This window comes from Lepus europaeus, chromosome 5, assembly GCF_033115175.1.
Source record: "Lepus europaeus isolate LE1 chromosome 5, mLepTim1.pri, whole genome shotgun sequence".
In the NCBI taxonomy this organism is placed as follows: Eukaryota; Metazoa; Chordata; class Mammalia; order Lagomorpha; family Leporidae; genus Lepus; species Lepus europaeus.
Window position 1 is genome coordinate 28,265,239 of NC_084831.1, and position 279,210 is coordinate 28,544,448.

General features: G+C 51.5%; 8 protein-coding genes and 1 pseudogene across 16 annotated transcripts; 2 read left to right on the plus strand and 7 right to left on the minus strand.

Moving 5' to 3' along the window:
* Nucleotides 1-5,516: 5,516 nt before the first annotated feature.
* Nucleotides 5,517-77,953, plus strand: THRAP3 (thyroid hormone receptor associated protein 3). 4 transcript variants are annotated; one of them, XM_062190981.1, is made up of 13 exons: nucleotides 5,517-5,616; nucleotides 31,315-31,418; nucleotides 52,218-52,256; nucleotides 54,263-54,430; nucleotides 59,632-60,537; nucleotides 62,085-62,798; nucleotides 63,660-63,832; nucleotides 64,548-64,659; nucleotides 68,422-68,506; nucleotides 70,265-70,452; nucleotides 74,986-75,184; nucleotides 75,611-75,754; nucleotides 77,618-77,953. In XM_062190981.1, exons 4-13 carry the CDS (start codon nucleotides 54,294-54,296, stop codon nucleotides 77,837-77,839), a joined length of 2,880 nt encoding a protein of 959 aa, XP_062046965.1. In that variant the 5' UTR covers nucleotides 5,517-5,616; nucleotides 31,315-31,418; nucleotides 52,218-52,256; nucleotides 54,263-54,293; the 3' UTR covers nucleotides 77,840-77,953. The 4 variants fall into 4 exon arrangements, with proteins under 4 accessions (XP_062046965.1, XP_062046963.1, XP_062046966.1 ...); XM_062190979.1 differs by having other exon boundaries at nucleotides 31,315-31,413; XM_062190982.1 differs by lacking the exon at nucleotides 52,218-52,256.
* Nucleotides 77,954-81,026: 3,073 nt separating this feature from the next.
* Nucleotides 81,027-95,037, plus strand: SH3D21 (SH3 domain containing 21). 2 transcript variants are annotated; one of them, XM_062193257.1, is made up of 13 exons: nucleotides 81,027-81,171; nucleotides 81,395-81,485; nucleotides 81,664-81,719; nucleotides 81,810-81,855; nucleotides 81,982-82,082; nucleotides 82,179-82,265; nucleotides 82,422-82,464; nucleotides 92,896-92,989; nucleotides 93,080-93,132; nucleotides 93,236-93,330; nucleotides 93,485-94,617; nucleotides 94,706-94,769; nucleotides 94,838-95,037. In XM_062193257.1, the coding sequence occupies exons 1-13, from the start codon at nucleotides 81,160-81,162 to the stop codon at nucleotides 94,919-94,921; spliced, it is 1,959 nt and encodes a 652-aa protein (XP_062049241.1). In that variant the 5' UTR covers nucleotides 81,027-81,159; the 3' UTR covers nucleotides 94,922-95,037. The 2 variants fall into 2 exon arrangements, with proteins under 2 accessions (XP_062049241.1, XP_062049240.1); XM_062193256.1 differs by lacking the exon at nucleotides 81,395-81,485.
* A 673-nt stretch (nucleotides 95,038-95,710) lies between these two features.
* EVA1B (eva-1 homolog B) lies at nucleotides 95,711-97,026 on the minus strand. The gene is made up of 3 exons (XM_062193258.1): nucleotides 96,955-97,026; nucleotides 96,533-96,629; nucleotides 95,711-96,393 (listed from the first exon to the last, which is right to left on the minus strand). The coding sequence occupies exons 2-3, from the start codon at nucleotides 96,597-96,599 to the stop codon at nucleotides 95,957-95,959; spliced, it is 504 nt and encodes a 167-aa protein (XP_062049242.1). The 5' UTR covers nucleotides 96,600-96,629; nucleotides 96,955-97,026; the 3' UTR covers nucleotides 95,711-95,956.
* A 4,535-nt stretch (nucleotides 97,027-101,561) lies between these two features.
* On the minus strand, nucleotides 101,562-140,790 carry STK40 (serine/threonine kinase 40). Of its 2 annotated transcripts, XM_062190984.1 has the most exons (12): nucleotides 140,634-140,790; nucleotides 139,645-139,670; nucleotides 123,340-123,459; nucleotides 121,707-121,792; nucleotides 121,239-121,382; nucleotides 118,302-118,529; nucleotides 117,703-117,755; nucleotides 109,553-109,668; nucleotides 106,159-106,303; nucleotides 105,921-106,040; nucleotides 105,521-105,605; nucleotides 101,562-103,599 (listed from the first exon to the last, which is right to left on the minus strand). In XM_062190984.1, exons 3-12 carry the CDS (start codon nucleotides 123,449-123,451, stop codon nucleotides 103,381-103,383), a joined length of 1,308 nt encoding a protein of 435 aa, XP_062046968.1. In that variant the 5' UTR covers nucleotides 123,452-123,459; nucleotides 139,645-139,670; nucleotides 140,634-140,790; the 3' UTR covers nucleotides 101,562-103,380. The 2 variants fall into 2 exon arrangements, with proteins under 2 accessions (XP_062046968.1, XP_062046967.1); XM_062190983.1 differs by lacking the exon at nucleotides 139,645-139,670 and having other exon boundaries at nucleotides 140,634-140,722.
* A 7,646-nt stretch (nucleotides 140,791-148,436) lies between these two features.
* LSM10 (LSM10, U7 small nuclear RNA associated) lies at nucleotides 148,437-151,524 on the minus strand. 3 transcript variants are annotated; one of them, XM_062193259.1, is made up of 2 exons: nucleotides 151,416-151,524; nucleotides 148,437-149,240 (listed from the first exon to the last, which is right to left on the minus strand). In XM_062193259.1, exon 2 carries the CDS (start codon nucleotides 149,211-149,213, stop codon nucleotides 148,842-148,844), a length of 372 nt encoding a protein of 123 aa, XP_062049243.1. In that variant the 5' UTR covers nucleotides 149,214-149,240; nucleotides 151,416-151,524; the 3' UTR covers nucleotides 148,437-148,841. The 3 variants fall into 3 exon arrangements, with proteins under 3 accessions (XP_062049243.1, XP_062049244.1, XP_062049245.1); XM_062193260.1 differs by having other exon boundaries at nucleotides 148,437-149,237; nucleotides 151,416-151,516; XM_062193261.1 differs by lacking the exon at nucleotides 151,416-151,524 and adding an exon at nucleotides 151,318-151,338.
* Nucleotides 151,525-157,410: 5,886 nt separating this feature from the next.
* Nucleotides 157,411-192,641, minus strand: OSCP1 (organic solute carrier partner 1). 2 transcript variants are annotated; one of them, XM_062193264.1, is made up of 10 exons: nucleotides 192,449-192,641; nucleotides 178,498-178,652; nucleotides 173,171-173,278; nucleotides 171,988-172,068; nucleotides 163,218-163,321; nucleotides 162,127-162,255; nucleotides 161,130-161,199; nucleotides 158,922-159,061; nucleotides 157,965-158,028; nucleotides 157,411-157,763 (listed from the first exon to the last, which is right to left on the minus strand). In XM_062193264.1, the coding sequence occupies exons 1-10, from the start codon at nucleotides 192,558-192,560 to the stop codon at nucleotides 157,647-157,649; spliced, it is 1,080 nt and encodes a 359-aa protein (XP_062049248.1). In that variant the 5' UTR covers nucleotides 192,561-192,641; the 3' UTR covers nucleotides 157,411-157,646. The 2 variants fall into 2 exon arrangements, with proteins under 2 accessions (XP_062049248.1, XP_062049247.1); XM_062193263.1 differs by having other exon boundaries at nucleotides 173,171-173,338.
* A 4,228-nt stretch (nucleotides 192,642-196,869) lies between these two features.
* On the minus strand, nucleotides 196,870-204,631 carry MRPS15 (mitochondrial ribosomal protein S15). Its single transcript, XM_062190985.1, has 8 exons — nucleotides 204,372-204,631; nucleotides 204,081-204,125; nucleotides 203,021-203,096; nucleotides 202,194-202,242; nucleotides 201,652-201,736; nucleotides 199,477-199,535; nucleotides 197,284-197,475; nucleotides 196,870-197,036 (listed from the first exon to the last, which is right to left on the minus strand). Exons 1-8 carry the CDS (start codon nucleotides 204,499-204,501, stop codon nucleotides 196,887-196,889), a joined length of 786 nt encoding a protein of 261 aa, XP_062046969.1. The 5' UTR covers nucleotides 204,502-204,631; the 3' UTR covers nucleotides 196,870-196,886.
* Nucleotides 204,632-210,634: 6,003 nt separating this feature from the next.
* Nucleotides 210,635-211,055, minus strand: LOC133760683 (small ribosomal subunit protein uS10-like; annotated as a pseudogene).
* A 3,206-nt stretch (nucleotides 211,056-214,261) lies between these two features.
* CSF3R (colony stimulating factor 3 receptor) lies at nucleotides 214,262-225,170 on the minus strand. The gene is given in 16 exon segments (XM_062193265.1): nucleotides 214,262-214,741; nucleotides 215,098-215,176; nucleotides 215,398-215,491; nucleotides 215,891-216,031; nucleotides 216,143-216,205; nucleotides 216,208-216,288; nucleotides 216,853-216,954; nucleotides 217,282-217,467; nucleotides 218,347-218,560; nucleotides 218,959-219,038; nucleotides 219,125-219,278; nucleotides 219,398-219,567; nucleotides 220,269-220,456; nucleotides 220,617-220,740; nucleotides 222,289-222,585; nucleotides 225,107-225,170. Coding segments are annotated over 16 exon segments (2,517 nt in total).
* Nucleotides 225,171-279,210: the final 54,040 nt, after the last annotated feature.

Below are 279,210 nucleotides of genomic sequence, written 5' to 3' on the forward strand. Positions count from 1 at the left end.
CATAACTCTTTCAAATAAGTAAAATAAATCTTTTTTTTTTTTTTAAAAAAGAGTGTATCAGTTATTTTAAATGAATTTTTCCCTTTCATTGAAGTTCAGTCTGTAAGTGCACCATAAGAGAAAATAATTGGGTCTGCATTACTTGAATACTTGAAAACTGAAATTGATAAGATACATTATGTAATAAATTAGATTTTCGCCAGCGCCGTGGCTCAATAGGCTAATCTTCCGCCTTGCGGCGCCGGCACACCGGGTTCTAGTCCCAGTCGGGGCACCAGATTCTGTCCCAGTTGCCCCTCTTCCAGGCCAGCTCTCTGCTGTGGCCCGGGAAGGCAGTGGAGGATGGCCCAATCCTTGGGCCCTGCACCCCGTGGGAGACCAGGAGAAGCACCTGGCTCCTGCCATCGGAACAGCGTGGTGCGCCAGCCACAGCGGCCATTGGAGGGTGAACCAATGGCAAAAGGAAGACCTTTCTCTCTGTCTCTCTCTCTGTCTCTCACTGTCCACTCTGCCTGTCAAAGATAAAAAAAAATAAAAACAAAAAAGATTTTTCTCCTAAACCTTGCTCTTATTTTCTGTGCTTCATGCATTTGTTCTTATTATTGTTGTAAAACAGCAGGGTGAAGTGTCATTATATCTGTGTTCATTACTAATTCCATCTTTTCTAGTTAGAAAAAAAGTCCCAAAAATACTCTTGTGTCATTTTTTGCTAATATTTTACCCACTAATGATATTTTAGATACTTTTAATCATTTTAATAAGGTGTCTATAAAAATTTAAAACATTACACATTGTATTTGAACTAGTTAGTGAAGAGTAAGCGAAAAAACTAGCTTATTGAGACTGTAGATATTTCATTAGTTAAATTTCAAAATTTTTAATAAAGAAACTTTCAGAGATAGGTTGAGACCCGACAGTATCCATTAAACTAGCTCCTGTGATGTGAAAAGGAACCCTGGAAGCAGTGGAGGACAAGTGAGGGCATTTACTTGCCATGGTTGTGGGTGTGGTCTGCTCATACTTAAATACAGGTAGCGACACACTGACATTTTTGTTGCCCAATAATCTAGAGTAGTGTCCTGCATTTATCTGTACTAAAATAACTACAAATTAATGGAATCTACAAAGAAGAAACTTTATGATTGTATTATATTTGGGAGCCTTTGTATAGCTAGGTAAAGTTTCCATGATACAAAGTATTTGGATTTTAAAATTTACTATTATAAAGGAGAAGACATGGCATTATTCCATGTGCTTAAATGATAGCTTGCTTATTGAGTTTCAGAAGAAAACAATATGAAATGATGAATTGTCTCTGCAATGGCTATAATGTTAAATCGGCAAGTTGTAGCATAAAGCTTAAACCTATTTCTCAAATGTGAACCATAGCAGTCTAATGCTGCTTTGCCTATACTGTAAGTGCTACAAATAGTCTCAGCACTGAGCACATATCGATACCTTTCAAATGAATGCAACCTTTGATGTAGGTGTTCTGCTAGGCCTCAGAAAGTATCTGTGCCTGCAAACTTGTTAATCTGTTTAGTAATGAAGATACTTCCTGTTCTTTTCTCGTTGTTTTATATTTTCATGTTTAAATTTGAATTTTCATATTTTTACTACTGTTAATTTAAGTACAATTTGTTCAATGGTTAAAATGCGGTTGTCAGTGAAGAAACATAAAAACAACCTAATTCATGTAACTGCTTAAGTAAAAACTACTTTTTGTTTTCTATGTTCATTTAGGTTTTTTTTTTTTTTTTTACGATTTATTTATTTATTTGAAAGGCAGAGTTACAGAGAGGCAGAGGCAGAGGCAGAGAGAGAGAGAGAGAGAGAGAGAGAGAGGTCTTCCATCGGCTGGTTCACTCCCCAAATTGCTGGAGCTGAGCTGATCCGAAGCCAGGGGCCAGGAGCTTCCTCTGGGTCTCCCACGTGGGTGCAGGAGCCCAAGTGTCTTCTGCTTTCCCAGGCCATAGTGGAGCGCTGGATTGGAAGTGGAGTAGCCGGGATTCGAACTGGGGCCATATGGGATGCCAGCACTGCAGGTGGTGGCCCCTCCATTCATATACTTCTAATGATCTGTATTTCTATTTAAATATAAGTGATGATGTTTAGGCTTTGTGTCTGTTTAATAAGACTCTCTACCATTGACTAAATGAAGGAATGTTGAAGAGATTTATATTCTGTAAATAAAAATTGGTTGATGGCTGGCGCAGCTCAATAGGCTAATCCTTCGCCTTGCGGCGCCGCCACACCGGGTTCTAGTCCCAGTTGAGGCGCCGGATTCTGTCCCCATTGCCCCTCTTCCAGTCCAGCTCTCTGCTGTGGCCTGGGAGTGCAGAGGAAGATGGCCCAAGTCCTTGGGCCCTGCACCCGCATGGGAGACCAGGAGAAACACCTGGCTCCTGGCTTCGGATCAGTGCGGTGCGCCGGCCACAGCGGCCATTGGAGGGTGAACCAACGGCAAAAAGGAAGACCTTTCTCTCTGTCTCTCTCTCTCACTATCCACTCTGCCTGTCAAAAAAGAAAAAATTGGTTGAAACAGTAAAAAAAAAATTTAGTTATTCCATTTTCCATAAACTTTATTTATTGTCAATTTAATTTACTTGAAAGGCAGACAGTTTTCTCTTCCACTGGTCTGTTCCCCAAATGCCTCCAATAACTGGGTCTGGACCAGGCTGAAGCAAAGACCATGAACCCAATCCCAAATTTCCTATATGGGTGGCAGGGACCCAAGTACTTGAGCTATTGTTGCTGCTACCCCAGGGTGTTAGAGCACAGTACTGCACCCAGCACTGTGATGTGGGACATGAGCAACTCAGCTGGCATCTTAATCACTAAGCTAGTTTTACTTTTTTCCTGAGTATCTAGCATAGAGACTGGCACCATAGTAAGTGTTTAAAAAATTCAGTGGAGTAATGAATTTTTTTTCCATGAGAGGATCTCAAAGCCCAGTGGAGAGGGGCCCATGTTGTCATGAGTATGTTAAGCCACCATTTGGCATAGTTCAAATGTGGGCTGCTCTGCTTCTGATTAGCTTCCTGCTGATGTGAATGGGAAAGCAGTGTAAGATGGCCCAAGTATTGGAAGGAAGGAGTTCCTGGCTCCTAGTTTGGGTCTGACCCGTACCTGGCTGCTGTGGCCATTTGAGAAGTGATGGAAGATCTGTCTCTGCTCTCTCTCTGAAGTAAATAAATAGCCTAATGGAGAATGCAGACATACAACAATTAAATATACAATTAACTAGATAATACCATATTGGAGGGAAGAAGTCAGTTTCTGGCAAGTTCAGTTTGTGATACTTGTGGGGAATCAGAGTATGATGGCTCCCAAACATCTGGAATTTCCTAAGTGAATTGAGTCTAAGATGTAGATGAGGGAGTAAAATTCCTGAAAGAGATGTAAAAGTTAACTGAGTGCCATATAACTCAAGGAGAGAGTTTACTCAGAGAATCTGAATGAGAAGGAAGGGTAGAGACTGGAACCCTGCAGGGAAATTTCTGGGCCAGGGAAGGGGCAGAGGCTGGTGGAGAGGTAAGAAGATCCAGAGTAGAGTACTGCAGAAATCAACAGGAATGACCAAGTAGGTTTCAAAAAAAAAAAAAAAAATTCTTAAAGATTTATTTATTTGAAGGGCAGAGTGAAAGAGGGTGAGATAGATCTTCTATTTCCTCCTTCATTCCCTAAATGGCTGCAATAGCTAGGGCTGGGCCAAGCTGAAGCCATGAGCCTTGAATCCATCCCAGTCTTCCTGGTGGGTAGCAGGGTTATTAGCAGGGAGCTGGATCAGAAGCTAAGTACCTGGGATTCTAACCACTGTTAGAGAATGTGGGTGTCCCACGCAATGGTTTAACTTGCTGTGCCACAAGGCCTGCCCCCACCATGTAGTTTGTGTATCTATCTGGTTTACCACTGTGTTCTCAGCGTTTTGCACCAGGCATGATATACATTACAGCCTCCGCCCCCTGCACAACCTATGAATTGAAAATTAAAAAGAGGCTGGTGTTGTGATGCAGTGGAAGCAATGCCTGTGATGCCAATATTCTGTATTCGAATGCAGATTTGAGTCCCAGCTGCTCTGCTTCAGATCCAGCTTCCTGTTAATGTGCTAGGAAGGTAGCAGAGGGTAACCCACGTGGGCGATCCGAATGGAGTTACTAGCTCCCGGCGTGGGCCTGGGGAGAGATCTTCCATCCTCTGGTTTGGGGAGAGAATCAGATGGCAGATCTCTCCCCCCATCACTTTACCTTTCAAATAAATAAATCACAAACAAACAAACAACCGAAACAAACAACTAAATAGAACCCAGACATTTCAAGCAGCATGCACAGTATGCTACCCACCGGAAGTGCTCCGAGGAGAGGGCGAGCAGCACGGAAGGTCTACTGCTGAGGGGACTTGGTTGAGCATGAGGAGCTAGCTCGGGAAGAAGAGTTAGAATTTTTAAAATATTTATTGATTTGCACTTTGTCTACTGTGTCCTGGGGGATACAGAGATCCATAAAAACTCATCTTGGCTCTCAAACTCACAGTCTGAGGGGGAAGACAAACATAGGCCCTGATATTCTAAGTGTCAGGTGCAAATGGCTATGGAAGCCCAGACTGGTGGGGGTGGGGTGGGGTGGCTCGCGGGCTCAGAAGGCAGCACAGCAGAGGGGCCTCTGAGCCCCTCTTGTGTGAGTTCACTAGGGCAGGAGCTGCAGAGCCAGTCAGCCTGTGCAGAACCTCCATGCGCGTAAACAGCAGCTCAGCGGTCTGCTCACAACGCGGAGCCCAAGGCTACAAACTTCCGGTTCAATAGGCAAGTGGCACCCATCTTAAACGACCCTGGGTCACACTCAGAAAACCTCTTTCTGCGCCCTCATTGTAAATTACGGAAGCGGGGGAAGGTGAGGCTGGCGCAGGGCGTCGCTGCCCATCCGGGCTCCTCCGAAGGAGGTCACTCATCAATAATTAAAAAAAAAAAAACTAAACCCTCCATTTTGCTGGGCGTTCTCAACGTATCAGATGCTTTCGTGTGCCTTACTCTCGTGGGAGCCTCGCAACAACGCTGTCGGGTGGAAATGCTCATTCTCATTTTCTAGGGGAGGAAACGACTTCAAAGATTTGCTCAAGGCCACAAAGCGGGAGGCGGTAAAGCAGAGACTCAAATGTAGGGAACCCGACTCCCAGCTCACAGACTTTTCCACGACGCAGGCAGGCCGGCGAGTGGGTGGGGCCCAGACCCTCCCTCGAGGCTGGTTACAAAATGGTGGGGGTAGTGGCGTCAGCAACGCCCCCGCCCCTTCCGTCCACCTTCTTCTCTCTTCCTCAGGCCACCCAGGCGCGGGGGAGGGGACGGGACGGAGCAGCCCACGTGACGGACGACAGCTCTGCGCGTGACGCAAAGCGGCGGGCTCAACGCTCGCTTTTTCTTGTGGGAAGCGTAGTTCACGAGACCGTAAGATCAGCAGGGAGAAGCGGGACGAGGACTACATTTCCCAGGAGGCTGCGGGGCGACGCCGCTGCCGCCGGAGTCGGAGAGCGGGGACGCGGGGCGCGCTGTCGGGCGGGGGCGAGGTTCGGGCCGGTTGTGCCGTTGCGAGGCTGCAGCTGCGGTCGCTGCGGTGGGCCCAGGTGAGTGAGCACCTCTGATGGGAGTTAGGACGGCTCAGCCGGCTCTAGTCGTTTCGTCTTTTATCTTTTCTTCGCGGTGGCTGAGTCGGGGTCGCGGGAAAGGCCTATCGCGGAGCCGTTCGCCGGCGCTTCCACCCTGGCCTCTTCTGAGCGGGCCCCGCTCCCTGGGGCTCCTCCCCCTCCCCGCCCTTCAGGGCTTCCCCCCGCTCCCGGCCTGGTTTCCGAGGCCTTGTCTCCCGAGCAGCCCTTAGGCTTCTTTCTTTTCTTTGGAGTCGCTGGGGGAGGCCTCCATTGCCGCGGCCTCTCCCTTTGGTCGCACAAACCCCATTATTTGGGTTTTCGTTTTCCCGGAACTCTGGAGTCCTCCCCCCCCCCCCCCCCCCAATCTCCCTTGGCCTGGTTCTGTCTTCTCCTGGAGCGCATGTGGCTGGCACTCAGTTACTGTTAATACTGCTTCCGTTCTCTTCTGCCTTGTGGCCAAAAGAAGCATAATCCAAATTTGTCTCCGACGGGAATAATCGTGTTCCTACCTTTTTTTTTTTTTTTTTTTTGGCTGGAGGTGAGGCCGATTTGCATTCCAGTGGTAATTGGCGTGTGTTGTGCTACTAACGGAAGCAATTTCCTTTGCTTCTCTTAGCACCTCAGCCACTTTTATCAGCTATTTCCATTGCCCTCCTGAATCTTAGGGGCGTTGCGCGGCAGCGGAGGCTGGTGAGCAATAACCCCGGTGCCCAGAAGTTGGAAGCCGTCCGCGAGAGTAGTGTTTACCGGGAGGTGGTTAATTGGATTGAAGGGAAAGCCTGAGATGGGAGGGCCTGGCAGGAGAGCGCCGCTGAAGCTTCCAGTGGTTGCACAGCGGAAAGGCCTCTGGAGCCCGTTTACCTGAGTTCGAATCTTGGCTCTGCCAGCTTTCGATTTTTAGGTCGAGAGTCCGTTTCTAGGAGCCTCCGCTTTCTTAGTAGCAGTGAGTAACATTGCCTACTTCTTACAGTTATTATGAGGATCGAATGAAATAATCTAAAGACGACTTAGCCACTGCTATTATCACCATTATTTTCGGGTTTCCAGATTGTGGGCCTGGAGTGGAAAGGCACTCCTTATACCGTCAATTTTTGTCCCTTTTGGATGGCCCTCCCCTTTTTTGTTTGTGGGAATACTGGGGGTTGTAGTCCCATCCTGTTTAGGCAGCCTAATGTGTGTTACTATGTAGAAGACTGTTAGCCAAAAAAATCAAGTAGCTGCTGTGAGCTACTTGGGGGAACAAATCGGGCTTAGTTTGTTCTTTTCTGGTACATGCAGATAACAAGTTTATCTTGCAACCTTTTCGGCCTGGTAACATCGCTTAAAAGAGCTGCAGTGTAGTTTCAACAAGAAACTCTTCAGTTAAAAACCTTTCTGTGTAATACATAATTCCATCTCCTTGTTTTTCAAACCTTTTAGCACCGGTGAAAGGTCTCCAGTTGTTGAGATAGATGTTTGTAGCTTGCAGACTTAAGTGTAGCCAGTTTTAGCAGTGGTGCTGGTACTAGCAGCAGCAGCAGTTGCCGGGTGTTAGTGTATCTCTTTGATGCCAAGTGTATGTGCTTTTCAGTTAGGGGTATCCAGTGAATTGTGGATTACTAAAAGGGTAAAGTGTTTTGCATTGAGCAATTGGAGGGTGGAAATTTGGATTATGTCCATGGTTAGCACAGAGATAGGATGAGATGAGGCTGGCTGGGAGAGTGCAGACATGATTTATGTGTTTGTTTTAAAATAAATAGTCCTAATCATTGAGAATCTTAGGGTGTTTCTTTTAGTTATAGTGATAATCTGAATTGAAGTGTGGTTAATGCTGTTCTCAGTTAATAGGTTTTAGTGGATTGCTTCTTGCACACTTTTTTTCCCCCCAAGTTCTCTTTTTTAGAAAAATTAATTATTTATTTAGAAGGCAGAGTTACAAAGAGGCAGAGGGAGAGATCATCTTCCATCTGCTGGTTCACTCCCCAGATAGCCGCAATGGCAGGAGTTGTGCTGGCTTCAGGCCAGGAGCTTGTTCTGGGTCTCCCATACCGGTGCAGGGGCCCAAGGATTTGGGCAGAGAGCTGGTTTTCGTATTGGATACCTGCTGTGCCACAACGCTAGCCTCCACCCGCTTTCATTCTGTAAACATTTGAGATCAATTCATTGTTTGATTCTGGTCCATTGGTTCAACAGACAGTGTATGAGAGTACCATTTACCAGCCTCTGAGAGTACAGTGAGGTGTGAGACAGATGGGATCCAGTCTTTTGGAAATTTTAAAAGATAGTTGGAGAAGACAGAAAAGATAAGCAGGTAAATCACAAACTGAGTGACGTGACTTGGGGTTTCAAGAGGGGACTCTAGAGGCTGGCCCTGTAATGTAGCAGGTTAAGCTCTGCCTGCAGTTTGGGAGCTCCACTTCTAATCCAGCTGCCTGCTGAAGTGCCTGGGCAAGCAGCAGAAGATGGCCCAAGTCCTTGGACCTTTGCACCTATGTGGGAGACTCCGATGGAGCTCCTGGCTCCTCGCTTTAGCCTGGCTCAGCCCAGGTCATTGCTGCTATTTGGGGAGTGAACCAGCGTCTCGAAGATATCTCTGTAACTCTGATTTTCAAATAAATAAATCTTTTTTCTTTTTTTAAAGAGGGGACTCTAATAGTCATTGTAAAGGGGGAGATCTAAGGGTGGTCAGAGAAGTTTTTCTGAGAGAGTAAGGAACCAATTTGGTAGGGCATCAAGGATAAAGCATCCAGGTGGAAGAAAGAGCAAGTGCTAGAACTGAAGAGGGGGAGGAGTAAGTGTGGGTTGGAACAGGAAGGATGCCTAGTACGGCCGTGAGGAGAGTGGTTGAAGAGTTGAGAGGCAAGGTAGAAGAGGAAATCCATTGACCCACCATGACGAGAGAGACACGTATTTACTACTGAGACGACTCAGTAGTACAGATAAGGGATGGGGAAGGAAGGGTTTTGTGACTTGTGTTGAGATAATTTATATTAAAATCAATCTTGCAGAGGTATGGAAAAATGAACCCTGGGGGATGACAGTTACAAGGCTATTGTTCTAGCCCAGGCTGGAGATGGTAGTTGCCTGGCATGTAGTGGTGGAATAGTGTTGCCGTGGAATGAGGCAGAGGATTTGAAGATTGAATAGACTTAATAGTCTGTAGCGCAAGATGTTCTTTTTCTGTGATTGCAGACCCCAGGGGGCCTGTGAACTATGTCAGATTTTTGCGAGAGTGTAGATTTAAAAAAAAAAATCTTTTCCTTCTACTGTATTCATGAATCTCAGTTTTAAAAACTGTTGCTTTGGGGGCCAGCACTCTGGTGCAGCGAGTTAAGCTGTCACCTGCAGTACTAGCATCTAATACAGGCACCCATTTAAGACCTGGCTGTTCACCGCACTCGAGTTAGTGAGTCTGGGGCTCACTGACTTTCAGCTTCCTGGTCCGGTGTTGTGGTGCAGTGGGTTGAGCTGTCACCTGCAAGTGCAGGCATCTTGTAGGTGCATGGTTTGAGTCCCTGCTACTCCACTTCTAATCCAGCTCCCTGATAATGCACCTGGGAAAGCAGCAGAGAATGTCCCAAGTACTAGGCCCCTGCCACTCACATGGGAGATCTGAACAAAACTTATGGCTCCTGGCTTTGGCCTGGCCTAGCCCTGGCCATTGTGGCCATTTGGAGAGTGAACTAGCAGATGGAAGTCTTCTCTCTCTCTTTCTTTGTAACTCTGTTTTTAGATAAAATAAAATCTTAAAGTTGCAACTTTATTTTAAAAAAATATTTATTTATTTGTTTCACTCCCCAAATGGCCACAATGGCTAGGTCTCGACCAGGCCAAAGTCAGGAGCTTCTTGCTGGTCTCCCATGTGGGTGCAGGGGCCCAAGTATGTGGGCCATCCTCTGCTGCTTTCCCAGATAAATTAGCAGATAGCTGGATTGGAAGTGGAGCAGCCAGGATTTGAGCTGGTACCCATATGGGATGTTGGCTTTGCTGGTGGCGACTTAACCCACTATACCACAATGCTGGTCTCCAAAAACAGCAACTTAAAAAAAAAAAAAAAAAGCCCCTCCTTTGGACTCCAAAATGTGTGTTCATAACCCATAAAAATGTAATTGTCTGAGGCTGACTAGCAAGCACAGTGAGAGAAACAGGTGCTTTTTCTTTCTCTCGCTCTCTCTCTTTTTTTTTTTTTTGGACAGGCAGAGTGGACAGTGAGAGAGAGACAGACAGAAAGGTCTTCCTTTGCCGTTGGTTCACCCTCCAATGGCCGCCGCGGTTGGTGCGCTGCGACCAGTGCACCGCGCTGATCCGATGGCAGGAGCCAGGTGCTTCTCCTGGTCTCCCATGGGGTGCAGGGCCCAAGAACTTGGGCCATCCTCCACTGCACTCCCTGGCCACAGCAGAGAGCTGGCCTGGAAGAGGGGCAACCGGGACAGAATCTGGTGCCCCGACTGGGACTAGAACCCGGTGTGCCAGTGCCTCAAGGCGGAGGATTAGCCTAGTGAGCCGCGGCGCCTGCCTCTTTTTTTTTTTTTTAAGATTATTTATTTATTTGAGAGGTAGAATTACAGAGGGAAAGACAGAGAAAGGTCTTCCATGTCTTTCATCTGCTAGTTCACTCCTCAAATGGCCGCAGTGACCGGAGCTGGGCTGATCCGAAGCCAGGAGCTTCTTCAGGTCTCCCACGTGGGTGCAGAAGCCCAAGCCCTTGGGCCGTCTTCTGCTACTTTCCCAGGCCATAGGCAGAAAGCTGGAGAGGAAGAGGAGCAGCTGGGACCTGAATGGGTGCCTGTATGGGATGCCAGCGCCACAGGTGGAGGCTTAACCTACTAAGCCATAGTGCCGGCCCCTGGTACTTTTTCTTAAAGATTGACTTTCTTGGTCTTCTTTCAAAAGAATTGTTTTTTTGGTATGGGGTAGGAGATACAACAAATTTAAATGCTGTGCTAGAGAGAAATTGTCTTTTAATTTTTGTTTAGAAGATAGGTACTGATGATGTTCATTATAAGGAAGTTGAAATTTATTTGAAAGATTTATTTATTTGAAAGCATTAAAGAGAGATCTTCCATCTATTGGTTCATTCCCCACATGACCGCAGGGCAAAGCTAGGAGTCTGGAAGTCTGTCCAGGTCTCCCACATCGGTGGCAGGATCCCAAGGATTTGGACCATCACCCATTGCTTGCTTTCTTTTTTCTTTTTTTTTGACAGGCAGAGTGGACAGTGAGAGAGAGACAGAGAAAGGTCTTCCTTTATCATTGGCCAGTGGCCGCTGCGGCTGGCGCACCGCGCTGATCGGAAGCCAGGAGCCAGATGCTTCTCCTGGTCTTCCCTTGCTGTTGCAGGGCCCAAGGACTTGGGCCATCCTCCACTGCACTCCCAGGCCACAGCAGAGAGCTGGCCTGGAAGAGGCGCAACCGGGACAGAATCCGGCGCCCTGACCGGGACTAGAACCTGGTGTGCTGGCGTCGCAAGGCAGAGGATTAGCCTGTTGAGCCATGGTGCTGGCCCCATTGCTTTCTTAAGTGCATTGAATGGGAGCTGGATTGGGAGAGGAGCAGCTGGGACTCAAACTGTGCTCCTATGGGATGTCTGCATTGTAGGTGACACTTAACTCACTGCACCACAACACCAGCCCAGGAAGCTGAAATCATTGAGCTCAGTTTCATAAAAATTTTTTTCCTAGTATTTTCTTCCATTAGATTTTATGTGCAGCTCTTATTTTATGTTTATTTTTGTTTAAAGATTTATTTATGTGAAAGGCAGATATACAGAAAGAGACAGACCTTCCATTCACTGGTTCACTCACTGCATGGCTATAATGGCTAGGGCTGGGCCAGGTGGCAGCCAAGAGCCAGGAACTGCATCTGGGTCTCCCATGTGGGTGCAGGGCCCCAAGCACTTGGGTCATCTTCTACTGCTTTCCCAGGCTTATAATCAAGAAGCTGGATTGGAAGTGGAGCAGCTGGGACTCGAATCCTTGCTCCCATGGGCTGGTGGTATTTTAGGCAGTAGCTTAACCTGTGCCACAATGCTGGCCCTGCAGTTCCTATTTTAATGGCAAAAAAGGAGCATGTTATGTTAAAAAAGCAAGGTGATGGGCCGGCGCCGTGGCTTAACAGGCTAATCCTCCGCCTTGCGGCGCCGGCACACCGGGTTCTAGTCCCGGTTGGGGCGCCGTATTCTGTCCCGGTTGCCCCTCTTCCAGGCCAGCTCTCTGCTATGGCCCGGGAAGGCAGTGGAGGATGGCCCAAGTGCTTGGGCCCTGCACCCACATGGGAGACCAGGAGAAGCACCTGGCTCCTGGCGATGCGCTGGCCGCAGCGGCCATTGGAGGGTGAACCAACGGCAAAAGGAAGACCTTTCTCTCTGTCTCTCTCACTATCCACTCTGCCTGTCAAAATAAATAAATAAATAAAAATTAAAAAAAAAAAAAGCAAGGTGATTTTCTTCTTGCTTTCTTTTAGCAATTAGAAGTTTCAGATGTTCAGTCATTTCTTTTTCAGTGTATTTTCAGAGGATAATGCTTGTGCTTTCTGTTGCAAATTTAGACTGGATACTTTAGATGTATTTGACAGAGTGATGGGGGTGGGGTGTGAGAGGAAAAGACATCTTCCATTCCCTGGTTCATGCCCCAAATGGCTGCAACAACCAGGATTAGTCCAGGCTGCAGCCTGGAGCCAGGAACTCCATTCCGGGTCTCCCGTGTGAGTGGCAGAGTGTCATCCTGTTGCCTTCCCAGGCACATTAGCAGGGATCTGGGCTAGAAGTGGAGTAGCCATACTTGAAACAGTGCTCTGATCTGGGATGCTGGTGTTACAAGTGGTGCCCCAGCTCACTGTGCCATAATGCTGGCCCCGAAGTTAAGAGTTCTACACTGAAAGATGCATATATTTTTCCTTTTTATGCAGAAGTTGAAAACTGAAGGCTCATGGGCTAGATCCAATTGCAGATATGTTTTATTTGGTGCATAGTGTTGTACATTTGAATTGGTTGTCGATATTTAAAATAGGGAGATTTCATATAAAAATTTGGACTTGGACTGCTCTTGAAAAATCCAGTTTGGCAGCTATCGATCTGTATTTCTGCTTTGCAGTGGCTGCCTGTTGTCATTGGGGCATATCCTTTCCAGTTTGTCACAGACTCCACCGCAGCTCCTTGTGTATCCCTGACAAGGAGCAGTGTCTGTTGGTGCTTATTATTTTATTTCTATGTTTTACTTGTTTGTAGGCATTTTAGTTTACTGTCCCTGTCTGGATATGTGATGCAGGTCTCTGATGCCCTTATTCAAAATCATTTTACTGTCTTAGCATTTTGTCACCTTATCTGAATCTCTTGTAATTTTCTTTTCCTTTGTTTCTTTAAAAAAGGCATTTAGGTAACTCTGGAAGAAGGAGGTGAAGCCAGGAGCCGGGGGGAAAGGGGGGAACATTGAATTGTTTCCAAGCTGGAGAAAATCAAGGATTTTTAGAAAGCCTGAAGGCATTGATCTGACCCCTGCCTGTGCCTTTTTTAGCTGGCCTGTGTGCAGTGTCCTCATTTTTGTTCTGCCTGGTTTGCTCTGTAGCATCTGGAATGCTGTAACTGCATAACTTGGCCTCTGACAGAAGGTAGAAGGCCAAGCAGAGAAGTTGCTGAATTTGTAATTAACAAGACTTTGGTTCTTGTCCTGAGATTTAAGAACCAGTTATCTTTAAAAATAATATACGTCTATGAGGTCCATAGCTTTGCTTTCAGAAATCCTGTGTGATGTTTGTGAGTGGTAAATAACTCAATCTTCTCTAAAAAGGGCAAGATAAATAAAAGATCGATAGAGAAATCTGTAGAGGTGAGACTGTTTAAAGTTACTCAGCAAGTTTCTTCTGTCCTTCCTTCCTTCCTTCCTTCCTTCCTTCCTTCCTTCCTTCCTTCCTTCTTTTCTTTCTTTCTCTCTCTCTCTCTCTTTTTTTTTTTAAGATTTGTTTATTTGGAAAACAAATACAGGAGGGGAGAGATTTTCCACCTGCTAGTTCACTCCCCAAATGCCTGCAACGGCTGAAGCCAGGAGCCTGGCACTCCATCTCAGTCTCCCACATGGGTAGCAGGGGCCTAAGCAATCGGGCCATTTTCTGCTCTTTTCTCAGGTACATTAGTAGGGAGCTGAATCAGAAATGGAGCAGCCAGGACAGAAACAGCTGGCTTATAGGGGATGCTGGCATTGCAGGCAGTGGGGCAGTGGCTTAACTCGGCCCCTATTCTTCACTTTAAAAACAACTGGGTAAGAACTAGAATTTGGATTCATGCGAGGACTAGTATTGATGTTACTTGATTTCTCTTTTTCTGGGAAATATGACATTAACAACTTAATAAATGCCAGTAAGTACCAGACATTTATTGGAATGAAAATGTGGGCAGGTGTTGTGGCTCAAGTGGGTTAAGCCTGGGACTCCTGAGGCCGATTCTAGTCCCAGCTGCATCACTTAAGGATCCAGCTTCTTCAGATGATGGCTCAAGTACTTGCTTTCCTGCCATCCATGGGAGAGACCTGGAGGGAGTTCTAGGCTTCTGGTTTCAGCCTGGCCCAGTTTTAGCTGTCGTGGGCATTTGGGGAGTGAACTGGCAGTTGGAAGCCTGATTGACCAATCCAACTCTCTCTCTGTTAGTTTGCCTTTCAAATTCAATTTATCTTAAAAATGTGATATACAGACTGTTGGTTGAGATACCTTTAGAATTTAATTTCTATTTAGATGAGTTATTTAAAAAAAATAATTCCATCAGGGCCAGTGCTGTAGCATAGTGGGTAAAGCTGCTGCCTAGTGCCGGCATCCATATAGGCTCCAGTTCGAGTCCAAACTGTTCCACTTCTGATCCAGCTCTTTGCAATGGCCTAGGAAAACAGTATAAGATGGCCCAAGTCCTTGGGCCCCTGAACCCATGTGGGAGATGTGGAAGAGCTCCTGACTCCTGGCTTAAGATCTGCACAGTTCTGGCCAGTGTGACCATCTGGGGAGTGAACCAGCCAATGGAAGACCTCTCTCTTTGTCTCTGCCTCTGCCTCTCTGTAATTCTGCCTTTCAAATAAATAAATTTTAAAAATCTGTAAAAAGATCTCAAATTTTTTCATCTATTTGAAGGGAAGAGAGATACTGAGATTGAGATTGAGAGATCCGATTTCTGGTCTCTGGTTTACTCCCCAAATGCCTGCAACAGCAAGGGCTGGGCCAATCTGGAACTCCATCTGGGTCTTCCACTGGGGTGGCAGGAGGCCCGAACACGAGCTGTCATCTTTCTATCTTCCAGGATGCGTTACCAGGGAGCTGGATGTTACCAGGGAGCTGGACGGGAAGCTGAATAGCCAGGTCTCTACCAGCGCTTCAGTGTAGGATGAGGATGTAAAGGCGATAGCCCTACCCACTGAGGGACAAAGCCTGCTGTGTCCCTCCCCCTCTGCCCTGCTCCCAATTGGTTATTTTTAAGAAGCAGACTAATATGTTGCTCAAATCCACTTGAAATGTTTCCGGGATACTGGATATTTATGGTGGGTGAGCTAAAGCTTAGTTGTTTAGTGTCTATTTTGAGGCTGTGGTAGGCAAATTTATTCCTCCCTGAGTTAGTATTATTACAGCTGTTATGATCTCACTGAATGTGGCTAGAAGGAACTTTTAGAAAATGTAGTCAGCAGCACTTTTAGAACATTTAGTTTAATAAGCTGGTCTTAAATTTCATCATTCTCTAAGGCCGGTATTTCCTTCATACTGGGTGGTTAATCACTCTGCATCGAGTGTATTCCAGCAGGGATGAACGGTTTTTGTTTTGTTTTTTTCCTCCAGCATTTTGTTAGGAAAGATTTGAAGCATAATGAAAAGGAGAAAGAATTGTATAGTGAGCATCCATATGCCTATCAGAGATTCTGCATTTGCTAACATTTGCTGTATTTATTTTATCATATCTTTCCATGTATCGCCTTTATTTTTAAAAGTTGTGGTAAAATACATGTAACAAAGTCTTAACATTTTAACAATTTAAAAATATATAGTTCAGTGATACTAAGAATTTTAGGGGTTAGTATTTAGCCTAGTGGTTAACATACCCATGTCCCATATTGGAGTCCCTGGGTTTGAGCCCCAGCCTTGTTCCTGGCTCCAGTTCTCTGCTAATGCAGACACTGGGAGGCAGTGGGTGGTGGCTTAAGTAACTGAGTTCTTGCCACCCTGTGGGAGACCTGGATTGTGGTCCCTGTTCTCTGTTCTTGGCTTTATATCCAGCTCAGCCCCTGCTGTTGGCGGGCATTTGGGGCCCAGCTCCCTGCTAATGTGCCTGAGAAGGCAAAAAGTGGCACTTTGACAACCATGCGGGAGATCAGATGGAGTTCCACTCTCCTGACTTTGACCTAGCTTAGTCTTAGCCATTGTGTTGAAATCTACATGTCCTGAGTATATTAGTTTGATGCTCTTCTTCTGTCCTAAAGCATTGTGCATGCAAAACCAGCTTTTGTTATAATAGCTTGAATAATCTAGTTTCCTGTTAAAAATATTCATTTATTTATTTTAAGAATTTATTATTTATTTGAAAGGCAGAGTTACAGAGAGGCAGGGGCGGGGTGTGTCTTCCATCCGTCGGTTCACCCTCTAAACGGCCGTAATGGCTGGAGCTGGGCAAATTTGGGCCAAGAACCTGGAGCTGCTTCTGGGTCTCTTACATACGTGCAGGGGTCCAAGGACTTGGGCCATCTTCTAATTTCCTGCTTTCGCAAGCCATAGTAGAGAGCTGGGTCAGAAGTGGAGCAGCATGGACCCAAATTGGCGCCCAGATGGGATGCCAGTACTATAGGCTGTGGCTTTACCTGCTACTGGTCCTCAGTTTATTTTTATTGGCCACATTTCTTGCTAAAACTTTGCAGAGTATCCTGTAAAATTTTTCTTACTGAAAAGTCAGCACCTGATTTGGACCTGGTAGGTATTTATCTCTTTCTGTTGTGCAGATAATATTTGTGTACAGTTTTTTTGAAGCTGATATTAGAAGCTGGAATGTCTTTTAAGAATTTGGTGATATCTAAGCATGTTGCTGGGGTGGGGAATCTTAATGAACTGTGAAATAAACCTTGATTGGAATAAACCTTCTGAAATAATGTAGGAAAATACTCATTGTTGAGTATTACTACCTTTTCTATTTCTTGTTTTTATCTTTTAAATTGCCTTTTTAGACTACAGTGTACTATGTGCTCTACATAGTGCTAATTCATTTAATTTTTATAATAAATTTGAGATAAGTGTGCTTTTGGGAGATGAGGACACTTGTTTATACGCTTTGCTCAAGCCTGCATAGTTGGGGAGTCAGGATTCTCATTAAGGTTTCTTCACGTGTTTTCAAAGCTCTTGCTCTTAACCATTCTGCCTGTATTTACTATAGCCATCTCTTCTTGTGCTTAGCCTTTAATGCATGTGAAGTTGTTTCATTTGACCCTGAAGACATTGCTTTATGAGCCTGTTTCAATTTTTAGAAGTTGTTTGCAGAGGTCTAAATGTGTGTGGCTGGGGCCAGTGTTGTGGCACAGCAGGTTAAGGTGCGACAGCCTGCTGCTTCCCTTCCTGTCCAGCTCCCTGTTAATGTGCCTAGGAAAGGGGAGCTACAGATGGGGCACACAGTTCAAGGGAGATATTTTTTTCCCCTCTGGATAGGAACTGGGAAAGGAAGTCTAAGGTAGCATAACTCCAATGTTGTCATTAAATAGACTTTATTTAATGCTTAGAAAAAGTGTGTGACATGGGGGCATGCTCAAGAAGTACAAAGGCCTGTGTATTTGAGATATCAATTTAATAAAACACTGATACCATGGTTCAGTCTTCTAGGATTTTTTCCTCATTCCCCCAACCACTCTTCTGATACTGGTGTTTATAAATTATATTTATTTTTGTAGACTTCTATTAAAAATCTGCTTTCTTTAACAAAATATTGGTAGGTGTTTTAAGGTTCATATAAGTTGTTTGATACTAGTATATTTTGTACCTTTTTTTTTTGCTCAGTTTTAGTTTTGGGATGTCATTCATGATATATGTTATACCTACTTCATTTTCATTTCTGTATAGTGTTCATTGTTGAATGTGCCACTTTTTATTTAGCTCATTTTCCTGTTTGCACAGAAGGCTCTCAAGAACATTGCTGTTGCTGCTGTGTGGTTTTTTGTTTTGGTTTTTTTTTTTTTTTTTAGATTTAATATTTGAAAGGTAATACAACAGAGATCTTTCATCCCTCGTTCATTCCCTAAATGGCTGAAATAGCCAGGTCTGGGACAGGCCCAAGCCGGGAGCTTTATCCAGGTATTCCATTCCACAAGGTTAACAGACGCCCAAGTACTTGGGCCACTTTCCACTGCCTTCCCAGGCACATTAACAGGAGACTGAATGGAAAGTGAAGTAGCTGGCATTACAAGCAGTAGCTTAATGCCCTGTGCTGCAGTGCTGACCTTCAAGAATGTTCATGTGTAGATTTTTCTACTGACTAGGGAGAGCTTCTAGGTTTGTATCTTAAAGTGGAATGCTGGGTTATGGGATGTGTACTTTTTGTTTTTTAAAAGGTTTGTTTATTGGGGCCGGCACTGTGACATAGAAGATAAGCCTCTACCTGCAGTACTGACATCCCATATGGGTGCCAGTTCGAGTCCTGGCTGTACCACTTCTGATCCGGTTCTCTGCTAATGAGTCTAGGAAAGCAGCGGAAGATGATCCAAGTGCTTGCCTACACCCATGTGGGAGACCTGGAAGAAGCTCCTGGTTCCTGGCTTTGGATCAGCCCAGCTTTGCCTGTCGTGGCCATTTGGAGAGTGAACCAGCCAATGGAAGATTTCTCTCTCTCTGCCCTTTTTTTTTTTTTTGACAGGCAGGGTGGACAGTGAGAGAGAGAGAGAAAGTTCTTCCTTTTGCCGTTGGTTCACCCTCCAATGGCCACCGCAGCCAGTGTGCTGCGGCCAGCGCATCGCGCTGATCTGAAGCCAGGAGCCAGGTGCTTCTCCTGGTCTCCCATGCGGGTGCAGAGCCCAAGGACTTGGGCCATCCTCCACTGCACTCCCGGGCCATAGCAGAGAGCTGGCCTGGAAGAGGGGCAGCCGGGACAGAACTGGCGCCCCGACTGGAACTAGAACCCGGTGTGCCAGCGCCACGGAGGATTAGCCTATTGAGCTGTGGCGCTGGCTGTCTCTCTGCCTTTTAAATAAATAAGTCTTAAAAAAAAAAAAGGTTTATTTATTTGAAAGGCAGAGTGACAGAGAAAGAGGTATCTTCTGTCTGCTGGTTTACTCCCCATATGGTGGTAACAGCTGGGGCTGAGCCAGGCTGAACCAGGCCCAAGGAACTCCCATCTGGGTCTCCCACATGGGTGGCAGCACCATCTTTTACTGTTTTCCCAAGGGCTGCAGTGTGGGATGCTGGTGTACAAGTGGCAGCTCACACCCCCTCCTGCCTCTGTGCTACCACGCTGGTCCTGGATGTACATTTCTATAAACATTACTGATGTCACATTGTTCTCCAGAGGTTAATCCACTTTATACTGCTGCCACTTTATACTGCTGCCACTTTATGGCAGCATTGAAGCATTTCTGTTGATACACGTTGTAATGATAATTTGCCATTCTGATGAGCATATAATATTTCGTTGTAAAGTTAAATTCTATTTATGTGATTATTAGTAAAGATTTTTTCTACTTTCTTAGCTATATAAATTTCCTTTTTTAAATTGCCTTTATGTTCTCTTATCCTTTATTAGTACTTATTATCATTTGACATAAAGTATATAGTGACTTGCTTGTATGTCTCACCTCACCTTAAGGTCAGTAACTTCTCTTTTTGTCAGTGTTGTATCTCTAGGGTCTAGCATAGTGCCTGGGGTGTGATAGACATTAGCTAAATGTTTAATAAATCTTACTTTTTTTTACCAGATAAAGTTTTTTCCACTTGTATTCCTTTGTATTCATTTTATTCACTTGTTATGCAATCTGGACCCTGAATTTTGATGTTTTGGTTATATGTATTGAACATATACTCTCCAGTATATGAGCTAGGAGTTGGTTTTGATTTTTCTGAAGCATACAGACAAGTTTATTAATTTTCTTTTTATGGTTTCTACTCAAAATATTTTGTTCGAAGTCTTTCTCTATCCTGAATTCATAGGTTCTCTCCTTTGTCACCTTCTGAAAGTTTTTTTTTTTTTAAGATTGATTTATTTATTTGAAAGTCAGAGTTACACAGAGAGATAAGGAGAGGAAGAGAGAGAGAGAGAGAGAGAGGTCTTCCATCCGCTGGTTCACTCTCCAATTGACCACAATGACTGGGGCTGCACCGATCCAAAGCCAGGAGCCAGGAGCTTCCTCCGGGTCTCCCATGTGGGTGCAGGGGCCCAAGAACTTGGACCATCCTCTGCTGCTTTCCCAGGCCATAGCAGAGAGCTGGATTGGAAGAGGAGCAGCCGGGTCTCGAACCAGTGCCCATATGGGATGCTGGTGTTTCAGGCCAGGGCTTTAGCCTGCTGCACCGCAGCGCCAGCCCCCTTCTGAAAGTTTTAAAGCTGTTCACATTTAGTATATTTAATTGCTTACTTTAAAAATCCACTTGGAGCTTATTTTTGGATGTGGTATGAGGATAAAGATGTGATTTTATTTTTTCTGTATCCTGGATTAGTAATTATTAATATTCTGAATCTATTTTTAAAGATTTATTTATTTATTTGCAAGTCAAAGTTACACAGAGAGGAGAGGCAGAGAGAGAGAGAGAGAGAGAGAGTGAGAGTGAGAGTCTTCCATCCAATGGCTTACTCCCTGGTTGGCTGCAAGGGCTGGAATTGCACCAACCCGAAGCCAGGAGCCAGGAGCTTCTTCTGGGTCTCCCACGCAGGTGCAGGGGCCCAAGGACTTGGCCATCTTCTACTGCTTTCCCAGGCCAAAGCAGAGAACTGAATTGGAAGTGGAGCAGCTGGGTCTCGAACTGGCACCCACATGGGATGCTGGTGCTTCAGGCCAGGGTGTTAACCCACTGTGCCAAAGCACTGGCCCCATTGAATCTTTTTTTTTTTTTTTTTTTTTTGGACAGGCAGAGTTAGACAAAGGTCTTCCTTTCTCCTTTCTGTTGATTCACCCCCCCAAATTGCCGCTACAGCTGGCGCACTGCGCCGATCCGAAGCCAGGAGCCAGGTGCTTCCTTCTGGTCTCCCATGCGGCTGCAGGGCCCAAGCACTTGGGACATCCTCCACTGCTTTCCCGGGCCACAGCAGAGAGCTGGACTGGAAGAGAAGCAACCAGGACAGAATCCAGCGCCCTGACTGGGACAGGGTGCCGGCGCTGCAGGCAGAGGATTAGCCTGCCTGAAGCTATTTTTTAAAAAAAGTTTTATTTTTTTGGAGGGAGAGACAGAGAGAGGTCTTTCATCTGTGAGTTCACTCCCCAGATGGTTGCAGTGGCCAGCATGGTGCTAGGCTAAAGCCAGGCACTTCATCTGGGTCTCACATGTGGGTGGCAGGGCCCCAAGCACTTGGGCCAACTTCCACTGCTTTTTCCCAGGCCATTAGCAGGGAGCTGGATCAGAACTGGTGCTCATATGGGATGCTAGGGTGGCAGGCGGCCAGTTTATCTGTGGTGCCTTAATCCTGGCCCCAGTGTTTTGGATCTTTACTTGTTTTGGGGCCTTTTGTATAAGTGACATTTATATCCTTTTGCTGCAGCTTAAATCTTTTGTAATTTTTTGCATGAAATGGAAAAATATTAATATAATCTAAATCTAATGTTCCAGGAAGTAGAAAGCAAAATTATGAAATCAAGGAATGAGTCGAGCTGAATTAAGTCTTTTAGAGGGAAGACTCCATTTATGAGAATAACTTTGAGGCTATATCAGTTTTTATGGCCGTTTCTTTTCCTGGTTAAACTTGGGAAGATAGGACTGATTCTTGAGCTGTTAATGTTGGCTGTAAGTGGTTTGCAAACAGGATCCTTTTTTTGAAGAGCCCTCTGGTCAGCAGTGGCTGGGTGGCCTGGGGATTTGGTATGTTGTGGGTGGAGGAGCTTGCTATTCCCTAATGTGTTTGTCATTTGCTGTTGGGTTAGCATCAATAACAACAACAAAATATATTTTCTAGAATTAGAAAAACCAGAGAATATGAACATTTTGGATAGATCTGTTTTTTAATTTTCCAAGGCTTTCTAAAATTGCTAAGATAATTTTTTTTCTTTCTTTCTTTTTTGACAGAGTTAGAGACAGAGAGAAAGGTCTTCCTTTTCTGTTGTTTCACCCCCCAAATGGCCACTACGGCCAGCGCTGCCTGATCCAAAACCAGGAGCCAGGTGCTTCCTCCTGGTCTCCTATGCGGCTCAGGGCCCAAGCACTTGGGCCATCCTCCACTGCCTTCCCGGGCCACAGCAGAGGAGGTGGACTGGAAGAGGAACGACCGGGACTAGAACCCAGGGCGCTGGCCGCCGCAGGCGGAGGATTAACCTAGTGAGCTGTGGCACTGGCCAAGATAATTTTTAATGACAAATTTGTTTGAAAATATTTCAGTTTGGCTGTACTGTTAGAAGCAGTTACTGAACTGTGTGTAGGATCTGTAGCTATTTATAATTTTTTTTTTTTTTTGACAGGCAGAGTGGATAGTGAGAGAGAGAGACAGAGAGGAAGGTCTTCCTTTTTGCCGTTGGTTCACCCTCCAATGGCCGCTGCGGCCAGCGCATCTCGCTGATCCGAAGCCAGGAGCCAGGTGCTTCTCCCGGTCTCCCATGCGGGTGCAGGGCCCAAGCACCCGGGCCATCCTCCACTGCCTTCCCGGGCCATAGCAGAGAGCTGGCCTGGAAGAGGGGCAACCGGGATAGAGTCTGGCGCCCCAACCGGGACTAGAACCCGGTGTGCCGGCGCCGCAAGGCGGAGGATTAGCCTGTTAAGCCACGGCGCCGGCCAGCTATTTATAATTTAAACAACAGAAACTTCAAAGGTGGATATGCTTTAATGAATTCTTCTGCAGGAGCAAACTAATGCATCCAAAACTAAATGAGAAATCTTCTCTAGATGACACCTTGCTCAGCTTTACTGATCTCAGTGGCATCCTGTTTTTCCTACTCAGTTTTGAAAGTTTGGTACTTTTTCTTTTTATAATTTCTAGCACCCATAATTTGTTGAATGTCATTTACAGTACGTATATGTAAGGCAGTTTCAGACTTTCAGCTGCTGTTGAGTGTCTAGTCAGCAGTGCTCCTTTTCTCTTTCTTTCTTTCTTTCTTTCTTTCTTTCTTTCTTTCTTTTTTTTAAAGATTTATTTATTTGAAAGAGTTACACAGAGAGAGAAGAAGCAGAGAGAGAGAGAGAGGTCTTCTATCCGATGGTTCACTCCCCAGTAGGCCGCAACGGGCAGGAGCTGCACAGATCTGAAGCCAGGAGCCAGGAGCTTCTTCCAGGTCTCCCACATGGGTGCAGGTGCCCAAGGACTTAGGCCATCTTCTTACTGCTTTCCCAGGCCATAGCAGAGAGCTGGATCGGAAGTGGAGCAGCCAGGACTTGAACCGGCGCCTGTATGGGTTGCCGGCGCTTTAGGCCAGGGTGTTAACCCGCTGTGCCACAACTCCGGCCCCAGCAGTGCTCCCTTAAACAAATTTTACTTGCTCTTTAGGAGCTTGGTCAAATAATTAGACTTCCTCCTGAAACCTACCTTTGTTCTTCTAGTTATATGTGACCTTTACCTCTGTACTTCCCTGGTGGCACTCAATTCTGACAGGTGTTATGTGGGTCTCTCTGTGTAACACTCCTCCTCCACCCTTACACATAAGCTCTTGAAAGGCCAGGATAATGTCTTAAATATAATAGGCACTTACCTTGTTAAGTGAACCTCAAACCTGATAGCTTCCTGGCTTATCTCTGTCTTCCATCCTGGCTCATCCTTTCAGCATCCTAACTTGCCTGCTTGGAGTAACTTCCCCATCTCAGAGTTGAAAGTTAACCTTTCTCCTTTCTTTTTTTTTTTTAAGACTTATTTATTAATTTGAAAGTAAGAGTTACACAGAGAGAGGAGAGGCAGAGAGAGAGAGAGGTCTTCCATCCAATGATTCACTCCTGGTCTCCCACGTGGGTGCAGGGTCCCAAGGACTTGGGCCATCTTCTACTGCTTTCCCAGGCCACAATACAGAGCTGGATCCGAAGAGGAGCAGCCGGGACTAGAACCGGCGCCCATATGGGATGCTGGCGCTTCAGGCCAGGGTGTTAACCCACTGTGCCGGCCCCTAACCTTTCTTTTTACTTGGCATTTCAGGCTAGTGACATTCTGGTTCTGTCCTTGGGTGAACGTTGCACATTTGTTCCAGTCTTTGGCTCTTGAGCATTACATGAACAGTTTGATTTGGTTTTCTAGTGAGGCTTTTTATATTTTACATACCTTCCCAAGACTCAAATCAAGTGTGTATCAGTAAGTTTTTTTTTTTTTTAAAGATTTACTTTATTTAAAGACAGAGTGATGGGGCAGGGAGTTGGGGTAGATCTTCCATCTGCTGGTTCACTCCCCAAATGGCTGCACTAGTTGGAGTTGGGCCAGGCTGAAGCTGGGAGCCAGGAACTTCATCCAGGTCTCCCATGTGAGTGGCAGAGGCCCCAGTACTTGGGCCATCTTCTGCTGCTTCCCCAGTTGTATTTAGCATGCAGCTGGATCAGAAATGGAGCTGCTGGGACTTGAACCTCTGCTGTGATACGGAATGTCAGCACTGCTGTAACCTGCTATGCCACAACTCCGGCTCCTTCGTGACAGTTTAGAATAAATTCAGGATTGCAGTGCATTTAATCATAGTAGGTATCATACAACTATTGTAAGTACTTCCTATGTATTATAAACCCATTTTATCATTCCTTACAGTCCTGACTCTGCCACTCATGTGGGAGACCTGGACATAGTTCTAGGCTCCTGGCTTCAGCCTGGACCAGTCCTGGCCATTGCGGTCATATGGGGAATGAACCAGAGGACAGAAGATCTCTGTCTCTACCTCTCTGTAACTCTGCCTTTCAAATAAAATAAAAAATTTGAGAAATTCATCATTGCTTTCCCAGGCCATTAGCAGAGTGCTGGATTGGAAGAGGAGCAGCTGAGACTTCAGCAGGCGTCCCTATGGGATGCCGGGGCTGCAGGCAGGCTTAACCTACTATGCCGCAGCACCGGCCCCAGCCTATAACTTTTTCTTATAGTTATGTCTACTGTTGTAATTTTTTGAAAAAATTGATATGACACATTATTTATTTCATACCTTTTGCATAAATAGTTGAGGTTTTTGCCTTTTTGAAAAAGATATAAAGATTTTGTTTATTTGAGAGGTAGAGTTACAGAGAGGGAGAGACAGAAAGGTCTTGGATTCGCTGGTTCACTCCGTAAATGGCTGCAGTGGCTGGAGCTGGGCCTGGGCCAATCCAAAGACAGGAGCCAGGAGCTTCTTCCAGGTCTCCCATGCTGGCTCAGGGGCCCAAGGACTTGGGCTGTCTTCCACTGCTTTCCCAGGCCATAGCAGAAAGCTGAATTGGAAGAGGAGCAGCCGGGACTTGAGATAGCGCCCATATGCTATGCCAGCGCTGCAGACAGAGACTTAGCCTATTATGCTGCAGCACTGGCTCAGGGGCCTTTCTTAATCTTTTGAGATTTCTGAAACATCTGAAAGTATTTAGTTTTCTTTTAAAAGACTTATTCATTTATTTGAAAGAGTTACATAGAGAGAGGGAGAGACAGAGACAGATCTTCCATCTGCTGGTTCACTCCCCATGTGGCGACAACAGGCAGAATTGGGCTAGGCCAAAGCCAGGAGCTTCCTCCAGGTCTCCTTGTAGGTGGCAGAGGCCCAAGAACTTAGGCTATATTCTCCTGCTTTTCCTAGGCCATTAGCAGGGAGCTGGATTGATTGAAAGTGGTGCAGCCAGTACAGGAACCATTGCCCATCTGAGACGATGGTGTCACGAGAGCAGCTTTACCCACTGTGCTACAATGCTGGCCCCTCAAGTATATTCTTAAGGATGTGAGATTGGGGGCCGGTGCTGTCGTGCAGCAGGTTAAAGCTGTCGTGCTTGCAGTGCCGGCATCCCATATGGGCGCTGGTTCTGGTCCCGGCTGCTCCTCTTCCAGTCCAGCTTTCTACTATGGCCTGGGAAAGCAGTAGAAGATGGCCCAAGTCCTTGGACCCCTGCACCCACGTGGGAAACCTGGAAGAAGCTCCTGGCTCCTGGCTTCGGATTCGCGCAGCTCCGGCTGTTGCAGCCATCTAGAGAGTGAACCAGCAGATGGAAGACCTCTGTCTGTCTGTCTCTACCTCTCTCTGTAACTCTGTCTCTCAAATAAATAAAAAAAAGGATGTGGGACATCACTGCATTCATACTTTTATCTTCCCTATTGCCATACTTGCTCAGATGTTACTATCTTGGGATTCAAACTTTATATATCCAAAAAACATGTTAAAATCTACCAAATACAAGGAAGTTTCCTCAGACCGCCCTGACCCTGCCATTGGGGCTATTTGGGGAGATACAACTTAGGTAGGACACAGTCTCTATCCTTATGGACATTCATGTTTAGTGGGGAGGCAGAAGCAGTTAAATACAGTGCAATGTGATAATGGCAGTAGTAAAAGGTGGAGTGATAGCTTACTAACTCCTGAGGAGTTGGGGAACAATAATACAGGAGTTAACTTTGTGCTGGTTCTGGAAGGATAGAAAGAGATTTAGAGATAAGTTAATGGGAAGGATCGTGGGTTTTATGTGTGGGTGGGAGGAAGATGGAACAGAAGTGATTGTTAGAGAGGAGGCTATTCAAAGCAGTGAAAGAATATGTCTGAAAGTATGGAAACAAAATTCATTCTAAAGAGGTAGTTAAAAATAAAGGTAGTTTCATTGTTTTGAAACATATGAGTGGCAGAAGATAGAACAGGATTGTGAAGTGCTGTATTGGGTTCTGTTTAGTGAGCAGGAAAAACACCATGATCATATTTGTGGCAAGTTATTTTACTTTTTTTTAAAAAGATTTATTTATTTATTTGAAGGTCAGAGTTAGAGATCTTCCATCTGCTGGTTCACTCCCCAGCTGGGTGCGGTGGCTGGGGCTGGACCAAGTCAAAGCAAGGAACCTGGAGATTCTTCTCAGTTTCATGTGGGTTATGGTAGGGCCTCAAGCACTTGGACCTTCTTCCGCTGCTTTCCTGGTGCGTTAACAGGGGGCTGGATTGGAAATGGAGCAGCTAGGTTTTGAACTGGTGCCCATATGGGATGTTGATGTTGCAGGCAGCAGCTTTATCCACTATGCCACATGAAAGGCTATTCTGGCATCAAATTTAGTCTTTATTATTTACAAATAAATGAAAGCAAATGTGACTTGTCTTGAAGTTGGTATCCTGATGTAAATGCCTTGGGGTAAATGGATTGTTATTAACTATTTTGGAGGAGAGTTTTCTAACAAAGGTAATTATGGAGGATAGCATCATCTGCTTTAAAAAAAAAAAAGATTTATTTGGGGCCGGCACTGTGGTGTATTTGGGCCACCTGCTTTTTCTAGGCACATTGCCTAGAAATTTTTTTTTTTTAATTTTAAATTTTAAATTAAAAAAAATGTATTTGAGAGTCAGAGTATTCAGGGTTGTGTGTTGTGGGGTGTGGGGAATCATCCATCCACTGGTTGACTCCTTAAATGACTGCAGCAGCCAAGGACTGGGCCAGTTTCAAGCCAGGGGCCTGAACCTCCATCCAGGTCTTCCCACATAGGTGGCAGGAACCCAAGGGCTTGGGCCATCATATGCTGCTTCCCTGGTATACTAGCAGGAAACTGAATTGAAAAGTGGAGTAGCTGGGGCTTGACCAGGCAGTCTGATAGGGGATGCTAGTATCCTAAGTGGTGGCTTAACTGGCTACACCACAACACCCACCCCATGTTTGTAATTTTAGGGGAGAGGAGCAAGGGACAGCCACTCCTAACAGGCCAACTGAATCATCATACTAACTAGACACTCTTAAGGCAAGCCAACATGTGATTGGCAGGTTTTTTTCTTTTTTAAAGATTTGTTTATTTATTTGAAAGGCAGCGATAGCAGAGGTCATACAGTGTATGGAACTTGGGAGTATTCTGAGCTACAATGTAGTCTAAGGAACTGCTGTCCTCTACTTGGGTTATTTTAGGCAACATTTTACTGATTTCTTCTGCCCTTGGCCTGTTGAAGTCTGTTCTCTCTACAATCAGAATGTGTTACTCCAGTTGGTAGTGTCCCCCCCCCCCCCTTTTTTAAGATTTATTTATTGGGGCGGGTGCTGTGGCATAGTAGGGTAAGCCTCCGCCTATGGCGCTGCATCCCATATGGGCACCAGTTCGAGTCCTGGCTGCTCCGCTTCAGATCCAGCTTACTGTTAATGGCCTGCTTCTTCCCATTCTCCCATGTGGGTGCAGGGCCCAAGCACTTGGGCCATCTTCTATTGCCTTCCCAGGCCACAGCAGAGAGATGGATTGGAAGAGGAGCAGCCGGGACTAGAACTGGCGCCCATATGGGATGCTGGCGCTGAAGGCGGAGGATTAACCTACTGCGCCACGGCGCCGGCCCTGGGATGTATTTTTAAATTGTTTGTTTATTTGAAAGGCAGAGAAGCAGAGAGTTTCTGTTTGCTGGTTCACTCCCTGAATGCTGACAGTGCCCAAGATTGGACCAGACTAAAGCTAGGAGTCAGAAACTCAACACAGTTCTCCCACAAGTGTAGCAGGGATCCAGCTGCTTGAGCCATCAGTTTCTGCCTTCCAGGGAGTGCATTAGCAGGCTGGTGGTGGAATCAGGAGCAGGGCCAGGCCTCAAACAGACATTTCAGTATGTAGATGTCCCAAGCCAGTGCCCATCCCAGAAGGGATTTTTTTTTAACTGTTACGTCCTCAGTGCTTACAATAGTACCTGGCAAGTAGTTGGTACTTAATACATGTTTGATGTTGTTCAACAAGTGGACAGTTAATGTGTAGAAGGGAAGAGGGTCAGTTATTGTCAGTGCAAAAATCTTGCTGATATATGGGTATCTGGCTGGGGGAGGCTCAGGAGATGGAGACTGGATAGTATGCCTATGGGTGACTAGACACACAGGCATGACAAGCTGGCAGGCAGAGATCATAAAAACTGATGGCAAGGATGAGGACACAGGGCTTCAGGTGTCTGCAGTCACAGAATAACTGAGGGCCAGAGTATCAGGTTTGTTTTACCATTCCTCATAATGGAAAATTTAACACTAGTTGGAGTGAGAAAAATTCTTGCCAGTATCTGAGAAAAGAGGTTAATAAATAGGAAGAAAATGGGATGGGGTAGTAAAATAGAAGGTTTTTGCACATGTGCTTTTGCCCTCTGATTAGAATTTGGAGAATGGATGTGTTGCAATAGTTCATTTCTTAAATTCAGTGTATTGTGGAGTAAGAGCAGTTTGAGTCCTGTAGCATTGATGGGGTTTCCCCTTCTAGGCAACGTGGCTGACATGAGCTTCTTTTGTGCCTCTGGAGTTAGGAAACAGGGAAATATGTTTTGGCTGATATAAGCCAAAATGAATTCTAAGCACAAACTATAAGAATACATGCAGAAGTATTTTGAAAGAATATTTGAAGGTGCTGTATTTTTTCTGTTTATCAGCTAAGTACATACATGACCATTGTCAATAATGGTAATAGGTCTGACTGAAAATGACTTCCATCTGGATGATAGTCGTAAAAGTAGCTTTTATTATTGCTTGTTTGTAATGGTAGTCTTCTGGTTACCTTTGGTATAGGTCAAGAACTATTGCTTGGATATTCAGTTTACTCAGCAAACACATATCAGTGTTAGGTATATAAAGAATTTATGGCCTGGTGAGGGAATTAACATATTAACAGATAAAATGAGATGGGTGTAGAGAGCCATATCCAGGATAACACAGAGGACAGTACCCAGCCTAGCCCAGGAGAGAGCAAACCATTTGGTGAGGTGGAAAGGAGGCCTTGTAGTCTGAAGATTCTGTAGGTACAAAGGATAAGGAAATACATTCCTTTCCTTCCTGGCTAAATAGGCAAGGGTTCAGCTGTATACAGACCACAGGGTTCAGAGAAAGTTAGATGGGTACCTGCACTACCTTATTGAGGAAATGCTGAATAATTGAAAAAGATTACTATTGAAACTGCATCATCAGATTATCTGGATCTTGTGTGCCTTTTTACTTTATAGTAGTGTGAGTGAATAATACTTTTTTTTTTTTTAAGTTTATTTTATTTATTTGAAAGAATTAGACAGAAATCTTCACAGCAGCTTGGGCTGTGTCAGGCTGAAGCCAGGAACCTCCAACTCCATCCAGGTCTCCCACATGGGTGTCAGGGACCCAGGTACTTGAGTTATCTTTTGCTGCTTTCCCAGGCACATTATTAGCAGGGAGTTGGATTGGACTTGAACTAGGGTTCAAACTGGTGCTCATGTGGGATGCTGTCACTGCAGGCAGCAGCTTAACCCACTGTGCCACAACACTGGCCCCACAATAATGCTTTAATAAACCAAGAATGAGAACATTGACAACTTAAATGAACCTTATGGTGTTTGAATTTAATTTTTTTAAAAAAAGATTTATTTATTTGAAAGATTTATAGAGAGGCAGAAAACAAGCAAGAGAGAGTGCGCAGGCGAATGAGCTCTTCCATCCACTGGTTCACTCCCCAAATGGCTGCTATGGCAGGAGCTGTGCTGATCTGAAGCCAGGAACCAGGAACTTCTGGGTGTCCTACGTGGATGCGAGGGCCCAAGGACTTCCGCCATCTTCCACTGCTTTCCTAGGCCATAGCAGAGAGCTGGATCGGAAGTGGGGCAGCTGGGACTTGATCCGGCGCTCATAGGAGACACTGGCACTGCAGGCAGTGGCTTTACCTGCTACGCCACAGTGCTGGTCCCGGAATTTGATTTTGCTATTTGTTTTAGGTAACTCTACATTGCGTTTAAGAAATCTGTATTCATGAGCAGGGTGGAGGAAAGAAAAGAGAGAGGGATGGATTGCGTCCCGTCTGCAATAACCATGGCTGGGCCAGGTGGAAGCTGGGAACCTGGAATTCAATGCAGATCCTCCCGAGTGGGTGACAGGGACTTAACTACTTGAACCCTCACGGAGCTGCTGCCTCTCAGGGTGTGTTATTAGCAGAAAGCTGGAATTGGAGTAGAACCTAGACCTTGAACCCAGGTACTCTGATAGGAGATGCAGGTATCCCAACTGTTAGATCAAATGCCCACCCCTCTACATAGCTTTGCTATATTACTGTACTTACCAATCTGGAATATTTAGACAACTAGAGCAGAAGGGTTTTTGGTGTTTGTAGGGGTTGAGATGGGTAGTTATTTTAACTTGATTTGTATTTGTAAAATTTAGTTGAGCACATCTCAGTTACATTTTTTCTTATTTAAAATATCTGATTTTTACCAAGTTTACCAGTTAGAATTAGAGATGTGCAAATTAGTCTTGCATGATGTAGCACCTGAAATTGTGCCAGTGAAATTTATCAAGTTACAAGAAGAAAAGTTTTAGCTTTCCATACTATAGGAGGTTGGATGGATGAAAATACATGTGAGAGAGATAGACTACCAGACTGGTACACTTTCAGAGACATGTCTGTGTCTATTTGGAATGAAGTTGAAAGAATTTTTGCTAATTGATTTCAAGAATCAATAATGGGGTCTACAAGGTGTAGGTAGTCATTTTATCATTGCTTATTTTATCTCATTTCAGAATTGTATCCTGAATTTGTAAATTGGAGACTCCAGTGACATTGCCACTCTTGTTTTGAGGTAGTGCCTTGGATCCAGTCCAAGTTGAATCGTTGTTCTGGTAAGGTAAATGCCTGGTTTTAAGAAGGACTGATAACTTCATTGATTTTATAAAATCAATCTTATGTTTGGAAATGATTATCCAGAGGCTTCTTTGAAATTTTGGGGTTGTTATGAAGTGTTTTTTAAAAATCTTTTTGAAAAAGATTTATTTATTTGAAAGAGTGAGCGAGCGAGAAAGAGAGGGAAGTTTTCTATCTGCTGGTTCACACCCCTGATGGCTGCAACGGTGAGTGCTGGGCCAGGCTGAAGCCAGGAGCTTCCTCTGGGTCTCCCATGTGGGTGGCAGGAGCCCAAACACTTAGGCCATCTTCTGCTCTTTTTCCAGGCCATTAGCATAGATCTGGATCAGAAATGGAGCAGCTAGGACAGGAATTAGCACCCATACCTGCTATATCCCCAATGCCAGCCCCCATGATTTCTTTTCTTTTCTTTTTTTTTTTTTTTAAAGATTTATTTATTTATTTGAAAGTCAGAGTTACACACAGAGAGAAGGAAAGGCAGAGAGAGAGATAAAAGAGAGGTCTTCCATTTGCTGGTTCGCTCCCCAGTTGGCTGCAATGGCCAATCTGAAGCCAGGAGCCAGGAACTTCCTCCAGGACTTGCCACGCGGGTGCAGGGACCCAAGAACTTGAGCCATTTTCTGCTGCTTTCCCAGGCCATAGTAGAGAGCTGGATGGGAAGTGGGGTAGCTGGGACTAGAACTGGCACCCATATGGGATGCTGGCACTGCAGGTGGTGGTTTTACCCACTATGCCACAGTGCCAGACCCAGTGATTTCTTAACTAGTCCCTTTTAGGTGGGCACGCAGGTTTTTCCCTTATTTTTCCCTGTGGTGAATAAATGGTAAGAATACATTCTTACATATATATGAATTCTTTTCAGAGTATATTTTCTTAAGCTTAAAAAGCATTTTGCATATTTATTTGTAGTGTCAGGAAACTTTATTCATATGTGGTTAAAAACTATTATCTAGGGCCGGCGCCGTGGCTTAACAGGCTAATCCTCCGCCTTGTGGCGCCGGCACACCGGGTTCTTGTCCTGGTTGGGGCGCTGGAGTCTATCCGGTTGCCCCTCTTCCAGGTCAGCTCTCTGCTATGGCCCGGGAAGGCAGTGGAGGATGGCCCAAGTCCTTGGGCCCTGCACCCGCATGGGAGACCGGGAGAAACGCCTGGCTCCTGGCTTCGGATCAGCGCGATGCGCCGGCTGCAGCGGCCATTGGAGGGTGAACCAATGGCAAAAAGGAAGACCTTTCTCTCTGTCTCTCTCACTATCCACTCTGCCTGTCAAAAAATAAAAATTAAAAAAAACAAAAAAACAAAACAAAAAAACAAAACTATTATCTAGACATCAGACTGAAAAAACAGTACTTCTTCCCTTCCTTGTGCCTGAAAGCAGCTATTCATTGTGTATTGCCCCTCTAAATAATAAACTTATTTTTCTTTCCAGTGTTTGGTGTTATCTGTTGACTTCCCACCTTAGATAGAGTTGTTTTTTTGTAGATTTCCCAAACATTTATATATAGAAAGTAATTTTGGTTAGAGTATTTCATGGCTGACAGTGTTGTTCACTGTCTAATTTTGTTGTATGCTATTGTGCTATGGATGCCTCTCTTTTTTTTTTTTAAGGTTTTTTTTTAACTTGAAAGGCGGTGAGACAGAGACAGGCAGGTAGATCTTCATTTGCTGGATCATTCCCCAGATGGTTTCAATGGCTGGGGCTGTGCTAGGCTGAAGACAGGACCCTTTAAGTCCATACAGATCTCCCTCGTGGATGGCAGCAGCTCACGCACTTGGGCCATCATCTGCTCCTTTCCTAGTTACACTAGCAGGGAGCTGAATTGGAAGCCGAGCAGCAGGTACTTAAACTGGCATTCTGTTTTGGGATGTAACTTAACCTGGGCCAATGCCGGCACTACTATGGTTACTTTTTCTTTTTTGCACAAGTGTGTGTTTTCTTTGGTGCTAATAATTAGTCTTTTTAAGAACCTGTTTTGCCTTGTTTCTGTGTTTCTTTTTAAGAGCTAGTTATTGATTTGAAAGGCAGAGCTGCAGGGAGGCAGAGTCAGAAAAAGAGAGAGAGGGGTCTTCCATCCACTGGTTCACTTCCCAAATGGCAGCAATGTCTGGAGCTGGGCAGATTCGAAGCCAGGAGCCAGGAGCCTCTTCTGGGTCTCCCACATGTGTGCAGAGGCACAAGGACTTGGGCCATCTTCTATTGCTTTTCCAGGCCATGGCAGAGAGCTGGATCAGAAGTGGAGCAGCTGGGATTCGAACTATCACCCACATGGGATGCCAGCACTGCAGGTGGCGGCTTTACCTGCTATGCCACAGCGTGGGCCCCTGGTTTCTGTGTTTTTATTGATAGTTCCTTTCTAAACTCCATGCATTAGTGTAAATTTTCCTCAGTACATTTAAGCATTTTGGCTATATGGAAAGTATTTTGGAGACACTTGCTCAGTTGCATCTGGATGTGCATGTCTAGGCAGCAGTACAGCTGTTGTGCTCGCATCATCATCCAGATGTTTTTCTTATTCCTGTTCTTGGGCTAGATCCCATGATCTTTTTGAATCAGCCTTTTGTTTTGGAGGAATACCTTTTTCCTTTAGCTGCTGAAGAAAAGAATAGAAAACAAAATTTTTAGACATTGTGTAAAAGTGCTTTTATTTCTGCCTTCGTATTGATCGTGAACTTGACTAGTTATAGAATTCTAGTGTAGAAATAATTTTCCAGGGCCGGTGCTGTGGCACAGCGGGTTAAAGCCCCAGCCTGTGGCGCTAGCAGTCATTTGGGGAGTGAACCAACAGAATGGAAGACCTCTCTCTGTAACTTTTTCAAATAAATACAATAAATTAAAAAAAATTTTTTTTCTGTCAAATTTATTTATTTGAAAGGCAGAGTTAGAGAATGAGAGAGCTTGCACTTCTGTCTGCTAAATGACTGCAGCAGCCCCTGCTGAAGCCAGGAGCCTGGAACTCCATCCGGGTCTCCCATGTGGGTGGCAAGCGCCCAAGTACTTGGGCCATCTTCTGCTGCCTTACATTATCAGCGATTTGTATTGGAATCAGATCAGCTGGGACTCAAACAGTTGGCCTTGATGTGGATGGAATGCCACCATCACAGATGGGTACTTAACCTGCTGTGTCACAGCATCAGCCCCATATCAATAATTTTTTTTTTTGACAGGCAGACTTAGAGATAGAGACAGAGACAAAGGTCTCCCTTCCGTTGGTTCACTCCCCAAATGGCCGCTACGGCCGGCGTGCTGCGCCGATCTGAAGCCAGAGCCAGGTGCTTCCTCCTGGCCTCCCATGCGGGTGCAGGGCCCAAGCACTTGGGCCATCCTCCACTGCCTTCCCGGGCCGCAGCAGAGAGCTGGACTGGAAGAGGAGCAACTGGGACAGAATCCGGCACCCCATCTGGGACTAGAGCCCAGGGTGCTGGTGCTGTAGGTGGAGGATTAGCCTAGTGAGCTGTGGCGCTGGACCATAAATAATTATATTTTTAAAAAGTGACTAGGCAGTGGCCCACACTGTGGTGTAGAGACTAAATTTAAAGTACCAGCATTACATGTGTGTGCCGTTTGAGTCCTGCTTGCTTCCACTTCTGATCCAGCTCTCTGCTATAGCCTGGGAAAGCAGTAGAAGATTGCCCAAGTCCTTGGCCCCTGCCCCTGTGTGGGAGAGCTGGAAGAAGCTCCTAGCACCTGGTTTTGGATGGGTCTAGCTCCTCCCACTGTGGCCATTTGAGGAATGAACCAGCGGATGGAAGACTCTGTCTCTCTCTCTCTCTCTCTGCCCCCTCTGCCTCTGCGACTCCATCTTTCAAATAAATAAATAAATAAATATATATATATTTTTAAAAAAGTAACTAGGCAAAATTGGATCATGTTCAAATCTTGAGCATTTGAAAAGGCATAATCACAGTTGTCTTGTAGGACAGTGCTACCCAATAGAAGTCTAACGGGAGTTGCATGTCATTGAAAATTTTCTAGTAGCCACATTAAAAAAAGAGATAAATTTAACTATAAAGATGTATTTAGTGCAGTTTAATGTTTCTTTTTTTTTAAACTTTTTTTTTTTTTTTTTTTTGACAGAGTGGATAGTGAGAGAGAGAGACAGAGAGGAAGGTCTTCCTTTTTGCCGTTGGTTCACCCTCCAATGGCCGCTGCGGCCAGCGCATTGTGCTGATCCGAAGCCAGGAGCCAAGTGCTTCTCCTGGTCTCCCATGCGGGTGCAGGGCCCAAGGACTTGGGCCATCCTCCACTGCCTTCCCGGGCCATAGCAGAGAGCTGGCCTGGAAGAGGGGCAACCGGGATAGAATCCAGCACCCCGACTGGGACTAGAACCCGGTGTGCCGGCGCTGCAAGGTGGAGGATTAGCCTGTTAAGCCACGGCGCCGGCCAGTTTAATGTTTCTAACACATTTTCATCTTAGCATGCAACTAACTTAAAAGTTAATGAGATACTCTACATTCTTTTTTTTTTTTTTTTAATTTAGTCTGGAATTCTGGGTTTATTTTATACCTAAAATTCACCTCAACTTAGAATGACCTCATTTCAGGTGCTCAGCAGCCACATGTGAATAGGATAGTGCAGCTAGAGTTGATAATTCTGAAGGGATAGCTTAACTAATAGTATTAAGTTGTTGAGCTATTCCCTGCCATATTCTAAATAAAATATAAGGTAGCAATATATTAACTTAACAGAATAAGCTTAACACATAAGCATTTCTTTTCCTCTAAACTTCTGTGTGATAGACTTGTTTGGGGAAGATTATTTGACCTTTATTTATTTATTTATTTATTTTTTAAAGATTTGTTTATTTGAAAGAGTTACGCAGATAGAAAAGAGTGGTCTTCCATTCACTGGTTCATTTCTCAGTTGGCCGCGACAGCCTGAGCTGCGCTTATCCAAAGCCAGGAGCTTCTTCCAGGTCTCCCACGTGGTTGTAGGGGCCCAAGGAGTTGGGCCATCTAATACTTTCCCAGGCCATAGCAGAGAGCAGGAGAGGAGCTGCTAGGACTCAAACCTGCGCCCATGTGGAATGCCAGCACTGCAGGAGGTGGCCTTACCTGCTATGCCTCAGGGCCGGCCCTGATTTGATCTTTTTTTTTTCCTTTCTTTCTTTCTTTTTTTTTTTTTTTTGACAGAGTGTATAGTGAGAGAGAGAGAGACAGAGAGAAAGGTCTTCCTTTTTGCCGTTGGTTCACCCTCCAATGGCCACTGCGGCCGGCGCACCGTGCTGAACCGAAGGCAGGAGCCAGGTGCTTATCCTGGTCTCCCATGTGGGTGCAGGGCCCAAGGACTTGAGCCATCCTCCACTGCACTCCTGGGCCATCGCAGAGAGCTGGCCTGGAAGAGGGGCAACCGGGACAGAATCCGGCGCCCCAACCGTGACTAAAACCCGGTGTGCTGGCGCCGCAAGGCGGAGGATTAGCCTATTGAGCTGCAGCGCCAGCCGTGATTTGATCTTTTTTTTTTTTTTTTTTTTTTTTGGACAGGCAGAGTGGACAGTGAGAGAGAGACAGAGAGAAAGGTCTTCCTTTTGCCGTTGGTTCACCCTCCAATGGCCGCCGCGGTAGCGCGCTGCGGCCAGCGCACCGCGCTGATCCGATGGCAGGAGCCAGGTGCTTCTCCTGGTCTCCCATGGGGTGCAGGGCCCAAGGACTTGGGCCATCCTCCACTGCACTCCCTGGCCACAGCAGAGAGCTGGCCTGGAAGAGGGGCAACCGGGACAGGATCGGTGCTCCGACCGGGACTAGAACCCGGTGTGCCGGCACCGCAAGGCGGAGGATTAGCCTAGCGTGATTTGATCTTTAAAAGGCTAGTATCATGGGGGTACCAGCGCTGTGGTGCAGCAGGTTAACACGCCCTGGCCTAAAGCGCCAGCATCCCCTAAGGGCACAGGTTCGGGTCCCAACTGTTCCACTTCCGATCCAGCTCTCTGTTATGGCCTGGGATAGTAGTAGAAGATGGCCCAAGTCCTTGGGCCCCTGCACCTGCGTGGGAGACCTGGAAGAAGCTCCTGGCCCCTGGCTTCGGGTCGGTGCAGTTCTGGCTGTTGCGGCCAATTGGGGAGTGAACCATTGGATGGATGATGTCTCTTTCTTTGCCTCTCCTTTTTCTGTGTAATTGACTTTTAAGTAAAATAATAAATCCTTTTTTTTAAAAAAAAAAAGGCTACTATCTGCAGAAGATGTCAGATAGCTTCTTTCTCCTGATATAGTTGTGAACAAGGTTTGTATAGAATTTTGTAAAATGGTGGGTATCTGCATCAGTGGTAGGGGGATTACTTGACAGAGAGAAACCACATCCTAGTTGTTGGAATCTGCAAAAAATGTCCATAGCCCACTGGTTCTGAATCTCTTTGTGGTTCCCTGAATTAGAATATTGATGGACAGACATTTTTAAGAAGTGTTATATTGTTGTATTATATCTGTGTATGTATTGCAATAGTAATAATGAAGTTTTCAGGTTTGCTTAATTTAGTTTAAAAGGTTTACCATAATGAGAGCTAGAAGGAAACTATAGGTTGTTAGTTAATATAGATTATAGTGCCTAAATTAAATATTTAAAGCCGAGGCCAGCATTGTGGCATAATGGGTAAAGCTGCTGCCTGCAACCCCAGTTTCCCATGTGGGTGCTGGTTTGCATCATGGCTTCTCTACTTCCAATCCAGCTCTGTTTTAATGGCCTGAAAAAAGCAGTTGAAGATGACCCAAGTGTATGGGCTCCTGTAGCCTACATGGGAAACCTGGAAGAAGCTCCTGGGTCCTGGCTTTGGTCAACTGGGAAGTGAACTGTAGTTGGAAGACCTCTCTCACTCTTTCCCTCTCTGTAACTCTGACTTTCAAATAAATAAATGCCTTTTAAAAATGAAAAGCCGGGATTTCTCTAAGAAGTAAGAAAATATTCCCCCATGGTAACATGAACTCATTTAAAATGGGAATAAAATTACTGTTACCATCCCCAAAGGAATATAGGAAAGGAGCCTCTGGAGTGAGACGATTCTTTAAACTGCCAGCTGTGCTGTTCATTGATTCCTGATGATGACACATTAATTGCATAGATGATCCTGAGCTTCAGATACCTGTTGAGTAAATTCTCAGGAGGAGGCATCAAAAAGTTGTTTCCCATTGGGGATATTGTGATAAAAAGTTCTAAGTTAATGACATCTCAGTTTGCTGTTGGTTTTGCCTGCTAACATCCTGCATCAAAGATATTTGTTTTCCAAAGGTAAATATAACCTTTTGACATGTGTCTTCCTTAATCGTAGGCCCTCCTCTTCTAGTGCCTTTCTTCAATGTGACATATGCCAATTTTGCCAGGAAAGGTATAAAATGCCTTATTTTCTGTATGCAGAGATGTCTGATCACTTGCTACTTACAGGCAGGTCAATAGTAAGAAAATACAAGAACTTAAGGTATGAACTCACCTCAAGTATGCCAGGCTCTTTGTGTATACTGCTTCATTTCTAATGCTAGTCCTGTGAGGTAAAGATCACTTTTGGAAGGCTGAGAGAGTATTTCGTCCAGCTAGTGGCTGGTAGAGCCAAGATTTTTTTTTTATTATAACTTTTTCTTAGATTTATTTTATTTATTTGAAAGACAGAATTACAGAGAGGTAGAGACAGAGAGAGAGGTCTTCCATCCGCTGGTTCACTCCCCAGATGGCCACAATGGCCAGAGCTGTGCTGATCCGAAGCCAGGAGCCAGGAGCTTCTTCCGGGTCTCCCACGCAGGTGCAGGGGCCCAAGCACTTGGACCATCTTCTATTGCTTTCCCAGGCCATAGCAGAGAGCTGGATTGGAAGAGGAGCAGCCGGGACTCGACCGGCTCCCATGTGGGATGCTGACGCTTTAGGCCAGGGCGTTAACCTGCTGCACCACAGCACTGGCCCCAGAGCCAAGATTTGATCCCAGTTCTTTTTTAGTTGTTTCGAGTTAATAATAATAATAATAATAAAAAATGTGTTTATTCCCTCTCATAATTGTCTTATTTGTTATGAGTTATTTATACTTCCAAAAAGAAATTTCTGCAAATACCACTGTAGAAATGGTTTTGAAATACCTGACTATTATAATTGGCATATAGTTTACATTTTCACTTAAATTTGTTTGAGTTTACATTAGTATTGTTTGCTCTAAATGATTGTATTTTAGAATTTCAGAGTGCTCACAGGGACAAACACATAAAGGCCAGGTACCCATCATTGTGTGTTGCTTCTTTATAATAAGGAATCTGATTTATTGAAAGGAGCTACAAGGGACTGGCTGTGTCCACTTATACTTGTTAGGATTTTTACCATGAATACATCCTGCCTTCAGGGTGTTGATAATTTTTGTGGCTAGATAAGGGTACACTTGGGTTTCTACTATCTTCTCTCCTTTTGTATTAGATTCAGTGCATCCATAATAAAAACTTTTTTTTTTTTTAAATTTTTGACAGAGTGGACAGTGAGAGAGAGTGAGAGAGAGAGAGAGAGAGAGAGAGAGAGAAAGGTCTTCCTTTGCCGTTGGTTCACCCTCCATTGGCTACCACGGCCAGTGCGCTGCGGCTGGCGCACTGCGCTGATCCGAAGGCAGGAGCCAGGTGCCTATCCTGGTCTCCCATGGGGTGCAGGGCCCAAGCACTTGGGCCATCCTCCACTGCCTTCCCGGGCCATAGCAGAGAGCTGGCCTGGAAGAGGGGCAACCAGGACAGGATCCGGCGCCCCGACCGGGACTAGAACCTGGTGTGCTGGCGCCGCAAGGCGGAGGATTAGCCTGTTGAGCCATGGCACCAGCCTAATAAAAACATTTTTAAAAATATATTACGGTTGGCTGTAAGGCAGGGCCTTCTTAACCTGTAAAGTCATAAGACATAAAAATGAAATAATCTGATTGTAATGTTTCCAAAGTGAACTTGGAGTAATGAAAAAAGTGATATTTGGGCTGGCGCTGTGGCATAGCAGGTCAAGCTGCTGCCTTCAGGTCCGGCACCCCATGTGGGTGCCATTTTGTGTCCCAGGCGCTCCACTTCCTATCCGGCTCTCTGCTATCACCTGGGAAAGCAGTAGAGGATGGCCCAAGGGCCCTTGAAACTGCGTGGGAGACCTGACTGAAGCTCTTGGCTCTGGATCAGCCCAGCTCTGGCTGTTGTGGCCGTTTGGGAAGTGAAGCAGTGCATGGAAGACTTCTCTGTGGCTCTGCCTTTCAAATAGACAAATCTTTAAAAAAAATAAAAATAGTTACATTTATTTAGGGTCATATAGGAATTGTTACTTAGTTGTTTTTGTTTGTTTGTTTATTTAGTATCAGCATAAGATATTTGACTTCACATTGAAAATAAAAGTACCAACACTGGTAGCTTGTGGAATGTCAGCAGTTTTAGAGTAGTGGAAGGGAGGGGTTGATATTTTGGCACAGCAGGTTAAACAACCACTTGGGATGCCAGCATTGCATATTGAAGTGAATATTGAAGTCTTGGGTGCTCTACTTTTTTTGAAGATTTATTTATTTATTTATTTATTTATTTATTTATTTATTTTTTTGACAGAGTGGGTAGTGAGAGAGAGAGACAGAGAGGAAGGTCTTCCTTTTTGCCGTTGGTTCACCCTCCAATGGCCGCTGCGGCCGGCTCATCGCGCTGATCCGAAGCCAGGAGCCAGGCGTTTCTCCCGGTCTCCCATGCGGGTACAGGGCCCAAGGACTTGGGCCATCCTCCACTGCCTTCCCGGGCCATAGCAGAGAGCTGGCCTGGAAGAGGGGCAATCGGGATAGAATCCGGCACCCCAACCGGGACTAGAACCCGATGTGCCGGCGCCACAAGGCGGAGGATTAGCCTGTTAAGCCACGGCACCGGTCAGAAGATTTATTTATTATTTATTTGAAAGGCAGAGTTACAGAGAGGCAGAGAGAGAGAGAGAGATCGATTGATCGATCTTCATCTGCTGGTTCACTCCCCAGATGGCCACAGTGGCCGGAGCTGCGCCGATCCGAAGCCAGGAGTTTTCTTCTGCGTCTCCCAAGTGGGTGCAGGGGTCCAAGGACTTGGGCCATCCTTCACTGCTTTTCCAGGCTGTAGTTGCTCTACTTCTTGTCCAGCTTCCTGATAATGGGCCTCAGAAGACAGAGAAGAAGGCCCAAGTACCTCTGCCACTCATGTTGGAGGAGTTGCTAGCTCCTGGCTTCAGCCTGGCCCAGACCTAGCTCTTGTAGGCATCTGTTAGTGAACCAACAGCTGGAAGGTCACTGTCTCTGTTTCTCCCTTTGTCTCTCTGCCTTTCAAATAAGTAAATCTTCAAAAAAGAGAATAGTGGAGGGAGATCACATGTAAACTCACTGACTTGTTTGAAAATTATATAAGAAATAAGTGATTCTATCCTGAAATAAGTGATTCTATCCTGTCTGCCCTATCTTGTGTCTGCCACTCCTGCTCCCCCTACCCCACCTCCCCTTTTTAAGGATTACTTTATTTGAAAGGCAGAATTACAGAGAGACAGAGGAAAAGACACACATACACACACACCCCTTCCATCTGCTAGTTCACTCCCCAGATGGCAGATGTTCTCAACTGTCAGAACTGGGCCTGGCTGGAGCCAGGAGCTCCCTCTGGGTCTCCCATGTGGGTAGCAGGGACCCAGCCTCTTGGGCCATCCTCTACTGCTTTTCCAAGGCCATTAGCAGGGAGCTGGGTCAGAAGAGTAGCATCTAAGACACGACCCAATGCCCATTTGAGATGCCAGTGTCACAGGCTGCAGATTAACCCTGTATGCCATAGTACCAGCCCAGAACTTAGTTTTTAAAGTTTAAGAATTTCAGAACTACCCAGATACTTTTTAAAGTGTTAAAAGGGGAAATTACCTTTTTCCTCAAAGGATTTTCTTCCCTTTTAAAAAGGAGGGTGTTTAATTAATGTATGAGTATTCTTTTCTATAAATTTTAAGACTTTAGAAATAAAATAATTGTTACTGATTTTACTTACTAAATGATTTACGAGCCATTCAACAGCAGTAATGTAAATGTCAGAAAGATTGCTCTAGTTTGATTTCTTCAGGGACTTTAGGTGGGGTGTGAATCCCTGGCAGACTGTTACCATAGGGATGCCACAGCTACTCTTGATTCCTTTCTTTCTTTCCATTTTTACTCAGGAGACAACAGTCTCCAGAGAAAAGCATAAAATAGTAAACATGTTTAATGTTTCACTTGAACTCTGCTTTCCTGCCCTAACTATTCAGAAGCATACAGAGCACAAATCAGGCGCATCTGCTTTCCCTAAAATCCTTTATGAGTTTTGAATTTCTTTCTTGGTAATTTTGGGTCTGTCTTTACCACAAACATTTTGTGGCTCATTCATCATTGATTTTGTACCTTTTTTTTTTTTTTTAAGATTTATTTATTTATTTGAAAGTCAGAGTTAAAGAGAGGCAGAGAGGGAGAGAGAGAGAGGTCTTCTGTCCACTGGCCCACTCCCTAGACGGCCACAACAGTTGGAGCTGCACCCATCTGAAGGCAGGAGCCTCTTCCGGGTCTCCCACATGGGTGCATGGGCCCAAGGACTTGGGCCATCTTCTACTGCTTTCCCAGGCCATAGAGAGCTGGATCAGAAGTGGAGCAGCTGGGACTTGAGCCAGTGTCCATATAGGATGTTGGCACTGCAGGCGGTGCCCTACCTGTTACGCCACAGTGCCGGCAACAGTTTGCACCCACACAGACACACAAAGTATAAAGTACTGTTTGAAGACAAGTTTTACAGTTAACTCTCATAGTATAGCTCATTAAGGATGGAGGGGCTGGCGCTGTGGCGTAGTGGGTAAAGTCACCACCTGCAGTGCCGGCATCTCATATGGATGCTGATTCGAATCCCAGCTGCTCCACTTCCGATCCAGCTCTCTGCTATGGCCTGGGAAAGCAGTAGGAAATGAACCAGCGGATGGAAGACTTCTCTCTCTCTGCCTCTCCTTCTCTCTTTCTGTAACTCTTTCAAGTAAATAAATAAATATTAAAAAAAAAAAAAATGAGGTCCTACATTGGGAGTAAGTCTACAGTGACTCTGTTGTTGAATTAACAATTGACACTCTTATTTATGATGTTAGTGATCACCCGAGGCTCTTGTCATGAGCTGCCAAAGCTATGGAAGCCTTTCTTTTTTTTTTTAAAGATTTATTTTTATTTTTTACTTGAGAGAGTTACACAGAGGAGAGGCAGAGAGAGAGGTCTTCCATCTGCTGGTTCACTCCCCATTTGGCCGCAACAGCTGGAACTGCACCAATTCGAAGCCAGGAGCTTCTTCTGGGTCTCCCACATGGGTACAGGGGCCCAAGGACTTCGGCCATCCTCTGCTGCTTTCCCAGGCCAAAGCAGAGAGCTGGATTGGAAGTGGAGCAGCCGGGACCAGAACCGGCCCCATATGTAACCACAATAACCAAAGCCAGGAGCCTAGAACTCCATTTGGGTTTCACACGGGTGGTAGGGACCCAAGTATTTGAATTGTCTGCCGCTGCTTTCCCAGCTGCTTTAGCAGGAAGCTGGACTGGGAAGCTGCGTGTGATACAGAATGCTGACATTGCAAGTGGTGGCTTAACCCACTGTGCCACAATGCTTGCCTTGTGCTATTTTTTGAATGATAAAAATGTTTTATAATTGTGATGGTTACAGAGCTCTGAACATTCTAGAAACCATTGAATTGTAAACTTTAGAGAGTGAAGTACAGTATGTGAACTATATTTCAGTAAAGCTTTTTTTGTTAAGAAAGTGGTTGATGGGAAGGTAATTGATTACTCACTTTTTTTTTTTTTTAAGATTTCTTTTTATTTATTTGAAAGGCAGAGTTATAGACAGAGGAAGAGAGACAGAGGGATCTGTCTGGTTCACTCCACAGGTGGTCACAACGTCCAGAGTTGAGCCAGGCTGATGCCAGGAACCGGGAGCTTCCAGATCTCCCACATGGATACTGGGGCCCAAGTACTTGGACCATCTTCCACTGCTCTCCCAGTTGCATTAGCAGAGAGCTGGATTGTAAGCGGAGCAGACCTGGTCTTAAACATGGCACCTTATAGGGTGTTGACATCACAAGCAGAGGCTTAACCTACTACATCACAATACTGGCCCTGATTACTCATTTTCTTAACAGTTATAACTTTATTTAGTATTTGTAGTACTATTACTTTTAGTTTTAAAGGTAAATAAACAAACCAGAATGCCACTTTTAACAAGATTTTTTTTTTTGTAACTAACATGGTTACAGCCCCCCCCCCCTTTTTTTTTTAAACTGAACAAATTTACAAGAGTACAGTGGTGGAGTGTAACATGGAGTAGCTTAACAATGATGATGAGACCCAGGAATGATGTCAGGAAGATCTGTGTTGAAATTCTGGGTTTATATAGCTGTGTATCTTCAGGAGCAGGTGCAAGTTCTGATTTCTCCTTCTGTATAATAGGTACAAGCCATAGTACCTCATGAGGGTTATGTATATACAGTGAGTTAATGCTAAAGGTCCATCGCCCCGTGTCTGACACCTTGTAAAAAATGTTAGCAGTTGATGTTGGTCAATCAAAATAACAGGGAATATACTTCAGTGAATCCTGCAGGAAAGCCAGGATTTGTCTAGGACCATCTTTACTGGTAGGCAGGTCTATTCAGAGACCAGATTAACAGAAGAGTATTTGCTGAACATAGTCTTTTTTTTTTTTTTTTTTAAGATTTATTTATTTTGTTTGAAAGGCAGAGTTACAGAGAGGCAGAGAGATTTTCCATCTACTGGTTCACTCCCCAAATAGCCACAACAGCTGGAGCTGAGCTGATCTAAAGACAGGAGCCAGGGTCCCACGTGGGCATAGGGGCCCAAGGATTTGGGCCATCTTCCACTGCTTTGCAAGGCCATAGGGGAGAGCTCGTTTGGAAGTGGAGCAGCCAGGACTTGAACTGGTGCTCATATGGGATGCTGGCACTGCAGGCGGTGTCTTTACTGGCTATGCCACAGTGCCGGCCCTCACCGAACATATTCTAGATGCGGAGCAAGAGGAGCTAAATGTTTTAAATATAATTCTGTCAAGCATGGGCTGCTGACTTGTCCCAACCTTAATTCCTTTATTTCATTGTCAAGATAGATATCCTGTAATTTTACATGCTGCATAAAAAATGCCACCCTTTACTGTCTACTCTCAGTTTGTCTCAATCAGAAATAGGGCAGAAAATCCATTGTTAAACCTTTTGTTGACTTTGATTTTTAACTATGATTTCTGTTTCTCAGTAGGTATTTTTCTTTTTTTTTTTTTTAAGATTTATTTATTTATTTGAAAGAATTAGGCAGAGAGAGAGGGAGGTCTTCCATCTGCTGGCGCTCTCCCCAATTGGCTACAACAACCGGAGCTGCACCGATCTGAAGCCAGGAGCCAGAGGCTTCCTCTGGGTTTTCCCACGTGGGTGCAGGGGCCCAAGGACTTGGGCCGTCTTCTACTGCTATCCCAGGCTATAATGGAGAGCTGGATCGGAAGTGGAGCAACTGGGACTTGAACTGGATTCCTAAATGGGATGCTGGCACTGCATGTGGCAGCTTTACCCACTATGCCACATTGCCGGCCCCAATAAATAAATCTTTGGAGCCAGGAGCCAGGAGCTTCTCTTTGGTACATTGGGTGCACCCATTCAGGTTCAGGGGTTCACGACTTGGGCCATCTTCCACTGCTTTCACAGTTGTATTAGCAGGATGCTGGATAGCAAATGGAGTGGCTGGGACTCACAGCTGGCATATGGGATGCCAACATTGCAGGCAACTCTTTAACCTGCCGCAACATGTTGCTGGCCCCTAAAATTTTAATTTTTAAAAAATGCTTATTATTTGAAAGGCAGAGGTACAGAGAAAGGGGGAGAGAGAGAGACAGATTCTTCCATCGCTGGTTCACTCCCAAAATAACTGCAATAGTCGGGTCTAGGCCAGGCCCCAACTAAGAGCCAGAAACTCCATTCTGATCTCCTACATAGGTGGCAGGGTGCCGGATCAAGTCCTGGCTGCTCCATTTCCAGTCCAGCTCTCTGCTATTGCCTGGAAAAGCAGAAGATGGCCCAACCCCTTGTACCCCTACACCTGCATGGGAGACCCGGAAGAAGCTCCTGGCTTTGGATCGGCGCAGCTCTGGCCGTTGTAGCCATCTGGGGAGTGAACCAGTGGATGGAAGACCTCTCTCTCTGCCTCTCTGCAACTCTGCCTTTCAAATAAAATAAATAAAGCTTTAAAAAGAAAAAAATATTTATTTATTTATTTGAAAACCAAGATTACACACAGAGATCTTCCATCTGTTGGTTCACTCCTCAGTTCCAGCAACGGCTGGGGTTGGGCCTGGCTGAAGCCAATAGCCATGTATGTGCCAGGGACCCAAGAACTTGAGCCATTTCCACTGCTTTTCCCAGTTCATTTAGTAGGGAGCTGGATCAGAAATAGAGCAGCTGGGACTCAAACCGGCGCCCAGATGGGATGCCAGTATCTCAAGTAGTGGCTTTACTTGCTACGCCACAATGCCAGCCCCCACTAGTTTCCTTTAGAGGATGATATTTGTTGATCCTGACTTGACATTCTATAGATCTAAATCCCATTTGGGTCCTGTAACCCAAATTAAGCATATGTAACTAAATACTTCTTTGTAGTAATTCTTCCTTTAGTTAACATTTGGTTTCTTTTTCTGTGAAACCTTGATGTAAGAAAATGAAAGCGAGGGCCGGTGCTGTGGCGCAGTAGTCGGTTAACACCCTGGCCTGGGCTGGCGCCGCGGCTCAATAGGCTAATCCTCCGCCTGTGGCGCCAGCACACCGGGTTCTAGTCCCAGTTGGGGCGCCGGATTCTGTCCTGGTTGCTCCTCTTCCATTCCAGCTCTCTGCTGTGGCCAGGGAGTGCAGTGGAGGGTGGCCCAAGTGCTTGGGCCCTGCACCCGCATGGGAGACCAGGAGAAGCACCTGGCTCCTGCCTTCGGATCAGCGCGGTGCGCCAGCCGCAGCGGCCATTGAGGGGTGAACCAAAGGAAAAAGAAAGACTTTTCTCTCTGTCTCTCTCTCTCTCTGTCTACTCTGCCTGTCAAAAAAGAAAGAAAGAAAAAAAAAACAAAACACCCTGGCCTGAAGCGCCGGCATTCTATATGGGTACCGGTGCAAAACCCAGCTATTCCACTTCCAATCCGGCTCTCTGCTATGGCCTGGGAAAGCAGTAGAAGATGGCCCAAGTCCTTGGGCCCCTGCACCTGCGTGGGAGACCCAGAAGAAGCTCCTGGCTCCTGGCTTTGGATTGGCTCAGCTCTGGCCATTGCAGCCATCTGGGGAGTGAACCAGCAGATAGAAGACTGCTCTTGCTCTCGCTCTCTCTGCCTTTCCTTTCTCTGTGTAACTCTGACTTTCAAATAAATAAATAAATCTTTAAAAAAAGAAAAAAATGAAAGCAGGGGCCAGCGCCGTGGCTCCCTTGGTTAATTCTCCACCTGTGGCACTGGCATCCCGGTTGCTCCTCTTCCAGTCCAGCTCTCTGCTGTGGCCCGGGAAGGCAGTGGAGGATGGCCCAGTGCTGGGCCCCTGTACCTGCAGGGGAGACCAGGAAGAAACACCTGGCTCCTGGCTTCAGATCAGCGCAGTGCCGGCTGGAGCGGCCAATTGGAGAGTGAACTAGTGGAAGGAAGACCTTTCTGTCTGTCTCACGGTCTATAATTCTACCTTTTAAAAAAAAAAAAAAATACACATTCAGAAAAAAAATGAAAGCTTTGGTGTTCGGACTTCCTAATAACTGGCTAGTAAGATGAAGACACCTGTATGTTTCATTACTACACCAGGGTGGCTGTTGCTTATTAGAATACGTTATGCTCTGTCTTATATTGTTCACGAAGTGGACAATGAAATTGGAGTTCACACTCTGAGAAGTGCTCTGAGAATGCTAGACCTCCTAAAGAAACTGAATATCCTGTCAGAGAGTAAGTTTAGAATTGATGGGTTATAGAAGCTGCCATACATTTTTATTTTCTCGTCCCATAAAAAATAATCAACTAAGACTTTTCTGAGAAGAGCTTTTTGAGTGTAAACCTGGTATGTGCAGACAGAAGGATAGTTTGTGTGTTAGCTATTTAGGACTGGCACAGTTGGAATTCCTAGGATGGCCTATTGATATTCTGTTTGATATGGCTTAGTTCTGGGAACCCAACCCTCTGCTAAATTTGGAGCTTGCCATTAGGCTACCTTCCGGTTCTAACATGGGGCAAACTAGTAAATATTCCCAAAGTGTTTGTTCTTTTGAATCCAGGAGACACCAAACTGTGTGCCGAACACAATGCTGGCATAGTCTCTGGAGACTCAAAAAAAGAGACTAATAGTCTGGAGTGAGACAGTGAAAGGAGTAGTTTAAGTCTTCCTTATCTTTGAAAGTTTTTGATTTGGAGAATTTTGCTTTGGCCTTTTTTGCCAATAGTAATTCTTTTTCTTGGATTTGAAAAATAGTATGTTTTTAATGGTATAAAAGCCTTGTAATTATGTATCTCACAACCACTGTTTTATTGTAAGTAAAATGCATATGTTCTTCCAAGGCCCATTGGTCTTTTTGGTATTGGCTGAGACGACTTGGGCCTTGGAAAGGGTGGTGGTTCTGGTCCACACTCTGATGTGGCTCTTTGTGGAGCAGTTTGAAGAAAAACCCTTTCTCCAAGTAGCAGAATTGTATTTGAAATGATTTCAAAAGGCTGTTTGAAATTTTACAGTTGGATATTAAATAAAAGGGAAAAAGAAATAGAGCAACAATTGTGTAAATACGAGATGGAGGGGCACATCTTGCAGAAGAGGAAGGGTTTCTGAGAAAGGACTTCAGGCTTTAGTGATTCTGAGCTCACCCTGAAGCACCTTGTGGTGTGGCTTGTAGAAAGAAGTCTTAGGATGCCTCAGTGGTTTCTAAATAGTTCTTTTCTAGTCAAACCACATTTGGAGAACTACCTTAAACCCTGAGTATCCCAATGAGGTGGGACAAACTGGCATTGATTCAAGAGCAAGCCAGGGTAATAAGTGCATATTCTAAAATCACATCATCTAAGGAATGTTGGAAAGCAAGGATAGGCACAGCAGTAAAATTACTGCTTTAGGTGCCTGCATCCCATATCAGAGGGCTTGATTGACTACTCCACTTCTGGTCCAGTTTGTTGCTGATGCTCACCCTTTGAGGCAGTAGGTTATGGCTCAAGTATTTGGGCCCCTCAGAGACCTGGATTGGATTCTAGACTTCTGGCATCCCTGACTGTTGGAGGCATTTGGTGAGTGAACCAACAGTTGGAAGATATCTCCCTGTCTTTGTCTTTCTGTCTTTCAAATAAAATGAAAATAAGTGAAAGTTAAAAAAGCTGAGAATATTTGGCTATTAAGTAGGAATTTCCAAAGTAGGTCTTATATTTTTGCATCCTTGACCTGCCAAGCTGAGATAGATTGGAAGTGTTGATTGGTCCTTGTTCCATCAGCCAGTTCTTCTGTACTGCTGGCATGGGAATGTGGCCACATTCTCCACCATTGATGGGGGAAGAGTGTTTGAGGGGACATGTTTTCATCTGAGGTATATTTTATGTTTGTGAACTGTCTTCATCTTTTGCCACAATTCTTCGGGATTAGACTTTCTCTTAATTTTTTTTCTCTTAATTTTTTTTCAAGAAAGATTTATTTATTTGAAAGAGTTACTGAGACGGAGGAAGGTAAGGATGGAGGAGAGAGGCAGAAAGAGAGAGAGATCTTCCATCTGCTGGCTCTTTCCTAATGGTTATAGTGGCTGGAACTGGACCAGTCCAAAGCCAGAAATTTCTTCTCAGTCTCCCACATGGGTGCAGGGCCCCAAGCATTTGGTCCATCTTCCGTTGCTTTCCCAGGCGCATAAGCAGGGAGCTTGATCAGAAGTGGAGCAGCCAAACTCGAACTGGCACCCATATAGGATGCTGGCGCTGCAGATGGTGGCTTTACCTGCTGTGCCACAGTGCCAGCCCCTATCAGTGTTTTAAGTGAAGCAGCATGTACAGGAAAGGCAGATGTTACTGAAGGAGCAGAACTTCCTTATGGGTAAATTTCAGTTTGAGCAGAAACCATGTCCCTGAGCACTTGTTACAGGGTATAAGTGCTGTATTAATTTCCAATGTGGCTGCCCCTCTTAGGACATGGACTTGGAAGAAGTACTAGAAATAAGAAAAAGTGCATGTATAGCAGTCTTAAGTGATTGCAATGAGGTTTAAAAGTCTCAGAAGAGAATTGAGCGATTTTTAATGAATTAGCAGCAAGGCTTGGAATGATTTTGGTTATTTAATTGGATGACTTTACCTTTTATTTCTCCCCACTTCACACGAAAATGTGTTTGTTTTTTTTTTTTTTCTATTTTTATTTTTTTGTTTTATTTTTTTGACAGAGTTAGAGACAGAGAGAGAGAGTTATAGACAGTGAGAGAGAGACAGAGAGAAAGATATTCCTTCTGTTGGTTCACTCCCCTAATGGCCGCTACGGCCGGTGCTGTGCCGATCCGAAGCCAGGAGCCGGGTACTTCCTCCCAGTCTCCCATGTGGGTGCAGGGACCCAAGCACTTGGGCCATCCTCCGCTGCCCTCCCGGGCCACAGCAGAGAGCTGGACTGGAAGACAAGCAACTGGGACTAGTACTCGGTGCCCCAACCGGTACTAGAACCCAGGGTGCCAGCGCCGCAGGTGGAGGATTAGCCAAGTGAGCTACGGCGCGGGCCGAAAATGTGGTTTTAAAAATACATTTAAGCCATGGCTCACTTGGCTAATCCTCTGCCTGCGGCGCTGGCATCTCATATGGGCGCCAGTTCTAGTTCTGGTTACTCCTCTTCCAGTCCAGCTCTCTGCTGTGGTTCGGGAGGGCGGTGGAGGATGGCCAAGTGCTTGGGCACCTGCACCCGCATGGGAGACCACAAAGAAGAACCTGACTCCTGGCTTCGGATCGGCACAGCACCGGCCATTAGGGGAGTGAACCAACAGAATGAAGACCCTTCTTTCTGTCTGTCTGTCTGTCTCTCTCACTGTCTATAACTCTGTCAAATTAAAAAAAAAAAAAAAAAAAAAAAAAAAAAAAAAAAAAAGGCCGGCGCCGCGGCTCACTAGGCTAATCCTCCGCCTTGCGGCGCCGCTGGCACACCGGGTTCTAGTCCCGGTTGGGGCACCGATCCTGTCCCGGTTGCCCCTCTTCCAAGCCAGCTCTCTGCTATGGCCCGGGAAGGCAGTGGAGGATGGCCCAAGTGCTTGGGCCCTGCACCCCATGGGAGACCAGGATAAGCACCTGGCTCCTGGTTTCGGATCAGTGCGGTGCGCCGGCCGCAGCGCGCTACCGCGGTGGCCATTGGAGGGTGAACCAACGGCAAAAGGAAGACCTTTCTCTCTGTCTCTCTCTCATTGTCCACTCTGCCTGTCAAAAATTTAAAAAATAATAATAATAATAATAATAATAATAAAAATTAAGGGGGCTGGTGCTGTGGTGCTACAGGTTAAAGCCCTGGCCTGAAGTGCTGGTATCCCCTATGGGTGCCGGTTCAGGACCTGGCTGCTCCACTTCTGATCCAGCTCTCTGCTGTTGCCTGGGAAAGCAGTGGAAGATGGTCCAAGTCCTTGGGCCCCGCACCTGCACGGGAGACCGGGAAGAAGCTCCTGGCTCCTGGCTCTGGATTGGCGCAGCTCCGGCCATTGCGGCCAATTGGAGAGTGAACCAGTGGATGGGAGACCTCTCTCTCTGTAACTTTCAAATAAATAAAATAAATCGTACTGAGAGAAGAAGCCTCATGTCTTTCTGGTATTTCCTTTGCTTTTCTCATGATATGCTCTTTTCTTTAGGTGACAGCTAAAATACTACCTCTTGACCATCTTCCCTAAGTAAGTCTCTGTATTTACCAGCATTACCTGCTCTTTGTCTTCTTCCTAGTATTTACCACTGTAGATAATTACTCTAGTTTGCTTGTCTGTTTTTATTTGTGGTCACACACTCTATAGGGTCTTCTGGAATGACAGGGGTTGTTTTCAGTTACAGTTTTGTACCATCCAGAATTACTGTACTTAATTCACAGGGTATAATGATGATTTAAAAATTGTTTTCAGTTTATACTAATAACAAAGCTCTAGGAGTAGCAGTGGAATTTAAGCCATCTTATTGTAGTTCTTAAGTATACCTGTCAGATCTAGTAGGTTTACTATTTGTAGAAGTGTTTAAGTTTGATTGTTTGTATTTAAATGACAACTTTTTCTTCATGTTAATGAAAATTAGCTTCTCAGCTTTCAGTTTGTAGGTTTTGAACTAAGTATTCATTTTCCACTAACTTGTACCACCTTTTTCTTCTCAAGTCAGATATTATCCACCTATTGTGTAGGTGATGTGGATGATTTTTTTTTCTGACCTAGCTAAAAGTAAAAATTAGAGCTGTCATTAGGCAGACAACCCTGGACCTGTGGCAAAAAAAGCAAGGATGAACCTAGAGAATCTCAAAATAACCTGAAGGCCAACCAGAAAAACAATGTATTTTCAGTATTCTCATTGTAAATTGTTTATTCCTCCTATCCCTGAATAACTTAACTTCTCTATCCTGATTTTGTGTAGCATTACTTGCCATAAGTTAACTTTTCATTGAAACATCTTTGGCCTTGCTAGAGCATAGAACATTTGATGCTGTGGGTCCTTGATGTTCTCATCTAGCAGTCTCTTCCTCAACACTCTGTCTCTGGCCTCCTATAGCCAGTCTTTGATAGACACATACATTAGCTTGAAAGTTTTTGCTGCTGCAGGGATGTCCAAGGGTATAAAGGGGAGGAGTCAGTACACCTTGCAGACTAGTCCCAGTGTTCACTTCTCAGGACAACCTTGAGGTGCTCTGTTCACTCTAGGAGTGGGAGAAAAGGAAAAGGATGTGTGTGTTTGTAGGAAAATGACCCTGGGGGAAAAGAAAGGCTAATTGTTGATGGTAATGAACAGCTAGATAAAAGTGACTCACTTTATAAAAGTTCTTCACTTTATGAATTACTTTAATCCTATATTTATAGATTAACATCTTATATTTACATCTGTTAGCTAACAATAAATTGTTTGAGAATACTCACTCTCTTTTTAACTTGTTCCTTAGAAGTAAAGATTAAGTATATGCCTCATGGTGTCGAGGGCCATTTGTAGTCTAGGGAGTAGAGAGATAGTCAGATGTGCCACTTACTCAATCACCAGGATATTGTTGGATAGGTTTTCTTCTTTTAGAATTGGGAAACCTGGCTCAGATCATATCAGTACGTTTAGTCTTAAAACTTGTGTTCTGGGGCTGCTGTGGTGGCATAGTGAGTTAAGCCGCTGCCTACAACGCCAGCATCCCTTATGGATGCTGGTTCAAGTCCCAGATGCTCTACTTCCAATCCAGCTCCCTGCTAATGTGCAGCAGAGGACAGCCCAAGTGCTTGGGCCCCTGCACCCATGTGGGAGACCTGGAAGAAGCCCCTGGCTTCAGGCTTTGACCTGGCCCAGATCTGGACAATGCAGCCATTTGATGAGTAGTGAACCAGTGAATGGAAGACCTCTCTCTCTCTCTCTCTCCCCCCCTCCAGTTCTGCTTTTCAAATAAATCTAAAAACAACAACAGCAAAAACTTGTGTGCTTGCGAAAAAGCTTATAGCTCTGTTCTTTCCTGTCCATCTTTTTGGGAGTTATCCAGTTAGGATTCAGTGTCAGCCAATTGCCACTATGGTTTAGTATGTTTGGAATTTGTACTTCGTAGAAGCTCCTTTTGGTGAAAAGCCAAAGAGCATTCTGTAAAATCAATCATTTCATCTGTTTTTAAAAAATGTTCTGATTGTCCAGAGAGGTTTGAATGTGTGATGGGACTCATGTTTGAATTGTATTTTCTTAGGTGAGGTGTAACTGAAAAGCGATCTTCAAAGATGTCAAAAACAAACAAATCCAAGTCTGGATCTCGCTCTTCTCGCTCAAGATCTGCATCGAGATCTCGTTCTCGTTCATTTTCAAAGTCTCGATCCCGAAGCCGATCTGTCTCTCGTTCAAGGAAGCGCAGGCTGAGGTAAGGGGGCATGGTTTGTATGCTGACACAATCATAACTTCAGTCAATATGGGTTTTGAAGGTCTTTGGTCAGGCTCTCTGAAGTGTCAGATGGAATCAGGGTTGGCCTGTGAGACATTCCAGGTCTCTTCAGACAGTCCAAGTCAGCTTTGATTGCCATGCTCTTTAGCTAATTCCTCTCCTATGCCAGCACATAATATTTCCCATCCACTTTGGAAGAAAGAGCATTTTCATTTTATTTGAGCTGTTTGGTTTAGTTCTCAACATCTGATTATTTTTTACTGAAGTATTTTTGAAGGCTTGAATAGTTTATTTGCCATATCAGCAAAAAAAAAAAAAAAAAGCTATAAGGGTGAATAATATGCACAGCATTGTAAGAAGAAAAATCTTACCCATTAAGTAATTATTGAAAAACTTACCATAAGTTATTTGTATGCACTTAGTGTGCCAGTTACTACCTGCTTCTGTTTGATAAAACATATCCTAAAGCTGTCTGAAATATCAGTGTTGAAAACATCATTTTGTCTTACTAATAAATTCTTGAATTTATTGTGAGGTCTTTTTTTTTTTTTTTTTAAGTATTTATTTATGTATTTAAAAGGTTGTTATTCTACCTTTTAAGTGAAAGGGGAGAGCGAGAGCAAGAGAACAGAAGCACGTGTGTGCGTTGTCTTCCATCTACTACTTCACTCCCCAGATGGCTCTACCAGGCAGGTCTGAGCCAGCCAGAAGCCAGGAATTCCATCGCAGTCTCCCACACAGGTGGCAGGGGCCCAAGCACTTCCATCTTCGGCTCCCTCCACTGGCGTATTAGCAGAAAGTGAATCAGAAGTAGAGCAGCTAGGACTGGAGCTGGCACTACAGTATGAAGTGCCAGTCTCACCAGTATTTTTTAATTCAGTTTTCATACCATCAGATGGATTTCTCTATTTCAATCATGTGTTGAAATGGGAAACTTCTTTTGATGTTGTGAATCAGGCTTTTTATCTTTAAGATCATTTTAGGTGTTTTTTCTGTTTGGTTCTTTTTGGGAGGTAGATAAGGACTTTTTAGTAGGTATAAGTTTCTAGATAAATATCGATGTCCCTTTGGGAATCTGCACAATTTCATTCTTTCTGTTAAAATTGCACTAGCAAAGGGATTGGTTTTGTCACTTGGAACCCCTGCTGTTTATTTGAGATAAGGATCTTGAATCCTTTTCTTAGCTGAATGGATTATGAAATGTGCAGTAAACCTCAAGAGAAGTCAGTTACGAAGTTCTACTCTTTTTCCATAGCTCAATAGTCCTTGTAAAGATTGTTAAATGGTTGTTGAGGGTGTTTTCCTCCCCAAAAATAACAGTTTCATTTTCAAATGGAATCCGTGAAAAGTCAACCTGAAAATTAATTTCAGACTAGAGGTTGAACAAAAAAAAAGGTATGCATAAACGCTGAAGGAGAAAAAAACCATTAAATACATTTTTAATCTACTTCAGGAAACAGCTGTCAAGACCATGGAACTGAGCAGGGACTTTATAACTCCTTCCTTTTACCCATAGTCGTCGTCTTTTTTTTTTTTTTTTTTTTTTTTGACAAGCAGAGTTAGAGAGAAAGGTCCTCCGTTTCCGTTGGTTTACCCCCTAAATGGCTGCCACGCTGCGGCCTGCGTGCTGCGCCGATCTGAAGCCAAGAGCCAGGCCCATCTCCCATGCGGGTGCAGGGCCGAAGCACCTGGGCCATCCTCCACTGCCTTCCCAGGCCACAACAGAGCTGGACTGGAAGAGGAGCAACTGGGACAGAATCCGGCGCCCCAACCAGAACTAGAACTCAGGGTGCCGGTGCCGCAGGTGGAGGATTAGCCAAGTGAGCCATGGCGCCGGCCTAAATCTTCTGATTTAAGCAGTTTAAGCCTCAGTTTTAGCTCATTTGATTCTGAAAAATTCCTTTTTAAAATTTAGTTCACTAAGTGGGAACTGACTGGTTCAAAAGCAAGAGGCAATACAACCAAAAACTGAGACAAAGTTACAGAGCTGGTGTGTGTGCTGCCTTCTCTCCAGCAGGTTGTTACTCGGGAGGAGTTTCTTCCCTAAAAAACAGGTTTCTGTATTGATTCTAATCTGAATTCCTTTTTTTTATTGGAAACAGATAAATTTGCCACTGAATGTTCACTTTTTCTTTCTGGGCTATCTGTTTCATGGCTTTTTCTTTTGTTTCCCCTCTCCTACAAGGAAATTATCTATCCAGAGATTTTGAGAAACCATGCCTTTAAATTAACTAACTGCTGAGTTCTACAGAATTGGAGAAAATTGATTATTTCCTTGTATTTCACAGACTGTATCCTTTTAAGTGACTTTTAAATAACTTCAAATGAAATCTGCAAAGACTCATGCTCCCGCATCTGTGCAGTGGCTGCGGGTTTTGGATGCAGTATGCCACAAGGCCCTCACTAGTAATGGATAACAAGCAGTAGTAGCCTCTGAGGATGGGAACATGAATTGAACCCTCCTTAGTGGATCACTTCCCTCAGGCATAGCCATTTAAGCAGGTTGTACTCGGTTTCATAGCCTGCTTCTGCCTATCTCTTCCTTTCTTGTGTTGTTAACTATTTTTGAATGGAAAGTGTGGAAGGTAAGTTTTTTTTGTTTGTATTAATTGTACTTAAACAGCAACCTTTAATATCATGTATTTCTGTCAGTTGCCTCAGTTCATAAAATAGTAAAAAAAAAAAAAAAGAGCATAGTGCTTTCCATTCAGTTGAATGTGTTTCTTCTTAAAAAATCTGCTTTGTTTAGTTGTTAAATCCTGAAAAAAAGTTGACACATTTGCTAAACAGTTGTAGTAGTGCCCCCCTTATCCATGGGAAATAGGACCTGAAACTGTGAATCATGCTGAATCCTATCATGTAGACTATGTTTTTCCTAAACATATGTACCTGTGATAGTTCTCTTAGGCATGGTAAGAGAATGTAACGATGAGAACAACATGCTGTAATAAAAGTTAATTAAAATTGAGGAGTCGGGGCTGCCGTTCTGGCATAGTGGGTAAAGCCATTGCCTACAACACCAGCATTCTGGGAATATGGGTGCCAGTTCATGTCCTGGCTACTCCACTTCTGATCTAGATCCCTACTAATGTGCTTGGAAAGCAGCAGAAGATGGCCCAGGTGTTTGGGCCCCTGCACCCATGTGGCAGATCTGGATGAAGCTCCTGGCTTTGACCTGTCTCTGATGTGGCTGTTTCAGCTGATTGCTGGTTGCACCAGTGTATGGAAGAACTTTCTGTCTTTCCCTGTCTCTCTAATTCTTTCAAATAAATTTTGAAAAAAAGTTTTCTATTTCAGAAATTTAATTTGCCGTTTAATAATTTTTAAATATCCCCCCCCTTTTTTGGGGGGTGGGGGAGAGAAAGAACATGTGCTTCCATCCTGGTTTGTTTGTTTGTTTGTTTCTTTTTCTTTTTTTTTTTTTTTTTTTGACAGGCAGAGTGGACAGTGAGAGAGAGAGAGACAGAGAGAAAGGTCTTCCTTTCCGTTGGTTCACCCTCCAATAGCCGCCGCGGTTGGCGCGCTGTGGCCGGCGCACCGCACTGATCCGATGGCAGGAGCCAGGTGCTTCTCCTGGTCTCCCATGGGGTGCAGGGCCCAAGCACTTGGGCCATCCTCCACTGTACTCCCTGGCCACAGCAGAGAGCTGGCCTGGAAGAGGGGCAACCGGGACAGAATCTGGCGCCCCGACCGGGACTAGAACTCGGTGTGCCGGCGCCGGCCCATCCTGGTTTATTTCGTAAATGCTCACAGTAACTGGAATATTTGAGACTGGGCTGGAAACTCAACCCAGATCTGCTACATGGGTGGCAGGAACCCATTCACTGGAGCTGTGACTGCTGCTTACTAGGGTCTGCATTAGTAGGAAGATGGTGTCAGGAGCACTGGCTGTCCAGTGTGGGATGCAGCTTTCTACTGGTGTCCATATGGGATGCCGGCACCGAGGCTGCCGTCTTACCCGCTATGCCACAGTGCCGGCCTCAACATGTAGTTTTTACAAAGTTAGGTTACTGTAGATTCCTGTTCTGGAAGTGTTGCTACATCAGTTGTTTGTAGTCTGTTAAATGAAGGAAAGTACACCACTATCCTTTAGACTAAGAAGCCTCTGACTTCGAAGATGTATAAACTGGAGGCTGCTTTCTCTTCGCTACCTCTTGTGTACTTAAGAGCCTTGTGGTCAGATAGTGCCCTCTTGTGGCACTTTGGTAAGGTTTGACCTTGGAAATAGACCATTTGCAGGTCCCTGATAAATAAACCAATACTTACATGGTTTGGTATTCCTATTTTAGTTCTTTGAAGCTTTGAACAGTGCATTCTCCAAGTGTTCCTTGGTGTAAACTTGTTGTAACTGTATGTTTACAATCTTACCTCTTAGTGGGATCTGTAAATTCAGCCTGCACAGAGAGGGGTGACTGGGATGGTGGATGGACTGTTTTAATAGTCTAAATGCCAGAGAACCTGAGTAGTTACCTGTTCAAGTACCACAGCTTGCATTTCTTCCCTACCTCCATTGACCTCAGAAGCTGTCTGCTTCCCTGGGCCTGTGAAATCTCAGCAGTTGTTAGGTCAGCATGATCTCTGTTTCATTCACTACACTAAGGATTTTTATATTCTTTAAGTCACTGGAATCTGTCTCCATTTAAAATGTGCTGCAATTTTAAGTGATCTGTGTCTCATCATTCATTAAAGTGATTCTTGTGTATGTGTTTGTACTTAACATGGGCACTATGTAGTGGGATTAAATATTTAAGCTTATATCCTTGCTTTGAAAACAAAACTGAAAATGAATGACGAGTGAGAGCAGGGAATTCAAAATGTAAAATAACAAAAACATGTTGGCAGTCTTTTTAAAAAAATGTCGGAAATTCAGGGGTGGATGTTTGGCCTAGTGGATAAGACACTGCTCGAGGTGCCTGCATCTCATATTGGAGTGCGTGGTTTTGTGTTCTGGCTCTTGCTTCCAGTTTCAGCTTCCTGCTAGTGCACACCCAGGGAGGCAGTAGATGGTGACTCAAGTAATTGGGTTCCTGGCTGTGTCCTCGCCTGGTCCCAACTGTTGTAGCCACTAGGGTAGTGAAGCAGAAGATAGATGGAAGAGCTCATTCTCTTTTGGGCTTTCAAATAAATAAATAAAACATTTTAAAAATTCAAATATTTTTTCCCTTCCCCTCCTTTTTCAGTTCTAGGTCTCGTTCCAGATCATATTCTCCAGCTCATAACAGAGAAAGAAATCATCCAAGAGTATATCAGAACCGGGATTTCCGAGGTCACAACAGAGGCTATAGAAGGCCCTATTATTTCCGTGGGCGCAATAGAGGCTTTTATCCATGGGGCCAATATAACAGAGGAGGCTATGGAAACTACCGCTCAAATTGGCAGAATTACCGGCAGGCATACAGTCCTCGTCGGGGCCGCTCCCGATCTCGGTCCCCAAAGAGAAGGTCCCCTTCACCAAGATCCAGGAGCCATTCTAGGAACTCCGATAAGTCGTCTTCTGACAGGTCAAGGCGCTCCTCATCTTCTCGTTCTTCCTCCAACCATAGTCGAGTTGAGTCTTCTAAGCGCAAGTCTACAAAGGAGAAAAAGTCTTCTTCCAAGGATAGCCGGCCTTCTCAGGCTGCCGGGGATAACCAGGGAGATGAGGCCAAGGAGCAAGCATTCTCTGGAAGCACCTCTCAAGATACTAAGGCATCTGAGAGCTCAAAGCCATGGCCAGATGCCACCACCTACAGCACTGGTTCTACATCACGTGCCTCTGCGGTTTCTGAGCTGAGTCCTCGGGAGCGAAGCCCAGCTCTCAAAAGTCCTCTCCAGTCTGTGGTGGTGAGGCGGCGATCACCCCGCCCCAGCCCTGTGCCAAAACCTAGTCCTCCACTTTCCAACACATCCCAGATGGGCTCAGCTCTGCCGAGTGGTGCTGGGTATCAGTCTGGGACACATCAAGGTCAGTTCGACCATGGCTCTGGATCTTTGAGTCCATCCAAAAAGAGCCCTGTGGGTAAGAGTCCACCGGCCACTGGCTCTACGTATGGCTCATCTCAGAAGGAGGAGAATACTGCTCAAGGAGGAGCAGCCTATACCAAGAGGCAAGTATCTTGTTTCCCCTGCCTCCTGTGATTTATCTCACCAGTTGATAGTGTAATTGTAATGTGATCTAAGTTAGAGCTCTGATTAATGGTAATAAGGTAATCTCCATTTCCTAAACTTTTCATTAGCAAACATTAAAAGCATCACCCAAGGAAACCTTTAGCTTAACTCTAGCTTTCCTACCTTCCTGAATTTGTATTGCAGCATAAAGTGTCTTTAGACTCCTCTGCAATGATGTTTTCACATTTAAAATTTGCCTTGGATTCTACCAATGTAAGCCAGAGAACAGTAGAGATTTGTGGGTCAGCTATCAAAAAAATATGATCTTTGCCAAAATGAATGGCCATTGGAGCTGTTAGACCCTCTAGGACCCACCATCTACTGTGTATGATCTGCATCCGCCCATCATGGTGAAGCGCTGCACCCTCACAACCTCCTGTTGAGACTGGGCAGAATGGGAAAGTCCAAGGCTTAGTCCAGGAAGGCCTTGTCTTAAAACCATAAGGTGGGTGTGTGTCCCAGTAGAAGCCAACCAGGCTCCGTGTTAGGAGAGGACATGACAGTGCTTCCATCCTTCTACCCTGGGGGACACGGTGAGTTGGAACGCAAATCTTCTGTTTGTGTGGTTGGTTGGATGGATTGGGATGGTGGAGAGGTTATAGGGAAGTTGCATTGGGGCCAGCTAGATGTCAGGTGATTCACCTAGTGAGTGGTTTCCCTTTTCCTTTGTTTTCTTTTATTACTGCATTCTTCGATGTCTTAATTTTTTGATTCTTCTCTGCCTTATTAATGCAACTCTAAGGTGGTAAAGCTTTCTCCATTAATGGTACAGATTACAGATGTTCAGAATCTGTGCATTCCTGCCTTTAGCAAGTCTGCTTTAAAGTGTAAATTTAGTTCCTTGGCAGGGATGAGAATCCCTTTTTAGAAGACTTGCGCATGAGCTCTAACTTTCCCTAAGAAGGAAGATAATGATTTTTTGCTGCCACCAGCCCTCTTCCCTGTTAACAAGTACTTTGTTTTTATTTGTGTTCACAGTCCATTTCATAATTAGATCTTCTAGGTGACCTGACGCAATTTTGAAGCCTTTTTTGAGGCTTGTATTTCCAAATGTGAGTTGTATAAAAGCAAAACAGTCCAAGGTTGAACATTCTGTGTTAACTTTGCTGAAAACAGATTGTAAGGGACTGAGTGAAGGTTGGTAAGACTCTTAATTTTTTTCCCTTAGACCACGTTACAGGTAAGTAGGTTTCTGTTTTGTTTTTTTGTACCCTAAAAATAACTTCTATTTTCTTTTTGGTTGTTTTCGTAAAGCATAACTGCATGGACCATATATTTTTCTCCAAAATGCCAAGTTCATAGATCTATGAAGGAATGATAATAATTGCAGAAATTACTAAAAAAGTAAACAAGTAGAAAGCATTTTGGCCATATTAGAGTCCACAAGACTTGTTTGTTCAGAGAATGAAAGCCGGTAGATGGGTGCTGTTTTAGAGCAGATGGCTGAAGAAGCCTCTTGTGTGTCTTCTTGTGTTTTTATAACCAGGTATCTAGAAGAGCAGAAGACAGAGAATGGAAAAGATAAGGAACAGAAACAAACAAATGCTGATAAAGAGAAAATGAAAGAGAAAGGGAGCTTCTCTGACACAGGCTTGGGTGATGGAAAAAGTAAATCTGAACCATTTGCTCCCAAAAGCGATACCGAGAAGTCTTTTCGGGGCAGCCAATCTCCCAAAAGATATAAGCTCCGAGATGACTTTGAGAAGAAGATGACTGACTTCCACAAGGAGGACTTGGATGAACAAGATAAGGACAAAGCTAAGGGGAGGAAGGAATCTGAGTTTGATGATGAACCCAAATTTATGTCTAAAGTCATAGCAGGTGCAAACAAAAGCCAGGAAGAGGAGAAGTCAGGCAAATGGGAGGGCCTGGTGTATGCCCCTCCAGGGAAGGAAAAGCAGAGGAAAACAGAGGAGCTGGAGGAGGAGTCTTTCTCAGAGAGATCCAAAAAGGAGGATCGGGGAGGGACCAAGAGAACCGAAAGTGGGCACAGGGGGTTTGTGCCTGAAAAGAATTTCCGAGTGACCGCTTACAAAGCAGTCCAGGAGAAAAGTTCATCGCCTCCCCCAAGAAAGACCTCTGAGAGCCGAGACAAGCTGGGAGCCAAAGGAGACTTTTCTTCTGGGAAGTCTTCCTTTTCCATTACTCGAGAAGCCCAGGTCAATGTCCGGATGGACTCTTTTGATGAGGACCTTGCACGGTGAGATATACTTCTTGATCCTCAAGGCTTTAGTGTTGTCTCCTAATCTCTATCCCTGAAGGTTATCTCCTTTATTTCCCCCTGCCCAAGTTTCTACCTCTCTCTGGAATAGTATGTATGTGGGTCCCTGTGTCCCTGAGCCAGGGTGTTTAGGGGGCAGGATCACTGGGGTGCCAAGTGGTGCTTTCAGCCTTTGGTGACTGACTTGGTTGGTTGCTGGTTCCCTGTGCTTCTCTCTTGCTCTGTTCATCTCTACCTGCCCCCACTCCTGTTTCTAACTGTATTCGAGTTGTCATTTGCCTGTACAGCCATCCAGGAGCCGTGTCTCCATTCCTAGCCAGATCACCAAAGTCTGTATCATTGGCCACCACTATTGAATAACATTGCAGTTTATTATAGAGTTGGGCAAAAGCAGATTCCTCTTTATCTAACATCCTTCGCCCCCATACTTTAGGAAAAAGTGGCAATGCCCAGGAGGCTGGCTGTCTTTACTGAGTATAAACATGCTAGCCCTGCTTCATTGCGTCGCCTACTGAATGGTCTTAGCTGGCCAGGCTCCTTGATCTTCTGACAGGGCTCCCTCTCATTTGCTATGTGTTGAAACCCCCGAAGCTGAATCACTTAGATTTAACACTTGATTCCACTTGAAGATTTCCAGCAAAGAAAGTGGGAACAGATTTTGACTGCTCTTTCCCATAGCTATGTTGTGTTGTGTTGAGGCTTCTGTGAACTTTGGAAAGGAGAAAAAGGAGTTTTGTGGATAGATTAAATATCTTTTTTTAAGGAAGTAAGATGTTTTTATGGTTTAAATGTTCTCTTTCTATATCTTGCTACATTGGCCTCCCTGTGTTTCTTTTTTAGACCCAGTGGGTTATTGGCTCAGGAACGCAAGCTTTGTCGGGATCTAGTCCATAGCAACAAAAAGGAACAGGAATTTCGTTCCATTTTCCAGCACATACAGTCAGCTCAATCTCAGCGCAGCCCCTCAGAATTGTTTGCCCAGCATATTGTGACCATTGTTCACCACGTGAAAGGTGAGACCAGACTCCATTTCTGTACTTGTAACTTCCACTGTCATAAGCAGGAAGAAGAGTGAGCTGGTGAGGGAGCCTTGGGGGGCGGTGTGTGTGTGTGTTGGGGGGCCTCCTTTGTCCCTTTTGAAGAACCTATGAAGCTAGGGGCTAGCTTGAAGGAAATTCCTTTTGGGAGAAATTTCTGTCTTCAGTTGCAGAAATAAAACATTTTGAAGTGCCGGTAACTTAGAATCATGACAGCAGGTGAAATCTTTAACATGAAGGTTTACAGTGTTTAAAAACTTAGGAGGTAGGAAGATGGCTCTTCTCCCTTCTAGCCATCTCTTCCAGACCTGTTGTGGATTTCTCACCAAATTACTCTACCATCCCTTGGACAAAAGGAAGTGGGCAAGTTGAGGAATGGCCAGTAGAAGTATGTGAGCTGGAGCAGTCACAGGTTCCCTCTGAAATTTAAATTGCATCAGAAGTTGGTGCCGTGCTTCCAAGGGAATTATGTGCCAGGTGTCTCTTCATGTCTCTGGCCTTAGGGAACTACACTGGAACTCTTTTTGCCCAACATTGGTCTGTGTCTGAACCAGATATTTTTGCTTCTTCTTTTCAGTGTGTTTGTTGTATGGATTTGACAACTTGGTCCTGTTTCCGTGGCTGTAGATTCGTGAAGCTGAGCATTGAATCTGCCCTTTATAGAGTAACCTGTGTCTTTGAATCCCAACAGAGCATCACTTTGGGTCCTCTGGAATGACATTGCATGAACGCTTTACTAAATACCTAAAGAGGGGAACTGAGCAGGAGGCCGCTAAAAACAAGAAAAGCCCAGAGATACACAGGTGAGGGCCTCAACTTTGTATTGGAGTTTGTAATTAAAGACATAGCAGCTGCTGAAGTCATCTTGTTAAATTCTGTGGCCAATGCATCTTGAATGTAAAATTTGGGATATCCTTCAGACTGGGAAGAGCTGTGCGCATTTGTGTTTGTGAATGGAAGGGACACGAGCTGTGGTCTCTCTGTGGGCCTGCAGTGGGCCTGAGGAAAACAGCTCTCTCCATACAGATGAACTCCTATGTTCTGAGAGATGGCTGATAGTAACCTGATCACTGTGGTCATCTGTAGGTAGAGTAAATGCTATTTCTTCTTTCTTTCTTTCTTTTTTTTTTTTGAAGTTTTATTTTTATTTGAGTGGGAGAGACAGAGATCTTCCATCCTCTGGTTCACTCCCCAAATGGCTGCAACAGCCAGGGCTGGACCAAGCTGAAGCCAGAAGTGTGTAATTCCATCTGGAGATCCTACGTTGGTGGCAGGGGTCCAAGCACTTGGGCCTTCTGCTGCTGCTGCTTTCCCAGGTGCATTAACAGGAAGCTGGATCAGAAGTGGAACAGGGGCTGGCACTGTGTTGTAGCGGATAAACCTGCCTCCTGCAGTGCCGGCATCCCATATGGGTTCTGGTTTGAGTCCTGGCTGTTCCACTTCTGATCCAGCTTTCTGTTAGGGCTGGGATCGCAGTAGATGATGTCCCAAGTCCTTGGGCCTCTGCACCCATGTCGAGACCCATCCAGAAGAAGCTGCAGGCTCCTGGCTTTAGACCCGCCCAGCTTCGACCATTGTGGCCATTTGGGGAGTGAACCAGCAGATGGAAGTTCTGTGCGTCTCTCTGTGTCTCTTTCTCCCTCTCTGCCTTTTAATCTCTATAAACCTGCTTTTCAAATACATAATTAAATCTTCAGGGAAAAATAAAAGTGGAGCAGTTGAGACTGGACCTTGTACCCAGGTGCGATGCCAGCATTGCAGACAGCAACTTAACCTGCTGTATCACAACACTGGCCCCTCTTTTTGAAAATTTTTGTTTTGTTTTTATTTAAAAGGTAAACAGATGAAATCTTCCATCCATTGGCTTTCCCTCCAAATGCTCAGAATAGCCATGGATGTCAGAGATTTGAGCCACTGTGTGCTACCTCCCAGGATATGCTTTAGCAAAAAGCGTGTAGTCGGGTCACAGACCAGACGCTGATATGGGATGTGGATATCCCAAGCAGCAGCTTTACTGCCACCACTACACCACATGCCCACCCCAGTTCTAGTTTCTTAAAGCAAACCTGTGTATAGGAAGTCAGTTTTGTAGAAGATTTTTTTTTTTTGGCCTGGGGAGAAGTAGAAGAGGAGTTTGTTAAGATTATCTTAAATGGTTTAAAAGCTCAGTAGACTTAAAGAATATCTCATTCAGTTGTGAGAATCTATTCAGGAAATAGGGACTTTTTCTGGAAACAAAGTTTGGCTTTATCTTTAATTCCTTAGTAGTCAGTCCTTGTCTACTAGTATCTCACTAGGTAGGAGGACCAAGTTTATACAGCAGCGTTGGATTTAGGATCTGTTGGAATGTGTGTCATTCCTGACAGTTGTTTCTCACCTAAACCTGATCTTTTTTTGTGTTTTTTCCAGTTTTTTTTTTTAAATGTGTATAAGGTGAACAAATTTCATTTATTTCATATATACAGATTTAGAAACATAAATTTTCTTTTTCTTTTTTTTTTTTTTTTTAATTTTTTTTTGACAGGCTGAGTGGATAGTGAGAGAGAGAGACAGAGAGGAAGGTCTTCCTTTTTGCCGTTGGTTCACCCTCCAATGGCCACTGCGGCCGGCACATCGCGCTGATCCGAAGCCAGGAGCCAGGTGCTTCTCCTGGTCTCCCATGCAGGTGCAGGGCCCAAAGACTTGGACCATCCTCCACTGCCTTCCCGGGCCATAGCAGAGAGCTGGCCTGGAAGAGGGGCAACCGGGATAGAATCCGGCGCCCCGACCGGGACTAGAACCTGGTGTGCCGGCGCCACAAGGCGGAGGATTAGCCTGTTAAGCCACGGCGCCGGCCAGAAACATAAATTTTCATCATAGGTTTAACCCTCCACTAAGTATTCAACAGATAGTTAGAAAAAAAAAAAAAAAAACAAAAAAACAAAACAAACAAAAAAAAAAAACCAGTATTCCTCAACAGCAGAGACAAGGGCTGTAAACAATATTCAGATCCCAGATTTGCTCATATACATTACTTTTTTGTACTCTGTTAGTTATACGGATTGGGAAGAACATGGTATTTGTCTTTTGGGGGCTGGCTTATTTCACAAAGTATAATGGTTTCCATTTTGTTATGAAGGACAGGATTTCTTTTTTTTATAGCTGAGTAGTATTTCTTTTTTTTGACAGGCAGAGTGGATAGTGAGAGAGAGAGACAGAGAGAAAGGTCTTCCTTTTTGCCGTTGGTTCACCCTCCAATGGCCACTGCGGCTGGCGCATCATGCTGATCTGAAGCCAGGAGCCAGGTGCTTTTCCTGGTCTCCCATGCAGGTGCAGGGCCCAAGGACTTGGGCCATCTTCCACTGCCTTCCTGGGCCATAGCAGAGAGCTGGCCTGGAAGAGGGGCAACCTGGATAGAATCCGGCGCCCCGACCGGGACTAGAAGCCGGTGTGCTGGTGCCGCAAGGCGGAGGATTAGCCTGTTAAGCCACGGCGCCGGCTAACTGAGTAGTATTTCAAAGTATATTTATACCACATTTTCTTTATCCAGTCATTGGTTGGCAGACACCTGGTTGATTCCATGTTTTAGATCCATGAATTGATCTGCAATAGACATTGGGGTACAGACAGCTTTCATATGCTGAATACATTTTGTTTGGATAAATACCCCTGAGTGAGATGGCCAGGTCATATGGTAGATCTATTTTCAGCTCTCTGAGGAATCTCCATACTATCTTCCACAATTGCTTTACTAGTTTACATTCCCACCAACAGTGTATTTTAGTGTACCCTTTTCCCCACATCCTCACCAACATTTATTGTTTTTTGATTTCTGTATGAGAGCCATTCTAGGGGCTGACACTGTGACGTAGCGAGTAAAGCGGCCACCTGCAGTGCTGGCATCACATTTGGGTGCTGGTTCGAGTCCTGGCTGCTCCACTTCCGATCCAGCTCTCCTCTGTGTCCTGGGGAAGCAGTAGAAGGTCTTGATTTGCATTTCCCTGATCCTAAACCGAATCTTAATAGGAGAGTGATACTCAGATTCTCAAAAAGGAAACTGCTCTTTGAGGTTAGCAAGGCCTGGGTAGGATGAAATAATAGGTATGGCTGTAGATGAGAGGACAAGAAAACTTCCTAGGAACATAGGATTTTTATGTATTTGTTTGTTTTTTGAGAGTGGGAGACAAGCATCTAGATGCCCTTGATGGCTGGGACTGGGCCAAGACTGAAGCTAGAAGCTGGAAACTCAGTCAATCTGTGTCTCCCACATGAGTGTCAGGAACCCAGTCATTTGAACCATCACTGATGCCTCCAGGATCTGCCTTAGCAGGAAACTGGAGTCTGGAGCTAAAGCTGACTGTTAGACCCACTCCAATACTGGATACAGGTGTCTCAATTGGTGACTGTTAGGCCAAACATCTGCCCTTGGAACTTGGGATTTTAAGTGTCTGTGTTTGCCTGCCTGTGGGACTACAAGAAATAATAAAAAGAAATGTTTGTGAATCTGTTACCTTGCTTTAGTAGTAGAATATTACCAGTAGTACATTCATATATAATTATGCATATTTTTGTGTTTTCAATTTTAGGAGGATAGACATTTCCCCCAGTACATTCAGAAAGCATGGTTTGGCTCATGACGAAATGAAAAGTCCTCGGGAACCAGGCTATAAGGTGAACTGTTGCTTTGATCAGTAATTCCAACAAACTGAGTGCGTTGGGCATGAACTTGACAGAAATGTGTTTGTTTAAATTACTCTCTACTTAAGTTTGTGTTTTTCTTTTAAGGATGGGCATAATTCTAAAAATGAACTACAAAGGGTTAATTTTTATTAAATGTATCAACAACCTTTGTGAAGTGGTTAGAATATGGTAAATGACCCCAAAGTCTATTGAGGTGAGCTTGAGAAAAAAAAGAGAGGAGTTTTGGAACAAGTGCCCATGATGAGAGAAGAAACTTTTTGTGATATTTTTCTGCTTGTAAGTATTATCAAATCAACTGTATACATGCACTATTTGCAACCATGATTTCAAAAAGACATGCATGTCAGAGGAGAGTGAAATATTCTTAGCTTAACTTAGTAGACTGTTTATAAACAGCTGGTCCAGGTTTTTTTCTAACTGTACCATATCTATCATCTGTTGGTTACTGCTACTTTAAAGCTGAACATGACCTTGGTAGCCCAGCTGCAGTTGCAATGATGCGCACATCAGCGCTGTTAGAGATTAAAGCTTGGATGCAGTCTTTTACTGTGAGGTAACTAGATTGGGTTTTTGAAAATCTTAGTATTTATTGACCTTCATTCACATAATACAGTTGAAATAAAAAATTAGTGATGGCTGTTTTATGCTGCTGAAGTCTTTTCTAAAAATATTGATTTTCAAGTTTTCCCAAATTTGTCTTGTTCATGAATGTAATGAGAGGCACTCTTGCATAGTCTCTCTTTTCTTCCACCCCTCTTCTCTCTCCAAATAGCAGTCAGGTTGGCACTAATAAGTGAAACATGGAAGTGATCTCACCCTTCCTGCCTTAGAGGGCCAGGTCCATTAGAGGTGTTGTCCAGCTGCCCGAGGGAGCAATGGCTGTCCTGACCTTGCCTTTTCGTTTTGGTCTTTAAGGGGTGCAGAGGATAAAATGATAAACCTTCCAATCACTCCTGCTTTAATTAAAATTAAGCTTTATTTCACAAAAAAGTATAGTGGTTCTTGTAAGGATGATGTGAGGACAGAGTGAACTGCTCATTCCTTTCTCTTCTGAGAGCGTTCACTTCAGTTGGACAGATTTGGTGTGTGATGGCCCTGAAATTTCCTTGCATCTTTTCCATCCTTGGGTTTCCTAAGAATCATTGAAAGCCACTCCTGGGATGGTCTGGGTTCTCAGGTGCTGGGTTCATACTGTCTCTGCAGCATATGAGCCCAGTAGTTTTTAAACTTTGACCTGGTATTGCCACATTATGAAGGCTGCTGACATTCCCCATTGTCTCTTTCTGGACACGAGTATGCAGACAGTTCCAAGTAGAGGCTAAGCAGGGTGGCCACTACAGTGTAGGTAGGGGAAAGTGGACATTTCCACTCTTGGTGGGGACCAAGCTCCAAGCCAGTGTAACCAGGCTCCCAGAGCGATACTGGCCTTCTCTGCCTGTAGATGAGCCAGTCATTACTAGACATTAGGAAATGAAGCAAACATATATAACAGTTTCAGAAAGATTCCAGCCTCATTGTTGTAGAGAACCAGACTTGAGCTCTGTGAGGGATCCTTATGAGGTGACTTCTGTGGGACATCCTGCATCCTTCCCAAACTTGGCTCATGTGCCTCACATTCCTGGTGCTTCCTCTGCACCCCTCCATTGGAGTAAACACCACAGTTTGTGGGGTGGTTGAGTTGGCAGCCCTAAATCCCCAAAACCTTAATTTTGACTTCTCTTTTGGCAGGCTGAGGGAAAATACAAGGATGATCCTGTGGATCTCCGCCTTGATATTGAACGCCGTAAAAAACATAAGGAGAGAGATCTTAAACGAGGTAAATCAAGAGAATCAGTGGATTCCCGAGACTCAAGCCATTCGAGGGAGAGGTCAACTGAGAAAACAGAGAAAACTCATAAAGGATCAAAGAAGCAGAAGTACGTGAAACCCTTGAGTAGTCTTTTTGCCTTTCCCTTTGAGTTTCCACTGGACCTTTCAAGTCAGAGGACTTTGGGGTTGGGAAGCGCAGCATCTCTTTTAGTTTCTTTATACCATATAACTCTCCAGAAGCGTTCCTAGTTTGAAACTATCAAAGTGTGTGACCCTTGTCCAAGGAAGGCTTTGTGGGAGAAGTTACTCTGTTAACCTGACTATAGGGATAGTACAGAGACTCACTGCTTTAGACGTGTTTGTTCTTACAGCAAATTTTCATGAAGAGGATTTTTAGAAATGGCTCAAAGTCATTGTCAAGTAATAACACTGGTCAAAGAAAAAGGGTAAATTAGATAGGACAAGATTGTTGATTTTAAAATGCCTCTTAAACTAGTTTCACAGACAGTGCCAAGAGAGGTGTTCCAAATACTCCTTAAACAGAGGTGGCATTGTTGAGTTTTGTAGGGTGACATTCATGCCAGGGACTTGAGATTTCTATTTACGTTTTTGGAAGTGCTATGACTTTTCAGTCATGTGTCCATCCTTAAAAGTAGCAGAGATAAAGCCCCATACCTTCCCATAATAAGCAGTGCTTCTGTGAGCTTCCAACTGGCAAGCATATTCTTACCCATTTTCTCGTGATGAGAAAATGAACAGTTGGTATGATACCCATTTTGACCATTTAGAAGGTAAAGAAGCCAAGCTCAGTTCTTTGTCTAAGATCACAGATATTAGCTGACACCTAAACTCACATCTTTTGTTCCTCTTGGTCTCACATTCCCCTGTTACTTATGCATTAGGAGTTCTAGCAGCTCCCAGGACTTCCTAGAGATAAAAGGCTAGGTAGTCCTCAGTAGGGAATGGAAGTGGTGGATAGCAGGCCCTGAAAGCTGGCACAGGGGAGAAGGCACAGATGCCCTCATGTATTTCATATTGAGTCTGGATAGCCAGTTCTGATTCCTTTCCTTGGTACACATGCAATTTTACCTCTGATTTCCTGTGTGTTTTGGACAACTAGTGATTTGGGCAAGGGAGAAGTCATATGCCATGGTTGCCATTAATATGTCACCCTGTGGTTTACAACTGAAGAATGACTTAACCAGGTTACACAGCTAATAAGATACAATGCCAGGATTCAACTTTGGGGCCTTTTGAGAGCCTTTGTTTTGAAAACCTGTGGAAATTGCACTCATTTTTAGTGGGATAGAGTTATACTTTAAAAAAAAATTATTTATTTATTTGAAAGGCAGAGTTATTCAGAGGCAGAGGGAGAGAGAGAAGTCTTTTGTCCGTTGGTTCTCTCCCCAGATGGCTGCAGTTGCTGGAGCTGTGCCGATCCAAAGCCAGGAGCCAGGAGCTTCTTCTGGGTCTCCCACCTGGGATGCTGGCACTGTGGTGGTGGCTTTACCCACTATGCCACAACACCAGCCCCAAGTTACACTTCTTTTAAAAAAGCTTATTTTTGTCTACTTGAAAGAGAGGGAGAGAGGAAGGGGGATTCTATCTGTTGGATCACTCCTCAAATGCCTGCAACAGCCAGTTACAGGCCAGACCTAAGCCAGGACCCCAGAACTCCATCTGGGTCTCACCTGGGTGGCAGGGGCCCAAGCACTTGAACCATCATCTTTTGTCTCTCAGGATATATTAACAGGAAAATGGATGAGAAGTGGAGTAGCCAGGACTCCCAATTGCACTCTGATACAGGATGTGGACATCCCAAGTGGCAGTTTAACCAGTTATGCCATAAAGCCCACCCAAGAGTTATACTTTTGGGGTCAGCATTGTGGCGTACCGCGTAGAGCTACCACCTGTGACACAGGCATCCCATATGGTGCCAGTTCATACTCCACTGCTCCACTTCTGTCCAGCTCCCTGCTAATGTGCCTGGGAAAGCAGTGGAAGATGGCCCAACTGCTTGGGCCCCTGAAGAAGCTCCTGGCTCAGGCCTGGCCTGGTCATTCTGGCCTTTGGGGAGTGAACCAGAGGATGGAAGGCGCCTCTCTCTCTCTCTCTCTCTCTGTCTCCCTCCCTCCCTCCCCCTGACTCCCTACCTTTCAAATAAATAATATCTTTTTAAAAAAATGTTACATGGGGCTGCCTCTGTGGCACCCTGTCGCTGGGCCAGAATTCCATATGAGTGCCGGTTTGAGACCTGGCTGCTCTGCTTCCTACCCAGCTCTCTGCTATGGCCTCGGAAATCAGAGAATGGCCCAAGTGCTTGGTCCTCTGCACTTGGAGACCCAGAAGAAGCTCCTGGCTCCTGGCTTTGGAGTGGCCCAGCCCCAGCTGTTGTGGCCTTTTGGGGAGTGAACCAGTGGATGGAAGATCTCTTTCTAACTCTGCCTTTCAAATAATTAAAAGTTATACATATGAATTCTATGACAGTAACTTTGGGGGGTTTTTGTGAGCAGGTGCTAGGAAGAACCAGTAGGGGAGACAGGCTGTTTTCCATACAGGATAACTGAGGGAAGGAAAGGGAGTCAATGATAGGTTACTGAGACGTGACTGGCTTCTCCCTAGAAGTTCCCCTATGCTCTTGGGAGCCTGGCTTTTCAACCTTTAGTATATAGACAGTGACTCATCATGCTAAGCTAATTTTCCCTAGTCTGTAATTTCCCCCAGATGAAGGTAAGGCAAGGCAAGTAACTCTGGGAAGAGTTTCACCAGATCCTAGGGTTAATAACACAATCTGTTTGAGCTCAGTGGGAGGTGAGGTGTGGAGTAGTGGTATAATTAGCCAGAGTTAGGTTTGAATCCAGGTTCTGCCCAGTTCACCTGAGTCTCCTCTGTCCATAAAATGAGAGGAATAGTCGTAAATAATTATAGTGCTATTTACTGTATGCCTGCTATGTCAGTGTAGAGTGTTTAAACTTATTATTTACATAATATTTAGAGCAACCCTGTAAGATGGGGTAGCATCCCTGTGAAAATTAGAAAATAGAGCCGGCACCGCGGCTCACTAGGCTAATCCACCGCCTTGCGGCGCCGGCACACCGGGTTCTAGACCCGGTCAGGGCACCAATCCTGTCCCGGTTGCCCCTCTTCCATGCCAGCTCTCTGCTGTGGCCAGGGAGTGCTGTGGAGGATGGCTCAAGTCCTTGGGCCCTGCACCCCATGGGAGACCAGGATAAGTACCTGGCTCCTGCCATCGGATCAGTGCGGTGCGCTGGCCGCAGCGCGCCAGCCGCGGCGGCCATTGGAGGGTGAACCAACGGCAAAAGGAAGACCTTTCTCTGTCTCTCTCTCTCACTGTCCACTCTGCCTGTCCAAAAAAATAAATAAATAAATAAATAAAGAAAGAAAGAAAGAAAATAGAGCCGGCACCGCGGCTCACTAGGCTAATCCTCCGCCTTGCGGCGCCGGCACACCGGGTTCTAGACCCGGTCAGGGCACCGATCCTGTCCCGGTTGCCCCTCTTCCAGGCCAGCTCTCTGCTGTGGCCCGGGAGTGCAGTGGAGGATGGCCCAAGTGCTTGGGCCCTGCACCCCATGGGAGACCAGGAGAAGCACCTGGCTCCTGCCATCGGAACAGCGCGGTGCGCCAGCTGCAGCACGCCTACCGTGGCGGCCATTGGAGGGTGAACCAACGGCAAAAAGGAAGACCTTTCTCTCTGTCTCCCTCAACTGTCCACTCTGCCTGTCAATAAATAAAAAAATTAAAAAAAAAAAAAAGAAAGAAAAAAGAAAATTAGAAAATATAAAGCACCGTCAGATGGTATGACATAAAACTTTGGCCCATCACAGATAAATTGCAGAGGTTTGTTTATTTGAGAGAGAGATGTCCTCTGTCCGTTGGCTCACTCCCCAAATGGGTACTATAGCCAGGTCTGGACTAGGCTGAAGTCAGGAGCCCAGAACTCCTTCTGTTTCTCCCACATGGGTGGCAGAGGAGCTCAAGTACTTGGGCCATCTTCCAGTGCTTTCCCAGACTCATTACTAGAGAGCTGGATTGGAAGTGGAGCAGTCAGGACTCAAACTGGCACTCTGACAATGGGATGCCTGCATTGCAGGTAGCAGTTTAACCCACTGTGCAACAATGCTGGCCCCAAACATGACTATTGGAATTAGGGGATGGGGCTGCTGCTGTGGCATAGCGGGTAAAGCAGTGCTAGCATCCCTAATGGGCGCTGATTCGAGTCCCAGATGTTCCACTTCTGATCCAGCTCTCTGCGATGGCCTGCAAAAGTGGTAGTAGATGGTTCAGGTGCTTGGATCCCTGCACCCGCATGGGAGACCTGAAGGAAGCTTCTGGTTCCTGGCTTCAGGTCAGCCCAGCTCTGGCCATTGTGGCCATTTGGGGAGTGAACAAGTGGATGGAAGACTTCTCTGTCTCTCTGCCTCTCTGCCTCTGCCTCTCTGCAACTCTGTATTTTTCAAATAAATAAGAAAAAAAGAATTGGGGGTGAGCTATTCTTAGGTTGTTACTCCATTTCTTCACAGGCACACTTCTGATTGCTCTGTGTTTCGTATTGGTGCTACTGCAGCAGAAGACTGTTTCCTAGAGGCTCACTGCATTCCCTGGTTCTTTTCTTTGCATAGGAAACACAGGAGAGCACGAGACCGGTCCAGATCCTCCTCCTCCTCCTCCCAGTCATCTCACTCCTACAAAGCAGAAGAGTACACCGAGGAGACAGAGGAGAGAGAGGAAAGCACCACAGGCTTTGACAAGTCCAGACTGGGGACCAAAGACTTTGTGGGTCCAAGTGAAAGAGGCGGCGGCAGAGCTCGAGGAGCCTTTGTAAGACCCTTCCCCTTTCTCTGTGCCCCTTGGTCCTGCCAGTTCTGATTGTTCCATCAGAATGCCAGTTTTGTTGCCTTTACTGTAAGTAATGTAGTTGATAGGCCCCTGCCTCATCCCTCAAGACTTTCCGTGTTCAGTTACTTTTTTGTTCATTATCACTTAGCCAGAAAGCTTCTAATGGCTTCTGGTTTCAGAAGTTCCCCATTTATCCTGAGTCCGTCAGTTCATAGGGAGATCCTGGGACCATATTTATTTTTGTCTAGGCTGTAGATTTGAGATGAACAGAAACAGGCTAGAAACCAACTGACAAGCTCATAACTGGAGAGCAGTTGTCCTGTGCCAGAAACATACTTGAACAGAATGCAGGGAGTTGTTTTGCCATTTCTGATGTCCTTTGTTGCTTTCCCCCATTTATTGCCACAGCCATTTCGAGCCAGAGGGAGAGGCTGGGGCAGAGGCAACTACTCTGGTAACAACAACAACAGCAGCAACAATGATTTCCAAAAGAGAAACCGGGAAGAGGAATGGGACCCAGAGTACACACCCAAAAGCAAGAAGTATTACTTGGTATGTATGTGACTGGGGATAACCAGGAAGGGCTAGAGAGCCTTGGGCACATACAGTAACTGATACCAAGGCCTTAGTTGGTCCAAAACTGTGATTACATTCTTAAAATTCATTTATTTGAAAGGCAGAGTTAGATCTTACATCCTCTGGTTCACTCCCCAAATGGCTACAGCAGGCAGGAGCCATGAGCTGCTTCTAGGTCTCTCATGAGTTTGCAGGACCCCAAATGCTTGGGCTGTCTTCCACTGCTTACCCAGGCATATTAGAAGGGAGCTGGATCAGGAGTGGAACAACTGGGACTTGAACCAGCACCCATATGGGACACAGATGCTACAGGCAGCCGCTTAACCCAGTGCATCACAGTGCCGGTCCCTGTGATTAAATGTGCAGACATACTGCACTGGGGTATGTGCACTTTTTGGACAGTAGTGTTTGCTACATGAGTATTCTCTAGAGACTGTGCTGTTCTCAAAAGAGTTTATCATCTAAGATGTTCTTTGGAGTCTAGAATAAGCAAGGAGTGTTGCTCTTGCCTTTTTAGTTTGTGAACTGATTTTACTGCTCACCTACCCCTATCTTCAGCCTCCCTGCTGTGATAGAGCCATCACACCCTCCCCTGATGCCAGAGTTCTACTTTGCTACTCCCCAGGGCAAGATTGACAGGAAAGACAACTCAGGATCTCCTTAAGAAAAGAGATCTGCCTCCAGCGTGAAATGCCACTGGAGCTTCTCTGATCTAAGCTGTTGATCTTTCCCATGAGCTTCTGGGCCTCTGTCTGGTTGGAGTTTTTTCTAGGCTGAATACCAAGCCAGTCAGTGAGCTTTTGGCTTTGCTCTGTCAATAGCAGGCTCAGACTCCAGCAGGTGTGTATCTGAGCGTTGCAGCCAAGGTCAACTTGCAGCTCAATCTTCATCCCCAGTAGAATGGTTGGCATGGGTCTGCAGTCATTGCACAGCTAGGAAACAGGTTTCTTATCACTGTGCAGAGTCACCCTCACTTCTCTAGGGCTACTGGGAACTGCTTTGAGGCTTTTAGAGGACCCTTGAGCCTGTCTCTAGGGAAATGTATATGGCAGGGCTGAGGGTAGTGCCCGAGTGGGAGCGATGTAAAGTCCTTCCCCTCTCCCCTGTCTGCCGCCTGAACAAGCCTTGCCAGCCTGGTTGCTGTGTGTGGTTAAGCTGAGCTCTGCGAGCCTGAGGCTCTAGCTTGTTGGGTGGGTGGTTTAAACTCTTTGAGGTAATGTATGATTTTCAGAATGCTGTCATTCTTTCATTGGATCCTTTGTTTCATGAAATCATCATAGGGATTTTTGAGATACATATAGTAAGTGTTTTCCCTTTGCCAACACACTCCTGGCATGAAAAACTAAAGAGGGGAGAGACAAGATGGGTGGAGGGTGGGTAGAGAGTGCTGGGAAGAGCTGGAATCCCTGCTGTGTTCTGAATGATGCTCTTCCAGCTGCCTAAGCACCACCCAGTTCACATAGTTCCACATTTTCATGTGATGGGCTTTCTCAGACCCCTCCTTTGAGAGGCCATGTACTAATTAATATGGGAAGTTCCTTACGGTACTTAACTGTGTTCCCTCATTTGCTTAGTGGGAGGTGATAGGTTGGGCAGAGGGGAGGATTCAGTGAGATACTGCTTTAGTGCTAGGTGAATGTTTTCTCATTATGCCCAAGCTACTCCCTTAGGAGAGAGTTCCTAGTGCACGCAGCTGGTACGCCCTTAGACCTGAACCAGTGGCACAACAGCAGTGAGGACAGAAAAAGAGGAAAAGGTTGGGTTTGGGCCCAGGTTATTCTGGGAAAGGTACATTTGGGTGGCTGCCCTGACACTGATGGCAATCTTCTTTCCTCTCAGCATGATGACCGGGAAGGCGAAGGCAGTGACAAATGGGTGAGCCGGGGCCGGGGCCGAGGAGCCTTTCCCCGGGGTCGGGGCCGGTTCATGTTCCGGAAATCGAGTACCAGCCCCAAATGGGCCCATGACAAGTTCAGTGGGGAGGAAGGGGAGATCGAAGACGACGAGAGTGGGACAGAGAACCGAGAAGAGAAGGACAATTTACAGCCTACAACTGAGTAGGGGCTGCTCTTGGAGAGAGAGCCCTTGTCCAGGGGAGAGCGGCACTGGGAAGATGGCTGGTGAGGAGTTAAAACAGGAGCCTCAAGAAGATTCTGAAAATCCCACCCCCACCCCTTAACCAGCCACGCAGAATCCTGCTGCAGTGGAAAGCATCCCTGACGCTGCGTCCCACTGGACAGAAGGGGCTGGCCACAGAGCCTGGGGTCAGGCCCTGCTCTCGAGAACACAACATACTGGGCTGCAGCTGTGTTTCTCATTTGTTGTGGGGGTGTGGGTGGGGGCTGGGGTAGGGAGGGAGAGCAATGCTTGGATTTTGGTTTGTTTCCTATTAGAAGCCAACAGTTTTGTTCTTCATTTCATTTCATTTGAGGCTAAGAGGACTAATTGATGATTCTCAGTCTCTTCTCCCCTGTCCTGATTTTAAAAGCCCTTTCTTTTCTTTTTAGGCATATGTAGTAATAGCAGAAAGATTTAATTTGGGCAACTTGGATTCTTAAAAAAACAAAGCATGTGAATAAATATTGAAGTGTTCACCTCAGTTTGGGACCAAACTGCTTGGATCTTTATAAAAACTGGTTTTGTATGTCAAGGAGGAGTTTAAGGCCTGTCTGACCACCTAGTGTTCCCCTTTTCTGCGCAGCCATGTTCGCATGGAGTTGCTCCTGGCCACACCCCCACACCCTGCTCCTGAACTTTCTGATTTCTTCCGGGCTGGGCTTCCCATTCTCCACCAGCAGCTCCAGTTCCTAAACTTTCTAGTCCTGCTGATCCTCTCAGCAACGGGTGGAAACTGGAGGGCAGTTTCTGGTCTGTTTTCTAAGAAACTTCTGAATTCTATTATCTTTACAAATATAAGATGAGAAAATAATTTTTTCAATATTTTTAGTAATCTTTTTATAAAATGAAAAGAAACTCCTATGATCGATTAAGGAAGGTGGTTATGGCTGGGTGGTTCGTGGGGTTTTTTTGGTGTGTGTTTTTGGTTAGTTTTTTTTTTTCCCCTTTCTCTTTTTAACCGTAAGCTTTAAGTTGAAACATTCTCAGATATTTGGGGGGAGAGCATCCTCTTAAAATGGGTCCTGTGCTTGCCTTCTGGGGAGGCGGTCCTGAGCAGGTGAGTCATATGGCATTTATGCATATGTTATATGCGGACTGCACCCACCTCTTCCCCTGCCTTTGCCTCTTGGGTTGTTGTGCTACTTTCCTCTTATTTGCTACATTTCTATAGTTAAGTTGGTTTTACTTGGATGATTCATGTTTAGGGGGGAAAAAATGAAAAACATCCTTAAAATTTGTTTCAACTCCTCCTGCAAATAAAAACAATAAATGAAGTGGCAGATGTAAATGGCTTGTGTTCATTGTTACCCTGGAGTGTGTGTGTGTGTGTGTGTGTGTGTGTGTGTGGGAGGGGGATGGTAGATGCCAACCACAGCAGTTTCAGGAAACCTGAAGAAGATAAGGCAGGTGTGGGGGCTGTGCCTAGACTTCTGCTTAGCCCTGTCCCCAGGAGCCACCGCCCCCCCCCAGCTGTCCCTAGCATGGAACTGCAGCATCTCCTCTGCCCAGCAGTAACTCCCCACTTGGACCCCCCTGATTTTCCTTCATCCTGCACCTTGGACACCCTAGGAGAACCAGGTTTTTGCACTGTGGTGTCATGGGCAGGGACTTTGGCTTGCTCTGTGTTGGGGCAGAGGTCAAGGGGTGTAGTTAACAGACTCAGCCTTTCGTGTTCACTGAGCAGGAAGACTACCTGCCCAGGCCGCGTGGGACTGGCTTTAAGTGGGCTCTAACCTTCAGACTCTGGCCGGCTCTGAGCTGACTGTAAGGCAGATAAAAGTGCAGTTCTTCCTGCCTTCCCCCCAAGGAGAAGCTGGAGGTGTTTTCTGAAACCAAACTAGGTCCTAGGGTCCCCCAAAGCAGGGGGTCTTGTCTTTGCCCTCCCCTTCCTCTGGGCGGTGGTTGGGGGAGGGTTTGGGATGGGGACCAGGCTGGGGAGAGTGGGGAGAGTTGAAGTACACGCACAATAGTTTTGTGTGAACCCAGAGTAGGCGCCACCTACACACAAGGCCTAGCTTAGAGCAGTCACTGCCTGCTGGGGGCCCCACCCAGGTATGTGCCTTTCCCCACCCCTTCCCCTGCAGCTAAAAACTTAACGAGCCAAGAGGATGGGCCTGGGATGGGCCCTGTCAGTGGTGGGTGGGAGCCTCAGGGCCAAGGCTAGGAGCAGAGGAAGCAGCTAGATTCGAATTTTGGTGGGTGAGAAAGAATCTGAGGATCTGTGACCCCAGCACGGGCCAGTGACCCTGGAGCTCTCACCCGTGGGTTGGGGGCTCAACTTGTTGATCAGGGCCGCCTCCTCACACCCACTCCCAACACCTGGAGCCCGACCTATCGGCTCGCTCTCCGCCTCCTCGGCCTCGGGCTCACAGCCCATCCCACCTTCTCTCCGGCCCAGTACTCGGCCGCCAGCAGTACCTGCCAGGCTCTGGAGGGCTCCCGGGAAGCCATGGGTATGTGCACCTGGACTGGGGGGCTATTCTCTGCAATCGTGTGGGAACAGCACAAGCCCGCGCCACCACCCAACTCCCTCGCTGTCTTCTCCGCGGAGCCTGGGACTCGCCTGGGGACGCGCCCGCCGTGGCCCTTCTGAGCCGCGCCCCGCCCGGTCATTCGCCACAGAGGTCCTGGTCCTGGCTGGATACCGCGCGCAGAAGGAGGACGAATTGAGTCTGGCACCTGGGGACGTGGTCCGGCAGGTGCGCGAGGGGCCCGCACCGGGCTGGCTTCAAGGAGAGCTGGATGGCCGTTTCGGCTTCTTCCCTAAGCGCCTGGTACAGGTGAGGCTGGGGCTGGAGAGAGCTGGGGGTCCCGGCGCGGACCGCCTGGGAGCTGAGCGCCCCCTTCCGGTGCTCTCAATCCCAGGAGATTCCAGAAACACTGAGGGCCACCGGCGAAGTGCCGAGACCGCGCTGTGCGCGCCGCCGAGGTAAGCGCCTAGGCCAGCGGACAGGTGGAGCCAGCGAGGCTCGGGGACCGGCCCGGCTGTGGGAGGGGCCGTGAGGCCATTTTGCGGTCTCTGATTGGCCCTGGAGTACAATGCACCGCCCTAGGGCGGGGCCCAGTGGCCCCCACGGTGACCGCTCGTGGCCAGCCCCTCCCCCAGCTTAGCGGACTGGGTCCCGTTCAAGCCGCTTCACTCCCCGTATGACCCAGATCACCCCGCCGCATCTCCGGGCCCCCAAAAATGGTGCAAAGTGAACTTCAGCTACAGCCCGGAGCAGGCGGACGAACTGACCCTGGAAACTGGGGAGATTGTGGAAATGATAAAGGAGGTGAGGTGTGAGGCGGTCAGAGGGTTCGGGAAGACGACGGGGCACCTCTCCCGAGGGCGGGCGGAGGGTGGAGTGGAGTGGGGGCCATGGCAATGGCGAGCCGCGCTGAGACGCAGAACCAGTGGGCAAGGGTGGAGGGGGTCCCCGGGGAGAGCCGAGGGTGGGAGAGTTCTGCAGACCCTTGGGGCCGAACTAGAAGCCCCTAAGTCCTCCTCCTTCCTAGATTGAGGACGGCTGGTGGCTGGGGAAGAAGAACGGGCAGCTGGGAGCCTTCCCATCCAACTTTGTGGAGTTGCTGGACAGTGGGCCCCCAAGTGAGACCTCGACCCTGTGACCCCGAGACCCCTGGGACCAGTCTCTGCGATCTCCAGTGACTCTCCCAGTGGCATGAGCCTGTGGTTCACACCTCCTGACACTGTGACCCCTTTGACCCTGTCCCACGACCTTGCCTGTGAATTGGCAACCCTCTAACCTCCCTGTTCCCCCCTCCAGGCCTTGGAAACTCAGACATGCCTTCCATCTGCCCTGGTGCCCAGCGGCCTCCCAAGGTAAAGTGGGTCAGAGCGGACACAGGGGCAGTGAGTCCCTCCTGGGGTAGGTGGGGGCTCATCTTTTTCCTCCCTGCCCATCCCCACTAGCTGAGCACCCTGGCCTATGACAGTCCTCCAGACTACCTGCGGACAGGTGAGCACCCTCCCCCGTTGTCAAGCCACTCTGACTTGGGGCTGGGGGAAGCAGCTACCCTGATGGAGGAGGGAGGGGCTGACTGATGGGGGAGCTCCGGGCGCCAAGAGACTGACCTGCCCGTAGTCTCCCACCCTGAGACCTACAGGGTCCTGTTTGACTACCAGCCCGAGGCGCCGGACGAGTTGGCGCTGCGCAGGGGGGACGAGGTGAAAGTACTGAGGAAGGTAGGGAGGGCTGGGGAAGGGTGTTGAGGAGGGCTGGGGCCCGGATGTGGGGCGTCTAGGGGACTCGATCACCTCCCCGCTCACCTCCCCTTTCAGACCACCGAGGATAAGGGGTGGTGGCTGGGAGAGTGCCAAGGCAGAAGAGGAGTTTTCCCAGACAACTTTGTGCTCCCACCGCCCCCCGTGAGTACCGAGCCGCACATGCCACAGTGGGCAGGCAGTTTTGGAAAGGTTTGGAGGTAGTGGAGCTCACGAGAGCCAGCTGGAGGGTCCCCCCAAGGGAGGGTGGTCCCAGATGCGAGGCGGCTCTTTGGGGTCTGATACTCCTTTTCTGCACAGGTCAAGAAGCTAGGCCCACGCAAAGTGGCATCTCGGGAATCAGGTGGGTGTCAGGGAGGTGGGTGCCTGGGATTTGGGGGTGCCTTCTGGGAGACCCACCGGTTCTGCTGCCCCTGCACACCCACAGCTCACCAGTGCTCCAGTAAACCCCCACAGGAGCTCCCAGGAATGTGTGGGAATCAACTGGTGGGTCTGTTTGGGTGTGTCTGTGTGTTCGTGTTTCTCGACGTACCTTGAGAATGTGGCTGTCGGTGAATGTAGATTTGTTTCACGTAGCAGGGAAATGTGCGGCTCAGTATCTGCGTGACTACACTTTCACACTCGGCCTTCAGTGGCTCAGAAAGGGATCCAGTTGAATTCTGTGCCCTGTATCGCCCTGTGGTAGCAGATGTCATTTTTTGTGAATCTGCAAAGGTATAAAGCAGCATTTCATTGTGAACTTAACTTGCATTTCTCTGGTTTCTAATACTTTGTAGGAGTTCTTTGAGAATGCAACGTGTGAAAAAACTATGAAAATGCATATTAGAAAGTCTCCTTGTTTTCTGAATGCCACTTCTTTTTTTTTTTTTTTAAGATTTATTCATTTATTTGAAAGAGTTACATGGAGAGAAGGAAAGGCAAAGAGAGAGAGAGAGAGAGAGATCTTCCATCCCCAATTGGCCACAATGGTTGGAGCTTCTTCTGGGTCTCCCATGCAGGTGCAGGGACCCAAGCACTTGGGCCATCTTCTATTGCTTTCCCAGGCCATAGCAGAGAGCTGGATCAGAAGTGGAGCAGCAGGGACTCAAACTGGTACCCACATAGGATGCCAGCACTGGCTTTACCTGCTACAGAACAGCGCCAGTCGCATGATACCACTTCCTTATGGGTATACATGTTGCCAATATTTTGTTTTGTTTTTGATTTTCTTTTTTTAAAAGATTTATTTTATTTGAAAGAGATACAGAGAGAGAGAGAGAGAGAGAGAGAGAGATATTTTCCATCTGCTGGTTCACTCTTCAAATGACTTCCTGCATTAGAAGGAAACTTAGGGGGCCGGCGCTGTGGTGCAGCAGGGTAATGCCCTGGCCTGAAGCGCCGGCATCCCATATGGGCACCGGTTCAAGATCCGGCTGCTCCACTTCCAATCCAGCTCTCTGCTATGGCCTGGGAGAGCAGCAGATGATGGCCCAAGTCCTTGGGACCCTGCACCCATGTGGGAGATCCGGAGGAAGCTCTTGGCTCCTGGCTTTGGATCGGCACAGCTCCAGCCATTGCAGCCAATTGGGGAGTGAACCACTGGATGGAAGACCTCTCTCTCTCTGTGTGTGTGTGTGCAACTTTGACTTTCAAATGACTAAATAAATAAATCTTTTAAAAAAAAAAAAGGAAGGAAACTTAGGCCAGGTGATATCTTTTTTTTTTTTTTCCTTCCAACTTTTTCTTGGAGGGCCAATGCAATGGCAAAGTAGGATAAGCCTCTACCTGCAGTGCCAGCATCCCACATGGTTGTCGGTTCAAGTCTTGGCTGCTCCACTTCTGATCCAGCTCCCTGCTGATGGCCTGTGAAAGCAGTGGAAGATGGCCCAAGTGCTTGGGCCCCTGCATCCACATGGGAGACCCAGATGAAGCCCTTGGCTCCTGGCTTCGGGTGGGCCCAGCTCCAGCTGTTGCAGCCATTTGGGGAGTGAGTCAGCAGATGGAAGGCCTCTCTCTCTGCCTCTCCCTCTCTGTCTGTAACTCTGCCTTTCAAATAAATAAATCAACCTAGAAAAGTTTTTAAGATTTATTTTTATTTACAGAGAAAGGGACAGACAGAAAGATAGAGATGTTACATCTACTGGTTCACTCTCCAAATGGCTACAGTGGCTGAAGCTGGGCCAGGCCGAAGCCAGGAGCTTCATCCGGGTCTCCTATATGGGTGCAGGGGCCCAAGCACTTGGGCCATCTTCTGCTGCTTTTCCAGGACCATTAGCAAGGTGCTGGGCCGTAAGCAGAGCAGCCAGAACTCGGGCTGGCATTCAGGTAGTGACTTAACCCACTTTGCCACAACACCTGCCCTGTATGTTGCCAATATTTGATTGAAGTTTGTGACCTTTTTTCTTCTATATGGACAGAAGTTCTTAAATTAAGTGCAGTCAATGGTTAGGATGTTTCTTGTTTAAAAAAATCCTTCTTGTCCCAAATTCAGACAGACAGTTGGCTATATTTTCTTTAGCACTTTTTTTTTTTTAAGGGAAAGGGTTTATTGGGAAATACCCTACAGACTGGAGTGAAGGGGCGGCAAAGGAAAAAGAGAGAGAAAGAGTATAAGAGAGACAGCCAGAGCAGGAGAGGAGCCAAGAGAGAGAGCCAAGAGAGAAGAACCAAGAGTCTTTAGCACTTTTGAAGTGTTGCATTTCATATGTAATTGCTTTCATCAAAGTAGCATTGATTTAAATGAGTGTTCCAATTACACCCTTTTCTATATGAACAATCAGTTCCAACATCATTTTATTTTCCACTTGTGAGTTTTACACAATTTTTATAAGGATTATTCCTAGGTAGTCCTGGATACCTCAGAGTTTTTGTTGTATCTTTTAAAAGATTACATATTCTTCTAATCATTGCAGGAATATAGAAATGCATTGATTTTCCTATATTGATTTCATAGCCAGCCATAAAAATTGTTATTTCAATAGTTTGTCTGTAGCTCCTGGTAAGTTTCCTGTGACAACAGTTGGGCCATCTCTAGATGACGACAGTTTCGCTGCATTCTTTCCATTCCTGCCGTTTTTCTTTTCTTTTTTAATATTTATTTATTTTTTTGAGAGGCAGAGTTACAGAGAGGGAGACAGAGAGAGAGGTCTTCCATCCGCTGGTTCACTCCCCAAATGGCCTCAATGTCCAGACGAAAGCCAGGAGCTTCCTCTTGGTCTCCCACATGGGCGCAGGGACCCAAGGACTTGGTCCATCTTCGACTATTTTCCCAGGCCATTTAGCAGGGAGCTGAATTGGAAGTGGAGCAGCTGGGACACGAACTGGCACCCGTATGGGATGCCTGTGCTGCAGACTGAGGCTTAGCCTCATGCAGCACAACGCCAGCCCCTCCTTGTTTATTTTCCTGTTTTATTATAGTAGGTGCCTCTTTTTTTTTTTTTTTTGACAGGCAGAGTGGATAATGAGAGAGAGACAGAGAGAAAGGTCTTCCTTTTTGCCGTTGGTTCACCCTCCAATGGCCGCTGTGGCCGGCGCACCACGCTGATCCGAAGCCAGGAGCCAGGTGCTTCTCCTGGTCTCCCATGGGGTGCAGGGCCCAAGCACTTGGGCCATCCTCCTCTGCACTCCCGGGCCATAGCAGAGAGCTGGCATGGAAGAGGGGCAACCGGGACAGAATCCGGCGCCCCAACCGGGACTAGAACCCGGTGTGCCGGCGCCGCAAGGCGGAGGATTAGCCTGTTAAGCCACGGCGCTGGCCAGCAGGTGCCTCTAATACAGTACTGAGTAGAAGTAGTAATACTGAATATCATCATCGAGTCCTGATTCTTAGTGAAATGCTTCTAGTGTTCTCAGTTAACGGTGATGCTTGCTCACGTCTTCTGTAGGTATCTTGTTGTCAAGGTCAGATCCCTTCTCTTTCCACCTAGAATTTCTATCAAGAATGAGGATTGAATTTTCTCTGTTTATGTGAATCTTGAAATGATGATGGGTTTTTTCCTTTGATCTGTCAACGTGGTGGGTAAAATTTGTAGAATTTTCTAATCTGCACTTGCACTCCTTGGATAAATCCAGCTTGGTTCTGTTTGTTATCAGTTCCTATGCTATCGGAATTCTTTCCCAATATTCTTTGCTTTCAATCTGCATGTATTTGTACCGTGCTTATCTGATTACCAATATCAACCTGGCCCCTCGGTTATTTTTAATGATCTGGTAGATCTTAGGTAAGATAGGACTCATCTTCCTTTGAAAGCCAATAACAGTTGTCTGTAAATTCATCTGGCCCTGTTTTTTTCATTATGGGAAGATATTAAGCTATGTTTTCAGTTTCTCTAAAAGTCATAGAAAAGTCAGGCCAGAATTCTTGAGTGTGGGTGAGGTATCTGTTTTCTGATTATTTCTGTTGTTGTTTATAGTGGTCTCTCTTAATCCTGTTACACGCAGTCATATTTGCAGGTGGTCCTTTTGTCATTTCCATTTTTTTTGCTTCCAGTCTCATCAGACAGTTAATACAATCAAATCCTTTAAAAAATGTTTTTCTACTGTATTTAAAATTGTAGGGGCCGGTATTGTGGTGTGCAGGATAAACTGTTGCTTGCAGCACCAGCAGCAGCCCACCCTAATCCGTCAGTGCTGGTTCGAGTCCCGGCTACACCACTTCCAATCCATTCACTCCCTGCTAATGCACCTAGAACGCAGTGGACAGAGGCCCAAGTGCTTGGTCCCCTGACACCCATGTGGGAGACCCAGACAGAGTTCCAGGCTGGCCTAGACCTGGCTGCTGTGGCCATTTGGGGAGTGAACCAGTGGATGGAAATCTCTGTTGCTCTGCCTTTCAGTTAAATAAATCAGTAAAAAGTTTAAAGGATTTTTTTATTTGAAAGTCAGAATTACAGAGAGACAGACAGATCTTCCATCCTCTGGTTCATTCCCCAGATGGCCACAACGGCTGGAGCTGGGCTAGGCTGAAGCCAGGAGCCAGAAGCTGCTTCCAGGCTTCCCATGTGGGAGGCGGGAGCCCAAACACTTGGCCCGTCCTCTGCTTCTTTTCCCAGGCCATTAGTAGGGAGCTGGATTGGAAGTGGAGCAGCCGGGACGTGAACCAGCGCCCATACAGGGTGCTGGTGCTGCAGGCGACAGCTTTACCCCCAGAATCTCCAGCTATTATTGAATCATTGGTTGCTCCTTTCAGGTTTCTCAGTGTTTGCTTCGTGGGTTTTGAGGCTTTGTTGCGGGCACATCCACATTTCTCACTGTGCTGCATTGTGTCTGTCAACAGGACCTGTCCTCCTTCCCCTCTAGCAACTTGTCTTAACGCTTGCTGTGTCTGGTATTAAAGCCACTGCATCTCTCTTTATGGTTACTGTTTTACAATATGTCTCTTTCTACCTTTTGACTCTCAACTTACAGCATATCGTTACATCTTGTCTTTTAAAATGTTTTCTGACAATCAGCCAGTTCTGGTCTGTGGATCAAGTCTGGCTTTTTGTGGAGAAACTGGAAGCTGCATTCACTGCTGGTGGAAACATAAAATGGTGGTGACTTTATTTAGATGTAATTTATGTAACATGCACCATACAACCCACTTAATGTACAGTGATGTTTGGTATATATTGAGTTGTGTAAAGTCAGTACAATCCATTTTTGAACATTTTCATCACCCCAAAAAGAAACTCCCTAGCCTTTAGCCATCTCCTACCTCCCTGTCTCCCCAGCAGCCCTGGGCAATCAGATCTACGAGGTCTTGACAGATTCACCTACATTTCATGTGAATGGAATCTTACAACACATGGACTTTCGTAATGGACTTCTTTCACTTCTTGTCTTCAAGGTTCATTCATTCTGTGCCGTGTATTTAGTTCATTTCTTTTTGGATGAATGCACCATGTTTTATTATCCATTCGTTCATTGTTGGACATTCGGTTGGTTTCCACTTTTTGGCTATTATGCATAATGTCACTGTGAACATTCAAATACACGATTCTGAATGGACATGCTTCTGTTTCTCTTGGAATTGCTAGGTTATATGCCACTGCTATGTTTAGCTTTGGGAGGAACAGTCGGGTTGTTTTCCGAAGTGGCTGTACCGTTTTGTTTCCACCAGCAGTGGATGAGGCTGACAGTTGCTCTACATTTGCACTGATATTTGCTTTTATCTGGTGGGCATAAGGTATCCGATTGTTGTTTTGATTTGCATTTCTCATGGTTAATGGTGTTGAACACCCTTTCATATGTTTGTTGGCTCTTTGTATATGTTCTTTTCAAAAAATATCTATTTGGGTTCTTTGCGCATTTTTTAAAAATTGGGTTGCCTTTTTACTATGGAGTTAAAGTTCTTTATATATTTCACATAATAAATCCCTAATCCAATACATGATTTGCAAATTTTTTTCTTCCAGCCCATGTTACTTTTTCAGTTTTTTTTTTTTTTTTTAAACATTTATTTATTGCCGGCGCCGCGGCTCACTAGGCTAATCCTCCGCCTTGCGGCGCCGGCACACCGGGTTCTAGTCCCGGTCGGGGCACCGGATTCTGTCCCGGTTGCCCCTCTTCCAGGCCAGCTCTCTGCTGTGGCCAGGGAGTGCAGTGGAGGATGGCCCAAGTGCTTGGGTCCTGCACCCCATGGGAGACCAGGATAAGCCCCTGGCTCCTGCCATCGGATCAGTGCGGTGCGCCAGCCGCAGCGCGCCAACTGCGGCGGCCATTGGAGGGTGAACCAATGGCAAAAGGAAGACCTTTCTCTCTGTCTCTCTCTCTCACTGTCCACTCTGCCTGTCAAAAAAAAATTTTAAAAATTTAAAAAATTAAAAAAATTAAAGATCTATTTATTTATTTGGAAGGCAGAGTTACAGAGAAGCAGAGACAGGGAAAGAGAGGAAGATCTTCCATCTGCTGGTTCGCTCCACAATGGCCACAATGGCCAGAGCTGCACCGATCTGGAGTCAGGAGCTGTTTCCACATTTCCCCATATGGGTGCAGGGGTCCAAGGACTTGGAGCATCCTCTACTGCTTTCCCAGGCCATAGCAGAGAGCTGGATCAGAAGTGGAGCAGCCAAGTCACCAACCAGTTCCCATATGGGATGCTGGCACTGCAGGCAGTGGCTTTACCTGCTATGCACAGCACTGGCTACTGTTTTTCCACTTTTCAAAAAAAAATGTTTTTAAATTTATTTTCATTTTATTTGAAAGGCAGAGAAAGAGAATGAGAGAATAAGAATAGAAATCTTCTATTTATTCACTTTTCAAATGCCTGCAATAGCCAAGGCTGGTGATGCCAAAGCCTGGAGCCTGGAACTCACTCTGGGACTCTCTCATAGTTGGCAGGGACCCTAGAACTTAAGCCATCACTACCACCTCCTAGTGCACACATTAAAAGGAAAGTGGAATTGGAGACAGAGCTGGGGCTCTGAACCCAGGCATTTTTTTTTTTTAAATTTTAAAGATTTATTTACTTGCTTGAAAGAGTTAGAGAGAGGGGGAGACAGACAGAGAGAGGTCTTCCATCTACTGGTTCACTTCCCAGATGGCTGCAATGGCCAGGACTGGTCCAGGCTGAAGCTAGGAGCCAGGAGCTTCATCCTGGTCTCCCACATGGGTGGTAAGGGCCCAAACACCTGGGCCATCTTCTGCTGCCTTCCCAGGCCATTAGCAGGGAGCTGGATTGGAAGTGGAGAAGCCTGGACAACTGGTACCCATATGGGTTGCTGGCACCATTGAACTGTCCCCATTGTGTTATTTTTAAATTAATTAGTTTATTTATTTTTTGACAGGCAGAGTGGATAGTGAGAGAGACAGAAAGAAAGGTCTTCCTTTTTGCCGTTGGTTCACCCTCCAATGGCCGCTGCGGCCGGCACATCATGCTGATCCGAAGCCAGGAGCCAGGTGCTTCTCCTGGTCTCCCATGTGGGTGCAGGGCCCAAGGACTTGGGCCATCCTCCATTGCCTTCCCGGGCCATAGCAGAGAGCTGGCCTGGAAGAGGGACAACCGGGATAGAATCCGGTGTCCCGACCGGGACTAGAACCCGGTGTGCTGGCGCCGCAAGGCGGAGGATTAGCCTGTTAAGCCACAGCGCCGGCCCCCATTGTGTTATTTTTTAAAAATGCCATTTTCAACTCTAGTAGTTTTCTTCTTCGACTGTTTTTCCAGATCTGCCTGTTGATTTTTTTTTTTACAAGATTTTTATTATTTATTTGAAAGAGTTACAGAGAGAGGTAAAGACAGAGAGAGAGAAGTCTTCCATTTGCTGGTTCATTCCTCATATGGCCACAATGGCTGGAGCTGAGCCGATCTGAAGCCAGGAGCCAGGAGCTTCTTCTGGGTCTCCCATAATGGGTGCAGGGGCCCAAGGACTTGGGCCATCCTCTACTGCTTTCCCAGACACAGTAGCAGGAAAGCTGAATCAGAAGAGGAGCAGCCGGGACTTGAACTGGCATATGGGATGCCGGCGCTGCAGGCTGGGGCTTTTTTTTTTTTTTACAGGCAGAATGGAGTGAGAGAGAGAGAGAGAGACAGAGAGAAAGGTCTTCCTTTTGCTGTTGGTTCACCCTCCAATGGCCGCTGTAGCCAGCGCGCTGCGGCCAGCGCACCGCGCTGATCCGAAGGCAGGAGCCAGGTGCTTCTCCTCGTCTCCCATGGGGTGCAGGGCCCAAGGACTTGGGCCATCCTCCACTGCACTCCAGGGCCATAGCAGAGAGCTGGCCTGGAAGAGGGGCAACCGGGACAGAATCTGGCACCCCGACCGTGACTAGAACCTGGTGTGCCGGCGCCGCTTGGCGGAGGATTAGCCTAGTGAGCCGCGGCGCCGGCCCAGGCTGGGGCTTTAAACCTTTATGCCACAGTGCCAGCCCCTGCCTGTCGATTTCTGGTGGTCCCTTAGTGGCGTGTGCATCCTTCAGATGTTTTGCACATAGCTGTTCTGCGTTCTCTGCCTGATAACCTCAGTGTCCGCGGGGTGCTGTGTGCCGACTTGCACTGTCCAGGACCCGCCTTCTCCGGTGTTTTATGATCCGTTTATGAGCTCACGTGTCGACCCTGGCCTGGGAGCGTCTTGGTGGCCTTCGTCGGGGAAGTCCTCCTCTGGAGAAGACACCAACTGCCAGACTGCTCAGCCCTCCCGAGGAAGCGCGTCCGTACAAGGGTGGCACCGCTGTGTGGTGACTGAGCTTTGGCTTGTAGCAGGCCAAGGGAGCAGATCCTGGCACCCCAGCTTTGTCACAGGTCCCAGGCTCGGCAGCCACAGTGTCTCTTGCCACCTTTCTGGCCTTCGTTTCCCTTTTTCTGAGATTGACCTCTTTTAAGGCCAAGAGTGGCCAGCAGCGTGTCCAAAGCAGGATACAATTGCACTGTGGCGCAGGAGTCTCGTTAACATTGATGGGGCTTTCGGTACTTGCCCAAGAGTCACCTTGCACAGGTTAAGTCCCGCAGACCTTACGGCAGCCCTCCCAGGTGTGTGTTGTTGTTTTCCCTGTGTGGTGGGTAAGGACACTGGGACACAGAGAGGTTACTTGTCCTACTTGTCACACAGCTAGCAAGGGGTGGAGCTGGGACTCCAAGCCCGGTGTCTGGCTGCAGAATGCATGCCCTTAGCCACTACGGTACAACACTGGCAACGGGTTTGGGCGTGAGCCTGTGCGGAATTGTGTGTGTGCCTAAGTGTCAGGCCATTTGCGAGCGGCTGCTTATGTGTCTGTGGATATGCGTGTCCCTGTGACGACCTGCAGGTGCTCACTCTGACGTCCCTTACGTGGGGCTTTCTCTGCTTGTTCCAAGTTGTCTGTTCCCCTGTTTATCCTTCATCGGAAACACGTCATAGCACTCACACACTATACCTTTTCCCAGTTTGGTTTATGTCTGCTCTCCCGACAGAATATGGGCTCACGGAGGCTGCTGTGGAAAGAGCATCCCATAGGCAGGGTGGGCGCAGCCGAAGCCAGGTTGGAGGGCTTCCCAGCCCCTGCACACACTAAGTCACTCAAACCTTAGAACTGGTGCAGGTGGCGGGGCTGGTGACGAGTCATTGGATTCGGGGTGCATTTTGATGCTAAGAGTGGGTGGGATCTGCCGAGGGTTTGGATGTGTGGCATAAGGAAAGGAAGTCAGGGACACCTCCTCACTTGGTTGTCTGAGCCAAGTGGGAACACTGGGAAAGGGGAAGATGGGGCTTGGGCCGCAAGGCACTGGTTTTGAATCTGTGACATGTGTAATGCCAGCTCTCTCTCCAAGTGAAAATATTGACAGGGCAATCAGATACGAGTCTGGGGTTCAGGAGAACAAAGGGCTGGAGTTGAAAATTTAGAAGCCATTGGTGATGCTTAAACTCCTAAGGTGGGGTGAGATCCCTTTGGGACACAGAGAAGATGAAGAAGTTTGAGGGGAGATTGGAAGGGGGAAGGCTGTCGTCATGGTCAGGGAAGAAATGAGGTCTCAACCAAGGAAGCAGCCATGGGTCCTGGCAGGGGACGGGGCTCAGCAAAGTGTGCATAAAAAATCCTGGCAGGGGACCAGCGTTTGGCCCAGCAGTTAAGATGCCTGCTTCCCATAGCAGAGTGCTCAGGTCCTGGCTCTGCTTCCGGTTCCGGCTTCCTGCTAATGTGCACCCCAGGAGGCAGCAGGTGGTGGCTGAACTAGGAGGGTCCCTGTCATCCATGTGGGAGAGCCAGATGGAGTTCCTGGCTTCTGACTTTGGCGGGGCCCAGCCCCGGCTGCTGCAGGCTTTGGGGGAGTTAAGCCAGCAAATGGGGGATCTCTGTGTCTGTGTCTTTCAAGTAAATACAAATTTTCACCTCTCTTTCCTCCCAGCTCCTGTTAAGGAACCGAAGAAGCTGGTGCCCAAGACATTCCTGCCTATGGTCAAGAAGCCAGTGACCAGCCCCCCTGGGCCCAGCAAAACCAAGTGAGGAGCAGGGTGGGTTGGGGAGGGGGGAGGGTACAGAGAAAGGCGCCCCCCGGCCCCCACCCCGGGCCTGATGAGGATGTGTTCCAGGCCCTTGTGGACCGCCAGCGGGGACAGTCAGAAGCGCCCTTCCCGAGCATCCGGTAAGGGCTGTCTTCCCGCCATGGGGTGGACCTGGAAGACGGGGGTAGGGGGTTGTGCTGAGGGTCAGTGTGGGCCTGGGTCCCTGCGGCTCTGCTCTCCTAGGCACCAACGGCAGCTTCCTCGGTGGCGGTCCCAGCTGCCCTGGCAGGAAGCGATCCAAGACCCAGCCTCCCCGGCAGCGCTCAGCATCCAGTCAGGTGAGGGGCCCGAGTGTAGGATCGTGGGGTTACTGGCCAGGGCTGGTCCCAGAGGTTTGGGGTGCAGAGGTGCAGGATCCCAGGCCAAGGGGACGCAGACTCAAACCTTCACGGTATCCAAGCCCCCAGCTAAAGTCTCACCTCTTCCCCACAGGGGGAGGAGCGGAGCAGTCTGGCAAAGGCCCCTGCGATGACTAGAACCCCCACACCGGACAAGACTGCCACCCCAGAGAAGACCCCAAGCCCAGAGAAGATGCCAGCTCCTGACCAAGTCCCTGAGCCAGACAAGACCCTGCCCCCGGAGGACCAGGCCCCTGCCCCAGACAACCCCAGCCCAGAGAGGATCCCGGTTGCTGACCGAGTCCCCAGTCCCCAGAAGACCCGGATGCAGGAGGACCAGGCCCCTGCCCCAGACAACCCCAGCCCAGAGAGGATCCCGGTTGCTGACCGAGTCCCCAGTCCCCAGAAGACCCGGATGCAGGAGGACCAGGCCCCTGCCCCAGACAACCCCAGCCCAGAGAGGATCCTGGCTGCTGACAAAGCCTCCAGCCCAGACAAGACCCTGCCTCAGGAAGATCAGACCCCCACCCCAGAGGAGACTGGGACTCTGGGGGACCCCACCCCAGAACAGACCCCAGCCCTGGACGAGGCCTCTTCTCCAGAGGTGGTCTTTCCTGCAGATGATGCCCCTGCTACAGGAGTCCCACTTGAGCAGGAAGCCCCTGACCCGGTGGCCGCTCGGGGGGATGAGGCCCCCACCCCGGAGCAGGTGCTTTCCGAGGTGGTCGTCTCGCCGGGAGCCCACCCTCAGATACACCACTTCTCTCCCGAGGAAGCCCTGGGGGTCAAGAGCCTTGTGGCCAAGGAGCCCGAATCCCAGGAGATGGCCCACATGCCAGACGAACCCTCACCCCCCGCCCAATGCTCAGAGAGACCCCTGGGTAAAAGGGACGGCGACTCCTCGCGGGGGTCCGAGCCCCAGCCCCAGCCCGGGCCCATGCCTGCCCCAGAGAAGGCCCGCCCCCCAGAAGAGGCCACAGCCTTGCTAGTGGAGACCACACTGGAGGAGGAGGTGCCCCCCAAAGAGCAGCTGGCTCCGCAGCGGCAGGAGGAAGAGGCAGCTCCTGCCCGCCAGCGCCCACATCCTAGCCAGCAGACTCCAGACCCCCAAGAGACTCCCACCGTCCACCCCCCGGAGGGCTGGCGTGACAGAGGCGACCTGGTGACGCTGAAGGACGAGGTGCAGTCGCTACGGACGGCGCTGCAGCAGATGGGGGCGCAGCTGGAGTAAGCGGGCAGGCCCACGGCGGGGGCGGGGATGTGGGGGGGGAAGGGGCCCGCCCCACGCCCTCACTTCGGCCTGTCGCGTCTGCAGGAGGAAAATGACCGACATCTGGGAGGAGCTCCAGAGCGAGAGGGAGAAGCGCCGCTGGCTGGAGGTGGGTGGGGCGTGGCTGCGGGGGAGGCGGTGGCTGCGGGCTCTCCCCTGACGCCCTCTCCCGACCAGGTTCAGATGCTGCGGAGGAGCCAGAAGTCCCCGGCCCAGGGCTCCAGACACGCGCAGACGCAGACGCAGCCGCAGCCGCACTGAGGGCGGGGCTGGCTGGGCGGGCGAGCGGGCCGACCTGAGCGAGGGCCGGCTCGGGCCACCCACGTCCTTGCACACAACTTGGGGAAACGCAAGAAAGTAAAGTGCCTCGTACGTGCGCCATGCCCTCCTGGTTCGTGCGGGGGCGGGGCGGGCGGCCCTGCGCATTCCTGGCGGCCTCTCGCGGGCACATCTGGCCAACATGTGGCTCCCATTACCGTTCCCAAGGCCTGCGCGCGGCTATTTTTATCCACCGGATGGTAGCGGGCGCGGGGGGGGGGGGGGGGTTGGTGTCTCCTTCGGACTCCATCCCTGCACTGGAGACTTGGAGGGCAGGAGGGGCCCAGGCGGGGTCGGCCTCTGCCCGCAGGCCCGGATTCCGGAATCCAGCTGCGAGCCAGGGGCGGGGCGGAGCGCAGGGCTCGGGAGCCGGGGCTCCTCCCAGGCGGCCCACGGGCACGCACACCCCGGCTCAGACGCAAGCTCCACCGTCCCGGTTCAGGCACGCATGGCTACCCGGGGGCTTGGCAGTACCTAGCGTCAGTGTCGGGCCGTGAAGCCAGGGCAGTGGGGGACACGGAGACGTGTGCCTGGCCGTCTGCGGGGAAAGAATGCATGTGTGAGGAATGGGTAGGGTGGCAGAGGAGCGCGCTCCTGTCCGTCCGTGAAGTGGACACAAACGCGTGCTGGGGGGAGCCGGGGTGGGAGTGGTGTCTCCACCGTGGGCTCCCAGCACGGCAGGAGCCTGGAGACCACCGGCAGCAGGGGTAACACAAGCAGACCCAGTCACTGAGAATGCAGCCTTCATTGGTCACTTCGCCTCTGCCTTTTCAGTTCCCTTGGAGGGGCTGGGGGCCCTGCCTCCTGACCCCCGCCCCCCCACCCCAGGGCCCTCGGGCAGAACCGGGGAAGGGCGCCCTCGGCGGTTGGCCGTCTACGCCCAGTAGCACCAGGGAAGCGTGGGAGCCAAGAGAGTCCCAAGGTCCTGGGGCAGCTGTGGGCTCCCTTGGCGTGTCCAACGCTCGGGGCTCCAGCCCATCAGTAATAGTGGACGCGGCCCAGCGTGCCCGTGCCCGACGAGCCGGGCCCCAGCGTGCCGCTGCCCAGCAGGTCCGGCTGCCCCGTGCGCCAGATCTCTCGCAGGATCCGCTCGCGCTCCTCCAGCCGCTGCGCGCGCTCCAGCTCCTCGGCCGACGTGAAGACATTGACGCTGAGGGGCCCATCGGGCTCCGGCGACAGCTCGGGGCCCTGCAGCTCGTCGTCGGTGCCCAGCCGTGTGACGGTGTCCTCTTCGTCCTCTTCCTCGTCGTCGTCCCCGGGCTCCAGGGTGCTGCTGCGGGGGTCGCGGCGCAGCGCGGGGCCCCGGGGGTGCGAACGGGGCGCGCAGGAGATGCTGATGACCAGGAGGCACAGGGTCAGCAGCAGGCCGAAGCACACGCCCAGCACGAAGTAGAGGCCGAAGCTCTCGGGGTTAGCTGGGGGCAGAGGGCAGAGGTCACGGAGGGCCAGGCCGGCACCCCGACGTGGAGCCGCTGTCGGGCAATGGGGCAGGGAGGCTGGGAGCAGGCCAGGGGCACCGGGGGGGGGGGGGGGGCGGAAGGGGCGCCGGCTCACCGCGGATGTGCGCGTAGGCCGCCAGGCTGTTGCTCAGCAGCTCCATGTCCCTTCGGGGCGCGTCCATGCTGCTCCGAGGGGCAGCTCCCTTGTCAGTCTGCGAGGTCGGCGGGTCAGCCACGGAGCTGGCCCGGGCCCGCGCCCGCCGCCCCCTCGGGCTGCCCCTATCCCCGGAGGAGCCGCCCCAAGTCCCACCCTGGAGAGCGCGGTTTCCCAACTTGGTCGCAGACCTGGGCCCTGTCCGGGGGATCCTTCCCCAGCCCGGGGAGCTGCGGAGCTGGCTGCAGGGACTCGGCGCTCGCGCGGATTCCCACCCTGAGCGCGACGACCTCCGTAACCCCCTCGGCGCGCTCCGGAGAGGGGAAGCCCCTTCCCTCGCCCGTCTCGCGGGGCCCGCGGGCCCACAGGCCCGGCTCACTCACCGTCAGCGCCCTGCCACCCGGGCTGCCCGGCCCGGCGCGTCCGGCGGCCGCATACACCCGGGGCCCGGCCGCGCCCGCCCCGTCCGGTCCCGGCCGCCCCGCCCGCCCGGCTCGCTCCCAGGCGGCGGCAGCGCGGGCCGGACTCGGGCCGAGGGACCAGCGGGCGGAAAGTTTCCTCCGAGGACTGAGGAGGGGCGGGGCGGGGAGGCGGAGGAAAGCGCTGCAGAGGAAGGGGAGCGGAGCGGCCACCGCGAGGGGAGCTGGCCGGCCGCTCCCCCAACAGGAAGCCGCGGGGGAGGCCCTGGCAGGGACCGCCCCCGGCTCCGAATGACAACAGCAGTAGTGATGGGGTCCCGTCCAGGTGCCAGGCCATGAGCTAACCTCCATCTGGTCCTAGGAGCCACCCTGTGGCTGCAGTACCATTAACCCCACTCTGCAGAGTCCTAGAGATTAACCCCACCAAAGGGTCAGGATCTGAGCCCAGCGCTCGCTGGCCCTGGATCTGGGGCTCTAGATCATTTGCCTGTACCCTGCCTCCCCTCCCGGGAGGCCCCCAGGGAGGGGGGTCCCAGAGCAGCCTCGGTCAGGGGCAGCTGGCCCTTCCTCCCCGGGTCTCCCAGAGGTTGTCAGCACCCCAAGACCCTCAGCCCCTCCTCCCAGGGCCCAGGCCTGAGTGTGGCCAGCTGGCGGAGCTCTGGTCTTGTCTCAGGGTTAATGATTGTTGAACTCGGTGTGGAGCCAGGCCCAGGCTAGTCTTGCAGACCCCAGCGGGGGGCCTCTCCGTGTGTGTGTGTGTGTGTGTGTGTGTGTGTGTGTGCGTGTGCGCTCCCGTGCGCATGTGCTGCTCTGCACGGAGCTGAAGCCGCTTGGAGCAGAATGCGAAGTTTCTCCCTGGCTGAGCCTGCCTGGGCACACGCGTACCTTTCTACCTGGGCTTGGGGCTGCTGCGTGCAATGTGTTATCCGGCTGGGGTCTCCTCCTGCCTGGTCTCCCAGCCCCCCTCTCTCTGCTGGAGCTGGGGCGAGGGGGAGGCCTTCTTGGCGGGAGCCTTAGAGGAGGAGGGGAGGAAGGGGGAGAGGAAATTGCAGACATAGCTGAAGGCGCTGCCTGAGGCCCGTGGGGCAGCGACCCCCTCCCTGTCCAGGCTGGAGACCCCCCACTCCCTCTGTCCTGACTGGGTTCAAGTAGGGGGCAGGTTTAGACAGGGAAAGAGCAGGAGCGACTGGAGAGGCGCGGGGTCCGTGGCTGCTGTGTGTGCTGTGAGCTAGCACGGAGGTGTCCTGCCATGTCCGCGTCTGTCTGCGTCTGTGGTCCGTCTGCCTGAGTACCCTCGTGGGGCTGGGCACGTGCTAGTATAAATCGTGCAGCCGCCCGCTCGCCATCACGTGCTGAGCGCAGGTCCCTTGCACTTCCTAGGAATGGGGATGTGACAGTGACCGGAGCAGACAAACCTCATCTCAGGGCAGGGGAGTGCTCCAAGGCTGAAAGGACAGGGGCTCCAAGGCCCTGGGCTGGGTGGGGGCAGGGAGCTGAGCAGGGGCCAGGCACCCAGGGTAGGAGGCTGCTGGGGCATGGGACTGGTGTGGCAGCAGGGGGGTGACAGGTGAGCCCTTGTGGGCCACGCCTAGGAGCAAGCACTTGGGGAAGATCTGGGTGGTGGCTCAGCCCGGGGCGGGGGGGGGGGGTGTCGCCGCAGGGGAGCAAGAGCAGAAGCAGGGTGTGCAGCGGGCAGGCGGCTCCTGTCCAGGCCTGGAGCGGCCGTGGAGGGGGTAGAAGGGGGCAGATTCAGGCTGTTTTCCTAAGGGAGTTCCTGCACGGGGCATGGACATGAGGGAGAAGGGAGTCAAGGGCTGGGCACCTGCGGGAAGCCCGCAGGAGGAAGTGGACTTTGCAGGAGTCAGAGGCGCTGGATTTGAGGTTTCCGTAGGTACCAAGTCGGTGGTGGCAGAGAGGCAGGTGGAGCCCCAAGTCCTATACCCATAGACAGGTTTACTAGGTGTGTCAGCTGGGCAAGGCAGCAGGGGGCAGAGAAGTCAGTATAAGGCCAGAGCCCTAGGCACCTGCACTGAGCGCAGGGGACGGGGTGTGACCAGCCGCTGTGTGACCTTGGGCTGGCAGGTGAAGATAAGGCCAGAACTGAGCCCCTGACTTGGGCGGTATTGCAGCACTGCTTGACTGGGGTGGGCTTCCGTGGGCAGTGTCCCTCTTTGTTCAGGGTGCGTGTGTGACTGGCTGTTTGTGAATTGGTGAGAGCATGTTGGCATGTCCACAGGAGCAGTGATGTGTGCTGTGGCTGGGCTGCAATGACAGTGTATTGAGGGGCATGTGCCCCAGTATGTGGGACACCCATATATATATATATGATTTATTTATTTATTTGAAAGGCACAGTAAAGAGTGGCAGAGAGATCTTCCATATGGCTGCGATGGCCAGAGCTGGGCTGATCCAAAGCCAGGAGCCAGGAGCTTCTTCCAGGTCTCCCACGTGGGTGCAGGGCCCAAGGACTTGGGGCATGTGTCACTGCTTTCCCAGGCCACAGCAGAGAGCTGGATCGGAGGAGGAGCAACCGAGGATTGCCAGCGCCTGAGGCAGAGGCTTAGCCTACTACGCCACAGCGCTGGCCTTGGGGTAGGTTCTTGACTGAGAGTTATAAATAAGTCTGTGTGTTGTGCAAGACAGAGGGTCTGCCTGCCTCACGGGGTTGCCCAGAGCCCTCAGCCCTCGCCTTCTACGTGCCGCCAGCCTCCCCAAGGCACCGTGTCCACATCCTGAACTTGCAGTGAGCACAAAGCAAGCACGCCCGCCTCATCCACGGATGTCAACATTTGAGTCAGGGGGATGGAGATGGCCTGGGCGTGTCTGCTTGTGATCAGCATGATGGAGGAAACTGGATGGAGAAAGGGATTCGAGAGGACCAGGTGGGCGTGGTGAGAGGAGGCCTCTGAGGTGACATGAGCAGATGGGCGGCAGGTGACGGGGGGGAGCATGCCAACATCTGGGAAGATCCTTCCCAGCAAGAAGGGGCAGTGCAAGGCCAGGGGGTGGAAGCATGCGTGGTTTGTTCAGGAGCAGAGTGTGAGGAGCAAGGGGCTGAGAGGCGTGGGAGGTAGCCAGGCGTGGAGCCTCATGGTGTAGAGCTTTTTAAAATTGTTATGAGAGGGAGAGAAAGATCTGTTTGCTGGTTCACTCCCCAAATACAACATCCAGGGCTAGGCCAGGCCAAAGTCACACTGGGAAGTCAGTCTCGGTCTCCCACATGGGTGGCAGGGACCCAAGACTTAGGACCATCAGCTGCTGCCTCTTAGGGTGCACACCAGGAAGCTGGCATCAGAAGCAGAGCTGGGACTTGAAGCCAGGCACTCTGATGAGGGCGGAGGGCGTCTCCACCTCCGTGCCGAGGGCCGGCCCCAGGACTCTGGACAGCTCCTGTATGGGATGGGTGCTGTCCAAGAGTGCTAAGGAGGGACACCATTTGAGGTTTGAAAAGCTCACTCTGGCTGCCGTGTGGCGCCTGGACTATGGCATGAGTGGAGGGGGGAGACCAGGAGGGGAGATGAGGGCCCGGGGTGGTCACAGTCTCCGTGTGCTCACACTGACTATACCCATCTTCCTGACATGTCCCTCCGCTTTGCTTCCTGGGCTCCCAGTGAAAACTCGGGGCAGCTGCCAGCTGTGTGCAAGGCCCTTCTGAGGACCATGTGTGAGCACCACGAATCCCTGCTGGTGTGGAACTTGCCACCTTGTGTGGCTGGACGGAAGCCTGATGGCGTGGCTGCCTGGGAGACGCCCATCCACAAGGCTGCAAACGGAGACGCTGCCCAGGGAAGCGGCAGGCAGAGCCTGAGGGCCAGGCTGGGAGCAGCCAGCACCTTCTGGCGTGCACTGGGACAGGTACTGAATGGGCAGGCTTCACGTGGAGGCTGGCCACCAGGGCAACGTGGATGGAGGGTGGGCTGAGGCCTGCTCTGGAGCACTGTTTAAGAAGCAGGCCTCTTTTGTCTTGGAGAGGAGCCACCCCTCTTGAGGTTGGATCCTTGCCTGGGAAGGGCTCTGCCCGCATGGATTTCTGCTCCTTTGGGACCTGGGCTTGGGCACTGGCTCATGAACTCTGTGGGCCTGCCGCGCTGGAGGAGGGGCTAGCCTGCTTCTGGCTTCGGTGCTCTGGATGTGCACTCGCAAAGTCTAAATTTAGGCAGAGGAAGGAAGGAAAGAAGAAAGGAAGGAAGACCCCGCTTGGCTTCCTATGGGGCAGGAGGGAAGGGGCGGGTGGTACAGGAAAAGGCCTGGCCTGGCCCTCTCCTGACCCCAGCTGCGCTGGCTGGGCAGGTGGGCAGTCTGGCTAGCTAGAGAGGGGATCCACATTCTTCCAGCCACAGTGGCCCTGGTTGCCACATGCAGCCAAGCAGGAGTCTTGCTTTGGGCACTTGGCGGGTGTTGGGCGCTTGCTGGAGAGTCCTGGCTTCCTCCCAAGGTCAAGACCAGGAGGCTGGTGCCACCTGCTGGCAGGGCTAGGAGCTATGGGAACCTGAGCTGGGGATTGTGCGCTGCCAGGCTGGGATGGGAGAGGCAGGGAGGGCAAGAATGCAGACGACACGGCCCGTGGCTCCAGATCAGGAAGTTTTATTGCTGACATGCAGGAAGAGTCCCCATGTAGTACAAAAATATGTCTTTATACAAACTTTTTTGTGACTTTTTCCATTTTGTTGTGTCTTTACAACAGGACTTCTCTCAGTGTGTGGCACCCAGCGAGGGCAGACCCAAGCTCTCCTTTGCTTCGCCAGGATCGTGTCAGGCCCCTGGGCTGACCGCAGGCGGGCCGGTCTGACGGGGCTACGCGGACCCGAGGATATTGCTTTGAAGAGGTCAGGAAAGACCACACGTGGGAAGCAGCCCAGGGTGCCTGGGTGGCCCTGGGCAGGGGCTCTGCCGGGACGACCCTGCCTCTGACCCACCCTGGGCCGACTGCGCCTGTGCTCCCTTGGGAGACTTTCATGAAATAAATATAGAAAAGGGGGCATCCCCACCCCACCGCACCACACCCTGGCTCTCAGCAGCTGACGCTGAGCCGGAGGCAGAGCCTGGCAGGCAGGGAAAGTGCTAGGCTCAGGTGGGCTCCCAAGGGCCCACTGAGGCAGAGGCACGAGGTGCCCAAGTGCTGGATGGGGGCACGGGGTGGGAGGGAGGGGCATGGGCGGCCCTGCTACTGCTGGCAAGAGGTGGCCCCATTTTTTCCAGATGGGGAAACTGAGGCACAAGGAGGTTTGGGAACTTGCCCAAGGTCACTCACAGTGAGTCAGCTTTTGGGGGGAGGGAGGGGAGCTCACAATCTGGGAAATTCGGTCACCTAGCCACTGGGGAGCAAGGAAAGGCCGGAGGGAACACTTGGGGGCCCAGGCCCCGTGCGCAGGGTGGGTATCCTGGTGAGAACAGCGTTTCTGGCAAGACGGGCATCACTTCAGTCTCGGCTCAAAAAGGGCAGCAGTGCTGTTCCCAGGCCAGGTGGGGCAGAGTCCCCCACCCACGGAGGCCAGGGCCAGAGGGGAGGGGCCTGGCCATTCTGTGACCGCAGGTGCGGTGGGGAATGAGAGAAACACAAGCAGGGCCACCCGGTCACGCCAGGCGCAGGGACGGCCCCCCCCGGCCACCAAGCAGCCCTCATGCGTGTGCCCACGTCAGCTCGGTACCACAGCGAAGGAGGGAGAAGGAAGCCAGGGCTAATGCGTGTGCCTGGCGCCTCAGTGACTCCCGAGGTGGGAGACAGAGCCGAGGCTGGGAAGGCCTCCCCATCGCCGCCAGCAGAGGGCTGACAGGCTGCAGGGGCACAGGGGCTGGCAAGAAGGGCTTCTCTGTGCCTGGGGCCGGCAGGGAGCCCTGGGCGGGCCGTGACCCCCTGATGTCCATGGGCCCAGCCACCTGGAGATGGGAGAGAAATTGGTTTCAGTAAAAAAATAAATATATTTGAATTCAGCTTAAGATGAGGTGAAGATTTTCCAAAGCCTGGACTGAGGGCCCTGGCGGGGGAAGGGGGGTGGCGACAGCTGGGGAGGGGCTGGGTGTGGGGAGCCAGCCGCGGGCTGCACGGTCCGCTGTCTGGACCGGGGCGGGTGGTATGCCCCTCCTCCTTGCTCTGACTCAGTCCAGAGACAGCATGGTTACAGAGACAGAGGTAGATTAAAACGTCATGATTAAAAGCAGATTAGTTATCTAGGCTTCTCAGATTAAAAAAACCAAACAATCAGGCAATCATTCCAAAAGGTAGCTTCGTGGTACCTCTGCTGACCACACGTGTGGCCTGGGCTGTCCCCGGCCTTGCCCCGTCCCCGCTGCAACCTGGGGCAGTCCAGCACGCTAGGATCCAGCCCGCCAGCCAGGCCTTCGGCTGGGGCACAAGAGGTGGTGTTGGTGCTGACGCCCCTGCTGAGGCTGCTACTTGCGCAGGTAGCGCTGTGCCAGGATGGCTGTGTCCAGGGAGCTCATGGGCTGCGCGTCGTGGCCCAGCCGCCGCACGGGGGGCACGCTGCCTAGCTGGCGCTTGGGCACCCAGCTCCGGGCCTCGTGGATGCAGCTCTTCTCCTCGGCCAGCAGCAGCTGCTGCCGCATGTAGTTCTCAAACTCGTACTGGGAGCACTCCTCCGTCACCTTCGCCTGCGGGGCCCAGATGTGGGGGCGAGAGACAGAAAGCAGTGGAGACGGCGCGGTGAGTGCTGAGCAGCCTGGCTCCTGTGGCTCCCCTCCCCTCCCCCAGCATCCACAACCTCAGTCAGTCTGGGAGGGGCTGAGTGTGGGTCCCTGGTGCTCTCCAGGTCTTGCTGGCCACCCTGGGTGTGGCTATAGCAGGTGGCAGCTATCGAACACACCTGGCCTGCCCCAGAGTCCTCCCTAACTCACTGACCTCGGGAAAGGTCACGCTTGCTTTCTCCCCAGAAGTAGGCAGGTGTCTTTTTCACAAAGGTCCCGTGAGCCTCAGAGACCAACACAGGCCAGGGAGTAAGAGCGTGTTGGGGGAGCCGGCACTGTGGCACAGTGGGTTAAGCCATGACCTGCAGCACCAGCATTCCTTGTGGGTGCCGGTTCAAGTCCTGGCTGCTCCACTTTGGATCTAGCTCCCTGCTAATGCACCTGGGAAAACAGCAGAAGATGGCCCAAGTGCGTGGGCTCTTGCCACCCATGTGGGAGACCCAGATGAAACTCCAGGCTCCATGGGGCCAGCACTGTGGCGCAGTGGGTTAATGCCCTGGCCTGAAGCGCTGGCATCCCATATGGGCGCCAGTTCAAGACTCAGCTGCTCGAGATGTGCCGGCTGCAGCGGCCATTGGAGGGTGAACCAACGGCAAAAAGGAAGACCTTTCTGTCTCTCTCACTATCCACTTTGCCTGTCAAAAAAAAAAAAAAAAAAAAAAAAAAAAGACTCAGCTGCTGTACTTCCAGTCCAGCTCTCTGCTGTGGCCTGGGAAAGCAGTAGAAGATGGCCCAAGTCCTTGGGACCCTGCACCCAAGTGGGAGACCTGGAGGAAGCTCCTGGCTCCTGGCTTTGGACTGGCACAACTCCGGCTGTTGTGGCCATTTGGGGAGTGAACCATCGGATACAAGACCTCTCTCTCTTTCTCTCTCTCTCTCTGCCTCTCCTCTCTCTGTGTGTAACTCTGACTTTCAAATAAATCTTAAAAAAAAAAAAAAAAAGAAGCTCCTGGCTTTGACATGGTCCAGCCCTGGCCATTGCAGCAATTTGGAGAGAGAACCAGCAGATGGAAGATCCTGCTCTGTTTCTACCTCCCTCCTTAACTCTGCCTTTCAAATAAACAAATCTTTAAAAGGAAAAAAGAAAAAAAGAAAAAAAAGTGGGCTAGGGCACTCTGGATGACGTTTATCTATCTCGGCCACACATGGGCCCCAGGCTGAGCACCCAGGGACAATGGTGGACAGGGAGAGACTGCAGGTCCCCGGTGCTAAGCATCCATCCTCAAGGGTTAGCTCCACTACCAAGCTGTGAGGCTTCAGGAGTCATCTCAGCTCCCTGAAATGGGGTTAAGAACAGAGCCACACAGGCCCCTGGTGTGATGCCAGGGCTGTCCTAGGGCAGCCACTGAACAGCCCGAGGAAAGAGGGAGCCCTCAGAGGCCAGGTGGCTCTGCCGGGCCCCAGGCACAGCCCTTCCCACTGCTGGTGGCAGAGGTCCAAGGTGGGCCAGAGAAGGCAGGTCCTGACACCACGCCAGGCCCAGCATCTCTCCTGGGGCTGGCCCTTGCCCTGCTCCCCCGGACACACCCTAGGGTCTCTGCCCCGTCCCAGGCTCAGCACTTGCACCAGTGCAGGGAACGGGGAAGGGAAAGCAGGAAGTCAGATGAATGAATCATCTGAAAAATGAAAGGCAGGAAGGAGTGAGAGCCCAGTGAGTCAGAGAGGCAGGGAAGGTGAGTACCCCACATGTCCACTGGGGGGCCTCCCAGGAGCTCGCTTCCACCCGGCAGCCGCTCAGCCCCCGCCGCACTGGGCAGGAGGGCGGAGGAGGCTGCACCCACAGGGAGCCACCTCCTCTGCCCCTGCCAGGCCTGCCCTCCCCACTCACCTCCTGGGAGCTGTCTGCGTTGCTCATTTGGTCGTCGATGTCAGGAACCACTTGCAAGGGCCCGCTCAGAGATGACAGGGACTGCCTGCGGGGCGGACACAAGCCAGGTGGCTCCAGGCAGCCCTGGACTCGGCTGCAGTCAGACTAACCTGCCTGACACGACCGCCTGCTTCTCTGGCCCTCAGTTTTCTCATCCAGTAAAGGGGAGTTTTTCCTTTGCAGGTTGCAGTGAGAACCCAGTGAGGCAATGCCCACCCTCTGATGGGCCTGGAGTGCAGCGAGTGCCCTGCTCTGCCTGCACCCTCCCCATCCTGCCCGCGGGGAGACTCTGGACGCCTGACTCTGCCTCATGGCAGGCTGCGTGTCTGCCCTGCGCCCAGCCCAGCTCCTGCCCACTTACCAGGACGCAATGATGGCGCTCAGGGCCTCCAGGACGTCAGCGGCAGCCAGGCGCTGCTGGGGGTCGAGGACCAGCAGTTTTCGGATGAGACACACGGTGTTCTCAGAGACCCTCCCATCCCTGACACGGAGAGGGAGGTGGAGAAGGAGAAGGCTCAGCGGGGTGGCCTGGGGCCAGACCTCACGCAAGACCCCAGCCCACGGGGCTGCTTCCCCACCCCCAGGGACGCAGGACTCACTCCGGGATGGTGTACTCGGCGGCCTTGATCTTGCGGAAGAGCTCCTGTGGGACGCTGTCGTAGAAGGGGAACTGGCCGTAGAGCATGGTGAACAGCACCACGCCCAGGGCCCACATGTCGCTGGGCTTGCCCCGGTAAGGCCGGCCTGGGGGAGGGGCGACACATACACACACACACATACTCAGCGTGGGAGACAGCGCCTCCCTTTGGATGTGCAGCTCTGTGCCTGAAATCCCACCACGGGGTCCTCCCACACAGCTGGTCCCTTGCAATCCCCTTTGGCACATGCTCACCGTGCATCACCTGGGATGCCTTTCCTGACTCCTCGGGGAGGGATCACATTGGCCACATGCAGCCCACGCACCTACCCAGCCCTACTGTACTGTCTGCTCCACCAGACTGTGAGCCCCCACCCCATCCCCAGAGCTGGGCACCCAGCAGCGGGGCACCCACAGCAAGTGGTCACTGGTGCCTGGAACAGATTCCTGGCTCTGGATGAGTCAGCCACCAGGGCCCGGCCACTGTCCCACAGCCCACCTGTCTCCTGCACAGCACGTTACTGCCATCTGCCAGGCGAGGCCGCAAGTGCAGATACCTTCTGGGCTTGGTGCTGAAACATTTGCTGCTTGGGGCTGGTGTTGTGGTGCAGCGGGTTAAGCTGCCACCTGTGCTGCTGGTGTCGTCGCTGATTGGGTCCCAGCTGCTCTGCTTCCTACGCAGCTTCCTTTTAATGTGCCTGGGAAGGCAGTGAAGAACGGCCCAGGTACTTGGGCCCCTGCACCAATGTGGGAGACCCAGATGGAGTTCCAGATCCCTGGCTTCAGCCTGGCCCAGTCCCAGCCATTGTAGCTATTTGGGGGGTAAACCAGCAGCAGATGGAATGTCTCTAAGATTTGTTTATTTGAAAGGCAGAGTTACAGAGAGAGGGGGAGAGACAGAGAGAGAGGTATTTCATCCTCTGTTTCGCTCCCCAAATGGCAGCAATGGGTAGAGCTGGGTGTTCGAAGCCAGGAGCTTCTTCCAGGTCTCCCAGATGGTGCAGGAGCCCATGTACCTGGGCCATCTTCTACTGCTTTCCCAGGCACATTAGCAGGGAACCAGATCAGAAGTGGAGCAGCCAAGACTTGAACCAGTGCCCATATGGGATGCCAGCATCATAGGAGGCTTTGCCCCACAGCATCAGCCCCAACAAATCAACCTAAAGCAACAAAACCCTGTTGCCTGAGTGCCTGCCTCCTGAGCAAACCTCTCTGGGCTAGCTTCCCTGTGTGTGCAACAGAGGGGAACACACACTTGGCTGAGCGCCGCCTGGTGACAGCACTGGCGTTTTGGTCTCACAGACTCTCCTCCACAACCAGATGTCAGGAACCACTTGGGGCTGCAGGAGAGATGGTGCTGAGCACCTGGGCCACCTCTCCATGCCCTGCAGTGGGCTCTCAGGCCCCAGTGCCTGCTGGGAGCTGAGGATGCCTGTGGGACCGAGGACATGGGTTCTCCCGGAGGCCAAATATTTAACAGGGTGTGTGTGTAGGGCAGGTGCCACCAAGGTGTGCGAGCCTGCAGAGTGGAGCCTGTCACTGCACCCAGGAAGTGGGCTGGTGCCACTGCATGCTCTGGGGGAAGCTTCTGCCTGGCTAGTAAGGTAGGTGTGGCAGAGGGGCTGTGGAGCCACACCTCCCCAAGCTCTCCACACCCTTGGCTTTTGCAGGCCCAGTGCTCCAGAACAGCTGGGGTGAGCTGTGCAGCCGAGCCTACGGTCTACTTGCAGACTCCCCAGAGCCCGTGCCACCACGTGGGGTCACTGCGACACAGTTCATTGTTTGTGCCACCGTTCTTGGCTCTGCATGGTTCCAAAAACATGCTGCTGTCCTTGCAGCACATAAGGTGGCTCCCGCTGAGGCTGTCTGCGGTGGTGCCTGGGGAGCTGGCATCTGGGTCTTTCCAGGAGAGGCTGCTCCAGTCAAAATGCTCAGGCCTGGGAGCGGCACCACTGCCCTCCGCACAGGCAGCCCTGGAGAAGGGCCAGATCTGCAGACTGTGGCTGGGGGAAATGCTCACAGCCGGGGACAGCAGCTGCTCCTGGGACCACGTGTGATGGCCCGGGAAGAGGCTGGTCTGCCACTGCAAGGAAAGGACACACACACATGTGGTAGGGGTGACAGGCCTTGGAGACAGCCTTGACTCTTCCAGGCTGGAGGCAGTAAGCCCTCAGCTCCTGAGGAGCAGAACCACAGCGGGAAAAGCATGGAGCCCACAGAGAGCGCTTCGAGCTGGGGCCTTTGTGGGAGGCAGCCTGGGGTTGAGCCTCTGGTTTTGGACAAGAGATGGCATCTTTCCAGGCCTCAGTCTCCTCATCTGTAAAAGGGGACTTAGGCTATTTACCTGGTGCAGCCTTTTTTTTAAGATTTATTATTATTATTTATTTGAAAGGCAGAGTTACAGAGAGAGAGATTTCTTCCATTTGCTGATTCACTCCTCAAATGGTCACAATGACCAGGGCTGGGTCAGGCTGGGCCAGGCAGAGCTTCTTCCAGGTCTCCCATGTGGGTGCAGGGATCCTAGGATTTGGGCCATCTTCTGCTGCTTTCCCAGGCCATTAGCAAGGGAAGTGGGACAGCTAGGACGTGAACTGGTACCCAGATTGGATGTGAGTGTTGCAGATGGCAACTTAACCAGCTGCATCCCAGCACCAGCCTCAGCTGTGTGGTTTTAAGTAGATGGTACACACTGTGTGCTCAGCATGATGTCTGCCGTGCCTACACAATTGGTAGGTACTAAGTGCCAGGCAACATTCGCATCTATCTTGTGTACTGTCTGTCTCGTTTCTACCAGTCAGCTCCCAGAGCGCAGCGGTGTTTGTCTGCCTTGTTCACTGCTGGATCCAATGTGTCTTGCCTGGCAGGCCCTCAGCAAATAACAGAGTGATGAACGAACGGATTGAGTGATGTCTTTGACATCACACACTCTGCAAAGACCTGGTCGCTGCTTCCTTTGGCACAGGAAAACTCTCTTGGTGGCTAGCAGGTACTAAGCCTCACCCGTTACACCCAGGGGATTTCTAGCTCTCAAGACCAGAGTTCATGTGTCACTTCCTCCGGAAAGTCCTCCAGGGGCCCCCGCGGCTCTGATAGGAATCCTGCTCCTTTCTTTGCTAGCACTGACCTCAGAGAGTCACTCAACAGGCCCAAGAGTGACCCCTGCGCTGTCCCCCCCCCCCCCCCACCGCCCAGAGCTTCTGCACCTACAGGAGGGTCAGTACTAGTCCAGGCCCCAGCCAAGCCCCAGCACCCAGCCAGTGCCTGCCCACAGAAGCAATCTATTTAAAGAATGAAATGCTGCAGGCCTGGCCATGTGAGGCCTGGAGACCCACTGTCCAACACATGCACGCACGTACCGCTGAGCACGTCGGGACTGATGTAGGCGGGGCTCCCCCTCTGGTCCTTCAGCAGGTCCCCCTCGCTCACCAGATGCTTGCCGAGGCAGAAGTTGGTGATGGTTATCCGATGCGTCCTGGGAGGAGGTGGCGAGAAAACAAGCTGTGGTGCCTCTGGCCATGGGCACCAGACACCAGCCCCAACCCTGAACCAAAGACGGTGAAGCAGCTGCCCTCACGTCCTCCTCCGGAGAGCAGAGGAATCACACCGAGGCCGTCTGGCCACTCCTGACCACCTGAGTGTTTCAGGGCTTCCCCTGAAACTGCCTCGCTCTGGCTTGGTCTCCAGAAGTGCAGCTTAGGGCTTAGAATAACTTGCGCAGACTTTCCCCCAAAACAGCCTCAGGGAACATTCTAGATTGGGAATGGCCTAGAAACAGTTTGATTCCCTCATTCGCACGTGAGAAAATCAAGTCCAGCAGGAGTGAGTGACTGAAATCCTGCCAGCCCCACCATGAATGTGCTTCACCTTGCTCTCTGTAGAGGAGGGAACCACAAGGGACTGAGTGCAACTCCCCAGGACCCCCCAGGGGCAGAGCTGGGCCTCCCCCAGGGGTCCTGGTTCTGAAGTGCAGTTGCCACAGTTAAGGCAGAGTGTGGGAGCTGGTCCCCCGCTGTGTTCTGGTGGAGACAGGCTCCTGCTGGCAGCACAGCCCATCTTTTCCTGAGTCCCTTGTCTCTCTGAGGAGCTCAGGGCTTCCCGGCATCGCCACCACCCCACTGACAGGGCGGGGGTAAGTGACGCTGAAACAGCAGCACACCCTGACTCTGCCACCCTCTGTCCTTGCAAACCCCGGCACAGCTGAAGGCCCGCTGGTGATCTTGCCACCAAAAGAAAATCCAGTGACCTTTCTGGGCAGTTCCAGGGTGGCAACCAGTGGTGGCACCTGCCCTTATGACAAGCGGGCTCTTGCCCACCTTCCCCTCTACAGTGGTTATACATGGGAGCACGCAGCTCCAGGGCTGGTGAGGGATCTGCGAAAGCGCAGGAGCACGGCCCCTGGGGAGAGAGAGGTCGTGTGCTGCCTACGTTCCCAACCTCTGGCCACCGTTCAGGAAACAGGAGGGGTTCCTTCTGTGAGGATGAAGTTGGAAGCGGGGTGATCCCATACCAGTGCACTGGCGCTTCCTGGAAACAGTGCTCCTTGCACGGCTGTCTACTTAGGACCAGGACGGTGAAGGGGCTGGGAGGAGCAGCAAGGCCACGCGGCAGGACAGCGTCACATACTTTGAGGGGCTCAGGGCAGGATGGTGAGACCAGAGTGAGAGTGAGGGTAGGGAAGGCGTTATGATGTGAAGACAAGTGCCAGGCTCCCCTGGGGGCCAGGCCAAGCACGTCACAAGCACCCTCAGAGGAAGGAGCCACTATCACCCTCTTTCTACAGAACAGGAAATGGAGGCACAGAAGGATCACTGAGCAGACTGGTCCCAGGCGGTACTCTTAACCTGCTCTCCTGCTGGGGCGGCGACTTCGGGAGCTCAGGCGCAAGGGAGAGGCCAGGTCTTACTGGGGGTGGACTGCTTACCCCTCAGCCCTGCCACCTCACCCCAGCAGTGAGTGTGGTGTGGTCAGCTCAGAGGATCCTGGGTATGGGCAGCGCTTGCCAGCAGGGCCTGGCTATGTTCTCATGGGATGATGAGAGCACCGGGGGCTTGGGGTGGGCACTGAAGGCCTGAGGGGGACTGACCACAGGGGCCCCAGGAGGCTGCAAAGGGAAACGGGAGCTGAGCTGCTAGATGGGGAGCCCCAGCCCCGGCAGCCAAGCCTGCCAGGGCATTCACGCAGCTCCTGGGCCGTGGCCCAGAGCGACCACGCCAGGAGTGCAGAGGCTTGGAGCCAGCTGCAGGCCTGAAGTGTGAGGCCCAGTGTGCCCAATGTAGTTTTTTCCATTCCCCAGGAAACAGCAGCAGGGGTGAGGTCCCTCCTTGCTCGCTCTGGTCTGAGGGCTACTGCCCCAAGGGCCCCAGGCTCCTCACCTACAATTCAGGCTGTGGGCTACAGGGAGGAGCAGCCCATTGCCAGGGCGGAGGGCAGCGGGGCAGCACTGCCACCTGGGTGTCTCCTGGCAAGCCGCGCAATCAGGGCTTTGAGCAGCCTCCTCTCGCGGGGCCCTGAGAAACTGCTCCAGAGGACACGGCTGTCACGGGGTGTGGCAGCCCCGTCTGTCAGGGCTGACGCAGGCCACGCTGCACCTTGCACACATATTGAAAGCGCACACTGCAGTTACAGGAACACAAGGCTGTGCCTCCTGCTGTCGTCCACCTGCAGTGGCAGGGCCCTGGGCGTAGGAGAGGACTGTGGTCCCAGGGGTGGGGTGGGCAGGCACAGAGGGTTCAAGCCAGGGCTGGACTCCCCAGGAGGGCACATAGCACAGCAGGGGTGCTCCTAAATGCCTGGGCAGGTGGCAGGCTGGCGACGGCGAGGCTGTTTGCTTTGGACGAAACCAACGACCTGGAGAGCTCAGCGACAGAGCTCTGGAGCCTACCCTTGGGTGCCACTTTGTCCCCTTCTGCTAATCCCCTCAGGGCACCTGCGGTCCTTGCTAGCTGCCGGTATGGGAAGCCAGGGATTATGGAGCTCTCAGCAGGCGCAGGCCTGAGAGGACCGCTTTTCCTGCTGGGATTTTCTCACTGCCCCACTTCAGACAGCGCCACTGTGGCGCTCTGCTCTGCAGGGGAGCCCTATCCTAGCTGACTTCTGCCAGGTCCCAGAGCCTGCACTCAGGACTGACAGCTGCTGGGACCCGGATGTGCCTCCGCAGTGTGCAGTGCCCCGGCCACTGATGGCGTTTCCTTTCGTTCCATCAAAGCAGACTTACCCTTGTTTTGTACTTCACACTGTACCCTGACCCAGAAAAGCAGAGATTTTCTTTGAGATGTGCGGCAGGGCAGCTGTGGGCGCCAGACCTTTTAGGAAGCTCATGATGTGGGCAGCAGGCAGTGCTCCTGCACCATGAACCGGGGCGGGCAGGCTGGTCAGGCCAGCCCCTCACGAGGGCCAATGAGGAAGGGTGGCCGGCAGAGACGCTGGGAGGACAGCAGCCAGGAAAGCTGCACGGGGCCTCGGCTGCCCCTCGTGGAACAGTCTTGGGGGGAGTGAGGCCGATTGTGGATTTCCCCAGGAGCCGTGTCCAAGAGGCTCTGGAGCCCTCCAGCTGTCTTGGGGAATTCTGCTGGCAAAGGCCTGAGTGCAAACAAAGGCCAGTCTGTCCTCTGCATCCCAAACGGAAATGCCGACTCGGCGCCCAGGCCCGCCTCATCAGATGTTCCAGAAACCTGACCCGTGGCCCACAGGGTGGCCGTGGCCGGAGTGCAGCCCGAGGGTGTCAGGCGAGGGTGACGTGCCCACGGGAAGTGGATGCTCGGCTCTGAACCTCTCATGTCACTGCCCTGAGTGTGGGACCCCCTCAGGCCTCTTTCTGGAAGGTTCTCAAGGAGCAGGAGCACATGTATTCCCTCCACCAGAGATGGCCAGTGGAGGTCTCTGGGGCTCGAGACACCAAGAGAACAGTTTGGAGAGAGGATAGTGGGCTTGGGAGTCAGATTCCTGGGTTCTAGTCCTGGTCCTGCCACTTCCTAGCTCAACCTCCACTTCCTCATCTGTAAAAGAGAGGCAACACTAGCACTGTACTCCCAGGGCTGCAGAAGGGAGAAGGAGCTAGAAGACAGCCCAGGAGGGAAGGGCAGGCATCGGCACTCATCCTCTGATGGCCCTTCCAGGAAAAACCCGCCTCTGAGCTGCTGGGTGAGCTGCTGGCTGAGAGGGGCCAGCACTGACACAGGCCCTGGAGGATATGCCAGTGTGGCTGAGCTCTCGGCCTGACCCTGCTGGCAGGACTGGCCAGGCCTGTGCCCGTGCTTAGGGAAGCGTGGCTGAGCCCCTAGAGCTGACGTGGGCTCTGCTGCACGGCGTCTGGAGTCTCTCCCACAGGAAACACCACGGGCAGCTCTGAGACCTCCTGAAGCTTGGCACTGCTCCCCTGCCCTGCCACTACCACCCAAGCTGGGCAACTGGTGCATGGCTCCCTGGGAGTCCCAGACCCCCCAGCTGGCTGTGAGAGGAGGGGTGAGGGCAGCGAGGGAGGGTGGTGGGAAGTGCGTCAGCAGGGTTTGCTCCCAGTGAGTCACGCTTCAGCTATGGCCCTTTGGGCTACCACAGTGTTTGTCTCCTTTTCTAGGAACTTGGTAGGCAGCTGGCCTACCCTTAAAGAAGGGAGGAGGGAGAAAACCCACGGCAAAACGCACATAAACCCTGAAGAGGATTTTGGGTTTCAACCCGTCCCTTTGCCTCTGCCCTGCAAACTCCTCACCCCGTTCCTTTCCCTGGGGGCTCTCAGTTCTGCACCCAAAAGCAGACGCAGCCTCTATGGAACCTCCTGGCTCCTCCAGCTATGTCCCCCAGGTCCATCCCTGACCTGGTCAGGGTCAAAGTGGGGCACAAGCAGTGGTGGTGGTGGGGTCTCTGCACTGTAGCCCTTCTGTACAGTAAAGGCAGCCAGAACCTCTGTCTGCTCCCAGCTGCGGAAAGAGGGATCATCAGACTCGAGGTGCAGCTGAGAGGTCGGGTCTGAGTGAGGCATGGGTGCTCTACAAGCTGGGGCACACACATACGCACGTGCACGTATGCACACACACATGCAGGAGCAGGGCAATCGCCCAGCTGCATGAGAACTGGAGGGCCTGCCGAAGAGTCAGAGGCCTGGGTGCTGGGGTGGTTAGCAGGCAAGAGCCCCAACTGTTGGTCACACAGAGTCAATGAACACAGCCACAAAAGGCCCCAGAGCTTCCTAGTCCAGCTGGACAAAGCATGGGTTCTACATCCAGATGGACTTAGGTGCTTAAATGCCCTCTCTGGGTCTGACATCGTGGGGCAGTGGGTTAAGTGACACTGGCATCCTATATTGGAGGGCAGGTCCGAGTCCCAGCTGCTCTGTTTTCAATCCAGCTTCCAGCTAATGTGCCTAGGAAAGCGGTGGAAAATGGCCCACGTACTTGGGCCCTTGCCACCCATGTGGGAGACTGGATCGAGTTCCAGGCTACTTGTCTCAGTCTGTCCCAGACCAGGCTGTTGCAGTCATTTGAGGAGTGAACCAAGGGACAGAAGAACTCTGTCTCTCCTTCTCTGTCACTCTGCCTTTCAAATAAATAAAATAAATCTTTAAAAATACATATGGTCTCTTTTTGTGCACAGTGAGCCTGACTGGTGATTGGCCCAAGGCTCAGTAGAAGGCCCAGTGCAGGGCAGGACTCCAGGACAAAATATCTGCTCCCTACAATTCTGGGTTAGAGTGGTCAGTGTTCTCCAGGACTGGCCCTCCTTTTTTTTTTTTTTTTAAAGATTGATTGAGGCAGAGTTATAGACAGAGAGAGGGAAAGACAGAGATCTTCCATCTGCTGGTTTGCTCTCCAAATGGCTGCAATGGCCACAGCTGGGCCGATCTGAAGCCAGGAGCCAGAAGCTTCTTCTGGGTCTCCCATATGGGTGCAGGGGCCCGAGCACTTGGGCCATCGTCCATTGCTTTCCCAGGCCATTAGCAGGGAGCTGGATCGAAGTGTAGCAGCTGGAGCTGGCACTGTGGTGTAGCGGGTAAAGCCGCAGCCTGCAGTGCTGGCATCCCATATGGGCGCTAGTTCCAGTCTTGGCTGCTCTACTTCTGATCCAGCTCTCTGCTGTGGCCTGGGAAAGCAGTGGAAGATGGCCCAAGTCCTTGGGCTCCGCAACCATGTGGGAGACCCAGAAGAAGATCCTGGCTCCTGGCTTCAGATGGGCGCGCTCCAGCCATTGCGGCCAACTGGGGAGCGAATCAGCAGATGGAAGACCTCTCTCTCTCTCCCTGGCTCTCCTTCTCGCTCTGTGTAACTCTTTCACATGAATAAATAAATCTTAAAAAAAAAAAAGAGGCCGGCGCCGTGGCTTAACAGGCTAATCCTCTGCCTTGCGGCGCCGGCACACCGGGTTCTAGTCCTGGTTGGGGTGCCGGATTCTATCCTGGTTGCCCCTCTTCCAGGCCAGCTCTCTGCTATGGCCCGGGAAGGCAGTGGAGGATGGCCCAAGTCCTTGGGCCCTGCACCCACATGGGAGACCAGGAGAAGCACCTGGCTCCTGGCTTCGGATCAGCAAGATGTGCCAGCCGCAGTGGCCATTGGAGGGTGAACCAACGGCAAAAAGGAAGACCTTTCTCTCTCTGTCTCTCTCACTATCCACTCTGCTTGTCAAAAATTAAAAAAAAAAAAAAAAAAAAAAAAAAGAAAAAAAAAGAAAAGTGTAGCAGCTGGGACTCAAATGGCACCCATGTGGGATGCCTGCGGCGCAAAAGGGGCCTCAACCTAGTACACCACAGCACCAGCCCCAGCCTCTTTAACTCAGAGCCCAGCTGGAGCAACCATGGGGCCCACACCACGGGCGTCCTGAGCCGCTCAGCGCAGCAGGCCTCTCTCCAGAGGGGGCCAGCACACAGGCTCCATTCTCCCGAGTTCCTGCGGGATTAGCACTGGGGGAGCGCTAACGCATGGCCCAAACCCCATGAGGCAGTTTCCTGTCACTGCATCTCAGTCCAGTCTTTCTTCCACGGTCACCCGAGAGGGATGCACGCTCAGCACATGAACGAACACAATCCATGAGTAAATAAGTAATCAAATGAACAAACTCGCACGGTCTCCTAGGCAACCAGACGACAGCACTGGGACACGAGGCAGCTCTGACCCCATGTCCACGTTCCTCCTGTCCTAACTCGCTCACGCAGCCAGTGTGGGGTTCAAGCAGCCCTGGAATTTCCTGTTTCCTCCCTTGCTCCTTGTGGAACGTGACAGGGTCAGGTTCCCACCACTGCACTCGCTCAGGCTGGCAGTTTCCCTTGCATCCTTCACAGATGGACTCGGCTGGCAGTCACTGCCCCTGCACGTGGCCCCAGCCCTCTGCACACTTGTCCTCATGCCTGTCGTCCATCTTCTGGTCATAACCCACCATAAGGAACTTCCCTGGAGGGTAGGGGCTGCGGCCCCCAGGACTGGGGTCAGCGTAGCTATCAGGGTGCACAGCACCTTGCTATGTGTCTCACGTGGGAGCTGCAGCATCAAGCACCCCGGCCCCTCCTAGAGGCCTACCTCCCTAGATCTTCTTTTCCTCTGACCACTGTAGCCTTGGCCATTTTATGGGGACAGCAAGCAGAGGGCTCTGGGTGGGTTTGGCTGACACCCCGGAACAAACCACCCACACAGCTTCCACTGGGAGATCTGTGCAGCAGACCCCTGTAAGCCCTCCGACCCCTGCTGTGGCACAGGTGAGGGAGGAGGGGCAGGCATGGCAGGGGAGGGGAGCTGGTCCCTCCCGATCAGTCCAAGACCCCTGCATGGTGGGTGCCTCTTTTCTGCCGGCCCACGTAACTCCAAAAGGGCCCAAGCCATCGGCTGGGAGGGGTGACAGCCTGAAGCAGGGGCCTCCAGTGACCTCTCCTTGCTGCTGGCTCACTGTGGATGCTGGGGGAGCTGCCCACAGCCCCTCCAAGATGAGGCTGGCAGTGTTGCCTTCCGACCATTCACGGCTGCTTCCCTCTCCAGGAATCCCCTTTATCCCAAAGAGCTGCCTTGCCTGAGGTTACCACTCTCCCCAGGGATAACACACTTAGAGTGGCAGGTCCCCATGGGCACAAAGGCCATGCCCCTGCCTTGATCCGGGACATCTCAAGGACCTTGTGACTGCCCAGTTCCACCTCTTCCTCCCTGAAGGCAGGCCCAAGTGATCCTCACAAGCAGGTCACAGTGTGCTTCTGGGGGTTCCGCCCCATGGCAAGGCTTCAGTTTACTTATCATTTCCCATCTGTCCATTTTCCTAGTTGAGAACTGAGCCTCCATGGGGATCCAGGTCTGGCAATGGAATGCATCTAGACCCTCCCCAGAGCACCCTTTCTGCAGCTCGGAAACTCCCACTCTCAGCAAGCACCATGTTCCCACGTAGCAGGAGACAGCAGCAGCCTTCCCATCCCCCGAGCCCTGGCATTCTCGGGAGAAGTGTACTGTTCTGAGTCAGGACTCCAAGGCGGGTTACTGGGCAGTCACAACATGGGGCCGATCCCAACTCTGAGGTTACAGCAGCAAAGAAGTGTGGATCTCACCTTTTATTGAGCACCATGTTCCCAAGTTTCAGGTCCCTGTGCACGATGTTTTTCTGGAAGACAAGGGGTGTGCAGTTTGCTTTGTGAAGGTGAGAGGCAGGGTGAGGGGCAGCCTGCAAGGTATGTGCTCCAGGTGTGTGGGAAGGTGGGAAACTGCAGTGTGTCACTTTAGGCCCCTCACTAACCACGTACCCAGCAGTCAGATGCATGCTCAGCTGGTGCCTGGCCAGCCTGGGGCGGTTTCCTCTGCTCTTCTCAGAGCAGTGGCTAGCAGGGAAAGCCTTCCTCTCCCCCTCACCAGCAAACATCCCATGGGAAAAACAAGTGGGGGCCTGGGTCTGGGGTTGACAGTAAACTGCTGGGATCCTGTAACTGAGAACTGGCAGGGTCAGACCCAGCAGCTGCATGCCTGAAAGAGGCTCAAGTGCTCCTGCCTCTTACCTTGGGGTACTGGACACCCCAACCCCCAGCAGCCTATGGCTCCCCAACTGGTTCCCTGAGCCTGAAGACTACAGTTCAGTGTCTCACTGAGGGGCTCTGCAGGACTGTCTGGGCCTCCCGGGACACATGTCACCTGGCCACTTCCAGGCAGGGCTTACCTGGTGCAGGGCCTCCACCACGCGCACCACGTCGTAGAAGATGACCACGGTCTCCCGCTCACTGAGCCTCTTCTCCTTGATGACGTAGTGCTGCAGGTTGATCAGGTCAGCAGTCTTGTCGCTGAAGTCGTGTGCACACAGGCAGTCCAGGACGAGACAGATCCGCTTCTTCATCTTCTTAACCATTCGGCTGGATTCTGTGTCCTCAACAATTTCACAGGTGCGGTCCTGAGAGGCAGGGGGCAGACCAGAGTTGGGCTGGGGAGCCTGCAAGGCCATGACCTGGGGTCTGGGACTCTCCTCTCAAACCAGTGAGAGCCTGGAGCAAAACTGAAGTGCGGCTGGACAAGGGCTGAGGCCTGGGCAGTGTGACCACAAGGGCGCTCAGTATTGCTCAGCTTCCCAGGTGCCAAGCGCCAGGCCCAAGGGGGTGAAGACACCTCAGATTAAGGCTGGATGTTTTGTTCATAACGTAAAGCTGAAGGGCCCTCTCAGCCTGGCGCGCAGGCGACAAACACAGGGCCTGGACATCCTCCCTTTGCGGCGCTCCCAGATTCCAGCAATCACCAACTTTAACTTCTTCCCTGTGTCTAAGGTGGAAGTTAAAGCCGTGAATCCTGGAGGGCTCCAACAGTCACAGTTTTCTGTGTGTCCAGGACGACCTTCCTCATGGATACAGCACACCCAGCAGCCACGTGACACTGATAAAGGAGAGGGTTCTGAGGGTGGCACTGTGGTGCAGTGAGTTAAGCCACGCTTGCAATGCCATATTCCACAGTGCTTGGGATTGAGTTCTGGCTGTTCCACTTCAGATCTAGTTCCCTGCTGATGCATCTTGGGAGGTAGAAAAAAAAGATGGTTCAAGTGCCTGGGCCCTTGCCACCTACATGGGAGACCTGGATAGAGTTCCAGGTTCTTGGCTTCAGCCTGGCCCAGCTCTGGTGTTGTGGGCATATGAGGAGTGAACCACTGGAAGAAAGGTGCCTCCCCCCACCCCCGTCACTCTGCCATTAAAATAAATCTTTAAAATGGGGAGGAGGGGGGCTCTAACCTCAGATGGCTGGCTGCAGGCATCATTTCTACCTTGTTTCATCTGTGGGATGCAGGGCAGGTTTAACTTCTTCAAGTGTCATTTGACACTTAGAGAGCAAGCCAGTGATTCCTCTCACCAGCAGGTGCAAGAATTCAATGAGACAGTGCACGTCCTATGCTTAGGTCTGCAGCAGCCAAGGCTTAGTGGGCACCGTTACCCACACTGCCTGCCAGCCTGAGGCTCATCTTCCTTAACTGGAAGGCATTTCAAGTGAGACAGAAAGCAGAGAAGACATGGGGAATTTTACCCTCCCAGCTAGAGGGCCCTGGCATAGCCATGTGTCTCTTCAGAGCAGAGGACCCCTGCGACTTGCTCATCCCCAAAGGCCCAGCATGGTGCTGCCACCCGGATGCCATGCTAGAGATAGGTTTTTTCATCTGAAATGATATCAGTCAAGTGAAAAAAAAAAAAAGGCACCAGGGGCCAAACCCCAAGACAATAACAATGCCCAGCCCCGATGTGACTTCAAGCTTAAGGGAAATGATCTCATTTTCCAAGCTGCCCAGTGATATTCTCAGTTGCCTCTACTGGCAAGTCTAAGGAGAAAGCCTTGGCAGGCTGTGGATGCGGGGTGGCATTTTCTGTGTCTTATTTCAGGAAATCAAGCTGACAAGGAGTTTCACTGCCTGGAGGAGAACGATGACGGCAGTGCCATGGCCGCTGGGTACATCACACATTCTCGTTCACCTTCCCAACCACCTGAGGGGAAGCACCACGATCCTCAGGAATCTGAGGCTTACAGACCCCAGATGACTGCCCCAGGTCATAAAATGTGGATCCAGGACCGTCAGCTTCAAGACCTGTGTGTCCTTCCTGGCACCACTGCCTCTCTCCTATCAGATATGTCTCAGTAAGAACTGGTCCTGGGGCTGGTGTTGTGACACAGCAGGTAAAGCCATTGGTCTGTGATGCCAGCACTCCATATGGGCACCGGGGTTCAAGTCCCGGCTGCTCCACTTCCAGTCTAGCTCCCTGCTAATGTGCCTGGGAAAGCAGCAGAAGATGGCCCAGGTGCTTGGACCCCTGCCACCCACGTGGGAGACCTGGATGAAGTTCCTGACTCCTGGCTTTGGGCCTTTGCGGTACTGGGCATCTGGGGAGTGAACCAGCAGATGGAAGATCTCTCTCTCTCTGTAACTCTTTCAAATAGCTAAATCTTAAAAAAAAAAAAAAAAAAAAAAAAAAAGGAACAGAACAGAAAAAGAAAAAAAGAGCTGATTCTGGCCAGCTTCTGTGAGGTTCTGTGCAGTCCTGCTCAGGAGTGAGGTGGCACTCAGGCCGGGGCAGTGGACTCCTGGTCACCTGACCCCGACTCTCCATCTGTAGAGATGCAGTTACAGCTGGACCCTTAGGATGGCATTTTCAGGGTGTGAGCTGCCAACTGGTACCTTTCCCAAGGAATCTGGGACATCTGAGTATGTGTGCTCAAGGATACTCTCTGAACACACAGACATGCGCAGCAGGGCGAAGGACTGGGGTGGGGGTGGGGGTCAGCAGGTGGCCCCCAGTGCCCTTCTTCTGCATCACTGACCTTCCTGCCTCAGCCTGGCTGAATCCTGACGACGAAGCTGGAAAGAGTGGCGTCTTAACGACTTCCTGCTACCCTCCTTCCTCAGAACAGCGGCTGGCTCTTCAAGGAAAGCTGGGCCCCTGTGCTCCTGTGAGGCTGGGATCACTGCTGCGGCCAGTGCAGCCCCTGCCTGACCTCCAGCCCGTGGTGCCCCGAAGTCCTCATGTACCTGGCACGATGGGGACACTAGAAGGTCGAACGCTGGGAACGGATGTGACGGAGCGAGCTCCTGCCACCCGGGGCCAGAGAGGGGGTGGAGGGCCAGGCCGCTCACCTGGAAGAGGCCGTGATGGTGCACCACGCCGTCCTGTGTGTGGAGCAGGGACAGCAGCGAGTACTCGGTGTGCAGCAGCATCTTGCCCTGCCTCTCCTCCTGGCTCTCTATTCCTTGGTCGCCCCGCTCCTCAAGGGTAAGGATCTTTAAGGAAGCACAAGATCAAAATGCCCTCCATCACGCTGCAGAAGCAGCTGCAGAAACAGGCAGTTTGCTTTCCACCACGCAACGTGCGCACACAAACACGCAGGGCGGACCGTTCTTCATAATGTGCCAGTTAGGAGGTCTACACACAGATAAAGCTCTCTAACCCGGGAGTCGTGCGGAGGGAGGCTGTGTGAGCTTGAGTGCTTCACAGAAGGAAACCGTGTTCTCTTGTTCACAGTGATGCGGGTGCACAGGCGGAGGGGAGGCAGGAGGGCTGGCCAGCAGGGCCTGGGTCCCGAGGTGGCCCCACGCCTCACTCACCTTCAGCTGGTAGAAGTCATCCGTGCCATCTTTCCTTGCCAAGCACTGCACGATGCTCGGTACCGGGGAGTTGCCCAGACGGGGACCTGCGCACAGAACAAGGCTGCTCTACTTTTCAGAAGCAGGCCTGGGCAGTCACCCGGTCCTCTGATCACACCTTCTCTCCAGGAGGGTCCCACAGCTCACATCCCCTACACCGACCCTCTGATCCCTGCTGCTGAGTTCTCACAGCCTCCCCTCCAAGAATGGAAGGGAGGTGTGCCAGTGTTGAGACACTCCTCGCTTTTGCAGGCAGATTTCCACAAAGGAGGAGCTTTCAACTCTGGGTGCAAGCTGGGATCTCTGGGGAGCATCAGTTAAAAAAGAGGATCCCAGGCTGCAAGCAGGACCCTCTGAGTCAGCAACTCCAGGCTGAGGGTCCAAGCAACTGCAGCTGCAGCAGGGCTTCCCGGAGACTGACACGGGCACTGGCTCCCTGTCCTAGCACTGACTTTGGGGACTTCTCGACTTGTGGAGACTCACAGCGTTCTTCATCCTGCGAAAGCACCTGCCTGAGCTCTCAGAGCAGAATCAGAGTACGTCACTGTCATCCTGCTCTGCAAAACACCCTTACCAGTGCTCCACTACCTTAACACGCATCCCAAACTCCTCTCTTTGGCCCCCTAGGCCTTGTAGGATTTGCTCCCTTCCCACTGCTCTAAGTACGAGGATGTTCAATCTCCCTTCCCCTGCCACACTCAGGCTACCGTGGGTGCTTCATTCCTAGCATGGTAAGCCCTCTCCTGCCTGAGCCTCTGCACCTGCTGTTCCTTCTATCTGGAATGCCTCTCCCCGCTTCTCACATGGGTGCTCCTTCCCACTCGCGGCTCAGCGAGGTCTTCCTTGTCCCTACCATCCATAGGCCCTTCTCACTCTCACATCACCTCGTTTACGCCTTCGAGGTTCATCACTTCTGGTGACCGCACTGCTTCTTTTTCTAACTAGAATGTCAAGCTCCACAAGGACATGGACTCGTCCACCTTATTCACTACTGCATCCCTGGCAAACAGCACAAGCCTAGTGGGTAGCAGGCCCCACTGATTCTGCTGAAGCTGGGACTAGCCTGTGCCCATCAGTCCAAAATGCTATTTCAAAGCAAAAGTCTTACGTGGTCCCTGGCCACCAGGAGGGTTGTAGTGCACAGCCTGAAGCCATGTACATGCGCCGGGCCACAGCTGCCCCAGAGAGCTCTGCTGCTCCCCAGCAGTTCCGTGCCGGCCGGCCCATGGGACTGAGAGTTGAAGCACAGCGCCTTGTGAAATGAATCAGGCCATCTGGGAACGCTGGATCTGGGCTCTGACATGGCCTATGAGCTTCCTGGGCACGGGGGTGTTCCAAGGGCACACAGGACTGTCTGGGACAGGACAGTCTAGCTCTCTGCTGAGACTGATCTAAAGCTGGTGCAGCTGCAACAAAAATGACAACCCCTGGCCCAGCAACCTGGGCTCAGCTCTTCCCGGACATAAATATACTCTGTTTACAGAGTGGTGAAGTGAGGGGCCGGCCCAAGGGCTGTCCAGGACTCCACATCGCTGTGGGCGGGCACCCCTCTCTGATGCCTGGGCCACGCGCAGCCAGACTCCCAGAGGCTTACCGAGGATAAACGGTCCAGCTCTCTTGGCATTATTTCCGGAAATCCCGCTTCCTAGAGCCTTTGCCCTGGCCGACGTTTCCCCAGCTCCTCTGTCGGATGCTCTCCGCTTCATTCTCAGCTCTGGACAAGACAGGAAAGACCCCTTCTTATTGAGTAAGTCAGCCAGTTCCACCAGCTAAGCCTGCGTGCCGCCACCTCTGCTCTGCCCACTAGAGGAGCACCTCAAGTTCCCAGTGATAAAGACCTGGGGCTCCCTTTCTCACGGCTAATTAGGCACTACAGGGGGGTGTTCCTTGATGGAGCACACACTGGCTTCCAGAGGTGGGGCGACAGCAAACCATGGAGCAGGAAACTGGGCTCTGTGCAGATGCCGAGACGCGGAAGGAGCCAGCCCCAGCCAATGGCTCCCGAATTGAGCCTGTCCCCCAAAAGGTCTACACCAAAATGACGTGCTGTGTTTGGAGGTGGCTCCAGGGGCACCTCACAGCCATGAGGCCAAATGCCCGGGACAGTGGCGTATAGGGCAGATGCGCACACAGGAAGGCGGAGGCTCCCAGGGATGTCCCTGAGGAGGTGACACGGCAGTGGGCCAGGCAAGAACATTCCAGGCAGAGGGCCCAGGTGAACAACTATACAGAGGTAAGCAGCAGCATGCGGCCACCAACACCAAGCAGTTCGTGTTGCTGGAGTCTAAGGAGAGTGTAGAGTGGCGAAAGGTGACCCTGAGAAAAAAGCCAGGGAGCTGTTAGGAGTGCAGCCTTCACTCCTCCCCAGAGGGCTCAGAAGCACAGAACCGCAAGTGTCTCCTGTATGTTTTTTCTTCATACAAAAGTAGTTGGAACTGGTGCTATGGCACAGTGGGTAAAGCTGCCACCTGCAGTGCCAGCATCTCATATGGTCGCCAGTTTGAGTCCCAGCTGCTCCACTTCCGATCTAGCTCCCTGCTAATGTGCCTGGGAAAGCAGCCGAAGATGGCCCAAGTCCAAGTCTCCATACTGAGTGGGATACCTGGAAAAAGCTCCAGGCTCCTGGCTTCAGATCAGCTCAGCTCCAGCTGTTGAGGCCATTTGGAAGACCTCTTTCTCTCTGCTTCTGCTTCTCTGTAACTCTTTCAAATAAATAAATAAATCTTAAAAAAAAAATTTCAAGCAGATTTGTTTTGTGTGGATGTTTACATGTGTGGTGCACATGGGTACATAAAGTTCTCTTTATTACAAAAACGTGGCCCACACTGGGATACTGTTTTGTAAGCTTCCCTTTTCTCCCACCTAAAATACATTACATGGGCAAATATTATGGTATATGAAATACACCCCAATAAAGATGTGAAAAGCAAAATAAAAGCCCATTGTTAACATGCCCACTTGACAAAACATGCTGAGCCACCTGGGTCTCCCACATGGGTGGCAAGCAGTACAACACTGGCCCTTGCACTTTCCATATTTTGTAATTATGTATTTACTGTGTGTTTACCATTAAAATTCCCATGAGGGGAAAATATATCTATTCCCATTACACCCAGTGCCTGCCCCAGTAGTTTCTCCACGAAGGAAGAGATGCTTTCCCTCTAACAGACGGCAGTTTTTACTACGTGTGTCCTGAGTTGCTTGCTGGCCCTGGCATTAATCAGTACTGCCACCATCACGAACCTGTTCTCCACCATCCCTGGGACACTAAGCCTCCTCTCCTTTTCGGTTCCCAGGAGACCAGCAGGGTGGCACGTCACATTTGTGTAGACGCCGCCCACACGCCTACACACAACTTGGTCTAGACAACAGCTTGCTGGGAGCAGCTGCAGCCCAGACAATGAGTGGGCTCCCCTGACCCCACCTACCCCACTCACGATTCAAGAGAACGAATGGGAACTACTCCAAGACACAGGCCGACAGAAGGATGGGAGCAGACCAGCAGGGAGAGGGAAAAGATGCTGCCTCCCTTCCTGAACATCTCTCTGTGCTAGCCACAGGTGCCTGAAGCAAAGGAAGCACGGAGCAGAGGTAGGCCTGGAGCATGGGACTGACGGGCTGAGCAGGACCTCCCTGACTCTGCCCTTGCCTCTGCTGTCCTGCAGCAGGGACCTGCTCCACCCTCCAACTGTGAGATGCACAACCCTCCAGGTAGCCCTAGTGCTCCCAGTGGTGGGGTTGCGGGGGAAGGCCTGCTCTGATGAAGCTCCAGAAACTCTGGTCTCATAAGCACCTGGGGCTGGCTCCTCCAGACACCTGCTCCTCTGGCCTGGCCAGCTATTTGCTTGGTGTTTTCTTGGCCACTGCTTCGTTCCCCAGAAACTCAACAGTCCTAGCTTAGAAGCCTCTAGAACGTTGAGTCTGTCAACCCTTCCATGTTCTAGCCGCACAAGCCAGCATCAGTGCTCTCAGAACCTGAACTCAAGAGGAAGCTCCATGAGGCGACAATAGGGGAAAGGGGCGGAGGCCAGGAGAGAGGCAGGCTGCAGTGTGTTCCTCGACTCTGAATGCAGGCTTCTGCTCGCTTTGCCAAGCCAGGGCCTCTTCAGCATGACAGGCCCTCAGTGCCGGGACAGCTACCAAGGTGTGCCCATAGCAGGGGCTGCGTGACTCCACCCTGTCAATTTGGGGCTGAGGGTACCTCACCCTAATGCTGCCACACAGTGGTAGCAAACTCTCCCAGGAGACCATGAAGGCTGGGCCAAGAGAGACACTAAGGCTTCTAAGGTTAAAATGCTAGAGTCCAGCAAAAACAGGTACAGAACACTTGTGTGTGTGGGTGTGGGTATGTGTGTGTGCAGGCACCTGTGGCAGAGCATGGCTCAACCTAGTAGACACACTATCCACCTCCCAAAGGAGGTGGGTTGCAGAGAAAGATGGCACTGAGCTAATGAAACACAGTGACTACGCTCCACAGCTGTCTGTCCTCAGCTCTACCCAACTGCAAAGCAGCAAAAGCCTGGTAAGGTACAGGGTGGGGTGGGGGAAAGTCCACTGAGAAAGATACATATATCCATCCCCCGCCATGGACCAGAGACATGGTCCCCACACACTGGCAAAGAAGAGTCCTTGTACCCCCCCAACAGACATGAGGGACAGCAGCAGGCTCTGCCCACATGCATTCAACCTCATCCTAGGCTTCTTGCAGCCACCTCTGGGTTTCAGCAGACGGGTGACCCTCAAAGCAAACCAGGACAAGTCCCTGCAGAGGAACAAACAGTGGATCCCAGCCCAGTGAGGAACTTGCTCTGTTGTGTGTGTACACAACAGCAGCTGGGGCCATAACCTGTCAGGAGCTGCTAGTGGCCACCAGGAGCCACTGACTGACTCTGTCCACTTCCAGGTTGGGCTGAGCTGGCAGCTTCAATATTCAAGCTGTCCCTGCTTGCAGCCCCTATTTCCTGTCTATCAAAAAAAGTGAATTAATTATTTAATTAAAAAAAGTGCTCCTGAGTTGTACAGGCCTTTTGGTTTTTACCTTTGGCAATGCCCATTTTAGAAGGCCGTACCATGCCTGGCCCAGTCACCCTGAGACTGAGGGCATCACCATCTTGGCTTACAAAACCCATACCAGTTGGCATCTCCGAAGTCAGAGCAAGGGTTCTGGAGTAAGTCAAACCTGAGTCCAAACCCCAGCACTATCACTTACTAGTGGTGAGCTCTTCAGCAAGTTACTTCCTCCTCACCTACAAACAATAGGGCACGGCATCCTCCTTACTTACAAGGCTGTCCTAAGGATTAGGAGAGATATCCCACACCAAGTACCTGCTGGCTACTGAAAGCCCTTGCCAAACTGTGCTGTCATTCGGAGAAACATAGGAGCTGTAGATTTCCCCCGCCTCAAGGGCTAGTTAGGCTCTGAACTGGGGGCTTGGGAGACCAGATGGAGGAAGGGAGCCAGACTGAAAGCTTCAGAGACCTTGAACCTGCTGGCTGGCTGCTGAGACTGCAGCCCTGTGGGGTCTGGTGGCCAGCCTCAGTGATATGCTCAACACAGCAGGGAGAAGAGGATGCCGGAGTGGGGGAGGGGAGCTGGGTGGTGCCGGGGCACCTCTGGCAGTGGAAAGCAGAGGACAGCTGGGCTGTGGGGCAGCAGGATGTCTACTCTGTTGGCTGGAGGCACAGAGCATCTTGTCTTCTTGTTTGCTGGCTGGTGGGGAGCTGAAGGCCTGTGCTTAGCAGGAGCATAGCTAGTGATTATCCACTTGGGGCACAGCAAGGGACTGTCCAGGATAATGAGGTCACCACGGATGAGTCTCCTGTCATGCTCCAGTTAGGGGTGAAGTGTGGGGTGGAGTAGGGAAGAGTCTAGAAGAACAGACTCAGTGCCTCTAGTCTAAGATCTCTCTCAGAGTAGGCCTGGGAGTGGAAGGAGGGCAGAGACAGAATCTGGGCTGTAATTACTATTGAAGGTCATGGCTTCTGGAGGTGTGCATTTGTCAGAACAATAAAACATACATATAAAAGATCTGTGAAATTCACTATGTGTAAATATACATCAATTTTTAAAAAAAGCAAGATGCAACCTTAACCCACGGTCAAAGTTAAAAGTTAATACCACCAATAACGGACCAAATGGATACCACGTGCCTCCTGATGTGATGCATTTAATTAACAGATGTTACTTATTCTTTTTTTTTTTTTGCCAAAAATATACAACCTAAACTTTATCATGAGCAAACCCACACTGAGAGACAGTCAACAAAATGGGCCTAAGTGCTTCAGATACATTGATGTCAAAAATCAAAGAACAGCTGAGTAGCTCCTCTAGCTGACAGGAGATTAAGGACAACAGGTGACCCTGGAGGAAAGGAAGTGCAGAGCACCGGTGGGCAACTGGCACAACCAGAATACAGAGTGTGTGTTGGACAATGGCACTGCATTGGTTACACTTCCTGAATCTGAGATGTGTGCTGTGGCTACACAGGAGTGGCCTGTGATATTTGCTCAAGTGTGTAGGGGTGAAGGGTCACAATCTCTGAAACTTACTTAGGTCCCTAGAGGCAGGCAAGTCCAACCTGTGGGAGCTGCTCCTAAGACTTGACTCACAGATCCTGGGTACACAGACTTGTAGGGCAGGGCCCAGCCTGGCACGAACAGCTGGTTCAGTCCTCTCTCCCAAGCACTTGCTAAAGGAATGGGAAGGGGAAAGGAAATGAGGCCTTGGTGCAATCTCTAGGTCTGCCACGTGGTGGTGTCTTTCTGTTGTGTAGCCTCAAACAGTTTCTCTGTACCAGGTGCAGGATGGTGGGGCACTGCTTTCTCTCAGGTGGAACAGGAACCAATCCACCCAAGACCCCAGCCAGCTACCCAGGTAAGGGGCTGGACAGACTCCAGCAGGCTGCAGGGTCTCTGGCTGCCTGCTGTGGTGGTCCTCTGAGGGCTGGCATGGTCTGCAGGTAGAAACCCAATCTCCTCTTGAGCCTGCCAGACCCAGCCTACCTCCTTGACCTCACTGTCCTTATCTGCACCCCAAACCCAGCCACAACGAATGACTCATGGTTGGTTCCCTAAATGTGCCCTGAACACCCTTGCCCTGCCCTTCTCCCCCGGCTGGCTCATCCTCCTCCTCCTTGGACCCCTGCTGAGGTGTCACCTCCTCCTGACTAGGGCCCCTGAGCACAGCTGTCCCCTCCACTGTGCAGTAGTCACTGGTTTATCTTCCAGGCTGTGGGCTCCCATGCGGGAGAAATCCCATTCATCTCTGACTTCCTGCACCAATCCAGCGCCTGACAAACTGCTCAAACGGGAGACAGAGAATGGGACCATCTGTTATGTATCTAGAAGGCATGAAAGCCACTTCTGGGGCAGGGGATAGAGACGACTGAATAAGGAGGTACGAGGTGTGGTTCACAGGAGGCCGGGTAACAATGGAGCCCAGAAGGCAGATGGATGGTCAGACCAGTGGGGTATGACAGCTGATGGCATAAGACAGGAGTTACCCCAGCTGGGGGTAACAGGGAAGGTATTAGTGTTGGGATAATTAGTCCAGGAAAAGACTCACGGGAGAAACACACCGGGCAGGACCGGGTCTGAGCTGGCAGTCAGCAAGGGCAGTACTGCTGGAGAGCAGCCCCCGAGGATCAAACTGTTCACCACACCTGCAGCCTGCGCAGAACCCTGCATCCACACCATGCAGGAAAATCTCTTCTAGACCCCTCAAAAAAAAAAAAAAAAAAAAAAAAAAAAAAAAAAGGTATTTTTCTACAGCCAAAATGGGAACAGGGAAACAGGGAGAGACTTGGCCTGCCCTCCCATGCAGGTGCCAAGTATTCCAGGCCACTCTGCCGATTCCCGCACACCTCTAATAGTGAACTTCACACTTAGAACTGGGGAGGGGGGGCACCTGACCTTAACTATCATCACTGATTTCTCCACCTGACTTTTTCCAGCTTACAAAGCACTAGCAGACACATAATTATAACTGATCATCCCCTCCCCCAACATATACACACAAAACAACACTTCCCAGAAAAAGAAAGTGAGAGTCAGAATGCTGAGGCCTGCCTAAGTCACCAGGCAAAGGCCTGGTGGATGAGCTGGGAATCGAACACAGGCTTTCCAAAGTTGAGTCCAGTCCTCTTTCTGTTGACCACACTGCTTCCTCAGTTGTGCTTTCTCCGCCCCAGTCCTGCCAGCCACAGACAGGATGGGACCCCGTGGACTTCCCTATAGTGGTCCTTCTGCTGGAACCCAGGGGCTGCATGCCAGAAAGCTGCAGTGAGCACGGTGGGAAAGGGGCCCTGCTTGGCCCTACAGGAGGTGTGGCAGGGCCCTCAGGAGAAAAGGGCTGGGTCCCTGGGACCTCTTCTAGCAGACAACAGCCAGCATCCCTCCAGTCCCTCACCCCGAGCACTCTGGGGGCAGCCCCTGGGGCACCTCAAAAGCACATGTGGGTGGTTTCTACCAGGGCCCCTGACTTCCTCCACATTTGGTCTCTATCCGCACAGTTCCTCAGGAAACCAGGGGGAATCTGGAGCAAACAAAACCGAGAGTTTCACACCATAGACCCAGCTGGGAGAACAGGATGTTTTGGGGGTTGTGAAGCCTGGGTTCAAGTGTCAGCTTGTGTCACTGGCTTGTTTTGTGGCCCTTCATGGCTTCGGTTTCAGTATCTGTAAAGCAAGGATGCTTACCATCCCCCTACCCCGCCTGGACCCCAATGTGATCTCTGGCTGGCAGTGTCGTGAAGCCTTTGCTGAGTGAAAGGCAACACGTGTTCCCTGCCCCACACAGGTGACCCGTCTGGTGACAAGTCTGTCCAAGCACATCTGTTTTTACTTGCTAGGAACTGTTCTCAGTGCTTCCCAGATTCTCTCTTTAATTCTTACAACTTTATGAAGATCCCCCTTTTTGTTACTGAGAAACCAAAGCCTTGAGACCCCGGCCCAGGAGGGGGCTCCCTGGGGCCTGCCCTCTCCTATTGCGCTAGCCTGGGTGCACTGCCGCTGAGTGTGAACAGCCATCCTCGAAGGAGGCCCCAAGGCTACAGTGGGGTCCTCGAGACCAGCACTGGCAGAAGCCATCTGCTTCGTGCTCAGGACGGCTGGGGGGTGGGAGGCCGGCAGAGGACTGGTAATCCCTGGACTTCAGCCAGGGCTCCGGATGACAGCAAGTCACACGTGTGCAGTCATCCTCTCTGTTCCAAGGCACAGAGACAGTTCTGTCTGCTTTTAAAATGTAGGACAAGCACGGCTCCAATTTGCCAAGAACACAAAACCTCACATCACTGTCTGAACAGCGCTCTGCTGCCTCAGGCTTCTGAGTGCAGTGGCTGCATCGGTGAGCCTCCCTGAGCGGCTCTGCTCCGGGCTGTGGGAGAGTACCTGCAGCAGCCAAAGGAAGTGACTCAACCCAGTGGGAAGTGGGAGGGTGCTCCCAAAGAGGGCCCCGCGCCCAGCCTGCTCCCCCAGCACATCCGCACCAGCCCTCTGCTCTGCCTCTCCTCACGGGGACTCCAGGGGCTGAATGCGGCAGGTCTGGGGGCCAGCAGGGGCCTGAGCACCCTGGGACTGCAGTCCAGGGACCCAGCTTTCACCTCCTCCAGGAGGCAAGAGTCCTGGACTAGCTGCACACAAGAGGAATGTGTAATCACTGACATTTCTCTCCACCCCACTGCCCTGAGGAGGTCCCAGTGGAAGGTTGCAAGGAGAGTCTGGAGGCTAACGGCCCCAGGCCAGGAAGACACGTCCCAGGTGATTCTGGAAGAAGAACCTGGGACTTTGCCCACCGAGGTAGATGGCGGCTCTCTCTGCAGGTTCCCCTAGGGAAAGATGAATGGAGCAAGACGTGCCATGGGCCCTAAAGCAGGCAGGCTGCTCCTGTGGGCAATGGGCCTCACCAGCAGTCACTCTGAAAGCCACCAGAGCAGATCCCAGGGCAGCACTACAGCCCAGCCACCAGCTTACCCCTCCCAAGGGCCTCTGGAAACAGCTGATGTGACAACAAATAATCCGTCACTGTGTGTGGGTGTCAGAGGGGGAAGGGACATTTAATAGCTCTTTCTCAGGCATGCTGGCCTGCTCTCCTCCATCCAAAGAAGTAGCACGGGGACATAGCCAAGCACACTGGCTGGGGAGACATTTGTGGTGGCCCCTTGGCTCTGCAGGGGGCCTTTTGCTGGGTACAGTGACAGCAGATATTCACTGACAGCTCTTCCCCATCAGGCTAACCTGCTCTGGCTCGCTCACTTGGGCTCCCCTGCAACATGGGAGATCCTGGTGTGAACACACGCCTGAGAGGTCCCTCCACTCAAACCATCAGTCACAGCTTTGTGCAGTGACTCAGTCCACACACAAGGCTTGCCGTGGAGACCCATATGGAATTCAAGTTCTTGTCACCCACAACAGGCCAAGGAGAAAGCAGCAAGTGACCGAAGGAGGACTGGCTGAGTCTGAGAGCCGCCCTCCGTTCACCGTGGGAGCCAGACTTGTGCCTCTCTGCTCTGCAGTCTCCTCGCCTAGAGGAGGGGCCTGTGCTGCCTGCACAGAGGGTCCCCAGGACTGCCGCAGCCAGCGTGGAGGAGGCACTAGGCAAAAGCTACGGTTCCCTCCTTCTACCCGAGTTCCAGAGCGACATACGGGAAAGCCCAGGCCAGACCCAGGTGCATGCAATTCTCTTTATATAGACTTTTCAACAGAAAAAAAAAAAAAAAAAAAAAAAAAAAACCAAAAAACCAACAACCCACAAATCATCCTGGGAGAAAGGGGAGAAAGGCAATTTGGATGGGTGCCAGTGAAACGCCTTTCCTTAACTGCCTCCATAAAATTAATTAAATCAAATTTCACAGCCTTGACAATGAACACAGCTCACTTTCTGAAGTTTTACCCAATGCTGCTGCCCCTGGCTGCTCAGAGGGGAAGAGGCTGCCTGGTGTGATTAGAGGGGGGCTGCAGGCTCTGTCAGCTGGAAGAGCCCTCATGAGGGCCTCACCTTCTCTGAGCTACTGAGAGGACAGACATAGCCAATCACAAGTGCCAGAGCCACCACCCAAGACTGTGTCATGTGCTGGTGGGACCACATTTGCCACGTGTCTGCTCCAGTGTATTCCTCCCTCCCTCTCTCCTTCCCTTCCTTCCTTCCTTTCATTTATTTGAAAGTCAAAGTTACAGAGAGAGAGGGAAAGACACAGAGAGACATCTTCCATCTGCTGGCTCACTCCCTAGATGGCTGTAATGGCTGGGACTGGGCCAGGCCAAAGCCAGGATCCAGGAACTAGGAGCTTCCACGTCTCCCACAAGGATAGCAGGGGCCCAAGCACTTGTACCATTCTCCGCTGCTTTTCCCAGGCCATTAACAGGAAGCTGGATCAGAAGTGGAGCAGCTGGGACACGAACCAGTGCTCACATGGGATGCCGGCATCACAAGTGGCATGACGTTTACCCACTACACCACAGCGCCGGCACCTCAAGGATATGTCTACTCCCCACCCCTGGCCCTGCACAGGCCCAGAAGGTGTGCAGAAAACATGTGTGAAACCAAAGCCAATAAAAAGAAAGAAAACACACAGGCTTTGGGCCCAGCAGCTCCAGTTCTGGGAGTCATCCTATGGACATACGCACACAAGCTCACAAAGGTAAGTGTGTTCAACAGGGGTCTTGCAGAACCATGCACAGCAGCAAAAGACAAAACCACACCAATCACACCCAGATCACACTAGATAGGAAACAGTCTAAATGTCCAGTGAGAGAGGACGGGCTATCTAGACAACCACAGTCTGAACGGCCTCCATGGTGAAGCCCACACCTGTTGACAAGGACGTCTACAGCAGCTCACCACAGGAAGCAAATGGCAGAGAATACATGTAGTATGATCCTATTCAGATTACAAAAAATTATACAAGGGGCCGACACCACAGCATAGTGGACTAAGCCTCCGTTTGAGGCGCCAGAACCCCATATGGGCGCCGGTTCTAGTCCTGGCTGCTCCTCTTCCAATTCAGCTCTCTGCTATGACCTGGGAAAGCGGTAGAAGATGGCCCAAGTGCTTGGGCCCCTGCACCCACGTGGAAGACCCAGAAGAGGCTCCTGGTACCTGGCTTCAGATCAGCTCAGTTCCAGCCATTGCAGCCATCTGGGGAGTGAACCAACAGATGGAAGACTTTTCTCTCTATCTCTCCCTCTCTGTCTGTCTGTAACTCTACCTCTCAAATAAATAAAGCTTTTTTAAAAAAATTATACCCTTATGCCCTTGAACATGTGTAGGAAATTTCTAGAAGAAATTTATTTATTTTTTTAATTTGAGAGAGAATCTTCTATCTGCTGGTTCAATCCCCAAAAGCCTGCAAAATCCAGGACTGGGCTGGGGCTGGAATTGGAACCCAATCCAGATCTTCCACATGGGTGGCAGGGACTCTTGCACCATCACCTGCTGTCTTCCAGCATCTGTACTGGTGGAAACCTAGACCAAGGAGCCAGAGATGGGAACCAAGCCCAGGCACTCTGGTGTGGGCATCTTAACCACTAGGCCAAAGGCCTCTTGGAAAAATTCAACAAGGGACACCTGCAGGCAACACAACTAGGGACCCACAGCAGGCAGGGAGCATTATTATATTCTTCTGCACTGATGATTTTATCATAGATTACTACAGCAAATCTTTTTTTAAAAAGATTTATTTATTTGAAAGTTAGAGTTATAGATGGAAAGGAAGAGAGACAGATTTTCCATTTGCGGGTTCACTGCCCAGATGGCCGCACGATCAGCACTGGGCCAGGCCAAAGCCAGGAAGTTCATCCGGGTCTCCCATATGGATGGGCAGGGAGCCAAAGACTTGGGCCATCTTCCACTGCTTTCCCAGGCCATAGCAAAGAGCTGGATTGGAAGTGGAGCAGCCAGGACTCGAACCAGTGCCCATATGGATTGCTGGCACTGCAGAAGGCAGCTTTACCTACAACACCACAAAGCCAACCTCAGCAGCAAAAGCTGTAAAAAAAATTCCAAAGATCTCCCTAAACTAATGATTAAGAGCGGTAACAGGGAGACTAGGCCTCAGAGAAAAGGCAGGTGGGAGAGCATGGAATAAGCATAAGTATCCTGGATGTGTGAGCCTGTGTGCCAATACAAGGGCGCATCAGGAAGGTAAGGGACAAGGCCAACACTCTTGGTAAGCTAAAGCTTTCCCAGGTAGCTTGCACACAAGCCAATAAGGAACTTCCTGTTTGCCACCTATCATCCATGTGGGCTGGCTCAGAATGCCTCTTCCAAGTCACTCACAGACCCACTAGCAAAGAGCTCACCTGAGCCTCATCAGGGCTGGCCCCTTGGGTCCTGACTGTATGCCAGACACTTGAACATGCTATTATACCTCTCATTACTATTCTAAATGTAGGGGTTGTTTTGCCCACTTTACAGACAGGAAACTGGGGTGAGAGATGAAAACAGGAAGTGAATTCTTCAAGGTCACTTAGCTAGCAGGTGGGAGAGCTGGGTTATGAAGCCAGGTCTGATCTGAGCCTAGCCCCTGAACTACTAGATAACATGGTTGAGAGTCTCCTTGCCCACAGAGTAAGAAAGGGAGGGACCTGTTCCTAGAAGTTTCATTCTTCTGGAAAAAAGGAACGGTTCTGATTTGTTAAGGTCCCTTCCAACTCTGTGGCACAATGAGTCCAAGATTCTACATGTGACCAGAGCCTGGCTAGGAGGAAGGAAGGGGGTAGCAAGGGCTCTAGGGCCACACAAGTGCAACTGGAAATCCCGGCTCTGCCCATCCCGGTTGTGAGCCAGGTGCGCCCCTCTGTAAAGCAGACAGCCTCCACTTCCTCAGACTCAATCAGGTACTGCAGAGTACTCAGCAAAGCGTCTGGAAGGTGGGGGAGAGCTTTTTTCTTTTTTCTTTTTTTTTTTTTCTGGTTTCCTTCCTTCCTTCCAAGGAGGGCTAGACCAGGGAAGAAGATGCACAGTAAGAGAACACACTCTATGACATCCACCCCAAACGTGGTAACATTGGGAGCTCCATATTGACTGGGAAAAGCAGCAGGACAGTCGCTCTCCAGAGCTGTGAGGTGCCAGGACAGGGTCCCAGAAGCCCCCTGGAATGTTGGCTCTGACAGTCCCGAGGGCTAAATTGAGCTTTCCCCCAGAAACATGGGTACCTTCTCAACAGATCTTACAGCAGCTCTGCCTCAAACGCCGAGACGAATGACGGAGCCGCCAGTCCTGCTCTTGCCAGTCGCCTCCACAGTGACCAGCCCACTCTCTTCCTTCTGGACCCCTGAGTCACTGAATAGAGTCCAAAGCTCCTGTCTTTCTCTCCTGCCAAGTAGGTGGCAGACTGCAAACACAGTTAGAGGCAACAGCTTCATTCTAAAGTACAAGAGCCCTTCTCAGTTTTGCCACCTCTGGTGCTTGCCAACCACTAAGGTTTCTTTGACATCATGAAGCCTGCGGACTGCTAAGCTCTGGGGAGCTGAGCTCACACTACTCAGACACTTGGCCTTGACCAGAGGAGAATAAATGCTACAGGATCTCAGCACCCCCTCAATTCAACCCAACCTACTCAAGGCAAGAGCAGATGTGCCTGCTGGAGGGGAGTAAAGCTGCTCCCATTTGTTAAAAGGGGGTCTGGGAATTCTTTTCTCTTTTTAATATTTAAAAAAATTCTTCTAAGAATTTATACTATAGACACTTAAAGTGGGCAAAATCACACATCCCAAGAAAAATCACTCAGTTGTGTCTGGAGAGCAAAATCCAGAAAACAACCTAAGCATACATCAGCTTGTTGAACAAACTGCACCCATGATGGGACACAATGTAGCCCCACATGACTCAGATGGAAGAGCTGGGCTGAGCCATCTCCAAGATGTAAGTAAATCACCACCAGCGATATCATCCCTTTCCCCTCTTGGACCCTAATTACAGAGCCTAGGAAGTTACAGAAGAGCTGCCGTGGGCCCCGAGCCACCTTCAAGGCTACTGTCTCATCCAAGCAGGTGGAGGAGGACAACATGAACTTGCTTCGGGTCACTTTCTCATCTACATCCTTTACAAACCCAAGGCCAAATGCTGCGAAAATCTCTCAAATTCCTTAGGGCCTGTTTAAATCCCCATTCACCAGCTCACCCCTCTCAATGTAGCTACCTGCTGCCTAGACTCTAGGGGCAGAGGCACTCGGGCAGCATCCTCTCACTTCCCCTATGGACCTCTGACAGACGCCTCTCCTCCCCGAGAACTGCGACTGAATCAGCTGAGCCAGCATCAGGAAGTTAGTCCAACCTCAAGGCCTCTTTCAGGAAAAACTCTGCAGGGGCCGCTAAGAAAGGCCCTCCCTTGCGGTCTGCTGCTGTTCAGGACCCTCCAACTGGCAACAGTTTGCTAAATAAGTGTGGACACTGCCAGTGGAAGGACCACTCATAGGGCCATCTGAATGCTAAACAAATTGAGGGAGTTTTGCAGCGTCACCAACTACAGGTTCTGAAACTTGAAACGGTTCACCTGCTTGTCAAATCTGGGCAGAGGAAAGTGAAGGAAGGGAAGTGGCCTTTCTCCCAGCAGCCAACTCGGGCATTAGCGCAGGAGGCCTGGCCCAAGGCTAGACAAGAGGCCGTGAGGTTTTGCAATTTCCCTTCTTTCCTGACTGAATGGAGCTGACAGGTTTCAAGGCCATCACCTTCTTGGTGACTTCAGGGTCACTTGCTACTGTTTCTCCTCCCTCAACATCACTTCCAAACACTCTAGAGTCCAGGTGATTCCCCTGCAAACAGCTCTGCCCTTTCCCTACCCCTGCTTCGACCCCAGCCCCATAAGTCCTTGCTGTGATTTCTGCAACAGATCCTTCTGGGGCCTCCAGACGCCAGACCCACTTACTCTGCAAGCCATCATCCCCCCGCAGCCACGGGACTTCTGGGCAAGCCTTTCCTCCGCTTTCAGCGAGGCGTCCGTCACCAACAGAACACCAAGTTCAAGCGTCTCAGCGCCGGTGCCTGCTTCCTCTCTGTTGTGTTCTACAGCCAGGCCGCTTCTAGAACCCTGGTGGCTCTCAAGCTCCCCACCCCCAGCATGTACCCCTCCCCACAGCCATGCTGCTCCTCCTGCCTGGAGCACTCCCTGGACCCCCAGAATACTCTCTACTCTCCAGTTCTGAGGGCTCCCCAAAGTCCTCCCCAAGCTCCTCCTCATCCCAAAGGTGAATCACTCCTTCCGCTCAGCTCCGCCACATGTGCACAGGCTGTGACACACTTGCCAAGCTCTGTGCAAGTGTCAAGTGTCACTGCTAGCCCACAGCCTCCCTCAGGGCAGAGCCTGCCTCTCCATCCTCCTTCTGGTCCCCACCCCCCGCCCAGCACACACGGGCTAACCCATCAGTATGTGCGATGCTTCCTAATGGTGCTAATTCAGAGACCAGACAGGTTGCTAAGAGGGGCACGCACAGAAGAGACTCTAAATACATTTTCTCTCATGTATACTTTAAAATACTATTCTTTTTTTTTCCTCAGCAGTCCTACTTCTATTTTTAAAAAAATGGTTCTTTCACAGAGCTGAGCTGAATCATCCACATGGCTCCCATACCGCCTGGGTGAACTCCCCACAGATTTCCTTTTCAGGAGGATGCAATAAAATTCTGTGATCTGTGATCCTCCAGGACACTTCTGACAGCTCACCAGGACAACTTCTGGCCCCTGCGAATCGCTTCACCGAATTCCTGGAAATTCTCCCCCACAGCTCTAACAGGAACAGCCAGCATGCACCAAGCACTGACGACTTGTATGTGCTCAGTACCACCTCACAACTGCCCTGCTGCGGAGGAGCAAGCTGGGCATGGAGAGAACAAGCAACCCCCAGGCACCAGCAGGGCTGAACTGGGACCCAGACCCATCTAATGGCAAAGCCAAAAACGCTCTTAGCTAGTACGAGGGACCCCGAGCGAGCAATGCAGCACCCCTTACCGTGGGCCTTCTGAGAGCAGCCTGGCCTCCCCCGGCGCTAAGTGACCTGCACTCTCAGGAGGAGAGGGGCACGTGTGCCAGGCCTGTGCAGGGAGCTTGCTGGCTGACACCGGTTGCACACAGCGCTTTCTCCGCTCTCCTCTCAGAAGCCTGCACTCTCAGGAGGAGAGGGGCACGTGTGCCAGGCCTGTGCAGGGAGCTTGCTGGCTGACACCGGTTGCACACAGCGCTTTCTCCGCTCTCCTCTCAGAAGCCTGCACTGGTCCCCGGGGAGGCTCCAGCCCTTTGGTCTCTCCTCTCCCCTTCCTTCCTTCCCCTACTGTCACCTCCAGGGAGAGCTTCCTAAAACACGGATCCAATCGTCACTCCTCCACATAAACCTTTTCACTAGGTCCCCACTGGCATCTAGTCCCGGGCTGTTAATATGGCATTCCCTTGTCAACCTGTACTACTTTACCTTGATCCATGCGAGCCTCCCTGCCACTCTACTGAGCCCCAACAAACCACCTTCGTCTCTAAGCAGAACACCTCACCCCTCATTCTCACCTGGCTAAGCCCCGCCCCACCCCATCAGCTCATCTCCAGCATTACTTCAGCCAAACCTTCCCAGGGCTCCCCTGAGCCCATCTCCAGGTCAGCTAGCAGCTTCCTTTGCTGGGTTCCCACAGTGCTCTGTGCCTGCTGCTAGGAGCCTTTTTAGATCACATTTCAACTATCTGCTTACAGCTCAGCCTCCCTTGGCCAGACTGCCAACTCCTTGAAAGAAGAGGTAACATTTATTTAATTCAATTGATTTTATACAGTGTTACCTTTTTAAATCTTCAGTGACAACTCTGGTACCACTCTGTTATAGAGGTGAGGCCAGGGAGGCACAGAGGGGTTAAGCAATGCACCCAAGGTCACACTGCCAGGATCTGAACTCAAGCAGCCTGGCTCCCAAGCCACTCTACAGCACTCACCTCTGCAGGGGAGGCCCCGATCAGTCCTGTGAGGAACAGAAGGATGGAGAAATGGATGAATGAATGGGGGCTGCCTAGATCCAACTCACACATGACACAGCTGGCCCGTTAAGGCAGGCTGGAGGCACGCAAGCCCACTCTCCACAGCCAAGTTTTCTTTCGGCCCTACAATTACATATTCTGCTCTGCCTTATCCTAAGCAAAAGGACCCAGCCAAGAAGGAAAGGTGCCCAGCCCCGCGGGGCTACCCTCTGGCTCTCAAAACCCAGCAAAGCCAACCGGTTTCCTCCAGTGACTTAAAACGGAGCAAAGTCTATCCCGCCGCAGAAGGCGGCTGTCATCTTTTCCTTCCGCCAACAAAAGGGCAGCAAACCTGGGGAGTGGGGGTGGGCAAGGGCGCGCGGCCTCGGGGACTCCGAACGTCCTTACCTCCTGGCCCGAAGGTGGGGCCAAGCGGCATGGGAGCGGGCGGCCTGACCGGCACGGCAGGTGGAACGCCGGTCATCATCGGCTCGCTCCCCGGAGACCGCCGGCCAAACGTGGCCCTGGCAGGCAGGGAGCTGTGACTCGCACCTGAACGCCGCCCAGGATGCGAAAATTCCCCGGCAGCGGCGGCACCCGTGCCAAGGGCTGAGGGCCCCGAGAGGAAGCCCTGGCCGGCCCTCCTCCGGGACGCGGTCTAACTTTGGAGTCACTCTCCGGATCCGTCGGAAGCACGGGGAGCCAGAGGTGTCTCTGGATAAACCTGGCTGAGTTCGAACGCCACCTGCCTCACTCACCGGCCCAGGGCTGCGGCGGGGACCGAGGCTCCCCGCGGCCGCCCCGAAGAGCAGCCCCCAGCAGGGCGCCGGGCATTCGCTGCTGTCAGTTCGGTCGTACTCGGAGAGCCTCCGGCTGTCACCCCGTCCCATCGCCTGGGCCGCTGAGGCCCGCCCCGCCAACCCGCAACCCCCCGCCCCGCTTCCCCGCTCCGGAACCCGCGCCCTCACCTTCCCCGGGTGGTCAGCGCTGCTCGCCCATAGTCCGTAGCCGGGAGCCGGGGCTGCTCGGCGCTCGGTCCCCGGGGACCGGGGCCGGGCCGGGGGCGTGAGAGCCGCTCACCGCCGCCTCCCAGCGCAGCCGCTCGAGCCGCCGCCACCGCCGCCGCCTCCCTCCATGGCTGCGGCGCCGCCACCTGACAACGGAAGTGACGCACCGCCCCCTCCTCCCCGGCCCGAGCCGCGGCCCCGCCCCTCGCCCCGCCCCTCGCCTGTGTCTGCGGCCCTGCTGCCGGCGGATAAGGGCGCCATCTTGACGTTGGGCGGAAGCCTTCGGGCAAGAGGCCAGAATCAGATTGAGGATTGGTTCAGGGTGGGGCCAGGGCCGAAATCTGGGAAGCGATTGGACAGTGAGGCCGAAGGGGTCGGGACTTACCTCTTATCTATGAGTGCCATGAGGCTGGGACGGAGGCCCCGCCCCGCCCTGACTGCACACACCCTGGCGCGCCCTACCCTCGCCCCTCCGGGTCGAAGAAGTCCCTCGCTCGGTCTGTGGTGGATTATTTATCAGAACAGTGACCCTTCCCAGACTCCCGTTTCCCAGCTTCTGGAATTCCGTGTGGAAAGCGCTACAGTTAGGCTTTATAAAAGAAATTCGTGTCGCGGCGCTCACAATTCATTTCCCGTTCGGCCCCTCGCCTTTGTATAAACCTCGAGAACTCCAGCTTCAACCTGGAGATCTCTGGAGTCTAGGCCAGGCAGGTTTACGGCGAAGAGTCTCTGTGAACGATTCCAGCCACCTAACCTCACCCTCCTGTTGCAGCTTCGGTCCCTTTCTCCTCCTCCAGCAACCACGCCCTCCATGAATCAGCTTCTAGCACCGGCAGATGAGCCCTTTAAAGGGATTGCATCAGGCTGGTGACTCACTGGGGCCCCCTGAGAGCCTGGCTTCCCTCCGCTGGCACGCAGAAGCGGCTAGAAAGGCTCAGTGGCAGCGGCACCAGCGGCCACAGCCCCACTCCTTTGTCTCAGAGGTGTGAGCCAGGGGCTCGCTCTGCGCTGCCGCGTGAACTCTCAGCTGTCTTTCCAGCTGTCGCCTGGGTCGCTCTGCATGCGTGTGTGGGCGCACATGTCCTGGGGCGCGTGTCCAAGGCTCTTATGTGTAGGCACGTTTGTCACTGCCACACAGGCAGTGCCAGGACATGAGAGCTGGGAGGAGTGTGGGCCGGCTGCCTCTTTGTGTTTCTGAATGCCTGGTGTCCACTGAGCTGCCGATGGGGCTGAACAACAGTAACAGTCAGAACAGCCGCCACACACAGTGGTTAGCACTGGGCAACTGCATACAGATGAGGAAGCCGAGAGGGGAAGTAACCTGTTCACAGACGCACACTAACACTTGGACCTACGACGGCAGGGCTGTGATTGCAACCAAGTCTGGCGGATTCCACAAAGCTTGGATGGGACTCCCTGCTGCCTGACTTCGGAGCTGTGTGACTAAGCGCCCCTCCGTAACCTCCCCCGCCTGTCCACACTTCATGGGATCACCGTGGGGGCTCAGTGAGTTATGGAAACAGCCTCTCACGGGGCCCAGCGCGTGCTCACACTCAGCTTTCATGAGCAAAACACAGGTCCACCAAAGCCGGTCCCGGACAAAAGGGAAAGCCTAGGGATGCTAGAAGCCGGTCTTGGACAAAGAGTTTTGGGTTTCTGACCACCCCACCCCCCCATCCTCACCCCCAGGGGACTCTCAGCTGATTCAAAGCATGGGATTTTTTTTTTTTTTTTTGACAGGCAGAGTGGACTGTGAGAGAGACAGAGAGAAAGGTCCTCCTTTTGTCGTTGGTGGTTCACCCTCCAATGCCAGCCGTGGCCGGCACGCTGCGGCCGGCGCACCACGCTGATCTGAAGGCAGGAGCCAGGTTCCTATCCTGGTCTCCCATGGGGTGCAGGGCCCAAGCACTTGGGCCATCCTCCACTGCACTCCGTGGCCAGGAGGAGAAAGAGAAAGAGGGGGAACGAAAAGGTGATGGATAGAAACTAAAGGTGCCAGCCAAAGGAAGTGGAAAATTGTCATCAAGACACCAGGACGAAACCGCTGGGATTCATCCTTGCACCACGCAGTGACCTAGTCTCTCCCCGGCTCTCTGCACTTACGGACAGGCAGTGCTGCCTGTCACAACAGCACCAGATGGTCGCTTAGCCGAGGTACTAGCGAATCTGCCTTTTTTTTTTTTTTTTAAGATTAATTTGTATTTATTTGAAAGACAGAGGTACAGAGAGAGAGAGGTCTTCCATCCACTGGTTCATTCCCCAAATGGCTGTAACGGCCAGAGCTGAGTTGATCCAAAGTCGGGAGCCAGGAGCTTATCCAAGTCTCCCATGTGGGTACAGGGGCTCAAGGACTTGGGCCATCTTCTACTGCTTTCCCGTGCCATTAGCAGGGAGCTGGATTGGAAGCGGAGCAGCCAGGACTTGAACCAGGGCTGATACGGGATGCCAGCATCACAGGTGGCAGCTTTACCTGCTAGGCTACAACGAATGCTAGCACTTCCCCACCCCATAGGGTTTTAATATATAGGACTGTTTCTCTGTCTCTGCCTTCCAAAGAAAAAAGTCTTTTTTATTTGTTTTTAAAGGAGGGGGCCAGGGTGGCAACACTGGTGAGTACCAGTTCTAATCCTGCCTGCTCTGTTTCCCATCCAGCTCCCTACTAATGCACCTGGGAAAGCAAATGATGGCTCAAGTGCTTGGACCTTTGCCACCCACGTGGGAGACCTAGATGGAGTTCTAGGCTCCTGGTTTTGGCCTGGCTCAGCCCTGGCCATTACAGTCATTTGGGGAATGAACCAGTAGATGGAAGATCTCTCTCTCTCCCTCCTTCTCTGTCACTTTTTTGAATAAATAAATCTTTAAAAATATATATGGGGGCCAGCGCTGTGGTGCAGCCGGTTAAAGCCCCAGCCTGAAGTGCCAGCATACTATATGGGCGCCAGTTCTAGTCCTGGCCGCTCCACTTCCGATCCAGCTCTCTGCTGTGGCCTGGGAAAGCAGAAGATGACCCAAGTCCTTGGGCCCCTGCACCCTCGAGGGAGATCCGGAAGAAGCCCCTGGCTCCTGACTTTGGATTGGCTCAGCTCCAGCCATTGCAGTCAGTTGGAGAATGAACCAGTGGATAGAAGACCTCTCTCTCTCTCTCTCTGTCTCTGTAACTCTTTCAAATAAATAAAAATAAATCTTTAATTATAGGTTGGTATAGCACTGCAATGTGGGCCTGCTGTGTGTAGATCATGGAGCTGGATGCTGGGGCTCCAGCGACCCCAGACAACAGCTCTGCCCCATCGAATACACAGAGCCCCTGTGTGGCATGGGATGAGAGGCACCAAGCCGTAGTTGTTTGTGATCACCATCATGGTGCCCATCTTGGTACGCTGCCTCTAACTTAACCACGGGGGCTGGAGAGAGCTCCTTCCCCTCGCTGGGCCTCCAAAGGACAGAGCTGGCCTGACATCGCGTCTCACTGCCATCAAGTGCGGCAGGCCAGTGTGATTGTCATGTTACCGACATAATTCCATGCCGAAGCAGAGACCAAGCGCACGTGGTTACCCTTCACATACGTTGTCCTGTTTCTCTGTGTCTTTCTGGAACACAGATGAGAACCCAAGGGACGCCTGCTGCTCTGTGGCCCTTCAGCCAGGGAGAGCAGACTAGAACACACATAGCCTGCTGAGTTCCATCCTGCTTGGCTGTGCTGAACTCTGGAGATGCTGTGTCAGTGGCACGCCCTGGGAAGACCTGAACTTCCAGCTCTATGCCCACCCAGCTCTCCCTTGTCCAGAAGTAGAGCAGCTGGGACTCGAACCGGTACCTGTATGGGATGTCAGCATTGCCGGCAGAGGCTTTACCCGCCTTGCCACAGCGCCGGCCCTAGGCCAGCAGCTTTTTGAAAACAGGTTCTTTATCTTCCCCTCGGCGCCCCTCGGCTCCTCTCTTACACAGACTGTCAGGAGATCCTGCATGCGTTTACTTCAGGAAATGAGCGGAGCCATACAGCAGAATGCACAGTCCATTTTTAGCTTCTGCGCTCCCAAAGCCTAGCCTTCGGGGAGGAATGGAAAGAATTTCTGTGCAGATACAAATTTAGAAAACGGTGCCAGGGGGATGTGGGAGGCCGGCTCTGGGGGCAGGGGTCTCCCAGGATACAGACGCTTCTCTTTAGCCCTGGAGAAGGGGCTGTCAGCCAGGTCTAGGAACTGAGACACAGGGAAGGGTCCTTTTTCTGGGTAGGGCATCAGGGAGCTAAGAAAACCCTCTGGAGAAGCCACTGTGTGCTACACTTGGCTGAACAGGGCCCAGCTAACTTAAGTTCCCAGGATTTCCCCAGGGCTTTTTTTTTTAAATTATTATTTTAATTTTATTTTATTTATTTATTTATTTATTTTTGACAGGCAGAGTGGACAGTGAGAGAGAGAGACAGAGAGAAAGGTCTTCCTTTTTGCCGTTGGTTCACCCTCCAATGGCCGCCGCAGTAGGCGCGCTGCGGCCAGCGCACCGCGCTGTTCCGATGGCAGGAGCCAGGTGCTTATCCTGGTCTCCCATGGGTTGCAGGGCCCAAGGACTTGGGCCATCCTCCACTGCCTTCCAGGGCCATAGCAGAGAGCTGGCCTGGAAGAGGGGCATCCGGGACAGGATCGGTGCCCCAACCGGGACTAGAACCCGGTGTGCTGGCGCCGCAAGGCGGAGGATTAGCCTACTGAGCTGCGGCGCCGGCCTAATTATTATTTTTGACAGGCAGAGTGGACAGTGAGAGAGAGAGAGAGAGACAGAGAGAAAGGTCTTCCTTTTGCCGTTGGTTCACCCTCCAATGGCCGCTGCGGCCACCGCGCTGATCCAAAGGCAGGAGCCAGGTGCTTCTCCTGGTCTCCCATGGGGTGCAGGGCCCAAGCACTTGGGCCATCCTCCACTGCACTCCCTGGCCACAGCAGAGAGCTGGCCTGGAAGAGGGGCAACCAGGACAGAATCCAGCACCCCGACCGGGACTAGAACCCGGTGTGCCGGCGCCGCTTGGCGGAGGAGTAGCCTGCTAAGCCGTGCCGCCGGTCATCCCCAGAGCTTTAAGTGGCCTGAGGGAAGCAGGAAAAACAGCACCTGGACACCTGAGGAGGGGCTGGGTGACAGCCGGGGGCATGACATGGCAGCAACCTCTGTGTGCTGATGGTGGCAGATCAGGGGATGCTGGTAATTGGAGGACCATCTCATCACCCACCCTTCCCACGCTTCGGCACCTTGGAAGGAAGTGCCATAGGACTCGATCCCAAGGAAAAGGGGCCACTCCCAGTGGACTTCAGGTAAGTTCCTGCCGCTCTGGCTGAATGGGGGTAAAACAGGAAGTCAGTCACGGGAATTTGAGGGGTGGACATTTGGCACAGCAGCTAAGGTTGATGCTTGGGATGGCTGCACTTTGTATCTGACTGCCTGGGTCAAGTCTTGCTAAAGCAGATCCTGGGGAGGCAGCAGGCGATGGCTCAAGTACTTGCGTCCCTGCCACCCACACGAAGCCCCAGAGGGGAGCGAGCCAGCTTGTCAAAGATCTGTCTCTTTGCCTTTCAAACAAAATGAAAATATTAAAAATGTAAAAAAAAAAAAAAAAAAAAAACAACCACCACACATTCAAGTTGTAGTTCCTACACACCACAAGTCAGCTACACTGCCTGCCCCCAGCCTTGTGTAAGTGGCACCAGCTCCTCTCCTTTCTGCACATCCACCTGCCTCCCTTGCCCCATCAGTAGGCTCCATGGTACTCTTACTGCCCAAGCCCCTGAGCTTTCCCACCTCAGGACCTTTGCACTGGCAGTTTCCCCCACTTTCCCTTGGTTCTTCAAATGGCAGATCCCTTCTCTGTTTAAATGTCACTCCTGCACACTTGCCAAAACAAGACCGCCTCTGTTTTCTCTCTCAAAATGCCGTTTATTTCCTTTACATCTGTAGGCATTTTTACATTTTTTGATTTATAATGTCTCCCTGCTAGAATGTCAGCTCCCTGATGGTGAGACCTTTGTCCATCCGGAGGTGCCTGCTACGCACCTGGTGCTCAACAAATACCCGTGCAGTGAGCTGTCTTGTGGCTTGGCCGGTTAAGCTGCCACCTGCAACGCTGGACCCTCTATAACACCAGTTTGAGTCCCAGCTGCTCTGCTTCCGACCCAGCTCCCTGCTAATGCACCTGGGAAGGCAGAGGAAGAGGGGCCCAAGTACCTGGACCCCTGCAACCATGTGGCAGACCCAGGTGAGTTCCTGGTTTGGCTTGGACCAGCCCTGACTCTTGTGGCTACTTGGGGAGTGAACCAAAATGAACAGATCTCTCTTTCTCTGTCACTCTTTCAAATAAATAAATTATTTTCTTTTTTTGAAATAATTACCTTTGGAATGGCTTATCAATGGCAGGCACAGTTCCTGGCTTCCCATGGGCTGGGGGGCACTGAGCTCCCTCAGCCCCCACTGGGTTCAGGACCAAATAACAAAAGACCCATGCATCCCCTTGGGGCTTCTAAGCCAGGCCTGCTTTCCCTCATCTCCATCGGTCTCTCCAGCACCTTGCCTAGGAACAACCCCGGGCACTCAGGGCCTCTCTGCTGTGCCCCTACCCCATCAGCCCCCGGCTCCCCTCCTGAGCCTGTACAAGGCCCCAGCATCCATCAGAGCCTCAGAGCTCCACTTTTCCTCCATCCCTAAGCCAAACCCCTAGCAGGAGCCCTGTTCAAGTCTGGCAGCACAGGCAGGCGGGGAAGCTGTGCCAGGGAGGCTGTGGCAGCCATCCCCATCACTTGCTGGCAGTGAGGACGGCTCCCAGCACTCGCCATGTGCTGTCCGTACCCTTTGCTCCAGCTGTCAGGGAAGGGAGCGAGGTGGCTTTCCCTCTGAAACCCTCTATTTCCTCTTAAGGACAAAAGGCAGAGTCTAAGGGGCTTCTAGTTCTAGGCAACAGAAGAAAGACATATAAATAAATACATTATGCAGCGGGATCTTGGCGGACAGATGGGTCCCCGCTTGTGGTTCAAGTCTGTGGCCACAGGGAGCCAGGAAGTAGCGGTCTACACACATCCCAGTGGTTCTGATGACACCAGGTCCCCGAACGTGAGTGCAGCGACCTTTGGCTGCCAGTGCCACTCCTCTCTCCAATCTCCCTTCTGAAACCAGTGTCTGAAGCTCAGGGGCCCCGAGCTCTGGCACAGCGGTTCTCAGGTTGGTCGTCATCTTGGTTTCCCCTGACCACCTCCTCTCCAGGAAGGTCCGAGTCTCACTCGACGCCACGTGCTCAGCAGAAGCCTTGCACACGGCAGCTTCCCCGTGACTGTCTGACCATCACTCTCTCCAGTCCCCCAGCACTGAGCTGCCTGCGCTGGCAAAGCTGTTTGCCTGCCGCAGGTTTGCGATAGCCCCAAGGCCAGTGCCACAGACATGTGGGCTCTTACCCTGGGACTCAACGACTCTCACAATCAGAGACTGACTTCTTGCCGTGGGCTGACCTCCCACCCTTGAGAGGAGGGCCCGGGCTCCTCCCACGGCTCTGCTCCCAGGAATAGCAATGAGATTAACAGCTGTTCCCACCAGACAGATGCAAGGACCCGCCTCCTTCAATTCTCAAACTTTGCTACATATCAGAATTACCTGGGAAAATTTAAAAACCCTAGTCCTTGATTCACCAATTAAATCTGAATCCGAAGGTGGGACAGGTGATTCCAAAGAGCAGCCAAGTTAGAGACCTGGCACCCGACTACAGCACGCGGCCGGGAAAGCATGAGGCATGGACTTGTGGGTATCCAAGTTTGATTTTATGAGAAAGTGACCATAACTGCAAGAGAAAAGGGGACACCGAGATGGGGCTCAGAATGAGCCCATTTCATAATCCTCACTGGGAGAGGGTTAAAAACTACTGCACAGATTCCATAACCCAGCAACCCAGAGAGGTTCAGGTGCAAAGGAGCAAAAAGGGGGACTGTCACCTGCCCCAAGGCCACAGAGAGACGGGATTCTGGGTTCCAGGGTGAGTCTGGGAGGCGGAACCCTGCAAAAGGCAGCTGTGTGTCAGGGGTGTCTGCTGGATGCCAGTTTCTGGGTTGGTTCTGCCCCCTTCCCTGGCTCTGGGCAGGGAGGGATGGCGGGAAGCCGGCTCAGAATGCGGAGGAGCCTGAGTTGGGGCTGGAGCTGGCCGAGGGCACAGCCTCACTTATGGCGTTTGGAGGGGAACTCCCGGCGGCCTTTGCCTGTGCTGCCGAAGTTGCGCACCCGATGGATGAGCTGCAGCTGCTGCTCGATGGTCGCGGTGATGTTCACGTCATCGGGGATATGCACATAGCGGACGTTACGGCCTGTCACAAACAGGTCATCCAGCTGGACCTGGTGACCCCAGCGGTCCGTGTAGGTGACCTTGGCCAGGCGGATGTTCATGAAGGCATCGACGTTGTCTATGCGTCCGTGGGCCACACTCTCGTCCCGCAGGTCCACCGTGGTCTCCCGGCCCTGGAGGCCTTGCAAGAGGATGATGAGGCTGTTCTCGGAGATGGTCCGCTCCTTCACGGAGTGGCTCACTGCCATCTCTCCACACCAGCGGCTGACGGCCTGCTGTGGGCAGAACACACAGGTGGTTGCTGAAGCAGGCCAGTTCACCTCCACCAGGTCCTCAACCCGAATTCTCAGCACTGACCTCCCCGATTTTCACGTCCGAAGACACAAGTGATTTGTGCATCATCTCACAGCCTCCTCACACCCCCTTGTAAGTCAGTTTACTTTTACCCACTTTATAAACGAGGAAAATATGAGCTAAGTAACTCGCCAAGGTCACAGCACTGAGAAGCAGAGGTACTGGGATTCCAACCATAGCTGCCTGACCCCAAATCCCACACCAGAGGTTCCTAACCTGCACTACGCAATCATAGGGAGAGTTGGCTTTTTTTTTTTTTTTTTAAAGATTTATTTTATTTATTTGAAAGGCCAAGTTAGAGACCATGAGAGGGAGAGATAGAGAGATCTTCCATCTGCTGGTTCACTCCCCAAATTGCCAGGACCGGGCCAGGCAGAAGCCAGGAGCCAAGAGTTTCTTCCAGATCTCCCACCTGGGTGCAGGGGCCCAAGGACTTGGACCATCCTCCACTGCTTTCCCAGGAGCATTAGCAGGAAGCTGGATTGGAAGCGGAGCAGCCCTTCCAGCAGCTTAACCTCTTAAGCCACAGCGCTGGCCCCACAGGGTGTTTTGATCTGGCTTCTGCATCCCAGACTGATTCATTTAGTCAGGGGGATGGGGCCCGTGTCTCCTATTTTCCCCAGGTAATTCTAATGTACTGACATGTTTGAGAACCACCACCCTCAAGTATAGTTTACACTCTCACTACTCAAACCATGAGGGAAGCTAATTAGAAATGCATCTATGGGGCCCTCATCGTGGCTTAGTGGACTAAGCCTCTGCCTGCAGTGCTGGCATCCCACATGGGCACTGGTTCGAGTCCCAGCTGCTCCATTTCTGATCCAGCTCCCTGCTTATGGCCTGGGAAAGCACTGGAAGTTGGCCCAAGTGCTTGGGTCCCTGCACCCACGGGGGAGACTTGGAAGAAGCTCCTGGCTCCTGGCTTTGAATGGGCCCAGCTCCAGTCATTGCTGCCATTTGGGGAGTGAACCAGCGGATGAAAGACCTCTCTCTCTCTCTCTCTCTCTCTCTCCCTCCCTCTAATAAATAAATAAATCTAAAAAAAAAAAAAAAAAAAAAGAAGAAGAAGAAGAAAGAAAAGAAAAGAAATGCATCCATCTCAGGTCTCTCCCAGACTTAGAGAAACAGATCCTGCATTTTAACAAGACCCCTCCCTCACCCCGACCCCGAATGAGACCCAGATTAAAGCTTGAGAAACACTGGTTGGCTTTAGCACTTCTCAAATGTTAGCGAGGGTCACCAGCAGCTCGAGGGCTTGTTACAACAGATCGTGGAGATCCACTCCCAAGTCCCCGAGCCAGCATTTCCAACCTGTGCCCAGGAGATGCCGGCTGTGGCCCACTCTGAGAAGTGTACTATGCAGTTGCCATTAAGCAGACATTTGAGTAACTGGGCAAAGAAAGGTGTTGGACAAAGCGCGGGGATTTTGAAGGTGGGGAACCTAGCTCGGAGGCCTCACTCCACCTGTCACTCCAAGTCTAGGACAGTTTTTTTTTAAAGCCTGCTTTCACATTTATTCAACTACAGAGGCTGGGCGAGTGCCAGCTGACGGTACGCTGCTCCCAGCAGGCCCTCGATCTCGTACTGATATAGCTATGTTTCATCTGAGCCTTACTTCCAGACCCTGGATGGAAGGTGGTGGAACTCCATCTCTTTAGGACCCCACTCAGAATTCCCGCCAGGGTTGTGCGCGGCGGCAGGAGGCCCAGGGGGCAAGGCCACGGCACTGAGGAAGGGGTTGGGAGCCGCTGGGTCCCAGGATTCGGCCTGCGGCCTGAGGATCTGCGATCCTGCACCCAAGGGGTCTGGGGTTGTCACAGTGCAGCCCTTGGCGCTACTGTCAGCCCCGGGTTCTGGGACAGGCTCCGCCACGTCCCGCGTGGGAGGCCCTGAGCCAGCCGCTGGGCCTCGTCAAGCTGGTCAGCCCGTCGGCAGAGCTGGGGTGGCGCGGACCCCTGACTCCCGGAGCAGTGGGCACAGCGACGCCATGCTCAGTACCTGCGCACATCGACTTGCGCCGGGCTCCCCCGCCGGCCCCCCGGGTCCTCCACGCTCCGCCCCCCGATGCTCCCAGAGCAAACCCGACCCGAACCCACCGCGCCGGGTTCCTTCCGCCTTCCCGGTCTCGGTCGCCGCCTGGGCTAGCGTGCGCCCCGCGGGCCTTGAGCAGCCATGGCAACCACGGCGCCGCGCCGCGTCCTGGGAGCAGAGCGCGTGCGTCCGTGCGCGAGGCCGTCGCCGCGGGGAGGGCGGGGACTACAGCCCCCAGCATGCAGCGCGGGCGCACGTCCCCGCCCACGCCGCGGGATTCCCCGCCTCGAACTCGGTCATTGATTCTCGATCCGTCCATCCAGGCGGTCATTCATGCAAGCGGTCACCCTGAGTCCCGCACCTTCCCGGGCTCTGGGCATAGGGGGCGGCCAAGATCTGAAGATGCTTCCTTGAACCGACGGCTCTGCAGGAGAGAATCTACGAGAAAACACAAACACATGTGGAATAAGCACTCTTGAGAGGGTTAAAATTGAGGTGAGGTGACTTGTGTAGGAGGATCGGGGATACCCTGAGCGGGTGACATCTGGGCTGAGTGACAGGAAGCCAATCTTGTGAAAACTAGGAGAGGAGCATTGCAATGAGAGGGAGTCGGTGTGCAAATGACCTGGGGGAAACGAGACTCAAGACTTGGGGAAAGTGGAAAGGCCATTGGCTGGGGAGAGTGGTGAGCAGAGGTCGGAGAGGCAGGCGGCCCCAGAGCATGAGGGTTTTGTTAGCCGAGGTAAGGAGACTGGATGTCTGGGCTAGGCATGCAGGGTCGAGAGACCATTGCTGTCGGTTCAGATCTGCTTCCTGGGACAGGCATTTGGTGCAGTAGGTGACATGTAGGCAGCAGGTGACATGGCCCGCATCCTTTTCGGAGTGCCTGGTTCAAGTCCCTGGCTCCACTCCCAATTTAGTTCCCCACTAATGCACATCCTGGAAGGCAGCAGGTGACAGTTCAAGCTGTTGGGTCTCTGCCACCCGCGTGGGAAACCCAGATGGTGTTCTGGGCTCTTGGTTTCAGCCTGGCCCAGATCTGGCTATTATGGGTATTTGAGAAGTGAACCAGCAGATGGAAGATCTCTGTCTCTCTGGCTTTTTTTTTTTTTTTTTCCCCAAATAATCTTTTTCTTTTCTGGCTTTTAAGTAAAAGGAAAATGAATAAATTAAAGAGGTCTCCTTGTTGACTGTGCAAGATAATTATGCTCTTTGTGTTTCCGTTTCTCCATCTAGTTCCAGAAATACAATGCTAGGCTATCAGAGGGGAGTGACATGATTTAATTTACACTTAAAAAAAAAAAATCTACTTGAGGGGCCGGCACTGTGGCATAGCAGGTAAAGTCGCTGCCTGCAGTGCTGGCATCCCATATGGGCGCCGGTTCGAGACATCCAGCTCTCTGCTATGGCCTGGGAAGGTAGTAGAAGATGGCTCAAGTGCTTGGACCCCTGCACCCATGTGGGAGACCTGGAAGAAGCTCCTGGCTCCTGGCTTCAGATTGGCTCAGCTCTAGCTACTGCAGCCATCTGGGGAGTGAACCAGCAGATGAAAGATCTCTCTCTCTTTCTCTCTGCCTCTCCTCTCTCTGTGTAACTGTGACTTTCAAGTAAAATAACTAAATCTTTAAAAAAAATCTACTTGAAAGAGTTACTAAGTGGGGCAGACACAGAGTTATCTTCCACCCACTGGTGCATTCCCCCAAATGGCTGCAATGGCCAGGCCTGGTCCAGGACAAAGGCAGGAACTAAGAGCTTCATCTGGGTCTCCCACGTGGGTGGCAAGGGCCCAAGGACTTGGGGCATCTGCTGCTTCCCCAGACCATAAGCAGGGAGCTGGAATGGGAGGAGAGCAGCCACGGCACAACTGGTGCTCGTATGGGATGTCGCGGGTGGCAGCTTTACACACTAGGCCACAATGCCGGCCTGTTGATTTGCAGTTTAAAAAGAGGTTTTATTTATTTGAAAAGCAGAGTGACAGAGACAGAGATTTTCCACCCACTGCTTCCCTTCCCAAATGCCTGCAACACCCAGGGCTGGCCCAGGCCAGAGCCAGGAGCCTGGAATTCAATCCATGTGTCCCATGTGGGTGGCAGGAACCCACGTACTTGAGCTACTACCTGCTACCTTCCAGGGTGTGCATTAGCAGGAAATTGGATGGAAATGAATCAAGGACTTGAACCCAGACACTCTGAAATGGGGTAAGAGCGCCCCACCTGGGGTCTAATAGCTGTACCAAACATAGGTCCCTGCTTCACACTTTTTAAAGATCACGGTGTAGGCTTGGGAAAGTGACTTATCTTCTCCCAGCCTCGGTGTCCTCATTAGGACAAGAAGGAAAGTCTATCTGAGAGTGCTGCTTAGAGATCTGAGCGACCTTCACTGAGTGTGCTCGCACCTGGCAACCCAAGTGCCTTTACTCATTCACTGACTTCCATCTCTCCCAGGAGTCAGCGGTTCTTCTTCATCTTTTTTTTTTTTTTTTTTTTTAAGATTTATTTGAAAGTTAGAGCTATGGCAGTGGGGTGGGTGGGGAGAGAAAGCTTCCATCTGCTGGTTCACTTTTTTTTTTTTATTAAGATTTATTTTTGCTGGCGCCATGGCTCAATAGGATAATCCTCCGCCTGTTGCGCCGGCACACTGGGTTCTAGTCCCAGTTGGGGCACTGGATTCTGTCCCGGTTGCTCATCTTCCAGCCCAGCTCTCTGCTGTGGCCCAGGAGTGCAGTGGAGGATGGCCCAGGTGCTTGGGCCCTGCACCCGCATGGGAGACCAGGAGGAAGCACCTGGCTCCTGGCTTTGGATCAGCGCGGTACGTCGGCTGCAGCAGCCATTGAGGGGTGAACCAACGGAAAAGGAAGACCTGTCTCTCTGTCTCTCTCACTGTCCACTCTGCCTGTCAAAAAAAAAAAAAAAGATTTATTTATTTATTTGAAAGTCAGAGTTACACAGAGAGAGGAGAGGCAGAGAAAGAGAGGTCTTCCATCTGATGCTCACTCTCCAGTTGGCTGCAATGGCTGGAGCTGTGCTGATCCGAAGCCAGGAGCCAGGAGCTTCTTCCGGGTCTCCCACATGGGTGCAGGGGCCCAAGGACTTGGGCCATCTTCTACTGCTTTCCCAGGCCATAGCAGAGAGCTGGATTGGAAGAGGGGCAGCTGAGTCTCGAATCGGCGCCCATATGGGATGCCAGTGCTTCAGGCCAGGGCGTTAATCCACTGTGACACAGCGCCAGCCCCCCCCCCCCCCCGCCCCGAGTACCAGCATTGGTGAGGAGGTGATAGGGATTGAAATGAAGATGGTGACAGTGGGAATGGGAAGGAGAGCTGAATGCTCAAGACTGTGAAAAGAACCAATCAAAATCCTTGCAGGTTGTAGACTGTGAAAAGAACCAATCAAAATCTTTGCAGGTTGTTTATGTGAGAGGAAGGAGGAGGGGCCAATAATTTAGATCTTCACTCTTCAAATGCCCACAACAGCCAGGGCTGGGAGAGGCTAAGACAGGAGCCAGGGACTCCATCTGGGTCTCCCAGGTGGGTGGACGGGCCCCAAGTACTTGAGCTATCTGCTGATTTCCCTGGGGTTGGATTGGAAGTGCAGCAGCTGGGACTGGAACCTCTGGCATGGGACATGGGGAGTCTGTGTTGCAAGCTTAACCCGCTGTACCACAATGCCAGCTCTGTGTGTAGGAAATTCCAAATGTACGAGCAAGAGTGCAACTGTTTGAAGCTTAGCTGAGAAGAGGTTATGGTTACAAAAGAGTTAAAAGAGGGCAGATTCATCCCAAAGCATGGTTTGGGGACACATGGGCAAAAAACTCTCAATTTCTGGGACCAGCACTGTGTTGTAGCAGGTTAAGCCACAACCTGCAGTATCAGCACACTATGTGGGTGCCGGTTCAAATCCTGGCTGCTCTACTTCTGATGCAGCTTCCTGGTCATGTGCCCAGGGAAAGCAGCAGAAGAAAGCCTAAGCACTTGGGCCATCTTCTACTGCTTTCCCAGGCCACAGCAGAAAGCTAGATCGGAAGAGGAGCAGCCAGGACTAGAACCGACACCCACATGGGATGCTGGTGCCTCAGGCCAGGGCTTTAACCCACTGTGCCACAGCGCCAGCCCCTGCTCTACTTCTGATCCAGCTCCCTGATCATATGCCCGGGGAAAGCACAAGTGCTTGCGCCCCCGACCTATGTAGCATTCCCAGAGGCAGCTCCTGGCTCCTGGCTTCAGGGAGTGAACAAGGGTAGAACTAGGGTGGAACTCTGTCTCTCCCCCCTCTCTCTGTAACTGCCTTTCAAATAAATAGAATAAATCTTTATGAAAAAAAAAAAAAAAGGAAAAAACTCTAATTCTCAGCTCCCACTGGGGCTGGGCCCAGGATGCTGTAAACTCAGTAATTTATCTGGGAAAGCGGGATTAGAGTCACTGACTTACGCCCTCTCTTTCTTACAGAGGGAACAGAGGCTCAGGGAGGGCGACTGGTCCAGGATGGGTGGGGTCTGTGGCAGGGCTGGGCCCAGAGTGGTGTCCTGACTGCGCCTCGATGCCTTCATTGGACAGCTTTGCACCCTGCCTTTGGCCTGGCTTTTAATGAACCTGACGTTGTTAGTGCTAGGCCCACGTGATGTAGGCACAGTCGTTTCCTTCGCCTCCTCCCTACTCCCTGCTTTTTCTGGATGCCCCGAACCGCCATGCAGGTAAGCTTGTTTTTCTCACTGTTTGTGCAAGTCTAGAGACACGAAACTCCGAGGTTGCCTCATCCCAGAGCTGCCCTACAGGAGATCTGTATCTTGTTTATTTACTGAGACACGCGTGAAATCATCGGCATGGTGCTGGTGGGTGTGGGGAGGCTGCTGCTCAGGCAGCTCAGGGCCCACCCCCAGGCCCCCAGGCCCCCAGGCCCCAGGCCCCCAGGCCATGCTTACAGCAGATGGCAGGATCTGACTCAGGACAGTGCAGCGGGAGCCGGACTCCAAACAGGACAGAACTCTTTCAGGTGTCACCCAGGCCGGCCCCTGCCTGGTGGTCAGATTGCTTCAAAGAAACGAATCCCAAAGGCCGCTTGGTATGCAGCAGGCATCTGATGGCGCCATCTACTTTCGATGCCAGCACACCTTTCTCTGGAGGTCTAAGGGCTCGCATCTATTGGTGGTTCATCTTCCTGTATCCAACCCTCTGCCTGGGGTCGAGGGAGCTGGCCCGCTCTCGTGGTCCATCCCTCCTCTCTTCTCCCTCTTGCTCTCTCTCGCCCCTGCGGCTGGGACTGCTGGCAATGACTAGCTCACCTTATTCTCTCTCCTCCCTTTCTGCAGCTCCGGATACTCATTCTGTAGGACGGAGGGGACCTGGCCCTCTGCGTGTCTGGGTGGCCCTGACCTTGCTGGTCACTCGGTCCTGGGAGGAAGCGTGTGGCAGGCAGGTGGCAGCACTGGCCCAAGGTGTTTCCCACGGATCCCAGTGAGACTTGGCATTGTGCCGAGGGCAGTGGCTCTGCTGTGACACAGAAGGTGAGGTGGCACAGCGTGGGCACTTCCCATGCACCTGGCTTCAGGCTCCACCTGGTGACAGAGGACACAAAAGCCACAGCACATCAGGCTGGGTATCTTTTGTGGGTGAGCACCTAAGTGGTAGACGAAGACTCTGGGGTGGGGGTGGGGGGGTGCTTCTTATGCTGGAGAGCAAAGTCTCTTTCTGGTACCTCTCCCCACGCAGGACAAATATGCCTTCACAAATGGACAGGGAAGTGTACAGGGAGGTACCGATGCCCCTGCCTGTCTCAGCAGTGCTCACTCAGCCTCTGGGTGCTGACAGTTTCTTGGGGGCAGGATGCCAGGAGGGGGAGCCCGATGGTGGAAGCCATGCCTTTTCTTGACACCACACTCACCCACATGGCAGAGTCCAGCCCAGGGGACCGAGATGTTTCTGTGATGGCTCATAGGCAGGTGCCTGTGAGACCTGGCATGCCGAGGACAGCGGACATAAGAGAGGAGACGACCCCTGGGGTGGCTCCATACAGACCCACGGCCCAGGATGCTCTGGGTGGCTGCTGGAGAATCGTGAGAACAGGGAGGGTGTAGTTTCAAAGCCAGAATATATTTTGCTGAAAATACAGTGTATGTGGGGCCTTCTGGGGTGGGGTGCTGTCTCGAGGGCACTTGCGGAGTTCATTACAGCAGAGATGGGAACTGCACGTAGCGGCTTCACTCCGTAGAAAATTAGCAGCAGCACGGCGGACCCTGGTCCTTCCCCAGGGGTCCTCATCCGGAAGCGTCTCTGGGCAGAGGGGCGTACCGGGTCGGCGCAGCTACAACTCATCCATCATGGCCAGCAGGTCGTCCCCCTTGCTGGTGCTCCACCTCGGCTGGTCAGTGACCTCCAGCTCCCCCAGGATCCGGGCCAGCTCTTCGCTCCGTTGCTGGTCCTGGGAGAGAAATGAGAAGTGAAAAGGATGAGGGGGAGGTGCCAGCAGTGCTTATTTGTCTATTCTTGTGCCCCACTTCCGGTTGCCCACTTATTTGTCAAAATAGGGACGATAGAGCCGCTGTAGGATGGCTGGGGAGAAAAAGGGATGTCCCAAGACGAGGAGGGAAATGTGTGACCCCATGGAGTCCCGCGTACTCACCTGCGTAGCTTGTATGTTGATGACTTTGTTGTCTAACTCTTCTGGCTTGGTTAGGGCTGCCTGTCTGGATGGGACGGTGAAGAAATGGGGACAAGGTTTGGGTATGCTCCATGCCAGCTCGGCAAGCTGGCCCTCGGTAACTCGGGACCTATGTTCTGCCTCACCTGCCGATCCAACTTTCCAGCTCACCTCCAAACAAGGCACCCTCTGCTCTGCAAAGCCAGGCCTGGCTCTGTCCCCGTGCCTTTGCACACACACTAAACCCTGCCAGGAACGGTCTTCCCCTTCCTCTGCTTGGCAAACTCCAAGACCCAGATCGAATGCCAACTCCGTTGCGTGCCAGGGCCCAGTCAGCTGCTGTGCCCTCTCGGGGCATTCATGACACAGCAGTGGAATAAGTTATGCATGAGGGACAGGCTTTGGCTCCTATGTGCCATCTTTGCGTCCCCAGCACTTCCCATCATCCCTGAAGTGAGCTCGACCACAGGGAAACAGGAGGCAATTCTCACCCCAGCTGCGGGCAGTGCAGAGTGCTGCAGGGGTGGATGCGTGGCAAGGTGCTTGACAGAACTGCAGAAGCCTGGTGAATCGCCATACCACTGGTTTTGGCCACTTGACTCTCTAACCCCAAAGACACCGAGGTCCAGCCTCCCTCTGGTTTCTTAACAGACTTGTCCTAGTATGACCATGTTGGTGCCTACTATGTGTTGCTTGGCTGTACTCTGTTAAGCAACACACTAGAACTCTATTTTGGAATGACTCCAGAAGGCTCGGGCCATTTAATCCTGGGGGTGTGTGTGTGGGGGTTCTTTACCAAGGCTATTGAACTGGCTGGGCTTTCCTTTGTGAGTTTAACATCTGTATTTATAGGTGGCTCTGGTTTGTAATTGTCACTCTGAAGTTTGTATCAAACTTGGGATTTTTCTGTGTCTTTAGAGAAATGGGTTTAAAACATACTCCTCTTCTTCATCGGTGGTAAACAGATTCAACCGGAATCCTGGCTCGGGGCCACTGGGGTTCTTAATCTCCATCCCGCCCATCAGCCTGGCCAGGAAATTCAGCTCTTCTTTAGCAAGCGGATTTGGAGTGATGTTCTCCTGCAGAAACAATGGCGTGATCTGTAGCCACATGAAGGTGAGTACATTTCTGGCTAAGACCCCAGACACCCGGGTTATAAAATCTGGCAAACCAATCACTGGATTACTTCTGGGCCCCAAAGCAGGCTTAACCAACAGAAAAACCGCCTGGGTCCGCAGCAGAAGTTTCCACTTTCAGGATGAGTGGCGGGCCCAGAGGCCTCGTCCTTCCCCAGCTACCTTCCTCCTCGAAGGAGGGAATGCTGCTTCCTCTTGGGCCAGTCCAGTTCCCTGGGCATGACAAGTGGCCTCAGTGAAGTCCCGAGGGCTGAGGGTTCCTATTCCGGAGGAGCCAGCACACTGCCCCCAGGTGGTGACAGCCATGAACACACCCCTGTGGCCCTCCCTCCTCTCACTGTCCTGGTCCCTTCCTTCAGAGCCCCTCCCAGGGCTCTCTAATCCACTCTGCCACAGTCATCTGAAACACAGGTCTTGCCTCATTTCTCCCTTGCCCCAGACAAACCCTTCTGCTTCATGCCTAAAGAGCAAAGCATGCTGTTTAAGCCCCTCCCCTAATCAAGCCCCGATGTCCCTGCTGGGAGAGTCGGCCACCTGCCTTGGTGATGCTGTGGCGAGGCTCTCTTGCCCTCGGTATCTCTGCTTGTCCTGTCACCTCGGTCTGCGTGCCCCTTCCTCCTCCTCTGCTGTTTAACATTTTACCCACTCTGGAACCCCACTTCAATGTCACCTCCTCTGGAAAGCCCTCTTCATCCCTGTCCCCACCCCCTGGACGGAGCACGTGTCCCTGCAGTCAGAACACCCAGCAAGCTCATCTTGTGCCTCGTAAGAGTTACGGTTTCTATGGCCGTCCTTCTCAGGGAACTTTCAGTCCCTTCAGGATGGGACCACGTCTATGTCAGCTTTTTTTTTTTTTTTTTAAAGATTTATTTATTTATTTGAAAGGCAGAGAGAGAGAGAGAGAGAGAGAAAGGTCCTCCATCCTCTAGTTCACTCCACAAATGGCTGCAACAGCTGGAGCTGGGCTGATCTGAAGCCAGGAACCTGGAATTTCTTCCAGGTCTCCCATGCAAATGCACGGGCCCAAGGACTTGGACATCCTCTATTGCTTTCCGTGGCCATAGCAGATGGCTAGATTGGAAGTGGAGCAGCCGGGTCTCAAACCAGTGCCCATATGGGATGCCGACACTGCAGGCAGCGGCTTTACCTGCTATACCTCAGCGCCAGCCCCTGTGTCAGCTTTGTGTCCCAGTGTACCCAGCCCATAGAAGCAGTTCAAGAAATGTGTGCTGTGCTGAATAACTGGATATTCTGTGACGTGTCCTACGGCTTGCTGGGAGTTAACTCAGTAAACATTTGTGAAGATGGAATTCAGAGAAGTGAGAATCCCGGTTTGAAAGGAGCTGCACACTGCTGTGTAAGGGAGCAGTAAAAAGGGACATTTCAACCATCAGAATTCTTGGAAGTGCTGGGCTCAGCAGTCATAGACCTAATGGCCCTGGTGCCCTGGTGCAATTTCACACGTCCTGGCGGGTGCTTCCTGCCTAATTAGGGTGGCTGAGCTTGGCCTGAAATTACCCAATTAGTCAGATCACTGGACATATGCATGAAAAGCTACAATTAAAACTTGAGTTGGGGTGGGTGTTGTGGTGCAGTGGGTTGCGTTGGTGTTTGGGATGCCAGCATCCCATACTGGAGTGCCGGTTCAAGTCCTGGCTACTCTGATTCCTACCCAGCTTCCAGCTAATGCATCCTGGGGGTGCCTGCCACCTACGTGAGAGACCTGGATAGAGGTCTGGCTCAGTCTGGCCCAGCTCTGGCTGCTGCAGACATTTGGGGAGTACACCAGCAGACAGAAGGTCTCGCTCTCTCTCCCTCTCTGTCACTCTACCTTTCAAGTAGATGAAAATAAACAAACATTCAAAGACAAACCCTGTGTAGTGGCAAGGCTGAATGGAGATTGCACATGATGAGGGGAAATGTTGGCTAGCTTGGAGATTTAAAGTGTCCCCATGGAGATTTCTGCATCTAGAAAGAAGCTGCGAAGATGAGGGAGGAAGGAGAAACTCACCTGCGCTCGCGAGGCGGAGTTCTTTGATGCTCCAGACGTCTGGGTGTCCACGGGCCGATTCAGGCTGTACCTGGTGGCAACAGGAAATGGTGACATTATCTGGACCCTTTCCGCTGACTTCCTTGTAACTTGGAAGTATGGTTCAAGGCTTCTGAGATGCCAAAGAGCATCCAAGAAGGTGCTGTGATGGGGCGGGAGTTTGGGGTAGCAGTTCAGATGCCTGCATCCCCTGTTGGAGTGCCTGGCTCTGTCTCCAGTTCCAGGTTACTGCTAATGAGCACCCCGGAAGAGGCAGGAAGTAATGGCTCAGGGAAAAGCCGGACCCCTGCCACCCACCTGGGAGACCTGGACTGAGCTCCCAGCTCCTGGCTTTGGCCTGGCTCAGCTTGGACCGTTGTAGCTATTTTGGTGGTGAACCAGCAGATAAAACATCTCTCTCTCTCTCAAACTTTCTCTGTCGTACTTCCAAATAAATAATTTTTTTCTTTTTTTAAAAAATATGCCTGTATCCTCATAGGAGTCCCTGAGTTTGATGCTAGGCTCCAGCTCCTGACTCCGATTTCCTGCTAATACAGACCCCGGGAGGCACTGGTGATGGCTCAAGTAACTGGGTTCCTGCTACCCACGTGGGAGACCTGGACTGTGTTCCTGGCTCCTGGCTCCAGCCACAGCCATTGCATTTGGGAGTTAACCAAGTGGATAGTAGCGCTCTCTCTTCTCTCTCTCTCTCTCTCTCTCTCTCTCTCTCTCTCTCTTTCCCCCTCAAATAAACAGTAAATAAACAAACAAAAAAATCAAAGAAACTATACATCTTTTCGATCTGTTGATGAAATGAGTTGCCTTGTGTTTGGAGTTCCTGGCGCCCTTTGAAAATGTCAGGAATCTGCATGCAATGTATCTAAGGGAAATTTTCAGAGCAGAAGGCGTCATGCTGGGTTTTGGAATGAAATGACCTCCTTCGACCTTGAGTTTGCTCAGGGAGGGAGACTTCGCTTACATGTTAGTTCCTAGTTTCAGGACTCGGTCTCCATAAAGTTCAAAAGAACCTTCTTTGGTTGCAGTGACATAGTTTCCACCATGCTTGAATTTTATCTTCTTCACTTCTTCACCTTTGTGGTTGAACATTCTGCAATACAAAGTGTGACATGATGGAATATTCTCCAAGCTCAGGGAGCCCAGGAGCCTTCGTTGTTCTTTGTACCACAGACAAAAAAAGGAACTCATGCACTCCTTCAAGATCAAGATGCGAGGTCGGGGCTCTGGTGTAGTGGTGAAGCCGCCGCCTGCAGTGCCAGCATCCCATATGGGCGCCTGTTTGAGTTTCGGCTGCTCCACTTTCGATCCAGTTCTCTGCTATGGCCTGGGAAAGCAGTAGAAAATGGCCCAAGTCCTTGGACCCTGCACCCACGGGGGAGACCCAAATGAAGCTCCTGGCTCCTGGCTTTGGCCTGGCCCAGCCTGGGCCATTACGGCCATTTGGGAAGTGAACCAATAGATAGGCGATCACTCTCTCTCTCTCTCTGTAACTCTGCCTTTCAAATAAATAAATCTTTTTTTTTTTTTTTTTTTGACAGGCAGAGTGGACAGTGAGAGAGAGACAGAGAGAGAAAGGTCTTCCTTTTGCCGTTGGTTCACCCTCCAATGGCTGCCGCGGCCAGCGCCCTGCGGCTGGTGCACCGCGCTGATCCAAAGGCAGGAGCCAGGTGCTTCTCCTGGTCTCCCATGGTAAATAAATAAATCTTTAAAAAAAAAAAAAAGACCAAGATGCCAGTTGTGATCATAACAATGATGATAATCACAATATTTACTGTGCGGATGTTATATGCCGAGTGCGGTATAAGCACATCAGAGCACTGTTACCTTATGCATTGTCATAGTAACCACTTCACAGATGAGGAAGTGAGTTTTGGAGAATGCATGGCTTCTCCCAAGCTCCTATGCTAAGTGGCAAAGCTGGGATTAGGCCCTGACCTCGTGAGCGGCTGAGCTTAACTGAGCAGCGGGGAGGGCAGTGCTGCGTCTGTCCAGGCTCACATACTGGCTTCCTGGCAGCCCAGGGCTGCTGGGAGCACACTGCAGAGAATTCACCTGATGAGTCCAGGAACTTCAGTCCCCCAGGGAACAGGCCCGGACACTGGCAACACGAAGCGGCCATTCGAGTTCTGAACTTTGTCCTTCAGAAATATGGACACCTGCGGGGGGAGAAATACAGTCTTGTTTTTCTAGGTACGTTTTTACAGACGCAAACATTCTGAGGTTGGAAACCGTGTGATGGTTTTGGGAATGTTACCTAGTGAGTTTCTAACAGTCAGGACAGAGGAAAAACCCACTGCCACTCACACCTGTGGAGCCGCGAGGCTTTCACAAACAGAGCGACTTGGAGGTGGTGCAGCAAACCTGCCAGGTGAGCAGCGTTACTCCCATTTTACAGATGAGGAAGCCGAGGTTCAGAGGGAAGTGACTTACACCAGAGAGAAAAATAAGAGGCAGGGCTGGGATTCCAAACCGACTCCAAACCAACCTGACTCCAAACTCCACGCCCATCCCTCGGTTCCCTGCTAACTTTCCATGCAGCTGCAAGCTTTGCGCTTTAAGAACCTCATTAAGAACCGGCAGCTGGGAGGTCGCCACACCGCCTCCAGGCAGCCAGCTCCTACCAGGCAGAGCTGAGGCCTCAAATTCTTGTTTCTGACTCTGGAGCCCAAGCTCTAGCCTGCGCGCTGGTGAGAAGGGCAGGGCTGGAGCAGGCAGACCCAGCCGACAGCAGCCTCCGAAGGCTGCCCTTCACGAGACTGGAGCGGTACACTGATCTTCCACCCCCTCTCTGTGGAGGTTTTGGTTGTTCACAGATTAAATCCAACAAAGAGTGTCCCAGTTAATCAGTTTTACAGGCTCTTACCTTCTTCATCTAGGAAGTGACATAAAGTTCCAGCTCTAAAATTCTGCAGCTTTATAGTAATGATATCACCAAAAATAAGCATCTGTCGTGTGCAAGCAGGGAAGATGCCAAGTGATAAAAATGTATAAGCTGGAAGCCTGGCAACTGATGTCAGCCTGGGCTTAAATATCAGCTGAGCTGCTTCTTGGACCTGGGTTTTTGGTTTAAAAAAAAAAAAAAAAACAGCCTTTCTGTACATCAAGTTTCTGTTTGGTAAGCCGGGGGTAATAATACTTCCTACTCAATGGGTTAGTGTGACAACTAAATCCGATGAAGCATAAAAAGCAAAGCCTGCCTTGTATGTTCAATAGATGGTAGCTTGTACTCTGGTTAGCACCTCTAATTGGAAACAGGGCATAGGACACAGCATAAAAGGAAAGAACCCTGAAGCAGGATGTGCTAAGCAGCATGTGCATATCAGCCCACAGAGAAGACCACAGGCTTGCAGGGTGGCAGGGGTGACTGCGGGCTTGGAGCTGGGCAGGTGGATATGGCTGGAGCACCTCAGCAGCAGGTGAGCAGGCACAGGTCGTGTTTTGGGGAGAATGTGTAAACCAGTTTGGTCAGAGGGTTTAGCTGGATGACTTTTTTTTCTATATTTAATTATTTATTTTGAAAGCCAGATTTACAGAGAGAGGGACAGAAAGGGAGAGACAGAAAGAGAGATCTTCCATCCACTGGTTCACTCCCCAGATGGCTGCAATGGCCAGTGCTGGGCCAGGCTGAAGCCAGGAGCCAGAGCTTCATCTGGGTCTCCCAGGTGGGTGGTAGGAGCCTAAACACTTGGGTCATCTTCTACTGCTTTTTCCCAGGCCATTAACAGGGAGCTGGATTGGAAATGGAGCAGTTGGGAGTTGAACCAGCACCTACATGGGATGCTGGTATCGGTGGTGCAGGTGGTGGCTTAAGCTGACATGCCACAACACTGGCCCCCTGCATGGACTTTAAGAAGTGTTTTTTTTTTTTTTTAAATTTGGATTTCATTTATTTGAAAGACAGAGTTAGAGAGAGAGAGAGAGAGAGAGAGAGAGAGAGAAAGAGAGAGAGATATCTCCTATCTACTGGTTCACTCCCCAAATGGCCGTAATGGCCCAGGCTGGGCCAGGCCAAAGCCAGGAGCCAGGAGCTTCATCTGTTCTCCCACGTGGGTACAGGGTCCAAGGACTTGGGCCATCTTCCACTGCTTGAAAGCTTATTAGCAGGGAGCTGGAATCGAAGTGGCACAGCCAGGACTCAAATCAAATGCTGGCACTGTAGGCCTGGCCCCTTTGGAAGTTCTTTTTTCTTATTTTTAAAAGATTTTTATTTATTAATTTGAGAGGTAGAGTTATAGAGGGAGAGACAGAGAGAAAGATCTTCCTTCCATTTGTTCACTCCCCAAATGGCCGCAATGGCCGGAGCTGTGCCAATCTGAAGTCAGGAGCCAGGAGTTTTTTCCCAGTCTCCCATGCGGGTGCAGGAGCCCAGGACTTGGGCCATCCTCTACTGCTTTCCCAGGCCATAGGAGAGAGCTGGATCAGGAGAGGAGCAGCTGGGACTAGAACCAGCACCCATATGGGATGCCGGCGCCGCAGGTGGAGGATTAACCTACTGTACCACAGCGCCGGCCCCTCCTTTAGAAGTTCTTAACCTTGAGATTCTGTGACTGGGGGATGGGAGTTTGGCAATGGAGAAAGGAAGTAGGGTGGGGTAAGTGTTATATGTTAGACGTTATGTTAGCATAATTCTAACAAGGTCGATGAGGGCATAGTAGATCTGAAGTGTACAAATTTAGGTCATGTATGCATCTGTGTTTGATTTGAGAATCTGCCCTTGGCTGGACAGGACCCTTGGGTCCGCGTGCCCTGCCGCTCTGCTGGCATCAGCTGAGCTGCAACTCTCTCACTCTTTTTCTCTTACTCTATCTTTCTTTTCCCAGCTGATTTCATCTGCTCTCACACTCCAGGGCTGATGGCTCCCAGATCTTGAGCTCCTACTTGGCTTTCCTTTTGGGCACCTGACTCATTATCCTATTGCGTGTTAGACCTGTCCACCCATGGGTTCCAGAGGACACACCTCAAACCTATCCTGCTCAGAATAGGGGTCACCTTCCCCTTCCTCTGGAGTTCCCAATCTTGGTGGACAACACTGCTAGATCGTCACCAGCAATATGAGTCCCTGTCCAGTCTCCTTTCCACATCTATTCTGTCACCAGGCCCTGTCAATCTAATGATCATGCCTTGTATCTGGTTACTAACTTCCTCTCTGCCCCAACAACTATTACCAATGGCAGACTTCCTCACCTCCTGCCTGGCCCACTGCAGGAGCCTCCTACCTGGTCTCCTGCCTTCCTGCTTGCTGCTTTCAATCCGTCCTCCATTCTACTGCACAGACTCTTTGACAGCCTAATCTGATCATGTCCCTCTCCGGTCTGAAGTTTTTCACTGGCTCTCTGCTGCCCGCCAGGTCCTCTCCGCTGGCCTTGCTCTTCTCTGCACCATGTTCCTGAACCTCATGTTCCAGCCGTGCTCAACTGCTCGCACTGCCCAGCCCTCCCCCAGGCCCCGCCCAGGAAGGGACCTGACTCCATTGAGATGGCAGCCTCTACCTAAGGTGTCCTTCTTAACCCCCCACCCCCATTTTCTCATGGGCCTGGTGAAAACCCATTTTTTTAAAAAGATTTATTTTATTTATTTGAAAGGCAGAGAGGGAGAAACAAATCTTTCAACCTCTGTTTCACTCCCTAAATAGCCAAAAACAGCTAGGGCTGGACTAGACTGAAGCCAGGAACAAAGTCAGCCAGGTCTCCCCATATGGGTGGCAGGGGCCCAAGCACTTGGGCCGTCTTCCGCTACTTTTCCCAGGTACATTAGCAAGCAGCTGTATTGGAAGTAGAGCAGCTAGGACTTGAACTGGCACCCATATGGGATGTCAGCATTGCACGCAGCAGTTCAACCCACTGCATCATAGCACTGGCCCAGAAAACCCTTTTTTAAAAATTAATTAATTTATTTGAGAGGTAGAGTTAAAGACAGAGAGAGGAAGAGACATAGAGAAAGGTCTTCCATCTGCTGGTTCACTCCCCAAATGGTCTCAACAGCTGGAGCTGGGCTGATCTGAAGCCAGGAACCAGAAGTTTCTTCCAGGTCTCCCATACAGGTACAGGGGCCCAAGCACTTGAGCCATCTTTCACTGCATTCCTAGACCCTTAACAGAGAGCTGGATTTGAAGACAAGCAGCCAGAACATGAACCTGTGCCCATATGGGATGCCGGGGCTGCAGGTGGAGGCTTAGCCTACTACACCACAGTGCCGGCCCCAGAAAAGCCATTTAAAAAAGAACAAACCTGGGGTGAGCATTGTAGCTCAGCAGCTTAAGCCCCCAAGGCGGACGCCGACATCCCATTCTGTCTGCATCCCATTCCAGAGTACAGGTTTGAGTCCCGGCTACTCTGCTTCCTGTCGAGCTCCCTGCTAATGAGCCTGGGAAGCGGCATACGATGGCTCAAGCACCTGAGTTCCTGCCACCCATGTGGGAGACCCGGATGCAGTTCCAGGCTCCTGAGTCCAGCCTGGGCCAGCCTAAGCTGTTATGGCCATTTAGGGGTGAATCGGTGAATGGAAGATTTTTTTCTCTGTTACTCTGCCTTTCAAGTAAATAAATACATCTTAAAACATATGCCTGTCTGTCTGTATGTCCGTATATGTGTACATATATAAAATGCCTGAGGTTGAGGACCAGAGCTCAGCTTCCATCAGCAGCCAGGAGACTTCAAACACCAGCCGTACACTGGGTGCGGATGACTCCCAGCTGGATCTGACCTCCGACCTCCAGCCTGGCAGACTGAACTGCCTGTCACATGGCTACCTGGGTGTCTGGCAGGCAAATCAAACAAACAGAATGGTTCACTTTCCTACCCGAGGGTCTTTCCCACCCCAGGAAATGCACCCGCCTTGCCCGTGTCCTCTCTTCTTCCCCTCGTTCCTCACGTCCAGTCTCTCGGTCTTGCTCCAGAGCTGTATCCCAGATGTGAACGTTCTCCAGTGCTCTGGTGTCTAATGGCTCCTACCCACTGCACCATCTCTACCTCTGTCCCGCACGGTTCACTTTCTAGAACAGAAATCGGACCTTGTTACCTCACACCCTTACAATGCTCAAGAGCTTTTTTTTTTTTTTTTTAAAGTCTACTTTGATTTATTTGAAAGGCAGAGAGAGAAAGAGACAGAGAGGGAGGCACACAGAGAGAGATCTTTTATCCACTGGTTTACTCCCCAAATGGTGGCAACAGCTGGGTCTGGGCCAGGCTGAAGCCAGGAGCCGGGAACTCCATCAGGGTCTCCCACGGTGGTGGGTGGCAGGAGCCCAAGTACTTGAGCCATATCTGCTGCTTCCCAGAGTGCACATGAGCAAGGAACTGGATCCGAAACATGGAGGAACTCAACCCAGACACTCTGCTGTGGGGTGCGGGCGACCCAAGTGGAGGCTTAGCCAGCCGTACCACGACGCCGGCCCCTTTCGTTTGTTCCTGAATAACCTCTTTCCTAGGGCCCAAAGCCGAGTCAGTGGATCAGTGGCAGCTGACTGACGACTGGCGCCTCTTCTGATTCGTCCGTGTTGTGCCACACAGGGAATCGCGTTTATTGGGAGCCTCACCCCTGCCCAGCAGGCGTGTGCTACCCACAGCAGCTTCTCTCCACAGAGGGAACGCACATCATTCTTGTTCCCGTCTAGGGGCTCTGAGCTGGTGGTCCCTTCAGCTTAGATGCTCTTCCCCGGGCTCTCTCTTCGTCCCACTGGCAATTAAATGTCTGTCTCCCGAAAGTCTGCCCTTGACTCTCTTGTCTAAAGATCTCCCAGCCCATTCGGTAACTACTAGTTACACGTAAATGATTTATAATTACAAATTCAGCTTCTCAGCCACATATTCCAAGCGCTCGGTGGCCACACGCGGCTCCTGGACGGCACAGACATGGAACATGTCTATCACCGCAGGAAGTTCTGCTGGTGTAACCAAGCAACACCGAGGCCTGCTGCCCTCCACAACTGTCCCTCGTGTCACCGTCTCCCTCACGGTCTCAGTGCAGGAACGCGACTGACCTGCCCTCCCTGTACCGCCCCACTGGCACAGGACGGGGCCTCTGTCTTGCTCACTTGTGTATCTCAGACACTTAAGACAGCCTGGCATACGGTAGGCGCTTAATGAATACTCACTAGGCTGACTGGGTTTCCAGGGCTGAGCTACTTCCAGGTAGAATGGAGGTGTGAGGGACATCCTGCAGAGAGGCCAAGGCAGAATGATGTTTGCATGGAAAGAAGAAGAAAGCCGATGATGGAGGGTGCATGGGAGTGAGGGAGAGGGAGAGGAGGCCAACCTGAGTGCTCAGCCTGCAGGAGGCAACTCTGGGGGCTCTGCGGGGGGGCGGGGACAGAGTCGGTTGTTAACTGGAAGGATGGCAAATGGAATTGCTCTCAGCACCATCTCTGTCCAGGTTCTGGGGCACAGGGTGTGGGCCCTTGGCCACTTCAGGGCCACTTCACGTTGGCCTGTGAGAGCCCAGAGAGCTCGGATACTGACACCGGAGGAGCAGTTTTGTATTTGCTGTGGTTACACAGTGAGGAAGGGGTTGTTAGAGTAGGGCTGTGTTTTCCTGATGTCGTTTGATTGTGCGAACGCATCTAAAAACTATCAAGGGTGTTGTGAAAGTGGAGAAAGTCCGTGGAGGCAGAAACAGCATTAGAGACCAAGCCTGGAAAACCAGCCCAGCCGGTACAGGTCAGCGGCAGAGTCTCATCAGGATATGTGATGCTATTTCCCTTGATAAACAATCTGCTGTTTCACGGCCTGCCAGCTTAGCAATTAAAGCTTAATATACTTTGTGGCTTAATATGTTTTAAAGATTTTGCTATAGAATTCTTATTAGGAAAGTCTTTTCACTATACTGAATTTTATCTTGTCAGAATTGTGAAATCAATACGGCTGCTTGTATTACTACAACCCATAAAAATAATGCCCAAATATGCAGGGTTTTCATAATAATACAATGCAGAACTTTCAATATTTTCAAGTTGGTATTTTAAATTTAATGCAAAACTTTCTTATTTGTACCTTCCCGTTGTTTATGGTAATCGATGAGTATTAGAGACCTTAATTTATATTGATGTTATTATGGCTCCATCTATAGCAGAAAAAATTACTCATGAGGGTTAAAAATAAAATTGGCATTGGAACTGCCATTGTTCATCTTTTCTGGCCCATGGAAGGGGAACACGATCAGGCATGAACCATTTTCAATTCCTTCCTTTGGCTGGAGTTTTACTGTGTGAGCATGAGTGCGTCTCACGTGCACAGGTACAGCTTGCGAAAGGTTCAAAGGGGTCTGTCTAATGGGATGGGAGTCTCTCTCCTGCCTTTGTCCTCCAGCCAGCTGGCCAGTTTTGTGCACATCCTCCTGGGAGCAAACTACGTATATATCGCACTGTCTGCTTCGATGAACCCTCCCGGCAAATTCTGAGTTAGGAATGGTGTCGGTTCCATTTTTCAGCTGAGGAAAACAAGGCTCAGGGGAAGTATTTTGCCCAGGGTCCCGGAGCTGGTGCTGGAGATGGGCTGCAGATACGAGAGTAGCTCCAGGGCCTGGACTCGTTCTGCCGCATTGAACCATCTTTCCTGTACCAGTCTGTTACGTTACGGGGAGGAAAACAGTCGTGTCTGAGAGAGGAGGGCCCACAATTCTGGAGCTTCGAACGTGGTTGTAAAAGGCAGAGTGGGAGCAGGCATTTGGCCTACCAGCGCAGGTGCTGCTTCGTATGCCTGCGGCCCCTCGGAGTGCCTGGGTTGGAGTCCCCACTCCCAATTCCAGTTTTCTGCGGATGTGCACCCTAAGGAGGCAGCAGGGGATGGACCACGTGGTCAGATTCCTGCTACCAACGTGGGGACCTGCATTGAGTCTCAGCTCCCAGTTTCAGCCTGGTCCAGCCCTGGTCACTGCAAGCCTTTAGGGGATGAACCAACAGATAGGAGACTTCTCTTTCTCTCAAATAAGGTAAATTAGTAAAATTTTCGGACAGAGTCAGGGTGTAGAGTGGTCTGGAGTAGGCACGGCAGGAGGAGGGAGGGCCGGGCAGGAAGCAACGGCCCTGTGAAGTCTGAGGGCCTGGGCTAGGCTGGTGGCACAGGAATGGTGGTGCGCGTTGAAAGGGCAGACCCTAGAGGCCTTAACTTCAGTTGGACGGAGATCAGAAATGGGGAATCCAAGATGACGCTCTGGTTCTGAGCCGAGTGAGCAGGGGGATGGCGGTGCTCTCAAAAGAAATCAGCACTTGATCTGCCGGGATTAATGCAGACAAAAACATTCGGCGGGCCTCCTTGTGCAGACTGGGGTCTGCAGTGCAGCGGTGGGCCGGGGTGGGGTAGGAGCTGGACTCAGGAGTTGCAGCCAGAGGAGTTGGTATGGGGAGAAGAGAGGTCCCCGACGAGCAGAGGGGGAGTGGAGAGAGAGGAGGGAGGTCTGGGGACAGGGAGGGGTGAACTTGGAAGGGAGAGGTAAGGGAAGGCCAGGGTGGTTGGAAACGTGAAGACCCAGGACAGGTCAGAGTTCAAGGGTAGGACAGCAGCCTCTTGGCTGTGTCAGGTGCCACAGAAGCCAAGGACGATTATAAGGCTTGAGAGGAGGATTGGATTCGAGATCAGGTTGGCTCAAGAGCACATTCCCTTGGGAGAAGCAAGGGAGGAACTACTATGAAAAACCTCGTGAGGTTAACTGCGAGAACGGCGGCCTTGTGATCTCCCTCGTGCTGTTTACAACTGCTGCACCTGATCATTGGGATGTTTCTCACCGTGGAATCAAACCCCAAGGCTATCACTAACCGGGCACAATGCCCTCCCTTGTCTGCCTCCGTTTCCCTTATGCAGCGGGTTCCTGGGGCTGCCCCCTCACTTACCCGGATGTGCAGGTCTTGGAAGAAGATGAGGAGCGTCTGACGGATCAGCTGGAACTCGCCGGCAGACAGACCGCAGTAAACCTGCCAAGGGCCAAGCAGAGAGAAGCATTCGTATCCTTCAGAGAGCTGGGCAGTGTGGACACGCAGGGGTGAGCTGGGGCTTGGGCACAGGGGCTGGAGAGCAAGGAGAGGACGCAGCGGCTGGGGCAGGAGAGCTAGCGCCTCCTTCAGCAGAGACAAACCCTGCCCTAGCACAGCTCAGCTGGGATGCACTTCATCTCTCCCACAGACCGGGCGAGGCTGGGCCCCAGGAGTTAGAGCAGGTCCTCCACCAACCCCCTTTCAGAAAAGTTGGAGAAAATGGCTAGTCTCTGCATCACTGCTCTTTGAGTGATTTTTTTTTTAAACTTTATTTGAGAGCACAGCAGGGAAGAGCAGAGAGCAAGTGGTCTCATCCACTGGTTCACTCTCCAAATACCTGCAACGGCTGGGGCTGGACCAGGGCTACAGCGTGGAGCTGGGAACTCAACCCGGGTCTCCCAAGTGGATGGCAGGAACCCAAATACCTGAGCCATCACTGCTGACTCCCAGGGTCTCAATTAGCAGGCAGCTGGAGTCAGGAAGCAGCGCTGGGAATTGAACCCAGGCAGTCCAATGTAGGACGTGAGCACCTTAACCACTGGGCTGACGCCTGCTCTACTCTTGGCATTTTGAAGGTGACATTAAGAAGGCATAGGATGATAATACCGATCACATTAGCAAAATAGTTGTAGGTTTTTATTTTATATTCATTTGGAAGGGCATGGACAGAGAGAGAAAGAGAAACAGAGATCTCCCATCTACCTGTTCACTTCCCAAATGCCTACAAACAGCCGAGGCTGGGCCAGGCAGAAGCCAGGAGTAGGGAAATTAATTCGGGTCTCCCAGGTGGGCGGCAGGGACCCAAGTATTTGAGCCATCCAGGGTGTGCATTAGCAGGAAGTTAGCACCTGGGGCAGAGCTGGGACGTGAGCCTGCGTACTCTGATATGGGATGTGGGCATTAGTGGCATTTCAACCACGGCACCAAATGCCTGCCTCACTTGCTGATGCTGTAGAGAGTGGCGGGCTTTGCGGCTCCTCCTCCTGTGCTCCCTCTCACGCCTGCTCCCAACAGAGCAGGAGGCGGGACTGGGGATACTTACTTCCATCAGCTGCCGGAAAGTCTCGTCCACTTGATGCAAGATGGTCGGGGAGTCTCGGATGAGGCCTTTGATGGCGTCTAAATGGTTGAAGGTGACCAGCAGCACATCCTTGGGGCGGGGACACAGCAGCACTTGATATTTGAAAGCCATAGTCATCAGGTCATAGAGCTGCCAACCCACACAACAAACAAAGAGAACCGTAAAAGCGGAAGTCAGAATCGCCCAGCAATGATACAGCCAAGTGCTCGCTGAAAGCTCAGGGCACTGCTCGGGTGACCTTGTCAGCCATCACCCAAAGCAGGACACTGGGAGAGAAAAGCGGGCGGTACTGGTTAAGGCTGCCCAACAGGGGTAACCTGGGACACTCCTGGACAAATCAGGAACTCTGGTCACCTTGTGTGTATTGCTGCTAGGACAATACACAATCCTGGCAGCTGGGGGGTCCCGGACTGGGCTCTGGACTTGCAGAAAAAGAGCCCAGATTCAAGTACTCCTTGCCTGCTGACTTACTGCATGGCCCTGGCCAAGCTGCTTAACTCCTCTGAACCTGTGTTTTCTCACCTGCAAAAAGTACTCCCCGATTTTCCACCACGGCAGAGCTGCTGAGAGGAGTGAAGGAGATGACATGCGTGATCGTGGTGGGCAGAAAATTCAACAACTGCAAATGACGACATACTTACTCAGATACCAACAGCCCCCGCGTGTGACATGATCATGTACAGAGGACCGAAGGGGAGAAACTGCTGAGGACCAAAGTGGCCCACGCAGGCCTGTAGCAGAAGGGGCCTGGGAGGCACCTTGGGGCAGTCCCAGGGTGCAGCCTGGTGCAGGGCACCAGATGTGCACGGTAGTGGAGGAGAACACTGGGTGGGAGTGATGGAGGCTCTTTTCCTGGGAGGAACAGAAGAGCTCCCGCTGGAGGTGCTGGGAAATGAAGTGGGGGTGAGTCTGGCAAGGCTGGAGGACCACAGGGTTTGGAAAGACAGGCAAAAAAGTCACAAGAAAAAAGACAGACGGGCAAAATAAGGTAGACTGGATGCAGTAGGAATTAGGGGGTGGCTGGGGTTGGCTAAACTGACCCGGGAAGAGTAATGATGAAGTGAGATCGGTCAATCCGGCAATGAGGAGTGAGAGACAGGGCAGGCTGGAGCCAGGGAGGTGAGCCGGTACCTGGCTCATGCTAGCTATGTGATCAACATCTACTGATGGTGCGAATGGACGAAACGTTGGCGTGTCCTGGACTTGTGGCCTGGAATAGATGGCGGGCACGGAGGGTAGAGAAAGGGAGCGCGCGTGCTGCTGTGAAGGAGAAGCCTCAGTGACGAAGGCGAGGGTGGCCCAGGGGGACTGCGGCATGTTCACCCTAGTGTCAGGCAGGAGGCTGGTGCCACGGCCGGAGGCCAGAAGTCCGGGGAGGCCAGGGACAGGAGGGGTCTGGGGACACGTGTGCGGCAGGACTGCGAACATAAACCGCTACCAACTGAGGCTTCCGCCCGGCACAGTTATACACAGGAGCTCATCTGATCATGTTGAATCGTCACAAGAAGCCTGCGAGGTCGGTGCTAAGCCAGTTTGAAAACGAGGTTCCACATTGCCCGTACGTGGCAGAGTGAAATCAGACTTCAGGAGATCTACTAGAACCCTCCGTGTGATCCCGCTTCTCCGACACTCAGCTAAACACTAAGGGGGCAGGGACACTGGGGGGGGGGTGTGTGTGTGGTGGCAGCAGGGGGCGTGAAACACTAGAGATACAGAGTTGAGTGTCTCCGCCATCCTTAGCAAACATTAAGTGCCTGCTGTGTGCATGGCGCCACGCTGGGAATGAAGGATGAAGACAGGTGCCAAGACGAAGCAGAAGTTCCAAGGTGTGCAGTGAACTGGGTCCCACGGCTAGTGACTGGTAAAGCTAAAGCTCAGGCCCAGGATTTCTGGTTCCAAACTCTGCGTGGAAAGCTAATCCGTCCTGAAGACAGGGGGAAGAAGGAGCAGAGAGAAGGTGAATATTTACTGAACATCTACTATGTGCCAGGCCTAGGCACACGTTCCACTTAATCCTTCCAATAACTGATAAGACAGCTGTTATCATCCCCATCTTACAGATGGGAACGTGGAGTTGCAGGGAGATAAGTGACTTTCGAAAGGTAAGTGTCAGGGGGTAAGAGGGCATGGGTAAAGGCATTCTGCCCCCCTGAGGCTGCCAGGTGCCAGTGACAAGTCCACATTGATTCCGCATACCGTCTACCTGCCATCGGTCCCCTGGAGGGGTGGCCATTTAGCCCAGGATGGAGATGACCACATCCCACATCAGAGTGCCTGGGTTTGACTCTCCTGACCAGGTTCCTGACTCCAGCTTCTGGCTAATGCAGAGCTGGAAGGCAACGGTGATGCTTCAAGTAAGCGGGTTCCTGCCCCGCCTGTGGGAGACCTGGGTGAAATTCCCGGCTCCTGGCTATGGCCAGGGCTGAGCCGTGGCAGGCATGTGGGGGAGTGAACCAGTGGAAAGGGAGTTTTCTCTCTGTCTCTCTGCCTCTCAGATAAATAAAAATAAAATAAAACATTTTCACATAATGGAGGAACTTAAAAAGGAGTTATTAATTAAAATTTTTTATTTATTTGAAAGCTGGAGAGACAGAGAGAAAGGCAGAGATGGAGGGATCTTCCACCCACTGGTTTATTCCCCAAATGCCCCCAATAGCTGGGGCTGGGTCAGGCTGAAGCCAGGAGCCCAGAACTCACACCAGGTCTCTCACGTGGGTGGCAGGGGCCCAGGTACTTGATCCATCCTCTGTTGCTCTCCAGGGTGTGTTAGCAGAGAGCTGGAATGGGAAGCAGAGCTGGGACTCGAACCCAGGCACTCCATTTATGGGGTGTGGGCATTCCAAAGAGTTGTCCTGACCGCCGTACCAAATGCCCACCCTTTGAATTAACTGAAGTCCATACTTTATTAAGATTCCACTAGTTCCTGCCAGTGCGCGGTTTCTGTCCCAGGAGCCCCTCCAGGGTGCCAATTCTATTTAGCTGTCCTGTTTCTTTGGGCTCTCTTGGCCACGACTGTTTCTCTGGCTTTCCTCGTTTCTGATGACCTTGACGGTTTTGATTACTCATCAGGTATTTTGTAGCATGACCTCCAGATGGTACTTGCCTCATGTTTTTTTCATGGCTGGACTGGGGAGGAAGACCCCATGGTGCTGCTGTTATGACATCATACTGGGCACACAGTGACTCCCCACTGCTGGTGGGACCCCGGGGCCACCTGGCTGGGGCAGTCTGTCTGGATTCCTCCAGTGTAAAGCTAATGCTTTTCCCCGCTCTGTTCTGGACCATGTTCTTTGAAAGGAAGTCATCAAGTGCAGCCCACACTTCAGGAGTGGGGAGTTATACTCTGCCTCCTTGAGGGCAATTATCTACACAAACTGTTTTGAACTCCTAAAAGACTGGTCTATCCAAGTGATCAATTTCAGCTCACAATTGATAGCTCTGATAGCTCTAAGAGTCAAAGAGATCACACAAACAAGACAAGTATCTGCTAATACTAACTGATAGAATCAAAAAGGGAGAGAAAGATCCAACATGGGAAGTGGGATACACAGCAGACTCATAGGATGGCAGATGTCCTAAACAACACTCTGGCCTCAGAATCAGCCCTCAAGGCATTCAGATCTGGCTGAAGAGCCCATGAGAGTATAGCAGGCATGGAAAGCCAAGATATCATGGAAAAAAAAAAAAAGACCTAAATGAATGATCTCTGTGAGTGAGATCCCAGTGGAAAGAACGGGGCCATCAAAGAAGGAGGTACCCTTCTCCGAAGGGAGGAGAGAACTTCCACTTTGACTATGACCCTATCGGAATAAGATCAAAGTCAGCGAACTCTAAAGGCTTCCATAGCCCTGGCAACTCATGACTAGAGCCTAGGGAGATTACTGACGCCATGAACAGGAGTGTCAAATTGTTAAATCAGCAACAGGAGTCACTGTGTACTTACACCCCATGTGGGATCTGTCCCTAATGTGTCGTCTAAAGCGAAGTGATGCTATAACTAGTACTGAAACAGTATTTTTATACTTTGTGTTTCTGTGTGGGCACAAACTGATGAGGTCTTTACTAATTATATACTGAAGTGATCTTCTGTATATAAAGAGAATTGGAAATGAAAAAAAAAAAACAACCTGGTGTTAAAATGGAAATGGCATAGAAAATTAATTAATTTGAAAAAAAAATTATGTAGGATCTCTGTCTTTAATGTGCTGTACATTGCTATTTAATGCTATAATTAGTAATCCAACGGTAGTTTTTTCACTTTATGTTGCTATATGGGCAAAATGTTGAAATCTTTACCTAATATATACTAAACTGATCTTCTGTATACAAAGAGAATTGAAAATGAATCTTTACATGAATGGAAGGGGAAAGGGAGCGGGAAAGGGGAGGGTTGCGGGCGGGAGGGAAGTTATGGGAGGGGGGAAGCCATTGTAACCCATAAGCTATACTTTGGAAATTTATATTCATTAAATAAAAGTTTAATAAAAAAAAAAAAAAGACTGGTCTATCTCCTGCCATTTAGTTATGTGGAACTACTGTTTTAAAAATAAGAGTAGGCCAGGGCCAGCACTGTGGTGCAGTGGGTTAATGCCCTGGCCTGAGGTGCTGGCATCCCATATGGGTGCCAGTTCGAGACCTGGCTGCTGCACTCCCAATCCAGCTCTCTGCTGTGGCCTGGGAAAGCAGTGGAAGATGGCCCAAGTCCTTGGGCCCCTGTGCTGGCGTGGGAGACCTGGAGGAAGCTCCTGGCTCCTGGCTTTGGATCAGCGCAGCTCCAGCTGTTGCGGCCATCTGGGGAGTGAACCAGAGGATGGAAGACCTCTCTCTCTGTCTCTACCTCTCTCTAAGACTCTGTTTTTCAAATAAATAAAATAAATCTTCTAAAAAATAATAAGAGTAGACCAATAATTTTCCCCAAAAGAAATGAATATTTTCATATTACAAGAAAAGACTGAGTGGTTTTGAATTTTCTTAAAAGAAAACCATTTCTTCACTGTAGACTTGAGATTTGTGAAGACAGGCCGAGTTTGAGCTCTCAGGGTTGAGTGTTTCTCCTGTGTCCCTGGGGGCTGATAAATACAGGCATGAAGACCAGCATTCTCCTGGGGCAGAAGACTTGGTGTGCGTGACCTCTGAGGTCTGAAACTCAACAACAACCACCAATATTTACCAGGCCCTGTGTCTTGTGGGACCCTCACGCTCATCATCTCACCTGACCCCAGTCCGTGGTCATCCATGGAAGGCACAGGAAGGCAGCCCACGTGACAGGCAGCGGTTTTGCTCCTCACCTTATCCATGCTGGCCTGGTTCAGTCTCATGATGGAGGCGTGAGCCAGGCGGTCGTAGACGGTCCTCAGGGCCTTCTTGGAGTAGAGCTCCTGGGGCTTGAACAATTCCTCCATAAACTTTCTGTTGAACATGGTGGAGATGATGTCATTCAAAACTGTGGGGACAGGAGAGGAGCCGGCTGAGCAAGGCGCTGCAGGAAGCTTCATTCACAGATGCTCGCTGCAGGTGCAGGGACGAGCCAGGCACACACAGAGAGGGAGGCGGGCGCCTGGTGGGAGCAGCTCCCTTCGGAGAAGGCAGGGCCCTGAGACACCACATCGGGGCCAGCAACGAAGGCAGCGAAGGCCAACGTACTACGGGCTGTGCTGCAGAGGCTGTGAAGCGCTTCCGTGTACTTGATCTCCTACTTCATGATAAGGGAACCATTTCTGCTTTCTTAAAAAGAGATTCCTATAAGTCTAAGGTTACTTCCTTAAAATGAGAAGGAGCATCATTCTTTTAAAAAACAAATCTAGGCCGGCGCCATGGCTCACTAGGCTAATCCTCTGCAGAGCGGCGCCGGCACACCGGGTTCTAGTCCCGGTCGGGGTGCCGGATTCTGTCCCGGTTGCCCCTCTTCCAGGCCAGCTCTCTGCTGTGGCCAGGGAGTGCAGTGGAGGATGGCCCAAGTGCTTGGGCCCTGCACCCCATGGGAGACCAGGAGAAGCACCTGGCTCCTGCCATCGGATCAGCACGGTGCGCCGGCCGCAGCGCGCCAGCCGCGGCAGCCATTGTAGGGTGAACCCACAGCAAGGGAAGACCTTTCTCTCTGTCTCTCTCTCTCTGTCCACTCTGCCTGTCAAACAAACAAACAAAAAACCAAATCTAAACACTCTGACATCTATTTCCTAAACACAGGTAATTGACTCTTCTGGAAAAACATTTTATGAAAACAGGCAGGCCTACCTGCTGGTTACAGACTCAAGCATTACTAGTGTTTCCACAAGACGTGTATGTTGTTCAGACAGCACAAGTTGAGAATGCAGTCATTTCTTTTTTCTTTCTTTCTTTTTTTTTTTAAAGGGGGAAGAGATGGAGAGAGAGAGAGAGAGAGAGAGAGAGAGAGATCGATCTTCCATTCGCTGTTTCTCTCCTCAAATGGCTACAACACAACAGCCAGTGCTGGGCCAGGCCAAAGCCAGGAGCCTGGAGCTTCTTCCAGGTCTTCCACGTGGGTGACAGAGGCCCAGGTGCTTTCCCCAGACCATTAGCAGAGAGCTGGATTGGAAGTAAAGCAACTGGGACAAGATCTGGCGCCCACGTTGGGATGCCACGTAGCAGGTGGTGGTTTAACCCACCATGTCACAATGCCAGCCCCTGAGAATGTGGTAGTTTCTATGTCTGATCCACACGTTGGTATCACACTGTAATGACATAGCTCATGCTGTTGTTCAAATGGAAAATCTCTACCGCATGAGAATAAAAGGTGTGTGTAAACCAAAGTTGCCTATAACTTTAGGTCTTCGTTCGTTTAGATGTTTTGTACCACTCAACAGAATATCACTAGGTAAGTGGTTTGAGAAATAGAACAGGTACGGTTGAATAGAGACTATTCTTAACTAAGGCAGTTATTCTGGCATAAAGATGAAAGGATGTGGAGAGTACACATTCACAGTAATTAAAATTGGAGATAAAACTGGGTTACTTAAAGTAATTACACAAAATCAATTATTAAACATGAGTGATTATTACTAAAGATTTATTTATTTTAAAGATTTCCTTGTTTATCAGAAAGGCAGAGTTACAGAGAGGCAGAGACAGATCTTTCTTAGTTCACACTGGAAATGCCTATAATATCCAGGGCTGGGCTGAGCTGGGCCAGGCCAAAGGCAGGAGCCAGGAATTCCATCAGGGTCTCTCTGGTGGGTGCAGGGGCCCAAGCGCTTGGGCCACCTTTTGCTGCTTTCCCAGATGCATTAGCAGGGAGCTGAATCAGAAGTGGAGCACCTGAGATTCAAACAGGCGCTCATGTAGGGGGCCAGCGTTGCAAGCAGTGGCTTAACCCGCGGCGCCACAATGCTGGCACCTATTACTAAAGATTTAAACCCCTTTTGCCAACCACAAAGGATGTGCCAGGTAATTGGCCGTGGCCTTGTTTCTTTAAAGGCAGAGCAGTGAGTTGATTATTTCAGGCTCCTCCACCTGAGAGCAATTAACAGCAGTACCCTGAGGGCTCAGGCCAGCGTTTGAAGGCATCTCTGTGCATTTGATGGGGGAAGGTGGAGCCGAGGTTTGATTTTTGGTGGTACCTAAATCTTAAATGGAAGGACTATGGACAGAGGGGGGAAGGGACACATTCTTTCCCTGACACTGACACAAAAGTCCTCATAGAACTGTTTGAGGCCCTGGCTCTGCTTCTATTCTAGCTTCTTGCCAATGTGCGCCCTAGGAGGCAGCAGGTGATGGCTCCAGGACTTGGGTCCCTGCTACCCATGTGGGAGATGCAGACTGAGTTTCAGGCTCCTGGCTTTGGCTTTGGCTGTTTCGGCTACTTGGGGGAGTGAACCAGTGCATGGAAGACCTCTCTTTTGTCTGTCTGCCATTTAAATAATTAAAAAAAAAAAAAAAAAAAAAAAAAACCTCACACTTGCCCTTTGGACTTTTCCCTAGACTCCATCAAATCCATTCCCTAACAGGGCGTCCCTCACAAAGGACGACTTCAACCCATCACAGCATGCCCTGCGCATGTGCCCCGCCATTGCCCAGAGTGGACACTCTGCAGGCACAAACTCTGCCACTGCCTCATGCCTGCCCTTAGCCTTCCACCAAAAAAGGACCTGCAGGAACCTGGCTTTTCTCACTGTTTTCTTACCACAGCCTGCGTGAAACGCAGAATTTACCAGGGAAGAGGTACAACTGAAAAGCCACATGCAACTCCTCAGAAGACAGCATGAAGACTGTCCCACAGATTTCTGTAGGCCTGGGAGGAGGACCAAAGGGGAAAGTTCTAGTTAGACACCCATCAGCACTGACTAGGGTAATGCCACTTGAACCAGCATTCATATGGGTGGCCAGAGCTGCAGGCGGTAGCTTCCCCTGGGTTAATGCTACTGAGAGCTACCCTTCACCTGTGTGCTGAGCAGTTCTCAAGTGTCTTCAAGCTTTTAGTGGCATCTAGGAAAACAGCCTGGGCCCAGAGAGATCTGTTTTGAAAGAAAGAAAGCCCCAAGGTGATGGTTAGCTCCTCTGGGCAAAGTGAAAAGGAAAACACAGCTCTCCTCTGGGGAGCGAAGAAGCCACATACATACGGCATACATAGGTCACCATGGCTCCCTGTGCGAGAATGCCTGCAGAGTTCACCTGTTGGGAAGAAAGGACAGCAGGTGCCCCCAAAGAGAAAATGGTGGTTTTCTGGTTGGGTCCTGCCACGCAGGGACGCACCCCTCACTTCCTTCCTGGGACAGAGTATGAAGGCACGCGCTGATGCTTTTCTTCTTACAATCTGCTTCGCTTAGCACGTGGCTGAGGCAGACCTACTTACGAACCAGACTCTGAGCTAAACAACCCAAGCGCAAAGAGGAGGGGGATGTTCTCCTTGCCCTAGAAAAGCAGCCACATGGTATTTAAAGAGAGCCTGGGAAATCGTTTTCATCACACCCTTTAGTCTGTCTTAGAGTTATTTAATTAAAAAATTTTTTTTTTTATTTGAGAGTGAGCCAGAGCACGCCCATCTACTGGTTCGATCCCCAAATGCCCACAGCGGCTGGGGCGGGGCCAGGACTGAAGCTGGGAGTCAGGAACTCAAGCCAGGACTCTCACATCGGTGGCAGAAACTGAGTTACTCTGAGCCATCACTGCTGCTTTCTTGGCCTGCACTGGCAGGAAGCTGCAGTCGGGAACTGAGCCAGGAGTGAACCCAGGCACTCGGCTACGGGACATGGGTGCCTTATGTGCTAGGCTAAACACCCGCTCTTGGGTGTTACTTGTTGGCACTCGGATGGGCGCTGTGTTCGTTGAACGAGGCAGGAAGATCCGAGGAGCCAGATTTCATCAGAAGAGGCGGAGGCAGAGGAGGGATGGATTTTTCGCAGGTGCCTCAGGAGGACTGGGACCTGGGCTCTCCGCACATCGGGCTGCCAGTCTCGGGTTCAGGTTATGAAGTCACTTTCTGCTCGTTATCTCTGCACACTTAAGTTGAAATAAATTCTAGTGATCCAATTAGGTCTATGAAAAGTCCTCAAAATCCACACTTCACATCCAAAATTCTGCCGTGCATCAAGGGGTAAGCCAAAAATTGCTCAAGAGAAGTGTCAAAAGGTGGTTGCAAAATACAAGAGCATATTAAGCACTCAAATAAGGACTTTTCTTTGAGCCTGGTCTGATGAAATAATTATCTTGATGAAAGCAATCAAGTTCTTCCCAATTACCTCTGCTCTAAATACCCTCGTTTATGGGAACAGGAATATGCGATTTGGAGCCAAAGCTAAAAGACAGAAGCCAGGAAACCCCACTGGATAGTTATCGGCTCCCATGTCCTAGGCACTGGGCCTAGAACTTTATATGCATCATTTCATTTAAACCCCAAGGTGAGGTGGGTGTCTGGTGCAGCGGTTCAAGATGCTGCTTGGGACCTCTCCTACCATATTGGAGCACCTGGGTCCAAGTTCCAGCTCCACTGTTGATGTCCACCCTGGGAGGCTGCTGCAGGTGATGGCTCAGATAGGTCCCTGCCACCCACGTAGGAGACTCAGACGGAGTTCTGGGACCCCTGGCTTTAGACTGGCACAGCCCTGGCTGCTGTGGGCATTTGGGGAGTAAACCAGGAGATGGAAGATCTCTTCGTCTGTCTCTCTTTCAAATAAATACATGATTGAAAAAAACCTTCCAAGACAATTCTGAAATATCCTCATTCTAAAACTGAGTATTATTAAACTGGTGGTGGAGTTGAGAACAGAACGGGGCCTGTTTGATTCTAATGCTTGTGCTCCTCAATATCACACGCGCTATCTCCTGGTGAGGGGACAGCATTTAAAATGCGGGAAGGACGGCTGGGGCCAGGCATCAGTGCGCCCAGTTGTCCAGGTGTCTGCGATCTAGAAAGGCTGAGGAAGGCTGAGGTTTCACTGCGAGGAGCTGGCAACTTGTGCAGGTGTGCTGGCAGCTGCAGGTGAAGCGGACACTGAGCGCTGAGCGTGAGAAGGCCGTACTGCACGCGTGGCACATGCCTCCTGCCCACGGTCCTGCGGCCATGCAGTCACATGCTTCCGTCTTTCTCGGCTGCCCAACCGAGATCTCTGTGCGCTAAGGGAGGGTCGCTCATGCTAAAGGACAGCTCTTTGGTCACGGGATACGACGAAATTGTTTTAAGAACTACCAGACAGGACAGACTACCAGAAGTGTGGCTGCTGCCCCAGTGGCCCCTGCAAAGGTTGACACTGAAAAAAGGGAGAAGCACCCCCTCAGGTACACAACGCGGCCCTTTAGCCAGCGTCTGCTTGGTTTGCTCCTGGCACCATGTGGTCATTCGCTTTGTGCAAAGGATTCAAATGCACAACCAACATCTCAGCTAAAGCGAAACTCAGGCCTGTTCTTTTACTTAGAGATACTTAGCTTGGTCCCACTGTAAGCCCACTGATAAAGGACTGAGGGACCCTACAGATGCAGACTACATACATGCAGCCCAGAGATAGCATACCTCGTTTTCTGTCCACCTCTGTCCATTCATCTACACGAAGCATATAAAAAGAAAACACCGGTTCATGAGGCAAGAACATTACTTCCAAGGAGGCTTTACCAATCCCAGTCCTAGGGCTCTGGTCTATGAAACATTATTTTCGCATCCTCGCATTTAACGTCTAATGTGAACACTCTGCCTTCCATCTGAGACTTCACGAAGGATGACAGATAAGAAACAGGTTCCAAAAAGGCCCCAGAAAGGGGACAGCCTCTCCAGGGCAGCTCAGGCAGAGAAGAAACGCAGGAGGACTAGTGGCCCCGAGAGGGCTCTGGGAGTTGCACACTTTGCACTGGTCAGCTTGTCGTCACTTTGCCTTGAAGGAAGCAGGCTTATTGTGGCTCGCGGCCGTGGAAGTTCACAGAGATCGGGCAGCCCTGGTCTGGAGTCTGAGCAGGGTGCTGATGGCAGAATGGACATGTGTAGAGGGGAGCACTCGTCCTCCTGGCCGTTGGTCTCTCTGCATACAGCAGCCAGGGTTTGCTCGTGGGGGGTGTACCCCAGCAATTTAATCCCATCCAATCACTTCCCAAAAACCTCGCTTTCAGACGTTACAACGGGATTAAGTCTCTAACCTTAATCTAGGAGCCGGTCATGGAAGACTCTGTGGGGGACACTCTAATATTCAAACCATGGCACTCTCCAACGCTGCAAGAATATACGTCATTCAAATAAGACTCTCCAACAAGAATACATGTCAAAGTAGGCTTTAAAACACCAGCCTCTGGAGGACATCTGGTGCGTGAAAGAAGCCAGACACAGACAAATATTGCATGTTCTCCCTCGTATGTGGGAGGAAAAATAAAAAAAAAACCAAAAGCTCAAAAAAAGAGAAGTCTGTGTCTATCAGTTTCACTGTGAATGTAGTGTTTCGTTAAGCTTTGCTTTAAATCTTTGTCAAATAAATTGACAGGAACTGTATACCACTATAGTTCTAATGATTTTTTTTTTTTTACTTTCACATCAGCATTATAAAAGTTTATTTTCACAATTCTTAAGAGGTAAATCCCCAAACTTTACAATTCCTCACTTATTTCTCCCAAAACAGATTAAACAGATAAATAAAATTGTCAGAATATCAAACCATGTTTAAAAATCCTGTGGGCTAATTTTAAAATCTGAATTATTTTAAATTATGACAATGATGGAATGTTTGCCAGTTAATCAAGGTTCCAAACTAACATTCAAAATAGGAAAGAACTATCAGGCCGGCGCCGTGGCTCAACAGGCTAATCCTCTGCCTTGCGGCACCGGGTTCTAGTCCCGGTTGGGGCGCCGGATTCTATCCCGGTTGCCCCTCTTCCAGGCCAGCTCTCTGCTATGGCCCGGGAAGGCAGTGGAGGATGGCCCAAGTGCTTGGGCCCTGCACCCCATGGGATACCAGGAGAAGTACCTGGCCGGATCAGTGCAGTGTGCTGGCCGCGGCAGCCACTGGAGGGTGAACCAACGGCAAAGGAAGACCTTTGTCTCTGTCTGTCTCTCTCTCACTATCCACTCTGCCTGTCAAAAAAAAAAAAAAAAAAAAAAAAAACTATCACTGGGATCCTGTTACATTTTAAATCACTATAAAGGTTGATCAGTTTTCATCATTAATAATGCTATTGCCATAAGCAAATAATGCCATTTATATTTCAAAAGGATATTTGTCTTGCACACCTTACACGTTGAGGTATAAGCCATGTTTTACTTGCATTTTTTATTAACATAACAAATAATGTCTTCTATAATGGCATTTATAGTAAAAAGTCAAATAACATCAGCCAACTTGCCGGCATTTTCTGTGGTCTTCTAATTAATATACTAGTGCATAGACATGTATAAACCATATAGCTATACCAATTTATCAGCAACAGATTCAAATTATTAGGAATATAAATTCAAATATTATATCAATTTATAAGCAATAAATTTAAAATGTTAGGAATATAATAAAACTACATTATACATAGTTTACTTTCCATGATTTGATGACTATTTTAAAATTTGCTTTATATGAGTGAAGTTGAACGATTTCTCACTTGATTACTGTGTATAGCCCTTGCCTATTGTCCTGTTGGACTATCATCTTTTTACTTTTTATTTGCTGACCTCTTTACCTAGTAGTACCACTGAGTCTTTGACTATAATGTAAATTAAAAATATGTTATCTCCATAGCCAAAAAGCAAAAACAACCCCAGAGAATGGATAACTAAATATTTGCTTAAAAGGTAATACTACTTTGCAATAAGAGATTCTGAAAAAAAATGTTATCTCAAAAAATAATATATAACATATCAAGTTGAAAAAAGAAACCAAGCCACCACCCTCCATGAGGTAGAGTACTTCCAGGGACAGGTAGAGAATGGAGTTTCTTCGTGTGTAGTCTGATTTATTTATTTATTTTTTATTAATGCAAGAGTTCCCTTTCTAGAGTACAGATGGAACTCATCAAATTAGAAAACCTGAAATGTGAGTTAAAAGGGAGATACGTCAATGTTTGTTTCTCCATCCTGCAGGCGGAGGTAGTCAGGGAGATACCAAGAGAGCAAATTAGGGAACGCGTACTTGGCTAGAGAGATCTGCGAGAATCAGGACCCGTCAGGGCTGAGATGGGTCTACTACTTACTAGCTATATGAACTCCCAGCAACTCGTCCCATCTCAGTGTCTCCATCTGTAAAATGGGAGTCCAGCTAGAGCTGCCTCAGGGAGCTGTCGTGACAAAGGTGGGCTCATGGACATCAACTATGTAGCTGGCTTCTTTCCGTTGCGCTCTCTCTGCTGAAGTTCACTGGACACTCACTGAGAATCAAAGATGAGGGTTTTTTTTTTTTTTTTTCCTTTCCTTAATTTTTGGGGGAGATCTCAACCTAGAAAAACTGCATCCAGAGAAACAGATTCCACATACACTCACATTGCAAAACACTTAGTAACTAATGGTCTCTTGTGGAAACACTGGCACTAGATGGCTTCCTGGGTGATTTCTGAGGTTCTAATCAGAGCACACACATGCCTTTCCCACGCCAGCATAACTTGTAACTCACAACGCCAGCGAGTCTGGAGCTGCCAGTCTGAGAGCACAGCGGCGCCGTGCGCTCACACTCTGCAAAGCGGGTTTCAATGCCAGGTCAACTCCTGTGGGGAAATCCACCATTTTTATCTCCCAAGAGTCAGGCTCCCGGGAGAGAAAACACTGGGAAAGCAGCATTAAGAATCCTGTCTTCTGGCCGGCGCCATGGCTCACTTGGCTAATCCTCCGCCTGCGGTGCCCACACCCCGGGTTCTAGTTCCGGTTGCCCCTCTTCCAGTCCAGCTCTCTGCTGTGGCCCGGGAGGGCAGTGGAGGATGGCCCAAGTGCTTGGCCCTGCACCTGCATGGGAGACCAGGAGGAAGCACCTGGCTCCTGGCTTCCGATTGGTGCAGTGGCGGCCAATAGGGGAGGGAAACAATGGAAGGAAGACCTTTCTCTCTGTCTCTCTCTCACTGTCTATAACTTTGTCTCTCTCACTTGTCTAATTCTGCCTGTCCAAAAAAAAAAAAAAAAAAAAAAAAAAAGAATCCTGTCTTCTTTTTTTTTTTTTTTTAAGATTTATTTATTTATTTGAAAGACAGTTACAGAAAGGCAGAAGGAGAGAGACAGAGAGAGAGGTCTTCCATCCATTGGTTCACTCCCCAGATGGCCACAATGGCAGGAGCTTCACCAATCTGAAGCCAGGAGCCAGGAGCTTCTTCCAGGTCTCCCATGCAGTTGCAGGGGCCCAAGGACCTGGGCCATCTTCTACTGCTTTCCTAGGCTACAGCAGGGAGCCGAATTGGAAGAGGAGCAGCCAGGACTCGAACGGGCGCCCATATGGGATGCTGGCACTGCAGACGGCAGCTTTACCTGCTAAGCCACAGCACTGGCCCCAATCCTGTCTTCTTAAATCAGACTCTTGATTGACTGGAGACTGGTGCTGTGGCATAGTGGGTAAGGCCACTGCCTGCAGTGCTGGCATCCCATGTGGGCGCTGGTTCAGATCCCAGCTGCTCCGCTTCTGATCCAGCTCTCTGCTGTGGCCTGGAAGGGCAGTGGAGGATGGCTCAGGTCCTTGGGCCCCTGCATCCACGTGTGAGACCTGGAGGAAGCTCCTGGCTCCTGGTTTTGGATCGGCGTAGCTGCGGCCACTGCGGCATCTAGGAGTGAACCAACAGATGGAATACCTCTCTCTCTCTCTCCTTCTGCCTCCCTGTAGCTCTGCCTTTCAAATAAATGAATAAATCTTAAAAAACAAACAAAACTCCGCCCTCCAAAAACCAGACTCTGGTGCCTTGGTGACACTGTCCCCACGCTGTTTTTTTCTGTGGCATTTGTGTAACAGGTGGGCTGTCTCCGGAGAGGCTGCGAGTGAGGGAGGGGGAATTCAGGGAGGCGGGGGTGTGACCCTCTTGACTGACTGGGAGCAGTGGAGCCGAGAGGGACCGTGAAGATGGCCCTGGTAAACGCGTGCCCAGGGGAGCTGAGACCTTGTGGGCCAGCAGAGGTCTCTGTGGTGCTGTGTGCTCCTGCCCCGTCCTCCTGAGGATCCAGGCAAGGTAAGCCACACCCCATTTTGCTTGTGACAACTCCACTTTTGTCATATTTTTTGTGTGGGGTGGCGGGCCCAAGGTTGTCCAGAGCTGGCTGTAGAACTGAAACTTGAAAAATATACACAGAACCTCACGGCCTTTTGGTCACTTGGTACTATTCTGACATCTGTGTGTTTTGCAAAAATCACTTCACACCCCATGCCTGTTTCCCTGCCTTAAAATGAGGAACGTAAAGGAAATGTAATGGGGTCTTATTTATGAGCATTTTTAAGAGGGCAAGAATTGGGGCTGGCGTTGTGGTATGGCATCCCATTCAGGCACCAGTTCAAGTCCTGGCTGCTCCACTTCCAACCCAGCTAATGGCCTGGGAAAAGCAGCAAAAGATGGCCCAAGTACAAGGACCCCTGCACCCCCGTGGGAGACCCAGAAGAAGCTCCTGGCTCCCGGCTTTGGCCTGGCCCAGCCCCAGCCTCAGTGGCTATTTGGGTGAGTAAACCAGTGTTTGGAAGATCTCTCTCTCTCTCTGTCTTTCCTTCTCTCTTTCTGTAACTCTGCCTTTCAAATAAAATAAATAAATCTAAAAAAAAAAGAGTTCTTTAAAAATTAAAAAGAGGACGGGGTGAAACAAAGTAGCTTTTATTATTCTTGCTATTGCTTAAAATGTGGGACGACAGTCACTATGCAACAGTCAGACATTGCCCCATGGAGAAGCCAGCACTTCCTTTCTGTTGAATGCCGACCTAGGGGCTGCACTGCGCATGTGTGTGTGTGTGTGGTGGTGGTGGGGGGGACTGCAACATCGGCATTGCTCTCATGGGAACACGCGTGGCCTCCAGGAGACCAATTAGTGTGTAAGACAATGGAAACATCCAGAAGCACCGTGCTTTCCATCAAAGCTTCTCAAGGACTGCTTTACTGTGTCTGGTGTTTTACTGGCCTCTGTGTACAGGAATCTGGCACCCCGGCTCCAACAGCCACGCCAACTCCCAAAGTGGGACAGATGCGTGTTCAGTTCTCCAGAGCCACTGCTCCCTCTCCCGCTTTCTTACCCTCTTCTACCAGTCTCCCTTGGCCAACTACTTCCTGCCACCTCCTTTATGAAGTCACTGGGTGTGCTGGATATATTCGACTGCACCCCGTTTCCTGCTGACATATCTGACTACCACCGCAGAGACGTGGGCTAGTCCTCTCAGGCATGGCAGCACCGTGCAGCGGCTAAGGGCATCCCGGCTACGAGGATGACCTCTGGAGCCGGCTGCCCTGGGTTCAAATCCTATGTAGCTCAGGGCAACTTACCCTTAGCTTCCCCTTCTGTAAACCAGGTATGGTGACATTACCTAGTGATGGGGTGGCTGTGGGGACTAAGGTGCTGACGGGGAGACAGTGCATGTAAGTGCTTCATTTGGAAATTGCTTTATTGCTGCTGTCATTAGGAAGATCAGAATTCCTTCCTGGACTTGGCCCCAGAGCACGTGCAGAGGCGTTGGATCGGACGCCGCTCAGCGCCTCGCATGTGTCTGACACGCACCCGAACCTCGTGGACTGCATGGGCGTGTGAGTGAGAACTGCTAGATGTGGCTGCAAGTGCTTGCAGTCCAATTTCTCAGATGCAGAGGAAGAGGGAGTCCAGCTTTCAGAGCTGGCCCTGATCTTGAAGGAGAACATCTATCACCAGTGCTAACCACGTGAGATCCAGTACAGAAAGCAGCAGGCTTACAGAGGCGACACCCCAAGGTCACGAAGCTAGTCAGGTGGCAAAGCTGCAATTGGGACTCCAGAAAGTATGCTCTTAATTGCTAATTTATATTGTCTTCCCAGGTGCAGACTACCCTCTGAGAACCAGGGCCTGCCGCCTCACTGGTGCCATTAGCTCCAGTGAAATCCCATCACCTAGGTACCAAGGACAGCAGAACCCTCCTGAGGAAGAAACGGTTAACTCTGTATCAAACCACTGATTTAGATAATCAGTTTAACAACATGTACTGATTCGCTGGTTTACCCTGGCCAAGGCATTAGACTGGGTGCTGGGCTTCAAAGATGAATGAGGGGCCGGCACTGTGGCGTAGTGGGTAAAGCCGCAGCCTGCAGTGCCGGCATCGCAATATGGGTGCCGGTTCGAGTCCCGGCTGCTCCACTTCCGATCCAGCTCTCTGCTATGGCCTGGGAAAGCAGTACAAATGGCCCAAGTCCTTGGGCCCCTGCACCCATGTGGGAAACCCGGAAGAAGCTCCTGGCTTCTGGCTTCAGATTGGCACAGCTCTGACCACTGAGGCCAACTGGGGAGTGAACCAGTGGATGAAAGACCTCTCTCTCTCTGCCTCTCCTTCTCTCTCTGTGCAACTCTGACTTTCAAATAAATAAATAAATCTTAAAAAAAAAAAGATAAATGAGACAATCAAGAGGGGGAGACAGATAGACAGACAGACACACGGATCATTTCAGTGTAACAGGGCCAGTGAGGAGGAAAGCAGACGTGGGTGCTATGGGAACACAGGGTGCTGCCAGAGTATGGGCAGAGTTTGGGCAGACCCAGACCACATGGGGCAGCTCCTGATAGAGATTAAACAGTATGTAGGATGGAAGGGGAAGGACTGGGGGATGGGGATTACTGGAGTGGAAACATGAGTGCACATCTGGATTGGTAGTATTAGGATACAAAGGCGGAGGGAGGCAGAGGAGGGAGAGCAGACTGCAGAGGTGGTCCGAGATCAGATCAGGCAGGGCCCTAGAATGTCTCGTGCAAGGACTCGGCCTGGATCCAGACAGCAGCGCAACGCTGACAAAGGGTTTTAATCAGGGAGAGGATGGACAGAGCTGCATTTCAGAAAGCTCACTTGGCAGGGGCCACGATTGTGGCACAGCAGGTTAAGCCATGGCCTGCAATGTGGCCATCCCGTGTGGGCATGGGTTCGAGTTCCGATGTTCCACTGATCCAGTTCCCTGCTAATATATCTGGGGAAGCAGTGAAAGATGGCCCAAAATACTTGGGTCCTGGTCACCTATGTGGGAGACCCAGATGGAGTTTTTGGCACCCTGGCTTTGGCCTGATCGAGCTCTGGCTATTGCTGTCATTAGGGGAATGAAGCAGAGGATGGAGGATTGATCTCTCTCTCTACCTCTAACTCTGCCTTTCAAATAAATCTTAAAAAAAAAAAAAAGAAAGAAAGAAGCTCAGTGGCAGGCTGGCACTGTGGTGTAGTGAGTCTGCCTGCGATGTTGGCATCCCACTTGGGCGCGCCGATTCAAGTCCCACCTGCTCCACTTCCAAGCAGCTCTTTGATATGGCCTGGGAAAGCAGTAGAAGATGCCCCAAGTCCTTGGGCCCCTGCACCCATGTGCAAGACCCAGAAGAAGCTCCTGGATCCTGCCTTTGGATCGGCACAGCTCTGGCTGTTAGGACCATCTAGGGAGTGAACCAGCGGATGGAAGACCTCTCTCTCTCTGTCTCTCCGTAACTCTGCCTTTCAAATAAATAAATCTTAAAAAAAATTGCGATCTCACCCCTCCCAATTTGAAGACGGGGAATCTATGGGGATCAGATACCCCAATGATATCCCATGGGGGTAATATGCTGCGACACGATCTTTTGGAGATCTGACTCCTGAGAGCGTCTCCACTGGGATGCAGGCTGTGATTTTGTGAGAAAGGTCCCTGGCTGTTAAGAGTTAAGTGTGCGGGCCGGGCGCCTCTCACCTTTGCGGGCCTTGTCTCCTGGGATGTTCTGGGCCCGCAGCCGCTGGTCCAGGATGTAAAGCATCTCCCCGCCCAAGTTCAAGAAGAGCAGCGGTAGCGTCCGCACCGACATGGTGCTGCAAGCTAGCAGGGCTGCCCCGGGGCTCGGCAGCCAGGGGCCTAGAGGCCCGGCCGAGCGTCCCCGTAGCCTGGTTGCTAGGGCAACGCCGCGTATGGGACAAGTGAGCCAATCAGGAGGCCGTTTGGTTGGAGGTGCCCTTTAGGCGGGCGCTCATTGGGCTGAGTGGCAAAGGCCCGCCCCGAGGCGGAAGCAGGAGGGACGTGGTTTCCGCGAGGGTCCCGGCAGGGTAAGGAGGCGGGACATCTCTATAGAGCAGATTGGCGTCTTCCCTTTCCGAAGGGGGGGAACCAGAAGGCCTGGCGATGACTGCATTGCCTCCCTGAAGCCTCCTCGGAGCCCCACCTGCTTCCACGCCGGAAGCGAAGCAGGGCTGTGTGGCCCGCGCGAGTTCCTCCCCGCCGTGGCCTCCCAGCAGGTGACCCCTCCTCACCTTCGCTGGCCTTCCGCTGTGCCTTGTTCCATGATGAACAACTATGCTGCAAATTTCAATTTAAGATAGCTTTGTCTTTCTACTTTTTATTTATTTGAAAGACACATACACATACCCAGAGAGAATCTTCCCGTCTGCTGGTTCATTCTCCAATGCCCACAACAGCTGGGGCAGGGCCAGGCATAGCCAGGGGCCAGGAACTCAATCCAGATCTCCCACGTGGGTGACCAAGACCCAACTACTGGAGCCATCACCTGCTGCTGCCTCCCAGGCTGTGCATTAGCAGCAAGCTGGAGTAGGGACCTGGAGCCAGGACTTGAACCCAGGCACTCTGAGATGGGAAGCGGATAGCCTAGTCACAGCTTAGCCGGTGTGCCAAGTGCCTGCCCCCAATTTCATTATTTCTAAAGCTTACTAATTATGTCCCCCCTCCCACTTGAAACAAGCTTTGGCTTCCAAACCTCCCTTGTATTCTAAATTATCGGTCATGAGATTCTCCTTTTGCTTCTAAAATCTTTCTCACCTTTATCCCTTCATGGCCGTTTATTTTCTTTACTTAAAAGGCAGAGAGAGGGAGGGAGAGAGAGAGACCCCGACCGACCAACCGACCGGCCATATGGGCACCGGATTCTGTCCTGGTTCCTCCTCTTCCAGTCCAGTTCTCTGCTGTGGCCCGGCAGGGCAGTGGAGGATGGCCAAAGTGCTTGGGCCCCTGTACCCGCATGGGAGACCAGGAGGCACCTGGCTCCTGGCTTTGGGCCCGCGTAGCTCCAGCCGTAGCGGCCATTTGGGGGGTGAACCAATGGAAGAAGACCTGTCTGTCTCTCACTGTCTAACTTATCTGTCAAATAGAGAGAGATCTTCCACCTGCTGGTTCACTCCCCAAATGGCCACAGCAGCGGGGGCTGGGCCAGGCTGAAGCTGGGAGCTTCTAATTGGTCTCCCAAGTGGATGGCAGGGGCCCAGGTACTCGGGCCATCCTCTGCTGCTTTTCCCAGGCACATTAACAGGGAGCTGGATTGGAAGTGGAGCAGCTGGGACTTGAGCCAGCGTGGCCGCAGGTGGAGGCCTAACCTTGCCACAGCACTGGCCCCGCTCCATGGCCGCATCTGTAGTTGTTGTTCCTTCCTGTCACTGCTTTCTGTCACTGTTTCCCCCCTCCACCCTGCACTGGCTGCTGGGCTACATTTCAGAAGACACCACCTTCAATAGGACACACTCCCTCAGTGACTTCCTACTGTGTGGCAAATCAGTCCAGACAGTGGCTCCAATACTTTCCAGAGCCCCCTCCTGCCCCTGGCTCCTCCCATCCCGCTGCCCATTTCATCAGCAAGCTGTCCCCTCTGTGGGCAGTTTGCCCAGCTCCTCTTTCTCATAGCCGCACCCCAGCAGGTCGTGCCTCCACACGCCAAGCTCAGCATCCTCCCTTCACCCCACACCCTGTCAAGTCCATTTTCTATTCCCGGTCAAGTTTTCGGAGAGTACTCGACCTTCACAGGCTGGGTTTCTGTAACACTGTCACTCCCCACCTCACTGCACTGGAACTGCTTCTCCGTGAGTACCTGGGCCTTCCCTTCACCGACATCTCAGCATCAGGACCATGCTGTGGTCAAGAGCCGGCGGCTCAGGGCTTTGCCTGCTCTGCGCACCACATAAAAGGGGTTGGAACTAGGACAGGAATGTAGTGACCAGCATCATTGGCTCATGCCAAGCCTCCGTGCATTTGTTACCTGCCTGGCTTCTAAAGGCATTTGGGTTTGGGACAGTGTCAACTCCTCCCCTAGCTTCTCAGAGCTGGCTTTATCTCGTTTGGTACGGTGGACAAGAAGGACATGGGCAGTGCAGTTCTCTCATGGTAAAAGGATAATTAGCCAATGTGGGGAACAAAGGTGCCTTGGACTATTAGGCGAGATGCTGTACCTTGGGCTTGTGCCTTTCCTGTAGGGCCTGATCTGCTCATGTGTTCCTTTTTCCCTCCTTCTGCCAGGTCCCTTAAATGTTGGCATCAGGCCATGGAGCACAGTCCCTCCAGCTGACTGTGCCCACTCAGGAGTCCTGCCTCTGCCAAGGCCTTCCCCGCCATTCCTGGAGGCACTGTCCGAACAGTTCACGCTCAGTTCGGAGCCTCTCGTCTCTGATTCTGCAGATCCCAAGCTCTGTTCTATCCACACACCTTACCCTCAACCTCAGCTGTGCCTGCTGACTCAGGCTGTGCCCTCAGGGATCGTTTCTCCCACCGTGATACTTGTTTCTCTTCCGCATTGCCTCCCTGGGCAGTCTCATTCACACGGCTTCACTCACCCTGACAACTCCCAAACCCCTCTTGCCCAGACCCCTCTACTGAGTTCCAGATCTAAATCTCCCACTGCTCTTGGGATGGCACTTTAACAAATCTAACACATCTTTCTCCCTTGTTTGGTATTCTTCGGCACTGCCTTTCTCTGAATGAAGCCCCAGGCCTGCAGCGTCATGGACAGAACGTTTGCCCCTCAACTCCAGTGTCACAGTATTCGGAGAGGGGGCTTTTGGGACCTGGTCAGGGTTATATTAGGTCATGAAGGTGAGGCCCTGGGGATGGGATCAGCAGCCATATGAGACAGAGATCTCCCTTCTTCCTAAGGAGAGGCCACATGAAGACAAATGAGGTGGCCTCCTGCAAGCCAGGAAGAGAGCCCTCGTCAGAGATGGAATCAAGCAGCACCTTGATCTTGGACTTCAGGTCCCAGAATCAAGAACATAAGTTTCTCTAGCGCAAGTCACCTGGCCTGTGGTAGCCTGAGTGGCTGCTGCATCCAGAAAGCACAATATCACCCAGTGCCTGCTTACCCCTCTGACCGTCCTCTCTCCCTACACTCCTCGCTCAGTTCCAGGCACGTTGCCTGTCCTGGTTCTTCAAACGTGCCAGGCACGCTCAGGCTCAAGGTCTCGGCACTTCACTTGGAGTCAGTGGGTGGGCTTTATGGGGAAGAGGTGACCGTCATCCCCCAGAATTTATAAGCAACGCTTGGGGTATACAGGATATGACTTGTAGTTTTTATCAATCCAAACACCAATACCCACAACCCCAAAACAATACACTGCTCTGATCCCTTCTCTCCACCTACCTTCACACAGCTGTTGCTAACTATCCAAAAGGCAGACTTGCTACTGCCATCACTCCCTAGGTTTTAGAACATGGTAACTGGCTCCCGCTCCCTTGAGCACCGTGTGCAGCTTTCTCTGCCGAGTGTACAAAGCCTCTCCTAGCTGAGCTTCAGCTCGCCGGCCAAGCTTTTCTTTTACATTTCATGCATTTATTTATTTGAGAGACAAAAGAGAGATCCCATCTACTGTTTCTGTCCCTAAATGCCTACAATGAACGGCCGGGGCTGGGCCAGGGCTGTGGCTGGCAACCTTATACAGGTTGCCCCTAGGAACGCAGACCTTCCAACACAGGATGCGGGTGTTTTACCCATTAGGCTAGGTGCCCACTCCCTCAAGCTGCATGTGCGTCTTCCTGCTCTCTGATTACAGCCCGCACCTGCAGCCTTCTCCGCCTGGGCACTTTTGTACACTTGCAATCCCTGCTGCCCGGGAAGCCTGCCCTCCCGGCCTTGGTCCAGTGAACGCCTCCTCTTCCTGCTCCTCTGGGGCCCGGTCCAGGAGGCAGCCTTCCCACTCGGCCAGCTCCCCTCCCACTCTGCCGCCACGGGCTCAGCCTCACCTCCACCTGGAGGACAGGTGGGTGTTTAAGAGTGAGTCCGCTGGTAGGTGAGGGTCAGGTCCTGCCTCAGGCCACTCCAGGATCTGAGCTGAGTGAAAACAGGAATCCCTCCTCCTCAGGCCAAAAGGAGCCCCGTCTTTCCTACTGTCACTCTCCAAGGCGGAAAGAAAGATTCTAACAGACTTTATTGGCCCTCTTGGCGTGTTTCCTGGTGTGTCTCTGGCAAGGCTGTGGGAGGGCTTGCTGGGTTCTCCGTGGATCCTTGTTTCTGGGCTGCGGCTGCTGCTTTTAAAGCCCTTTTTTGCTTCTTTAGCTTTTGCACCTCCTGGAAAACCTGGGGGTGAGAGGGACAGGACAGTGTAAGCCCCTGCAAAGGCTCAGACGTGGGGCAGGCGGGGTGGGCACTCTCCCTCAGAGGGCAGCTGCAGCCTTTCTCTTGGGGTCGGTGGCCTGTGACTTCCTGAGGTCCATGTCAGGGCCCTGGGCCAGTTCTGTCAGAAACAGGCGACGACCCAACACCCGTCCCCACCCCCCATCCCAGTCCCAGGGGAGGCCAACCAAAGCAGCCCTTGGACGCGCACCTGAATGCACAGAGCCTTCTTGGCGAGGAAGCGGCGGTGGGCTCTGCGGTAGTACAGAGGGGGGAAGGTGTACTCGATCCCCAGCTCCCGGCACGTCTTCTCAAAGACTTCGTAGTTGGTCTTGCGGAGGTTTTTGAGCATCTTTTTCCTCTGATCGATGCTCATCAGCAGATAGCGCTTATGAGCTTTGTCCTGTAAGACAGTCTGCATTACTTTCTTTTTTTAAATTTTATTATTTTATTTATTTATTCTTATTTATTTGAGAGGTGGAGTTACAGACAGAGAGCAGGAGAGACAGAGTGAGAGGTCTTCCATCTGCTGGCTCAGCCCACTAGATGGCCACAATAGCTGGAGCTGAGCAGATCCAAAGCCAGGAGCCAGGAGCCTCCTCTGGGTCTCCCATACAGGTGCAGGGGCCCAAGCACTTGGGCCATCATCTTCTACTGCTTTCCCAGGATATAGCCCATAGCCATAGCTGGACTGGAAGAGGAGTAGCCGGGACATGGACAGGAGCGCATATGGGATCCCAGCGCCTCAGGCAGAGTCTTAGCCCACAGACTAAGTCAGAGTGCCAGCCCTGCATTACTTTCGGTATTAAGTAAGAGTGACTGTCATTTACAATAACAAAGTGTGGTCATTTTATCATTTCCCAACAACCTTATACAAGTAGTAGTCTAACTCAGAGGGAGGTATTACCATGGCTGTTCCCATTTTACAGATGGGAAAATTAAAGTTCAAATAGTTGGCCTAGTGGCTAAGATGCCTGTAACTCACATCAGCATGCCTGGGGTTCAATTCCTGGCTCTGGCTCCTGGCTCCAGTTTCTTGCTAACACAGACCTTGGGAGGCAGTAGTGATAGCAGGTAACTGGGTTCCTGCCACCCACATGAGAGACCTGGATGGAGTTCCTGGCTCTGACCCCAGCTGCTGTGGGTATCTGAGGAGTGAACCAGTGGATGAGTGCTCTGTGTCCCTCAAATAAAAAAAGTGTTATGATTCACACAAAGTCCCCAGAACTGTGGGTGCTGACGCTGGGTCTCGAGTCTAGCTTTACTTGGCTGACTCCAAAGTGCAGGCTCTTTCCCCGGCATCACCACAGCCCAGCAAACTGTCGGGAGGGAAGGCCCCTTCCACAGCTGGGAATGTGTGAGGGTCCGCCACACCCCGAATCAAGGAACTGTGGTCTCCCAGGGGCAGGCTCAGCTAGCTCTGGGGAACACTGGGGTGCCGGCATGGTACTGGACCAGTTTCTGTTCACAACATGTGTTTATTAAAATTAAGAGCAATTTCAGCAGCTCAGCTCTGTGCCTTGTTTCAAGCCTTAGCACATCGTTTCCCAGTGGTGTGCCTTAAGGCACAGGTGAATCACTCCATGACATGTGAAGTACCTAGCGTGTCATGTGAAGTACCAGAGACTTCCCATGCATCATGCTGGCTGCTGTTATGATTTCTCGTGATCTTCCCCATTCTGGGAGCAGATCCTCCTAAGATCCCCATCCTACAGCTAAGAGAACTGAGGCTCAGCCCTGCAACTTCCCTAAGTCACACAGTGGCTGGGTGGAGGGCAGGACTGAGACCTGAGCTTAGTGCTATCTGACTCCAGTCCCACTTTTTTTTTTTTTAACAGGCAGAGTGGACAGTGAGAGAGAGACAGAGAGGAAGGTCTTCCTTTTGCTGTTGGTTCACCCTCCAATGGCCGCTGTGGACGGCGCATCTCGCTGATCCGAAGCCAGGAGCCAGGTGCTTCTCCTGGTCTCCCTTGCGGGTGCAGGGCCCAAGCACTTGGGCCATCCTCCACTGCCTTCCCGGGCCACAGCAGAGAGCTGGCCTGGAAGAGGGGCAACTGGGATAGAGTCCGGCGTGCCAACCGGGACTAGAACCCGGTGTGCCGGCGCCGCAAGGCAGAGGATTAGCCTGTTAAACCACGGCGCCGGCCCAGTCCCACTTTTAACAAGTACCCATAGAGCACGTGCTGTGCCAGCCACCGTGACTGTGCTCTGGGGTCAGCGTTCCTAACCCCAGGGGACACGCAGCACAGCCCAGCACAGCTCCATTTCTCCCCTGGAGGCTGCTGAGGCACTCTGGTGCCGCAGCCACCCGGCATCTCCCGCGGCTGCTCTGTGCCCAGAGCCCTCCAGCTCCCAGCCCCCTCCCAGCCAGGCTGCTGCTGTCTAAGTGGTGCCAGGGGTTTACCTTCCGATGCTTCTGCATGTGTTCTTCATAATTGCAGATCTTGACAGTCAAGGCAACAACTGAAACCACAAACCACAGAGGATGAGAGCTGGGGACAGAGGAAGGAAGGGCCCAGGTCTGGGTCAGGTTTTAGGAACCCCAGGAAAAACAATCACCAATGTTCTTGTACAGCTCTCTACAAATCCCAAAGTACTCGGACTGCAAGACCTCAGAAGGCTTGGGATTATCTTTTCCTTTAGAAAGTAAAGTCTAAGGAAAGGAAATTCCTAAATTTTATAAAGCAGAGGTAGAGAACATTTTTTCTGCGGGCCATATAAAATGATCAATGATCAACGTAAAAGTCAGCCTGCTACATATTTATTGAATTTCAAGTCCTACCTGTGGTGTCCTGGGCAGGGCCAGACCAAATGACTTCTTGGGCCTTATATTGCAGATGTCCCTCACCTCAACCCCCCCTTTATAAAGGTGTCATCCAAAATCATAGCAAACAGCAGTCTTCAAGGTAAAACGTCAGAGCATTCCGCTTAAATTCAGGCTTCAGACTAGGCTGCATGCTATCAAGGGTAACTCCTCAACACTGCACCAGAGGTCCTAGCCGTGCAGTAAGGCAAGACTCCTCAACTGTCCAGGTCTGTGTGGGACCTCTGCCTCTCCCCTTTCAGCTGCCACTCTTATCTCTGTGTGTGCTCTCACAAGTGAGTTCTCAGAATTATTAGCTCCCACTTGTCTCCCAAGCCCCTGAAATTCCTTCCTATCCACTTGTGTTACAAGGATGGGGGTAAAAGCAAAAGTTGGCCCCAAAGAGAGGCTGTCACTCAAGCAGGCCCCTCCCACAATGCACACTGGGCTCTGGGAGCACTGCAGTGGGCAGCCTGGCCCCTCCCGCGTGGCTCCTTCACTCTACATAGCGGCAGAGTGCACAGAGGCAGAGACCCGGGCTTTGGTTCCCGAGGGCCTCTCTGGAGCAGACACCATGCCGGAAACAACTGGCCAGTAGAAAACTGAGGAGTAATGGAAGGGCAGCAGTGATACTTGTGGTTCCAGGGGATCACCAGGGTCTCGGCAAGCAGGCCCTCTGTTCCTGCCAGCCCGGGAGATGTCAGCGTGATGATGCAGCAAACAGGGGAGGTGGGACAAGCAGGCCTTCTGTGGTTGACATGGTCCCCAGGCCAGTCAGGGCTTCAAGGGGCCCGCGGGAAGCTAAAACGCATCTTCTTAAAAGGGCTATGCAGGAGCAGGAGTTGGCCCTGCAGCCCTGCTCTATGGGGGTAGCCAGGAAAACTCGGGGTTTAGACCAGGATGCAAGCTACACAGTTAACGACTCAACGCTGCACCAGAGGCCCCAGCCAGACAGAGGGAGAGAGGGGGCAGAGGGAGAGAGAAGAATGAAGGCAGGAGCGTGGAAGAGGAGGAGGTGGCAGAACTACAGGCTGACGGCAAGGGGAGGAAACGCACGGATCTGCCGTGCACCTGGTGGTTGGTGAAGAAAAACCACACCCAACACCAGGAGGAAGGGGCGGGGCTTCTCACTCCCCTGGTCTGTTCCAGTCGGAATGCCCCCAGTGTATGTCCGGCATACACGGGTTCAGGACTTGTTGGTCTTACTGTTTCTGTCACAGAGCACGAGCTTGAGTTTCCAAGGTGCGCTCATGTCCCCTAGCTCCTCCCAGTGCCACTGTGAGTTAGGAGGCATCATCTCTGCCCCCACCTCGGCCGCCCCCCCCGCCCCCAGCCGAGGAAGCAGAGGCAGGACCTGGGCACCGACTCAGCATTAAGGAGCTGAGGATGCAGAGTTCAGTTTTTGTGGCCCTAGGCCAGGGCTGGGGAGCCTTTTTTCTGCCAAGGGCCATTTTGGATATTTATAACATCATTTGTGGGCCACATAAAATTGTCAACTTAAACATTAACCAGCTACATTAAAAGCAAAAAAAAATTAGTCAGTTACAGATTTATTGAATGTTGAGTTTCACCTGCTGTTGCCTTGGCAGAGCCAGACCAGATGACCTCATGGGCCTTACATGGCCCGTGGGCTGGACATTCCCCATCCCTGCCCTAGGTCCTTCCCATTCCCCTTTCCCAAGCCACGCCTGAGTGTGCCTGCAGACAAAAACCCCAGATCAGGAAGCAGCCGGCAGACTCCCCTGCACCCCCATCCCCCCAGAGACCCCAACCAACTTCGAGCTTCCAGGGAACTGGTGTCCTTAGGGTTTGCCACAACCTTGTTCATCAACTGTTCTTGAATGGCTTTTAGCTTTTCCTTCTGTTGAAGACAGAGAGAAAATCTTCAATGGTCTGCCACCCTCTGAGAACGAGTCTCCTTCTCCAAGGCCATGGCTGCAATACAACAACCAGGCCCAGAAAGCCCAGGGCCTGACTTCTCTGCGCTCACCATGGCCATGGCCAACCAAATGAATATTCATCCCGAGGTGAACCCAGGGCCAAAGCCTCTGAGATGCCCACAAGGCTTTCTTACTTATTCACGAATCAGGTCTCTAGGACTATCTACTGTGTGTCAGGTGCTAGGGCCACAGTGGAGAAACAAAACCGTCCCTGCCCTTGACACTTGGTCCGGGGGCACTACAGGTGGACACGGAACGACAGAGAGAGGGGTGCTGTGACTGGGGAAGCATGGCCCGGGGGCGGGGGCTGGGTAGGAGGGAGTCCCAGAGAACAAGACCAGGGGAGGATGAGGCCACAGCTTGGCACAGGCCACTCACCCGGTTGGCCATTTCCAAAGACAGCAGTCTCTTCACGACGTCATCCACCCTGTGGGAAAACCACAGCAATGAGAGACAGCTGTGTGTGTGTGTGTGGGGGGGGGGGGGGAGCAGCAATGCTGCTTTCATTTCAGTTTGAAAGGGAGGATGACTGCAAATTCCCTCTGCAGCAAATGAACCTCTCTGGAGCTGGGGAGTCGTCTCCCAGGACTGAGAGTCCGCATGGCCCTGGCTGGCTGGGCTGAGAGCATGGAATAGTGCGATGGCTGTGGAAAACCGGGGCTGTTGGCTGGAGCGTTCCGGCCTTGTCACAGGGAGGGCAAAGGGATGTCCCTTGTAATTAGAATATGGTTCAATATATCCCAAGACACTTTAAGTCACACTGCAGAGGGGAGACACTAGAGGCACAGCCCAGCCCCCACGCCACAGGACACAGCACTGAGCAGGAGGGGCCAGGCTTTGGTGTTGGTCAGCCCTGGAGTCAGACCCCAGCTCTGCCTCTGAGCAGACATTGGCAGCTTGATAGTCTATGACATGGGACAGTATTTCTTCCTTCACAAGGTTTTTGTGAGGACCAAGAGATGAGAGCTTTCTACAAAGGCCTGAGAGCTGTGTTAGTTTCTAGGTATGAAGTGGTATGGGGTCTTCACCTAGATTACCAACAAAAGCAGGCAACCCAGTTCCATGAGTGCCACCTGCCAGTGCTGCCATCTGCGTCACCACACTGGGGTCCCTGTGGCTCTCGGCCTCATCTTCAAGCAAGCTTCAGACACAGCAGCTCAAGCCTTGAAGCCGCCCCCACCCCAAGCAGGTTTCTTTGTGCTTACTTGTCAATCCCAGGAATGTTCTGGTAGTCTTTGAGCAGCGTAGAAGGAGGCAGGTCATTGTCTTGGATGGGCTGGACTGTCCAGTACAGGGATGGAAAATGCCCAGAGTCAATTCTCTCTGTCCATCCCCTTCTTACCCACACCCCAACTCGGTGAGAGGCATCTAGGACCTTAAGCAAGGCACTGGGCATCTCTCGGCTCAATCTCTCCTCTACTCGCCCTGTGTGCACCTGTCCTGATACTTCCTACTGGGAGTACATGGCATTTCCCAAGACCATCCACTGTGCCTGCACTCTCACACACCTGGCTGGCTTGTTATCAGAACCCCCGCTAGGATGGGTCCTCCTGTGATCCAGACTGGCTCTGACTGTCTGAATCCCTCACCGTCTGGTCTATGGCCCAGCCCAGACAGAACAGGCACTGGGCAAACACTTGCAGGCTGGCTGCTTGACTGAACTAAGGGGGTGGAGGAGGGAGAGCTGAGCGAAAGGTCAGCACCCAGTAGAGGTCTTGGGGTGTGCATTCCCGACATTCACCCTTGGGGTGAATCGTCCTCTATGGTCAGACCCCGTAAATAATATTAAGAGCAATAAAGACTAATACCTACCACCATCTGTTGGGCATGGGTCTAAGGGTTCTTTCATGTGTTATCACTGAATCCTAACAATAATCCTCTCACATGTTAACTTCTACACTCATCTTAGAAACCAGGCTGAGCGAGACTTAGTAACTTGCCCAGTAGCACCCACTAGTAAGTGGGATCTTAAGCACCATGCAACCTTAGAGTGAGAAACCACCTGCTGCATCTCAGGACGAGACACAGAAGGTGCTACCCACCCTGCGAAGCCACGCACTCCTAGCCTGAGCGTTTTCACGCCCAAGGCCTTTCCTCCCGCCCACCTCCCCTCCCTTGCAGCCTGCGGGCTTTGTGCAGGGTGGGCACGGGCATCTACTGTTCAGGATCTCCGGCTGCCCCCTCTGCTACCTCTGTCCTCTTGGCCACTTCAAGCCTTCCGAGAGGTCACTCCTCCGCCCCGAGTCCCACCCTGAGACCTCCTACCTGGTTTCTGGCTGGCAAGTCCGCGGGCGGCCTGGAGCAGGAGACCTACGCAGGAGAGAGAGGGCAGAGACCCGGCTCCTTAAGTGGCTCAGCCTGATTCCTCCATGGTCTGTCCAGCTGTGGCTCCGTGTCAGTCCCACCTCGTCCCCACCCCCCACCTTCATTCCCAGCCTCCACTCTTTCTCTCGTACCCGGTCGCGGCGCTTCTCCCCTACTCTGGCCCCCTCGCCCCTTCCATCTCGGCCGAACCCCATTTCCCTGCTCCCGCCGTCCCGTTTCTCAGCTCCTCACTTCGCGGTTGCAGGCCCCGCTGATCCAAGGGAAGCCCGGCGCTCCCACCGCTCGGCAGCCTAAAGCCTGGGGCCGGAGTCACTGCCCGGATTCGAACGGCACTCAGCGTCCTCCACGCGGCTCTTAGCATGCTGATTTCTGACCTCGGCTGCACCCGCGCCACAGCAGTCCTCCCGGGTTCGGACCAGCTTACATGGGCGCCGCCATGCTGCCTCAGGCTCGACCAATCGATGTGTTTGCGAGACCAGAGCAGATGAGGACCGAGGGAATAGATCGGCGGGCGGGCCCCAGGGATGACGCGATCACTGGACGGTGGTCCGGGTGGTGTCGGCGCCAGACTGGGGGCGTGGTCGTTGTAGGGCCCGGCTGTTGGCGGTGTGGTGCTTTGTGAGTTCCGAAATGCCACTTTTCGGCTGCAGCGTCCTGCGTTCTTGACGTTCGTGGGCTTCGGCCTGGGGCCTTCAGCCCTCCGGCCCGGGGTGCTCCCCCAACTTCCCAAGCCCAGGGTGGAGCCCTTGTGAGGATGCTGGGCTGGTAGCCTGGTGATTAAGGTCGCTCGTTTTGGAATCCGGCAGCCTTGGGCAGGAGCCCGAACTCAGCGGTCTCCCGCCTGAGATCTGTGGGCAAGTCCTGGACCCTTCTGGGCCCCAGTGTACCCCTGCGTGCAGTGGGTGGTACTTACAGCCTCTGTCATCTAGGTTATTGAGAGGATTAGCCGAGGCAGGGGTGTGCAAGTGCAGTGAGCGCGCTGTGGATATTAGTTCTGCTAATATTTGTTAAGTGAGTGAAAGGCCAAACAAAAGTAGGAAAAAATTTAATTATCCCTGGTGCAAAAAGGGAAAGGACTCCTCCCCCCCGCTCATTTTTCTTAGAACATTTACTTAATTGTGAATTCTTTCTCTACTCTTTTGAGAACTATGTAGATCTTTTTAAAGGCTGAATAAACCTCTTGCTAGTTTGACAACCCAGGAAGGTTTTTCTCAAGGACGTGTGGGCCATCTCTCTCTCTCTCTGAATTATTTATTTATTTATTTGAAAGGCAGAATGACAGAGAGAAAGGGAGAGACAGAGAAAGAGATCTTCCATCTGCTGGTTCATTCCCCAAATGGTCACAACCACTGGGGCTGGGCCAGGTGGAAGCTGGGAGCCTGGAACTCCGTCCAGGTGTCCCAGGTGGGTGGCAGGGGCCCAAGCACTTGAACCATCATTGCTGGGTGGTGTGCTTTCTCAGGTGCATTAGTAGGGAGCTGGGATTTGAACTGGAGCTCCAACGTGGGATGCTGGCATCGCAGGCAGAAGCTGGATCTGTGGCCCCCTCCCTCTGTCTCTTAGGAGTAGCGTCATTAAGGAGCTGAGAAGGGGGGGGGGGGGAGAGGACCCTGACTTCAGTGGTGCCTAGCTCTAAGCTGCTAACTTCCTTCCTGTGATGAAGCCGTGAGACAGAGGCAAGCTGCTAATGTGCATCTTGGTAAACAGCAGGTCGCATGCCTACCTTACATTCAGGTGACTTCAGCATGTACTACATATGACAGATGGTGCTATCCTATTCTCTTCCATGAGGACGACTTATGTAATCAAGACTGTAGGATTTGGGCTAAGCGGGGGGGGGGGGGGGGGATCAGGGGCCAGCATTGTGGCGCAGCAAGTTAAGTCTCTGCCTGCAGCGCTGGCATCCCATATGGGCATTAGTTTAAGTCCTGGATGCTCCACTTCTGATCCCGTCCCTGCTAATGTGCCTGGGAAAGCAGTGGAAGATGGCCCAAGTGCTTTGGTTTCTGCACCCGTGTGGGAGACCTAGAGGTAGCTCCTGGCTTTGACCTGGCCCAGCCCCAGCTGTTGTGGCCCTTTGGGGAGTGAACCAGAGGATGGACGATTCACTCTGTCTCTCTCTCTCTCTCTGTAACTCTGCCTTTCAAAAAAATAAAAAATAAATCTTAAAGGTAGGGTGAGTGAAGCACCAGCAGATAAACTGAACTCTCTTGAGCTTGTTTTTCAGAGAATGTTCCAGAAAAGCATAGCCTGCAACATTGCAGTCAGAGGGGGGCCAGACCACCACAGACAAGTTGAAGCAGCAATATAGTCAGAACTTCATGAGCTAAGCTGAATTCGTATTATAATACTCAGTCACCACCTACGGGAGGAGTTTGCCACCATTTTCTGCACATAGAGTGTATGAAGACATATGTTGCTCACATGTCTGAGCAGGAGTGCCCCCCACCACCTTGGACACTCCCCTAACCCTGGCTGTCAGAGCCCTGGCACATAGCTTCTCAGGGAGGTGGTTTACTTAGGGAGCTCCACCTGCCCATTGTCTTCTTGCCTTGTCACAGTAAATAAAGCCTTTCACCCAGAATCTCCCACTAACACTCCAAGTGGCTGAACCCCTTATGTCTGGTAACAAAATTTATGATCCCAGATGGAACTATCCCTAGCCTGGTCTTGGCACTATGTTTGGTGCATCAGTTATGACACCACTTGGGATGCCAGCATCCCATAGCTGATGGCCTGGGTTCAAGTCCTGGCTCTGCTGCCTATTCCAGCTTCCTGCTGATGTGCACCCTGGGAAGCAGCAGGTGATGGCTCAAGTGCTTGGGTCCCTGACACCCACCTGGGAGACCTGGATTGAATTCTGGGCTCCTGGCTATTGTCTGGCTCAGTCCCCAATGTTATGGGCATTTGGGGATTGAACCAGGGGCTGGAAGATCTTTGTCTTTCTCTTTGCTTTTCAAATTAAATAATAAAATAAAATAAAATAAAGTAAAATAAAAACCCCAAAAATAGACAAAAAAAGGTTTTTGGAACTAATGACTGGTGAAGCAAGTTCTAAAATTCCAACTCCCTCTACATTTCCCTGGGTGTCCCATCCCACTCCTGGGAAGAGACCTGTTAACTAAAGTGGGTGCTACTGTGTACATAAGTCAAGGCTGAGTAGAACTGGAAGTCCCCGGGAGCCGGGAGCAGATTCTTGGCTCTCCTCCACGAGGCACCTAAGAATCCTGAAACCATCCCGGGAGGTATTTATCTCTGCTTACTCCAGAAGTAGGGGCCAGGCCCAGTGGGCTGGGCTGTCAGCACCTGCCCTGTAATGATTTCTGAAGCAAACTGATCCCTGACCCAGGGTCAGGCAGCATCCTCTGAGACCTGGAGCACCAGCTGGCATCTCACCGTAGTCAGTGATCGATCAGGCCCTGCAGATCTCCTTGTAACCCCTCTATACTACCTGTTAAGAAACCCCGGTCTGAATATAGGTTGTACAGGGCAGGTGTATGTGAGGGTTGGGGACGAAGCAGTTCAGATCATTCATCTTATAGTGCCCAGCCCCTGTGCTCTATTGGCTAGTTTCCCAGGGCATGGCAAGTATTTATCTTTTAAGATAGGTTTGTTTGAAAGGCAGAGTTATATACACACACACAGAGGGAGTGACAGAGATGGGGAAAGAGAGAGAGAGAGAGAGAGAGCGAGTGAGCTCACAAAACAGCCACAACAGCCAGGGCTGGGCCAGGCTGAAGCCAGGAGCCTAGAACTCCATCTGGGTCTCCCACGTGGGTGCCAGGAGCCCAAGCATTTGGCTGTCTTTTGCTGCTGTCCCAGGTGAATTAGCAGGGAGCTGGATTGGAAGTGGATTGTCTGGAACTTGAACCAATGCTCATATGGGATACCAGTGTTGCAGGCAGAGGCTTAACCCACTGTACCACAATGCTGGCCCTGATAACAACTATCATTCTGTCATAGATGCATTTTTTAGAAGATTTATTTATTTATTTGAAAGGCAGAGTTTCAGAAAGGCAGAGAAAGAGATAGAGATAGAGAGAGAGAGAGAGAGTCTTCCATCTGCTGGTTCACTCCCCAAATGGCCACAGTGGCTGGAGCTTGCCCGATCTGAAGCCAGGATCCAGGAGCTTCTTCAGGTCTGCCAAGCGGGTGCAGGTGCCCAAGGACTTGGGCCATCTTCTACTGTTTTTCCAGGCTATAGCAGAGAGCTGGATTGGAAGTACAGCAGCTGGGACTCAAAGAGGTGCCCATATGGGATGCTGGCGGCAGCTTTACCCACTATGCCACAGTGCTGGCCCCAGGATGTATTCTTTTGGGCCTTGAGTCCATTTTTTTTTTTTTTTTTTTGTCTTTGAGCACAACACCCAAAACCTCACGAGGAATTGAAGTATTCTGGGACTGTCCTACACTACTTATTTAAAAAAAACTCCCACAGGGCAGGCATTTGGTGCAGGGGTTAAAACACTGCCTAGGATGCTGCATCCTGTATCAGAGTGCCAGAGTTTGAGTCCCAGCCCTGCTTGTAATGCCAGCCTCCTGCCAGTGTGCACTCTGGTAAACAGCACATGATGGCGCAAGTACCTGGGTCCTTGCCATGCACTTGGGAGACCTGGGTGGAGTTCTGGGCTCCTGGCCTTGACCTGCCCCTTCTCCCAGTTGTTGTGAGCATTCGTGGATGAAGATCTCTCTTAAATAAGTGAAGATCTCTCTTTTAAATAAATGAAAAACAAATTAAGACCATCTCCTCCAACTTTTGGGGGAAATTTTGAGTAGAGAGCTGAGGGCTGCAGCTAAAGAAAGGGTTAGGGCCTGTGCTTGGCACAGCTGGGTAAGCTGCTGTGACACCGCCAGCACCCCATACCAGAGCATCTGTTCAGAGTCCGGCTACTCTGCTTCTGACCGAGCTCCCTGCTAACGCACCTGGAGTGCAGCAGAGGATGGCACAGGTACCTGGGCCCCTGCTACCCACATGGGAGACCTGGATGGGCTTCCTGGCTCCTGGCTTTGGCCTGGCTCAGGCTTGGCTATGTGGCCATTTGAGGAGTGAACCAGCAGATGGAAGATCTTTCTCTCTCTCTGCCTTTCAAATAAATAGGTAGATAAATTTCTTTGTTTAAAAAAGGAACAGCCTTCGGGCTGGTGCTGTAGTGCAGTGGGTTAAAGCCTATCAAATGGCTGCAATGGCCAGAGCTGCACTGATCCGAAGTCAGGAGCCAGCAGCTTCTTCCCATTCTCCCATGCAGGTGCAGGGGCCCAAGCACTTGGGCCATCTTCTACTGCTTTCCCAGGCCATAGCAGAGAGTTGGATCGGAAGTGGAGCAGCTGGGACTTGAACCAGTGCCCACATGGGATGCTGGCACTGAAGGTGGCAGCTTTCCCCACCACACCACAGTGCCGGCCCTTGAAAAAAAATTTTTTTTTAAAGATTCATTTATTTATTTTGGAAGTCAGAGTTACAGAGAGAGGGAGAGATAAAGAGATAGAGATAATCTTCCATCCTCTCGTTCATTCCTCAGATGTCTACAACAGCCAGCACAGAGCCAGGCGCTTCATCCGGGTCACTCATGTGGGTGGTAGAGGCCCAAATGCTCGGGCTGCCCTGGAGTGACAGAGCTGGTGCAGCAAGTGGGACAGATCTCAGAAGTGAGCCTCTGCCGGCATGGAAGAAGCAGGGCTTGGGGGTGGCAGCAGTGCTGTGGAAAACGTCAGTGGAGGGCAGGACATGCGATTGTGCCCTTACAGGGAACTGTGGGAGCCTCTCTCTCCAGGGATGCCTGCACAGAAGGCAGCCACGACAGGCCTGACCAGGGCACTGGGCAGCCTGTCCTGGCTCCAGGTGTGCCTTCTCAGTGGTCCATGCTCACGGCCATCTGGCCAGAGGAGGCTCCTAAATGCTAGCCCTTTCCCAGTACGGTTGGCCACCTGACCTGCCCAGATGTAGAAAAAGAGAGCAATAAGAGTACCTTACAATTGGGCAGGTGGGGGTTGCTCCCTGTGGATATGCAAGTGTGAACGACCTTCCCCCTACTGAGGGAAAGCTCCACCCTGGTGAACCAGATTTTTTTTTTTTTTTTTTTGACAGGCAGAGTGGATAGTGAGAGAGAGAGACAGAGAGAAAGGTCTTCCTTTGCCGTTGGTTCACCCTCCAATGGCCGCTGCGGCTGGCGCATCTCGCTGATCCGAAGCCAGGAGCCAGGTGCTTCTCCTGGTCTCCCATGGGGTGCAGGGCCCAAGGACTTGGGCCATCCTCCACTGCCTTCCCGGGCCATAGCAGAGAGCTGGCCTGGAAGAGGGGTAACCGGGATAGAATCCGGCACCCCAACCGGGACTAGAACCTGGTGTGCCGGCACCGCAAGGCGGAAGATTAGCTGTTAAGCCACGGCGCCGGCCCCAGATTGGTCGTTAAAGACTGGAAATTGCACTCTTCTCCGGATCCGCTGAATCCCTCCGGATGAGGCCTTGCTGGATCTGCTGACCACTTGTTTCTCTCTCTCTCTCTCTCTCTAACAAGTGGTAGTCAATTTATTAAACCAGTCAGTTGGCTTAGGCATCTGCCATGGTGACTTCAACTTCTACTCCCGGCTCAGTGCTGATGGAAGTGATCTGTTTAACAGTCTCAGAAGGGCTGTGCAAGTCAATGAGCCACTTACCGGTTCTCATCTGGAACCAGCCCCACGTCTTAGAACCCTCACCACAGGGGTTTTACTCGCAGTGTCTTGGTAGCATCTGAACCAATCCTTTCACTTTCAGATTCTTCCCCTTTGCTCCTCCGACCAAGTCAGCACACACCTTCTCCAGGGACTTGCGGCTGGTCAGGGTGACCCTAATTCGGTCAATGGCCACCTCTGGTTCCACGGACGTCTTTCCAGTGTCTTTAAAAGCCATGGCTGCGGCACGGCTTCCTGACCGACTTGTTCCCCAGAGAGCGACCAGCGGTGAGTCAGGAGCCAGAGCGGGCGGAAACGTGCTCCGCCCCCAGCGCTACCGCGTCTTCTCAGAAAGAAGCTGTTTTTCTCTTGAACGGCAAAACTGCCTCCTGGGACTCACCATGCCCTGGTGAAGAGGGGCGTGAAGGATGGCCTTCTTCCCCTACCCTTCAGGAAGGAGGAGTGAAATGTCTTGGGGTGGGGGTGGGGGTGGGGGGTTTCTAACCCAGCAGTGTGGGATCTGATCTGGGCGAAAAGGGGGGAGGAGAGGCTGTCAGGTCTTGGGCAGAGAACTTGAACTTTCTTGAGCTTGTTTTTCAGAGAATGTTCCAGAAGAGTATTTCTTGCAACCTTGCAATCAGAGGGAGATAAGACCACCACACACCAGTCTGAGTCACATCTTCATGACCGAAGTGGAGCCCTCGTTATCATACCACATTCTCCGCCAGGGGAGGAGTTTGCTGTCAATTCCTGAACATACAATGTATGAAGATGTATGTTGCTCATGTGTGTTAGCAGGAGGGACCTCTCCCTGCTCTCTTGCTCCACCCTGGACACTCCGCTTAAAGGACATGTGGCCCCTTCTCCCTTCCTTTCCCCCGCCCCTCGCCCTGTGTGCTCCCTTGTTGAGACCCTGGGTGCAGGAACCAGGCTCAACCTCCCTCAGACTCCTTGCAAAGCAGCTGGCAAAACAGAGAAGCGGCACAGGGCAGCTTGTGAAACAGATAAGAGGAAAGTTCCCAGCGGTCTCTGAAAGCCCCCTACTCCCTATTTCCCACCAGGGGCAAGCCCCCCACCTCCCACTGGCAGGGGCAGATTCCGTCTCCAGCCAGATGACAACCCAGCCCTGTGCGTGCCTGTATGCAGTCTCTTTGCAAGAACAGACTGTCGCCCCTCTTTGCTTCAATAAAGCTACCTGTCTCTGTTGAGGTTGGCTTTGTCTCCTTTTTCTGTCTCTTTTCTGGGGCTACAAAATGCCACAACCCCAAGCTATTCCAAACCTAACACCCCTAATGCTGGCTATAAATGCCCTGGCAAATGGCCAGTGTTGTGGCATAGTGGGTAAAGCTGCTGTCTGCAATGCTGGCATCCCATATGGGTACAGGTACTGATTGCTCTGCTTCTGATCCAGTGCCCTGCTAATGACCTGTGAGAAGCAGCAGAAGATGGCCCAAGGGTTTGGGCCTCTACCACCCACGTGGGAGACCTGGATGAAGCTCCTGGCTCTTGGCATGGGTCTGACCCAGTACTGGCCATTGCAGCCATCTGCATAGTGGAGATGAGATGGAAGATCTCTCTCTCTCCCTCTCTCTGTAACTCTGACTTCCAAAATAAATAAATAAATCTAAAGAGAAGAAAAAAATTAGCCAGTGCTGTGGCACAGTGGGTTAAACTGCTGCCTGTGGTGCTGGCATCCCATATGGGCACTGGTTCAAGTCCCAGTTGCTCCATTTCTGATCCAGCTCCCTGCTAATGTGCCTGGGAAAGCAGCAGAAGATGGCCTAGGTGCTTAGGCCCCTGTGTCCATGTGGGAGACCCAGACAAAGCTCCTTGCTCCTGGTTTTGGCCTGGCCCAGCACAGGCCACTGCAGCCATTTGGGGAGGGAACCAGCAGATGGAAGATCTCTTTCTCTATTTCTCTTCCTTTCTCTCTGTAGCTCTGCCTTTCAAATAAAATAAATAAATCTTTTTTTTTTTTTTTGACAGGCAGAGTGGACAGTGAGAGAGAGAGACAGAGAGGAAGGTCTTCCTTTTTGCCATTGGTTCAGCCTCCAATGGCCGCCGCGGTTGGCGCGCTGCGGCTGGCGCACCGCGCTGATCCGATGGCAGGAGCCAGGGGCTTCTCCTGGTCTCCCATGGGGTGCAGGACCCAAGCACTTGGGCCATCCTCCACTGCACTCCCTGGCCACAGCAGAGAGCTGGCCTGGAAGAGGGGCAACCGGGACAGAATCCGGCTCCCCGACCGGGACTAGAACCCGGCGTGCCGGCGCCGCAAGGCGGAGGATTAGCCTAGTGAGCCGCAGCGCCGGTGCGGCGCCGGCGCCGGCCAAAATAAATAAATCTTTAAAAACAACAGCAAAAAATGCCATGTCAAATCGCTTCTCAGGTGGTTTATCTAGGGAATCCCGCCTGCTCACTGTCTTCAGTTGCTGTTTATCCTGAGACAAGGTATGCAAGAAGTTGCATGCACTTGATTACATAAAAGGAGAAGATTTCTGGCATCAGTTCAAGTCCTGGCTGCTCCACTGCTGATCCAGCTCCCTGCTGCTGCACCTGGGAAAGCAGTGGAAGATGGCCCGAGTGCCTGGGCCCCTGCACCTACATGGGAGACCCAGAAGAAGCTCTTGGCTCCTGGCTTTGGATCAGCCTAGCTCCGGCTGTTGTGCGGCCAACTGGAGCATGAACCAGCAGGTGGAAGACCTTTCTCTGTCTCTGCTTCTCTCTGTAACTCTGTCTTTCAAATAAATAAAATATCTCTAAAAAAAAAAAAGGAGGGGAGGGGATTTTTCCTTCTGTCCTTGCAGCCTCTTTAGTGGGTTGCCTGTGAATGCTTACTCAATAACAAAACTGTTTTCTTCCCCCTCTAACCTTCTGGTTGGCAGGTGATTTTATTTTTAATTCTATTTCTCCAACAGGGGTTAGTGTTTTCCGAGTGCTGGCCATCATGTCTCCCTGCGCTCTGTGACTTCCTCCTTGTAATCTCTGCCACCATGTCTTAATGATCAGTTTCGAGCCCCCCCCCCCCCCACATTGGAATGGGAGCCCTCTTAAGCCCTGCTGCCAGCACAGGGCTGGATGCCAGGTGAGAGCTGAACGAATGAATGAATGAACAAATGAATGACCTGGTGAACAAATAAACAAGTCTGAGAATTATCCCTCTGGTTGCTAGAGTGTTGAAAAAAGAGAACAGAGATTTTCTAACAACAAACCCCAAACCAAAACAAGTTTAATAGATGGGAATAATAAGAAACAAACAAACGGCTCAGGGGTAGGGCTGGATCAAGCACAGCCCGGCCCTTAAACGTATGCAGGTGGCTTGGGAGGCACAGCCTATGAGGCAGAGGCTGGGAGGTAGGGCGTGGAGGGGGGGCCTGGGAGCCCTCCTGCCCTCCTGGCACTGGGATGGCTTTGAGTGATGGCCTTCCTGACCTCTCCTCTCCTGAGGCCCCAGGTGAGGAGTCCCAGGAGGTCCTAGAAGGCCCCCGGGCCCTCCATGCCATGAACACGGAGTCCCTGCAGGAGGGGGAAGTCCAGCAGTGGCCCGAAGATACAGTCATCCTCCTGGCTTGGGGGTCGGGCCATAGGGGTCCCCAGAGGGCTGGCCTGGAACCAGAGGTTCTCATAGGACTTGGGGCTGGGGGTGAGGCCCCCCAAGAGGGGCTGCGTGGAGTCACAGCGCAGGTAGTGCCTTGGCCATGGGCTTGTGGGGCTGCCCAGCACCTGCCCATAAAAGACCTGGTCACTGGTGGGAGACGGGGGCTGGGGCTGGGTGGAAGCTGCTCTTGGGTCCCCCTGGAGTACGTAGGCCTGGACCAAGGTGGGGAGGCCACAGCTCTCTGAGCTGTCACTGGACTCCCAGTGCCCTGGCTTCTTCTCTTCCTCCTCCAGCACCGTGATCTTGGTGATGGATGGCATGTCGGGGTCTCGAAGGCTGGGCAGCTGGAAGGCCTCCTGGACACAGGACACAGGGTGAGGGCATGGTTCATTTCAGATGTGTGCACCAGACACGGTCCCTCCCTGAGTCGGGGCAGCTGTGGGGATGCCCCTGCTTCTGTCTGCTGGAACACAAAGTGTCACACATACAAAGCCCCTGCAGGTTCCTGATGTATGGTGCCCAACAGGTGCAAGACGTGCTGAGAATAGCACCATGAATCTTCCCATTTCCCAGGGCAGTGACTGAGGCTTTGAGCTGGGAGCAGCAGGGATTCAGACCTGCTTCATCCAGAGGGGTGGAGGGGCCTGCATGCTCGTCCCAGAGGGCAGCCCTGCCCTTGGAGCCTGGACCAACGCCCCCCAGTCCCTCTCACCTCTGCCATGATGGTGGGCACCCAGGAGCCCAGGCTGCTGTGGGCTGGGTCTGGCACATTTGGCCAGAGCGGATTCTTCCTGCAGAAGAAAGGGGCAGGTGAAGGCTAGTTCGGCTATCCCAGCCATCTCAGCAGCCCAGGAGGTGCCGCTGCCCCCTGGTGTGGACAGGTGGAGGGCTGGGGCTCCCAGACTGGCTCCACGGTCTGGGAAGGCTGGACGGGACTCAGACTGGCCCAGCCCGACCTGCAGGCCCCTATGGGTAGGGGTATCTGGGCGTCAGGCCTCTCTGAAGGGCTCACCTGGGACTGCAACAGAGCCAGGTGGTCCCACAGAGGCAGAAGAGCAAGAAGAGGCTGCCGGACAGGCCCAGGAGGATGTGCAGCACCGACTCCCCTGGGATGAGGGAAAATCAGGAGAGGGGACAGCACATGAGTATGAGGCTGGGTCTCCACCCTTGCTCTGAGAGCCCAGGACAGTGCTGGGTCTCTTCCCTCAGACTGGGATCCTTGGGCAAAGCTGGGTCTCCTCCCTCAGACTGGGATCCATAGATAGTACTGGATCTCTTCCCTCGGAATGGGATCCATGGGCAGGACCGGGTCTCCTCCCTCAAACTGGAATCCATGGGCAGGACCGGGTCTCCTCCCTCAAACTGGGATCCATGGGCAGGGCTAGGTCTCCTCCTTCAGACCAGGCATCCAAAGACAGGGTCTTATGTATTCTCAAAATCAGGAACTTTCGGGTGGGGGACCCTTCTGCCAGCTGTCTCTGCCCAGTTCTGCCCCCGTACCTTACCTAGGGCGAAGGTCATCAGGGTGAGACTCGTACTGTTGGTGGCCCCGGCCTGGCTGGCAGCCATGAGGTGGACGTGATACACACTGGCTGGCTCCAGGCCATGGAGGACAAAGCCGCGGGAGGAGGCATTCAGGGTGGTGGCTGGAAGTGGAGTGTAGGGTAAGGCTGGGCCCAGATGCTGGAGCTGTCTCCATGGTGCTGGGCACCCCTCTTGGGCCTTTTGGGACTGCAGGGAGCTGAGGGTGGACTCACAGAAGAACTGGTCCTGAGTGTTGGTCCAGAAGATGGTGTAATGGGTCAGGGGGCTCTTCCCAGCTCAGGGGGCTCAGGCACCCACTCCAGTTGTGCCCAGGTCCTGCCAATGTGCTTGAGTTGCAGCTCTGGGGCATGAGAGGGGGCTGTGGGAAGACAGAGGCACAGGGCGGAAGGTTCCATGCAGCTCCCTGGAACACTGCAGAGTGGCTGAGGAAAGGGATTCCGAGGGGGCTCACGTCCAAGCCTCACCTCTCCAGGGATTGTATCTGAACTGCACCTGCTGCTACTAAGTGTCTGAGCCAGGATTGGAACCCGGTTCTATTTGAACCGCACTCCCTGACTTTTCCCCCACCCGTTTTGTCTGAAGCATTACTCGGTTCTGCCATTCACTCTCTGAACTTCTGCCAGGCCCTCGTTCATTTTCTATCACACCTGACACCTGGCAAGGCGGTTGATTGATTTTTTTCAACACTTGCTCCCGGAATCCTGCCCAATTCACTGCCCAAGTTTTCCCGCCTCACCACCTGATTTGTACTCAGCTCCGGAGACCCGGGGGGTGGGGGTGGGGGTGGGGGATCAGGCGAGAGCCTCTGCAGGGCCAGAGGAGGGAAGAGGGAATTGTCTCATCATTTTCCTGATTGCTGGGGCCCAGCTGGGCGCTGGCTAGGGAGGAGAGGACTCTGGGAGGGGGCTGACGGCAGGTGAACCTGTCTCCTGGGAGTAGGCATAGATGTGCCGGGAGGGTCCCATGGCTGCCTGGTACAGCGGAGTCACGGCGATCTCGTAGACTTGGAAGGGCCTGATGTTCTCTGTGCAGAGAGAAGGGGGCAGCACTCGGGTTAGGCCCTGCACAGGAGCCAACCTCAACCTCAGCTCTCTCTTTGCAATGTCTTTCTCAGGTCCTTTGATGGGTGTTAGGGATGAGGAGTGGAAAGGAGAGCTAGAAGGATGCGGGGGCCGGGCTGCAGGTAGAGTGCAGAAGTGCTTCATGGGAAGATCTTCCTGAGTGTGGGGCTCTGTGACACGGACAGTGAGTCTGCCTCCCTACCCTGGCCCTGCCCCCCCCCCCCCACCGTGGGGATGCACTGCCTCCTCCCCATGCCCAAGCCCCGCCCACACCGCTGCTCCCGCCTCACCTCGAAGCAGAGTCCCTGTGAGGTTCCCATCCTGCTCCACCCTCCAGGTCTTGCTGCTGCTGGGGCTGGGGGCACCGGGGCCCCACTCAATCACATAGCCCTGAGGCTGAGGACTGGGGGGCTCCCAGCCCACCCAGAGGCTGTGAGGGTCTTGGCCCACAGCATGGAGTCCGACCAGGGGTGGACCTGGAGAGACAGAGTGAGAAACTGTGGAACGAAAGTGAAAAGAATCCAGACTCCAGAGCCAGAAGCCTGTGTTCGAATCCTGACGTTGCTACTTCCAGGCTGGGCGACCTTGGTTGGGTCGATATCTGAGCCTTGCTCATCTGTGACGTGGAAACAATGACCCAAGTACCCAGCTCATGGAGTCCTGGTGCAGATTCAGTGAGCTGATGATGCGCAGGACAAACCTGGCTTGGGGCCAAGTACGGAGTAGCAGTGGGAGAACGAGGACTGCCAGGGCTAAGAGCCAGGCCCATGCTGTCCTTGTATTTGCTAGCTTACTCACCGTCACACCGGGGAGGGAGGTATTACTATTGTCCCTGTTTTATCAATGAGAAGAGGGAGAGGTGTAGAGAGGTCAGGCAGCTTATCTAAGGCCACACAGCTGGGAGGTGGAAGTGTTAGCTATTGTGATTGGGATTGGGATCAGTGGTCCTCCTGGTGAGGGCCCATGTTTAGGGGATACTGGTGTGCTGAGGACTGATCCCCTAAGACTGAGCCACTAACTCACGGACCATGCTGTGCCAGAATGGATTGTGAGTGTGTGTGTGTGTGTGTGCGCGTGAGTCTAGACACCAGCACCACCTTAACCTGGCTCTGATGGACGTGAACATTAACACGCACCGAGCGGTTCCTTTGTGCCAGGCGCGTGTCTTAGTTAATATATTCCTCACAGCAGCCCCCAGCAGGCAGTTATCCAATTTTTTAGATGAACAGCGAGGCCAGTGAGGGGACGTTGCCTGCCCGGTTCACACTGCCACCAAGTGGTTGGATGACTTTTGAACCTAGCAATCTGGCCTCCACACTCACACGCCTTAATCACGTGCTCTCAGCCCCCTGTACCTCTGTGCTCCGAGAAGATCACTGGGGCGGGCTGGGAGGTCCCAGCGGTGTTGTAGGCCACCAGGGCCACCTCCCCGGCTCCTGGAGGCAAGTGGAAGGTGCAGCCCAACTCCGTGGTGTTGCAGAGGGGCAGGGCTGCCCCAGCCTGGCCTGAGGGTCTCCAGGAGACCAGGTACCCTTGGATTTGCCCGCTGTCTTCCTCCTGGGGTGTTGGCTGTGGCGGGCGGCGGAAAAGCAATGATAAGCAGGTGCACAGCTCATCTTGAGTGATGCCACGCCTCCAAAAGTGGGATGGATGGGACACAGAACTGAGTCCCAGATTGGGGCCAGGCTTTTCATCCCTCACTCCTTCCCCCTGTTCCCTTGTGCCAGGTTCTAGGAAGCGGGGAGGGAAGAAGCAAGTTGGCACATACAGAAAGCACTTAACTATCCGCTGAGCTGACCCTTTGGGGCATGGGTGACTCCTGCATTGTGGCTTCCCCCAGAGGTCCCCACGCACATGCAAAGTGCAGGCAAATCACATTTAAATGCAAGCAAGCCCTCAGACCTGCAGGGTTTGTCTGGGTCGGAGGAGGTTCCAGGGGTGGAGGGACAGCCTTCAGAGGGAGTCACCTTCCAGAACAGCTGCGCCTCCGGGGTCCCAGGGTCCAGCTGCCTCTGCCGCAACCATGCATCCAGTCTGACCACGGGGACTGTGGAGGGAGTGAGAGGAGAGCGTGCCGGTGAGGCAGAGCCAGGGTTCTGACGGCTGTGCCCCAGTCCCTTGTCGGCCGCTTACCCCGTTCGGTGGTTCTCCGCTCCAGGCTGGGGCTCCATGCACTCCAGTGGCCGGGTAGGGGCCAGCGGGTGCAGCGCATCTGCAGGACGTAGACGGTGGCTGGGAGGAGCCCGCAGAGTTCATACTGGACGGTCATGGAGGGCAGGGGGGCCACCTGGTGTGTGTGGGGGTAGGACTCTGAGCGTGGATCTCCGTGCCCTTCTGGGGTGAACCTGAGCCCGCTGTACCCCCTCAGCCTCCCACCTCGGGCTCTGGGGTTTGCCTCTGCCTCACCAGTGTCCAGTTGGCTTCTCCAAGCTGTGGCTGGTGGCGTAGCTCACACTTCTGGTCGATAAAATGGCTTGGCTTCCATGGCTCCCAGTGCAACTGCAGGCAGCCTGGCTGGGGTGGGGTCCCCTTGGGGCTGGAGTCCAGGGCCCACAGCGTAGGGGGCTCCAGCTTCACTGTAAGCAGTGGGGCTGTCAGAACCTCCCTCTGCTCTGCCCTCTAGGCCGCTCGACCTCAGCTCCTCTCGTCTCCCTGCCTGTGGTTCTGGAGCTGCATCCACGTGGTCCCAACCGCTGTCTTTGCATCTGACTTCTCATCTCTGTCTGAGTTGCTATGATTCTGCAGTTTTGTCTCTACGTATACATGCCTGTTTCTGTCTAGGTCTTTGTTCCATGCTCCTCCCCGGGGTCTTTGCACTGGTCAGAATGCTTTCTCCCAGATACCCTATGGCTTGCTCCCTCATTTCCTCCAAGGATCTGCTCGGTGGTTGCCTTCTTAGTGAGGTCTGTTGACATAGCAACTACCCCTCCCCTTCTTCCTGTGCTCCTGTCTTTGAACTTCTTCATTCTGCTTTTCATCATCTGATATTCTGCTTTGTTTCGTCCCCTGGGATGTCACATTCTGAAGGCAGGAGTTTTGGCATTGGGTTCACTGTTGTGGCTCTAGGACCTCAAGAAGTGCTTAGCCCCTAGTGGGCGTCTCTGTCTCCTAGCCTCTGCCTGCAGTTGCCTCACTCTTTGTCTCTCTTCTCTGCCTCTGTCTCTAGGTCTTCCAGCGTCCCCTCGACTGTCCCTGGCCCTCTGTCTCCCTCTCCATGCCTCTGTGGGTGTGCCCGTCTTGGTGGCCTCTCCCTTCCCATGCACCCAGCATGGCCCACCTACGTCCATGGGATCGAGGCACAGCTGCGGAGACACACTGGTCCCCAGCGCGTTCTCTGCCTGCACCCAGATGCCCATGCTCTGGTAGAGCGGCAGGTGTTTGCGCGGGATGGAGCAGTAGCTGTGCGTGTCCTCTGGCACACAGTCCACGATGGCGTCCTCTTGGGTTTGACAGCTGCCCCGGCTCCTGCCAACAGGCCAGGCTGGGGTGCCAAGCAGAGGAAGAAAGCAAGGCTCCCTCCCCGCCTCCCAGCTTTGCCTCTGCCTCCCCACTCCTCCCCACAGTCCTCCCACTCCTCCTCCCACCCCCGCCCAAAGGAAGGGGCTGGGGAGGAGCTGCTGCTCACTTGAAGCTCTTCAGGGTGAAGTTGGTGGGCAGGTGGGTCTCGGGCCCCGGCTCCCACTGGCAGGTGAGGCTGCTGGTCGTGAGGTCCAAGAGGCAGGACAGGTTGTGCGGTACGGCGGGGGGATCTGCTCGTGGTCCGGGGTAGGGGAAAAGATATGAGGGCTTTGAGTGCAACAACTGGCAAGCTCCCATGGGCTTTGGTTGGCTTTGGTCTCTCTCGGGCTGCCTTGTCTCCATACAGTGGACACTCGAGGGGTAGCCCAGTTCCAGGTACAAACAGGGACACGCAGCCAGACCTCCAGCAGCCTAGGGGCCCCCACCTCCAATTTCCCTAACTGCAGACCCCTTGGACATGAATAATGTACTGTCTGGGTTTCTGTTCCGGATCTGCCATGCATTAATCATGTGATGGTGAAGTTATTAAGTGCTCTGTGCCTTAGTTTCGTCATCTATAAAGTGGGGGCAATGGTAAAAGAGCCACCCCCAGGCTTATTGTGAGGGAAAAAGGACCTACTATACGTAAAGCGCTCAGGGCAGTGTCTGGCACAGGTAAGTGCTTGGTAGGTGTTAGTGGCTACTCTGATTAATATTTTTAAGATTTTTAAAATTTAATTGAAAGGCAGAGTGAGAGTGAGAGTGAACGAGAGAGAAAGAGAGACAGAGAGAGAGAGATTGATCTTCCATTTGCTGGTTCATTCTCTAAGTGCCTGCAACAGCCAGGGCTGGGCCAGGCTAAAGCAAGGACCCAGGCACTTCATCGGGTCTCCTACTTGGACTGCAGGAAACCAAGTACCTGAGCTGTCATCTGCCGCTTCCCAGGCACATCAACAGGAAGCTGGATTGGAAGTGTGGAGTAGGGGCCGGCACTGTGGCGTGGCGGATAAAGCCACCATCTGCAACACCGACATCCCATATGGGCGCCAGTTTGAGTCCAGTTCCACTTCCGATTCAGCTCTCTGCTATGGCCTGGGAAAGCAGTCGAAGATGGCTAAGGTCCTTGGGTCCCTGAGACCTGGAAGAAGCTCCTGGCCTTGGCCTTTGTGGCCTTTTGGGAAGTGAACCAGCAGATGGAAGATCTCTCCCTCTCTCTGTAACTCTGCCTTTCAAATAAAATAAAATGAAAATTTTTTGTTTTATTTTTCTAAAAGAAGTGCAGAGTAGCTGGGACTTGAACTGAAAACTGGGCGCCCCAGGTGGCCAGTTAACCCACCGTATCACAAGGCCTACCCCTCTGAATCGTAAACAAGAAGCTTGGTCTTTGTTTTTTCTTATGTCTCAGCTTGGCACAAACTCCAGCCTGCTCAGTCGGGAAGGAAGGCTGCAGCTGGGCGGGAGGAGACGCTGGGAGCGAGCCTGCACAGAGCGTCCTCCTGGGACACCCTCCTGGGGCCCAGGATCTGGACTTGCTCGGCAGCCAGGTGGAGTCGTGGTTGCCACACTGGCTTTAGAGCCACACCACTGATACAAACTCGGCTCCAGCCTCATTAGCCTGTGACCCTTGACACATTGCTTATCCTCCCCAGACGTCAATTGCTTCATCTGCAAAGTGGGGCTAAACAGTAGTACTGCCTGGCAGGGGAGATGACCCGACCTCATGCCCAGGAAGTGCCCATGGAGCCAAGAACTCTAACTGGTGCTGGGGTTGGAGTAGGCAGATGGCTGGAGGGACTTACAGCCTGCTCGCAGCTCAGCCTGATCCAGGATCTGCAGGCTGCTGCCCCATTGTAGACAGCAGGAGAGGAAGGTCTGAGTGTGGTTGAGGTGGGGCAGCGTGATGATCGATTCCTGGGTCCCATCAGGCCGCCGCCACTGCCTGCCTCCTGGTTGCGTCTCTGTTCCCAGTTTCCACCTAATCTGTGGGTCCGGGTACAGCTGGCTGCAGTTCTGGCTGATGGTGCAAGAGGCAGTGATGGGAGCCCCCAGGCGCACGGTGGACTCGGAGAGGCTGATGCGCCCGCATGCCTCCAAGCCTGGGGGAGAGATGCGGCTGTGAGTGACTGCCCTGCCTGCAAGCTCAGGCCTTGGTACCCCTTGATCTGGGTCCTCACCTTCCTGCCTCTCCCTGCGAGCCACGGGGGTTGGATGGGGATGGTGTGTGCAGACATCGCAAAGGGCTGTGAGGGGTGAGAGGAGACAGTGATGGTAGACGTTTCCCAACCTGTTCTACTGAGAAAAGCAGATGCTAACTTACAGTGCGTGCTGCCCTCCGTGGCATGAATATTCCCACCGTGGCTGATTCCAAGTGGCCCATGGGCTGTCCCTGAGCGCAGAGGTGGGGAGATGTGTGCATAGACAGCTCCCGCCAGCCAGCCTCAGCACACCACCAGATAGAGACCAGTGCCCTCCCCAGGACGGCCAAAGCAATGATTAGAAGATAAGAATCAGGGCCAGCGCTGTTGCCACCTGCAGTGCTGGCATCCCGTATAGGTGCTGGTTCGAGTCCTGGCTGCTCCACTTCCGATCTAGCTCTGCTATGGCCTAGGAAAGCAGTAGAAGATGGCCCAAGTCCTTGGGACCCTGTACCGCTTGGGAGATATGGAAGAAGCTCCTGGCTTTGGACTGGCCCAGCTCTGGCCATTTTGGCCATTTGGGGAGTGAACCAGTGGATAGAAGACCTCTTTCTCTCTCTCTGCCTTTCAAATAAATAAATCTTTTTTTTTTTTTTTTAAAGAGGATTAGAACCAAAGCTGGCCTCATTCCAGCTTCCTGCTAATACAGACCCTGGGAGGCAGCCGTAACCACTCAAGTGATTGGGTCCCTGGCACCCACCGGGGGGATCTGGATTGTGTTGCTGGCTCCCCACTTTGGTGTTGGTCTGGCCCTGGCCGTTGCAGGCATTTGGGGACCAAGCCAGCAGATGAGAGCTCTATCTGTCACTCTCTGTCTCTGTCTCCCTGCCTTCCAACTAAATAATAACAGCAACAAAAAGCCATAAAAGAAAGAAAGACTCTCACAGCCACTGTACCCTTGCACATTCAAGCCGATCTTGCTCACAGCACTGGGAGGTTGGAAGGCGTTGAGGTGTGATAGAGAAGGGCGTGGGCATTTCGACTAAACTGCCAAGCTTTAAATTCTGGCTCTGTGGCTTACTAAGTACGTCACCCTGGTGTGTCACTGAGGCTTTCTGTACCTGTCTTCTCATCTGTAAAATGGAACTAAAACCAGCTCTTATTAGTGCTGCTGGAGGAATGAGATGTGATAACAAGCACACAACACTTGGCACAGCGCCTGGCGTGTATGTTTTTGCTGCCACAGACTCGAGCCCTTCACCCAGCCCCCGTGGCCTGGCCTCGGACAACCCTCTCTGTTCCACCGCAGGTTGTTTTCGCGCTCCAGCCATTCTGTCCTGTGCTTGCTGCTCCCCCAAAGTCCCACGACCTCTTGACCCTTGCACCTGCTGCTTCTTTTTGAGGTGCTCTTCCCCCTCCCACCTCTCTTGGCGTTGGTTAGCATTTGGACCTCTTGGTGGGGGGAACCAGACGGTGTCCCGGCTGACCAGATCAGGCCAAGCCGCCCTGTATGTTCCTGAAGCGCTTACTACCCTCCAGAATTATAGTCCTGTGTTTAGCTGCGAATCTGTGTCCTCCACCAGACTCTGAGGTCTGTGAGGCCAGAGACCTCGGCGTCCACTTCACTGTGCTCCCAGGGCCCTGCACAGGGGAGGCCTTCGGTGAATGCTCACTGGATAAATAAACTAGTCGACACGCTCTGCTTTGAGGGTGCTCTGAGGCCCATTCTACTGATGGGGATGTTGAGGCCCTAAGAGAAGCAGCAGTTTTCCTAGGGTCACAGAGCAAGTTCATGATCCTCAGCATGGGGCACCTGCTCTTCTATAGACTCAGAATTGCAGGCTGGAAGGAGCTTTATAAAACTGTTTACTTGAAAACCTTACTTGGTGTTGTGCCTCTACAACAGGGTTTGGGTGGCTTGCTTTTTGTATATACTGCCAGCTAAGAATAGTTTTTATATTTTTCAAGGGTTAAAAACAAGTCAAAGTAAAACCCAAATAAGAATGTGCAACAGAGACCATACATCAGATGAACCTTTCAAACCCTGCTAATCCTGACTGCAGTGTGCACGCCCCTAGACACGGGACACACTCTACCTCTCAAGCCGTTCCCCTGGTCCGAGAGCTCTGCCTCGGCTTCCTTATTTCAGGCTCAAACCTGTTCCCAGTGGCCTCCACCTCCACAACTTTGCTGCCCACCCAGGCTGCATGGGACCCAGAGGTTCCTTCTGACTGTTAGGCTGAGATCTGCAGGTGAGACCTGAGCCCCCCCTTTCCAGGTGGCCTGGCCAGGGCTCTCACCACTCCTGGGAACTGGTTTGCCTGCAGAGGTCTGTGGGTGGGAGCCTGGCTTCCCCTCCTCTGTGGCTCTTGGGATTCTTGGCTGGATGGCAGTGCAGGGAAATGGTTTCTTCCTCCACCCCCAACCTCTCTCCTTGTCACTCCCCTCTCCCATTGCCCCCCCCCAACCCCGGCACACTCACTTCCGGGGAGCAGCAGGGTGATCAGGGCAGCCCTGGCCAGGCAGCAGGTTCTCAGCGCTGCCATGTCGCCGACTTGGTGCTCACCTGGAGGCAGAGGGTGTGATGAGGTCGAGGACTTTGGAGTCAGAGCTGTACTTAATCCTGCTGTGCACAGTGCAGCTTTGGCGAGGTTAAGTGACCTCTCTGTGGCCAAGTTTCTTTGTAAAATGGGGGTAACAACAGCCTGTGCTGCATAGTGCACGAAGCAGCACAGCTCAAGGTTTTGCAGTGTGCCTGGAACATAGCAAGTGACTCTGAAGTGGCAGCTGGGGCTGGTGCTAGAGGTGCCTTCCAGGAAAGAGCTGGGAATGAAGCAGTGAGGAGCAGCATTCTTCCCCTTCCCTCCCATCTGAGCTGACTCTCCCAGGACCGCAGCACCCCAGACAAGGGCGTGCAGGCATCTGGCTTATTTTAGGGAGACCCGAGGAGCAGATCAGGGAGCGGGGAGAATGAAACCGGGCAAAGGCAGCGTGAGGCTGTGTCATCCAGTTGGTCACCATTGTGGACAACTAAGGCACAGTCTTTCTGGGATTTTCCAAGGAGCCATCTAGAACCTTCCTCAGAACTGTCATGGTTTGTTCCCTGAGTGGGAGCAAGGACAAGAAGGTTCATCCACTGACACCAGCCCGACTTTGGTCAAGAGATGCCTTTTGTATGTTAGCTCCTGGGAATGTGCAGGTTGTACGTGCAGAAGTTCCAGGAGGCGTCTCCTGCATGAGCCATGCAGAGATCTTGCCTGAAGGAAGGGAGAGTGCTCCACAGAGCTCCACAGAGCAGCGGAGCAGGGGCTGGGAGCTTTCCTTGCAAGAAGCTGGATGCTGCAGTGATGGTTGTAGAAAGAGTGGGCTGAGAGGACATCAGGGGGAGCACGCAGGGGCCTTATTCACTGCTCTGGGCATGGACCTCTGCAGGCCTTCTGGGGTTAGGCACCACGTGACCATGGCAACAGTGCCTGGACAGAGGGAGCAGTGGCTCCAGTCTTAGGAAGTATGTGAAAGTTTCTACCCCTGGGATGAATGTCCTACCTAACCCTCCAGCCTGCTCCCATTGGGGTCTTGGGACCACACACACACACACACACACACCTGCTCCCCCAGCACTAGTTGGTGCTCTTGCTCACCTGCCTGCTTGTACATACACGGACACATATGTGCAGGTGGTATCTCAGCAGAGCCCCTGTGCTCAGCAAGGAGAGAGCTCAGAGAATCATCTTCTCTCGCTCCCAGACAGGTGTGAATGAGAGCCACTCAGATACCCAAGTTGTTTCTGTTTGCAAAGTCCTTGTCTGTTTTTCTGTTAGTCTATATATCTGTTGTCTATCTATCTGTCTAAATATATGTCTATCTGTTTATCTGTCATTTATCTGCCCATTTAGTCTGTTTGTCTGTCTATATGTCTATCTGTTGGTCTTTCTATATGTTTGTCTCTCTGTTTCTCTATCTGCTTGTCCATCGGTCAGTTGGTCCATCTGTCTATTAATCCAGAGGTCAGGATACCCAATGACAGCTAATCTCCAAGTCACCTTGTGCAAACCAGGAAAAAAAGCACTCCTTCCTCCAGACAGACAGAGCCCCACAATAAGACTGGGCAAGTGGAGAGCAGGCTGGATTCCAGTCTCCAACCATCCCTCGGCTGGGGGGTTTTGTGCAATGAGAAGCGTGCACACGCGTGCAGAGCATTCTTGTCCAGTCTACCCATCACCAGTTGGTAACCCTGCTATAGCATACCAGCTAGATTAGCCTGCCCACCCCGACAACCACACACACCGGCTGGGGGTGATGTAGCCTCCGAGGCCCAGGTCTATAGACACTGCTTCCCACCTCCACATGTCTGCCGCCATTGCCAGGCCCAGGCTATGGCAGTGAGGCCCCACCTTACCCTTCTCTGGCTCTTGTCCAGAGCGGGCAACCGAGCCCTGAGAGGCCCAGGCAGCAATCTCCTGGAGTGCTGGGGGCTGGCACGTTCGGCCTCCAGCCCTCCCCACCCACAGCCCTGGACCGCCTCGTGCTGGCCAGGGCATGGTCTGTTCCCTGGGAGGGCCATTTGCGGGCAGGTTGGGAGCGCAGATCCGCCACTCACCGCTGTGTGACCTTGCCCGGTTACTTCATCTTTCGGAGCCTCGGCGACCGCATCTGGGAAAGAGGGATAACAATAGCACAGGGCTGCTGTGAGGATGTGATGAGACGGCGGTGGGGGGTGCACCTGGCTCCGTGCGCGGCGTGGCCTGAGCGCTTGGTGAGCACAGGTTACTCTCACAGACCGCACAGAGGGTCACCGCCTCCTGCAGCCTGCGGGCTTCACTGCTCCTCTGGCAGGCTGTGGGGTCACCGACTCCCAGGGCTGCCCTTGCTGGTGTCTATGTCGCACCACGCAGTTCCTAAGCCCCATTTCTGGATCCTTTCCTTCTGGTTTCTGCCCCGCCTCACCCTGTCTGTCCCTGTCACTACAGCCGTCTCTGCTGGGTGGAGCAGGTGCACTGACCCCTGGGGCCTGCCACACTCGATGCCACCCGGAGTCACTGCCATTACACCCCCTGTCCCCCCGGGTCCCATCTCACTTCCCTCCCTTCACACCCAACTGCTCCCTCACGAGGTCACACCCTCCTCTCTCCTCCATTCTGCTGTGGGAAGAGCTGGAGACGGTGGGGACTAGGACTAAACAGAGGGAAAGGGCTTCCCACATGTGGCTCAGCGAGAGAGAGAGAGAGAGAGAGAGAGAGAGAGGAACAGAGCCAGAGGCTGAGATACACAGGTGGATGTGGCGGAAAGAGACCTGCGGAGATAAACAGTGAGGCCGGAGAGACGTTGGGAGCCAGAGACAATGAGCCCCAGAGACACAAGCGCTGTGCCCCCGTGAGACGGAGCCCTCCCAGGCTGAGAGCAGGGGTCTCAGGTTCAAGAGACAACGGGAAACAGGAGAGGCCCTAAAGAGACTCGGAGAGAGACGGCACCGTGGGGAGACAGCAGGCCAGGGAGGCACTGAGGAGCGAGGACTCAAACCCCGGAAGAAACTGACAAAGACAGGGACAGAGAACGGTTTGGAGACGAGTGCGCAGACACACAGGTTCTGGGAGACAGAGACACAGGGAGCGGGAAGCACCATGGCTGCCCTGAGCCTGGTTTCCTGTCCCCAGAGAGACAGTGAGGGCTTCCCTGGTCCACCTCCCCCACCCCACCCCTGCATAGGGCCTCTCTGGACAAAGGGACCCTGTCCGAGGCTCCTGGTTCCAAAGGACCGAATCCTGAAGGCAGGACCTGGCACAGGCCTGGGCCCACGGACACGGGCCCTTGGCAGAGCTGGGGGAACGGACCTTGGCTCCAGGTCTCCATCAAGCCCCAGGCTCAGCTCTCCTTGGAGGAACCCCTACTCACCGTGGAGCCTGCGGCCGGCCCCCTGCCCGTCTCGCCTCCTCTGGCAAGTTCCTGAAACCACAGTCCGGCTTCTCTGCCTGAGCCCAGTCGTTAATGACAGCCCGGGGGCTGGGATTGCAACACCTTCGCAGCCTCCTGCTGCCTGCCCTTGGGCCTCCGTGGGCACGCAGCCCCTTCCTCCCCGGAAGGAGCCTGTGAGGGAAACTGCTGGGGGCCCAGGGCAGCCTTCCTGCCTCGGGGGTCTTAAGGGGCTGAGGGATGTGGCAACCCTGTGCCCCTTCCCCTGCCTCCGGATTTCCTGAACTCAAACTTTCGAGGCTGGGAGGGCCCAGGCTCCAACCTGGCTGAGTGCCATCCCCATGCCCCCTGCTGCCATAGGAGCCATCACTCAGAAAGCGACCTGGCTCGGAGGCTCACGCGGCCTCAAGCCTTGTTTGGGCACTTGCCATGGGGCCCTTCCCCTCACAGCACATAGGTGGGCATGCTCCGGCTTCCAGGGGAAACATGTTCCCATGAAGTGCTGTTCTCCTCTCCTCAGCCCACCTTCCCTACCTTTGCTAGAGGGCCTGGCAGGTGCGCAGAGAGCTGCTCTGGGTGCGGGACAGGATCACAAGAAGTTACTAACTGGACTCCCAACAGTTCTGGTTCCTTGAATAGGTTCTGACTGAGTGCTACCAACTGCATTTTATGTCTTTCATTGTTTGTAATCCCTTGCCATTTGTTAAAAGATTTATTTATTTATTAATTTGAAAGGCAGGCTTGAGAGAGAGAGAGAGAGAGAGAGAGAGAGAGAGAGAGAGAATGAGAATCTTCCATCTTCAAATGGCTGCGTTGGCTGGGGCTAGGCGAGGCTGAAGCAGGATCCAGTAGCTTCTTCTGGGTCTCCCATGTGGGTGCAAGGGCCCAAGCACTTGGGCCACATTTTACTGCTTTCCCAGACATCAGCAGGGAGCTAGATTGGAAGTAGAGCATCAGAGACACAAATAGGCCCCCATATGGGATGCTGGCCAGCCCTGCAATGTTTTTTAAAGATTTATTTACTTATTTGAAAGGATGTGACATGGAGAGAGGGAGAGAGAGATTTATTCCATCTACTAGTTTATTTCTCAAATGGTTGCAGCAGCTGGGGCTGGATCAGATCAAAGCCAGAAGTCTAGAATTCCATCTGGGTTTCCCACATGAGTGCAGGGGCCCAAGCATGCAGGCCATCTGCCGCTGCTTTCCCAGGTGCATTAGCAGGGAGCTGGATCAGAAATGGAGCAGCTGGGCCTCTTTCTGGCACCCATATGGGATGTTGGTGCTGCAGGTGCAGCTTACGCTGCTGCGTCACAATGCCTGCCCCTCTTGTAATTGTGAACGAAGCATTTCCTGTGCATTTTCTGAGGGTCCAGACTGCTCACAGTTTATTGATAAAGGGTAGTGCCAACAGAGGAGCCGAGTGTCAGTTCACACATGACCCTTTGCAGGAAAGCGGGCAGTGGAGGGCTGCGGTTCTGGGTTCCTGCTCCAATGACCTGCCTGTCTGCTACAGGCTCCCCAAGTTGTCCTGCAGGCTCCATGCACTCAGCTGATCCCATTGACTCTGCTCTCAAAACACAGCCAGAATCCTGGGCAGACAGGCAGTCTGGAAAATTCAGCTTGGCCCTGTGTTTGAATGTTTGCAATGGCTTAGAAATGATCAATTCCACTTAAACCAACACCTGCCCAGGTACAAGCCGCCCTTCTCTCTGTCTCTTTCTCTCTCTTCTAAAGATTGAAAGATTTCCTTATTTATTTTAAAGGCAGAGTTATATATATAGGGAAAGTGAGAGACAGAGAGAGATCTTCCATCTGTTGGCTTACTTCCCAATGGCCACAGTGACCACAGCTGTGCTGGTCCAAAGCCAGGAGCCAGGAACTTCTTCTGGGTCTCCCACGCCGGTGCAGGAACCCAAGGACTTGGGCTATATTCTATGCTTTCCTAGGCCACAGCAGAGAGCTGGATTGGAAGTGGAGTAGCCAGGACATGATCCAGCGCCCAAGTGGGGTGCCAATGTCGCAGGCAGGAGCTTTATCCATTACATCACAGTGTTGGCCCTACTGCTCCGTTCTCTTGGTTTGATTGTTGCAACAACCCCTTTCTGGCCTCGCTGGTCTTCATCTCTGTCTCTTCTTCTTCAGTGGCCAGTGTGGTATTGATCACCAGAAGTCAGAGCGTGCTGATCTCCACCCTGAACCCTCCAGTGGCTCCTGTCTCACCCGGAGCCAAAGTCCAAGCCCCTTCAGTGGCCCGAGGCCCTGCACACCTGGCACCTGCATCACCTCCCTGGTTCCTCTCCTATTAGTCTCCCTCTTCCTCCCCTCACTCTGTTTTTCTTATTGTGTCCCCAACTGGTTAGGCCGCCTCCTTGCCCCAGGGCCTTTGACTATGCTGTTTCTTCTGCCTGGGCCCTTTCCTCCCAAGTAACAACCTGGGCCTCTACTTCCTCTTCAAGTCTTTGGATGTCTTCTTCTCACTGAAACCTTCTCTTACCATCCTTTGGAAACGGCACAATGGGTTAAGCGGCTGCTTGTGATGCCAGTATCTGACATTGGAGCGCCGGTTCGAGTCCTGGCTGCTCTACTTGCAATCTACATCCCTGCTAATGTGCCTGGGAGGGCAGCAGGTGATGGCCCAAGTGCTTCCACCCTCATGGAAGACCTGGATGGAGTTCCAGGCTCCTGGCTTTGGCTTTGCCTACTGCTGGTTGTTGTGGCCATTTGGGGAATGACTCAGCAGATGAAAAGGTCTCTGTCTCTGTCTCTCTCACTGTCACTCTGCCTTTCAAATAAACAAAAAAAAAAAATCTTTTAAAAAATGACAACTCCCTTGGCTGGCGCTGTGGCTTAACAGGCTAATCCTCCGCCTTGCGGCGCCGGCACACCAGGTTCTAGTCCCGGTTGGGGTGCCGGATTCTATCCTGGTTGCCCCTCTTCCAGGCCAGCTCTCTGCTATGACCCGGGAAGGCAGTGGAGGATGGCCCAAGTGCTTGGGCCCTGCACCCGCATGGGAGACCAGGAGAAGCACCTGGCTCCTGGCTTCGGATCAGCGAGATGCACCGGCCGCAGCGGCCATTGGAGGGTGAACCGACGGCAAATGAAGACCTTTCTCTCTGTCTCTCTCTCTCACCTTCCACTCTGCCTGTCAAAAAAAAAAAAAGACAACTCCCACAAGCCCCTGTCTCCCCTCCCCCATCTCCCCGTTCTCCATCTGACACGGAAGGAAGGACATTCCGTGAGGACACAGGTTTTGTTTATTTTGCTCAAAACTTTACTTTGTCCCTATTATCTACACTACGAAGCTCTCAGTACTGCCTTGCTGAATGAGAGGCGGATGGATGAATCTTCCCGAACATCACTGTGCCAAATCCTGGAACGCCTCCTTCCGGTGATTAACCACCATCCTCTCATTCCCCAAGTCGTCCACCCCAGGGACCCAGGGGGGCGTCCCTGTCCCCGCACTCCCATGTCCACTCAGTTCTTAGTGAAGGAGAACGGGCCTCTGCTCGCAGAGCAGGTGCAGTGACACAGCGGCTTGAAAGGGGGCTTCATTTCTTGCTTTGTGGAGCTCCCGACGGGGGCCTGTCTACAACTCCGCGATTCCTCTCCTCTCCCTGCCTCTCTCCAGAGCCCCTTTGCTGCACGCCAAGTCCTTAACAGGTCAATCAACATGCCCCTACCTCCGCCTTCCCGGCCTCTGCAGCCCGAGAGGTCCCACCTCGTGCCCCAGCGGTGCCGAATCTGCTGGCGTGTCCTTGCTCACCCCAGGCTCTGGGACACCTCTGGCCTTTGCTCCTGCTGATCACCTGTCACTTCTGCCTGGCTGAGACCTATTCCCGACGCAGCTCTGCCCCCAGCCTGGCTGAGCATCCTTCTGGACTTCCACATCTCTCCTTGTTGATCCTGTGACACTGCAGTGAGCGGTCGGCTGTCTGCCTGCAATCCGGGGGCTGGAGCTGTATTCTGATCTCTGCCTCACCGGTCTCTCAGTGCGTACTTATTTGGCTGCAGAAGCTTCGAGAAGTTGTTGATCCTCTCCAAGTCTCTGTTTCCTCATCTGTTACAGGGATCCCACCTCACTCCCAGGGATTTTGTGAGGCGTGCAAGGCCTGGCACGCAACCAAACGTAATAGGTGTCCAGAAAAATTGCTTTCCTCTATCCTCTCTGAGCAATCCAATTATTTTTTTTTAAAAGATTTATTTATTTATTTGAAAGTCAGAGTTACACAGAGAGGAGAGGCAGAGAGAGAGAGAGAGTGAGAGAGAGAAGTCTTCCATCTGCTGGCTCACTTCCCAATTGGCTGCAACAGCTGGAGCTGCGCCGATCTGAAGCCAGGAGCCTCTTCTGGGTCTCCCACGTGGGTGCAGGGGCCCAAGGACTTGGGCCTTCTTCCATTGTTTTCCCAGGCCATAGCAGAGAGCTGGATTGGAAGAGGGGCAGGTGGGTCTTGAATCGGCGCCCATATAGAATGCTGGCACTTCAGGCCAGGCCGTTAACCCACTGCACCACAGTGCTGCCCCAACAGTGCAATTATAAAAAAAAGATTTATTTATTTATTTGAAAGTCAGGGTTGGGAGAGAGAGAGAGAGAGAGAGAGAGAGGAAGAGAAAGAGAGAGAGAATCTTCTATCCACTGATTTACTCCCCAGATGGCTGCAACTGCCAGAGTTGGGCCAGCCCAAAGCCTGGAGCCTGGAACTCCATCCAAGTCTCCCATGTGGGTGGTGGGGGCCCAAACACTTAGGCCATCTTCCACTGCTTTTCCTAGGTCAGCAGCAAGGAGCTGGATCGAAAGTAGAGCATCTGGGACTTGAACCAGCACCATCACAGGCAGTGGATTCACCTGCTGCATCACAATGCTGGCCCCCAAATCAATATTTTAGAGTGAGATTTTCCTGTTCTTATGGCACCTCCTCTTTTGAGGACCAGGGAATGGAGCAGCAGGAACTAAAACGAAAGATGTTTGGAAGTGGATGTTAGATTGACAGAAGGACTTTCCCCAGGGGAGAGACCGTAGAGTGTAGACAGCTTGTGTCCACTGGCTGAGGAGTCAGCTGTCTTGTTTGCTTTTGCCCTTACTACCTACGTGACCCTGGATAAGTTGTTCAACCTCTCTCAGTTTCAGTTTTGTCACCTTTAAAATGGGTAGAATAGCATCTGCTTCATAGAATTCTTGAGGGAAATCAGAGTGGAATATAAGGCTTGTGGAACAGAGCTAGGTAAACAGCGATTGCTTTGGAAGTGCTGTCCATGGTGATCTGAAAAGCACCACCAGGCAGATGAGGAGTCGTCCCCTCCACCTGTACCCAGTGTCCACTTTGTAGATTCTCTCTCCTGTAGGACAAGGTGAGGGATCCCTCTTCTGGGACAACCCTGCTGATGAGGGTGAGATTCTTCCTGCTTGTGCTATTGCCCGTGATGTGTGTGGCTGCTGGGTGGGTCAAGCCACAGACTGTTGCAGAGGGGCTGGGGCGGGGCTGGGGTGGGGCTGGGGCAGGGCCGGGGTGGGGCCGGCGGGGACGGGCTGCTGGCCAGGGGAAGGAGCTGACAGGCCCTGTTGAGGCTGGAATACAGCAGTCGGCTGAGATTGTGCAAACAGGCCATTGTGCAAACACGCCCCTGTGTGTGACCTCGATTGTGCAAACAGGTGTTTACTGGAGGCTGCTGGCTTACAGAAAGCATCCGAGCTGGTGACTCAGACAGAAACCAGAATCTGGACCCCTGCTCTTCCGCCCTGGACACACCCTGCTCTGCAGGAGTTCCTCGTGCCTGGAGCACCCACCTTACCTCTGTGTCTACTCGCTGAAATTTTACCCATCCTTCCAGGCTCAGAGACAATGCCACAGAGAGGGTGGTTGTTTGGTTCAATGGTTAAAGACATTGCTTGATACATCCACACTCCATATCCACACTCCTGGGTTCAAGTTCAGCTCTGCTCCTGATCCCAGCTCCCTGCTAGCGTGCACCTTGGGAGGCAGATGATGGTGCAAGTCTCCATGTGGGAGACTCGAATTGAGTTCTATGTTGTTGGCTTTGGTCTGGCCCAGCCCCGGTTGCTTTGGGAACTTTGGGGAGTAAACCAGTGGGTGGGAGATCTGTCTGTCTGTCTCTGTTTCTCTGCCTTTAAATTAAAAAAAAAAAAAGAAAAAAAAAAGAAAAAGAAAAGAGAAAAAAATGAAAAAGCAAAAAACAACAAAAGAGAGAGAGAGAGAGAGAGCAAAAGGAAAAAGCCACCAAGTCTTGTCCCTCATTCGCATGCTCCTTTAATGCTCTGGTTCCCCTCGCCATGGATTTTTCTGGAGTGTCAGTGCCCTGAGTTCTTTCCTTGTCCACTCTGAAGGATGAGGAAACAAAGGTCCTGAGAGGGACAGTGACCTGCCAAGGCCACACAGCCGCTGGATCAAGCTCTGTACTTCTGGTCACACCGTTTCTCTTCACAGCAACCCATCTCTGACCCTGGCTCTTTGCTCGGGTCTGGGGGTCGGGGTGGGCACAGCCAGTGCCCCTGCAGGAGTCCAGGCCACACTGTCACATTTCTGGGTGACCTGACTTCAGTCCCGGGATACTGCACTCGCTGTGCCCAGATGCAGGCTTCTTCCCAATCACAAATCCAAGCTGAAAACCACCGTGGCTTCCTGTCGTCGCTGAGTCCTAGGTCTTCCTCACGGCCTTCTCAGCCTTCAGAGCCAGCCCCTTGAGGTAGGAGTTGTGGCGGGATTAAGATTCTGCTGGGGACACCTGCCTCCCATATCGGAGTCCCTGGTTCAAGTCCCAGCTACTCTGCTTCCGGCCCAGCTTCCTGCCGGTGCACCTTGGGAGACAGCAGATGATGGCTCAAGTGCTTGAGTTCTGGCCATCCACATGGGAGACCCGGATGGAGTTCCTGGCTCCTGGCTTCTGCCTGGTTTGACCCCTGCTGTTGCAAGCATTTGGAGAGTGAATCCGCAGTTTGAAGATCTCCTCTCTCTGTCACTCCTTCCAAATAAATACATAAAAACAAACAAACAAATGAAAGACAAAACAAACCAGTCCCCTAATTCTCTGCCACCCTGGAGCTTCATCGCTTGATTATCCACCCCCACCTCCCTTCCCCTTCCCAAGCCTGCTGCCCCAGTCATCCCATTCCCCACCTCTGTCTCATCACATGCTGGTTTTCACGGCCCTAGACCCCCTTTCCCTTACTGCTCTCTCTGCTTGCAGTGTTCTTCCCCTGTTTCTTTCTTCCCTCAACACCTAGCTTCAATGTCACCTTCCCCAGGAGGCCTCCCCAGGTTTCCCAGGCTGGGCTGGGCACTGCTCACCTGGGCTCCCCGGGGCTCAGTGAAGGCAGGGATAGATGGATCCGTGAGCCCGGATGTAGCCTCTGGCCAGGCATGGAGGAGGTGTCCGTGAGAGGTCGCTGTAGAATTTGGGTGTTGGACCTGGGTCGGCAGATCTGGGGGGCCCGGAGGGTCCGTCCAGTCCTCTGCCGAGAAGTCTGGAGGAGGCTCTGCCAGCCCCTGGCAGCCAGCGCTGTGTTCCCCGCTTCTCTGCTCAGATTGGCAGGACTTTCTGCCTTTGATTGGTGCCCCCAGATGAGAAGTGAATTAATTAGGACATAATTGATTCTGAGTGCTGGTGTGCAAATCTCGGTGCTGTGAAGAGGCTGGGCTGGCTGCCCAGCTGCCCTCCTGGGACCTGCTTTTGGGTAAGGAAGCTGCATTCTAGCTGGGAGTGGGCAAAAAGAAGCGCTCCCCTCCCCCCATCCCCGCCTGTGGTCTGCTGGCCAGGGGGTCCTTATCTCTGCTTTCTGTGCTTGGCCTGTGGTGGCCTGCGGTGGCCAGGCTGGGGAAGGCATGGCGGGGCAGGGGGGAGGGACTCAGAGGCTGAGATCAAAGATAAAAGAGATAAAACCTCCAATGTGGGTGGGGGGTGGGAAAGGTCTTCCTCTGTAACCCTGTGGCTGGTGGATGGGGCCGGGAGCAGCCAGACAAAGGAGGGCTCCCGCCTCCTCAGGGGCTTCTTTCCCTCAGTGGCTGGTTTGTGTCCCTCAGTACCTGGGTGGGCAGGTAGAAGGGAGGTGGGCATTCTCCCTGGAAAATCTCGCCAGGAAGAGCAACCAGGGCCATCGCTGCGGCTCAACAGGCTAATCCTCCACCTGCGGCGCCGGCACACCGGGTTCTAGTCCTGGTCGGGGCTCCGGATTCTGTCCTGGTTGCCCCTCTTCCAGGCCAGCTCTCTGCTATGGCCCGGGAAGGCAGTGGAGGATGGCCCAAGTGCTCCCGCATGGGAGACCAGGAGAAGCACCTGGCTCCTGACTTCGGATCAGCGCAGTGCGCAGGCCACAGCGGCCATTATGGGGTGAACCAACGGAAAAAGGAAGACCTTTCTCTCTGTCTCTCTCTCTCACTGTCTACTCTGCTTGTCAAAAAAAAAAATAAATAAATAAAATAAATAAAAAAGAGCAACCAGATGCGTGTTTAAGGCTAGGGAGAGGGAAGGCAGGTCCGGAGCATCTGTAGTCAGAACTACATGGGTCTGTGTTCGCCTCTGCTTCCCTGGGGTCTGACCTTGGTCCTGAGAGGGAAGAAGGGTTCCCAGACATGGCTAGTCTGCTCCCTTGGTCCCATGGCCTCTTCCCCTATAGCCTGGACCCAGAGGACACAAGTGCGGGCTCCCACCCACAGGTAAGCTTTGAGCTGGGGGACACCAAGGAGCAGGTCTTGCAACCTAGTGTGGTTATAGCTGCTCTTGTAAGTGGGCTGCAATGTGGGGGCAAGGTCAGACGTAACATCTCTGTCACCTCTTCGTCTTCCCAGGCTGTTCTTGTATGTTCCCTGGAATGCTTAGTTTATGCAACTCAAGTTTGTTCATTCACCCACACCCATGCCATCTCACTCCTCGTTCCAATCGTCTTCCCATCCATCTACCCATCCACTCATTCACCCATGCATTCCCCCATTCATTCACTGACCCACTCACCCCCTCCCTCATCCATCCCCCCTACCCCCAACCCACCCATCCATCTACTCAGCCACCCATATCCAACCACCCGTCCATCCATCCATCCATCTGTCCGTCCATCCATCCATCCATCCAACCATCTGTCCATCCGTCCGTCCATCCATCACACCCCTCCCTTCATTCTTCCATCTGCCACCCATGCATTCCCCCACCCACCCGTTAGTCCATTAAACGTTTCTGAGCACCGCCTACCAGCCGTGCCATGCAGCTGGACCTGAGACCAGTCTGTGAATGAAATCCCAGGCTCTGTGGCCCGTGACAGGCAACCTTTGCATACCCTCAGCCTTTTCACTGGACTTCTGAGGGCCTCCATTGCCAAGGACACCACACCGCCTCCATGCAGCTCTCGTGAAGAGGCAGCTCTTTCTCCCTGGCTCCAGGTATGGCAGAGGCCAGGGGCATGGCTGGATTTCCTCTTGATTCCAAGATATGCTGCATTCAGATGAGGCTCAGTGTGAGCGGTATCCCCCCCCCCCCCCATCACTCTCCTGTGCTGTGCTCCAGCCCCTTGGCCTTATTCTCTTGAAGTGGGCACAGCCTCACAGCCTACCTGACGTCCATGCTGCCACCACGTGGGGGCATTCCTGGCCCCTACCTGGGGTTATCTCCAGGGACTTTTGCACTTCAGCTACCCAATGCCTCAGTCACACCATGGACCGGGCCATCATCTGGATCTGCACAACCTCTAGAACCAGACACCCCAACACGCTCTCCCAGACCACCAGCTCTCACTCCCCTACCTGCTCCAGCTTCTGCACTCTGAGCCCAGGGCAGCCTTGGGGTCCTGGCCGCTCCAGTTCCTCATCCGTGAGCCTCTCCTCATCTCCATTCCTCCCTCCCCCTCGGAGCCCAGAGCCAGCTCACAAGGACGCCTGCACGTGTGCCTCAGCATTTCTGCAGCCCTGCCCTTCCTCCTTCCTGTCCAGCTCAGCTCCATGAAGCTGGTTCTTTTTATTATTTTCTGAATTTTCAGTTTCTCTTAAAGGGGGAGGAGGGGAGAGAGAGAGGGAGAATTTTTCATTTGCAGTTCATTCCCTAAATGCCTGCAACAGCCAGGACTGGGCCAGGCCAAAGTTAGGAACACCATTGAGGTCTCCCAAGTATTTGAGCCATTATCTTCGGCCTCCCAGCATGCCCATCAGCTGGAAGCTGAATGGGAAGTGCTGTGGGCAAGACTTGAAAGAGACACTCTGGTGTAGAATGTGGGTGTCCCAAGACACCAGAGCCTGTCCCTGGAGTGAACTCGTCAAATCAACTTTTTATGGAAGAAGAACATACTTGCTGTTGCAAACATTTTCTTATAACATTTCACCTTATTATATAAAAGTAAGTTATTGTATCTGTTTGTGTTTTCTGAAAAGATTTATTTATTTATTTGAAAGGCAGAGTTACACAGAAAGTGAGAGGAGAGACGAGAGAGATCTTCCATCTGCTGGTTCACTCCCCAAATGGCTGCAATTGCTGGAGCTGGACCAATCTGAAGCCAGGATCCAGAAGCTTCTTCTGAGTCTCCCATGTGGGTGCAGGGACCCAAACACTCCAGCCATCCTCCACTGCTTTCCCAGGCCATAAGCAGAAAGCTGGATCAGAAGAGGAGCAGCCAGAACTCAAACTAGCACCCGTATGGGATGCCTGCATTGCAGGCGGTGGCTTAATCCACTATGACACAAAGCTGGCCTACTGTTTGTGTTTTTAAGGTCTTAATTTCATAATTTGAGATTTATAAAAAAGTTGTCAGAATACAAACACTCCTATATACCCCTTACCCAAATCCTTAAAATGTTACCAACATTTCACCATATTTGCTTTCTCAATCTGTCAGTCTGCCTGTGTGTGTGTGTGTTTGTGCGTATGTATGTGCATATTATTTATGTGTATAATTTTTCCCTGAACCGTTTGGAGTTAAATTGGTTGTATGAGCTTTCTTTATCCATGGGAACCACCATTGTGCATTTCCTAAAGAACGAAGGACATTCTCCTATGTGTGACCGTGGCACACTGGTAGAAATCAGGGAGTTAGCCTCAGACACAGGGACCTGTGTTTGTGTGAACCTCACCTTTGGCTGTTTGAGGTTCAGCAGCAGAGCCGAGTAGTAGAGAGCTTATCTTCCACAAGTTCAAGAAGCAGGCACCTGGCTCTGTCCGAGAGAGCTTGCCTGGCTCCGGTCCAGGGCTGAGCCACCCACCGAACACTTTGTGCGAAGGGAGCTGTTCTGTGTACCGTGTTGTCTGAGCCACGCGGCTGCTAGCACCTGGGATGCAGCCACTGGGGCTGAGAGGCTGCACTTTTTCGTGCAATTTTAATTTGTTTAAATTTAAATCAAAATACCCAGTATTTTATTTATAGATATTCCCACATACAAAATACCCAGCGTGTTATTTGGTTGTGTGCCTCCTCCTCCCTTCCTCCCTCCCTCCCCCATCCCTCTATCCTTCCATCCCTCCCTCCCTTCCTCCCTCCCTCCCTCCACCTTCCCTCCATCCCTCCCTCTCTTCTTTCCTCCCTTCCTCTACTCCTTCCTTCTTTTGTTACTTGAGAGAGACATGAAGAGAGTGAGAGCACTCGCTCCAGTTGTTGGTCACTCCCAAATAATCCACAGTGGTTGCAGTCGGGAACTCAATCCAGGCCTCCCACGTTGGTGGCAGGAACCCAGTCAACTGAGCCATCACCGCTGCCTCCTGTGGTCTGCGTCAGCAGGAAGCTGCAGTCCAGGGCTGGTGGAGCTGGGGTCAAAGCCAGGTACCCTGATATGGGTGCTTCCTTTTGAACTTTATACAAATGCTTTCCTTCTGTGGCAGCCTTTGGCAACTTGCTTTTCTCATTCAGCGTTATACTTTGCTGTTTTGTGATGGCTGACTGAAGCTGTTAAAAGACAAAGCATGAGGGGTCATTGTTTTGCATTGAGTTCCCGCACTAGGCCCTAACAGAGCAGATCAAACCAAAATGCTAAATGCCACGTAATCAAATGGAAACTTTAAGAAAGCAGGTGGACCCCCAAATAGCCCAATCTTCCCTGAAAACAGAAGATCCCAGTGGACCTGAGACAGGAAGTGCTCTTTGTTCTGGCAGCTCCTCTGCTGGGTCTAAAACCAAAGGAACCGAGACCCGTGTGTGGTGGAGATACATGCACTCCTGTGTCCATTGCAGCACTGTGCACGGTAGTCAACACACACAGTCAATTGAGGCTCCTGTAAGGGGATGAAGGGATAAAAAAAATGAGCGCAGGGACCAGTGCTGTGGCATAGCTGGTAAAGCTGCCGCCTGCCATGCTGGCATCCCACACGGGCGCTGGTTTGATTCCTGGCTGTTCTGCTTCCGATCCAGCTCTCTGCTATGGCCTAGGAAAGCAGTGGAAGATGGCCCAAGTGCTTGGACCCCTTCCTCCGTGTGGGAGACCTGAAGGAAGCTCCTGGCTCCTGGCTTCGGATTGGCACAGCTCTGGCCGTTGTAGCCCTCTGGGAAGTGAGCCAGTGGATGGAAGACAGCTCTCTCTGTCTCTCTCTGCCTCTGTCTCTCTGTAACTCTGCCTTTCAAATAAATAAATAAACTTTAAAAAAAAGAGAAGAAAATGAGCACATACACAGTGGAGCACTCTTCAACCATAAAAAAGGTGAAAATCCTGTCCACTGTGACAACAGGGATGGACTGGGAGGACACATCATGTTAAGTGAAATAAACCAGGCGAGCGCACAGGACAAAGACTGGACAGCCTCACTCGCGTGTGGTCTCGTGCTGGTTACCAGAGGCGTGGAGGGCTAGGGGAAATGGGAAGATGCTGGGTAAAGGATATGTCATTGGAGTCGGAGCTGTGGCTTAGTGGGTTAGGTAGCTGCGTGTGGTGTTGGCATCCCATATGGGTGCTGGTTCAAGTCCCGGCTGCTCCATTTCTGATCCAGCTCCCTGATGATAGCCTTTGTCCGTAACTCTGCCTCTCAAATAAATAAATAAATCTTTAAAAAAAAATGGATACATAACAACAGTTAGCAGGAGGACTATTTAAAACCTTGTCCAGGGGCTAGTACTGTGGCGTAGTGGTAAAGCAGCCACCTGCAGTGCCGGTATCCCATATGGGCGCTGGTTTGAGTCCTGGCTATTCCACTTCCCATTCAGCTCTCTGCTCTGGCCTGGGAAAGCGGTGGAAGATGGCCCAAGTCCTTGGGCCCTTGCCCCCGTGTGGGAGATCCAGAATAACTCCTGGCTCCTGGCTGTGGATGGGTGCAGCTCTGGCTGTTGCAGCCATTTGGGAAGTGAACCAGCAGATGGAAGACCTTTCTCTATCTCTATCCCTCTCTCTGTCTCTCTCTCTCTGCCTCTCCTTCCCCCTCTGTGTAACTTTTACTTTGAAATAAATAAATAAATCTTAAAAAAAAAAGTTGTCCAGAACAGGCAAATTCACAGAGCCAGAAATCAGGGAAGTGACTGCCAGGGGCCAAGGGGTGAGGGAGAAGATGCAGGGCAGTAACCACTAATGGTTATGGGGTTTCTTTCTTTTTATTATTATTTTATTTATTTGAAAGAGTTACAGAGAGAGAGAGAGAGAGAGAGAGAGAGAGAGAGAGAGAGAGAGAGAGACTGCACGAATGGGAGAGCTTTTCCATCACTCCCCAAATGCCTTCAACAGCCAGGGCTGGACTAGGTTGAAGCCAAGAGCCCGGAGCTCTATCAGGGTCTTCCCTAGGCACAGCAGGGACCCAAGTCCTTGAGCCATTGTCTGTGCCTCCCAGGGTCTGCACTAGCAGGAAGCTGGATCAAAAGCAGGTCTTGAACTAAGGTATTCCCATATGGGATGATGGTGGCTAACCCTACCACTCCACAATGCCCACTCTGGCGTTTATTTTTTTTTTTTGGGGGGGGGGTGAGAAAAAAATGTTGTAAAACTGATTGTGGTGATGGTTGCCCAACTCTGTGATTGTGCTGAAGACACCTGGATTATAGTTTCAGGAGGTGAATTACGTGATATGTGAATTGTATTTCAATAAAGCTGCTTTATGAAAAATAAACGAGTAATAAAAAAGGAAGGTCCCTTCTGCCTTCACTCTTACAGAAAAGTAACCTGATGTGAATAAATAAATCAGTTTGTTCCTACTATTGTGTTTCCTTGTTTGCATCTCACAAAACCCTGTGTTACTGTTGCCTGACAGCAGCCCTCACTCTGTTTTGTAGAATAGAGGCTACCCTGACTGAAGAATGCAAAAAAAAAGTCAGATCTGTAAGTAAATTTGTTGTAACTTTGTCTTTTGACAAACACACTAATTTTTCATTTATATAGATCACTGTTTGGCTATACTAAAAATTAATGTCACCCACTTCTTGTTAGTGGCCGTTGGGGTGTTTTCCAATTTCTTTTTGCTTCTAGAACTTTCTTAGACATCTTTCCTGTTGCACAAGCTCCTATGTTTCTTTAGAAGGAGAATTGCTGTGTAAGTGGGAGATGCACATGCTTAAACTTACAAGAAATACCCTCCTGTTTCCCAAAATGCTTTACTAATTTGCATTCCTACTGGGTGAGTGTGAGTATTCTTACTGATCCAGAGCCTAGCCAACCCTTGGTGGTGTCAGCTGTCTTCATTTTTTTGCTTTCTTCATTTCGGGGGTGTTAAATTGTCTCATGTTGCCTCAATCTGCATTTCCTTGATTATGAATGGAGTTGATCTTCTCATCTGTTGATTGGCCTTTCATGTCTCACTTCTGAGAAATGCCTGTTCCTGTCTTTTGCTCATGTTTGCAGCTGGCTCTCGGTTGTGCATGTTGCAAATAGCTTCTTCCGCTTGGTGGTCTTGTTTTCTTTCCAAGGGCTTTATTTATTTTAATGTAATTGAATTTAGAATATTTCTTAGGGGTTGGCACCTTTTTCCTTTGTCAAAAGAAGACTTTCTTGTTCTGAGATTGAAAGGGTACTCTCCTATATTTTCTTCTATGAGCTTCAAAGTTGTGTCATTCATATTTAAGTCTTTAATCCACCTGAAGAGGTAATATTTAGGGTTTGGAGAAAGGATCCAATTTCATTGTTTTTTACGTGGATATCCAACCCCTCACTTATCAGATAGTTCCTCTGCTCACCTGTGATCTGCAATGCCATTTATGTCTATGCCATTTAACAGATTTCTAGATTTCATGGTTTATTCCTATTGGTTATATCCTATTCCATTGGTCTATTTGACCATCCCAGTGTCAGTCCCATACTATCCCAAATATTTTATCTTTCTAAGTCTATATTTGGGAGAGGAAGTACCCTCACCATTCTCTCTCTCTCTCTCTCTTTTAAATATTTATTTATTTATTTATTTGAAAGTCAGAGTTACACAGAGAGAAGGAGAGGCAGAGAGAGAGAGAGAGAGGAGAGAGAGAGAGAGAGAGAGAGAGAGGTCTTCCATCCACTGGTTCACTCCCCAGATGGCCGCAACAGCTGATCCGAAGCCAGGAGCCAGGAGCTTCCTCCGGGCCTCCCACACAGGTGTAGGAGCCCAAGGACTTGGGCCATCCTCTACTGCGTTTCAGGGCCATAGCAGAGAGCTGGATCGGAAGTGGAGCAGCCGGATCTCAAACTGGCGCCCATATGGGATGCCGACGCCCCAGGCCAGGGTGTTAACCTGTTTTGCCACAGCTCTGGCCCTGATTTTCCCTTTTTCTAATAGTGTCTATTATTGTGCTTTTGTTCTTCTAAAGGTATATTAGAATTCATTGGTTTAGATCCACAAAAAATCTGTTATGATTGGAGTTGTATTGACTTTGCAGATGAATTTAGAGGGACATTGTTAAATACATCATTAAACTCTCATCCATGAAAGATTTTAAAAAATTTATTTTTATTTTTTAATTTTTTAAAAATTTTTTGACAGGCAGAATGGACAGTGTGAGAGAGAGATAGAAAGGTCTTCCTTTTGCCGTTGGTTCACCCTCCAATGGCCGCCGCGGTAGGCGCGCTGCGGCCGGCGCACCGAGCTGATCCAATGGCAGGAGCCAGGTGCTTCTCCTGGTCTCCCATGGGGTGCAGGGCCCAAGCACTTGGGCTATCCTCCACTGCACTCCCTGGCCACAGCAGAGAGCTGGCCTGGAAGAGGAGCAACTGGGACAGGATCGGTGCCCCGACCGGGACTAGAACCCGGTGTGCCGGCGCCGCAAGGCTGAGGATTAGCCTATTGAGCCGCGGCGCCGGCCCGAAAGATTTAAAAATTTTTTAAAAATTGTCTTTAAAGTTTATGACTCTCTCCACCCAGTTCTCAAACATCTTTTGTTAGTTCCTCCCATACCTATTTCTTTTTGCAATTCTAGATGATAAATATTTTTAAAAGTATTTTTTCTCCTATAGGAAAAGATAACTTTCTCTTTTCTTTTTATTACAGTGTTTAAAAAGTCCAAGGGCTGACACTGTGGAGTAGCATATAAAGGCGCCACCTGCAGCACCAGCATCCTATATGGGCAATGGTTCAAGTCCCAGTGGCTCTACTTCCAATCTAGCTCCTGGCTAATGGCCTGGGAAAGCAGTAGAAGATGGCCCAAATGCTTGGGTCCCTGCACCCGCGTGGGAGACCTGGAAGAAGTTCCTGGATCCTGGCTTCAGATTGGCCCAGATCTGGCCTTTGCAGCCACTTTGGGAGTGAATCAGTGGATAGAAAATCTCTTTTCCCCTCTTTCTCTCTATAACTCTGCCTTTCAAATAAATAAATAAATCTTTTTAAAAAAAATGGTCTAGAAACTTTGTTAAGTTTATTCTAATACTTATTGTTTTTTTTTTTGTTCCTATGTAAATAAACATGTAATTTACATTTCTTCCCTTTTAATCTTTATGTTGTAGTTCATTTTTTGTCACACTGTCCTGGCTGGAATGCTAACTTGGCTTTGAAAAGAAGCAGTGTAGTGGGCATCTTTATATTTCTATGATACATTTATTTACTCATTTATTTGAGAGGCAGAGAGATAAAGAGACAGAGAGATCAGTCATCTGTTGGAGTTAGGCCAGGCTGAAGCTGGGAGCTGGGAACTCAATCTGGGTCTCTCACGGGGGTGGTAGGGACCCAAAAGCTTGAGCCTCACGTGCTACCTCCCAGCGTGTTCATTAGCAGGAAGCTGGAGTCAGGAGCAGAGCTGGGGCCTGAACCCAGGTACTCAGACTTGGAATGTGGGCATCGTAACCTCCAGGCCAAGCAACAGCAAGTGCTGTTTCATGATTTTAAAGAGGACGTTAGTATTCCCTTTTGAATGATGTTTTACCAGAGCTGTTGGGTAGATAACCTTTATTATTCAGGAAATTTCCCTTCCATCCTAGTTTGCTGAGAGCTTTTATTTTATTTATTTATTTAAAATGAGGGATTTATTTATTTGAAAGAGAGAAGGTGAGACAGAGAGAGAGAGAGAGAGAAATCTTCCATCTGCTGGTTCACTTCCCAAAAGGCCACAACAACCAGGGCTGGGCCAGGCCGAAATCAGGAGCCAGGAGCCTTCCTCCGGGTCTCCCATGTGGGTGGTAGGGGCCCAGGGACTTGGGCCATCCTCTGCTGCTTTGCCAGGCGCATTAGCAGGGAGTTGGATCAGAAGTGGAGCAGCCGGGACTCAAACAGGCACCCAAATGGGATGCTGGCGCTGCAGGTGGTGGTTTAACCTGCTGCACCGTAGCACCCGTCCTTGCTGAGAGTTTGTCAAGAAGAATCCCGAGTTAAATAATATCAAACACTTCTGCATCTGTCGAGAAGGCGGTTAATCACAGTGTAACGCACATTTCAAAATTGCTAAGTGCATATTTCAAATGTTCTTGCTACGAAAAATGATAAGTATTTGAGCTGATGACTATGTTAGATGGATTTAATTATTCCCAATCATAAATCATTCATAAGTCAGAATGTCAATTCGTACCTCATAAATATGTGCAATTATGAATTGTCAGTTTACAATAAAATAAAAAAGTCTTAAAAAAGAAAACAGCGTTTTTCTTGATCGGCTTGTTGATGGGCGCCTCCACTTACAGACTGGCACTGGAGCATCTTTGCCGTTCCAGCTCGGCCATGGATCATGTTTAGGCATTGCTGGGTTCAGGCTGTGATTACCCTGTGTGCGACTCGAGTGTCCAAGCTCCCGAGTGAAGCCAGCCCGCCACGCCCGTTCTCCTCGTGTCCTTGTTAGGTTTTGGGGTCAAGGTTACACTGGGCTCTTCCGTTCTTTGCAGGAGTTTGTGGTGGCTGGAAGGAGCTGTTCCCGACACAGAGTGGCTCACAGCATACACCTCCAGCTCTCTAATCTCTTTCTCATCTGCACGTTGGCTCCTCTTGTATTTTTTAATAACAATTCCCAGGGACTTCTCTCTTTTATTCAAATCAATTTTGCCAGAGGTTTGTCTGTTTATGAGTCTTCTCAAAAAACCAATTTTTGGCTCTGATGATTTTGTTTCCTATTGCCTCTTTGCTTGAAATAATTAATTTCTCTCCTTAGCTTTATTACTACTTCCTTTGGGCTTATTCTATGGTGCCTCTTACCGCTTCTCAAGTTTGAAGCTTTGCTTATTTATAGTTTGGCTACAATTTCAAGGCTCTGCGTTGTATCAGAGGCACTACTTTGCTCTATCTCACAGTTTTTAATTTATTTTTAATTGACATAATAATTATACATGTTTAGGGGGTACAGTGTGAGATTTTGATACATGTATGGATTGCGTGATGATCAAATCAGGGTGATTAGCAAATCCATCACCTTAAACACTTACTGTTTCTTTGTATTGGGAACATTCAAAATCCTGGCTTATAGCTATTTGGAAGTATGCAATAAATTATTGTTAACCAGGGGTGGGGGTTGTGGCATGGCGGGTTCAGCTGCCGCTTGGGGTGTCCACATCCCTATCAGCTATATCCACTTTGGATCCAGTTTCCTGCTAATGCATCCTGGAAGGCAACATATGATGGCTCACGTGCTTGGGCTCCTGTTGCCCCTGTTAGAGACCTGGATAGAATTCTGGGTTCCTCGCTTCAACCCAGTCCAGTCCTGGCTGTTGTGGGCATTTGGGGAGTAAATCAGCAGCCCCCCCTTTCCTTCCCCTATCTCTGTCACTCTACCTTTCAAATAAATAAAAGAAATTTTTTTTTTTTTTTTTGGACAGGCAGAGTGGAAGGTGAGAGAGAGAGAGACAGAGAGAAAGGTCTTCTTTTTTGCCGTTGGTTCACCCTCCAATGGCCGCTGTGGCCAGCGCATTGTGCTGATCCGAAGCCAGGAGCCAGGTGCTTCTCCTGGTCTCCTGTGCGGGTGCAGGGCCCAAGGACCTGGGCCATCCTTCACTGCCTTCCCGGGCCATAGCAGAGAGCTGGCCTGGAAGAGGGGCAACCGGGATAGAATCTGGTGCCCCAACCGGGACTAGAACCTGGTGTGCCGGCGCCGCAAGGCGGAGGATTAGCCTATTAAGCCACGGCGCCGGCCCAAATAAATAAAATAAATCTTAAAAATCTATTATTAGCTATAGTCACCCTACTGTGCTATAGAACACTAGAATTTAATCCTCCTCTTTGTATTTTTGTACCCAGTAAGCAGCCCTTGTCTAGCCTCCACTCTCCCAGCTCCTGGTAAACATTACTCTACTCTCTACTTCTTCAAAAAGTTGTTTATTTATTTATTTATTTATTTTCATTTTACTTGAAAGGGAGTGGTGGTGGGGGAGGGAGGAAGGAGAGGAGTGAGAGGGAAAGAGAGAAAGTTCCATTTTCTAGTTTACTTCCAAATGCTCCTAATAGCCAGGGCTGGTCCAGATGGGAGCCAGAAACCTAGAGCTCCATTAGGGTCTCCCATATGGGTGGCATGGGCCCAGGTACTTGGGCTATCACGTGGGGCCTCCAAGGGTATGCACTGGCAGGAAGTTGGATTGGAATTGGAGGAGTCAGGACTCGAACCAGGCACTCTGATATGGGATGTTAGCATCCAAGCCACAGCTTCAGCCACTGAGCCAGGTGCCTGCCCCGACTCTCCACTTCCATGAGATCAACTGTTTCAGCTTCCACATGTGAGTCTCACATTTTGATAGGCACTATTTTCATTATCATTCTGCTCTGTTTTTGAATTTCCAATATGATTTCTTCTTTGACTTACAAATTACTTGAAGAAAGCTTTAACATTTCCAAGTGTATGTGAATGTCGAATTGATCTGTTTCTTATGGGTTCTAATTTAAATGCACTGCAGTCAGGGAACACGACCTGTCTGATGATGGTTCTTTGGACTCAGACTCACTTTACAACTTAGTACGTGGCCAATAAAAATTTTAAAAAGTGTGCTTGAGAGGTTTAGTCTCTATTAGATGGAGTGTTCCATACACTTCCTTAAATCTTTCTTGTTATGTGGTTCAGATCCTCTTTGACTAATTTCCTGCCTCCCAATCATGGAGAGGGAGTTTTAAAATCTGCCCCCTAGTGTCGTGGTACAGTGGGCTCAGCTGCCATCTGCAATGCTGGCATCCTATATCGGAGTGCTGGTTCGAGTCCTGGCTGCTCCACTTCCAACCCAGCTCCCTGCAGTTGTGCTTGGAAAGCAGAAGGTAGGACAAGTACTTAGGCTGCTGCCACCCATGTGAGAGACCTGCATGGAGTTTCTGTCTCCTGGCTTTGGCCTGGCTCAGCTCTGGCTGTTGTGGCCATTTAGAGAGTGAACCAGAAGACGGAAGCACCTTCCTCTCTCTCTTGTTCTGTCATTCACCCTTTTAAATAAATAAATACATACATCTTATAAAAAACTGCCCTCACGAGAGAGGTCTTGTCTCTTATGCAGTTCTATCAATTTTGTATTGTAATTTCTAATTTTTGAAGATATTTTATTTAATCCATGCAGATTTCAAATTACTTCTCCCAGAAAACAGTAAATTTTTAATCTTTAGGTACTGATCTTTTCTGTCCCTAATAATGCTTTTCATCTTTATTTTAAAAAATATTGATTGATTTGAAAGAGTGACAGAGAGAGGCAGCAACAGAGAGAGAGAGAGAGAGAAGAGAAAGAGAGAGAGAGAGACAGAGAAAGAGAGAGAGAGAGAGAGAGAGAGAGAGTATTTCCATCCTCTGGTTCACTCCCTCAATGTCTGTAAAAGCCAGGGCTGAGCCAGGCCAAAACCAGGAGCCAAGAACTCCATCCTGGCCTAGCACATGGGTGGCAGGCCCGCAGGTACTTGAGGTGTCATCCACTGCCTCCCCAGCTGCACTGACAAGAAGCTGGATCGCAGCAGAGTAGCGGGGACTTGAACCATGCACTCTGCAGGTGCCCCAGGCGGCATTTTAAGCATTGTGCTAGACACCTGCCAGCAGCTGTCTCCTCGTATTTCAGTTGTGCCACTGTACACAGCAAACAACTGGATTTTAAAAAATCCAAACTCTATCTGCATATTTATAATTCTTAAGTTTATTGTGACTGTTTTATATTTGTCCTATGTTTATGATCTTTCTTCTCCTATTCTTCCCCCCCATGCTTTCTCCCCCAACTTTCTTGCTTCTTTTCCATTGCATTGACTTTGTTTCTTATTCCATCCTTTCCTATTGATTTGGAGTCTATCTGCTCTTTATTTCTGGTGGTTGCTTTAGCAATTCTAATGAAGTGGTTGCTTTTGCAGACCTAACAAAATATAATGTAATTAGTATCTGAAACCTCCACCCGAATAATACAAGCACTCTTTGACTTTGATCTTCTACAGATTTACATTTTTATATATGTATATATATGCAGCATTTCAATTCTTCCCTTTCTATTCCCTCATGTTGTCATTATTTTATACAATGCTTGCATAGATTTATCTCCATGTATATCAATTTCTTTGCTTATCTTTCTTTCTTGCACACCAGTCCTTCCTTCTGGGATAATTTCCCTTTTTCTTACAACACATTCTTCAGGGGTTTCCTTTGGTCAAAAATTGCTGTTGGTGAACTCCTTCTGTGTTTCTTTATCTGAAGAAAACATCAAGATATGTCCACTGCACCCTCAACCTTGGAAGATGGTTTTGCTAAATTCACAGTTTGAGGCTGAAGGCTATTTTTCCTCTGAACTATTTTTTAAAGGTTTATTATTTGAAAAGCAGAGTTAGAGAGCGAGAGCGAGAGCGAGAGCGAGAGCGAGAGAGAGAGAGAGAAAATATCTTCCTTCCATCCTCTGGCTTACTTCCCAAGTGCCTGCAAAGTCAGGGCAGGGCCAGGCCAAAGTCAGGAGCCAGGAGCTACATTTTGGTCTCCCACATGGGTGGCAGGAGCAAAAGCACTTGGTCCATCTTCCGGTGCTGTTCTCAGGGAGCTGGATCAGATGCAGAACAGTCAGGACTCAAGCCAGTGCTCTGATATGGGATGCCAGTGTCATAGGCAGTGACTTAACCCACTACGCCAGGAGTCCAGCTCTTCCTCTGGGCTTTGAAGATAGTCCTTGTCTTCTGAGTTTCACTGTTGCATTCGAGGGGCCTGACCCTCCTCTCCCCTTTCAGGGGCTGCATCCTTTCTATGCAGCTGGTAGGCAGTTCTACTACACTGTGATCAGTTGTGGGTTTCTTTCTTTTTTTTTTCCCCAAAGTTTTATTTATTTGAAAGGCAGAGTTACAGAGAGGCAGAGGCAGAGAGAGAGAAAGATCTTCTACCTGCTGGTTCGTTCCCCAGATAGATGCAATGGCCAGACCTGTGCCAATCCAAAGCCAGGAGCCAGGAGCTTCTTCCAGGTCTTCCATGCAGTTGCAAGGGCCCAAGGATTTGGGCCATCTTCCCAGGACATAGCAGAGAGCTGGATCAGAAGTGGAGCAGATGGGACTCGAACCGGTGCCCATATGGGAAGCCAACACTGCAGGCGGTAGCTTTACCCACTGTGCCACAGCACAGGCCCCTAGGTCTATGTTGTACTCCACTACCTGTGAAGTCTTACATTTTATCAGTTCTGGAAAATTCCCAGCCAGCATCTCTTCCAATATCACTCTCTCTCTCTCCTCATTCTGGAACTTACTTTCTGTCTACCATCTGTCTCTTTTTAACCTTTCCTTCATGTGCTTTCTCTGCTGAAATCTGTGTCACTTCTTCAGATCTGTCCACTGGCTCATTGTCTCAATTGCATCTAATGTGCTGTTTGACCCATTTATTGAATATTCAGTTCCAATAATCAGTTATCACTTTTCCTTTTCCCAGGTTCTCCTGTGATTTTTCCTAGGTCTGACACATCGTTTTATTAACTTATTTCTTGATCACTTTTGCAATCTCTTCTTTTTAAAAAAAAAAAAAAACCTCTGTTATAATTTCTGTTTTTCTTAAGGCTCTAACTCTGTTGTTTGGTGTTTCTGCTAATCATTGCCTCCTCATGTGTTTGGTGTTTTTTTTTAAGTGTGGGTTTATGGATCTACTTTATGGGAATCCTGAGTGCCTAAGCTGGGAATGCTGCCTGCAAGGGAGGGTTTGCTTGCTATCTGGTCCTATGCTATGGTGAGTGATAATAATGCTTGATTGTCTTATTTGAAAGAGGTGGGGAGGGAGAGAGAAACAAAGATCTTTTACTTGCTGGTTCACTCCTCAAATGCCTACAATAGCTGGCACTGGTCCAGGTCAAAATCAGAAGTCTGGTTCTCAATCTGTCTCCCATAGGGGTGTCAGGGACCCAAGAACTTGGATGTCACCTACTACCTCCTTGAAGGAGCAACAGCAGGGAGTTGAAATTGGAAGGGGAGCTGAGACTTGAACCCAGGCACTTTGATGTGGGATATGGACATCCCAAGCGGCATCTTAACCAAAGTGCCAACCCCCTGCCCATATTAATTTATTTATAAGAAACACTAAGTGAAGTGCAAAGGACCTAGATCATTGCTTGATACACAGTAGATGCTCAAAAAGTATATATTTTTTTCTGCTAATGAATCATATATTATTTATTTCATTGGTTCCTTCTCCGCCTGACGCTTAAAAGATATCTGATAAGTATACAGGAACAGGATCACCCTTCTCAGGGCATCTCTGGCTTCCTTAGACTGGGGCTCTGCCCATGTGCACCTGCTGCACTTTGAGACCTGTGAGAAAACCAACTACAGTATAGTTGTTCTCAAAAGACAAAGTCCAGTTCAGAGTTGAGACAGGTAGGGGAAAATTCTGGCTTTTCTGAGCCCTGGCCAGCAGGCAGTCCACAGGCGGAGGCCCCTGAGTCTGGCACAGTGCCCCTCTGCTCACCCTAAACGTCTCCCGTGTACTCTTGTCAAGTTCTTCGAATCCACTGTGTTCCATCATGTCCCTGATGTGGGCTCTGGATGAGAAGCCTCTTTCTGAATTGTTTCCTGGAAATATTTGTTCCTATGGAGGAAGCGATCTGCTTCCTCTTTTCTGATAGTAAGAGTGTCGGAACTCCGTTTTTCTTTTCTTTTCTTTTCTTTTTTGCCTTGGCTGCCAGGAAGCTCAAAGCTGAATTTCAGGATCAATCACAACATTTGTGGCAACGCTTAAGATGACTTCCCCCTACCCGTGCTCTGGAGTAATCCGAACCTGTTGAATGAATTCATCTTTCCTGTTGCAAAGCCATTTCATGCCCTTTTGCAAAAAAGACGAAGCACACGTGGGTTTCACCACCACCTCAAGAGTGCAGTCAGTCGAGGCCTGGCAGGATGCTGGTGAGCACGGAGGGTCTGGGGCCAGGCTGCCTCTGCCCACCCTAGCTCTGCCTGCCACTTACTTGGGGCTCCCGGGTAAGCGTCTAGCAGAGCACCAGCCCTTCCACTCATGAACCTCAGCTAGCACACCCGTAAAAGAGCCACGGAACGGCGCAGGGGAGTGAAGGAGGAGAACCGTGGAGAATAAGGCACTTGGGAGGAGCAGGTGACCTCAGTGAGGGTGCTCCTTGTATCTCAGCATCCAGGAGGGGAGGCAGCCAGGGCCCAGGCACTGATCTCCTGGAGGCAGGGCAGAGTGGGGAGCGGGCTCGTGCCCTTCAGCCCTCTTTGCCCTCCTGGTGTCTCTGGGGAAGGGTTCTGAGAAGAAAAGGAGCTGGGTGTTAGAGTGGGTCTGAGCACGAAGCCAGCGGCAGCCACTGCGCTGCAGAGTGGGTGCAGTGTGCACCTGTGTGTGGGGGCGGGGCAGGGTGTGTAGAGTGGGGAGCAGAATTGTGGGGGCAGGGATGACACCAGAGCCTTCGCCGAGTTTCTGTTTGGAATTTTCCAGAACAAACAGCCTTTTGAACAGAAAGCTGCATCGTCATTCTGCTGCAATGGCTGAGTCATCACCGCTGGCCCCAAGACACTCCCCCAGCCCCCTCCCCCCATGGCCGGGGCCCGCCCCCTTGGAGTCCACATCTGTCTCAGACAAGGGTCAGGTGCCTCACCTGGACCTGGAGTGAAGCCATGCAAACTGTGTCCGTGGGAGGGAGAAAGGCTTCCTGAGCACAGAGCAAAACCCAGCAGGGGTGGAAAACACCGTGGGGCTGACCTCGCAGGCGCCCTAGCATCGTCCCATCAGACAGGAGTCACAAGACAAAGCGAGAGGCTGGAAGTTGAAGGGGAAGAAAGGAAACAGCCTGGGCTTTCTCCCCAGTGTCTCTCCCAGTGAGGAGGAAATGGATAGGGAGGCAGCGAGAATGACGTCACTGAGGGCTGTGGCTCCCCACTGGGCTGGCTCCAAATTCTAGGTCGGAAATGAGATCACCCCTTACATTCTAAAACATTTGTTTATTTGCGGAAAAGCAGGAGGAAGAGGAGGAGAGGGAGAAGAGAGAGAGAGATGGATCCCACGTGTCAGTTCTCTCCCCACATTCCTGCCACAGCCAGGACTGGGCTGGACCCGGTGTCAGGAGCCTGACACTCAATGCAGGTCTGACCCGCTGGGCGGCAGGAACCCAGTGACTCAAAACATCACCACCGCCTCTCAGAATCGGACCTGGCAAGGCTGGGCTCAGGAGGCGGAGCTGGGATGGAACCCAGGCACTCTGACGTGGGCCCCGGGCACCTTAACCACTCGGCCAGATACCTGCCTTGTGAGGCGGCTGCTAGGGGCGTCCCATTGCGTAGAGGAGCAGGAGAGGATGAGTGACCCACTGAGGGGACACAGCAGGCCGGTGGCTGAGCCAGGCTGAGCTCCTGTGCGACTCTGTCACCCATGCGGCACTGTGGCCATGAGCTCGTCTTCAGCTGCTTTTCAGTCATCTATGGGGGGTGGAGTGAGCAAGGCCGCTGACCTCAGGGGTCAGTGAAGGGATGGGGCCAGCTGGCCCCAAGTGTCCCTTGTTACAGCCTAAACAGGACAAGCCCGGGTCACTGCAGGGCATGAATGTGAAACTGAGCCCAGGGCCACCCAGGCCGACAGTTGTCCTTTCCTTCATGGTGGGGGTTTGGGGTTTCGCCGTGTTGTAGGGCCAAGATGGGGGCAGGCTGGGTGTGTCCTGCCCACGGTCTGGGATGATGGGGGACCTCCCAGCTGGTAGGAGGGGGTCTTTCCACAGAGCGGGGAGTCTGGAGGAATGAGGAGAGCCGCCCACCAGACCAGGGAGCCAGAGAAGCCCACGAGGATCCGGCTCATGACCACGGCCGTGGTGGACGGGCCACACTGTGTGGTCCTCTCTTGTAGGTGGTAGTGATTGCCAGGGTAGAGGGGCCCAGCAGGGAACAGGAGCTCTGGTATCCAAGCTGAGCCACCCGGCACCCGTCTCCTCTTTAGGGGCCTGTGGGAGAGGCAGCCGACGTCTTGCAGGTGCTGGGAGTGCACAGTGCACACGTCTCACAGGGCCGGAGCAAGCTTTCTTCCTCTGTGAACCGTTTCTCCTGCCCTGCAGCGGGGTGATGGCAGTGGTGGCTGGGAGGATGCTGAGTCGGCAGGGAGAGATGAGAAGACGTTTCTTCTCTCCTGGACAGGGGTCCAGGATTCTCATGCTTCTGCTTTTCACTTTCTTTAAAAAAAAAGATTTATTTATTTATTTGAAAGGCAGAGTTGTAACAGACAGGCAGGAGCAAAGAGAGAGAGAGAGAGAGAGACAGACAGAGAGAGAGAGAGGTCTTCTATCTGCTGGTTCACTCCCCAGATGGCAATGGCTGGAGCCGCGCCGATCCGAAGCCAGGAGCCAGGAGCTTCTTCTAGGTCTCCCAAGTGGGTGGAGGGGCCCAAGCACTTGGGCCATCTTCCACTGCTTTCCCAGGCCATAGCAGAGAGCTGGATTGGAAGTGGAGCAGCCAGGACATGAACTGGCGTCCATATGGGATGCTGGCGCTGCAGGTGGCAGCTTTACATGGTATGCCACAGTGCCGGCCCCTGCTTTTCCCTTTTAAAATGTATTTATTTTCACTTTGTTTCAGACACACACACACACACACACCTTCCATCTGCTGGTTGACTCCTCAAATGCCTGCCACAGCCAGGGCTAGGCCAGGCCCAAGCCAGGAGCCAGGAACTCATTCCAAGTCTCGCATATGGGTGACAGGGATCTGAGCAGCTGAGCCAGTTCCTGCTGCCTTCAAGGGTGTGCATTAGTAGGAAGCTAGTTTGGAAGCGGAGGAGCCACTGCTGGGGCTCAGCACTGCCCTTTGGATGTGGGCATCCAAGTGGCAGCTTAACGGCTGTGCCCAACGCCTGCCCCTCGTGTTACTAAGGGCTGACTTCTCTTCTGTACTCAGGGAGCGAGTGAGCGTGTGACGTGCGTGTGTGTGCACATGTGTGTTGGGAATGGGGGGAAGTCCCTGATGGCCCTTTAAGTGCTCTCTTTTCAGCATGATTTTAAGAAGACTTATCTTTTTATTTATTTGAAAGCAAGAGTCAGAGAGAGAGAGAGAGAGAGAGAGAGAGAGAGAGAGAGAGAGGTCTTATATCTGCTGGATCCCTGTCCAAATGGCTGTAACTGCCAGGGCTAGGCTGATCTGAAGCCAACAGCCAGGAGCCAGGAGCTTCTTCCAGGTCTCCCATGTGGGTGCAGGGGCCCAAGCACTTGGGCCATCTTCTACTGCTTTCCCAGGCACATCAGCAGGGAGCTGGATCGGAAGTGCAGCAGCTGGGACTCAACCCGGTAGCCATATGGGATGCTGGCATCATAGGTGGTGTTTCAGCCATTGACAATGCTGGCCCTTTCCAGCGTTTCTGTGAGAGGGAAGAAGGGATCCCGGTTGTGTGTGGGGCAGCCCTGGGATGGAAGAGCCAGCCAGGAGGTTGGAGCTTGCTCTGGGTATTTTAAGGGATAGAATTCAATGCAGGCCACATGCCTGTGCCCAGGCTGGTTGGTCCTGGAAGCCACCCAGGGTCCTAGGACCCCCTGACCCGCACGCCTCAGCTACAGGGACTAGTTTGTTCTGGACTGCAGACCTGAGCCCTTGCTTCCTGACCTGAGGATATACTGGCCCCTTCCTTCCTATCTGGGTCCAAGCGTGGCCCTGCTGGACGCCATGTCCCCTCCTCTCCGTGATCCACCTTGTCCCCTGCCCAGGTTCCGAGCTCATGGCTCGGCTCGCCCTGCCATTCCTGGGAAAGAGGAAACACCAGCAGGTTTCGGAACAACGTGGCTTCCTCCTGGCTGTGAGACAGCAGAAATCAGGTGGCACGGTTGGGCTGAGTGAGTTCTGGGCCCAGGACACAGACCCGGACCCCACCTCGTCCCATCGCACCCATGTCACAGATGGGGAAGCACGAAGGCTCAGTGGGGGTGACACAGTCACAGGGCAGAGCTGGAAGTAACCCTGCCCCCAGGCCAGGTCCTTGGAGCAGCAGAACTGACCGTCACAGCCGGGTTCCTCTTCTTGGCAGAACCCCCGACTCCACCCACTGCCAGCTGGGGGATTCCCCAGCTCCATCGACAGACTCCACGTCCAGCCCCTTCACTCCCACGCTGGAAACCGAGTGATGCTCTCGCGGCTGAGGCCCCCAGCCCCCAGGTGTCTTGTGTGTTGGGCCCAGAAATGCGCAGACTTGGGCGAGACAGCGGTCATTACTGTGACTCCTGGCCCATGTGTTTGGTCTCCACCGTCACCAGGGCATGCTCAGTGGGCTCCGGGGCAGGGAAAATGATTTAGTGACCCAGGCTGGCGCCTTCCTAGGCAGGTCCGGAAAGCCGGTCCCTCTGAAAGCTGACAAGTGGCTTTTTCCCTCCCCGGGAGCGCGCTTGCCGCTTTCCCATAATGGCCAGCAGGTGGCGCTGTGCCTCCAGCTTTGCAGGGCCTTGGGTCTGGGCTGGGAAGTTCTGCTCAGCTGGAGGCGGGACGGTGGTCGCCGGCTTCCGTGCACCTGGCCAAGGCCCCGTCTGTCTTTGTTGTGGCATCTGCTGGAGGTGGAGTGCCTCCCAGGGCTGGCTGAGACAGAGCGTGAGAGTTCTCAACACAGGTGAGAATTCTTGCCCCTGCTCCTTGCTATCCTGAGAGGCCTCCCTGCTGCCCCGGCTTCCGGGCCCTGTGCCTGGGCATTTCAGATGCCAGCTATTTCAATGCGTGCCATGCGTTGTATCGGACACAGCTCACCCCTCTCATGGATTCACTACGCAGCTGGGTGAAGCAGGTACCCATTTTGCACATGGAAACTCCTAGTTCAGAGCCAGCGAAAGCCCTTGGCTAGCATGCGTGCTCTGAAGCCGGTACCGGTCTGTACCCCTGCTCTTAGAGCCCCAAGCCCAGCACTCCCCATCCTTTCTGCCCGCCCCATGACATTGGGACCCTTTGCCCGTCCACAGGAAGTCCTCAGCAGAGCGGGAAAGAGCTGCCCCGGGCGGTTATGGGAGGCCATCTCGCCCTGACCACAGTGTGCCCTGTGCCACCAGGGACAGGTGTCAGGATGAAGGAGTCACAGTGGGAACCCCAGGGCGGCAAGGGGTCCCAGCCCCGCCCCGGGGCCACCCCTGCCTGTTTGTCCCACTCAGTGTCTCCCCTACCCTGCCTCTTGCTCTTCCCTGGTTTCCACCGGGTTTCCCCCCTTGCAGCCGTCCTGCCTGCGTGCCCTGTGTCCCCGCCGTTCCCGCCGTCAGCCTGTCTTTCTCTCTTTTCGTGTCTCTGTCTCTCTCCTACAGAATCCGAGTTAAGTGACAAAAGAAAAATGATCGCCTCCTGCCAGGGTTATTAAAATCATGTTCTACAATTGAGCCGCCAGCAGCACTGGCTAATGACAGCTGATGAGGCCACCGCGTCCCTGCAGCTGGGAGCGGGGCGATAGGGCCCGGGCGTGGAATTACCACCAATTTCTCCGGCACAGAGTGAGCGGATCCTCTCCTCTCCTTCAAATCACCTCCCTCCTGCTCCTCAGAGATAAAGTCTCCCCCTGTGTGGAGAGGCTGGGGCAGGCTTGTGTGTGCGGGGGGGGGGGGGGGGGGGGGAGGGGCTGGAGTTGTGTGTGGCTCCCCAGGGGCCAGATGTCCCCCAGTCTGTAGGGACCCTCAGGCCCCCCAGAAAGCCCCCATGGCTCCTCACAGCAGCTCCGCAAGGCAAGCGAGGCAGGATTCAGAGCTCCGAGCCGGTAGCTCACCTGCCTGAGGCCACCCAGCCAGTATGTGACAGAGTCAGTACTCGAGCTCCAAACTTCAATGTCTCTCTCTCTTTTTTTAAAGATTTATTCATTTGAATGACAGAGTTACAGAGAGGCAGAGGCAGAGAGAGAGAGAGAGAAAGATAAAGAGGGAGGGAGAGAGAGAGAGAGAGAGAGAGAGAGAGAGAGGGCTTCCATCCCCTGGTTCACTCCCCAGATGGCTGCAACGGCTGGAGCTTCGCTGATCCGAAGCCAGGAGTTTCTTCCAGGTCTCCAATGCGGGTGCAGGGGCCCAAGCACTTGGGCCATCTTCTACTGCTTTCCCAGGCCATAGCAGAGAGCTGGATCGGAAAAGGAGCAGCCAGGATAGAACCGGCGCCCATATGGGATGCTGGCACTGCGTCCTACGCCCCGGCGCCATCCCCTCAATGTCTCTTTTATGGATTGGGTAACTGTCTATTCTCCCCTATGTGCAAGGAATATTGGGAAAGGAAAGTTTTGGTCACCGGCAGGTAATAGCACCTATCATCAACCAGCCTTGGATCCTGGGGAGCCGCCCTACGAATCAGCAAGCACACTGCAGCAAAGCAGACTTGAGTTAGACGTTAGGAGGCACTTCCCAAAGGAGTCAGCTCTGAAACAGATGAGCAGGCACCTGTGGTTTTGTCGTCTTTAATGCACTCTTGGAGCAAGAAGCCCGGGCATGGCAGTCTTTTTAAACACCAGGGAATCTGAGGGTTCTGGAGCCAGGAGGTGCGGGGTCAGAGCCACTTGGCCGGGTCATCTGCAGAAGAGAAGCCGAGGCTCCTTCGTCAGATCTGGCCCTGCGGGAGCGGCTCAGGGAGCCAGGGTCCCGGCAGGTGGGAGCTGCAGCTGAAGCCCTCCCAGGTGGCGCTCAGGTAAATGGCACACACACAGCCTTTGCGGTGGCCACGGGACCCTCTGCATCCCCCTACTGCAGGTGAGGAAAACGAGTGTCCAAGAGGCCACACCGGGAGCCGGGACCCCGGTGCGCGGGCTCTCACCTTGCTCTCCCCAGCCGGCCGGCCCCATCCCCCCACCTGCTCGGGCCTGGCCCCCGGGGAGGGCACTGGTGCGGGCGCCACGTTGTGCGCAGGACGAATGAGTATCTCTTCCCCATCTGGATTCCATTATTTTTCGGTTTATTCTGGTCAAAAAGCACAAGATGAACGTCTGGAGGAAAAAATATACAATCTTTGAGAAAATTGAAAATATCTATCACTGTTTGGGGCTGGGGGCCTGGGGGCCCTGGGGACCGACTGTCTCTCTGGCTGGCTGCTGGGAGCCAGGCTCCACTGCCCTTGCACTGTCGCCTCCTCTGCCTGATGGCCCACCCCCGGCCATCCCCAGGGCACCCCCCTCCCCCCTCTTGGGGCTCTGTGCAGGGCCTGGTCTCCAGGGTGTGTGTGTGTGTGTGTGTGTGTGTGTGAAAGAGCGAGAGAGAGAGTGAGAGCGAGAGAGAGAGAGAGAGAGGAGTGAGAGGCAGTGGGCTGCTGGGTGGTAGGGAGAAGATTCCCACCTGCTTCCCTAGGGCCGTGGGCTCTCTGTGTGTTTAATGTCTGGTATTCCAGATTGCTCCCTGCAGGAGAAATCACATCTGCACTGTGTTGGGTCTTCCTTCCTTCCTTCCTTCCTTCCTTCCTTCCTTCCTTCCTTCCTTCCTTCCTTCCTTTCTTTTTTTTAGCTTTGTTTATTTGAGAGGCAGAGTTACGGACAGAAAGGCAGAAGCAGAGAGAGACAGAGAGAGAGAGAGGTCTTCCATCCGCTGGTTCACTCCCCAAATGGCTACAATGACTGGAGCTGAGCCACTCCGAAGCCAGGAGCCAGAAGCTTCTTCTGGGTCTCCCGTGTGAGTGCAGCGACCCAAGCACTTGGGCCATCTTCTACTGCTATCCCAGGCCATTAGCAGGGGGCTGGATCAGAAGTGGAGCAGTTGGGACTCGAACTGGCTGCTGTATGGGATGTCAGCACTGCAGGCAGAAGCTTAATCTCCTGCCCCACAGAGCCAGCCCCTGGGGTTGTTCTTTTCACGTGTAGATGAGGAAACGTGGCCAAGCTCACACAGTTGGAGATGAACCCCAGAGTTCACTTTTCAACCCCTACTCCAGAAGGCTTCCCTTCATTGCGAAGAGAAGGGGGAGAGGGAATGCGCACACGGGGAGGATGTGGGCAGCTGTAGAGACCCCTGTGTGGCACTGTGTACCCTACACAGCTCTGTGTGTCCCCAGTGCATTGACTTACCCACCCACTCTGATAAACCATGTATCAACTATCTATCTATGGGTCATCTATCTGCATCCATCATCACCTTCCCACCCATCCATCTACCCACCTACCCATCCATCTGTCGTTATCTATCTTATCAGTCTATCTGCCCACTCATCCATCCACCCCTCCCTCTATCCTTCCATCCAGTTACTCAACTACCTGTCCGTCCATCCATCATCTATCTAGTTACCATCCACCCGCTCACCTATCCCTCTCTCCCTCCGTCCCTTCACCTATCCACTCACCCACCCACTTATTATCTTCCACCTACTCGCTCACCCAGCCACCCTTGCATCACACCTACCCCCTCATTATCTATCTTCTTCTTCTTCATACCATCATCATCATCATCATCATCATCATCTCTCTACCTCTTCACTCATCTACCCACCCACCTACCCATCCACCTCTCTCTCTCTCTCTCTTTCTCTCTCATTTTAAAGTGTGGGTCCCCAGGTATGTGTGCGTGCATGCGTGCGTACATCTGAACATACATCGTGACGGCCAGTGTATGTGTGGGCGTGCAGACACGCGATCCCGTCCACTCCCTCACCAGACTCTTCCCCGGCACCTGAAAAGCTGCAGGAGGGAGGAGGCGGCGCAGCCCCGGCAGGCCTGCCCTGGGCCCGGGCTCCCCTCTGCGCCCGGAGGAGAGTTAATTAAATCTCTTTCCCAACAAGTGTGGTAATTAGTGCTAATGGTTTGGCTTCCACTTGGCAGCTGAAGAGGTTCCTGCTGTGTGTGTGTGTGTGGGTGCGTGTGTGCGTGTGCGCACCCAGGGACACTCTGTCTGCAGTGATGTGAATGGAATTGTGCCACACGGTGGCCCTGACGCATGGACCCCGAGTCTGTGTGTCCGAGACTGTGCACGTCGGCATGCGTTTCTGGGCACCTCCGTGTGTCTCGAGGTGTTCCCGGATGTGGCTTCCCGTGAACGTGTGCCCATGCATGTAGCGAAAAGCAAGGCGCAGCAGGGCAGCCCGCTGCCGGGGCCTGACTGACACCCCCAGCAAATAAATGTGACAATGAAATATGGCCCTGTGATTGCTTCGGACGCTCTGTCACACGGGCGACGCAGGATAGGTGAAGTTGTAAAACGGTCCCTGGGGAGCCGGCGTGCTGAGTGACAGCTTGGGCCTGCCTCTGCCTCTCAGCCTGCTCTCCCCGCGGAGGCCCTGGGGCTGACCCACAGTTGGGAGGCCGGGACCCTGTTTTTGCAGCCTGTTTAAGGAGAGTGGGCAGAGGATACCCGGCTTCGTGCTTGTCCCATCACGAAGGGGAGCCCTGAGCATGCTACGTGCGTCTCTAATTCATGCACTTGGACCAGGCTCCCAGAGGCCGGCCCCTGTCTTCCGCCTTGGGCTGGCGCTCCAGAGGGCACAGCTCCACCTCCCTCTGATCGCAGCCCACTTGTGGGCAGAGGTGCGTCCCGTGAGAATGGGGGATCCCTGACAAGGGTATCCAGGCTTCCCTGCGGAAGGGGCTCGCCTGGTGACGGGGGTGATGTGAGCATAAGCGTATTGGTTTTACTCCAGGCTCTTGTGTCACACAAAGGTAAGATTTCTGAGTGCAGACGGGTATAAGGTGCAGAATATGGTAGCAAGATTTCCTCAAAAGGTAAGAAAGTGAGCACGCGGACACGCGGGAGTATGGGTCGCCCCAGACGGAGAGATACCCGTTACGGATGGGCCAGAGGATTGCCTGAGGGGCCGGGGTCGGGGAGGGGGAGAAGGAGCAGCTGTGCAGCCCCTCCAGCTGCGGCCAAGGAGAGGGCGACAGCTCCCCTGTTTTATGATGTAGGGGTGGTGCCTGCGGGAAGCCACCTGGGAATTTTATGATATCTCCATAGGTTCCACATGGAGCCTAATAAATACCCATATTTTCATGGCACCCCCCTTTCCAGCCCGGATGCAGCAAGTGCATCTTGGGAAAAGGGGAGTCTTGATTGACGGGTAGAGTGGGGGCTTGCAGGGACTCCCAGCTCACGCAGACCCAAGTGAGCTGCCTGGTTAGACTGCATCAACTGTGCCTGCATGGTCACGGGGGCGTGTCTGGGAGTTGGTTGTGGGGACCGCAGGCGCAGAGGGAGGCACTCACTGTCCGATCTTCCTCTCCCACAGACAGGAAGTCCTACGAGGGGCCGTGGGTCTGGCCAAGCCTGCCTCAGCTCCTGAGGAGGCCGTGGGCTGGTGCTGGGCAGTGACACAGCCTCTGTACGGAGCTGGCGACCACAGCTGCTCAGTGATACCCCTCGCCCCTGGCACATTGTCTGCTCAATAGACTCTGTGCGGCGCGTGATTGTGGTCCTAGGGCCGTCCTTCCCCAGCTGTGGCTTCCAGCTCTGGATGGGGCCTGAGGTCTCTCAGCTGAAAGAATGTTCTGGAAGCTTTACAGACAGGAAGGAGGGGCAGCCAAGTCCTGGGCCCAGCCAGACTCAGAGAGAAAGCTTTCTTTCTTCTTCTTCTTCCTTTTTTTTTTTTTTTTTAAAGATTTGTTTATTTATTTGAAAGGCAGAGTTACAGAGAGCCAGAGGGGGAGAGAGAGAGAGAGAGAGAGAGAGAGAGAGGTCTCCCATCTGCTGCTTCACTCCCCAAATGGCCGCAATGGCCAGAGCTGCACTGATCCAAAGCCAGGAGCCAGGAGCTTCCTCCCCATCTCCCACATGGGTGCAGGGGCCCAAGCGCTTGGGCCATCTTCTACTGCTTTCCCAGGCCATAGCAGAGAGCTGGATGGGAAGTGGAGCAGCCGGGACCACCTGCTAAACCATAGCACTGGCCTGAGAGAAAGGTTTACACACAAGCTTTACCAGCTTTGAACGTGAGGCTACCTGCCACCCCCGACTTCCTCCCGCTTCCGCTCCAGCCCACCAAGACAGCCTGGCCTGGGCAGGAGAGACTATTTTTTTTCTTAAAAATATTTATTTAATATACCCCAAAGGCAGAGTCATGGGGGTGTGGAGGAGGGGTGATGGAGAGAGAGAGGTCTTCCATCCACTGGTTCTCTCTCCAGATGGCCACCTCCAGTGAACCAGGGGATAAAAGATTCTCCCTCTCTTTGTCTCTTCTCCTCTTTCTATAACTGTTTCAAATAAATAAATAAGAAAAGCAAAACAAAACCAACGGGCGCTGGTGCTGTGGCATAGCGGGTTAAGCCTCCTTTTGTGGTGCCGGCATCCCATATGGGCGTCTGAGTCCCAGCTGCTCCACTTCTCATCCAGCTCCCTGCTAATGTGCCTGGGAAGGCAGAAGAGGATGGCCCAAGTGCTTGGGCCCCTTCACCCATGTGGGAGACCTGGAAGAAGCTCCTGGCTCCTGGTTTCAGCCTGGCCCAGCCCTACAGCTTCCCACTCCACAGTCCACTGCGCGCTGGCAGTCCCCTGCAAGTTAAAATGCTGGTTAGTTATAAGGGGCCCTCCAGGGAACATGAGCCAGGGCTAGTGGGCAGGTGTGAGTGTGGATGGAACAGGACCAGTGCCAGAATGTGAGTACGTGCACACGTGTGTGCATACAGCTGCGTGGGGCCGCCTTGGTGGGCCAGCACTGACTTGGGTGTGCGTGTGAGAGCACACGTGTGCATGAAGTCAGACATGTGGCCTTGTAGGTGGGGACCCGTGGACAGCCGGGTGAGTGCAGTTGTTGGTACCCAGGTGTGTGTGCATGCAGCCCAATTTTGCAATCGAGTTAAAGACAGACACGGCTGCGCACATGCACGCACATGCACACACATGTCCACATGCATGCGCCACCACAATGGTCTCTCCTGGGTGTGTAAAGCGCTTGTGCATCCCCCTTGGATCGGGATGAGGTTTTATGATCCTGACACCGAATTAATACTCATTAAAAGTTGTTGTGCTCATCACCATCAAGTTTATCACAATTTTACAGAGGAGGAAACACACAGAATGGCCTGTTCAATGTCACATTTATAGTTAGTTTATGGTGGAAATGGGGGCCCACCTTCCAGGACCCTATTCCCGGGCAAGAGGCATTTTCATACATCCTGCCGTGTATGTCAATCCCATACACACACACACACACACGTTCGTACGTGTCACATACATGCCACATGCTCATATACCCAGGTATTCATCACATGTACACGCATGGGCGTCCATCAGAAACACAGACATCTAGCAACCACATGCTCACATGATGTCCATCACACAGGCACACAGGTGTCCATCACATGCACACACACGTGCACGCAGGCACCTGGACAGAGCCATACAACACTCACATGCATAATCTCGCCTTACAAATCTCAAATGCATAATCTCACTCACAAAACCCCTGGAAGGAACCGCCATTCTCATCTTGCCGAGAAGGAAACTGAGGCAGGAGCAGCTGAGTCGCTTCCAGGTCTCCCTGCTGTTTCGCAGAAACACCGAAGGCCCGGGCTGCTGACCCCTCTGCTCCGCGGCCCGCTGTGCGCACCTTCCTCCTGTCCGTCATTTGTCCCCGGAGGTCTGTAATTAGTCATCACAGAATGATCTACTATGAAAATGAAATTAGCAGCGACCCAGGCGTGGGTACACTTTCAAACTTGGCTCCCTCCCCCATCCTCTCCCCAGGAAAGCCGGAGCGGCTTTAACTGATCAGACGCCTGTATAATGGCTTCTCTTTGTTCCCGCTAAATTGGCCAGAATACATAGCCTTGTTAAACCTGGAGGTCTCCAGACCGAGATCTAAGTTTTATACCCTTGTCTGTAAGCAAGAGTGTGGCTGGGATGGGTGAGTGTGTCAATTTCCCTCTCTCTCATGTGCACAGTCAGAATTTTAAAGTTCGGCTCAGGGCCCTGAGGGGTCAGTGGATAGCCTATTTGGTTTCTTTTTTTTTTTTTTTTTTGACAGGCAGAGTGGACAGTGAGAGAGAGACAGAGAGAAAGGTCTTCCTTTTGCCGTTGGTTCACCCTCCAATGGCCGCCACGGTAGCGCGCTGCAGCCGGCGCACCGAGCTGATCTGATGGCAGGAGCCAGGTGCTTCTCCTGATCTCCCATGGGGTGCAGAGCCCAAGCACTTGGGCCATCCTCCACTGCACTCCCTGGCCACAGCAGAGAGCTGGCCTGGAAGAGGGGCAACCGGGACAGGATCGGTACCCCGACCGGGACTAGAACCCGGTGTGCCGGTGTTGCAAGGCGGAGGATTAGCCTGTTGAGCCACGGCGCCGGCTGGTTTCTTTTTAAATATTAATGTATTTATTTGAAAAGTCAGAGTTGGAGAGAGAGAGAGAGAGAGAGAGAGAGGAAGAGAAGAGAAGAGAAGAGAAGAGAAGAGAAGAGAAGAGAAGAGAAGAGAAGAGAAGAGAAGAGGTATTTTCACTCCCCAGTTGGCTGCAATGGCCAGTGCTGGGCCTTGATGAAGCCAGGAGCTTCCCCCAGGCATCCTACGTGGGTACAGGGGGCCCAAACACTTGCACCATCTTCCACTGCTTTCCCATGCGCATCAGCAGGGATGTGGAATAGCCAGGAGCTGGATTGGAAGTGGAGCTGCCGGAACTTGAACCAGAGTCCGTAAGGGATACCAGCGGCGCGGCCGGTGGCTTTACCGCTGTGCCACAATGCTGGTGGATGGCCTATTTGGAAGATTAAAGAGTGGAGCAAGAGCCTTTAGGAAGAGGAGCGAAAGTCATGCTAGAAAACTGTCTCTCCTGGGGCTGGCGTTGCGGCATAGCGTAGCAGGTAAAGCCCAGCAACGCAGTCTGTCACAGGCACGGAGGCTGCAAGTTCTAGGTCAAATCCACGGGGCTGGATTCCCGGAGCCCTCCCCCCGGGGCTGGCAGGCAGACGGCCCTTATCCCCTGTGTCTTCTCACGGTCTTCCCTGTGCATGCGCTCCTGTGTCCATGTCCACGTTTCTCTTTCTTATAGGGATACCAGTCCTATTGGAATAAGGCCTGCCCTAATGGCTTCATTTTAATCACCTCTTTTTAAAAAAATGTATTTATCTATTTGAAAGTCAGGGTTATAGTGAGAGAGGGAGAGAAAGAAAGATCTTCCATCCCCTGGATCAATCCCAAATGCCTGCAAAGACCACGGTGGGGCCAGGTTGAAGCCAGGAGCCAGGAGCTTCATCCAGGACTCCTATGTGCAGGTAGGGGTCCAAGCACTTAGGCCATCTTCTACTGCTTTTCTAGGCCATAGCAGAGAGCTGGATCCTAAGAGGAGCAGCCTGGACTCGAACTGGTGCCCATATGGGATGCTGGCATTGCAGGTAGTGACTTTACCTCCTACGCCACAGCACCGGCCACTAAATAAATCTTTAAAAAGACTCTATTTACAAATACAGCCACATCCTAAGGGGCATGGTTGGGACTTTGACATCGGGATTTCTGGAGGGAGCGATTCAGTCTGCAACATGGGGAGGGAGAGTCCTCAGCAGTGCGTCCTCTGTGGAGAAGACCTTGGCTCAGCCCCACTCCAGCTTCCTGGTCTGTGGAATGGGTAGAAAGGACTGCGCCCGCCTACCACCATTGCTCTGAAAATCACGTCTGCTAATCCCCGGAAGTTCTCAGGGCTGTGCCTGGCACACAGTACGTGCTCAATACATATTAGCTGTGTTTACCATCATTTATTACAACACGGGATCAGAGTTTTACGTTTGCTTAAACCTGAATCCCTGATGCCGTACCTGTGATGAACAGCAATGAACTGTGGGGCCCGGGCAGGCAGGAGCAGCGAGTGAGGGTCAACCCTCGGAGGTGAGTTTCCTGCTTGGCATTGATGGAGTCAGAAGAAATACACCTGCGTCTGCCCCCCAGGAGGTGACCTTGAACCCCATGCCCCAGAGTCCGTAGACTCTTCCACCTGCTTGCTAGGCAGGAGCTCTTTCTGTATCCCCCCGAGAAGCACTTGTCAAGTTTTATTTGCATGCCCCCAGTGACGGGGAGCTCATCCCCACACACAGTGCCCTTGAGAGACACTGCTCTCTGCCTGCTCCCTGGGCTGCCCACAGCAGTCCTGGTGACTGCGGCCACACAGCACAGCTGCACCCACTTCTGCACGGCTTCCCTGGGACTGCAGCCTCTGCTGGCTCTCTTGCCCTAGGAGTGGTGGCGGCAGAGCCAGGTCCCAAGCTTTTGCCAAGCGAGCAGCCTATTCAAGAGAACGTTAATTGCCCTATTATTTTTCTTGATTTAAAAGTGTGGTACGTGGTCATTAAAAGAATCCAGACAATGCAGGAAAATATGAAGAAGTAAAACCACCCATCACCCCAGCAAGCGGAGATAACTCGTGTTAACATCCTTTAATTTAATTTTTGAATAGGCAGTACATTCGTGAGGCTCAAAATTGAAAATTATAAAGCAGGATTCTGTGAAAAATTTCCCTCCCACACCTCTGTCCTCCAGCCTCCGTCCCCTCCCCACAGATGAAAAGAAGTCATTAATTCCCTAGTATATTTCCAGGGACATTTTAAGTTCTACAGGGCTATTTTAAGATTTTTTACGGCTGCTTGAAAGGATTTTACAGGATATTTTAAGACGTGAGTGCCCCACCTCCCCACTTCTGTTTGCTGCTTGGTTTGTTCAGCAGCATATGCTGGGCATCTTTCCACACTGGTTTTCCAAGGGCTGGCCACTCACCTGCTACCGGTCCTTGGGGGGGCTGCTGCTCCGGGGCTCGGGGGTCCTTTGGCATTCTTTGATGGGCTCTTCTAGCTTCGCGACATCTTGTCATCTGCAGACACACTTGTCATGCAAACCTGCAGTGACCCTCCTCTAGAACACGCCTCTGATGGCTCTGAGCAACTTCCCTTGGGAGAGCAGCGCTTCTGACGTATCTATGGTGTTCTCTCTCTCTTTTTAAATAAATATTTATTTTTTATTTATTTGAAAGGCAGAGTCACAGAGAGTCAGAGGCAGAGAGAGAGAGAGGTCTTCCATCTGCTGATCTAATCCCCAAACGACTACAATGGCAGGAACTGGGCCGATCTGAAGCCAGGAGTCTGGAGCCTCCTCTGGGTCCCCCACGAGGGTGTTGGGGCCCAAGGACCTGGGCCATCTTCTACTGCTTTCCCAAGCCATAGCAAAGAGCTGGATCAGAAGTGGAGTGGCCGGGACCAGAACTGGCACCCACCTGGAATGCCAGCATTGAAGGCGGCTGTGTCACCTGCTATGTCACAGCACCTGCCCCTGTGGTATTCTCTGGAGTACATCATCCCAGCAATGTTCTCTGATTCAGGTGTGAGCAGGACATAACTTTTTTAAAAAATAAATATTTATTTATTTTAAAGGCAGAGTTACAGTGCAGGGAAACAGAGAGAGAATCTTCCATCTGCTGGTTCACTCCCCGAATGGCCACAATGGCCAGGGCTGGGCCAGACCAAAGCCGGGAGCCAGGAGCTTCATCTGGGTCTCCCACATACATGGCAGAGACCCAAGCACTAAGGCCATCTTCCATTGCTTTCCCAGGTGTGTTAGCAGGGAGTTGGCTGGGAAGTGGAGCAGCCTGGACTTGAGCTGAGGCTCGTATGGGATGATGGCCTTGCAGATGGTGGCTTAATCCGGCCCTGGCATAACTTTTGGAAATGAACCATTGTTTGGCTCCTGGTGACTTCTCTTCTTGAGATGTTAACCCATGACGACGACAGCAGATGGCTAGCATGGTGAGCGTCTTGCACCTGCCACCTGTGGCTTTGAAATCTTCACATGTCTTATAGTGTTCAACCGCCTTATAACGAAGTACGGTTATCATCAATTCACGGGCAAGGGAACAGTCTCAGAGAGGTGGGTTAACTCACCTGAGGCCACAGAGCTTGTGCCTGGGATCCACACTTTTCTGGTGTTACCGACTTGTGCGATGCAGGGTGCTGCTGGGATTGGTACCGAGTTCCTGTCCCTGCGTGGTCACCACCCCATTGGGCCTGCGTGGCACAGTGGTCCAGCCTCTGGATGGGGTCCCCTCTGCATGGTGGTCCAGAGATGGCTTCACTTATTGGACAACCCAAAGCTCCTCCCTTGTGACTCCCCTTAGTGTGGCTTTGTGGGAGGAGTTTTAACGCCCAGGGCCCGTTGCAGCAGGAGTGAGTCCTGCAGTCATGGCCGGCAGGACCACGGCGGGTGGTGGGCACAGCATGGTCAAGGGTAACAATCAAGGGTACAGGCTCAGGCATGAGAAGGCTGGACCCCAGCCCACTTCCACCCCTTGCTGCTGTGTCTCCTTGGACAAGGCACCTAACCTCTCCGGACCTCAGTCCCCACATCTCTAAGAGAGGATGCATGGGAAATGCCCAGGGTCAAGGTCATGCTCTGCCCATTAGCGTGGGCATTGCGACCTCACTGGACGACTCTCTCAGCTAGTCCCTGGCCAGTGGCACAGCTCAAGGCCTGGGCTGGCAAGGTGACATAGGGGCTGTAGACATCAGCAGTCTTGGTCCCATCCTCCACTCACCCAGTGTGGACTGGTGTGGGGCAGTCAGGGCCCAGGCAGTGAGGCCAGGGTGGCTGAGGCTGGAGGGAGGCGGCCCGGGCTGGACCTCCGTGTGCTCACCCTGCCTCTGCTTGTCCTTTCTCCATGGGCTTCTGAAGAAATGGGGTCCCCTCAAGGGAGAGTGGGGTTCCCAGACACAGCCCTGTCCGCCCTGCAAGTGCTCACTCTGACCTCATTCCCCGTCTCGCCCCATAGACACTGGCCTTTGGTCCAGCCCCTTCTCGGACCAGGGGGTGCCTGGGGAGGGAGCAGGTATCCCCCTGGGGACCACTGGAATGCTACCCTCCAGGGTTGGGGCTGCGGCTTCCAAGAACAGGGGTAAAGCCTCTGTCCAGGGCTGTCCCAGAGCAGGGCTGTGCTGTCCCTCTCAAGCATGGAGGGCATCCAAGAGGAGGGGGAGGGTGGATGTGTGGTGCTGCTTGGGGCACCACATCTCCTTTTGGAGTGCCTGGATTTGAGATGCAGCTCCACTCAGGGTTCCAGCTCTCTGCTAATGCACACCCTGGGAGGCAGCAGGTGATGGCTCAAGTACTTGGGCCCCTGCCACCATGCGGGAGACCGGGATGAAGTTCCAGGCTCCTGGTTTCAACCTGGCCTAGCCCTGGTGGTTGTAGGCATTTGGGGAATCAACCAGTGGATGGAAGATCTCTGCCTGTCTGTCTCTCTCTACCTTTTGATAAAATCATAAATAATAATAATAAAAAAGAAACCACACACACAAAGAGAGGGGCTGCACCTCTCCAAACTACAGACAGGAGTTGGGATTCCCCAGCAAGTCCTTTGTGGGTCTGGATGTGTCTCTGCCCTCGCTGGAGCTGCTAAGACAGAGGGGGCACATTTGTCCACCGTCCCCCCAGGCTGGGGCCCTCCAGGGGCAAGAGGTGCGTCTTCTTCCTCGCCTTGGTACTCTCCTGGGATCAAGTTATGTCTCCTCTCTCTGCTGGGGGCTCTTCTGGGACAGGACTGCCTCCTCCCTCAGACTGGGGCTCCCAGGCTGGGCTGTGCACCTCTAGGGCGGGGCATTTGTCGCCTGGCCAGGAGTTCAGTGCCAGGCAAGCAATTGAATTCCTGCCTATTAACAAGTCAATCATGGAGACTTAATGAGTGCCGAGTAATCTCAGACATGCGTGTTAATTAGATAGCTGTCCTGGTTCTAATCCACTGGAAGTTAATCACTGGGGAATTAGGAGGTGTCAGCCCCAGAACTCCATTAAAGCAGTGAGGGAGGGGCCTGGCGGGGCTTGGAGGGGGCCAGGGACTGAGTGAGGCAGGGGTGCTCTGGGCTGAGGCCGGGAGGCGAGGCCCCTAGAGGGCTGGGGGAGGGGCGGGAGTGCTCAGCTGCAGTACCTCAACCTCCTTGGGGTGTCAGGGTCAAGAGCGCCCCCACCCTCAGTCCTTACCAGCCCCTTTAACCTGGACAGAGCCCCTCCTCCTCTTCCCGGTCCCTGCCCTGGCTCAGTGGGGGGTGGGGGGTACTCTACAGACACAAGTTCCCTCTCCCACTCCACCCCTCCTGCCCCACCCCCACTCTCTTCCCCTTCTTTGTGCGGCCCCCAGAAGCCCCATCTCTGCAGAGGACATCACCTGCCGGCCCTCTCAGGCCTCTGCAGCTGGGTCTGGCACAGGTCGCTCCTGTCCGGTGGCAGTCGGGAGCCTCCCCAGTCCCGTGGGTCCTGCGGGCCCTGCCTGCCCCTCCGTAAACAGCGCAGCCATTCAGCTCCCTTCTGGAGCCCCCTAAGGAGCCAGGCTGTTTCCTGCCAGAGCCTGGAGCCAGTGGCCTGCCTGCAGAATGATCCAGAACCAGCAGTGGGGGGTGGGGCAGGCCTTTAAGAGGGAGCCATTCCGGCCGGTGCCGTGGCTTAACAGGCTAATCCTCCGCCTTGTGGCGCCGGCTCACCGGGTTCTAGTCCCGGTTGGGGTGCCGGATTCTGTCCCGGTTGCCCCTCTTCCAGGCCAGCTCTCTGCTATGGCCCGGGAAGGCAGTGGAGGATGGCCCAAGTGCTTGGGCCCTGCACCCGCACGGGAGACCAAGAGGTGGAGGGTGAACCAACGGCAAAAAAGGAAGACCTTTCTCTCTGTCTCTCTCTCTCACTATCCACTCTGCCTGTCAAAAAAATAAATAAAAAATTAAAAAAAAAAAAAAAAGAGGGAGCCATTCCTTCCCCGTGAGGCTGGATGGATTCTAAAGTGGGTCAGCCTCTTTGCCACAGGTGCCCACTCTCGCCTCTCCCAGTGCTCCCCCAACGTGATGCAGCACGAGGCCCTTGCAAGATGTGCCTGCTTGATCTTCAACTTCGCTGAGCCCGGAACTGTGAGCTAAATAAGCCTCTTTCTTCGTTACCCTGTCTCAGGCGTTCTGTTAGAGCGACAGACAAAGGACTAGGACAGGGGCACTGCTGATGGGACACAGCTCGGCTCAGTGTAAGAACAGGTGCCCTGAGATGGCCGGCAGCTGGGCAGGCAGTGGGAGGCCGCAGCCGTCTGGGCTTGGATCTCCAGGACCAGGGCCGAGACAACAGACTGCTCCGTTCCTTCTGATTGGCACCTGGGTGCTGCAGAGTCCGAGAGGAGAAAGCTTTGGTTCCATGTGCTGGGCAGAGAAAGTTCCTGGTTTATTTATTTAAAAATGTATTTATTTATTTGAAAGTCAGAATTACAGAAAGAGAGAGGGAAAGACAGAGGGAAAGAGAGGTCTTCTATCCACTGGTTCACCCTTCAAGTGGCTGCCACGGCCAGGGCTGGGCCAGGCCAAAGCCAGGAGCCGGGAGCTTCATCCGGGTCTCCCGTGTGGGTACAGGGGCCCAAGCACTTGGGCTTTCTGCTGCTTTCCCAGGTCACTAGCGGGGAGCTGGATTGGAAATGGAGCAGCTGGGTTATGAACTGGTGCTCATGTGGGATGCCGGCATTGCAGGCAGCGGCTTTACCTCCTACACCATGATGCTGGCCCTGAGAGAAAGTTCTTGGTTTAAATTGACACCTGTGGCTGGGCCCTGGGGTCTGGATGGGAGGTTGGGTGGGAGCTTGGGACCTGAGCTCTGTTCCGAGTTGCAGTCGGGATGGTGCCTGTGGGTGTATTCTCAGGGCTTTCCAGAGAAGCAGAACCAACATTCCAGTTGCTTACATAAATAGAACCAATTACTTATACTAAATCTCTCTATGTATGAAGAGATTTAGCCTGAGTAATTGGCTTATGTGATTATGGAGGCTAAGAAGTCCCTGGATCTGCAGCCTGCAAGCCGGAGCCCTGGGGTGGCTCTGCTCTGAAACCTGGAGGCTCCAGACAGGGAGCAAGTCTGGAGGCAGGAAGGGATCCCACCCCTGCTCAAGGCAGTCAGGCAGGGCTTCTCTGCGACCTGGGGGAGGGGCGGCCTTTGGGTGGCCTTCAGATCTTCACCTGATTGGGCATGGCCCACCAACCCTGGGGACCCTGGGGACCCTGGGAGGTAATGGATTTACAGTGTGATATTGTGAGATAGGTATTTGGCATCTGTCTTCCTGATTCCAAGAAATTTCTTGGCATCTCTTAAGCGGGATTAAGTGCTAAATGCCTTTTGTATGCTAATGATGGGACTGGGGGGTTGGGGTTGGTTGGAACTTTCATCTCCCCTACTCCTCCAGGCGGGGGGGGGGGGGGGGGGAGGCAGAAAGTTGAGCTGATCACCAACAGCCAATGACTTGATCAGCCGGGCCACCTAGGGAAGCCCCTATGAAAGCCACAAAGTAGAGCGTGTGCAGAGCTTCCCAGGAGCTGTAACAGCAGGGTGTGTCCCCAGGGAGGACCAGAAGCTCCGCCCTTCCTCCCCACTCCTCCCCTTGTCTCTCTCCTGGGTTCTCTGTAGAAGCCTCTGAACATCCATAGATAGCATGTGCAACCAGCATCCCATATCAGAGTCCAGCTGCTCTGCTTCCGATCCAGCTCCCTGCTCTTGTGCCTGGGAAGCAGCAGAAGTTGGCCCAGGGGCTGGAGCCCCTGCCACCCACATGGGCGACCAGGATGAAGTTCCTGGCTCCTGGCTTCAGCTAGATCCACACCTGGCTGTTCTGACCATTTGGGGGAGTGAACCAGCGGATGGAAGATCTCTCTCTCCCCCTCTCTGTGTCAACTTGCCTTTCAAGTGAATAGATCTTTAAAAAAGTAAATCGATAGGCACATGTGTTTCTCTGAGTCCTGTGGGCCCCTCTAGCAAGTCAAACCTAAGGAGGGGGCTCTGGGGACCCTGCTTGTGGTCGCTGTCGGAGACACAGGTCAGCTCATCTGTGCTTGTGATTGACGTCTGAGAGGGGAGTGCAGTCTGGGGGGACAGAGTCCCCCCTCTGTGGGATCGGACACTTCAGGGAGACCCTGTCACTCTGAGCTGAATTAGGGGCCACCCGGCTGGTGTCTGCGGCAGAACTGGTTGTGGCTGGGGAGAAAGGGCCACGTTCACTGTGGTGACCACAGGGGACGTGTTGCATGCTGAGCGTTGTGCCGTATGGGAATTTTTGGCCCTTTGCAAAGACTTGGTTTGTCAAATCAAACGTTCATCTTACCCAGAAACACACCTTCACAAACACCCGCAGAATGAGGCTTGAACAAATATGTGGGCACCCATGCTGTGTCCAGGCCCTGCACTATGCAGAGGTCCCCAAAAGTTGGACAGAGGACAGACTGGCCTGAGAAGGGCCCCAAAGCCAGGGCCCCCCACTGCCTTCCTGCCCTGACTCAGTCCAATTTCCTTCTTAGCAGAGTGACGGGGGCACAGTGGAGATCTGCTCTGTGGGAGGGGTGGACGTGGCCCCCAGGGAGCTGGATCTGTGGTCTCTAGAGCTGGAAGAGAGGTCCTGGGGATCGGTGGGAAGAAGCCTTGCTGGCTCTGGGTCAGCTCTCATCCTTGCCCATGCCTGTGGAGCTGGGCTGGGGCCATTCTGCCAGTGGAAGGGACGCTGGAGAGCAGGCCCCAGGCTGGCACCTGCTGAGGGCCACGGGGAACGCCTGTGCCCCGTGGGCTGGGTCTCTGCGGGCTGATCTGGGGCGACTCCTGCTGGGCCCACAGGGAATGCCTTCCCCTCCTGGGAGCTTGGAGACAGTGTGGACGTGGTCCTGGGTTTTGATGGATCCTGGGGCAGTTAGCTTTCTGAGGTTTTGCTTTTTACAGACACGCTCTACTGTCTCTCAGGTGTAAACACGTGTGTATGCGCATGTGTGTGCGTGCGTGCACGGGCTGGTCAGGCGAGGGGGCAGAGGAGGGGCTGGGACCCTTAGTAGGTCCCTCCATTTCCCCAGGAGAACGCCTAGTCCCCATCTCCATTTAGGTGTTGGGCAGTGTAGACATTAGGAATTCCTCCTCCCACTCATTAGCCCAACACATACCTAGAGCTGTCGTGGGGGGGGGGGGGGAGAGACTGTCAGCATTGGGTCATCACACTCCAACCACTGACATCAGTGCGAGTACTTGCGTTCCTAGTACCACGATCTGGTGTTACCCCGTTGCACGGTATTTTAAACGCCACGCACAGCCCTCCAGCGGCCTCTCACTTCACCCGCGGTGGACTCTGATGTTCATGCCCCGGCCACGGACCCCTCTCTGGTTTAGTCTTCTGTGTCCTTCTTGCTCACTTCCCTCCCAAGCTGTCCTAGCCTTTTGCTGGCTCTTCTACGCATGAGGATGCTCCCGCCCCAGGGCCTTTGCACTGTCTTCCTCCTGCCTGAGCTTTTCTTCCTTGACGCCCACGGCTCTCTCCTTTGCCCCATCTGAGCCAACTTACAGAGGCCCGTCCCCTGGAGAGAATAACATCCCCCCACCACTGTCTACTCTTCTTCCCTTGTTGTCTACGCCTCCTCTCCCACAGCGCTCATTGCCACCTGCTGGGGGCTCCCCTGAGGCCTGTCTCCTCCAGTGACTGCACACGCCTCAGGGGAGGGGCTCTTCTGCTCAGCTCTGCTTCCCCCCCTTGCCTTCAAGGGGCGTGGTTGTTCAATGAGGAAATGAATTATTGTCTCGTTTAAGCCTTGCCCCAGCCCTGGGAGCAGGCTGCTCTTATTTTAGAGACAAGGAAATAGAGGCATGGAGAAGTCCAGTAACTAGGTCAAGTTCACAGACATGCTAAGAGGCTCGGTGGGTTCCCAAGCGCAGCAGTGTCACTCTTGTGTCCTGGTTCCTATTTGTACCTGGTAGGGGTGGACATGCCTCATGTTGCTCTCTCTAGCTGACGGGTCAGGGAGCGGCTGTGTGGGCTCCACAGGGCAGGACTTCCTAGGGACCCCTGTCCTGTGTCCTTGCTCTCCCTAGCCTTTCAGGAACTGGGTGTCCAGCCCCAGCCTTCCTGGGGTCTCTGAGGCTCTGCAGGTGGCCTGCTGTGCAGGTAAGAGAGGCGCTGTGACCAGCCCACCGTGTTATGCCCTGCCGGGCCCTCCCCCTTGTCTTCATGAGACTGATACAAAACAGGCCCTTTCTTAAGAAAGGCCACACCCACATGGGTGCAACTGGGCCCTGCCTGTCTGTCGGTGCAGCCGGATTCAGGTCAGATTTCTCGTGCTCCAGGGAACCTGCTGTGACTTCCGACCTTCACGCTGGGTAGCAGCCTGCCCCGGTTTCTTCTCCGCTTCCAGGACACACAGGACATCACCCTTTCTTGATGCTGGGAAGGTGGGCAGGGCTGTGGGACAGCTCCAGCCGGCGAAGCAGGGGTGCAGGCGATGGGTACCACTTCTGAGCCAAGGTATTTAAAACCCTGGCTGCTCACGCTCCCAAATCTATGGCAACGCTGGAGGCCCCGCGTTCAGCCCTGAGATAAGGCAGGCACTTCTGTGTCCCTGGAATTCGCTCGGCCAGACCGAACCTGCGACGGGCATGGGAATACATCTGTGCTGTGCTGTGCCCTCGCACGCCGGGGTTAATGTGTTACCGCAGCAGGGCTTAGCCTCTGCTGCCTGCTGCCCCTTTGGCTCTGTTCTGTGTCTCGTCATTAGCAGTGGCCGGCATCTCATCTGTCCCCCCCTGCGGGACTGCAAATTGGTGCCACCTTTGCAGGGAGACGATCCTCAGCTGCCTTTGTACTACGAAAAAGCCCTACGTAAAGTCTATTGTCTTTGACTCAGAAATTTTCCTTCTAGGAATTCATCCTAAGGAAATAATTGGACAAGTTCTAGAAGTGGTGTGGATAAAGAGGATATTCATCACATGAAATGGTGAGAAATTGGATCAGCCTAAATATCCCACAACAGCAAATTGGTGAGATAAATTGTGATTCAGCTCTACAACAGGGTGCTAGCTGCTGCTAGCGATACAGAGTTATGGACATTGAAAGAGGGTCGCACTCCATCGCGATGCCGCGTCTGTATAATACCGGCCAGGCCTTGTTAGAAAAAAGTGCATTTGCATGAAGACCCAGCTAGAAGATCTGAGGGAACACTGCACACAGGCCAATTCTGGGTGGATTTTTTTTTGCAGAAACTTTTTTTATATTTTAATTTTTAAAAAGATTTGTTTGAAACAGAGACACAGAGAGACAGAAAGACGGGGGGGGGGGGAGAGAGAGAGAGATATCTTCCACCCACTGGTTCATGCTCCAAGTGGCCATAATGGCCAAGAGTGTGCCAGATCGAAGCCAGGAGCCAGGAGCTTCTTCTGGGTCTCCCATGTAGGTGCAGGGGCCCAAGGACTTGAGCCATTTTCTACTGTTTTCCCAGGTGCATTTGCAGGGAGCTGGATCAGAAGCAGAGAGCATCTGGGTCTTGAACCGGTGTCCATGTGGGATACCGGCACTGCAGGTAGAGGCTTAACCTTCTACTCCACAGCGCTGGCCCCAGGAGTTGTTAAATAATAATTTTGTATGATGTCTGTTTGCTAAGCAGCAATGGAAAATGAGACCCCTCTTAATTTACTCACCCCGGGCATCTTTGGTACCTCCTTCTCCTCTCTGGTATTTCTTTCTCTCTTTTTATTTTTAAGATTTACTTATTTATTTGAAAGTTAGAGTTACAGAGAGAGTGGGAGAGACAGAGAAAAAGAGATCTTCTATCCAGTCCCCAGATGGCCACAACGACCACGGCTGGGCCAGGCTGAGGCCAGGAGCCAGGAGCTTCATCCAGGTCTCCCATGTGGGTGGCAGGGGCCCAAGCACTTGGGCCATCTTCCAGGATTTTTTTTTCTTTAAATCTATTTGAAAAGCAGAGTTACAGAGAGACAAGGAAAGACAGAGATCTTCCATCCAATGGTTCATCCTACAAATGGCTGCAATGGCCTGGGCTGCACCAGGCTGAAGCCAGGAGCCAGGAGCTTCATGTGGGTTTCTCATGTGGGTTGCAGGGGTCCAAGCACTTGGGTCATCTTCCGCTGCTTTCCCAAGCTCATTAGCAGGGAGCTGGATTGGAAGTGGAGCAGCTGGGATATGAATCAGTGCCCATACAGGACTGCTGACATTATAGGTGGTGGATTAACCTGCTATGCACAACACTGGGCCCCATGGATTATTTTTTATTTTGTCTGTTTTGATTTAAACTATTTTCCCCCAGTGATTTTGTATCATGTATTTCAAAATTAAATGGGAGGAAAAAAAATGGCTGTGTGGTCTTGGACAAGTAAACCTCTAAGCTTGGTAATTTCCTTATCCG

Excerpts from the sequence above, each read along its gene's own strand:
- LSM10 (XM_062193259.1), bottom strand. The coding sequence starts at position 149,213 with ATGGCAGTGAGCCACTCCGTGAAGGAGCGGACCATCTCCGAGAACAGC.
- MRPS15 (XM_062190985.1), bottom strand. The coding sequence starts at position 204,501 with ATGCTAAGAGCCGCGTGGAGGACGCTGAGTGCCGTTCGAATCCGGGCA. Across the intron at positions 197,476-199,476 it reads ACATGCAGAAGCATCGGAAG|GACAAAGCTCATAAGCGCTA; the intron begins GTAAACCCCTGG and ends ACTGTCTTACAG. Across the intron at positions 197,037-197,283 it reads AGAAGGCTCTGTGCATTCAG|GTTTTCCAGGAGGTGCAAAA; the intron begins GTGCGCGTCCAA and ends TCTCACCCCCAG.
- SH3D21 (XM_062193257.1), top strand. Across the intron at positions 92,990-93,079 it reads CCTGGGCCCAGCAAAACCAA|GCCCTTGTGGACCGCCAGCG; the intron begins GTGAGGAGCAGG and ends GATGTGTTCCAG. Across the intron at positions 94,770-94,837 it reads AGAAGCGCCGCTGGCTGGAG|GTTCAGATGCTGCGGAGGAG; the intron begins GTGGGTGGGGCG and ends TCTCCCGACCAG.
- STK40 (XM_062190984.1), bottom strand. The coding sequence starts at position 123,451 with ATGAAGCGGAGAGCATCCGACAGAGGAGCTGGGGAAACGTCGGCCAGG. Across the intron at positions 121,383-121,706 it reads ATGACTTCTACCAGCTGAAG|ATCCTTACCCTTGAGGAGCG; the intron begins GTGAGTGAGGCG and ends GCTTCCTTAAAG. Across the intron at positions 106,041-106,158 it reads GCCGAGTACACCATCCCGGA|GGATGGGAGGGTCTCTGAGA; the intron begins GTGAGTCCTGCG and ends TCTCCGTGTCAG.
- EVA1B (XM_062193258.1), bottom strand. The coding sequence starts at position 96,599 with ATGGACGCGCCCCGAAGGGACATGGAGCTGCTGAGCAACAGCCTGGCG. Across the intron at positions 96,394-96,532 it reads GGCCTACGCGCACATCCGCG|CTAACCCCGAGAGCTTCGGC; the intron begins GTGAGCCGGCGC and ends CTCTGCCCCCAG.
- THRAP3 (XM_062190981.1), top strand. The coding sequence starts at position 54,294 with ATGTCAAAAACAAACAAATCCAAGTCTGGATCTCGCTCTTCTCGCTCA. Across the intron at positions 54,431-59,631 it reads TCAAGGAAGCGCAGGCTGAG|TTCTAGGTCTCGTTCCAGAT; the intron begins GTAAGGGGGCAT and ends CTCCTTTTTCAG. Across the intron at positions 63,833-64,547 it reads CATTGTTCACCACGTGAAAG|AGCATCACTTTGGGTCCTCT; the intron begins GTGAGACCAGAC and ends GAATCCCAACAG.
- OSCP1 (XM_062193263.1), bottom strand. The coding sequence starts at position 192,560 with ATGTCGGTGCGGACGCTACCGCTGCTCTTCTTGAACTTGGGCGGGGAG. Across the intron at positions 178,653-192,448 it reads AGGAGACAAGGCCCGCAAAG|TTTTGAATGACATCATCTCC; the intron begins GTGAGAGGCGCC and ends CTGTCCCCACAG. Across the intron at positions 159,062-161,129 it reads ACTCCGCCTCGCGAGCGCAG|GAGAACATCACTCCAAATCC; the intron begins GTGAGTTTCTCC and ends TTGTTTCTGCAG.